At 45.1% G+C, this 288,358-nt stretch overlaps 6 protein-coding genes and 1 long non-coding RNA gene across 15 annotated transcripts in view; 4 read left to right on the forward strand and 3 right to left on the reverse strand.

The window, feature by feature from the left end:
• Positions 1-8,019: 8,019 nt before the first annotated feature.
• selenom (selenoprotein M) lies at positions 8,020-16,153 on the forward strand. The gene is made up of 5 exons (XM_039772211.1): positions 8,020-8,228; positions 11,123-11,158; positions 11,307-11,341; positions 14,036-14,114; positions 15,227-16,153. Exons 1-5 carry the CDS (start codon positions 8,118-8,120, stop codon positions 15,518-15,520), a joined length of 555 nt encoding a protein of 184 aa, XP_039628145.1. The 5' UTR covers positions 8,020-8,117; the 3' UTR covers positions 15,521-16,153.
• Positions 16,154-20,345: 4,192 nt separating this feature from the next.
• On the reverse strand, positions 20,346-141,539 carry smtnb (smoothelin b). 4 transcript variants are annotated; one of them, XM_039772218.1, is made up of 20 exons: positions 119,169-120,073; positions 98,318-98,478; positions 95,650-95,743; positions 90,612-90,690; positions 88,866-88,957; positions 79,058-79,157; positions 72,318-72,823; positions 70,163-70,232; positions 65,199-65,849; positions 64,285-64,361; positions 45,471-45,641; positions 44,558-44,633; positions 44,185-44,355; positions 42,789-42,851; positions 42,523-42,598; positions 42,231-42,401; positions 39,818-39,944; positions 38,952-39,103; positions 30,672-30,857; positions 21,328-21,427 (listed from the first exon to the last, which is right to left on the reverse strand). In XM_039772218.1, exons 1-19 carry the CDS (start codon positions 119,220-119,222, stop codon positions 30,713-30,715), a joined length of 3,036 nt encoding a protein of 1,011 aa, XP_039628152.1. In that variant the 5' UTR covers positions 119,223-120,073; the 3' UTR covers positions 21,328-21,427; positions 30,672-30,712. The 4 variants fall into 4 exon arrangements, with proteins under 4 accessions (XP_039628153.1, XP_039628151.1, XP_039628154.1 ...); XM_039772219.1 differs by lacking the exons at positions 30,672-30,857; positions 119,169-120,073 and adding an exon at positions 141,291-141,539 and having other exon boundaries at positions 20,346-21,427; XM_039772217.1 differs by lacking the exon at positions 30,672-30,857 and having other exon boundaries at positions 20,346-21,427; positions 119,169-120,074.
• A 140-nt stretch (positions 141,540-141,679) lies between these two features.
• zgc:158398 (uncharacterized protein LOC568894 homolog) lies at positions 141,680-177,206 on the forward strand. The gene is made up of 7 exons (XM_039772226.1): positions 141,680-141,783; positions 155,256-155,444; positions 156,570-156,831; positions 163,366-163,504; positions 170,145-170,292; positions 171,529-171,666; positions 176,602-177,206. The coding sequence occupies exons 2-7, from the start codon at positions 155,292-155,294 to the stop codon at positions 176,620-176,622; spliced, it is 861 nt and encodes a 286-aa protein (XP_039628160.1). The 5' UTR covers positions 141,680-141,783; positions 155,256-155,291; the 3' UTR covers positions 176,623-177,206.
• A 4,172-nt stretch (positions 177,207-181,378) lies between these two features.
• Positions 181,379-221,740, forward strand: morc2 (MORC family CW-type zinc finger 2). 4 transcript variants are annotated; one of them, XM_039772212.1, is made up of 28 exons: positions 181,379-181,528; positions 183,128-183,288; positions 189,838-189,891; positions 191,832-191,866; positions 192,102-192,170; positions 194,076-194,166; positions 194,286-194,394; positions 194,834-194,993; positions 195,466-195,577; positions 196,110-196,235; positions 196,344-196,423; positions 196,996-197,078; positions 199,280-199,365; positions 204,375-204,515; positions 206,580-206,734; positions 206,956-207,084; positions 207,542-207,647; positions 209,230-209,362; positions 209,535-209,627; positions 210,067-210,384; positions 213,332-213,610; positions 213,967-214,164; positions 215,068-215,122; positions 215,212-215,353; positions 216,699-216,872; positions 218,977-219,070; positions 220,361-220,549; positions 220,642-221,740. In XM_039772212.1, the coding sequence occupies exons 2-28, from the start codon at positions 183,221-183,223 to the stop codon at positions 220,708-220,710; spliced, it is 3,348 nt and encodes a 1,115-aa protein (XP_039628146.1). In that variant the 5' UTR covers positions 181,379-181,528; positions 183,128-183,220; the 3' UTR covers positions 220,711-221,740. The 4 variants fall into 4 exon arrangements, with proteins under 4 accessions (XP_039628146.1, XP_039628147.1, XP_039628149.1 ...); XM_039772213.1 differs by lacking the exon at positions 181,379-181,528 and adding an exon at positions 182,354-182,872; XM_039772215.1 differs by lacking the exon at positions 181,379-181,528 and having other exon boundaries at positions 182,354-183,288; positions 213,335-213,610.
• Positions 221,563-287,686, reverse strand: LOC120540997 (rab5 GDP/GTP exchange factor-like). Of its 3 annotated transcripts, XM_039772222.1 has the most exons (10): positions 287,571-287,686; positions 262,982-263,089; positions 240,961-241,121; positions 240,725-240,858; positions 238,276-238,433; positions 236,325-236,394; positions 235,213-235,348; positions 225,873-225,964; positions 225,075-225,331; positions 221,563-224,551 (listed from the first exon to the last, which is right to left on the reverse strand). In XM_039772222.1, the coding sequence occupies exons 1-10, from the start codon at positions 287,625-287,627 to the stop codon at positions 224,264-224,266; spliced, it is 1,461 nt and encodes a 486-aa protein (XP_039628156.1). In that variant the 5' UTR covers positions 287,628-287,686; the 3' UTR covers positions 221,563-224,263. The 3 variants fall into 3 exon arrangements, with proteins under 3 accessions (XP_039628156.1, XP_039628155.1, XP_039628157.1); XM_039772221.1 differs by lacking the exons at positions 262,982-263,089; positions 287,571-287,686 and adding an exon at positions 250,016-250,216; XM_039772223.1 differs by lacking the exons at positions 262,982-263,089; positions 287,571-287,686 and adding an exon at positions 250,016-250,064 and having other exon boundaries at positions 240,961-241,107.
• Positions 224,494-225,963, forward strand: LOC120541000. Its single transcript, XR_005635920.1, has 2 exons — positions 224,494-224,582; positions 225,402-225,963. It is a non-coding gene; the product is annotated as an uncharacterized LOC120541000 (long non-coding RNA).
• Positions 287,687-287,799: 113 nt separating the features above from the next.
• Positions 287,800-288,358, reverse strand: part of aplnra (apelin receptor a) — a 1,909-nt gene continuing 1,350 nt past the window's right edge. Inside the window, exon 1 of the mRNA XM_039772225.1 lies at positions 287,800-288,358. This exon is cut by the window's right edge and continues 1,350 nt beyond it. The gene's annotated coding sequence lies outside the window, so the exon portion shown is untranslated.

Genomic DNA, 288,358 nt, shown 5'->3' on the forward strand with positions numbered 1-288,358 from the left:
TTTCCAATTGGAGAACAGACAGGACAAGTGACTTGACAGCACACTTACAACAAATGTTTGTGATGTAACATCTGTTGGAATGAAAGGGCAATGCATATGTCTGTGTAATATGCCATTTAGTGCTAATGTTTGACAAATGCAATGCATTTAATTACTACAAATGTTTGCAAGGCACCATCTGTTGGAATAGCAAATGCAATGCATTTAATTACTACAAATGTTTGCAAGGCACCATCTGTTGGAGTGACAAATGCCAAGCATTTAATTACTACAAACGTTTGCGAGGCACCATCTGTTGGAATGACAAATGCAATGCATTTAATTACTACAAACGTTTCAGAGGCACCATCTGTGGGAATGACGAATGCCAAGCATTTAATTACTACAAACGTTTGCAAGGCACCATCTGTTGGAGTGACAAAGAAGTAGTAAATGTAGTCAGATGGGATAAGATGTATGGCAAGGTGAAGTTTAAGCTCCTCCATTTTTCCGAACGCTCTCATTCCAAAATGAACACGCTGGTTTCACCAACCTTCTCTATTAGATGCACATATTGCCATCTGGGTCACTAAATTATACATGGACTAAAGGCTGTGTGCTAATTGCCTGTGAACTCCACAGGGGATTCTCCTCTCCCAAGCCACATTACCTCCTGTGCCATTGATTTGTTGTTACATAACAGTTAATTAAGCTCTCTAGCAAGGCGCATGTCCCCATGGCTGGTAGCATTTTCAAGGGAAAGGCAGCTACAAGGGGAGCGGATGTGATCCATTGGAATGTATTAAGTGGATTTGTGGCTAGCAAAGAATAAGGCACACTGCTCATAACATTTGCCTTGTATGGGGACAGCGCGTTGACATAAGGGGTCAGGTGTTGAGAATGTGCTCTCTTTTGTGGGGGCCGGACAGACTAAACGCACACGATAATGTTAAGGATGTTATGAACTAAGAGTCCCAAATCCTCAAAAAACACTTTCATCAAATCCCAGCTAGAATACAGGCAAACATAAAATCTTTATTAAATAAAAAGGATTATTTCTAAGAATGTGCTGTCGCACAAGAGATAAAAAGGAGGAGCCAAAAACAAAACAGCAATCCAAAGCAAACACACAATCCAAAAACAGAAGTCAAAGACAAGTGTGCTCATCAACTCCCGAGCGCATGCACAGGAACTGTGGGAGACCCTCTTGTTATACAGAGCAGTGGGCAGGTCCTGGCGGTGAATGACAGGTGGCCCCACCTCCTGGGGAACCACCCACAAGAGACATGGCATATAATACAGGCTAAGACAGTACAGCAGATGGTTAACAGAATTAACATGAACATCAATAAACAGCTCAACCATGAACAAAAAGGACACAACACATGGAGCTGAAATATAAGAAAAGAGACACGTAAGAATCATTACAGGAAAACCAACAAGTCTGGAGCAGCACTACTTAGGTGAGCTGCAATTCCCAGCAATCCTGAAAGTACTAAGGGTTTCCATTAGATAGGCGTTACCTTTAACAAGGAGCCGAAAGACAGACGCTGGAAAGGAATGACAATCGCCTGTGTCCGAATGGTGCAATGTTTCGCCTTCGATCGGATTAGAAACAAATCCACCTGGTAGGACAAAACCCAACATTTCATTCAAAAGGCTGTTCACAGGGGTTTTCATTCCTGTCTCCACCCTCACCAGCATTTGTCGTTTTATGTTGACCATTTTTGGCCCAGTTTATAGTTGGGTTTCATTGGCATTTATGTTGATTAAATATTTATCAGCTGGGTGGGATTTACGTACACTTTGGTTGTATCTTTAATCGTTTAACATATTCTTTATTGTGCCACTGGATTTATGAGTGTGTGAGGCGGGTCAAGGGGGGTGTATTCCTGGGGTCTCCAAAATAAACCAATCACCTGTCACACTGATCATTCTCCAGGCCCTTCTGCGATAATGTACTACCACCCCAGGTCGAGAGGGGGCGCTGGTGCTAAACTTATCCTCTTCTAATTCCTCCACAGTGCCAAAAAGACGCCAAGGTGAGGACAACTAACTCCACCCTTCTGGTCCCCACCCCCCTAGCCATATACCCCACAGTCGACAGAAGAAGGCGTCACTTGATACCCAGGACAGACCTCCTTCCCATGTTGAGTAACCATGCGCCATTTTTGTATATCGTAAATCTGAGCGTAACACGACCACTGCAATTAGAAGGGCAAGCACAGGCCGTGAGAGAAAAAAAATAAGTTTAAGAACCCTTCCCTCACTGCAGTTGGACACGAAGGACATCGTCAAATCAGATTAACCCAATTCAGGGACTGACAGGGCGCAGCGCGGGAGGCACCCACACAAGGCTGTATGCACATAAATTGACTTTAAACATTGTGGGGAGGCCAAGTGCAGGTAGCAACAGAGCCTTGAGAAGACAAGAATAGTTGGGACGCCAGCCGGGACGTCCCTTTTAATTTCCGTGTCCTCTTCTTTAAAATTTGCATAAGCCCGTAGGGCAAAACACAGAAGAAAATCAGGGCTCTGGTCAGCCGCTCCGACAAAATAGGAGGTCTCCCCATGGAGCTCCGAAGAGCCATCGGGTATCGGTCACAAAAGATAGCTCAATGGAGGCAGTCGGGCTTCTTATAATGAGGGTACCAGAAGGGGTGGAGCTAATTTTCCATCGCTGGGCATATTTTTAGAGCTGCGGGGGAGAAAAGGAGACCACACAGTTAGCGACAGCGCCCCCTCTCGCCCCGGTGGATAACCACATACGTTGAGTGAGCCAGCAAGGAGGTCCTCATGACAACATGAAAACTTCACATAAAAAGAAGGAAGTGACCCTTTGAGCAGGCTATGCGTGCCTCAAGCAAATCGCTGGACAGCAGTGTGGTCACATGAGAACTACGAGGAACAACCCAGCAGGATGGTGGCATTAGAAGAGGATGTGGCTTTTTGGTTAAGATGTCTGGAATTGCTTACCAAACATTGTAGAGGATCAGTCATGATGACGGCAGCCAGCGTCTTTTAGAGGAGGGTGGTTGGCCTCTGCTGGTAGACTTCAAATAGGACATGTTGCACATGTAAAGTTGTTGAATGTTCCTTCAGCTTAGCAGGCATCAACGCACTATTGTGACGAGCAAGACCATAGGCCACTAGTGACGTTTATAAACAAGGGTGTCTGCAGTGGGCTGCATGGCCTACTCAAGCACAAAAATAAGAAAAGAATGTGGGAGGACATCAGGGCAGGTCCTCCTTCCCAATTCTTTTAACACAACCAGAAGAATGTAGCATAAAACATCCGCTATTGACGTAAACCTTCATTTAGATTTTGAAACAAAGGGAAAGCGGGTGAAATCAAGTTTTGGGGTCCCCCAAAGTGACCCCCGTTTAATAACCAGTGATGCAAATAAACAGAAGAAAAGCGAAAAAGGAAGAACCCAATAAAGTCATATGAAGCTTCTCTGGGCAGTCTGGCTCTGTCACATGTGGTCTGAGGAGTGAAAGGCAACTTCCTGTCCTGGCAGTTCTTTTATAGTAGGACGACCAGAAGGGGAGGGGCTTATTCAAGGAAGTGGAAGCATACTCTTAGTTCTTCTGAGGTCGCCCCTTCCTCCTCCAAGTCTAGGGCTGGAAAAGGGAAAAAGAGGTTAGAAACTGCGTCCTACCCCAGCTACTGTAGCTGGCGTGCGTGAATTTATGACATCATACTGTATATCATAAACTGTCAAGGAATATAAAAATATCTGCTATTTCTCGCCCTGTGTGTCCCTTTTCTTTATATCCACGTGTCTGAGCCACTCTTGACCGGCACTCTCTCTCTCTCTCTCCAGCGCCTTCCCATAATGTCGTCTTCTCCGACTGCGTCCTTTCTCACCTCCTGTCCGCTTTTATACTTCCCGTCTTGAAAGACGACTCTCAGCATGCCTCGTATGGCGTTTCTACTCCTCGTGTGTCTCACACTCACACTTCCTCCTTCTGGTGCGTCACCAAACGGGCCGATCAGGATTCTCCAGTGGACTGGACGCACACACACACACATAAGAGTAAGGCAGACCGTGTGAAGAGGGTCCTGGATGCTTGAGTTTCCCAACCCTCTTCACGTTATACACACAGTAGCATAGTGAAACACCCGTTTATTAAAATGCGTCCGTCTGCGTCCATCACGTTGTGCTTTTCACCGCATATGCCTTATATCCCCATTTTTTTTGTCTTTGTCAGACATTCCATTCCAGTTGTGGACGATGTGATGCACGGCTGATAGCTCACTATCTTACACCAGGCATTTGCCTTTGCTCATCAGACATTCCTGCCCTCTTGTGGACCCCAGATGACATTACGCCCAGGCAAGTATATATAGTGCTTAGTTAGCGGTGTCTTTCCAGGACAAGACCCCACTGCAATGGAGGGACAGATGAATGAGTTCCTAGCTTCACAGAATCAGCGCTGCCTTGGGTACAACACACAGCACACGCTAACCAACATGTGACGCGTTGCCATCCCCGAGCTCCAGCATGGCAGCCCATTTCCTCCAGTTTTTCAGGTTTGGGGTCTTATGGGGTTGGCAGGGGAACTGGAGTTCTGGTGGCCAATCCATTTGGGGCCCTCCAGTGCTGCTGGAGGACAGAACCTCACTCGCCATCAGAGGCTCCAAATGATTAACGAGGAATTCGCTTGCGAGTTCGGTGACAACGTAGAAGCCCTTGGGGGATTTGGCAAATTGGGTGAAATTCACTGAAGTCGATTAGGAAGGAGAAGGTGAACAAGCTTTGGTACGGGGGGTCTTCTAAGTGTTCCTGAGGGTTAGGGGAAAGTCATTTCAGTGTAATGCAGTATAAGGACTGGGAGAGGCCGGTGGTGAGGAAATTATATTGTCTTGTTACTGCAATGTCTCTCACAAAGAAGAGTATCTAACAGGGCACAGGCACTCGAATACTTAAGGAACAAATTTTAGTTTTTATGTTGAGATAGTTGCTGATAAATATCTCATTTTTATATTAACTCTTTTCCAACTTTAATATATCAGAAATGTATAATACACTGGACTGACTATTGCAGCCAAAAATGCGACTCGGGCTGTGAAATGTCAGCTAACCACTGCACCACCGTGCCTCCCTGACTGCCCTTTAACTCTTTTTGCGTCTCCTGAGCTCCCCTCCCCTCAACCAGTGAGCATTGGTATTATGGAATGGGGGGCACAGACTGGGTTGTGTGTGTGTGTGTGGGGGGTGTCTGTCCCCAGTCGGTACCCGATCTTCACTGTGTAGTTAGGGGGTCCACTTGGAGAGATCAGCTAAAGAGCAAATGGAAGCCCCATTGAGACATGGCAAGGCCTCAATTGAGGAGTTCCTACACATCCCACCACACCTCCCGGGAGAGCTGGAGGAGAATCCCAGTGCCATGCTGGGCAAGAAAGATCAGCGAGGACCCAAATCAAGTGGTTTCAGTTGGCAACGCTCTCAAACGTGTGTGTGACGTAAACCTAAGAGACGGCCGATGTGATGCATGGACTATTCCACCCAGTGGAATAAGCAGACGCACTTTATTGGCTCCCACACTAATAACTCTTGCTAGGGTTGCCCTCACGCCCCACACCCTTTAAACGGGACCCAAAAGCAGGCATCTTCAGTCCATACCTCCCAGCCGCCATCTCATGGGTGGTGCTTCTCTCAAAATGCCAGTTTTGCTTCTACTTGAGGAAGCCTTCCAGTCCCATAAATAATCACCCTGGAGCTCACTGAGGGGTTGAATGCCACAGACTTTGACTGGAAAATGTGACCTCATGAGCACTTCCGAAAAAAATAAATAAATAAATAAAAAAGCTATCATTGTGGTGCTCATCTAAAATTTGACTACCAAAAAACCCCCAATGGCACATCAGTCTTGATAAAAGATTTACATAGAGACCGCCGACACCTGAAATGTACCTGGTGAACACCGTGATAGTCACAACTCTGCCCTGGCGCTGAACCTGGGTGAGGAGCAGCTTGTGGTGTCCACCTCCAGGACACAAAGTCCCCTTTTATAATGAAGAACTGGGCAAGAGGAGTCCAGCCACGTCACAACAGCACGGCCACTTTAACACATGAATGGGGTCTTCTGACAACAGTGTGAACTTATGAGGGTTCGTTCAGCAATGGAGATCTTCTGGTGTATTACTGAGTGACATAACACAACATTAAAAGTGCATGTCGGTCTCCCTCATGCAGACCCCGGAGAATCTCAGTGCCATGCCAGCGAGGATGGGCATCTTGTGGCTTCAGTTCTTAATGATAAATATGGAGGAAAACGTGTGAGAGGGCAACGTTCTCCAACGTTAACCAGGAGATGCTGGCGAGGCATAGACTCCACAAGACCTCTGAAGGTGTCCTGCAGTGTCTTGTCACAGCAAATCCTTCAAGTCTAGCGAGACCACGATGGATCTGACTTGTTTCTCCAGCAGATCCCACAGATGCTCGATGGAGAAGTATGGACACCAAGTCCAAACCTTGACCTCTTTGTCAGGTTCCTCAAACCCTTCCTGAACAATGCTTGCAGAGTTGCAAGGCACATGATCCACATGAAGGAGACCCCTGCCATCAGGGAGCACCGTTGGGATATGTGGTCAAAGAAACGCCCACATGAACGCCAGGACCCAAGATGTCCCAGAAGAACACTGCCTGGAATATCACACTGCCGACCTCTCATGGTGCATTCTGCTGCCATCTTTTGCCCGGATAAATGCCACACACACATACATACACACACCCATACATGGCCATCCACACCATCTAAAAGAAAGTGTGATTCATCACACCAGGCCACCCACTTCCATTGCTGCCTGGTCCAGTTCTAATGTTCACGTGCCCACCGAGGATGGGCATTCTGACCCGTCTATGGCTATGCAGCAAGCTACAGCACCCTGTATGTTCTGATCTGGGCTTCATGGTGGAGTAGCGAGACAGAAACCTCCAATAATGTTGGTTTTATGGCAGAGTGGTCAGATGTTTCATGAAAGTCCACTCAGTGTTCAAGGACTCTCAGGCGAACTATTTGGCCTCAGTGGGTAGGAAACCAGGACCACCCATCATCGATTCAATTCCATTTGAAATGGTGAAGCAGGATTGTGCCAACATAAGGGACTGAGAAGCAGGACAGCGTTGAGGAGCAAAGCTCAGATGATGTCATCAATGATGAGCTTCTCAAAATGCTGCGGACCCCAGACTGGGCTGAAGGCTCAATCTCCAACAGGACAACCAGAGAGAACACTGGGAACGCCCTGGAGTTACCCACTCAGATCCCAGACTTGAAATCGATTGAAACTCGCTGGAGGATAGCTGTCCACCAAGGGTCTTCATCCAACCTGACAGAGCTGGAGGGGGTCTGCAGAGGGGAATGGAAGAACATCCAGCTGTGGGAGGGAGGGGGGCTTGTCAGGTTCAAACCCAAGAAGACTCCACGGCTGGAACGGCTGCCACAAGTCAAGTACGGAGAGAAATATCTACATATTTGAGTCAATGGGATATTGCAGTTTTTCTGATTTGTAACACATTTGCAAAAATCTCCTTCTGGGATGTCGAGCGTTACTGGACGAGGAAAAAAATGAACTGCGACAAAAGTATCTGAAGGCGCTATATATGGAAGCTTGCCTAGCAGCACATGGCACATAACTGGCAAAGGCTGGCAGTACCGACACACATACAGGTAAGCAGCGCCCACTTGTGGTTGTAGTGGCACTACGCAACTCTCCATTGGGCACGGGGTGAGGCTTCCAAACTGGACTGCCCGGGGATTCCCCATCCCCAGGCTGCGTGTCCCACTTTACCCGAAACGCAAAGGTGTCTTCCATTTTATTTTATTGAACAAACTCCGACTTCTGTATTTCTTATTCAATCCTCCACTCCGATTCCACTCACTTTAAATTCGAGGTGGCTCCGTTTTGTTGGTCCTGCCAGTCTCTTTATGATGGCAGGCGCCCACTTAAGGCACCTTCTCTCCCCGAGACGCTTCACTTCTCACCGCCGTCCTCCTCCTTCTCGTCGCCGCCCCCCATCCCTCCCCTCCGAGCTCCGATTTTTAGGCTTCCGCTCCCCAGACGGTCTGACGTGGCAGAAGCGGCTGCAGTGCCAGCGCGTGTGCCAATACCGAGTCCGTCAAAGCCCACGATGCAGCGGCGGCTTCTGCTCCTGCTGTGCGGTGCGGTGCTCCTCACCGGCCTCTCGGCGTACCAAGTGGACCCCGATAAGCTGAAGGACCTGGCGCGGGGAAAAGTCGAGGTGAGTGCCGCGCAGTGCTCCGTCGCCTGCGGCTTTTCATCAGTTTGAATGTCCCTCTGTCTCTGCAAGGCACATCAACCGCGAAAGGCGCTATATAAACCGTATATTAGAAACCAATGCGCAGGCGCGGACACGGCAGCTTTAGGCGGCGTTTGATCGATTACGTGGATTTGTAACAAAAATAGAAAATGGCCAACCTTAAATGGATGACGCGCTTTAAAATGCGACAAATTTTATGTGAGAAGCGCAAACGCGGCTCCTCGTTTCGCGGGGTCCCGAACGTCAGAGGCTAAAAGGCTGCGACTCCCGAACCCCCGGCTCCGTCGCTCGAGACGATTCCTTCATTTAAAAGCCACTTTCTGTGTTCAGTCTCGGCAGAGGACCGTCTTCTTCCTTAGTGTTACCCGTGTGGCATTTTATGTACGGGGCTTCTTTATGAAGGACCCTCAGTTTAGCCCTCTTTCTGTGCGCTGGCCGTCACTTTATGCGGGTCGCTCAGTACCCACTGGTACTCCATACTGGAACTTCCTCCTTCTGCCTTTTAGCACTGGGATGCGCACCGACGATTCGCCCTTCCACCGACCCACCTTAATAAAACAATCGGTGACTTCGCTGTTACAAGGATGAGGCACCCTAAAAAACGCGGAGCTGTAGTAGACCCCGCGAATCCCCCTCTCCTCAAATCCTGAAATTAGAGCCCCTTTCATGCCCCTAGACCTCAATCAAGCCCCAACCCCCGCTCTACAAATTACTTCTATACATCAGCATACCTTTAAGGTAGGGAGCACTGAAACCCCTAGCACCTCTGCTACAGGGTCATCTTTAGAATGCTTAGACTGGTGGTGCAGTTAGAAATGTTAAAGATTGGGCGGGGGTGGCATAGATCAGGAGGGGTCCCTTGGGGTTTCCAGCAGTGTGATTGTAGAGTGGGGGGAGCGGGGACATATTTGAGTTTTGAGCAGTGAGATCAAAGGTGGGGTGAAGGGGTCCTCCTTTGCATTTTGAGTGGTGAGATTGAAGGGGGGGGTCGATCCTCTTTTGCGTTCGGACAGTGCTGTCAAAGTGCAGCAGTCCTCTCATTTGCATGTAAAGCGTGTAGTAATAAAATATACTGCGTTTATCATTTTAACAGATGACGCATCGCAAACACTTGGGGTAATAAAATGCATTGCATCTGTCACTGCAAACACTTGGGGTAATAAAATGCATCGCATCTGTCGCTCCAACAGATGGCACATCACAAACACTTGGGAGTAATAATATGACAATTCATACGCCACTGTCCGGTTTCTACACACAAAGCAGGACAACACACTTAAAATGCATAATTAAAATGAAGACGTCTCATTACAGAATCACAAATGAACGACAACTGTGCAACTCAAAAAATTTGTTTATGAATTAAGTGACCGAGAGGCATTTGCCTGTTCTGCGGTTGTAACACTTCCATGAATCAAAGTCACGGGAATCGTCAAGACTGATTCTTACTGTCATGGAGCCGGGCTGGCAGCGAGCCCTGGGTTCAGATAATCAAGTGGTTTATTCCACACAACACCTCCAAAGAAGCACAAATCACAGGTTCTCTCACTCGCTCTCTCTTCTGACCACCGCACCTCCAGCTCAGTGTTGATCCACGTCCTCCCCGCTCAGACTCACGCGGGTAAAGGACTGCGGACCTTTTTATTAAGGACCCAGGAGGACTTCTGGTGCCAGGGCTACTGCCCAATGGAAGTACTTGTGGGTCATATGAAAGTCCCACTTATTAGGGAGCACATCTCCCTGCAGCACCCCCTTGCGGTACCCACAGATCCCAGCAGAGCTGAGTTGCCAGACTACACTTCCTAGCACGCCCCACTGGTTCTGTACTGTTCACGGATATCCAAGGCTGCCATCTAGCATTTTGGGGGAATAACACATACCCTGCAGCGTCTTCCAGTGGGTTGTCCGTCCATCCACTCCGGCCGTCACTTCGTGGTCTGGCTCCTTCCTCTGTCCTGGTCGGGACGCCCATCTGCCTGCTCGGAGCCTCCCGTCTGGGTAAGGAACCAACTCCTTTTCTGGTCGGGGTGCCAGTCCAACCCCTGTGGCATTTACACGACATAGCGACTTGTTTGAGAATCAAGTGAACGAGAATCGTCAGACTGATGCTGGGGTAGCGACTCCTCCGCCATTGAGGATTCGGGCCGTTCTTGCCTGTGCACTTTAAACATCTCCTGGCACAATGAAGGGCGCCGATGACATCATGCAGGACACACACATTTGTGCACTGTGACACTGGCACTGGTCCCATTGAGCTCCACTGGCGCGAGTTGCTGATGCTCATGAATTGATTCACCGAAAAGAGACGGACAAAAAAAAAACGAGATGTTTGCAATTCGCCGATCAGGCCTGTGCTTTTGGGATTTTTGGGACGCGGTTGCTTTTTGGAATTGTCTTTCGCAGACATTGCATACCACTGGTGCCGTTTCTGAAGTAGATCTTTTATTTTATGAACGTTGAGCACTTGTCCTTATATCAAGCCGTGGGGGTTTGATGGTAAATCTCTCAAGTGGTCTCGTTTGGGGGCTCTCAAGTGTCAGAGTGAGTTATTAGGCTCAGTAACCGACAGAAGAATCTTCTGTTTCTGCTTCCACAGGATTATTGCTACCGAGTTGCTAGCACTTTCCACAAGTGTGTGTGTCTTTTATTCTGATAATTAATTGTCCTCTGTTGAATTTCTCAAAATGGTCTTTGATGAATGCTCTCTCTGGACGCCATTTTGCGGCCCTCCGGTTCCTGCTACTCGTCCGGTGACGCACGGTGTCCCTGCTGATGTCCCGATGACTACGCCAAATAACACGACCGACTAAGTCAATTGTAATCCTTTTTTTTTTCTCTATTTTTTCCCCCTACAGACCTGTGGAGGATGACAACTGAACAGGCTCAGAGAGGTAACGGCTCTTACGATAATCGTCTCCTTTGGTTTCGTCCTGATGTGTGCTTATTTACGGCCCAGCAGCGACGCTTCCTCGTTCTTCGTATCGTTACTGTCATGTGGTATTCGGCTTTAGTCACATTTGTTACATTTCTCTTTTGCAGGTGAAGGCCTTCGTCACGCAGGACATCCCTTTCTAGTATCCTTTATTCAAAGAATTCGCAACTTCGTGTACTTCAGGGGTTTCAAAAACTGACTAACGGGCCACTGTAATAGACTTTAATATATGTCTTACTTCCTGGGGGGCTGTGTGTGGAGTATCCCGGCTGTAGCATTTATAAAATGGACTTCATGTGAGGTGTGCTTCTTAACGGTGTCCCGTTTTCACTCAAATAATAATGGCAGCTACCCAATGAATTAAATCTGGAGTCAGTAACAAAACAAAAAAAAAGACTCTTAAAAGTCGTAGGGGATGATCTCCCCATCGCCACAACTTTTCAGTTTTTACTTTGTACCCTGAATCTGAGAGTTTGACGTAAACCGGGATGATGTCAGCTCTACATTGGAGGATTTTATTCAGCTGATGGATAAAACTCCTTGCATTTGTACACACACAACACAACACAGAGCCACCAAGTAGAAGCAAATGAATTCTGTCACGTCTCCATTTGTAAACTGGTAGAATCAATCTGGACAGAACAAACTTGTTGCACGAGGAGAACATCGACATTTGCTCCCACACCTGGCACCTTTGTCCAAGGTGACTTGACAACACTTGAGGTAAGAGAAACGGAACCAATTGTGTTTGTCCAGTTGATAAACAGGCAGGTGAAGTCGTCACTTGGTGTCAGCCGTGGGATTTGAACGCACAACCACAGTCCAAAGCTTTAACTGTGCCACACTGAGGAGAACTAAAAATCGGTCCATTTGTACAAAGAAGTGCGAGTTACCCGCTCCTTCCATTTGAGGGCCACAGACCTACCCTAAGCAGTACGGGGTGCAGCCTAACCCTAACCCAAAAAGACTTGAGTTTTTAAGAGTATTTACAAAAAATAATCGATTGCAGGGGGGCATATGACTTTAAGTAAAGGATTATTTTCGGGATCAGTATGCCAAGACGTCCCTTTAGCCTGCTTTTCCCCTACCCATAAACCAAACCCTACAAAAAGTCATAGCCGAAAGTGTTCACATTGCGTTGTAATACAAAACTGAATCCCAGTGGGTTTAATCTGAAACTAATCAACAGAAAAAGACCCCTTATTATCAAAGTGAAGACCCATCTCTCTGCTAAATGGTCTGACAAAGTCCAGATCGATGGAAACTTTGTGTAACACTTTACTCGGACGGGATTCATTTTACGATAGGAGGCGGTGTAAAGTAATTTCTACCGGGGGACCTCTGGAAGTTCAGTCGCTCGTGTCGGGATCTTTCTTGTACAGACTGCGTGTTCACGTCTCGGTAAAGATTCCGGAGCCTTTCACCTTCCACAAAGAACGGACTCGAAGTTAAAGGAGTCCTGTGCGAATCGACACCTCAGTAGAATCCCGTTGACTCGATTGGGACTCAGATTGGAAAAGACTTTTGGTAATCATTATTGTACTCAGTGCCTGAAAGGTTGGTGCACTCCTGACCAACAGGGGGGGTTGTGTATCCCCCCACAGGAGGTCCATCAGCGTGCCGATATACAGTTTGTATAGAAAAACGAGTGGGTGTGAAGACGTCCCTTTTGGAGGTGTGACCAGAGTGTTGTGAACTGATAAACTAAAAGGAACTGGGAAACATGCACAGAGAGTAGAGCACTGCCAACTAGGTCACTGACATTACACCATCCTGTCCAAATACAACTTAAAAATTACAGAGGCACCCCAGTAATTATTACTTGACCCCAAATCCTGGTGTAAAGCAAATCCTGTCTGAGAAAGGTTTACGATGAGAGGTCTTTACTGTCACATACACTGAGAGAGCACGGGGAAAATCTTGTGCCACCGATACTTAGATGCTTAAATAAATACAGTAATTAATAAGAGTAGCAGAAGATAAATAAAGACATCCAGTAAGTGAGACAAGTAAAGTACATACAGTAAACCAGCCAGTGGGTACAGCACACAGGTTATTACTGGGGATTCACTGACCTTATGGCGTCTGTGGTGAGGCTTCCCAGAAGGCCCAAGTGAAAACAGAGGATGAGCTGGGTGGCTGTCATCGGACATGACGGATTCGGCCCCCCTCAGACGCCTGGGGGAGTAGATGGTGTGGGGCCGTGGATGATCAGCACCAATGATTTTAGACGCTGAACCAACAGTCTGATGCTGCCAACCCACACCGTGATGCATCCGGTCAGGGGTCTTCCAATAGTGCTGTGGTTCTGGTGACATGGCCTGTAGGCACAGGTGGTGGCGGATGAAGCCCATGAAGAGCCCTAAGTGGGGTGGACAGATGTCGCCGCTCATCGTCCATAGCGGACAGTCAGTATTATTAAACTTGAGGTGGTGTCCAGTGCGAGCACCCCTTCCATAGCACTAATGGTGCCCCTTTGTGTGTATGGAGCAGACTTTAAGTAGTGTGACCCCCCAATTCCCCCTTAGTGCACAGAGTGTGCTCTCTTTTACTTCCATAAAGGGTGTCTAGCGGGTAAAAGCGCCTACCTGGTATCAGAATTCGACAACAGCAGGGGGTTGTCTGTACTGTGCAACCTGTAGCACCCCTCAGATGATGGGGCCACCTAATGGAGTGACCGGCTTGGTCACCGGTGTCACATTCCTTTGTCCAGCATCCCAGTTCACTCCAATACACGATGACACCTTTTCAGAATGTCTTTTTTTTTTTTTTTTGCTTTCTTGTTTATGAATCTAAAACATGGCAGCAAGTTAATTTCTTGACCCATTTCATCAAGTCATAACCTGGTCATGAAGCACATTCCTGGCGCCGACCCCGAGCTGGTCCTAATCAGCCACTACTACGAAGAGCTCGATGTAAGTCTGCTTTCATTATCTTGGTCCAAGATATAAAGTGAAGAAAACCATTTGCTAAATGCTAAGAGAAAGTTGCCCTTGTTATGGTCTTACCTGAATGGTGAATTTCTTCATTTCTCGGTTTAAGCAAAAACCCTGCTGACAAGAAAATGACAACACGTTACATAAAAGCATCGGCCAAGATTCAGGCTTCCAGTCCTCCGTGGGCAACGGAGCCGTTCTGTTTGTACTGTTGATCTTTGGCCAGCTTTGATGTTTACAACCCAGTGAATAGTTGGAGAACAAAACGAGAAAATGTCCGCATTCTGGGCCATATCTGGAATGTGGAAACCTGTCAAATTAGACGATACATTCAGAAGAAGCGCTGCTCAGCCATCACTTGTATTTGTGACTTTAGGCTGCGTTCACGTGCTGTGGGACAATTTGGAGCTTTGGCTTGTGACTCTTCTGAACTACCTGCTTAAAGGAGTACCCTCCGGTCACATGGCAAATTTATAATTTTATAATTCATACATTATTTTATATAATAAATGACAGATTTAACATGCATTTTACTAGACAAAGCTTGACAACATAGCTAAAACGCATAATTAAAATAAGAAACATCACAGAATCATAAATGAATGAGAATCGCAGGACTCGTTTGATTCCATTCACAGACCAAATGAACATGGACCGCAGGACTCCTTCTCCGGTAATGAGTCAGTTCATGAGTCAAACAAACAAACAAATAAACAAACCAGATCCGCTGAGACTCAAAAAAAATACCGGAAATTTTATCCGTGAAAAACAGAGCCAACCAAACGTATTAAAAGTCGAATCGCTTTATTGCAAAAGTGGAATTTGTGCCGGTTTGGGTTACGTGGGGAATTCGGGTAGCTTCGTTTCTACAAATGATCCGACTTGTGGCTCCGAGGTCAGGTGGAGGTTTCAACTCGGAAACCGTTATCTGTCCAATAGCACGTGAACGCCGCAGTAGGCGGAGCTTCGGCTATTCACTGGTCTGCAGGCCCACACGTGTCAGTCATCTTGTAACTGTGGTCACATTCTTCCCTGTGATTGTGATGAACTGAACCAAACTTCACTTCCCCGTTCTCTTATTTTTTTTACAGCGGATCCCCTTGAGCGACATGACCCGCACGGAAATAAACGAGCTGCTTCAGTCACTCGGCTTCTACAAGAAGGAAAGCCCAGATGCTGCTGTCCCCGAAGAATTTCGTTTTGCCCCGGCCAAGGACAGCCCCTGGAGAAAACAGGACCCCGATCTGAACGGCACAACTGGCAGCCGGGATCCATCGAGTCCATCAAACGAGGAAACACCCGAACTCCGAGACAACACTGAGGATCCGGAATCACGGACCACTGAAGGGGATCCTGACCAAAACGCACAACATGCAGACTTGTAAAGCACAATGGTGAAGACGCCACCACTCACCCAGTGACGGACTGGTTAAGGGTTGGCTTCTTTAGGACCCTGAAATGGATTTCTAGTTAATTAGAGACCTGAAATTAGTGCAATACAAGTAAGCGTGGTGGTGGTGGGTGCGTCTGCTGATCGAGCGGTTCCTGCCTTGTGCCTGCTGTGGCTTGGGACATGTTCTAGAATTCTAAGATGGAGGACACCCGGGATACGTAATTTAAAACACTGTAACAAAAATGTGACAGGGATGGCGGCCATTTTGAGACGACGGTCACGATTCGCAGCAAAATAAGTTATTCTTAAAAAAACAAACTGTGGTTCTGCCAGGCTCTCCGATATTTACTTGAAATGTTTTCACATTAGACACACTGGAAAAGTGGCAGAACCAATCAGACCACCGGAGCTCCGCTCCACGGAGGAGGTTGTCACTCGATATCTTGGTTAACTACAGTCAAGGTTAGAGTTATCTGACTCAAAATCCTGCAATCTGATTGGCTGAACTGGTCTGCGGCTGGACTCATCTCGACAGCACACCCTTTTCAAATTATCGTCACAGAGATGCACGTATTTGTAAATATTGGGGCCACTGGGAGGCACCCCAGAGCCCTGAACACCCAGTTTCTTTACCGGGTTCAAACAGTCCAGCACAATAACCACACACAACTGATTACTCCATGAGTGCCGTCCCCTGCCTCCCATCTCGGACCCCCTGAGGTAGAGGAGGTGGCTTCTTTTATACCACAGCAATGCACGTCAGAGACACCAGGCAGAAGACCTCCTAAAGTAGACTTAGCCCCGTAACCTCCAACAGGACTATAGTGCCCAACATGGCCCTGCAGGTGTACACCACCAGAGGGATGCTGCCACCTTGTGTCCTTCCATTATGGTCTCCAGGCTGGGTATCGGTGCCAATAGTCAACGTGGCCAGGATGCGTGCCCCCTTCCACATCTTTCCATCCTGGAATCCCATCCAGTGACAAAGAGCTACCATCCAGTCCCTCCGTGATGGCATTCACATTATGCACGCTGCTTTCTGTCGTGGATGACCTATTGTCATCCATTTTTGGGTCGGACCACTTGTACTTTCAAAAAAAAAAAAAAAAAAATGCAAAACCCACCGACACCAGCCTTGTAACCAGCGTTAACTGGATCTCCTCCAGTATACCATGACTTGGAATACTTGAAGTGTGAGCAGTCCGATTATAGCAGACACCCCGTGTGATTTCCCACAAACACCTCATTCTAATCGGACATAACTATCCGATAACTGAGTGCTCTCATCTGACAGACCACTGACACCCGCCTTGTGCCCAGCGTTAAGCAGATCTGCTCCAGCCTGCCATGAACAGCTTTGTAATCATCATTATAATGCACTTTAAGTAATCAGTCCCCCAGAATCTGTCATGACCGGCGGTCTCTCTCGATACTGGAGACGACTCGCATCTCTGTCTGCCAGTTTTATGGCACAGCCTGAACATGACCAGTAAATAAGAACGGCGCGTGCCACCCGGAATCACATTCTCTCAACGCGGATATGGTAAAGTCATTCGTTTGCTGTCAACAGTGAGTCACAGTGGCCAGGGCAGGGCAGGGCAGGGAAGGGGGGCCATTTATCTTGGAGATGGCTCTCCGTCTCCGCTTGTCGACAGTGACAACTCCACCCCGTGCCGCGTCCGTCTGCCTGGCCTGAGGCGGCTGGCCTTCTTTTTCTGAAAGTGTGAAGCCTTCGGCCAAAAGCTTTTTTCGCGGGCCGAGTGCTGATAAAGGGTTCAGAGAGGCCCGTCTCAGACAGACAGACAGACACGCGTCGATGGAAGGGGAAAAAGAAAAATAAAACAAAATAAAACGGTTAAGCGGTGCGTTGTCCTTTATGGGGTGAAGATGCAGGATGTGACAAGGCGTCCAAACTCGGGTTGGAGAGAACAAAAGGAGCTGCAACTCTAACCCTACACAAGTCACAGTTCTAACTGTGAAGCACATGCTGTCCTGTGGGCGAACAACTTGAACTCCAAATAAACGTTGCATAAAATTAAACTATAAATGGAGCAACTTAACTTAATAAATCTCAATCTTGGAAGAGAGTTCCGCCATGCCTGAAGCTCTGACACTCCATTGATGATCCAAAGGGCGGGGTATCCCACGAAACACCAAGAGCCCACCGAGATATGATAAACCTTTAATGATCGAGAGGGACTGGAGACCCCCGTGAAGCAACGGGAGCCACAAAGCAATGAACGCCAGTCGACCAGATAACACCTGCACTCCAGAGAGCGATGTGCCACAGGGTTCAAATGTGCTGAGCTTCTGCCAGGATCGCCAGCAGGAGAGACGGCTAAGTGTAAAGTGGCACCCAATGTCGTCCCCCTTGTGGCGGCAAATGAGCGACTGCACTACAGATCACGGTCCTCTTTAAAAAAAGAATGGCGCAATTCTGCAGCTCGGACACAAGGTGACCATTCCACGTGCGATGCTCAATTCTTTCCGAATCACAGGAGCGCACTGCTCGCTAATAAACAGTGGCACACTGCCAGCCACGGTGTAGTTGGACAACACACCCCACTCGATTGGGACGAATCACAATGCAGCTTTCCCCAGGTTGGGGACCCCAGTCCTAGGATCAGCAGGATAAGAACCCATCCTGCACCAGAGTGGGCTGCGAGAGGTACCTTAGATAGGAAGAGTCCCACAACGAATCCCAGTGAGGGGACTGAATGACGTCACGATTTTACAGCCCCCCTCGCCACATCAAGCCTGTAAGGAGCACTGAGATGGAGCCTGAGACACGACGAGTGACCCCACGGCCCCCCTGCTGTCTCACTAGATCATTACTAAGGGGAGCCCCCCAGCTGTCGTCCCCCCATCTCCCATGTTGTGCTCACCCTTCCCGTGCTCCATTTGCCTTTCCGGTTACAGTTTGTGACATCATGGGAGTCACCATCTGTGTTCCTGAACCTTCCCTCATTTTTCACTTTGGGAGGAACTCCACGTCTTTTGCACCCCTTGGAGGTGGGGTGGGCATCGGAGAGGAAACATGAATGTCTTATCATCGGGGTCTGCAAGGTAAGGTTACTAACCTCGTCTTATAAGTGCACCCACCTCCGAGGACCCTGGCGGCCCTCTCTGGAAACCCTTTTTCTTCTCACTCTTCCAACCCCTGAAAAGATTTAACACTGAACCTATGGGGGGCAGGTGGCACACTGCTGGGACCACCCTAATCTTCTGATCAGGCTATCCACCCCTACTGAACCTGAATGTCTTATGGGGGCTGAACATTTTTTATCACACATAAATCAACAGAAAAGACTGTTGCTGTGTGCTGCGGCTGCCATCACCGCCGCCTGTTCACCCCGTAATGGGATTCGAGGGATTGTAAAGATGAAGAACTCACAGAACTTCACAGAAGCGCCTAACACTGAGTAAGTGAGCAGAAGACAGCCATTAATGTACGAATGAGAACGAGAGAGAGAGAGAATCGCATGTGGGAAACACGACCACACCACCCACTGTGCCTGCGGCAGAGCTCTGCACAAATGAATGCGTTGCCAGAACAAAGGAGGTCAGCTTCTGCTACATGAACCACCCTTATTTTAGGACAGTGGGTTTGCACATTTCACTAGTAGCCAGCAATCTGTGCTTCAGAAGAGGTCATCCATCTGAAGCCAAGCATGTTCAGGAACAGCCAGTACTTGGATGGGAGACCCTCTAGGAAAAGCTTGGAGTGTTGCTGGAAGAGATGTTGGTGAGGCCAGCAGGGTGCGCTTACCCTGTGGTCTTTGCATGGATCCCAATGCCCCAGTGTTTTGATAGGGACACTGTGCTGTACAAATGGCTCCATCCTTCAGATGAGACATAAAGCCAAGGTCCTAACTCTCTGTGGTCATAAAAGATCCCTGGATATCCTTCCTAAACAGTATCCTGATGTCCTGGCTAAATTACCAGCTATGGCTTTGTATATTCTGACCCCCTAATAATCCCCAGTTTCTAACTAGTTTCTCTCCCACCCTGTCACCCACCTAATAGCTAATGTATGGTCAGTGTATTGGCACAAAAATGGCTGCCATAGCATCATCCAGATAAATGCTGCACCTCAGTGGTGGCTGACGTGGATCCCCACTCCCTGAAGCACTTTGAGTAGTGAGAAAAGCAATATATTAAATGTAAACAATTATTAATAATAAAGCAAATTAAAACTAAAGTCATAATTAGCATAGGCTTTGAAATAGACCTTACCTTAATACATCCAGAAATTTAAACAGCAAACTTTTTATTTTAAAAACACTCATTAATCCATTATCAAGCATGCCAGGCGGAGGACCTCATCACAGGCTCTATCGAGGAAGGTAATGACCCACCGGGAGGAGAGGGGGCGCCATCGCCAACACCGTGACCTCCTTCACTCCCCACAGCATTGAGAAACGGCCCAATGAGGGCAACTGGCACCGCCCCTTCTAGTAGACTCAAACTCTGAGCTCCGCCCCCTGAAAGAGACCTGTCGGACAGAGCTGTGCCTCAGGAGTTCCTAACCAGTCAAACTTTGTGGGACAAACCGCCTGGTGGTGCTCCCAATATCTCCTCCCCCTACCCCCCCGCCCCCTCTCATTTAGTAGGGCTGTCATTCCTGGCCTGGAGATCCACCCACTGGCTGACTTGCCTCAGTATCTTGTATTAAATTTTGGATTCCCGGCCCGCCAAAGGGCGATCTGGACAATCATGCAAATATTTCCAGTTTGTGCACCCAGCCACATCATTGAGACACACACAGGAAGAGAGGGCCGCCACCCCGCCCCCCAAAAAAGCAAACAAAACAGAAGTACTGGCAAAAACGTAGGAAAACTTTTATTTATTTATTTATTAATTAATCAACTCCGACTTTCCCTTGTGGTGTGAAGTGTTTACAGGTGTGTCAAGGTCTCCGTAGCGCTGTGGCGTCTAATCAAATACTTGCATTAACACATCACAGTTGAGCACACGAGATAAATTAAGTGTTCCGTAAATATAAAACCGCTACAAGTTAAAACAAGTGACAAAATAACATACAAAAATACACAAATATTTAAAAACCAAATATTAAAAAAAACAAACAGCCAAACATTTCATTGCCTAAGTTTGTCCACGTGCAACGTACTGAAATGACAAAAAAAAAAAACGCCGGTGAAAAAGAAACCGAAAATGCCTGTCGTCTGCTTCATAAAACTTTCGGAGGGATTAAAACATTTCAGTCAGGAAGACAGACGCGCAAATCCACCTCTACGACATCGGCGAGCGCGAGTGTCCATACAGAGCGGAGGCAGCGTTGCCATGGCAGCAGCGGAAATGGCGTCGTTCCTCTGTGCCAGTGTGCACAACAATCGTCATTTTTATTTTTTTTTCCTTTCAATTAAAAAGAGAAAGGCAAAAGCACCCCGGATGCTAAAACATGCACAATTTAAATAAGTTACGCTAAAGCAAAACGCTTGCTAAAAAAATGGCTTTTGCTTTCCTATACGGGTGACGCGCTTCGTGCCTGGCATGGTAAGAAGGTGTGCAAACCCACCGGACGCCCCTTGACCCCACCCCTCGCCCGGTCCTCCGACACATCTCGGCAATCTAAATCTGCGCTACTCGGCCACCTCGGGAGCAGGTGCTTGTAAGTTGGGAGAACTTCGGTAAGCCGGGATATCAAACACGGAGACGGCTGATGAGTTTCCGCCAAACAGGGCTGGAGGTCCAGGCGTCGGAAGGCAGCAGGAGTCGCCGCGCTCAGAGATCCGAGTATCCACGACAGGCCAGCTCGTAGCGGCGCAAATGGTTGACGAGGGACTGCACATATGTAAACACGCATTTGGGATCAGGCCTCTTCCCCATGATCATCATGTCTTCCACTTCAAGGAGAGGATCGCAGTGTGCAAAGGCTCTACGAGAGAGACAGCAGAGAATGAGCTGGGCACCAAAACGCGACTCAAAAGTGAACTTTGTCGCGTTGACCGTAAAGACCGCAAAAAAAAAAAAAAAAAAAAAAAAAAAAACACAAATGACATCTTTAGAGGCAGGAAGGACTTGGTGCAGTATGGCGGAATCCTTCTCACTTCCAGGTACGCGAAAACAAAAAACTGTAAATTTGTAAAATCATCCCCTCTTTTTAAATACAATGCCCTTTATACCTAGGAATCTGGAGAAGATCTTTAAAACCCTTAGCACGCACTGCATCATACATACAGATCACAGGAAGACCCTCGTGGCTCATTCACAGCTATATAATACCCCATTAGGGCGAGAGGGGGCGCAGTGGTCAACAGCCTCGTCTTTTGTTTTTATCTCTCCTCCTCTACAGTAGCGAGAAGACGACCCCTTGAAAGGAAAATAACCCCGCCCACTCCAGCCGCAGGGCTATAAATGTCCGACGTCTCGTTGGGAAACCGGACTTGGTGGGAGGACAGAGCTCCCTACGACACACCTTTTCTTAGAGCCAACAGGGCTGCTTACTCTGTTTTCCATGATGTGCCCTCAAGCACTTGCATAATTGCAGAATTCAAAGGGGCCACCCAGTTGGCACCTCAATACATTTTGACTCATCCGTCCCACAGCAGAGTGGTGGCTCTGAGGTTAGGGATCTGCCCTGTTGCAGGTTCACATCCTATAAACACCAGAGGTCACTCTACCCCCATTGGGCCTGGCCTTTAACCTGCCATTGCCCCGTCCTGGGTGCGACGTTAATCTGCATCCAGCAGGGAAAAACCGGGGGCGGGGTTTGGTGGCAGAATTGCCACTCCAGTCACCATAAAAATTCACACTGTTCTAATTCCATCTGAATTAGTGTGGTGCTGAGGTGTCACTCGGGTGACCATGGCTGCACCCGGGTCCTAATCTTGAGGTGTTTTGCCATGTAGGGGGGTGCAGCAGGGCTCCGTATCAGCGCCAACTTCTATCCTCTCTCTCCTCCCACAGCGTGTAGATACGCGCCTCAGTAACCCGATTATTCACAATAAAACCGGTTTCTAAAAGGACATGTAAACCCTTAGGAGAAACCCGGTTAAGCGAGACATGTTTCTCTATGAATAACCCAGTTACAGTATGCGACTACATAAGCACTTAACCGGGGTACTGTTTGTGATTTTATAGGACTGCGCATGTCCGTGGCGGTCTGTGGGCCAGCTCGTGTTTTCTTCGTACTCGTTTTCAGCAGCCGTGGGTAGACGCGCCGACAAAGGTGACTAGGCGATCGCATCATTCCTTCTCCTGGCTGAAATAATCGGTCTCAATATTTCAGAAATTGCGGAATTTATGTTGACAAGCTGATTATTATCACATATCTGGGCTCAATGGCACAAGGATTGTGCGGTGTGCAAATCCTGTAACAGTAAATTACAAATAAAGCACCAATTTGAATAAACATGTTCATAAAAAAAAACAAGAATATGACCACAGGCGTCATGCTTATTTTTGGATTCATGGTGGCCGTTGAGGACATTTAACTATTTTTTAAGCAGCTTAATAACGTCAAGTGGTTTTGCCAAAGGAGAACTCCAGAAGATCAATGGCATGTGAAAACGCAAAAGTTTCAGAAAACAGGATTCTGCCGTAATTGGGTTATTAATTTGAATCTGGATACGTGTGTGTGCAAATAAACACACTCATTTGAGTTAAGGGCCTTGAAAATATTAAAGAAAGGCGCACTGCGTCTCTCCGCGTGCAGTTCTCAAGGAAGCCACAAGAGGGAGACCAAGCTCCGCCACAAACCTGCAGCTGCCCAAAGACGCCATAAACTCATTGGATTCACACGCCGTATTAAAGATTACAGTCATGCACTTCTCAACAGTCATGGGATACCTAAGCTCTCATGTGAAAAAGTTAAATACCCCCCAGGAGGTTGTCTGGTTTTATCAAATGTTCACACACTAAGGTTTGATCTTCGTGGAAGATGGAACCAGTTGGCAGTACCACCTAACCACAGGGTAAATGGGAGTCTGGAAGTGCAACCCTGGATGCTGTTTGATGGTGCTAAGGGGAGCGGGTCTCCGTGAAAGTGTTTCCAGGGGTACAAAATATGGCAGCGGGTCCAGCTTATAATGGGAGTCTGGGGGTTACAGCAGGCACGCTTGGTGAGATTTTTGTGCAATCAAGTTCTTTATTTAAACCCGAGACTATGTTGAGAAATATTGTGTCTGAGGTTTGGGGCTAACTGGGCTTCCCTTTGTGGTTACAGCTGGTACAGAGTGGCACAAAGCCTTGGGTCCACATAGGGCTGGGCTTCTCAACCACTGGGCTGCGCCGCCTGAGTGATGTGCAGCGTTGTGAGATACGTTTCCCTGTTTCTAAGTGTGGTCATTTCGGGGTTGTTGGTTTGGGAGGGTGGGGGAATCAACAATTCATCCTCCACTCCAACCAGGATGCCCATCCTTCCTCCATATATCTATATTTAAAGAAAATAACACACAAATGGGCAGCGTAGAGAAACTGCTTCATGTACACACATGTGGCAGTTTTCTGGGACCACCAGACGACATTGTCTGGGGAGGAGTGCCCTCCTATCCGCAGTTTCCGAAGTCGGCTTTGAAAGACAGCCTTAGACAAGTCACCGACGGGAGGGCAGGGGGTAACGCTCTCTCCGAGGTGGAAGGAAATTTGGGATTTTTAAGGGGTCTTACACTCCTATATTTAAACCTGGGATTGCGTTGGCTACTGCAGTATCTCTGTTTTGGCGCCCCCTTGTGGTTGCAATTTATTGATTTAAGAAGCCGGACTTCTTTTATAATTCTCCCTATATGAGCAATGTCACACATTACGAAGTATTATTACTCTGTCATAAAAGCCCAGACTGTTTGTCAACATTGGTCGAATTATTCCATTTCATTTTGACGGAATCAAAAACTCACCTTAAGTTAAAGCTCAAGTACCCGACACAAATAAAACTATTTTAGGCTGGAAAACCGGATTAGCCCATCATTACATTCAAACTGAGTACTCGAAGCGGCCTCCTTGTGTCTACGCATGGAGAGAGAAAGGGAGAGGAATGAAGACACCGCAGTTACGACTGAGTGCAGTCAATGCAGTGCCCCCTGCTAGCCAACCCAACCCTCCCCACCAATTTGAACGTCCGACCAAAAACCAAGCTGAAGAACGAGTCGCACACGTGTGAAAAAGCCAGAGGTTCATCCAAGCGTTCCTCCCGCACGACTTTTTAAGGAGAAGCTGTGCCCCCCCACGCCCATGCCGCTGTGTACTTGCGAGTTTTCCAGCGCAGGTCCCTACAAGGTAATGTTTATTCCACTTCCACGGGTTTAGCGAAGATGAACTGCTAGCAAAAACGTCCTGCACTTATGGTGGGGAGAAAAACAAAAACATGTAGAGGACTTCATACCTGCTGCTCAGCACCATGGGGGTCCGGTGGGGGTGCCAACGAAAACCTAAAGGATTAGGAGGTGCTGCTTGAAAGCTGGTAGCTCATTAGAATGTAGATTTCTGTTTAAACAAAAGCAGCCCTTACTTTTCTTAGAAGACCTCATTACACACACACACAATCCATTTATGGAGTTAAGGTGCACACCGTAGAACAGCCAGCATCCGTTAACTCAAATTAACATAAAGGGGGTCAGGCAGCAGTACGGCCGAGACACTTTTTTCCCTTAAATAAAGACTCGACTCGAAAACAGCCAGTCAGTTTCCAACCTGTTAGTCCTGAAGGGGGTCATTGGGGGTGCTGGAGCCATCCCAGACAGCATGGGGCGCAAGGCAGGAACAAACACCCTGGAGAGGGTGCTGGTCTATCGCGGGGCAGACACACACAAACACCCGAGTCAATATAGCGTTGCCAATCCACCACCACATTGTTCTCTGGCTCAGAGGCGAGCGCTTTTCCCTGTGAGCTAACTGGAGAGCGCCATCCGCCAGACACGCAGAGTGCGACTCTGATCTCTGTGAGCGGTGGGCTTCCCTGTTGACTCCCCCTCACTCTCTCTCTGTGTGCGACAGCCCTCACTACACTTCACCCGTCCACCGTGCCAATTCCACCCACAATGCCAATTGAATTGCCGTGGACTCGCCCCCCCATTTCCATGATTTGCTCTAAACCCCCATCCGCTGGCTCAGAGGCAAATGTTTTGTGGGGTGAGCTAAACAGAGAGCTCCACCCGTTAGTCACATGGTGCACTTCCCTGGTGATGTCAGCTGACCTCTCTCTGACACAGGCCCCGCCCTCTCTGCATAGTGGCATAGCTCCACCCATTCGCAGTCCCAGATACCACCCTCAAAGCTAGTGGACTCGCACCATGAAGCGAGACATAGGCCTGTGTGTGTGTTCACTCTGCCCTGGGATCGTCTGTCCCTGCCTTGCACCCAATGCTTTCTGGGAGAGACCCTCACTGCCTGGCCTGGATTAGCAGGTTAGGAAGATGGAGGGAGGGGATGCATGTGTGCCTTCAATGTGTTCCATTCTCATCCCAAACATTGTTTAAAGGACAATGACAGTGACCACAAATGAGCTATGAAGCACCTCTATGTAGACCTCCATGATCAAATTGTGGTGAGGCACAGATCGGGTCAAGGGGGTCAAACCATTTCTAAAGCTAACATAGTGGTCACAAAAAGAATTATGTAATGGAAGAAGTCAGGAACCACTAGGACTCTTCCTAGAGTTGGCCATCTGGTCAAACGGAGTACCTGAACAGAAAGGGCTTTGATCTGGTAGGTGACCCAGAACCCAATGGACACTCAAAACCTGCTCTTGGGATGTGAGAACCTGCCTGAAGGACGGCCATCTTAGCAGCACTCCATCCATAGGGCACTTATGGTAGAGTAACTGCATGAAAGCAGCTCTTGGCAGACATCGTCTGAAGGACTCGGAGAGTGGAGGGAAAAGACTGTCTGGGCTAATGAGACAAAATTTGGACTCTCTGGTCAGAACTCCAAGCACTACATCTGATGAAGACCAGGCACTGCTCACCACCTGCCTAATACCATCTCTACAACGATATGTGGTGGCGGCTGCGTCATGCTGTATGGACAGGAAGTGTTGACACACTTGAGGGAAGGATGAATGCGGGAAAATGAAGCAGCGACCTCAGACGGGAGTGAGGGGTCAATGACCAGAAGCATACAGTCAAGGCAATCCTGGAGTGGCACGGGGACAAGTCTCCAAGTGTCCTTGAGTGGCCCAGACCTAAACCCTATAAAGCATGGGTGCATGGAGTTGAAGAAAGGGGTGGCATAAGGACAAGTCAGGGTGGTGGCAGCATCATGTTATGGGGGACAAGGACAGGAAGACTGGTCTGCCTTGAAAGAAGGATGAATGCCATGAAGTACAAAGAGGTCCTTGAAGAAAACCTGTGACCTCTGGCTGGGGTGATAGGTCAATGACCTGAAGTGCTGGAGAAAGCAGCATTATGCTATAGGTGGGCTGCTCCTTGGCGGAAGGCACAGGGAGCTGGTCAGAATTGGGGGAAAGATGAGATGTAAAACCAAGCTCCTGACACTCTGTGGTCATAAAGGGTCTCCCTAGGCATCCTTCAGAAACAGTAGGGTGTGTCCCAATGTCCTGGCCTTGTCATTCTGACCCCCTAATCATCCCCCGACTCCAACTGTCTCTCTCAACAACTTCATGGAGGATGAGAGGATTGCCTGCCCAAATGCAGGTGTGCCAAGCTTGCAGAGGCTTCGTCAAGAGCACTCAGAGCTGGAATTTCTGTTAGAAGGGCTACTGGGAAAAAAAAACTGAATGAAGGGTCCGAAAGCTTCTAGGAAGGAGAGATTCCACTTTTTGAATTACAGTTTTCACTTTGTCACTATGCGGTCATTAAGCATTGATTCATTTCAAACTAAATCTACAGCACAATACGCAGAAAGTGAAAAATGCATACATCCGCGGTAGTCGACCCTTATTCTATTTTTAAACGGCAATCTGAGTAACAGCAGCGCGACAGTAACAGCCAAGTATGGCGATGTGGATTAACACGCGCAGCTCGGTCCGCCAAATGATGGAGAGCTGGCCGCGCGGTCTGGAAGTGTTTATGTTCAACTGCACCAAGTCCTTCTTGTTAACACAGCAAGCTCTTCATTTTAAGAACGGAAAATATATATATATATAATAATAATTCAACATTTGTATATTTGTTTCTGTTTCCATGGGAACCCGGCAGGGTGAGAAGCATTCATGAGCAGGCCTGACGGGACCTTAGATTCCTGTCAAGTTAAATACTAAGACAATTAAAAAAAAAAAAACCAACATTAAGAAAATAAGTTTTCAAATTTTATACTAACAGCACAACATGGAGTACAAGTCAATACGGTGGCATCCTGCGTTTCTGCGTAATTCAAAGCACACGCTCGTCATTATGCAGCCACGCTAACTTCAATCATGTGACATTCCTCGGTTAACCAGGCACCAGAATTATCTCAACTTAGCTAAAACACACAAGTTGGCTTCCTCATTGTTGCATTACATAACAGTGCAAATATGCTTAACAGGTACAAACCCCGCTGGGACGCTGTGGGGAATGAACGTCAAAGCAGAGGGCAATGATTTGCAAACCACTGGAAAAGGAGCAAAGATGACACGTGGAAACAGAGAAACATCATTATGAATTGGATGCCAGCTACACGTTTCCAAAAAAAAAAGTTGGCATGGGGGTCCCGTCTGGCACTCGCCGTGTTGTCGCCTTTTAATGCCACTCTGTGTACGTTTTGAGGGCTGGCTAAGGAGGCCAGCGGCTGCAGTTTTGTTATGTTAAGTGAAATGTCGTCCCATTCTTGCCTGATCTTGGGTTTCAGCTGCTCACTGGCTTTTTGGGGGGTCTTCCTCTGCCCGTGACAGGCAGTTGAGCACTCTTTCCATGCCTTCATCACATTGTCTGCCCTGAAGGTGGCGTCGTCTGGACGGCAGCACAAGTTCCCTCGAATCCTGCAGATATCAACGTTCGGCACTCATGGTGTCTACCCAGATATTCACTCATGCACTTTATGGAAGCTGAGGTGGTCCCTCTTGTCTTTGGCCTCGAGGACACAGAGTCCAGGATTTCAAATTTTAATTTGTCAGACCACCGGACAAGTTTCCCTGCTTTGCCTCCTGAATGGATAACAGCAGTTTCATCCAACCATTATCCAACCCGTTATATCCTAACACAGGGTCATGGAGGTCTGCTGGAGCCAATCCCAGCCAACACAGGGCGCATGGCAGGAAACAAACCCCAGGCAGGGTGCAAGCCCACCGCAGTAACAGCAGCTTCAGCTTCCTGTTATTCACTTTCTTTCACTCTTTTCCCTGAACCCCGACTAGATTAGTTGAGTGCACAGACTGAAGGAACTGGGAAGAGGCCCTGTGGGCGGAGCCTTTGCAGCACTGGATTTGGCTGCCCTTCACTACACACTTTCTAAGACGTGTATTGTCGTTTAAACGTTACATCTGACCCCACGTGACTACGCTTGATGTAAGGTTACCGGCCTGGCTAGTCTTTTACGGAGTGCCAAGCCCCTCCCCACCTTTACTTCTAAGAGACTCTGCCCCTCTGCAATGCCCTTTTTATACCTACAGTGGGTACGGAAAGTATTCAGACCCCCTTCAATTTTTCACTCTTTGTTATTTTGCAGTCATTTGCTAAAATCATTTAAATTTATTTTTTTCCTCATTAATGTACACACAGCACCCCATATTGAGCGACAAAAAAATTTTTTGAAGTTGTTGCAGATTTATTAAAAAAGAAAAACTGAAATATCACATCACTTGTCCAATACAGTCTCTACAGTGAAGCATGGCGGTGGCAGCATCATGCTGTGGGGTGTTTTTCAGCTGCAGGGACAGGACGACTGGTTGCAATCGAGGGAAAGATGAATGCGGCCAAGTACAGGGATATCCTGGACAAAAACCTTCTCCAGAGTGCCAAGGACCTCAGACTGGGCCGAAGGTTTACCTTCCAACAAGACAATGACCCTAAGCACACAGCTAAAATAATGAAGGAGTGGCTTCACAACAACTCTGTGACTGTTCTTGAATGGCCCAGCCAGAGCCCTGACTTAAACCCAATTGAGCATCTCTGGAGAGACCGAAAAATGGCTGTCCACCAACGTTTACCCATCCAACCTGACAGAACTGCAGAGGATCCCAGAATCCAGGTGTGAAAAACTTGTTGCATCTTTCCCAAGAAGACTCATGGCTGTATTAGCTCAAAAGGGGGCTTCTACTAAATACTGAGCAAAGGATCTGAATACTTAGGACCATGTGATATTTCAGTTTTTCTTTTTTAATAAATCTGCAACAATTTCAAAAATTCTTTTTTTTTGTCTGTCAGTATGGGGTTCTTTGTGTACATTAATGATGGAAAAAATGAATTTAAATGATTTTAGCAAATGGCTGCAATATAACAAAGAGTGAAAAATTGGAGGGGGTCTGAATAGTTTCCGTACCCACTGTAATTATGCGGCTGACCTGATGCCAATGAACCTCATTCGTTGCGAGATGTTCTTCTAGGAGATGCTGTTTTTTTAACCAGTCCTGTTTTTGGCCAGTGCCATCTTTTGTGAAACTTATCGCTTACATCAAATTCAACATGGGCAGACATTTTTCACAAAAACAATAACATTTCTCAGTTTCAACATCTGAAAAGTTTGCCTTTGTAGTACTGTATTTTCAATTAAATGTGTGCGTCAGAGGGTCACCCCGTCAGGCTCATCTGTGCTTAATACCGCACTGGGTTGAGAGGGGGTGCTGGCGCTAGTCATGTTCTTTACCCTTCCCTCCACAGTGCTGAGAAGACACCCAGTGAGGGCAAATGACTCGGCCCCCTCCGGTCCACCACCCATAATTTCACCACGAAAAGACCTCACTTGGAAGTCCTAAGTGTCAATCTGCTTTTTGGTTTCATTTACGCCATTCATTCTCTACTGAAAGAGCCTTTGAGAATTAAATGGGGACAACCGGGTTTGGCCCTCCCACAACATTTATTCTCTCCAGCGTGTCATTCCTCCCTCGATCACAGTGGATTTGCAAATCATCTTGTCGTTTCGATTTACTTTTTACACACAGCGTCCCCTTGAGGGAAAACCTTCATCAACATTTTCACCTGCGAGGTTTGTGGTTCAGATTTCTCAGGTGACAAGCTACCTGTTTAAAGAAAAAGGGGGGCAAAACCTCCCCACAGACCCTCCTCCCTCCTTCCCATGCCATTTCTCACCATGTTTTGAGGGTGTGCTCAGGTGCCGGATGGGTGAAACTCTAGGAGTTTTTGGTTTTTACAAGCCCCTTCTGGACAAGTCCCCTGTAGAACTCCTGGATGTATGTGTAAACACACTTCCAATCGGGCTCTCTCATCCGCACCATGTCGTCAACATCCAGCAACTGAGGACAGTCAGCCAGTTTCCTATGGCCGAATGAGTAAGAGAGAGAGAGAGAGAGAGAGAGAGAGAAGAAGAAGAAAGGGAGCAAGGAAAAGAGATTGGAAAAGGGTAGAAACAAAAGTGGGGAAAGGGAGTGACAGGTTCAAAGGAAATAGAATAAAAAAAGAGAGAAAGGAGTTCATGTAAAGATGAGGAGGTGAGAACCAAAATCAGCAAGATGGCAGTGAACAGCCAAAGAAAGATGGTGAGAGAAAAAAAAAAAAACAAGGGGGAGAGCAAGACATAAAATAAGACATTACATACTTCTAGTGACATGATCATGACAAAACATGCTTCATGATAACAAATCCAATGGAAACGTTGCCTTTTCCATTACGTGCTTACAAGACAAATCAGGGAAAAAAAAAAAAAAAGGGGTGACTAGAATCAGGGAAACAGACCCCCGGCTTTCAACAGATGGGACACCTGCTTTGTTTTATGTTTAAAACAAGAAAGGTGCAGATGGACGGACGGACGGACGGACACACAAGACTCTCAAAACAAACGAGCAAAAGAACCTGTGCTTGTGCTATGAGAACAAGGAATGGAGGAGGAAGAGAAGGAATCCGGGCAGACAGGCGGGTGGGCCAAAGCAAGAAGAGCAAGCAGGAAGAGAAATGAAGTGTAACTTTTTGCCTCTTACAGGAGCGTTTGGCCGAATTACTAAACACGATTGGATTGACAACGTAAATACCTGGGCGTGGACCTCTGGAAGTGGCGCATAGTAAAACGTTGCACACACGCAAATGGAAAAATCAGCTCTGTGAAGGGGTCCACCGTACATAAAAGGTACATTGGCTAGACACCACATTTTACTGACTGTCCGCTAAACTTTAAGAAGTGGGATAATATATGTATGAGGGTGGGTTGAAAAGTGACAAGACTGTCACCGATCTCTCTTTCGTGGAGGCAGACATGTCAATGCTGTGCAGGCATTTGTGAACCTGCAGTGGGACCACTGCATTCTTCAGCGTTCTGTCACAGTGAGGGGAAGCACCTCGTGGGTAACATGAGAAATCTGACAAATGAGAGGCGACCATTCAGTCCATTTGTTGCCCGTTTGTTTAGCTAATAGCTAAGCTGTCCCCCCATCTTGTCCAGATTTTTCTTCAAGATTGTTGACATTTCTGCGTCCACACCACATTTTGGCAGTTTGTTCCCGAGCCCTCTTGTCGTCACGTTCCTGTGAGAGTACGGCAGAGGAGTACGACCGAATTTGGCATTCACCTTGCCAACTCCCGAAATGACAGGACAGACACGCGGTGATGAAACGATTAGCAGTGCTGCTGTATTTCAGTTTCACTTTCTATGTCTGAAGACCAATTCACATCATCATCACAATCACACAATTCCAGCAATGGTTCATTTTCAGTTCATTCTACTGCTGCCTTTACGTATTTCATGGAATGCTCCACCCCACTCATGAATATTAATGAGTTTTCTCAGAGTCCTCATCAAAATCTCATAATGTGAGCGATGATTCAGTTTCAGTTTGTTCTACAACTGCCTTTATGCATTTTAATTGAATGCTCCGCCCCACTCATGAATATTAAACCTTAGAGTTAACTATACAGTGGTACAAGGCATAGAAATATGTTTTTCAGAATACACTCACCTAATGGATTAGGAACACCTGTTCAATTTCTCATTAATGCAATTATCTAATCAACCAATCACATGGCAGTTGCTTCAATGCATTTAGGGGTGTGGTCCTGGTCAAGACAATCTCCAGAACTCCAAACTGAATGTCAGAATGGGAAAGAAAGGTGATTTAAGCAATTTGGAGCGTGGCATGGACGGGCCGGTCTGAGTATTTCACAATCTGCTCAGTTATTGGGATTTTCACGCACAACCATTTCTAGGGTTTACAAAGAATGGTGTGAAAAGGGAAAAACATCCAGTATGCGGCAGTCCTGTGGGCGAAAATGCCGTGTTGATGCTAGAGGTCAGAGGAGAATGAATGGGCCGACTGATTCAAGCTGATAGAAGAGCATGAAGCCACAACACGCACAACCTTGAGGCGGATGGGCTACAACAGCAGAAGACCCCACCGGGTACCACTCATCTCCACTACAATTTGCACGAGCGCAACAAAATTGGACAGTTGAAGACTGGAAAAATGTTGCCTGGTCTGATGAGTCTCGATTTCTGTTGAGACATTCAAATGGTAGAGTCAGAATTTGGCGTAAACAGAATGAGAACATGGATCCATCATGCCTTGTTACCACTGTGCAGTGGTGCTGGTGGTGTAATGGTGTGGGGGATGTTTTCTTGGCACACTTTAGGCCCCTTAGTGCCAATTGGGCATCGTTTAAATGCCACGGGCTACCTGAGCATTGTTTCTGACCATGTCCATCCCTTCATGACCACCATGTACCCATCCTCTGATGGCTACTTCCAGCAGTATAATGCACCATGTCACAAAGCTCGAATCATTTCAAATTGGTTTCTTGAACATGACAATGAGTTCACTGTACTAAAATGGCCCCCACAGTCACCAGATCTCAACCCAATAGAGCATCTTTGGTTTGTGGTGGAACGGGAGCCTCGTGCCCTGGATGTGCACCACAAATCTCCATCAACTGCAAGATGCTATCCTATCAATATGGGCCAACATTTCTAAAGAATGCTTTCAGCCCCTTGTTGAATCAATGCCACGTAGAATTAAGGCAGTTCTGAAGGCGAAAGGAGGTCAAACACCGTATTAGTATGGTGGTCCTAATAATCCTTTAGGTGAGTGTATGTTATTTCATCCACTAGATGGCAGCAGAATACCATCCTGAGAGTTCTTTGGAGTTCTACTGTATTGGAAGTCAGAAGTTGACAGGACGTCAATTTGCAAGCTCCATGGGTTTGTGCTACCTATGAGGAACAGTAAACATGGATGCTGGTGTTTCAGCAACAAATGCTAACTAATATTTAAATAGTTTAAATCGAAGAAGAAACTGAGGAGCAATGCAGGAACAAAAAGTATTGTTGTCAAATCTAAAAATGATTTTTATGCTCTTGGCCAGAATTTGTGAATGGTAGTATGTTACTCACCTCACATCGGTCAGGCCATTCCTGTTCATTCTGATAATGTTAATGTGTATTTTATCAATATTCCACGTTTTGGATTGAGATGAATCATTTAAAGCAAATTCTTCTAATAAACAAGTCAAACCTATAAAGCGTCACTGGACCGAAGTGTTTGTGGTTCACGTCGCTACAACGTGAAGTCAAACAGACTTTGACTTGACACACCAGCCTCGAGTTGTTGAATTGGAATTCTGAGTTCAGGGCGCATCTTCTTTCCGTTTTCCAAGTTGGAGGTCCATAAATTTCGAGTTTTAGTCAAACGCAGCATTATAAAGCGTTATCACTACACAACACCCTGAGAGTGATGGGGACGACTGTTGGCGACGATTCAGGGTCTCGAAGATGCAACATTGGAAAATAAAAGGCCAAGAAACTTAATTGCTTAACACAAAACTGAAAGAGGCAAAACAAACAAGCCATGCAGTCCGTTGTCTACACTTAGTGGTCACATTCTCACAAAAAGCACCAGAAGTTACTGTACAGCTGTGCCAAGCAATAGTTCAAATGACAGAAATAAAAATATATATATAAGAAGGTTGAAGACGTTGAGCACCGGACCCTTTAACACATGAAACCCGCCACAATTTGATGGACGAGGTCCTGCAATGTTGTAACCTGAAAGGCAATGGGACCCGAGGTGGGACTTTGTATGAAGGTGACGGTGACAAAGTGGTGACAGAACGTCATAACAGCGTGCTCCGTTTAGCTGTCAAGTCAGCTGGGGAGATCTCTGAACACAACGTAGACCGCCGCCCTTACTTTTAACCTTGCAACAGCGAACCCACCATGGACCTCAGCAAAAGGATTAGCTCAAAATAAATGTCGCACCAGGAATGAGGCTGCATCGGCTTCTGTTTTGACATCCAAGGCACCGGGCGAGTCATGAAAAGTGAAAGCAGGGGACGGTTCTGTAAAATAACACTCCGCGCCGCTCGAGAAGATGTCAAAACATGAAGGTGCCAACGCAGACTCACACATTCTGAAAGAGGAGGTCATCTTTTTAAAGCGGGCTGGCTCTAGTCGAAGAATGCCATGATTTGGGGGGGTCCCAAGACTTCCCCCTGGACACACTCCGCTCTTCTATTGACTGTCATGGTAGGGTGTTGCATGTTAAATATGTGCTCTGATTTCCAAGGGGGACCCCCCAGGGAGATGCACGGTAACACATTTATGAACATGCTCAAATCTTAAGGGGGGCACCACCTCCAGCCCCAGGGAATTAGATTTTATCAATAATGCCCGATGTTCAAAGGGGACCCCACTCACACTTTTATTTATTATGACAATCGGTATAATGTGTCACGTGAACAAAGTGTTCTTAAATTAACTTTTTTGATTTAACGATCGGGTCCTGATCTTATTGGGGGGTCTCCACTTCCAAGGAGGATATCAAAACACTTTTCTAATCAGTTGTCAGTACAGTTTATCACACATAAAACACAGGCTTATTAAATCTTCAAGTGGACCCACCCATCCCGATTTCCAAGGGACCCGGGGCCCCCACCCACACTTTTCTATCGGTGGTCTGCATAGCATGTAACTGATGGATGTGAATGCGCTCCAATCCAAAGCCCAATCTTATCCAAGTCATATACGTATACTGTATGAACCGGGACGCATCCACCTACCACTGCCTAGAGGGTGCCATGCGGACCCCTGAGCAGGCCCCGTTTTTCAAACCACTTCATTCTGTGATGGGTTCTTTGTACATGACGTCTGTGATTTGAACAATATTTAGCTGGCGGTCTTGTAGGCTGCGAGATTACTTTTATATTCATGACCTACTGGAATTTCACAGATAAGTTACCACTCAGTCCTGCTTATTCCACTCTATGGAGCCCATCACAGATCTTAATACATGAATGTTCTTTCTGAAACCTTCCTGTTTTATTGGGGTGGGGGTTGGGGATGTCTTCTGGGATCTAAAAATGGTTCCTCAATGGCATCACTCTGAAACGTTTTTAATTGTGAAGGTGTTCTGAAGACCTGCCCAAATTTGGTGACAACTGGAAACAATTACCGCTGCTTGAAGAGGAGGCAGTGGTGGTCTCTGCTTAACAGAATAAGGGTGTAAATCGATAGTGGATACAAACATTGCTTTCCAGTCAGTCCATGGAAATGTCCAGGTTTTTCTGACACTCCATAAAGGGTCCAAGATGAGTTAAAGGGTCACAACTGCTTTGAGATGGCAGGAAGGAGGAGAACTGGCAAGAGAACACCTAGCAGGAGATGGTCAAAAAATAAGTAGGAAACTGAAGTATGGGAGTAAGAAGCTCCACTTTGAGAGCTGAATTTGAAGACACAGCAGAACACGACTCGGGTATGAAGATTAAACAGGTTTAGGATTTTCACCTTCTGAACAACTCCACACTCAACGTAGGAGAGAAAAAAAGAAATGGATGACACAATTATGAACTGCACTGGACCTAACTAAACTAACCATGAGAGTTTGGTGCTTGATGTGAACATTAACTGAAGCGTCTGACCTGCGCCTGCAGGATTTGTGGCCTTGCACTGCTGCGACTTGATCGACCAACGTGACGGTCACAAGGAGCAGCAGGTGGACAGGAGCTCTGATCATGATTTGGGTTTGAAATGGAGGTCAAATGAGAGCAGCAGAAGACCGGCTGAAAAATCACAAAGGATAAATAAAGACAGGGAAGATGTGCCAGTTTCTGGGCTGATGCCACTATTTACCTGTCCGCAAAACCCAAAACCTCAGCTAAATTATAGAATTGTAGAAACACTCTGGTGCCCTCACCCCGCTGAATGAAAAGATGAAGAGTTTCATCACAAGACACCACCATATCTGTAAAACCACTGGCGTAGATCGATCGTTACTCTCGAGTGCCATGGTATACGGTATTCACATTTCAGCACACCATGCACTACGTTAGGATATACATGTTTGTTTGTTTCAGAACAGCTCCACCGGCTTTACAACCTGAGACTACACTGACATTTGACATTAAGTGTTGTGTGTGCTGCAAGGGATGGACGGATGGATGGACACCCCAGAGGGAGATTCCTGGCTTGGATGGGATGCAATGGGAAAAGAAAAAAGAAGGGATAGGCTTGGCACAAGAATCCTTAACCGTCAGGGAGGCCAATGTAGTGGAAAGTCACGGGGAGACAACTTGGCAGGGATTACATGCTCCCTAAGAGCCCCTCTGGGGGACACTACCTGTGTGGACACCTGCAAGGTACACTGGGTATTGTAGTCCCATAGGGCAGCCTTGATCCATCATCCCTACTTTATGGCACTTGCGTTTGACCTGGGAGTACTTCCACTGGGGCCATGCCGTACACAACAGAAGCTACTCGACCCTCAGCCAGGCAAGTTGGTGTCGGGAGAAAGGACAAAGCCCACCTGGAGAAGTGGAAGGAGACAGGCAAAGAGACTGAGATTGTGTTTATTAAAGAAGCCTTTTTTTTGGGTAAGGTATCTGTAAAAATAAACCTTTTTTGTTGGATGAGGACTTGTGCCAGGAGGGGTGAGGTGCTGCAACGCAAGTGGTCACACTTGTTAACTGCTCTGTCTTTTCTGTTCCCATGTTTTGTTTTATATCCTGTTCTTTTTAGTCATTTTATTCATTTCTTTTGATCAATTTACACATTTCTTATCTGTGTTAATTGCATATGCAGGTATATAGTGCTTTGCTGGGAAAAAGAAAAAAATAAAAATAGTGGATACGCTGTATTTTGCCTAACAACTAAACCGATTTCTGAGAAATAAATCATTTCAATACAGTGTCATGCATGTGCGTCTGAAAACCTTCTCCGGGGTGAATGCACAGACTAAATTTCTCCTTTTCTTTTAGCTCACAAGCCTGGGCAACGACACCCATATGGGCACAACTTATTTATTTTTCTGTATATATTAAACGGGATGACCCGGGTGGCGCCCCAGATAATGAGCAAGTCGTCTGTCATTCTTGCACAACAGATTCAATAAACGTAAAATTTATTAATTGTCCGTACTCCACGCTCATATGGTTACAATAAAAAAATGGATATACAGCACTTTGTGGTGAAACTCTTCGTAGGCACCATGTGTTGGAGTTCATGCCCAGCCTCACGTTATCTGTAGTTTACAAGTGGGCTCAATTAAATTCAATAAAGGACAATGGACAGTTTCAATTATGAAGCTGCCACACTATAGGAAGATCGAATCAAATCATTTATATCTTAGCACCATTTTTTTTGTCTAACTTGACATTTCTGCATCCTACTTCTCAGATCACCGAAGTGGGTTCAGGAAAAAAATACCGAGGAGTACCACACTGAATGTGGGTTTGTAAATTTTCTTGAGAAGGGGCTTCAAAATGGCATTCTGGTCCAGGAAGCCATGGATGCTGCTCTGCGTTTCCTTGAGTTTAGTCAGTCAATCGGCGGTTACCGTGACGGGTTTTGACATCAGAACGCTCCTTAATATCGAAGTCCTGACCAAGGCCAAGAAGCGAAGGGTTCAAGTTTCAACAATCCTCCGTCCAAGCATTCAGGAAATCGTACCTATGTAATCCTTGCCATTGTCGGTTTAGATTTATTCTTTACGTACGCACTCACGTCTGCCTTGAACGCTGAAAGGAGACGGGGTCGGTTGAGACTTGTGGCCCACAATGCACCACTAACATTCTAACTTTCTAAAAACTGGATCAATCGAACAAAGAAAAAGTGTCTTGGCATTGACCCAACTGACATGACCACCCAATCCACATGGCGCTGATCAACGCTTTTAGAATGCCACAATCACGCCAAAGCACCGGGTGAACACTTTTGCTTTTCGTGACCTGGGGAACTAAAAAAAAATGGCATCCAAATTCACAAACGAGCAGTGTGTGGAGAGAAGACAAGGACGTAGAAGCCCGAGACGTCACTCATTTGTATTTTAGGTGAAGAGCTCCCGATTGGCTGGAGAAGCTATGAAGATGTTCACATGTCTCGTGTGAGATCAACAGCACATCACGCAGAACAACAGGGGCAGACCCTCCAATACTCACTCTGCCGAGCTGAAGGCCACCTCAAAGTTGTGCCTTCTGTTTTGTGGGCTCAGCTCCATGTAGTCAAACGCATCAGGGAAGAAATTGTGCACCAGAGCGCAAAACGCCATGCCGTCGCTCCAGCTGGAAGAGAAATTCTGGATGTCCACATGCTAGGAAGAAACCAAACAAAAGAATTTAAGAGTTTGGGGTCTTTAGGGAATAACACAAATGCCTGTAGTATTCCCACATTAAAACTTTTCCCCTTCTTAAATGTCCTGCTTTGATTTTTCAAAGGCTTGCCCTACATTGTTGTTACACTAGTACATTTTTTTTGTCCCGTCGCATATTAATTAAATTTCGCCATGATTTAGTGAACGGGATAAGCATTCCATCCATTTCCTGGTACTAGGGTGTTGTACCGTGTTAGCAATTATGAATGTAGAGAAAAGCCAAGCAAAATGACACATTTTATTGGCTAACTAATAAGATTACAATATGCAAGCTTTCGAGGCAACTCAGGCCCCTTTTTCAGGCAGGTTGTAATGTAATGTAATGTTACATCTTGCCTGAAGAAGGGGCCCGAGTTGCCTCGAAAGCTTGCATATTGTAATCTTATTAGTTAGCCAATAAAATGTGTCATTTTGCTTGGCTTTTCTCTACATCCATTTGCTACAAGCAGTGAAATTATTATTTTAACAACTAGGGGGCCCTGACAACATTCCCACTACAGTACACTGCACATCTTACAACGCCCCCTAATGGAAACCTTTACACTCTGCACTGCCAAGCAGTTTCCAGAAGCACGTCCATTATTCATCGATCAGGAATACAAGGCCACAAGAAAAATACACTCAAGAGGTATGTTAAAAAACTGGCGGTCTCACCTGGTACCCCCGAGTCTTGGCCCGACACCAGTCGAGCAACATCTGCTTGATGGAGTTAGCGTTTGGCACACCAAAGCTGGATGACCGCTGAACCTTCACGACTCGGGAAATGGCAGGATTCGCGGGCCTAAAGGAAACAGAACACAGCTCAATACAAACCGGAGTGTCGTCCACACTTACAAACGGCCAGCAGTCGGAAAGCATCAATCTGTTTGGGTTTAAGACGTTTTATTTGGAGATCGGATAACAAGCAGAGATGAAGCAACAACAACAATAGAAGTGTGGCCATCTTCCTATAAATGTCCTTCACCTACAGACACATGCAATAGACGCATGTAGCAAAATCATTTTTGTGCCAAGGAGTTTAAAACAGCTGTTAGACTTCAGGGGCTTAAGAAGACAAAACATTCAATTAAATTTATAATCAGTTCAAACAGTCTTTTCACACGAGAAAAAAAGTTGCTAGTAGCGGAGTGGCAGGAGGATATTTAACAAGAAGAACCCACCCCGGTGAGTCCAGAGGAGCTCTAGGAGTCAGTCAGACCGAGTCCACATCCACATGCTGTGTTTTCATTTAATAATCCAGACAGTAGGCTGTAGGCAGTGGTGGGCTGGTGCCCTGCCCGGGGTTCGTTTCCTGCCTTGTGCTCTGTGTTGGCTGGGAATGGCTCCAGCAGACCCCCGTGGCCCTGTAGTTAGGATATAGCGGGCTGGAGAATGGATGGACATTACTCTCCGTCATCACCTTTTGGACCCTCGAAAACTGACACTTTTTTAAAAATGCTCTCCCACAGCTGTATATTTCTGATAAAATCCCGCAGAGCGTTGCAGTGTGGATGGGTGAAACACAAACAAGTTTTGAAAACGCAGACTCTAAATCGCGCTCCGATTGTTTTGCATGTATTACGTGATTGGATTCTGCTCATTTGTTTAGCCATTTAGCTCATCTTGTGTGTTACTCTTGATGGCCGTTCCACCTCAGCGTCAGTCCATGCAAAACCACCCGTCGTTATGCGTTTTCCAACTCACCAATGCTGTTCTCCGTGTGTAAAGCAGGCTGAGAGAGCTGGACAGATCTCCGGAACCAGGAGATACATTAGTGACAGCGATTACAGATTTACTGGTTGCCAGTTTGTGCCTTTGTGTGAGGGATGTAACCGGACATTTAAGTAAGAACTTGCCTATCTATGCAGTGTCACTGCCCCACCAACCAGTGGGGTTTTTCAGTGTCTGCCTGGTATAAAACACCTACTAGATAATAAAGCCCTAAGGTGTGTGTGTCCAGACCCTCAGAGCAATCTGATTGGCCAGCTTGGCTTTGGTGCGATTGGCCAGCTTGGGTGTGGTTGCTCAGTTTTCCGACTGGCGAAGCCGGCGGCTTTTGAGCCGATTGGCCAAGCCGGGCTTCTGATTGGCCAGCTTTGCTGTGGTTGCTCAGTTTTCTGATTGGTCAGCTTGGCTTTGAGCTGATTTGGTCAGATTTAGAGAAATAACAAGAGGAACTGTGAGTGTGGGATGCATGAGAAGGAGTAAAGGCACATGCCGAGAGACTCTCCATCAAAGACAGCAAGTATAAAACCAGACAGGAGGTTAGAAAAGGGGGTCTCGAAAATAACAACTGGGTCACGAGAAGCAGGCTTTACAGGAATGCTCTCAAAAGAGTGAAAAGACTTCACACACACACACACACACACACACACACATATATAGAGGAAAGACGCTGTAGGTGCAAGTAGGGCAAGAGAATAGCGCTGGTGAAGAAACCTTAGTGAAAGCGCAAGACACACGCTGAGAGAGTTGCCTTCAATGGATGGAAAGTAGAAAACCGGACAGAAGGGGAGAAAGGCGACATGAAATTAACAAAAGCTTCTGAGCAGCAGGGCTTTATGGGAACGCATTTCAGAAAAATAGTGCAGGTGATGAGTCATTAATAAAGGTGTAAGATGCTCGCCGAGAAAGTTGCCTTTAAAGACACTAAGTATAAAACCAGATGGGAGTCGAGAAAGGCATCTGGAAAATAACAACAGAGTCTCGGAAGCAGGCTTTACGGGAACGCGTTTGAGAATCGCAACCCCGATGAAGAGGCTTTAGTCAATATACCTGCTAAGAAAGATGCCTTCAACTGGACGGGTGGTGAGAAACGCGCCTTGAAAAGAACAGGAGTCTGTAAAGTGAAAAGCAGGCTTTACGGGAATGCGTTCGAGAAACGGTGAAGCGATGTTCACACACACATGCAAATACCGAGGAAACATGTCAAATATTTCTAAATTATTCTACTACCCTGCCTTCAACAGGTACTCTCCCAAGTGTCCATCCACAAATTAATCTGCAGAAACTTTACTTTTCGTAGAAAAAGCTGATAAAGTAGAATCAACAAACATCGACAAAATAACATCATGAAAAATGTCCTCACCCGCCACTCTCTTTTTCTAACTTTTCAATCATGGCTTTCCTGGCCTGGGTAGCGGAAGTCTTGGGTAGGGTCTGGGATCTCATCACCTCCTTCCGCCTCTCAGCCTGCCTGCGCTCCAGTGCGGCAAGACTGCCGGACCGAGAAGAAGAGTCATCTTCACGGTCAAAAATGCTGAAAAGCAACACAGTTACGGAAATATAACAAACCACTCACAACGTTTCAAAAGAGACAAAACGTGACACTTCACGCCGCCGAAGAAAATATTTCAACGTGACAAGTGAAGTTTACTTACCTGCCGACCTTCTTGGATGAGCTGGAGGAGGAGGAGGAGGTGGACGAGCTGAAGGTCTGCACGACTGTAGTTCCTTCTGTGATGACAAGCAAAGAAAGAAATCTTAACACAGGGAGCCAGTCTGGCGCAGTGAACAGTTCAAATGATCCGCTGTGTGGAATGCCATATTCCAAGTTAAATATTCTGGAGATGTAACCCATCTTGGCTTGAAGCGAAGTCATCACAGAAGTTCAATTTAAGGCCATCCAAAAGGCTCCTGTACTTACTTTCAGATTTCGTTAAGTAGCTTGCTTCCATCGTGGTGCTTCGTGACGCTCGTGTGCCATCACCTAAAGAAAATTCGATAACTAAGTTACTTGACACATCCACATGTAATAAAAAACCTGTAGACATCTCACAACCGTCTGTGAATCCTTAAAAATGAATCACTATTTCTACCTTCCATTAAGTAACAGTTATGTGAAAAAGTTAAGTACACCCCAAGGGAGTTCTGTTTTGTTCAACATACGGGGACATATCAAGGTTTGATTTTCAGTTAAACGCCATCTATAGACAAATGAGATGGAATATAACAATTGTATAATTGAAATATAAGATAAATGCACATTTTGCATATGGAAAAAGTAAGAGATTCTATTTAAATGTGTTGTCCTGCAGGCAGAGAACAGCAAGTAAAGAGATTCCACCCCGGACCGCTGACTGCCCTCTCCTTTTAGATATGGCAGCGTGGACTCAACGGATGCCATAGAAGGCCCTGCCCCTTCTGGCCGGGATCAAATAAAAGAGGGGGGCATGTCTTATTTTGCTAAATTCCTTTTTTTTTTTTTTGGAAGGTCGGATTGACCAACTTTTCTTTTGCTTGCAAGCCATACTTGAATGCTTTGGACTTTAAATGGGGGTTGCCCGGTGGTTACCCAACCAACCTCGAGTCCTCCTGGCCGTGACAACCTCAAATTTAGAATCGGGTACAAAACGATTAGAGCGTCATTAGAGAGGATCTTTGTTGTTGAAGTATGCGTGTTGTGGGTTACAAAATCTGTAAATTTTGGTCTCTGGCAACATGACAAAGACCCTCAACATAGCAGGAAATCCATGGAAGGTTCTGGAATGGCCAAGTCAAAGCTTGGACCTAAATCCCATCAAGATGCTTTAGTTGGGGATCTGAAATGGGCTCTGCAAGCAAGACCCCCCCCTTCCAACATCACAGCTGAAAGAATTCAACATAGTGGAGTGGGAAAATGATTTCCTTCCAGTCAGTGTCAGAGAATGGTAGACAGTTAGAGGAAACTCTGACATAAGGGGGCAATACTGGCTATCAGCGCCTAGGGTGGGCTTACTTTCTCCATGGTCAGAAATGGCATATCAGTGTTCATTTTTTGTTGAATAGAGTATTACCAAGTCAAATTTTCATATTTTTTTTTTTAAATCCCCTTCACCTGTTTAAATGAACACCAAATCTTGTCAGGACCACATTTCATGGGGTGTACTTACTTTTTCTCACGACGGGACAAGTCCTCAGAATGACAGAAGCCAACTGTCATCGATTAAAGTGAATTTCTGTATCTCTATACCGGGGTGCCAATGGCATATTAAGTCGAGGATATCCTCCAGGCTGAGGACCAACACATAGAAGAACCTCCAAGAGCGTCCACAAAGGCTTACCTGAGTGAGTGAACCTCTCCGTTTTGGTAACCGAACTGACAGTCGATCCATCAGAGGAATTCTGCGTTTTACTGACCACCATTTCCGCCATGCTTTTCGGTTGATTCTTTCTGTCGTCCTGCTTTTGTTTCAAATCCTGCAGACGGGTCTCTCGCTCTTTCTCTCGCTGATCTGTGTTGAAGTAAACACCAAAGACAAATGAGCTTTCAGCTTAAGGAAAGGGTCTCCAAAAATTTAGGTGGCAGCACATTGTGTCAAATTAATTTTTTTAAAATTTGAATTTATCTGCTGACCAAGCAAACTAGGATTGCTTTCTTTCAGTTACTGATGGTACAAAGTAATTTGGGGGGGGTGTCCTGTCCCACCAACGCACCTCTCTTCTTCTTTCTCAGTTCTCTCATGGCAGCTCGGATCAGCTTCCTCTCTTCGTAGTCCGACGTCTCATCGAGCTGAAAGGAGCAAATGGAGACACAAGAGTCAAAATAGGATTATTTGTGCGAGCAGCAGGCTCCCATAAAACAAAAACCTTCATGGTACACTGGACGTCCCTGTAGACAAACGCCATTTCCCTAGAACACACATCACTTTCCATGGCTTTCCACAAGCAGCAAGAACCTACCGTATAACAAAACACCAAAATCTGGGTGTCCAATTCCCTCAGAGTAATCTGATTGGTCAGTTTGGCTTTGCCGTGATTGGTCAGTTTGACGAAAGAGGGCGTGCGAGTGTGAGGCCCACAAGGATAAACGGCATGGCAGGCAAGCGGAGAGAGGCCTTTAAAAGACAGCAAGAACAAAAGCTGACGAAGAGGCAGGAACGCCACCCTTAGGATCGAGGGTGCGGGCATGGGTGGGAACGCGTGCGAGGAGACACGCTGAAGGTACATGAGGTAGCAAATAGAGTGAGAGAGCATGCGGCGATTGGTGGATCCACCACATGCCAAACCCACCTGGATTGGGACCCGAGTGCAGCGGGTGACACCTCAGCACCACACTGGAATTGTGGGAATTATCTGTACAGTGGCTGGAGTGCCAATCCTGCCACCAACCCCCAGGCAGGGGTGGATGCAGATAAACGTCATAACCTGCAATTGCTCCATCCTGGGTAACAGACAGTTTTATATTATTCTAGTGCCCGTCCTCAACCGGTAGCGTGGCTACTAGCATTTTATAAATAAGGTATGGAATACTGAGTACACATTTCTTTTTATGATTTGTATCATCAAATTAGCACCAAATGTACCCGCCACTCTTTGCCACCTTAGAGCCCCTTTGTCGTTGTCTTACCATCTTATCTAGGACTTCCTCATCTTCGATACAGTCCAGCTCCTCTGCCGTTATTTTCTTTCTTTGCAGCTTCCCTTTCCCGGCGGGCTCCGCTGTGCCATTGGAGGTAACGGGCGCCTCAGTGGCTGCCACCTCCGTAGAATCAACAGGTACAAGTGACTCGGCCTCCATCTAAAAAAATAATAAATAAAGAATTCAATCTTCATCTGTCGCATCTCTGCTTCCTAATTTATAAAACTGACCATGTGAATCCACGTCCTTGGCTTGCAATGCTAATGGAGTGACCGAAGACCTCACACCTCATGTCGACAAGGCCGAAATGAGATGGACAGCCTTGGCAGGAAATCCGATGCATTTGAAACTCCTCACAAAGCCGAGACAAAACACAATCAACGAGGCAGGAAATAAAAAAATAACACAAGTGAAAGAAATTAAAGTGAATAACGTCACAGGAAAAGCAGCAGGGATCATGGCGGGTGGACATTAAAGAACCCCTGATGCGGACAGGATTGGAAAGCAGACAGTCATACGCTCAAAATAAAATCCTATAAGTCAAGTCAGGGGCTCCTTGAAATCCAAAATTAAAGAAACATCAAAAAGCAGAAGACCTGAACTGCCAGAATCTCCCAAAAAACCAATGGAGAGGCACGAGCAGAATAACATGCCAGGGGAAGTCCAGAATGCTCCTCACTTGTACACTCTGCCATTTTATGGTCGCTCATCAATATTCATGAGCAGGGCGGAGCCTTCAAACCAAAAGCCATGAAGGCAAAATAAAATGGAGCCAATGCTGGAATCGAGCAGGCAGTGATGGCTAAGTAAGTTGATGGTCAGACGTTGACACGGATGGTGAAGCTGATGCACGATACACCACTGCACGACCAAAACGCCTGGTGGTGTCAAGCGATCAAGCAGAAAGATGTTAGCCCCCCCATAGCACTGCTCATAATACAGAGAAATTAGGATGTCACTAAGCGTTACGCTGTGGTAGACTACCAACACCACGAGGGACACGTCAATCGTGCAGGATTCAATTTTCTCGTGCACAAGTAAGAAACACACAGTGACACCAGGCTGTGCGTTGGCGGCCATCTCAAAACATATCACACGAAGGACGTGTACCAAGTCTGCATCAGTCTAGCTGTGGACACCAAACAGGACGTCTCCGGGTGGGTTTTGGTAGTCGCATGTTTCCGTTACCAACTACATTTTGTCCTTTTTGTTTGGGGGGAATAATCCAACGATTCTGTTGCGTTTTTTGTGGGGGTAAACTGAACATAAGGAGGCTGCTGTAGGATATATATTATTTTTGGTCACATGGACAAAGCAGTTTTGGCATGGACAGGTTCCTGTTGCACGGAAGAACGGATTACCTTGTTGAAAAAAATTCTACGTTTGTCTCGTTTATCAAGGGGTAAGCAGATTGCTAAGGAGACTACCCCTTCTTCTTTCTTAGTGGTTATCCCGCGTTGGCACAGGGTCTGTTTTTCTGCACATGAAATCTCTACTTGTTTCACTGAGGGCGTCGGTTGACGAGTCATATAGTGATTAAGCCACCATTTTCTCGGTCGTCGACGGGACTGCTGTCAATCTGGGCTGAGGCAGAGGGCCACTTTGGCCACCGACTGCTTGATGCTGCGCGTGACGTGGCCATGCCAGCATTTTCTCCGGTATTGGCACCACACCCGTTATTTTTCTCACATCTTGGTTCATGATGGTCAAGCGCCCACCAGAGCACACACAGCTCCATGATTTGCAAAGCTTGCTTGTGCTTGGTGGTGGCCAGCCAGCATTTGGATCCATAGTGGGTGACTGGGTGTACGATGCTCTAGTAGACCTTGGCCTTCTGCTGGACAGGTATCTTGCATTCACAGAGGACTCCAGAAACCTGTCTCCTGGCACGAGCGCAGGAGTCGGGCAGGGTCTTGCCCTCGGCACAGATGAGGGATCCTAAGTATTTGAACTGGAAGACCTGGATTGGCAAGGGGGCCGGGAGTCTGGCAGAGTTGCGGTAGAGGAGCCGCATCCAACAGAAATACACTTCAGGGACGCCGTGGGATTGATTAAAGCACACATGCCAGATCAGGAAGAGGCTACTGCAGAATTTTAATATTTTGGTCCCACTGGCACCGCAGTAACGTGTCTGTTACACAGCCTTGTTGAAAAGAAACAATCAAATGCTTTTGTCTTGTCTTTCCGGGGCTACATATATTAAAGAAACTCTGTTCTATGGGCCAGGGATTTTACAGATCCCCCTCCTCCTATTGTCATACGATCGATCGATCGATCAACAGATAGATATGAAAGGCACTATATGATAGGTAGATTTGAAAGGCACTATACAATTAATATATAGATAGATAATGTAAAAGGCACTATATGATAGATATGAAGAAAAAAATACAAAAACAGTATCTATCTAACTCAGGCCCATTGTGGTCAATCCAGGCCTTAAAGCCTGATCCTTGAGTTCGGGCGCAGGCTAGTTTCTTGTTTCCGGGCTCCATCTAATCGCCTTTATGAAGCCAAGTCAGTTTTCGGAGTTTCTGGAGGCCCAGCAAAACTAATGTATTCATGTGTGTAACGTAGCCAGCAGAATTTTTTTTTTAATTATACCAGGTTATGGATATGGCAGTATTGCCCAGGGCCGATCATCACCTAAAATGGTGTGCGTCTGCAGTCTGTCGCCCAATTAACAAAAGCAACCAACTGATTTAAGAAGGGACTTTTGTGGGTGTTCATCTTGAACCGCTTTATTGTCATATATCTGATGAAGACAAAGTGCATCCCAGTTCATTGTTGGAAGAATCACAAATAGAGCATCAGACAGAATTCCACAAGCTCCATTTATCTCAACCCTCACCATACAAGGCAGGGGTGCCGAGTGTTAAACAGGTGGGCGGGGAGGAAAAACAAATAAACAGCAAACAGAAAAGACCACCTGGGTTTATGTCAGGAATATAACCTCGACACGACCTTTACCGTGGCATGACTGAAGCGTAGCTGTTTCCACTCGAAAAACCTTGGCGAGGATTCAACCAATGGCGGGCGCAGGCCACAGTGTTTCTAGGGGGACGGTGGAGGCAGCAGCTGGTATGCTTTTTCAGCACAAAGGCTGCTTGGAGGGCAGCCTGGGGACTGCGGACAGGCACTTCAGGAGGTCTGTCAGCACCCCCCTGACACTTCAACAGTTTCTAATTCAGAAGAAAGTCGTGTTTGTGTCAAATTAATCGACTGTGTAGGCAGGCCTCAAGCGGGTACCCCCCAAACCCCCCCCACCTCCCCCCAGATCTATAACAGAGAAGTAAACAAGCTGGCATCCCCTCAACAATAACTTATCATTTGAAGATCAGATAATTCAATTTTTACTGCGTACGCACAGATACCTCGCGAGTACCTCAACTACAAGAGAGTTCATTGGAACTTTTTCTTCTATACAATCAACAAGCAGATGAAAATGGCTGCCGACAGAGTGGCGCTTCAATACGGTTGATGGCATCAATCGATCGCACAGGGGAAGGGCAGCTAAAACGGCAGAAAAGGCAGACCCCCTCAAAAGGAATTCAAATCACAAACGGCATCATAGAGGACGAAAAAGCGCATAAGCCCTCTGCTCACGTACCACTAGCTCCCTGCCCAAGCTGGAAGACGCAGTCATTGGCCACTTCACGGGGTTTTTTTTTTTTGGGGCACGTGGTCAAACTACATGACCATCAAATCCCCCCAAAAACTGGAAAGCCAAGGCTGGAAAGCAGAGGCACGAAGACCGAACTCAAGGCCATTGACGTCCAGCGGAACAAATCTGCAATCGTCTCCAATGCTTGGTGAAAGCTCGCCGCCCAATGTGACGCATGTCCAAGTCTAAGTTGACCCTGTCTCTGAATTTGGGATGTCCACATGGCCCAGAAGTATTTTCAACAGCAGCATAAACACTCACAGGCCTACAATTAAATAAACTGCACTGCCATGTCCAGGAGAGGAGATGGGCAGCACGTGCCTGGGAGGAGCAGCAGCTGTGGAGAGAAGTGGAATAAACACCATGTAGAATACCCGAGTGGAGGCACGTGTTTAAAATAAATGCCTTTGTTTTGAACCCGGGACCTGTCTGTGCATCTGTGTTTGGGGCTCTGTGGTGCCCTCTGTTGACCACAACCTCTGTCAGGATCAACAGAGTGTAATCGTACACCGCAGTACCTATGAGGTCAGTCATGATACGCCCCAACATCACGAAACGTCTTCAACATCAGTCACAGAACACCCATCTCCTTTAGACTATGATCAACATTAGGGCTCCGTTATCTGACTCAAAGGGCGTTTCGTGACCGATGGATTGGGCCTTACCTAAACTATGTCATTAGTATTGCAGGCTGCAAGTTAGACCCTTCTCATCAGAAAGGCATTCAGAAGACATCTGATCCTCAAACCACCTCAACTTTGGAAGTGGAGGAGCCGCTGTGCTACTCTGATCTTCTCCCCAATGTCTGCGCCCCTCGGCCCATCTCTAAGGCTGAACTCGTTTCTGCCACATGTATCGGCGCTCTCCTTCCTTCAGACACTACCCAAAGCTCCTGACCCCTACATGAGGGCTGGGACATCAGTAGACCAGCAGATCGAGAACTTTGCCTTTCGACTCAGTGCTCTCTCTTTATCAAGACTGACTGGAACAATGTCTGCTGTAATCCACTGGCTCTCTCACTCGTGAACGAGACGCCATACTACCCCCAAGAGATGCTTCACCTCCTCCGTATGGGGTAACTCCTCAAACCCGACCAGGAGAAGAGAGGTTCTACTCTTTCCCGGAAACATGGAGGTGCTGATCCTCATATAGACCTATAAGGCTTAGAAATTACATCAGCTGATCCCGAGACGTATAAAATCGGGAGTGCTCTCAGATATGGGGATGCATATTTGAGGTGTAAACCGTAAGACAAGGATTATAGTTTTATATTATTATGGACACCATCAGCAACAAATCCAATAAAATTAATAATATATTGAACAATTGGTATTTTCGGACTCATGGAGGTCTAAAACATCGAGATTCAAGTCAAATTTTCGGGTGATTAAAATACTTTCCCAACGAGAAAGTAAATCGGACTCTGAGAGGTCTAAAATGTCGAGACTCGTCAAAACCTCGAGATCGAATTTTTGGACGATTCCAATAATTTCCCTATACAGTAATTTGTAAATGAGAAAGTAAAAAAAATCTTATCGTGCTTACAGACACACAGACGACAGACAGACACAATTCCAAAAATGGTATTTTCAGACTCCAGGAGGTCTAAAACGTTGAGATTCATCAAAATCTCGAGGTGGAATTTTTGAACGATTCCAATTCTTTCCCTATACAGTACTTCATAAACGAGAAAGTAAAAAACCTTCTCATGTTTACATACACACACACACACACACACACGACAGACAGACATAATTCCAAAAATGGTATTTTTGGACTCATGGAGGTCTAAAACGTCGAGATTCAAATGTTTGGACGATTCCAATATTTTCCCTACGAGAAAGTCAATTGGGTGGTCAAAAAATGTCAAGATTCACCAAAATCTTGAAGTAGAGTTTTTGGACGATTCCAATAATTTCCCTATGCAGTACTTTGTAAACAAGAAAGTAAAAAACCTTATCGTGTTTACACACACACACTTCCAAAAATGGCATTTTCGACTCCAAAAGGTCGAGATTCACATTGAATTTTTGGACGATTCCAATATTTTCCCTACAAGAAAGTAAAGGAGGAGGAATTTCTGGATGATTCCGATACTTTCCCGATACAGTATTTCGTATAAGAGAAAGTAAAAAGCCTCTGGCAGGTTCCTCTCTTAAAGTACAAAACCTCACCTTCCTGATGCTCTTAGAAAAAAAACAAACTGGCCCATTGACTCACCCAGCTGTTGCTGCGAGAAAACGCGCCACCCCAAGACGAGCGACGGTGTGTGACAGCAAAGGCAGGAGGGTGTGGCACTGGAGCAGGGAATCCCATGAGCTGAGCCAGGGCTTCCACCTGACGAGTGAGCCTCTCTTGCTGGGCGCGCAGCTGCAGGTTCTCCTCACGCAAGTCGTTCACGGCGGCACTAAGCGGGCGCACTTGCCCGGCCACCTCCTCCAACTTTATGTCCACTCTTTCGCTGAAAGCCTGCAGATCAGTGTGGATCTCACCAATGGCCTTGCGAAGCATCTGCTCACACCCCGATTCCTCAAATCCATGCTCATTTTCCGGAAACTCGGATCCGTTACGGCTCCGGGAGCACACAGATAGGTTGTCCAAATTCACACCTGGCATCTCGGATCAGACGGGACCCTCCAGGTAGTGCGTTACAAGGCAAACTCGAGAGAATTTAAACCAGCCCAGTGAACGAGGTCTCAGCAGGTTGCTCGTTAGTCGCCCTGAATGTCACCAAGGTGGGAAGGGACCTCACCAGACATTCATTTGCCGTCCACATCATCTTTTGTCCTTATAGTCTGACCGCCCACCCCATTATTGACCTGACCTATCACAAAGAAGTTCAAGTGGAGGTAGCGGCTCAACAGGCAGGTCAGGTTTCCTCTCGCATCTCAGACATCTGCATTGTTACATTTCCAAAGAGATGGGCCTGCAGATCTCTTCTAATCCTTGGCCCCCCGATGGTCTTTCTAAGTTTAGCTCAACGTTCCTCACGCCAGAACAACAAAGCAGCTGAGGACTGGGAGAAAAACACACACTTGCTCGAAAGCAAAGATAGGGCTCAGAGGGTATCCGTCGAGGTAAAGGATGCTCGATTCTGTCAGAAAATGAAAGAAAGGACCCTAGAAAAAAACAATCGTGTCTGGAAGTTTTTTTTTTTCCCGTGGGCTCAATCGATTAGGTGGTACGGAACCCAAAATAAAGCTGGGTGACATATCTGAAAAGTTAAGCAAGTTAGACTAAAGCGGCCCAGGCTGCACATCAATAACAACTACGACATGACAAACACTTTACACGGTCATTTAAGTGCAATTTACGTCTTGCAGGGTGCTGACCTACAGCTCCATTTGGGACCACCCAATTGGCCATACGTTTTCTCAAAATGTGCAGGTCACTTCCAAGTGACTGGTGTGGGTCAATGGTTCACACACAGACTGTCTGGTTCAATGAACCTAAGAGTCATCACGGCGATGGTTCAGTGACCCGAAGAACAACACTGGGGACAAGTCATGGTGGTGGCAGCATCATGTTATAGGGGACTGGGAGACTGGTCAGAATTGAGTGGTGCAAGAATGTAGGCAAATGCATAGAGGCACTTGAAGCAAACCTGTGAACCTAGGTTGGGTGACGATTCAGAGACCCAAAGCATACAGCTAAGGCACTTGAGTGGCCCAGATTTACACCCCACACAAGGTGTGTGGAGAGACCTGAAGCTGGCCATTCACAGATGCTTCCCACCCAAATAAACACATCTTGAGAGGATATGCCCGGATAAATGGGATCAGAACGGGATCGACTGCTCAAATCCAGGGGTGAAAAGCTTGTAGAGTATTAGCCCAGAAGACTCAAAGCTGCCAAATGGGCTTCTGCAAAGTCCTGAATGAAAGGCCCGAGATTTCAGTTTTGGACATTTTTTTTTTTTATAAAATAAACCTGTAGGCAATGTTCTCACTTTGTCATTATGGGATGTCATGTGTAGAATGACGGACAGAAATAGGAGATTCATCCACAACATAATAAAGTGTGTGCGGGTCTCTTTCAAGGAATGCAGTGCATGCCAAGCTGTAGCATTTTATTATTATTTTTTTTTAATGTTTCAAGTGTGTTGACGGCTAAATAAAAGAATGCCCAAAAAAACACTACTTCCTGAATCCAATGCACTACTTTGATTTACAGTTTCTCTCGCAGGGTGGGTTTCTTCCTCCATTTTGTTCCCAGTCCTCCCTCTGCGGTGGGCTGGCGCCCTGCCCGGGGTTTGCTTCCTGCCTTGCGCCCTGTGCTGGCTGGGATTGGCTCCAGCAGACCCCCTTGACCCTGTAGTTAGGATATAGCGGGTTGGATAATGGATGGATGGATGGATGTCCTCCCTACCCCAAACAGGATAATTGGGTTTGGAGATGGATGATTTACAAATGAGAGCAGTTTAGTGTGGTGTGTGCAAGTCAGATAGGTGCTCTTTCCTTTTTTTTTTTTGTTCCCTTTCTTTATTTAGATGCCCCTCTATTGCCCCCCTGGCATTAGCATGAGTCACACGCACCGCACTGTGCTTTATAAAAATAAGGAAATCCACAACAACTGTCGAGAGCAGAGCAGGTGGGCACTCGCACTGCCAACATGCCACATGTCAGTCAAGGGAGCTTTTCTTCAAAGCAAATTTTCACTTAGAGGGTCTCTGCAAACAAACCTTTCAAGGAATGCAGTGCATGCCAAGCTGTAGCATTTTATTATTATTTTTTTTTAATGTTTCAAGTGTGTTGACGGCTAAATAAAAGAATGCCCAAAAAAACACAGCAGTCGACTTGTAAGCCAGCAATTACAACCAGTGAAAAAGTGTCGACACTTTGATTTTGCAAGAAACGTGGCCCGGGTGGTATGCTGGCGCCTCACAGTGAGGAGACTGGGGTCGGGGTTATGTGGAGAGTTGGCATGTTTTCCTCGTGTCTGCGTGGGTTGACACGAATTGGTGACCATTAATTGGCTCCCCCCCTTGTGTGTGTGTGTGTTTGGGGCACCCTGTCCAGGGTTGCTTCCTGCCTTGTGCTTTATGCTAGCCGGGATTGGCTCCAGCCCAACCATGTGACCGTGCTCCGCCTTAAGCAGGCTGAAAAATAAAAGACATATCGGCTCCAGGTTTGATGGTCTGGGGGTGTTGTTCTGAGCTTTTCCAAATCCAAGCGGCCGAGGTTACCTGGGCATTACAAACTTGGTGTGTGCGCGTGTGATTTTATTTACCTTGTGATGGACAAGCCCTCAGCTACCCGGACAGGCTCCCCCAAACCTGCCAGATCCCCTAAGGCAATGCAGAACTGGAACACAAGAATGTCCATAAAATTATTTTTAAGGAATTAACAAGAAACATTCCAAGCCATTTTTATAAGGTGTCACATAGCTGTTTGGAAAGCTGATCTCGCAGCTCACCATGCTCGAGGGAGGGTGCCAGCCAAAACAATAAAAACTTTACAGCTGCCATTGAAGGCTCATCTTCTTAACTCGATGTTTAAAAAAACGGGCGCCGGGATGGGCAGCTCGAATGGGCTATATCTTGGCTCGCAAAACGGGACCCCCCACCGGCCCCCTCACCGTCCACCGTGTCCAGACTGAGAGTTTCACTCAGCAAATCCCTACTGGGGTCCAAATCTCACTCTCTCATTTAAGTCAAGAAAAAGAGAAGAGCTGCTCAAGACCCCCGTGCCCTCTTGGCCAGATGGCAGCTCTTCTCCTTTTAACAGTCATCTTGTGCAGCGCTTTAACAGGTAACGGCAGGCTCAGAAGGCTGTCACCCAAGACCTCCACGCTGGCCTCTGTGAGGGACAACGCACGCTCTGTAGCCCCCCACACCATTCATCTCGCGGTCGTAAAACTCAGTTACATAACCCCGGCTCTCGCAGACTCCTCGGCTCCATCTGCTTTGATGTTCACGTCCAGTCGGCCCCCAGACTCACCTGTTAACCCCTCGCCTCGGGTTGCTGTCCCTTCAGCTACAGATGAGGATCAAATGTCTACATCCATTAAACCAGACAGCCCACCATAGCAGCAGATCTCTGACTTCTAAAAGCTGTGAAATGCCAGACCCCAGCAGCCTGCTAATAAAGATACGTCCTGATGTAACCAGACCCCCGCATCTAGGGGGAGTTTGGTTTGGGAGAAATAAACCAACGAGCACAGATAAGAAGATTAAGAAAACAAAGTCGAGGAACAGGAGTAGTGTGGCATTTTTAAAAAAGGGCTAACTCTAGTTAAACTTGCCCGTATTTAATGGTGGACACAAAGTATCGAGACCCCGAACACTTGTCTATGTTGTATGAAGAAATTTGACAATCTTGTCCACCCACCAGTCTCCACTTGTTAATCCCCAATGACAAAGTGACAACGTGAAGTCAGAAAGGTTTGCAAATTTATCCAAACTCAAATCCTGAAACCTCTCATTCCGAGACCCTTTGCTGTTTCACAAGTGGGCTCAGCTTTCTCCTGGAGACGTGGGTGGGATGGCGACCAAGAATTGGGAAAACATCAGGACTCATCATAGAGTTGACCATCTGGCCAAACTCAGCAACTGGGCAAGAAGGGCCTTGGGCATGGAAGTGACCAAGATGATCACCTGTGGCCATCTGAACTGACTGGACCTCATTTAGAAAGGCCTCTCATTCCTAGAAGTATTCACAGCCTCAGGCTCTGGTGCTCCAAATTGTACTCAGGTGCCTGCTGTTTCCTTGAGATGTTTCTAGAACTTGGCTGGAGTCCACCTGTGGCCAACTGAACAGATTGGACATATTGTTTAAAAATGCACACGTGTACCTGTGTCTATTAAGTTCCACAATTAAAACTGCATGTCAGGACAAAAAAAACTGAGCCATTAAATCCAAAGAGCTCTCTGTGGACCTCCATGGTGAGGCACAGATCAGGTCAAGGGGATAAAACCATCTCTAAAGCTTGGAGTGCACCCCAGAGCACTGTGGCCTCAAGAATGAAGAGATGGAAGAAGTTTGGAACAATTGGGACTCTTCATAGAGTTGGCAATCCAGCTACAATGAGTTACCAGGCAATAAGGGCCTTGGACGGGGAGGTGACCAAGAAACCAATGGTTACTCTTAAAGCTTAAAAAGTCTTGACCATCTTAGCATCTCTCCCTCAATATGGATGGAAGCAACTCCTGCTAAACATCATTTAAAGGACAATGACAGGGACCTTAAACAAGCAATTAAGCACCTCTATACAGACCTCCATGATCAAATTGTGGTGAGGCACAGATTGGGTCAAGATCATCATCAAACCATTTCTAAAGCTCTGGGTGATCCTTAGAGGACAGTGGACTCAGGAATTGGGAAATGGAAGTCAGGAACCACCAGGACTTTTCCTACAGTTGGCCGTCCAGCCAGACTGAGCAACTGTGGAAGAAGGGTCTTGGTCAGGGAGATGACCAACAATCTAATGGTCACAAGTCCTCTGCCGAGATGGGAGGACAACAGTGTCCGCAGCGTTCTATCAATCAGACACTTACAGTGGGGTGGCTAGACAGAAGCCACCATTGAGTAAACGGCAGGAGACAGTTAAAAGGAGAGTATGCAGAGAAAGACCCCCTTGTCCGAAGAGACAAAAAGTGAACTCTCTGAAGAGAACTTCAGGCACTGCTCATCACCATCCCTAAGGTGAAGCAAGATGGTGGCAGCATCAACGCCATGGAGGTGCAGGGACGGGAAGATGGATCAGAATGGAGGAAATGGATGAATGAATGCAGTGCAAATACAGAGGGGTCCTTGAAGAACACCTGCCCCAGGGTGCAGACCACCTCGGACTGGGGTAACAGTGCAGTGACCTGAAGCATGCAAGTAAGACAATGCTGTTGGGGGCTTTACGACAAAGGAAGGAAACGATTCTCTGGTGTGGGAAGACAAAAACTGAACTCCTGGTACCGCTCACCACCTGCCCTAATGCCACCTTTCCCTACAAGGGTATTTATTTTTTTTGATCTTGTCTTTTTAGGGAGTCAAGGCCCTTCTGTCAATAAACAGGGCCTGTTAAAGCCTATTGTGACACTCCTTGTGTATTTTTGGGTTATACAAGAAATAAATTGTTGTTGTTGTAATACCATTTCCACGATGAGGGGTGGCGGTGGCAGCTTCATGTTTTGGGGACATGGGTGCTGGTCTGAATCGATCAAATACAGAGAGGACCTTGAAGAGAACCTGCACCCTCAAACTGGGGTGTATGGTTCAATGACCCCAAAGCATACGGTCAAGGCAACCCAGGAGAGGCTTGGGGACAAGTCTCTGAGGGTCCTCAAGTGGCCCATAGAGCACTGTGTGGACGGACCTGAAGATGGATGTTTACAGTATAAAAGTGCTTGAGGGGATCTGCCAGGAAGACTGAGATCAGTTGTCCAAACGCAGGGGTGCAAAGCTTGGGGGGTCTCTATCAAGAAGACTCAAAGCTGAAATCGGAGCACTGAATGAAGTGTCTCAATACGTCTGTGAAGGAGAGATTTCAGTTTTTCTGAGGTTTAATAAATTTGTAACGTCGTCGTGAAAACGTTTTCGCTTTGAGTTCAGAATGTTGGGCAATGACGGAAAATTACAATTAGATCAACTACACAATAAAGTGCACAGAAAGTGAAGGGGACTTTCCAGCGTCACTTTGTCCGAGTGGCCGGGCAGCCCATAAATGTGCTCGTTTATCGTCCACACTTAACTGTAAACCATAAATGGCAGGAAAAACGACCAAAATACGGTGACACATCCTGGACTGGAGAAGCAAAGACTATGAATGCATAGCCTATGAGAGAGCTTGAAAATCTCACCACGTACTCTCTGTCTTTTTATTGGACAAAGTGGGCAAACAAAATAATACAAGGGATAAAAACCACGAGCGCAAGTGCGGGACCCTCCTCTTCCACTACAAGCGAGAGAGAAAACAGGGGTCGACAGAAATCTGAAAACCCAGACCCCCCCTCCTTGTATATTCTTCATGCGCGTCACAGGGTCACCCTCCGAGTCCTTCACAGGTATGTTCCACCATCCCCAAGCCAAAAGGGGGCGCTGCCACTAACAGACTCGTTTTCTTTTGTTTCTCTCCACAGTGCAAAAGAAACTGCCTGGCGAGGGCAACTGACTCCGCCCCCTCAACCATAAAAACAAGGCAGGCCAGCCAGAAGGAGGAGTCACTTCTGGTTAAAGTGACCTGAGGGGCGGAGCTCCACAACTTCCTCAGACACCATTTTGTGCGATTTGTGTATTACAGGGCAGCCGTCACGCTTTCTGAGTAAACAGGAACAGCCGGGTTGGCACCCCAAAATTCACTGCATTGCTCGAGCAACCATAAAAGATATAATATGAACTCTTAGGAATGTTACTTTCTCTTGGTCACCCTAACCGGTTTTTGGGGACACCCTTCTAACTGCCGCTTTCTTGATGGCATGTCACTGGCAGAAATGCAGGCCACACCAGGACCCTTCCACTGGAGTTCTTTTAAAGGAAGGGGGGCCATTGGGGTGTTCCAGTCCAGAGAAGACTTCTTCTAAAAATGTGCCAAGTCTCATCCAGCACAAGGCCAGTTGTATTCTTTTTTTATTTTTATTTGTTTAGTTTTGAGAGCCGAGGTTTTCCCCGGGGTGCGGCCTCATAAATGTCACAGCCCCCAAGCATATGCCACGCTGCTGAAGTAAGAATATGGACATCGGCATCAGGAAGAGCGGCCTCCAGATCCTTGGACGTGTGCCAGGGCTTATTTTCGGTTTTGTTTTGATGAAGGACTTCCATATGTAGAAATGTCATTCTGATCTTCAACTTGGCCCACTTGTGGAGTGTTAACTTTTGAGGGAAAACATTTTCAGTGTCAACGTTGAGATTTAAAACGCCTCTTCAAACCGATGAGCTGGAAATCCCTTTAGACTACGGCATGGTGGGAGGGGGGTCCGATCTAAATGAATGCAGGGCTCGGGAAGAATCTGGATGCGACATGGGGACAGCACAGCTACTAACTAAACAAACGGGTGACAAATGGACTGAACTTCGTTTGTCTCATGAGAACTGGTTCACTTCACAACCGGAATTATTAAAACGCACCTCACTGAAGGTGTGAACGAGCCGGGTGGTCCACTTCCTGTTTAAGTGGGACACAATTATCAGGTGCGGATTTCTCTTTTTGGCCCAATCGTCATCTCCCCTGAACAGATTTGTGCACATAACTCTTTCATTTTGAAAAGTGACAGCCACTTCTGATCAAACATGGATGCCATACCACAAGTAGGGGGGCCGTAGAGTCCACAAGAAATGATTGGGTTACTGGAGTCGGAAAGAATGTATGGACTCCGATGAAATGGAAATCACAACAGTGACGCATCGCAGCAAGCAGGTCCGTCGTACTATTCTACGGCTCAAGCTCAAAAGATGTCAAACACCAACTTAGTTGTGGTGCGGGGACAACCTGCAACTCGGCATCGGTGAGACAAAAGAGCCGCTGGGGTGGACCAGTCCACATTCAGTGGTGCAGAACTACAAGTACCAGTAAACTGGACTGGTCTGACAACACAAGGAGGGTCAGAGCTGACTGGACACGCTAAGGAGACTTCTGTCTACTGATGTGTGCACCAAGCTAATGGAGATGATCTACCAGTCCATACTAGTTACTGTGGCATCCTACGCTGTGGTCTCTTGGGGAAGCAACCTAAGCTCAATGCCTGAACAGACTTATCAGAAACGCAAACTCCATCACAGGGCCAGCTCTGGACACACTGGAAACTGTCGAGGGAAAAGTGAAGGGGGTCAACATTGGACGCCGTCATGAACAATCCCCTCAGGAGGGGGCCCTTTTAGTCCCAGGCTCATTTCATCACAGTGTGTCAAGAAGCAGCTGCTCTCAGGGGGTCTTTTCTACCCTCTGCTCTCAAGCCAGTCGATGCCTCCTTGCGTCCCAAATTTACTGCCGATACTCTAAATTCAGTTTATAATTCCTGCACAATTTCCACGGATTTCATTATTTATCTACCTATGCATTGACTGATTGCTCCGTCACTCCGTATATCTTAAGTTTTTTTTTGTGTTTCCGCTGCTGCAGGGATCAGGATTAACACAGCTGATCTAATCTCACACATTGGTGTTCACATTTGCAGATCGTGCAGCAGGGTGGCACAGTGGTGGCACTGTTGCCACGCAGGATGGAGTTCAAGTTTCAGACCTCCTATTGTGTATTCATTCACGTCACGTTTTTACTACACTTTACTACTACCAAAAATCTGCCCAAGCTTGTATGCAGTCCACGTCCCTCTGTGCCCATTTAGCTGATTTTTTTCAATCACTTGCCCGTCCACCCAGGATGGCGTCATCTCTAGATGACATTCTTGTTCAGATGGTTTCTGTATGTTAGGCAGTAGTGGTAGGACATGTCCAAGACATTTAAACTAAAACGTCATCTTAAATTACAGTCCGATTCCATAGTTTACCAGTTTTAAGTCCAGTCACACAATACATACTGCGCCAAACATCGTTAGACTACCCCAGTGCTTAATGGGTAATACTGAAGACTTCATGATGTCCGATATTCACAGTACTCAAACTGAAATAACCCCGGTCTCTCCATTAGCAGTAATCGTACATTTGGCTTTGACAGCACAGCCTAGACCACTACAAGAAGGGCACCGCCAAGTCCTGCTTTAAGACCGACCACGAGATGCAGATGGCAACTGTCACATTGCTTAAAATATCAGCCCACCGCCACCAACTGAGGGTCTTACCTTACCAGCGTCAATTTCACAATCAGAAAGCATTCCTAGCCATTTCTCTACGGAGGTCTCCACACAACTCCGTCCATTCAGCGGCCGGCAACAGAGAGAAAAGTGCGGCTAATTGAAGCTGACAGGCGCTAAAAGTAGCACACGACTAATCCTGGCAAACCAGCACGGTGATTAGCAGAATTAACGAGCCCCTAATCTGCCGGTAAGTCACCACACAAGACGGACACTCTTCGGGCCGACCACATTCTGGAAGACTCGACTAGGCCACCGTCATCAAAAAGACAACCTGGGGTTTTTACAGACCAACCAAAAGAAAAAAAGTACAAGACATCAGGCAGAGGAGCACGAGGAGCTGCAATGGGCGTTAGATTTAGGGGCAGCCGAGTTACACATACCCCGAAAACACAATGGCAGAACACCACTTAACTGGTAACGGACTTGAGCAGACGGACGTGTCCGATACAAACACAAGTGGGGGGACACTTTGATCTTTAATGCTGATCCAGCAGTGGTGGTGGGATTATGGGAGTAATGGTTTATATTTGGAGTGGCCCAGTAGTGGAGTGGGTGGATGGATAGGAAAAAAAAAACTAATTAATAGAAAGATAGAAATGAAAGGCACTATATGTTAGACAGATAGCAAAACAGACAGGAAAGGCACTGTATGATAAAAAGAACAGAAAGGAGCTGTATGACAGACAGACAGATGGATGGATGAAAGGCACTATACAGTAGATAGTAACTGTAGTATAGTAGGCAGGATAACAGATAGACAGACTGACAGATAGATAGACATAAAAGACACTGTATAATAGACGGATAGACAGAAAAAAAAAAGCACTATATATTACAGATAGATAGCTAGAAGGTGCTATATAATAGACAGATAGATGATAGATAGAATTAAAAAATGTGGCAACAGCTGGGCCTCACAGGGCTGTTTAACTAATTACTATCACAGAAAGCACATATTTTAAACACATAAAGTATAAAATAATTAGACCTATTGCCCTGCATGTGCATCTGATGGTCACCTCAAGGACTCATCCCACGTGTGAAATAACCCATCTGGGAAAAAAGGGGGTGCTGCCACTAACAGGCTTGTCTCTCTCCCCCCACCCCCTCCCTTCTTCAGTCGGGAGAGCTACAACAACAACAACATTTATTTATATAGCACATTTTCATACAAACAGTAGCTCAAAGTGCTTTACATATTAAAGAATAGAAAAATGAAAGACACAATTATAAAACAAAATAAATCAACATTAACATCGAATAAGAGTAAGGTTCAATGGCCAGGGGGGACAGAAAAAACAAAAAAACTCCAGACGGCTGGAGAAAAAATAAGCTCACCCCTAAGAGGGTCACTAACCATGACCATTTCCAGCAGGGACCAGTAGAAAAGGGAGATGCGCCTGAATATCGGTGTCTCATTTCCAGCAGGGTTTGGTCCTGCCTTGCGCCCAGTGCTGGCTGAGAAAGTCTCCGGCAGCTCCTGGGACCCTGATCAGGACTGACTGGGTTGGAAATTGGCGGACTGACTGCCCTCTGAGAAAGATGAAGCTCCCTAGATCTTTTTGAATGTATTAACTGCTATTGCCATTGAGACAATTTATGTTTATCTCGGCACCAAAGATCACTACAAGAATAAAGGGGGCGACCCGGTTGGCAGCCTGACACAAGGGCTAAGAATATTTCTTCCACCCGTCCACTATTTTACACCTGATGAGTCCCAGTTAGGGCCAATCACGTGTTGTGTACTCTTTGCATTACATAGCAGGCACTGTATCATATACTGTATAGCCTTGTAATTGATGTGAATATGTGGGATATGGTAAAATGAATTAAGTGCTTACGTTAAACTTGAGGCCGGGACAAAAACACAAGCACTGAGCCGCACTTCTGCCAGCTTTACCTAAAATGGAGAAAGCTGACCAGGCAGACTGGAATGGGGTCTTCAGCAGCACACCATGAAGTCTGTGACATACTGCAGTGACTTCATATCACACTGGGCGTAGAATTAAGGCAACGACAGACATTTTAAGCAAGATTTTCAGTTCATCATACAGGAGCAGCAAACTCGGATGAGAAAGGTAAAGGAAGGAACACAAAACCCGTTCAGGTTAACCATTTCACTGACCGGCGACAAAATGGAATAAAAAGAAGAAAATCTAACAAGTCCACCCACAGACGAAAGAGAAAAAAAAAAAAAGAACAAAACAAAAGTAGTGAATTGGACTCGACTGTAAACATCACAACAAGGGTCCATTAAAGAAAGAAAAAACTCCAGCAGCAGCACTTGGAAAGTGCGGCCAAGTCGGGGCTGAACAGACCATCTCTAAAGAAACGACCAGATTCAAACCTTGTGAATGCTACATTATTTTATTTATTTTTTAAGTTTCTTGCCAGTGGCAGACGTCAGCATTAAAAAAAAAATAAAAAAAATAAAAAAAAATTATTCCCCTTTTACTTCTTTTCATACAAGTGGCGCTTACACAATAAATGACTTCACAGTCAAACAAGAAATGTTCATGTACAAGTCTGACTTGATTGTATAAGTAATACGACTGTGTGCAAATAAAACTGGAAAGAAACAACACACATCTACAGAGATCAGCACAGCAGAGACAAAAACCAAAGCAGGCGTCACCAGTTTGACAGATTTAGGGGGCCACTGACCCCAATGCATACTTAAACAGACCGCTTGTATCTCTCTCTATCCCTCTCTCTCTCTCCCTCCCTACATCCCTCTACTTCTATCTCTTTCTATACCTCTATCTATCACTCTAACTCTCTCTATACCTCTATCTCTCTCTATACCTGTATATCTCTCTCTCTATCTATATAGCTCTCTCTATCCCTATTATTATATATACATCCATCTCTCTGTCTATCTCTCAATACCTCTAAACCTCTATATCTCTCTCTATCCCTTTAACTCTACATTTCTCTCTCTATATCTAGATCTCCTTATCTCTCTCTCAATCTATATATTGTTTTGATAAACAAAGGTTCTCCATCTCACATATAAAATGTGTATTTTGATCATTTATGGTCAGGAAAAAAAAAGTCCAATTTTAAATAAGTCATTAGGGTCAGAGGCGGCACAGTGGGAGCTTTGAAGCGAGAAAAGTGAAATAAACATAAAATGAACGAAATCTTTAATAAACATGGGAAAGGTGCCAATAATAAATAATAAAAAAAAGTGTATTATGATCATTAGAATAAGTGAAGCTGTATAAAGAACACAAATGGCAAGACAAAGTGCTCCAAACCGATGATGTTTAGGATTAGTGTCCTCCCAAAGATGCAGCCTCATGCTTTCTCCCAGCCTGGCACGGCCAACCTTTGTGACCTTTAAAGTTACGAGCAGACGACAGGAAATACAAAAAAAAAAAAAACAAAACCAGACTTACGTTTAGAATTCCGGAGTTACTTGACGATGATGACGATGAAATCTTGAAGGGGGTAGCCCTCAGGCCCAGCATCAGCTCTGCAAGAAAAAGGGCCAGCCGTCATTTATCAGCTCTGGTGCAAAACAACAATACAACGTGCGCGTCAAGAAGAGAACAATCTAGAAAAGTACATGGGATGATGAGCGGCACACAGAGTGCCCATTGTGGGCCATTACCGAGAATGGCACAAGGTGGCAGGGTGAGGAGCTGCACATGCCAGTCTGCAGCTGGCATCAGTGTTACAGTAAAGTTATACGCTAAGCGAACGGCGTGAAAGAGAACAGAAAGGGGCTACCGCACCAAAATACTCTACTTCTTTGTACATGAAATTAATGAACCAAAAGGCGGGCGAGTACAACACTGCCATTCACGTTTATATAACACTCAGCCTCGGCCCTGCTGAAGGCAAGTCAGCTTTTGATGGGCCCAACTAACTTTTCCTTCAAGTCGCAGATGAGGTGCTAACGCTCAACTGACAGGGGGCTCTCGAGGGAAACACTTGACGAATAAAGTGGCTCCCAGGCAAAGCCCTTGTAGACCCCCAAATCCAATATGGCATTTTAAGAAACAGAGAGTTTAACTCAAGGGAGTAGAAGTGACACTGGGGGGTTGACTGAACTGGTCGTATGACAAGGCAAGTCGGACGCATTCCAATTTTACGTGCGTTTTGGGTTTTCACGTACAAACCTGTGAAGCTCGTCCACGTGAAAGATTCGACACCCCAACCCGACGATCAATCGGCTGCCAATATGTTTCCGTCAAACGCGAATTCCCTTCCCTTGCCAAGCATCAAGTTCAAGGAAATACTTTTTCAGTTTGGGGTACGTGAAGAAAAGAAAAAGCCACAACTTCCCAAAAGTGAATTTGGATCTCACCTGACCGCTGTCCGCTTCCACCGCCAAGCACCTGGGTGCTAATGCTGGGTGCACGTCCATTTTTGATTTCAATCGTCAGGAGCGTCTTCATGCTGGGATCAGTGGGCTCCTGCTCGGGCTCGGCGAGGGGGTTGCTAGATTTGAGATCCTCAGATTCCAAAGGAGCACAGATTCCACTTGGTGTCCCGAGACCCTCTGAGCAGATCAGATCGCTGCCGAGGGTTTCATCTTCTGAGGTCGTCGGCTTGGGTGCCACCAGTTGGCTGTTGGGCTCCAAGGGGTGGAGCTGATGAGCGTCCGTCATGTTTGCTTTCCCCTCCCTACTCTTGGACGACCCACGCAGACTTGACGAGGAGGTGGGAGTGCTCGGGGCAAACTTGGAAAAGGGTGAGGAGGTACAGGGAGCATTCTTGCCGTGTCCTTCTCTGCCATTTTGTGGAGCAATGACCCTGTCCTCCTTGGCGGTCTTCAACAAAGCTTCTCCTCCGGAAGGTTGTTTAGGGACGGGCGTCCGGTTTCTCGAGCCCGCCAACTTCCCCCTAGGCTCGGAGCGCGGACTGGCCTCTTCGACACTGAACTTCTTTACACAATCGCGGACGGAGGTGATTCTGTTGAAGGGAGAGAAGACCTCCTTCCTGTCTTTGGCTTTGCCTGTCAGCGAAACACAAAACAGGAATGTGGAATTACAGAGAGACACAAACATGTCAGAGCCAGAGACGCTCATGCTACTCACGCGTGCTTCTCGCCGCCTGGCCGAGCAGAGAAGCCCCCCCGCCATCTCCTTTCTACCTGCCGGCCTCTTTGAAGCTCATCCATTTGTTTATCCAAAAACCCACTATGGTGTTAGAAGGCAGAAGAGAAGAGCAGGCACTGCCATCTGCTGCTGATCCCAAAGCACCAGGTCCCCAAAAAAAACCAAAAGGGATCATCTCCACCTCACTTAGTGTAATCCTGGGACCACTCGTTCCTATAAAATCCCAAATAAACCAGCAATTTTACCCAGCAGCTAAAATGAATGAAGATAATGTCTAACATTTGCTGCAAAGATGAGTGCTGGGGGGGCTTGCTTCGAGGACATGCAGCTGTCAGAACAACAAACAAAGGCAACGGGACCTCAATTGATGGCAGACAACAATGAGAACATCAAGGCAAAAAGACAGCGGGCATGACGTCATCCTTAACGGCAGACGACCGAGATGGTAGCACCCAAACGGGCACTGATGACAACACGGAGCTCGGGGGGGGGGTGTGTGAAATTGGGGGTATGGGGACCCTCCCCCAGCTTCTTCTAGGAGTGTTGTCTCTGGTGAGAGAAGTTCTCTATCTTCACAGCTGATCAAGGCCATCAGCCCGAGGTACGATGTGTGAGGTTCCTCTGGTGACTTTTACCAGCCAAGTTTGGTCTTTTACATTTCTAATTTCTTGGGGCATCCCAAAAAAGTTAATATTGGTCAACCCCGAGCATGACACTGGCTTGGAGTTCTACGCAAGTACAGTTAAACCCGAGTCGAAGTGATGCGTCACCTTATGCTGTGCCACCACTGGGGTGCCAGTCACCATTGTATTCAAATTGGTATGGGTCACGTATGGTTTGCCTGGCTGACACAGCTGATGAAGCATTGGACATCGTGGAGTGATGACGACTGGCCTTTGGAGTAGAGTTTCTTATGCTGTGCCACCGTTGGGGTGCCAGTCACCATTGTATTTAATGGGTGTGGGTCACGTATGTTTTGCCAGGCGGCCACAGTTGATGAAGCATTGGACATTGTGGATTGATGATGACTGGCCTTTGGAGTGAAGTTTCTTAAGCTGTGCCACTGTTGGGCCGCGAGTTACTGTTGTATTTAAACACTAGACTCCCTGACGCTACGAAGAAAGTCTTTGCACCACTCTATTAGTGTCTTTTGTTTTGTAAATGGTAAGACGAGGAAGCTGATGAGAAGGTGCAAAGTAATTTAAGGTGGCCCAGCATTATGACTTCCTTCGAAGGCTTCAAGGATTCTTAGTGTAAATGGGAATGGGCCGCACATTAATTGCCTAGGGGGTCACCACAAGATGTTTAAGCAATCAACAATGATCCTCCATGATGACTGACAGTGATTATCAATTTGGGGGGGAGAGTGAAGTGGAGCCTCCAATGGAAAAGCACAATCGCACTGCCGTAAAGGCAGTTTTAGGACAAACTGAACCAATTCCTCAGATCGTGCGATAGTCATCGTAGCCCTAACAAGCCGGTTGCTCAGTATAATATAGATCAGGGCTCCTGAACTCCTGTTAAAATCTTCTATTATTGCTTTTTCATTTCAGCAGTTTCTTGGCAGTTGTTTATTATGACGATTAAAGGGGTTTTTTTTTTTTTTTTTTGACTCCCCAAGTCAGGAGTATCTACGGCATAATTAGTGAGAGTTAAATAATATGAATATAGACCATGCTAGGGTGGGCATATGTGGAGTTCAGCTGAGGTGGGAGCAGAGACAGGCAGTTACCTGAGCATCCCCGAAAGGTGTCCGTTTACATAGGCACTCCCTGCAATGAAGCACAGCACTGATGCACAACAATGACACAATCAAACCCTCCCCTCCCCAATTCTGTTTGTGAATAACAATTTGTTTTCAGTAATTTCCATAAATCATGAGAAGGATTTACCCGTCTGGAAACATCAGGTTTGTTGAGACAGTCTAGACATTTCTGAATTTGTCTCAGGCCCCACTGTTGTCTGAGTGTGGCACCATGGGGGAGGGGGAGTGGATAACAGTGAGATGGGGGTCTAAGAAATGAAAATGTAGCCTCCTGGCAGTTCCGACTCTTCCTATGAGTATTGACTCTGGTGAGAGAAGTTCTCATCATCAGCCGGAGCTCTTATTTGCGAGGGTCTTTTGAGCAAGGGGGGACACAGCGGCTGCACTCGCCGATCTCTACCACTGCAGTCAACGACTTTGAAAGTTACAGTAACACCTTTACCAGCCCAGTTGGGTCTCTTTCTTTACTTTTTAAATATGCTAATGTCTAACTTATATTTATTTTTATTACCTTGCACACCTTACATTTATTTAGCATTTCTGTTTTTCCTGTTTGTTTAGATTTTTAAAATGGACTTTACTCTATTATTATTATTATGATTATAGTTTTGTATTTTCTATGCATATGTTGTATTTACGGCAGTGTCGTGTTGATATCTGCCTGGGAATTGTAATGTGGATGGGCACTACAACTGGGTGCCGCCAGGGGGCGCTGCAGGGGGAGAGCCTTCCTGTTTCAGTGTGACCGGGAAGTGCATTCAGCACACAATACTGTAGCACCTTATGTAACAGGACCCCAAACACCCACCCCCACCCCACCCACCCCCCAAAAAGCTGCCACATTAGAGGAGCTGCTCAGCCTCACTCAATTCTTCCTGGTGATCTCATTCATTTAGACTCTACGCTAAAATAATGGTAATAAATTTTGCCAGGTCGGGACTTGGGCGTGCGGAGGGAGACCAAGTTGCAGGGTCCCATGAAGTTTTTTTTAGGCCTGGGCAAAAGGGGTATCACTAAGCAACCCAGCCAAGGACGCCCATCCATCAGCATCCATCCATTATACGGGCATTCTGGCCGGGTAAGGATCCATCCATCCATCCATCCCAGCTTGGATGCAAACTATCCTGTGTCTTCCAGGACAGCTCTTAAACTTTGGGGTGGTCTCCGTTGGATTTTAAATGTGAAGACCTTCATACGAGGCAGGCATGTGTACACTGCACTGTGTGTATTGATTGCTATGGTCACCAGGGGGCGCCTCAGTGCCCCATCACCACACACATCTCACCCACAGACAGGTCTCTGGTCAATTCAAAAATGTTTTTTATTATTAATGGCTTTTTAATCAACTAAACCATCTCCTTTTTCAAGTGCCGCCCACTCCAAGCCGACTCCGGACCCCCTTGTATGAGGCTCAGTGGCCTCCAGAGTGATCCAAATACACATAAAGGTTCTCTTCCTGCAGCACCCCCTGGTGGCACCCAAGGAACCAGACAGGGATGCCCTTCCACACTGCAATTCCCAGGCAACCCTGCGCGGGCTCAAGCTGAGAGCGAGCCAGCAGAATGCTGCCACCTACTGGGCGGGAGGATGAACTGCTCAAAATATCCAAACTCCCCAAACCCAAGGCAATTCTTTATTTATTCATTCCGACTGGGATCCCACCGGCCAGGTTTCACCGCCACTCCTTCCATTACAGCATCCCGTTATTACCCTCAGTCCCAGTCGGGATGCAAGTCCTCCCTAACCTCAAACCCCCCAGCCCTCACATGGCTAAACTTGCGAAGTACAGAAGACAGTTGGCATCACAGATTTAAAAATGACAAGTCACAGGTTGCTCAAGTGGTCTCCTGCCTCTCACAATTACATCTTTGGGGGTCTGCTGTAGGAAAACTGTGACTTTGGGCAAAGCACGAGGCTTATAAAGCGCAAGGCCGGGTCCTGTCAAGAGAAACCTTCAAGATGGTGGGTGGAGAAACCAAATGTTCAGCAGACCCGATACCTCTGCCTTATTCGGTTAAAATATTTGATGTAACGTTTTTCCATTGACAAGTAACAAATGTACATGGCCACACTTGGGGATCGAGGATCTTCTAAACTGGGCACATGGCCAGCACGTTCGCCGCTCTCGTAAAGGCCGTCAAGCCCAGTAGAGCTAATAGAGCGCTTGGGGAGGGGGGAACATGGGGGGCATGAGACTTGGCCAGGGCGGGAGACGTCATACAACTTGAGCGTACTGACAATAAATGGCAGCTTTATCATCTGGGGCACGGATGGCCGCCGGGCCTGCCCGCCTCGTCGTCTTTGAGCTCGTCAGGATTGTATGGTGGACCTCGAAAATCTTCAGACCCCCTTTATTTGAAGTGGGCACAGTTCCCATTTAGCCTGAACTACAATCTTTCAGGTGAGGATGAGACGAAAACGCATCACCCGTTAGTCCCCCCTCACCTGAATCTTTGCTGCTTTGTCTTGCCGTCCTGAGGTGCTGCTCCTGGGGCAAGTCGCCGGTGGTCTCATTCTGAAAAAGAGAGAACATATTTGGGGGTTAAAAAGCAGAAACAAACAACAAACAAATTACATCAAAAACAAAAACTGGGAAAGCTGGGCTATACTGGTGCGTGTCATAGCAAACGTGCAGGGCAAAAAAACGTCAGGCTTGCCGACTGCCCCTGCTGGTCTCCTAACAGGACCCTGGCAATGAAAACCTGAAAGCTGCCGGGCATGTCTAGTGATACGACTGTGTGCCCACTTCCCAGCTCCTGCTCTTCTGACGTTCGACAGCATGCTGCCCAGCAGAGCCGGCCCTGCACGAAGGTTTAACAGCCATTTTGATTTCTCTTCTTTCTTTTCTATTCTATTGTGGTACTTAAAACACAAAATCATCAAAGAGATACGAGCTTCACTCTTCTTTCTGAGGTCCAAAACAACCTGCGGTGGGAATACAAAGGTGGAAAACGTCAAGCAAGCCACAGAGGACCTGGCACAGCCTGTCTGGGCTCAAGGGAGTGGTCTTGGAGGACCCGGGGGAGAAGAGGCACCAGGACAACTCAGGTGCCGAGACATTAATGGCGAGTCAGGAGGTCAGCCGCCCTCAAACAGAGGATCATAAGAGGGGAAGGTAATAATTAGATTGAAAAGAATTGTGCGTCATTTATCGTTTTTTCAAGTCTAAATAACGACGTTTTACAAAAATACTTTGCATCTTAATCTCTCAAAAAGTGGACGTGATGAAGCAATTCTGCTGCCAGATCTGGATTCAGCAGCCTCAGTACCTGCAAAGTTTGCAGACACTTAAGATACGCCGAGAGGTGGCATTGTACATGGACACTTCCGGGACGGTCGGATTCCTGCTTTTCAGTTTCTTTTCTAAAGAAACCAACAACACTGACTTTCTAAACAGAAGACGACATTCACGGTTAAAGCCAGGGAGGCCCGATACTGGAGTGACACGTGTGCTGCTCTTTGGATTAAAGAGAGCCTGACTGGCATGGAAGCACAACATCGCCACCTTGTGGATGAAGATTAGAATTAACACTGCAACCTCGGCCTAAACAAGTCAGCAGCAAAGCACAAAGCGAGTTGAACTACAAAATTACAAAACATTACAACAGAAAGAAGACAAATCAACAGTAGCCTTCTTATGTCCAGGAAAGGGACTTCGCCTGATGGACAAATATATCCAGCTATCATATCTAGCCATCTATCAGTCATATAGTGCCTTTCATATCCATCTACTATATATAGTGCCTTATCTATCCATCCATCAGTCATATAGTGCCCTTCATATCCGTTATATAGACAGACAGATAGATATAAAGATATGAAAGACATGAAAGGCGCTATATGACAGAGATAAATAGAAAGATATTAACTTTAGTATAGTAGGCAGAATAACAGACAGATGGATAGATATGAAAGGTACTATATAATAGATAAATAGACAGACATGAAAGGCACTATATGATAGAAAGACAGACAGGCATGAAAGGCACTATAAATTAGATAGATCAATATGAGAAGCACTATATGATAAACAATATAGCCCTTTCTATACCATATAGTGCCTTTCACATCTATCCATGCATTACTTTCATATCCATCTATCACACAATGCCTTAGCCATCTATCAGTCATATAGTGCCTTTCATATCTATTCTATCATATAGCATCTTTCATATCTACTATATAGTGCCTTATCTATCCACCTGCCTAATGTACCAATCCCCATTTTCTGAAGTCTCGTGAAAGGGCGGCCAACGTTGACCCCTGGTGTCCCATCACGGGGTCATTCATTTGCACCACCTTAAGTCCTGCTGATCATTTGTGCCAAGGATGCCGGTTCTATTTTTACCAGGGTGTTGTTGCCTGCTTAAAAGTATCAGCTTTTCGGGTCTCAAGGGCCAAATACAAAAGGAGATGCCAGCTGTGTCACTTACCGACTGGCCTCTACAGCTTCAGCAAGAGAGAGACAGAGCGGGAATGTCACCCCGAGTGCCACCATGACATTGTTTTTTGTTTTAATGACAAATTGCTAAACGCTCTTAAGTGACTCTGGTGCCAGAAGCCCAAAGATGGGACTGCGTCACACAAAACGATGGCTCACCTGTCTTTTCTCTCTCAACCCCAAATGCTTTGCCATGACCTCCAAAGGCCCCGTTCCATTTTGGAGCACAGGAGCAGCTGAGGGGCCCTTCTTTGGAGTGACCCCCTTTCCAAAAGCGTTGCCATCGACTGCATCGCCGTTCACCTGGATGGGGGTCTCCTGCCCTTTCCCCAGAGCTTCCTGAAGGGGCGCCAGTTCAAGGTCCACGGCCAAGTCCTGCTCTGCGCTCACGCTGGGGTTCTTCTGCACCGACACGTTTTCAGCTCTCCCGGGGTCCATGTCCGTCTGAGATGAAAAGCCAGCGTCCTGGGGGGAGTCGGGCCTAGCGTCCTGTGGACTTTGGCAAACAGCATCGCTGTTGGAGTGGCCAGAGTTCAAACATTGTGCAGACAATAAACTCGGGGCGTTTGTGATGGCTGCAATATTGTCTCGGGGAGGACACAATAGCTGGGTGGGATCTTCCTTATCCAGGCAGTCAAAGACCAACACCATTCCTGAAGACAGATCTGTGAAAAGGACAGGAAAATGTCAAACAGAAGGCTAAAATTAGGGAATAGAAATCCATCATTCAGAGAAACAATGCAGATGGCGATAGATTAGGAGAGCCACCTGTGGGAAATGTGTGTTGTTGGTCCACCTGACACATTTGGGAGGGGACACTAGTGCTTTATAACACAATAGAAACAGAAAATGCACACTAAAGCATCTCCATAAGTGGGGAAAAACCACAGGAAAAGAGCAAATGGCCTTTCCTAGTAAAGGAGACGCTTAAAATGGAGCGGCCACGGGAACCCGAGTGACACCCCTTACCTTCTCCTCAAAAATCAAATACTGAGCGACCGTTTCAGCTGCCATAATGAACACTAAATGGGGAAAAGGGAAAAAAAAATTGGTACAGAATGCCGAAGGAAAAGGCTGGATGGCTGAGGTCTCCGTCGTCTGACCGACTCTCTGGAATTCAAACTCGGCCTGACCACTTCCTCTCCATGCCCAACATTCCTGTTAGGCTCATCATGAACACTCGGAATTCTATACTTCTCTGGGCTTGGGGCCTCCGACCACGAGGAGTAAAACCGCAGATCCGAGCTGCGTAAATAAACGAGACCCTCCAGTAGCCGACAGAACCTCAAAATACTCCCCAGATCTCAAAATTCCAAATAGTTGTAGGTGACACACTCCAATCCTGAACACTCCGCACAAATGCTGGCACTACGGCTGACCAGTAGCCATATTCTTGCCCATCACAACATGGGACCAGAAACTGACCAATAAGACTATCGATTGTAAATACGGGACCCCCAACTGACCAAGACCACCACCATGTCTGATAGGAGCTCCTCCAAAATGATGCAGAAAGCCAATGTGAGCACCGGCATAGAAAAAAAACAAGCCAGCTCACTCTCGTCTTGAACTAACAGATGGAGGACAGCTCTGCCACTCATCGCCACCAGTGCGGGAATCAGGAAACACGTCGGCACAGTGCCCTCCAAGACAAACTCATTACCTCTTTCTTTATTCCGTTTGGGTTGGCATTGGATTTTTATTTCCTCTAACGTCTATAATTTCTCTCTCTCTGCTGTGGGAAAAAAAATGGGTATGTTGGCAAAACTGGAGGCTGTCATGCAAAACCTCCTCCAGGAGGCGCTCTCTCTTCGAGTACCCTTTTAGCCACAGACTCATTCCACCACAATGTACTAAGAAGAGGAGCCCTGAGGGGTGGGGTTGGTGGGGTGGCAGTTGTCATTCCTGCCCACTGCTATCAGGCAATTCAGTGCCTCCTCTCAACACCCAAACTAAATGGCGCTATTCCAAGTTATTTTTGCCAAACCCACATTATTGATCGTTTGATCGATTAGCTGTATTATTTGTCCCGACAGTCTGTAGGCGGTTTAGGTTTCTGCTGTGGTTTGCATCACATGTATCCAATCAAACCTAAATGCCATTGAGTTGTGTAGGGTATCACTCATGAATCTTGCCCTGGTAATGTGTGTGATGCGCCATCTTTTGGAATAACAAATGCAATGCATATGCCTCTCTTATATGCCACTTGGTAGGGAATTCGTAAAAGAAGCATTATTATTTGTGATGCGCCATCTGTTGAAACAACAAATGAATTGCAGATGTCTCTGTTCCATGCAGTTTGGTATGTGATGCGCCATTTGTTGGAACAACAGATGCAATGCATGTCTCCGTTACAAGCCATTTGGTATAGTATTCGCAAAGCAGTGTTAGTATGTGTGTGTTGCACTATACTCGTATGTTGGAATGACAAATGTAATGCATATGTCTCTGTTATATATCATTGGTATGGGATTTGTAAAGGCAGCTTTAGTGTTTGTGATGTGCCATATGTTGTAACAACAAGTTCAATGCACATGTCTCTGTTCTATGCCATTTACTATCATCTGTTGGAATGACAAATGCAATGCATATGTCTCTGTAATATGCCATTTGGTATGGAATTTATAAAAGCAGGATAAGTTAATGTTTGTGATCCACCATCTAAAAATATAAGCTGGCTGGACGAAAATGAAAATCTGTAGCTAGCGTCACATTCAGGGACAATTCAGGTCTTCCATGGCTCTACCCCGTAAGCACTGCACGGCAATTGTACATTTGTCTGATATTTGAATATTTCCCCCCAACACAGCCTAAACAAACAGCCAACAATTCAAATCAGGATTTGACGAGTGCACATTTGAAAGTTTTGTTTCGGTCACAGGGCTGAGGCACCTGCCACACGCAAACAAAAGCGGCACCTGTCACTGTGTCAACAGGCCAGTGAAAGGAGGGGAGGCGCCGTTCCCTTTCATTTGTCATTGTAGAGCTGCAAGGGACAACATGGGGATTTTCATAAATATTTCATACCGGCTGCAGCACTTTACAGCTCATGAATATGCGAGATGTCCCGAGTTTGCTTTTACACCTGTGGATTTTCATATGTGCATCTAACAGAGTCCCAGACTTACACAAATGACTTTATGACTACAACAACAATTGGAGCGCCTGCAACTTTTTGCTTTACAAGTCAAGCTTTCCAGACATTCAAACACACTTTGTTGTTGTTTATGTTCGCATCAATTATCATCCAAAACTATAGTTTTTAAAATGCGTACTTTAATTTGAAGCCTAGATGTGCTGCTTTTAGACAAATAGTTTGTAAAATTTTAAAAAGTCGTGTATTGCAAGAGAAGAGATCCAGGCAGAATTACTGATTGCAGCCATGTGATCCTAAGAAGCCCACTTGGTAAACACACCGCTGAGTGTCATGCAGTGAAGAATAGAAAGTGAAGCAGCAGAACTGTAAGGCCAGAAGGGCAAATGGAGAGAAAAGACCCCCAACAATGAAATGGCAGAAAAAACTAAAAATACTGTGTCATGTACGTGTGTCCGAGTGTCATCTTCTGGACTCATCTAAGGTAAGCAAGCACTGCCACTTCAGGACTCCAGGGGGCACAACTGTTAACTCGCATCTCTCTCATCACACACAGCTCAGGGCAAATGCCCACTGTGAGCAACTAACCATGCCCCTTCAGGTCCAAGGGGCTCGCGAAAGGAAGAGGAGTTACCCGCATCATGGAGCTCCGCCCCTAAGAAAAGACCACCCTCCCCTCCCAGAGCTTGTCGATAAAAACCTTTGCACCATCAAACACTCATTCTTTTTTTTTTGCTTTTCATGTAGACAGGGTGGTTTGGGTGGCGCCCCAATATTTGTTTCAAGTGCTGCCCTTCCTTTGTCCAACGACAACTGTTAAAGGAGATGTTTGGTATTTTTTAAGTCACAAACGTAGCATATGGTAGATCACACCAAGGGTTCCTCCCCTTGCTGGGGTTCAAATTCATGTTTTTGGTTGTCTTTGTTAATTTATGGTTTTGTACATATTTGACCCCATTTGTGATTATTCGATATTGCTTTGTGTTTTTGTCTCAATGCCACCATTTGTTTTGTGGGCGGTTCCACAGGAGGCAGGACCACCTGCCAATTACTGCTCTATAATTTCAGAGGGACATCTTCTGTTCGTGGTAGTTCAATCTGACTGTGCTACCGAGTGGCAAGTTCACCTGCGTTTTTTGTGCTTTGTTGTATTGGAATTCTATTGTGTGTTTTATTGAAACTCCTTTGCTTCTTGTGCTCCACAGAGCTTCATTGTGTTTTTGATTATATCAGACCCTTTACTTTATAAAGATTCTTCAAGGCCCTTTTGAGTCTAGCCGGGGATTTGATGGTAAGAGCATTACTGGGACTTGCGTACTCTAGAACCCCTAGTGTAACAACAGTATATATGCGTCTTAGACAGATACAATGCTAAGTATTTAGCGCACACCACAGCATTCACGTCTGCAGTGCACCAGGCAATGTACTTGTCTGTTAAGTGCCATTTGGTATGGGATTCGTAAAAGCAGAGTTAATGTTTGTGATGCGCCATCTGTTGGAATGAGAAATACAATACATATATCTCTGTTATATGCCACTTGGTATGGGATTCTTAAAAGCAGAGTCAATGTTTGTGATACGCCATGAGTTGGCATGAACGATGAATTGCATATCTGCAGTATGCCATTTAGTAGCAGATTTGTAAACACAGAGCTAATGCCTGTGATGAACCATCTGCTAGAAATGACAAATGCAATGCACATGTCTTTGTTATATACCACTTGGTATAGGATTTGTAAAGGCAGTGTTGGGGTTTATGATGAGCCATCTGTTGGAATGACAAATACAATGTATTTTATTATTACAAATGTTTATGATGTGCCATCTGTTGGTCTCTGCTATATGTCACTTGGTATGGGGTTCTTAAAAGCAGTGTCAATGTTTGTGATGTGCCATGAGTTGGCATTAAAGATGAATTACATGTCTGCAGTATGCCATTTAGCAGCGGATTTGTAAAAGCAGAGCTAATGCCTGTGATGAACAAATGCAATGCACATGTCTTTGTTATATACCACTTGGTATAGAATATGTAAAGGCAGTATTAGCATTTGTGATGCACCATCTGTGGGAATGACAAATGCAATGCATTTGATTATTACAAATGTCTGTGATGTGTCATCTGTTGGAATTACAAATGCAATGCCTAGATCTTCATTATATGCCAGTTGGTATGGGATCTGTAAAAGCAGAGTTAATGCTTGTGACGCGCCATCTGTCGGAAAGAGAGACAAAGAACCTGGATGGACACACAGTCACTCACTTATCCTTTATTACGGAGGAGGTGATCCTGCACAGTACGTGACAAGTGACTATTGACCTGGGGGCTCTGGACTGCTGAAGGATGACGTTACTTTAACTCATTCGTGAGAGTCTGGCAGAGGGCTTTGTAGTGTAAGTGGATTGTACAACATCCCATACGTCGAGGATCAATTAGGATTTGTTTAAATCTATTTAAACTGTTTGTGGCAAAAGAACAATTCCGACGGCAGACAAAGTAAAAATAGGAGGGGGGTAAAAGCGCAAAACACCAAACCAAACAGTCCGTAACTAAGTGAACACACACTGGAATCAGCTGTAAGCCAATGGTGCGTCTCGTCTCTCGTGGCAAAAGCCTCACGGTATTGTTTGGTCAGCAGCATGTTGCCGTCTGCCTCCATTAAATGAGAGTTCTTCCCCTCATTCTCTCATTGTGTCATTGAGAGCAGCGTAATAACAGAGCGGCTCCTCCCTGTGCCGAGGGATTCAGATTCAGTTGAGATGCTTTTCACAAAGCCTTTTCCTTCTCTGATACTCAAATAGCAAGTGACATCATCCTAGAACATGTTTCCCCCAAGAGCGGCAGACGACAAAACACGCAGCCAAACCTCACGAAGTGGGCTGTTTACACGCAGGAAATTAGGCAAGCAAGTGAACTGAGCAGCAAAGGAGTCCTGCCAATCACAAGCACTGTGACGGTGATGCCCCTCATCTCACTTCATCTTGAGTTCTCAACTAAATAAACGAGCGACGTACAGCACGTGGCCGGTCGTTCTATTCAAGTTGTCCTCTGCCAGTAGGCACACCTTAGCCTCAACTTGCTTTCAACTCGCTGTGCTACCCGCCCAGGACGCCTACAATGTTTTACACGCAATATTTGGGATCTTGACTTCTCTCCTAAGGGACGGCCACCATCGTATCAACACAGGAACGGATTTTCCAGTCGAGTCCGGTTGTAGATATAATCACGTAACTTCCCAGTGCTCTCGTCGTTGATCTGCTTCTCTTCTGCAACGATGCCTGCCCCTTCATTGGTGTAGGCCGTCACACACATGCCCAGGGTCGGGAGCACGGGGGTCTGACTAACACTGAAGCTCAGGTGATTAAGTGTGACTGCCATTCTTTCAGAACTGATCCCCTTCCTCTGTCCTGCTACAGACCACACCCCACCCGATGACCTCACAGCTGCCGCCCCTCCAGATGACCCACCTCTTCCTGTCCCTCATCACAACACCTTTGCTCTGCAGTCAGTCCCTGTTGGCAGAGTATCACACAATACAATATGCGGGGCGGACCCCCAAACCCTTTCTACAATGTATGATTACTCCAAAGCGACCTACAAAGCAAGTGTCTGCTATGTAAATACTAATCTTGAGATGGTAAGGATGGCGGCTGCTGCCTATGGCACTGGACGTCACACGCTAAGACTTCAGGTGCCGTCTTGCCCGCGAGACCTCAAGGTGTGCCTAGAATGGTGACACAGGTGACTTGTGTTTAGGGTTTTTTTTTAAAAAAGGTGACGCCCCGCCAAGACATCTCAGACACGTACCTGCGCTCTCAGGTGGCTCTTCCTTCTTCTGTTGAGCACGCAGCTCTCGGATTTGGGCCCTGATCTGCTCCCTCTCCTCCAAGTCCTTCGTCGTCTGGTCCTGTAAAGACAGTGGCGTTCATTGGTTTATCACCAGTGACAAGTGCAGTCAGACGCCATCTTTGTTTTATTTTTTTCTGTTAATGTCATGTAAGGATTTAACACACAGAAATAAACGTTAGGCGTGTTGCAAACCTCTGGCTATTACAAGTCTTACCATGAGATCCAAACATGTAAATCTGAAATAAAAATAAAAGCAAACACATCATCAACAAAACGTTAAGACCAAGTCAGCATTACGCACCACACGCCTCTGAGGCCTTCAGAGGCTAACACAAAAAAACGCAACACCCCCACACGTTAATCCCAAAGAGAGCCCTGCTGACATCGGACAGACAGGCGGGGCCCAGCGAGACAAAGTGTCCCCCCCTCTAAAAAACAAAAAGAGGGAATTGCTCAATTTCTGGGGGATTACAGGACGGATCAACAGGCAGCATGTGACGCTTTCTGGATTTACAGGAGCTAGCGGTCCAAAACCACAACAGTACCCATGTAGAAGGGGAACGTGAGGGCGGATGGCTTCTTACCCAGACAGGAGGCCAGAGTCGAATGACAGATGGAGTGGCCGGTAACGGAAGGACCAGCAGAAGCCGAGAGTAGGGAGCTGTCCCAATCCCCCATATGACAGGTGGCAGTGGTCCCTATATGGACACCCAGTTAGGACAGGCCCAGAGGGTGCTTGGGAGTTGGAAGTCCAAAAGTGCAGCCCTGTCGGGGTCCCGGAGTACCGATAGAGGGCGCTGTTGGGCAGAGGACCTCCTTACTTCCTTATGGCCTGTTCGTGCTTCCAGGGAGACCCCGGCAACTGTCAGCAATTTTCATTTTATTATGGGGGTAACGGGATGTTGATTGGCGATGACGAGTCGTGAAAGCACACAATGGGCAAAAATACACCGAGATATGAAGGCTGATAACAGACTGCTAGGATCAAGAACCAAGTGTGGACTTGAGCCCAGGGGGAAGCTGAAGTATCGAGGGTCCTTCCCGTTCTTCACACACTTCATATGGAGTTTTACTAGAGATTGGGGGGCTGCTTGGTTTCCTTTCGTGGCCGACACGGCCGTTACGTACACCAATGCTGCCTAAAATATGCGGGTCAAGAGACCTGAGGGGAAACGAGACCCTCCATTTAAAGTAGACTGGAGAATTAAGAGCCTGGAGGTCATTGAAGTGAAGGCAAGTAAATTAAGAAAATTTAGATGGCTGCGCGATTCATTCACTCGTCTATTACGCCCACTTTCCACGGACCCCAGCAAAGTCATGCGTTCTAGAGATCATCTCAGAGACAAAAGGGTGCAAGGCGGGAATCAGCACTGAGCAACCCACATGCACACAGGGGGACGCATTTTGGGTTGCACATGGTTGGGACTCATCTTTGTGTCCAAAAGGAAACGGACACGTGTGAATTTAACTAATGGACATCACTTGGCAGCGATTCTACAAGGGGAGGAGGGGGAAACTGGGGGACAAACCTCCCAAATTTGATGGTCATCATGGAACGGAACACGAAGACAATAAGAGGAGGCAAGGTTGATTCGTGAGCTTTAAGGCCATTCGGACAAATTAGAGTCACCCATCAAATTAACACAAACACAGCCAAATGCAAATTTAGAAACGGGGGATAGGGGTTCATCCTTAAGGACCGAGGACCACAGGAAGATATCAGGGTAATAACTTTCTAGAAATCACTTAAGTCAGCCTTTGTAACAAGTCTTCCGTTACTTCTATTATTATTTCACAGGGGCACATATTGTCGTGACACAAGACCCAGAAAAAATTTCAAAAGTGGGGGATACCATCAGAACCCCAACTAGAACCACATAAAGGGTCTTAAATAATCTTTATAATACGAAAGATTTATTTTTGACAGAAACACCCTGTAGCACCAGAGGCTCCTTAGAGGAATGACCTGAGAAGACAAAGCACCCCACGGCAGCCAAGGTCCAAACAGAGAATCCGAAGGTGAGGAAGAAAACGGAGCACCACCAGCAACCACGAGCGACACTCCAGTCCAGTCCAGAGTGCCTTCGAAACGGACCACCAGGAACTGCGCAAGGCCCTCCAATATATATAGAGGGGAGGGCAGGGCCTGGCGATGACTGACAGGTGGCCCCGCCCCTTGGGGAACCACCCACACAATACATAAGCTTGGCATTTTCCAATTACAAATAGACACAAAGAAAAAGGTGCGCAATAACTACAATTACATAGCACAAAACCAACGAGAAACACAACCTTGAACCCCAGCGAGGGGAGAACTACTGGCTGAAACGTGACACACACACTGGGTCTTAGAGGGTCCTTTAAGGTTCAAGTTTGTTTGGCTCGGTGCCTCTCCACATGGCTCAGCCTCAAGTGCTCATCCCACACCGCCATTCCTTACACCTGTGTTTCTCCCCTCTACTTTTGCCTCTGTTAAAGTTTTTTGACCACCCACTAATAGCAGTCGCCAACTGCCCACAATTGGGGTTCCCCCCCCAACCCACCTTTGGAGAATCGAACTCACTTAGAAATGGAGAAACTTAAGAGTCACTTGGGGAACACAATTGTCAAGAAACACTGCCTCACGACGACGCAGAGACCTGAAAATCGGTTTGTGCCACGCCGGACCACCAGTTCAGACCACAGGAGACACCAACCCGTCTTAATTGCAATGACCTGCATGCTTTGTGGTGGAGCGGTGGCTCTGCAGCTCATCTGGAAGGTGGCCGCTTTAAATCCCCATCACCACCTGAAGGGATCCCACTCTGTTGGGCCCTTGACCTGAAAATGGCAGACCCTGTGCTCTAACCCCCAGAGGTCATGCAAAGACACAACTTCCCCTCAGGGACTAATAAAAACAGATCATCACCATCATCGTACGACTAAGTGGGCATCCTAAATGGAGCAGTAGTGTTGCAATTTTGATGGCAAACCTAAATCAGACATGGGGAGAACATGCAGACTACACACACACAAACTGACGTGGACCCCAATTCAGACCAACATTATATGAATGAGGTTCAGACCAAAGAGAAGTGCGCATAGATGACCCATTCCGACAGAACAGCAGAAGACCCCCAGGTCCAACTTCAGTTATGGTGCAAATTAATCCAGGCGAGGGGGCCCGGCTGTTTCGCTCCCAACATGGAATTGGAATAAACGTTTCAGGCAGGCCTTTTTTTGGGGGGGCAGCGTTTCTACAGTCTCTCCACTGTAAAAGAAACCCACCTTGTGACAGCATATTTAGAAGAAACCCACCTTGTGATAATAACATCAACATCAAAGAAAACACACGGCGCACTCTCTCATCCCGCACAGAAGCTGAATTTGCCTACTCTCGACTCTTAGCTGAAATTCGAAAATATCAATTAGCGTTAAAAAACAACTCTCCCCCATTTCTCTAAAGCAGATTAAAATTAAAAAGGGGTCCGTGAACTCAAACTCTAAGTCCAGTGTTTGAGGTGCAAAAATCAAGCAGTTTCTGAAAGAAAAAAAAAGATTCCAGCCACTTCCACGTCCCTGGGGAACCTAGAAAAGCGAAAAGCAGTTGGGGGTCTCGTCGGGACAATACAAGTCTGGCAGCTCCTTACCTCAGCGGGCGCGTGTTCCTGTGCTCCCATGCTCTCGGCAGTCTGCACTGTGACGGGAGCTCTGCGGAGCGTCAGCTTCACTCAGGAAGTGACAGCGGGTTGAATCTGTTCAGCCTGAGGCCAATGTGCGGGCCCCCCCATGAGCGTTCCTGCCTCCTATTACTCACTAGTCTGCCACGCTGCCAATGCCGCCGTCTCTCTCTCTCGCTCCATAAAACGTCACACACAAAACAACAGCCCAAACTGCAGATCCACCTCGGCAGGAAAGACGTGCCAGCTCACAACACCCCCCCACACATCACGTCACCCCTGTGCCAAGTCTATTAGGGCTAAAGTTAGGGTCCGCTTTCTGACCCACTTTGCTCTGAACAGGGTCACGGGGCTCTGCTGGAGCCTATCTTAGCTAGTATAGGGAGGAACAAACCCTGGAGAGGATGCCAGTCCATCGCCGGGCACAGACACACGCCAAGCAGTGAGTGAACTACTAAGAGTGAGTAGCTTTATAAAGCACTGGCCTCTAAGATTTACTGTAACCCTCAAAAGTTTATATTTTAAAATGAATTTAAAAACAGACAGAGCGCCATCATCCTTCAAAGCCCCGCTTCTTAAAACTTTTTTTTTTCCTTCTCACAACCCAATTTTGCAACCCACAATCTCCACCAAACAGCAGCTATTCATGGTGCCGTTCCCCTGAACATCGACCCCTTTCTTCACCTATGTCTTGGGGCAGGTTCCGGCCCTACTCGCTGTCGTCCATTTTTCCTTTGAAGATTCGCCATTGAATGGCGTCTGCTGGGGTTGGGTTCAGCAAGGTGTTCTGCCAACATATTGCGACCCTTACTCAAGTCACTAGAATTGCAATTCACGACTCGGCGTGGCCCGGTTAGAGACATCTCTGTAGTTTAAGGGAAACCTCTGTTCAAACATATTATAAACCGTACGGGTCGAGACCCTAAATGGGGATTTTGCTACCTTTGGGGTTGTGCAGGGTCGTGACCCACCGGGTAAGGGTCATGGGGAGGCAGTTTAAGCAGTCGACACTGCTCTGCTACGACTGTCGGCAGCGATCCTCCAAGTGGGACCCAAGGGACAACTGTTAGCTGTGATTTTTAATGGGGGACCACCAGGGATGACTGTCGGTGCCAATTCTTTAAGGGGAAAGTACGCCAACCCCGACCCGGGCACTGACTATCTAAAGCGATTCTACAACAGGGTCCCCAGGGATGAATTTTGGAGGCGATCCTCCAAGGTGGACCCAAGAAATGACCCTCAGCGGCGATTTCTAATGGGTGACCGCAGAGATGACTGTCAGCAACCGTCTACTAAAAGAGACCCCAGAGATGACTGCCTTTGCCAAATCTTTCAGGTGAAAGCACCCCAACTCCCACCCTGACACCTGACTGTACAAGGGGGTCCACAGGGATGAATGTCAGCAGCAATCCTCTAAGGGGAAAAGCATCACGAACCCCATCACACAAGGAAGGGTAAGGACTGTCTGTAGCAATTTGACAATGGGAGACCTGTCGATCTGAGGGTCATCGGGGAAAATAAAATTAAGAAACACTGCTTTAAAAGAATAAAAAAAGAAGTAAATAAAAAAAGAACCCTTACCAAAAAGTCCTAAAATGGTATTCAATATTCAAAAACGACTCACTTTAACTAAAATGACTATAAATGAATTAAGCCATAAGGACTCTAAAATCTGATTTGAGTATGGACATGGGTTCAAATAATGGCTGGACCGTAAAACCTGCCAACAGAGGGTTAGGACGACCCCATTATTTATTTAGGCGTCTTCATTCTTTCTTCTGGTTCTTAAATTCTTCTGCCTTCATGCGGAAGGAGAACAAAACCAACAACAAAGCATTTCTGAGCTTTCAGTTACACACGCAATTCTAAAGTCACGTTTTCCGGGGGCCTTGAACTGTCAATCAAAAGCCTAAAAACTGAGCATTTACAGTCTTTACTTCAATGCCACCACTGCTGACGCATTCATCATTATGGTTTCGGCAGGCACGGAAACATACAAATGGAGTGTCTAATGTGGCCTAAATTCTTTTACTAGAACTTTCTTTTTATGCAAATACAGCAGATTCAGAACTCGCCCTCAGACCTTCTTTGCCAAGTCTCTACAAGCTTGGCACACCTGGATTTGGGCAGCTGATCGCTTTCTTCCTGGCAGATCCTCTCAAGCTCTGCTAGATTGGGATGGGAAGAAGTCTGTGAACTGCTATTTGCAAGTCTCTCCACACATCATCTGTGAGGGGCCACTCAGGGTCACTCCGAGATTTGTCCCTAAAGCCACTCCAGCATCATCTTGGCTTCAGGTCACTGAACCCCAGTCCAAGATGGAGCAGGACTTCTCTGTACGTGGCTGCATTCCTCCTTCCCTCCATTGTGACCTGCCTCCCCATCCCTGTGAAGCACCCCTATAGTACGATGCTGCTTGAAGTTCAAGTTTTGACACATCAGCCCAGAGAACCTCGCGCTCTCTGACTCCTCGAAATGCCTTTTCCTCAAGCGGGGCTTCCATCTGGCCACTCTACCATATGCGCCTCCTTGATGGCAAGCTGCCCAGATAGTTGTCCTTCCAACAGGTTCTCCCACTTCAGCACAGGACTTCTGAAGCTCTGTTTGAGTGTCCATTGGGTTCTTCGTTAAGACCCTTCCTTTGCCCGGTTACTCAGTTTGGCTGGATGGCCGACTCTAGGAAGAGTCCAAACGTCGGGAGGATGGTCATCCTTCTGACAGGTTAATTCATCCCAATGTAGGGATGGTCTCCCAAGCTCCTTGCACTTCTTGGCTTGGTTTTTGCCCTGATTAGTGGTGTGTGTTATAGGACCTTCTATAGTCAGAGGCACGTGTGACTTTCTAAATGACGTCCAGTCAATTCAGTTGACAATTCAGAAACACTTTCAAGGGGCAGGGGGGTGCCATCAGAACCCCAACTAGACCGACAAAGGATATTCAGTGACAATTGTGTGACCTTCTGTACGCCTGTACATGAGTCAAGTCAGTTGGTCACAGGCGCACTTCAATCAACTTCTAGAAACATCTCAAGGAGAACCAAAGCCGACAGGAGGACAACCTGACACTTTCCATTCAATCTATTGGAGCTTGAGAGGATCAGCCAGAAGGACTGAGAACATCTGTCCAAATCCAGGTGTGCAAAGCTTAAAGAGTCTTGGCCAAGAAGACTCAAAGCTGCATTTGCTGCCAAAGGGGCTTCCTTAAAAAGTACAGAGGTCTACAGAGAGCTCTTTGAACATCATGTCCTGACATGCTAGATGACTTTCTAAATGAGGTCCCATCTATTCAATTTGCCACTGGTGAATTCCAGTCAAGTTCTAGAAACATCTCAAGGTAAAAAGAAAGGAGGCACCTGAGCACAACTTGAAGCCCCCACAGCACAGGGTCTGAAAACTTCTAGGAATGAGAGGCGTCAAGTCTAATGGGTTGTCACTTTGTCATTATGGGTTAGAATAATGGCCAACGTCTTCATTTCAAACGACACGTAAAACACAATAGAGTGTGCAGACAGTGAATAAGACTTTCTGAATCCACTTTCTCCTTCCATGAAAGGCAAACCTGTCATCTCACTTATCATCCTCCTCCTCCTTCATAAGACAAGGGAGTCTGGCACAGTTCAGATGGCACAAAGGCCCACAGCAACGTCATCGATATTGATTCACTGTAAGGCTCCCCAAAAAGCAAAAAGACAGGCAGACAGTAGAGAGAAAGTTTCCGTCTTAACTAAAAATGGCAAAAATTGCTTTTGAAAACTTTTTCTGGGTGATCTGACCAGCCCGACCCCCTCCCCACCACCAAGCACAGGAAGTCAAAGCCCTCTTTCCCACCTCCAACATCCTGACACTTCCCACAGGAATACTTCCACTTTCCTGTCTATTGTATCAGGAGGAAACAGCGCCATGTAATCAAATGCAAGATCAGAGGGGGCTGAGAAAGAAAAAGATCAGAAAGGGACTCTAGCGGGAGACATGGTGGTGAGGGAGGTGATAGAGTTAGGGCAAAGCAGACGATGACAGGTGGAGGATTCAAATAAGTGCTCCAGGGTCTCCTTTGTCATTGATGGAGGTCCACTCTACTTGTGTCATCGTTGGAGGTGCACTCTGGGTTCTCCCGTCATCATTGGAGATGCACTCCAGTGGTCTTGTGTCATCACGGATGTACAAACTGGGGATCTTGTGTCATTGTTGAGGTGCACTCTGATTGTGGAGGTGCATTCTGGGGTCTCGTGTCATTGTGGAGGTGTGTCCCAGGGGATCTTGCATTATCATGGAGGTGTGTGGTCTGGGGGTCTTATGTCATCGTGGAGGTGCAAACCCGGGGTCTTGTGTATTCACGGACGTGCGCTCCAGGGGTTTTGTGTTATCATGGAGGTGTGCTCTGAGGGTCTTGTGTTATCGTGGAGGTGTGTTCTGATCGTGGAGGTGTGCTCCGGGGGTCTTGCGTCATCGTGGAGGTGCTCTCCGGGGTTGTGTGTCATCATGCAAACAGTGAAAGGATATTTGTGAAGGCTGTCTGAACCATCCTAGTGGCACATCTGTTTTAGCGTCGTTAAACTTATCACCCCAGATGACCCACGGTGCCCGATAAAAGCTGGAAACCAAAGCCGTGACTCATGTCACCAAAACCGACAAACAAGACAGGATTGTGAAACACACTTCAGACAACAAAAAAATAAATAAATAAAGTCTCTGTATGAAAGTGAGCCGAACACCGTAGATGAAGACACGAGCTGAAGCAGCTGGAGGAAGAGATTAGCAAAATAAAACAATCAGGTGAGGACATCTGCGGCCTCCTGCACCAGACGGGCCTGTGCTGAAATACTCGGATGAGTCACGGCTTGTCGGGCCTAACTGCTTACCTCACTGCCTGGAAACACCTTCTCAGAGAATGATTATAAATAAAACAAGTAAAACTAACAAAAAAAAAAAACACAACACACTACAGTCCGTGCCCCCAGTACTCTTATTTATTCAGCTCTGTATGTATTCAGTCGCTCCATCCAGATTCACACCATTAAAAAGGCCACTTGTTGAGACATGGCAAAATTTTCCAGTAAATAATAAAGCTTAAGATTTTGAGAAGTGGAGCTTTGCAGGAAAAAAGAATAATTTGTAGAACAGTAATAATCATCATCATCATCAGGGGGAATACTGGGCTTAACGTCACACTCGATGGCGGGACAAGCGGCACACACCTCCTCCTCCTCGGTGTCCGTCTCCCCCGGCCCCCTTCACTCTGCCACCAGCACAGATCTAATGACAAATGGGTCATGGACTCGCTTGCTATCTGCCCGATCCCTCTTTTCTTTTGTGTCCATCACATAATGAGCTTTCAGAAAAGAGGGAACGGAATTTGTGAAGGTGTTCTCGAGCGGACGTGAGCAGCAAATGCAACAATCTCCTTTTCCAAAACGCTTAAATGTTTTGAACTTTTCAATAATTTTTGCAGTTACATAAAAAAGTGGTGTATTGTTATGCAAAAAAAAAAAAACCCTCATCAACAGGATGGATCACCGGGAGGAGTGGAAGGAGAACAAAAACAGAGCTGTGCTTGTGTTCATTATGACGAAGAAGGCTGCTCCAGAGGTACTGCATTATAATAAACCTCGTCACACACGGGAGGGAGCATGGCCAGCAGCTAAAGGGAACTTCTATGCCTCCAGACCAGGGGGTGGCACAGTGCATTGAACCACGGGAAATTCTGCCTGGGCCCTTTAACATCACTTTCGGTATCGATGACATCACTTATAGTTCCTGCCCCGGGGACGTTATTTCCCCTGAGCGGCTTTAAAACCGCCATATCGTGTCGGTCTCCTCAGTTCTGTTTTTGACTAACGTCTGTCGAGACCACTTGCTCAAATCTTGGCCTTTTATTTTTTTAAACAGCCAACTTTGAAGTATTCAGGGTGGTGGCCCCTAACCTTTTTTTGCAGTGTTGTTTGCATCATCTCACAATCTGAACCCGTGACTTGAGCTGTTGTGGTGGTGTCTGGGGATTGTGGTGCTGCTGCAACGCCCTCTACAGGTCACAATGTGTATTACTGCAAGAGACCTCCCTGAAATGATTCCAACTGAAAGTTTCTCGACAATAAAAGTGGAGATGATTACCATTACTGCACAGCTGGGCTCAGGAAGACCACTCTCAGATTGCTCCTCGGCACCGTGTTCAGCACACCCCACGCTCCTGGGCTTCTCCAAGGCTTGAAAGAGAAAGAACAAAACAGAGATGTGAGGAACCAAAGATGGGTAGCTTGAGATTTAAAAATAAATAGATAGCTACATATGAAAGGCACTATATGATAGATAGCTAGACAGTACCACCTGTCTATTATATAGTGCCTTTCATATCTCTCTCCATTATATACTGCCTTTCATATCTGTCTATGTAAAAGACAGATATTAATTTTAGTATAGTAGGCATGATAAGATAGATAAGAAAGGCACTATAAAATAGCTAGACAGCTAGACAGACAGACAGTCAGGCATGAAGGGCACTACGGCCATGGGCCTCAATTACCCAAGGCTGATCCTCATTGTTGAGGACCTGAGTGGCTGGACCTGACCAAGGTGGTACCCACTTAGCACCTGGCTGTGGCAGATAGAAGGTCTTTTCCAGAGGGTGTGATTGGACCACATGTCTGCCTGGGGGGTTGCCAACCAGCTGTTTCATTGTGTTCTGGTTGTGGCAATGCGCTGTACCAGTGTGTGCTCCCAAATCTGAACCTGACCCGAGGTTTCCGACCTTCAGGTTCTACCACAGGTAGTGCACACAGCAGAACAGATCATTGGGACCTCTCAGCCCTCCATTAACGACATTTTCATAACACGTTATATCTGCAAAGTCTCTAGCAACATGAAGGACCTCACTGCTCTCCACTGATGTCATCTTCATCAAGTGTTGTATCTGCAAAGCATATAGCAGGGGTTCCCAACTGGGGACAAAATTGACCCAAAGGGAATAAAATTTGCCTAGTCAGGGGGTAGGATTTGCTTAAAATAATAAAAGCTAAAAGTTACAAAAGATCTCAACTAGGTCCCAAAGACAACATCCAGGAATATCTAAAATTGTAGGTGAAAATCCAAGAGCAGGCGTCCCGCAGGTTGGTGTGAGCTCATACGCGTTTCCACTCTCATCTTCTTTTTAAAGAAGTGACACCGCTTCATTCAAATAAAGAGACGTCTTCAAAACGTCCAGTCTGTCGAGCACTATTAGAAACTCAAATTGCCAAACAAAGCTTTCGAAAAGTTGCCATGGGGTACAACGGGGAACCCCCGGGTGTAGACCATTGTGAAAGTCCACCATAATCCCTCCCACCCTTTGTCTCTTTGTCCCACCTTCCATCTGGCAGTAAGGACCTGAAGCATCGGAAACACCAGTTCTGGAAGGTTCTGCAACAGCTTCTGCCCTATGGTGGTGATGGTGGTGGGGGGTCCGGATTCTGAAGCCTGTGCTGCCCCCAACTTACAGTATATGTAGTACATTTGTTAGACTTGTTATTTGATCATTAGTTATTTGTATTACTTATTACTATTTATGTATTTCAAATTACCTGTTAATTCTTTATTTATTGATCTCATTAGTCTAGTTCTTTACCTGGCTTGTGTTTGTTACACTGCACTCCTGTTATTTCTTGTCACTGTATGCTGCAATATGGCGTACGGATGATGTGACAATCGAGCCACTTGACTCGACTTCTCCACCAAAACCTGACATTCATCATTTTTTATTTCCCAGCCATCCCTACAAGCTACCTGGGCTATGTGACATATCAACATTTTGGGCTGGGGTGTTCCATGAAGAGGACGACCCAACGGCTTTGTAGCATCTGCACACAGTCCTTCGTGGATACTCACCTTCCAGCTCCTGAGCTCTCAGCTTGCGAATGGCTGCTCTGATCAGCTTCCTCTCCTCATATTCATTGGTGACTCGTAACTGCAAAAAGAAAGAAGTGCGAGCAGGTGAGAGGGTGACCATTATCTCCACTGCAGAGGAAGAGCCCCCCAGGTCGTCACTTAACCGGCCTGTGTACCCAAGTGTCACACAGGGGACAGCTGAAGGGCTCTAGTGGGTGCATTTCCACCACCACTCCAGGGGTTGGCACTCTGTCCTAATGTCTGTCTCTCTGTGTGCTGACCAGTTGACTGACAGCTGTAACACCTCTGACATCACTTCCTGTGTGCGGCCGCATGGACCCGCCTCTTCCAGCTGGAGACTCTGCCACCTTTATCAGTTCTGTTGAGAGCCCGTGTCTGAAGAGACGTTGCATTATTTTTTTGTGTTTTCCACAATTCAGCCATGCGGGGTGACCAGGCTGGCACCCCCAACTCTTTCTCTCTTACACCAGTGCTGGGACTCCACTAAAGAACATTTGCTTGCTCCATTCCCCAGAATGCCACACTTCCATTTTTAGAATCCACATATCCAGATATGTACAGAATACGCCACCTTTTACTTTTTTCCAAACTTTTAAGACCACCACTGCATTCCAAGAAAAACACCTGCTACCTGCTGTCAAATTTGGTGGAGGTCCCATCATGCTGTGGGGCTGTGCGGCTCGTTCAGGGACTGGGGCCCTTGTTAAAGTCGAGGGTCGGATGAATTCAAACTAATATCAAGAAATTCTTCAGGATAATGTTCAAGGATTAGTAACAAAGTTGAAGTTAAGCAGGGGTTGGATATTCCAACAAGACAATGACCCAAAACACAGTTGGAAATCTACAAAGGCACTCATGCAGAGCGAGAAGTACAATATTCTGGAATGGCCGTCAAAGTCCCATGACTTGAATATCATCGAAAATCTATGGGATGATCTGAAGCAGGCTGTTCATCAAATTGAACTGAACTGGAGAGATTTTGTATGAAGAATGGTCAGAAATACCTCCATCCAGAATCCAGACACTCATCACAGGCTATAGGAGGACAACGTCGAGAGGCTCAAAGGAGCAGAAGGAGGCTCAACTAAGTACTGATGTCATATCTCTGTTGGGTGCCCACATTTACGCACCTGTCTAATTTTGTTATGATGCATATTGCATATTTTCTGTTAATCCAATAAACTTAATGTCACTGCTGAAATACTACTGTGTCCATAAGGCATGTCAGATATTAAAAGGAAGTATCAGCCAATGAGAAACAAAAATCCAAAGAATTAAGAGGGGTTCCTAAACTTTTTCATATAAATGTATATCCGGTTAACCAAACCTGGGGTGGACGAGAGAAGTGAGCAGGGGGCAGAGCCCCCTAGCTTAACATCAAACAGAGATTTGTGGCAGGAGCGTTATGAACTTCCCCAGCCATTATTTATTTATGTTTTTATTAAGGGGTGCAGAAGGTTTAAGTATGGTGGGGGTGGTTGGCCTTACCGATCCTTTTTACCTCAGACTTGGTAGGTGGCGAACTTCGGCGGGTCACCCTTTGTAGGCGGCATTTGTTAAGATAAAGATAACAAAATAATCAAACGTAAACAGAATAAAAGTGAAAAGGAATTTAAAACACCAGCCAGGGGAGAAGAAATAAAACGTAAGAGCAGTAGCAGGCCTAGGAGACCCAGCTGTAGCGCTGTACTCTCTCATATATACAAACTAAGAAGAAAAAAGAACGAAAAGGGCAGACAAGAAACACTTCTCCTAAAATTAAGAAAAGCACGAGGGTTAGGAGTCATGGAGGACATACTACTGTTGGGGGAATGGAAGAAATTCAAGAGATAGAGAAGGGGGATAAAAGTCAAAACAATCCCAACACAACCATTAGAACACCGACATGCACCGCTTACCGTCCACGACAGGTTCTGTGAAATGAGACGTTACGCAATTTGCCATATTATTGACAAAACTCTATGGGAGACTGTGGCGTACCTGCTGTCACATGTGTGTGTGCGTCAGAGGATCTCCACAAGGGATGTAATAATCCGCCGGGACGACAGGGGGCGATGTCGTCGACACTCACTTCTCCTCCTCTCCCCATTAAAGAAACCACGCCCAGTGAGGCCACTTAGCCCCACCCCTTCTGGGAATGGAGGCGTCTTTTGCGTCCCTCCCTTGTCTGATAAGACCCTAAAACCGCAGGCTCGGCATTCCTGTCGTTGAATGATTGGGATAAATTAAAACCGGTTGGTGTCCCAACTTTCAGCTTTGTGTGACCCGTGCCACTCTAATGACTAAATACAGCAATCGTCATTGTGACGCGAGGGATTAGCCCCTCAATGCATGTCATTAAGCAAGATCTCCATATCGGATGTAGATTGGAGGCGCACCCTCCCGAGGAAATATATGCGGTCGGGCATTGCATGTCATTTGGTGTGTATCTGTACTCTGTTAGAGAGAAAAACAGCAGAATTTACAGCACTGGATGTTTAAACCTAAACAGAAGAGCTTCTTTTCTATTAGAAATAAAAAGAAATTACGTAAATAGTTTGAGATTCCTATGGAAAACGTCACCCGAAAACGGACAGGAAACCAGCAATAAACAGAACAGTTTACCTAAGTAAGGCTAATGGAACGGTTCTAATTAAACAGGAAGTAACAGGAGGGGGCTCAACACGGAGGGGCTCAGGTCACTAAGCCCGAGTGACGTCTTTCAGCTGCTTGAAATTTCAAAAGGGAGAGTTTGGAGGGACAGCTGGATGGCCACGTGACACCAACAGCTACGACATGAAACGCCAAGATCACGTAGCGCCCATCTCGAGTTGACTCCCCTCTATGCCACATATTTATTTTGCAGAATTTTCTTCAAGTGCAGACAGTTTGGCCCACCGGAGGAGATCAGGCTGCGTTTCGGGGTCACCTCTATTTTGTTGAGGGTGAGGTAGGATTAGGGTTAGGGTTAAAAAACTGCCAGATTTAAATTTTTCAAGTCACTAAGGTAATTTGTGGAGTCTTGAGCAATTGCAGTACTACACTGAAAAGCACAAATGCAAATTCTCAGCAAACTTTTAGAGAATCAGGCTCCAATTCCACTGGAAAAACTCCCCTTGAAAAATATTCAACAAATGAAAAAGGGTCCCTCGGGCTGACAAAATGAAAACTGAAGGCAACGGCTCCCCCGTGTGCCGAGAGAAGGCAACTTGCAGGAGCTCTGGGGCTGGTCTCTGAAGGTCCACCTCTGTCGGCTCCAACTCCACTCTACTCGGCACACATTTTTCTCTCTCTCTAGAACAATAGCTTTTCACTCATATTTGCATTTCCTTACTTGACGGACGCCTTTGTCCAACATTTATGACAGAATTGCTTTCATTTCTTTTTTGGTTTTCCAATTGGAGCGCTGGCAGGTGAAGTGACTCGCTCAGGGTGACACATTGGTGTCAGGAGTGGGATCTGAACCCACAACCTCAAGAGACCAAAGCCCTCGCACATACATCTCTCAGCCTGTCAGATTAGCTACACCGCATGGCTAGAAGCGAGCAGACAGCCCTCCAAATGACTGAGCTCAGGTGTGGCAGCTGCCTCTATTGTTAACAGCACACTGTCATAGTCAGCATGTGAACCTTCAGCTTGGCTACGTATGCCTGATTGACTCCCAAGTGCTGCTATTGTCAAGTCGAAGAGCAACGAGAGCTCAGCCACAAAGTGGTATGCCAGGCAAACTCAGAGTGGGGCCGCCAAGTTGGAAACAAATGACCTCACCTCAGCCTTTTAACAGAGGGCCAAACCACCTCTGGATGACATCAGCTGTGCGACGGGAGCTTCACGAGATGGGCGTCATTGCAGCATGAACAGGGCCAAGTGTCACCTGATGGAGCGTGTGGTGTGGACACATGGGTTGATGAATCACACTTCATTATCTGGCAGGCTGACGGACAAATCTGCATTTGGGTCATCAGGGGGAACCGATAAAAGTCGTCACACAGATTGCGGATAAATAAGCTACTGCTTATGAATTCTTTGAAAGTTTTTGAAGAATTTTTGGCTTATCCTTTTCACTTCACTTAGTGTTTTTCATTAAAGGCTTAGATCGTGCATCACAAACATTAAAACAGATTTTATGAATCCCATAACAAATGGCATATAATAGAGATATATGCACTGCCTGTGCCATTCCAACAGACAACATATCAAACATTTGTAGTAATACAATGCATCACATGTGCCATGCCAGCAGAAGGCACATTTATAAAAATATGTAGTAATAAAATGCATCGCACATGCCATTCCTACAGATGGCGCATCGCAAATATTTGTAGTACTAAAAATTTTTTGCACATACCTTTCCAACAGATGGCACATCAAAAACATTTGTAGTACTAATTTTTTTGCATGTGCCATTCAATACAGATGGTGCATTGTAAACATTTGCAGTAGTAAAATGCATTGTATGTGTCATTCCAACAGATGGTGCATCATAAACATTTAATAAAATGCATCACGTGTGTCATTCCAACAGATGGCACATCACAAACATTTAGGCTGCTTTTATCAATCCCCTACCAAATGGCATATAACAGAGACAGACACTGCTTGGTGCACTGCAAACCCTAACCCTGAGGTCTACGCGAATTTCTTTTCATTTCAACTTGTCTTAGACCAAGTAGCACAGCTAGTGACGTCATAAACTTGAAGGATTGGATGGTCCCCATTTTGCGATGTTTTACATACATATACACAGCACCTTGCTTTTAAACGCACTTCTCCTAAAATTATTGCTAATAAAAGAAACACTTAGAGTTCAAACTACCTGAGAACGTGCCACGTCCCATTTCTAAACGCTCAGAACACAGTTACTCCGCTAAAGCTCTGACATGAACCCCTTCTAAATATTCAGTTTATTGTAGATAACATCATTACACGAGCCAAAATAATTTGAAATGCGTTAGGACACCGCTGCACTTGGTAAAGGCTGTCTCAGTCTCACCATAAGGCACTCATCCTGCACAAATACAAAACCAGTAATACTTACGAGATCATTTAGCTCCTCGATGTCATGAATACATTGCAACTGTCCGAGCAGGCTGTCCGTCACAGAGGTCTTATCACCGGATAGCTTCTGTGGCCTAAAAAAAAATACAAAAAACTGATTATAGGCTGTAAGTGTTGGAGAGGAAGGATGGACGGGCATCCCAGCCTTGATGGTGGCTGGTACGGGATGGTGGCTGGTACTGTTCCCGGTTGGAAGGCCATGGTGGAATGACAGAGTGGAGGCTGCCTCCCTCTGGTGTTTATAACTGCACAGGGCATGCTGGGAGTTGTAGTCCCGAGAGGCAGCCCTGTTGGGGTAAATGAGACGCCACCAGGGGGAGCACTACTGTAGAGGTGAAGTACTCCCAGGTCTGACATAAAAGGTGCCACCTCAGCGGGTCAGAATCAGGAGGCAGCAGACGATGGTCATGGAGGTCAGAAGGTGACAGAAGGGGACCACTTGTGTGTTATTTACTGTGCTGGGCTGAGTAAAACCTGTCAAGAAGATATTTAAATTATTATTATATATTAAACAACTTCTTATTTATTTTTGTCTGGTTGAGTTGTGTCTGATGTTTGGGGTTCTGGGGTGCCCCTGGTGGTCACAAATAATGTCTATTAAGCGGTTATTAGCCCGGGCACATTACAGTCCAGGAAGCAAATGCACTTAAGGCACAGTTCCCGGTACGTCTTCAGAGGCAGCCATGGGACGCTTAGACGGTGCCCACATGCCACAGTTCACTGCGGCGGAGACAAACGTCAAGGAGTTTAAATACTGCCAGCTGATTGGCCAGCGGGTCCAACAAGACGCATGCTTGTGCCACTTGTCACCCCTGTTGAAGTTGAAATCGCTCCATTTCTGGCTTCTGATGCACTTGTTGCTCCAGCTACGCTTTTTGTTGTCTCTCATTTTTGGATTCCCCACCCTTAAGTCGCTTATTTTAGCCCTACTCTGTTGCGTTCCTCCATTTTTAAAGGCTCCTTACCAAGCCGTGACAAAACAAACCAGCCGTCCTCCATCTCACTTGTGTCCATTTCCATCCGTGTGGTTTCATTTAATTAAATGGAAGGAAGAGGGACGGAGAATTACTCCCCCAATTCAGGCGACAAATTATTTGGAAAATCCACAGAAAGGAATATAAAAAAAAAAAAAAAAAAATGAGCTGACAGGGCAGAATGAAAGCGTTATTGGCAGGGATGGGCAATGGAAAAAAAACCTGCAGGCACTGCGGCCCCTGGGAAACAGACTGTGCAGACCAAAGCAACGACGCCACAGAGGCTCACTTGACACCCTGGTGAAGGGTTTGTGGTGCTTCCGAAATCGTCGCAACAGTGACCCTCAGCGGGTAAAGCGGGCACTGACTAAGAGACGAAGCAAGCCAAGTGTGGGGGGGTATACAGTTGAAATTTCTCCAAGACTATTTGGAATATTAACAGAGCTGTGAGAGCGAGCGTCTGGGGACAGGTCCTTAAAAATGGAAGCTTTAGTTCACATTCTTAAGACCTCAATGGCATTAACAGACATGGAGAGGATGGGAAAACGCAGAGAGAGAGAGGCAGAGAGAGACACACACACAAGTGACGTACCGGGCGAGTCGAGGTCACGGTAAGAGGGTGGTTGGGGGACACGACGGTGCTGCTGCCTCATAACAAGCAGGCCGGGGTTCAAGTCCCGCCATGCATGGAGTTTCTCTGTTCTCACCTTAGCCATGTTGGTTTCCTCCCACAGATCCAAGACATGCAGGGCTGGCACCTGGTGGGGAGTGGCGATGCTAAATTGGGCCGTGTGTGTATATGTACGTCAGAGTGTGTGTGTGTGTTCACCCCACCATGCACTGGCAGCCTGTCCAGAGTTTGCTCCTGCCTTGTGCCCTGGGCTAGCTGAGGTAGACTCTGGCGCCCCCTGCAGGTTACACAGTGACAGGACGCTTACCCTGATAGGACACTCTGTGTATTCATTTCTGGTGTTTTTGCTAATCAGGCACTCAGGGCGGAGTTAAGAAACATTTAAGAGAGGCAGAGGCTCAAGTCTAAGACAGACAAGAGGACCGTGAAAGGTGGTCTCCTCTCTCCCTCCACAGGAAGGGCATTTGGCTTTAACAGTTCAAAGATGGTCTACACAAGTTCCATGAAGCCAGCCCTGTGTCTCTGCCCTCTCAAAGTCCGCTCTGAATCACCTTTCCTTTTTCTACAAGGGTCTTTTTTATTCTTTTTAAGGAGCCAAGGCTGAGGGGCCATTAAAAAACAGGGCATTTTAAAGCCCACGGTGCCTACAAGAAAACAAATTGTCACAGATGTTGTTGTTCCTCTAGGGTGTCCATGGTGTTGTGCTCAGTAGTTCCCAGTGACATACAGAGACACCCACCTTGGTAAAGACCAGCGGCAACAAGTGTGCAAACAATCAAGAGTCGGCCCACCAATACAGACACAGAATGGCAGACCACTCCATACTGTTCTCCAAGACCCTACAAGCAGACCCTCGCACTATTCCACAAGACCCCCACCAGCAGACCCTTACACTGCTCCCCAAGACCCTCCCCACCAGCAGACCCTCACACTGCTCCCCAAGACGCCAGCTGTTACTCTCTCTTATAAACCACCGAGTGCCCACTGACTTTCCACGTTCGTTCGTTTGTTTGTGCGTAGCCCACCCCCCGACCACAACTCACCGGAGGTGGTTCTCCTTGTTCTCCAGCTGCTCGTGGTCCCTCTCCGTACGGGAGCGTTTTGACGCCAGCGTGGCCTCCATGCGCTCAATCTCGCAGCGGCGCAGGTCACGAATGGCAGCCCGGATCAATCGCCTCTCATCAAGGTCTGAGGTGCCATCCAGCTGTAAAGAAAGACAAAGACAAGTGAGCCGATCAGAGAACACTCAGGGGGGACGCAACACGAAGGGAAGAAACCAGAAAGAGAAACACAAATACTAACGCGGCTCGTGGTCTTGTGCGGTTTTCCCCACTCACTTAGCCAAGGTGGGCACCACTTGATTTGACTGAACTTAGCTAAAACAAAACATTTAAAACCTTTTCCATTAATTTGTACCCCACCAGTCAAACCTTCTACAACCCCTCCATTGTTCTTTAAATGTAATCAGCTGAAACGCAGTGAATGACCTAACATGGTGAGAAGGTAAGTAGCAAACTGCCAGAGGTGTAAATGAACATTTTCGGTGCAGGAATGGGCCATCTTCAGGGGATGACTAAGGGGTGAGGACCCCCAGATGTTCGGGCAGCAATTCAAGTAAATCGGCACACAATTTGCACAGGTGTCCCCACTTGAGCCGATTCCTTAAAACGCCTCCGTTGGCCTTAAAGCAGAGTTTCTCCTCCGCCCAGCCCTCCTTGTACTGCTGGTGACAATGCGCCCCTCGCCAGTGTGTCGCACAGTCCGCAGCGTTTATGACATCTCCCCTAACCATTCATTTGCCCCCTTTTCAATTGGGTCTACGCGTTTCTTAGACGGCGACGTGACCCATGCAGCTTCCCAATCTTTTTTCTTTCTGTGACCCTATTTTGAGCCCCCCGCTGTTTCAAACATCGACATTCACTTCCTCTATTTTTCTCCCCCCACCCAATTTTTAAAATCTTTTCTCCCGACCCCATTAGCAGATCATGTGACCCCAAGAGTGGGAAACTTTGCTTGTAAACACTTCACTTGACTTCTCGTTGAGCACGTCGGTCGTAGGAAAACGGAAAGAAAAATTTGCCGTCGTGATCCCCCCCGCCCCCCTTGCATTTCTAACCGCCATTCCTTTTGAAGAAGTGAGAAGCATTTGGCTCTTTCCGCCATTACAGCACTTGCCCCGTTTTTGTTTTGAATTCTGTACGGTTGAAAGACGACAAATTCCACACGGGGATCAATTCCACCGATGTTCAAAAATAGTCCCACGTGCGGCTCGGCGAGGCCATTAAAGAACAAACTCGACAGGTCTTCTTGATTGTCGTCTTCAGCGCAAAATGTGAAGTGCTGGCCGGCGAAGGAACCGACTCACAAAACGGTTTAAGAAAAGGCACGCAGAAGGTTGTGAGGAAAGACGAATAAAATGACAAGCGTGTAAGTAAGAATTTCATGGTACAAACTTGGAAGACGGTATTGGACTATAAATAAAATTTAAAAAAGGAAAAAATAAAGCCGCCTCACAGCGCTGTCAGAGGAAGGAGAGCGGCTCATCCTGTCAACTCCCACGTTGTCCCAACGTCTTATTTTAAACTCGTGTGTGTATCCAGACGGGTCACAGGCAGCCACAAAGATTATCAGTGTATGCTCAAGCGGCTTCCTCCGAGGCAGTTGGCATGTGAAATCCATCTAAATTTGGCTCGTTATAAACACACGCGGCCAGCAAAACAGTTTTATAAAACTAACAGCCCGTCGTGCGCCAACACGGTCCAAACACCCCCGTTGTCTAAAATGATCTCCGGGAATGGGAAAATACCAGGAGGGCTTTGAATCCCCTGCCACGAGCGGCGGCCGTTTTAACTGCTTGCCAGCTGCAGCAGAATCCCGATACCTAAAAAGATCCCCCAACAACGCCACAGTTAAGGTGCTGGGAAATGAGGCAGGTGGCTCAACGCCATCTTGAGCCACCTGCCGCTGCTCTCTCGTGAACATCTGTGGCAGGCGGCAAGGCACAGTGGTTAAGGCTTAGTTATGTAAAAGTAGGGAAGTGCCTGGCACTGCCCAGGTAACATTTGTAGAATGGGGTGAAGGAAAGTAAGCCAAGGTTTAGGTGGTTTCTTCAGTGATGATCCTGTTGTCACTTGCCAGCCGTCCCATCCACACTGCCTACTTTATTGAGGCGAGAATTTGTTGTTTAAAGTCCGAGTGGATTCCATCTTCTCGATGGGTGGTTGCCCTGAACACTGTCAAGATTCTCAGGGATTAAATTATGAAGAAAGGATGACAAAGCAGATGATCCAACAACAACCCCATGATCCTCTTTTGAGTTGCTCTGCACCTCCACACTTAAGGAGGCCTCACCCAGCACAGCCCTGCAAAAACGCACCACACTGCCTTTTACATCACAGTAGATGGAGACGACCTGTGCACAGGGTCGGGAAATGATTCTTTTCTGGGCCTGACTGGATTCCAGAACTGAGGTAACCCCTTGTGGGTTTTAATGATGATGAACTGTCATGTCCGACGGGTCTTTGTAGTTCAAGGTGGACAGTTTGCAGCACTTAAAATTATGAAGAAAAGCCAACAAAGCAGAAGCTAAACAACAACAACCACCACCAACAACCCTGTGACTCTCCTTTGTGTTCCGCTACACTTCCACTTCTTATCAGGCCTCACCCAATGCAGCCCCACCAAAGCGCACAGTCAGGTCAGGATGGGGAGCACACACACTGGTACAGCGCATCGGCGCACCCACCACACCATGAAACGCCTCATGATCCTGGTTGGCAACCCCTCCCCAGGGCAGACACGCAGTCATGGAACTATAAAATAAATAGATGATATATTAAAGGCACTATATAACAGTGATGGGTAGTAATAAACGGTTGTACTATATTATACATGGATAGATAGGATGTGAAAGGCACTATATCCTGAAAGACAGATTGACAGTAAAGGCACTTATATGACAAATGGATAGATTTGTAAGGCACTATATAACAGATAGGATGTGAAAGGCACTATATAGCAGATCTATAGATGTTGCGCTGCACTTCCACCTCTGATCAGGCCTCACCCAATGCAGTCCCACCAAAGCACAGTCAGGTCAGGATGGGGAGCACACACACACTGGTAGAACTTATTGCTGCACCCGCCGCATCATTAAACACCTCATGATCCCGACTGGCAAACCCCCAGGTAGACACGCGGCCCAGTCCCACCATCCAGAAATGACCCTCTATTTGCTGCAGCCTGGTGTTAGGTGGGCATCCCCTTGGCCTGCTCAGGAGGATCCTCTGAGCCGGATCACCCTCGGGTAATGGCGCCACATGGCCGGTCGTAGTGCCATAACCGACACCCCCTCACAATGCAGATCATGTGCCTCATTCGGGACCCCATGAGCAACACAAAGTCACACCAGCGGCTGAAGAGACCCACGTGAAGGAGTCCAGTCTTCATCTCAGGTCACTGGGTAGCGTCCACATTACATAAACTGGGGAGCACCAGGACTACATGATGATAATAATAAAGAGAATTTCCATAAGCAGAGCTTCACAGCTGGACATTTTGTTGGCATCAGCCTACCAGCAGCTAATGGCCTCAAGCTGTCGACACACAGAGTGGTTAGCAAGAAGGTCAGCCGGAGTACAGAGGCAAGAAATAAAAAAAAAAAAAAAAAATAGCCCTGGGGAGTGGAGGGCAAAGAACAGGGAGGGAGTTTTTTTTTTTTTTACTATAAAAGGGAAGAGAAAATAAAAGTGGCAGACATCTGCCAACATTCAGCGGTACGAGGAGCTCCTATGACAGAATCAGGCGCTCTCGGGGGAGCAGAAACATTTCTTCCCAAAAACACAGCACACACCTCAACGGCCTTCTCACAAAAAGACGAATCCAAGAACACAATGTCAAAAAAGTCCAACTTTATAAGAGGTGTGTGTTAAGGAATACGCAAGTTAGTTGAGGGGGTCCGGGGTTTGGACTACAACAGAATTGACATTCTGACAGTCGGCAATTTACTGTGAGGGCAAAATATGAAGTTAGTTAACCACACCAGCAACCTGTAAGCATTTCCAAGGAGCGTGAATCTGCACAGGCGCTTGCTTCTCTCCAAGTGTGTGTGTCTTCAGGTCACGTATCTCCTGTTGCAGCTCTACACACCACTTAAATACTCATTAAAGGACTCCTCTGCAGCTTGGAGGCTTCTTGCCAAGACAGAGCGCCTCAAGTCACACACTCGTCTCTATCAAAGAATTCCTCAGCTCAGAGATTTGTGTCAGCAGGTTTCTTGGGTTTGCTGTGCGGCGAGTGAAGTCTCAAGAAGAGCAAATGTGAAATTTCTTAGGAAGAAGGAGAGGAGGAGGAGGAAATGGAAGAGGAGGTTAATCTGCATCCAGCCCTGCCAGCAGGTCCTCCAACTTACAAGGCAAAGCTTGAGGGTTGGCAGCAGGACTGGCACTCCAGCCTCCATAAAAATAATAAAAAAACCATGAAACTGTTCCAGTTAGGGGCTGAGGGGGTCACCTGCTGCACTTCCAGGTGGTTCGTCGTGTGGTGGGACACATGAGGCTCGATGGTGTCACATTTTAAAAAAGAAAGAATGAAGCAGGGCTCACTTACAGGATATCTCACCCAAAGACAGACAGACACCATAAATTAACAATTGGATCATTTTGAAAGGTGCTATTTAACAGTGATGGATAGTTAGAAAAGGTTGTACTATATTATACATAGATAGATGGGACGTGAAAGGCACTATATACTGAAAGATAGATTGAGGCACTTGTATGATAAATGGATAGATTTGAAAGGCACTATAAACAGAGTGATGGATACTTAAGAAAGGTACTAGGTAATAGAGAGATAGGATGTGAAAGGCACTATATGATACATAGATGGATATGAAAAGCACTATATAACAGACAGATAAAGGCAAATGGAGTATTCCTCCAAGAGAGCACCAGCTGTGCTACACCTCTAAGACGGGTTGAGCTCTAAGCAATCCAGGCAGATCTCCGTGTTAACATTTGCAGGGCACCAGCTGTTGGAGTGTGTTCTGTAATGCCTGTATTTCGCTGCGCTGCATTTTTCATTCCAACAGATGGCGCATCACAAACATTTGCACCAATGAAAAGCACAACAACAAATGTGATGTGCCATCTGTTGGAATAACAAATTGCACGGCATTTTAACAACTAAAAAACGTCTGTGACGTGCATGCTTATGGAATGACTGTGCCACAGCAAAAATCGGACAGACACACAGATACGTCTCCATTCATTTAGCTGGACTAACTGTGCAATTTAAATCAGGTAATCCACATAGACCTCTGTGTCAGCTTTTGCGGTGCACCATTTACTGAAATGCATTTTCTAAGGCATCTAGTTATAAAATGCACTGCATTTGACATTCCAACAGATGGTGCATGACAAACATCTGTTTTAAGAAAACGCATTACTACAAATATTTGTGATGTACCATCTGTGTAAATAACAAATGCAATGCAGCTGTCTATTTTCTACGCCATTTGGTATGGGAATTCATAAAAGTGTACTTAATGTTTGTGACACACCATCTGTTGGAATGATAAATGCAATGAATGTCTCTGTTGTGTCATTAGGTATGAGAATTGTAAAAGCAGAGTTAATGTACGTGATGTGGCACCTGTTGGAATGACAAACAATGCATTTTATTAGTAATAATTTGGGTTACGCAGCATTATGGATCAGTTTCACTATGTGTGACCACATTATTAACACGATCACTCGATTCAAGCAATGGTTCAGTTTCAGTTCGTTCTGCAACGGCCTTTTGCGGCTTCAAGCTTGCCAATGTGTTTTTAATCATAAATATTAATGAGCCACCTTTGAGTGGCAGAGCACATGGAAACTCTCATGACTTGTTTTGCAGGGTGATTTTATCACATCCACTAGATGGCAGCAGATTACCACCCTCAGCGCCGTCATTCACACAACACTGTGAGGCGCCACCCGGACTGGGACTCGGGCTTAACCGGACTTGCTTGGAATGCAAAGTTCGGGTCACACTCGGAGTCCGTGCTAAGGAGGTTAAGGGGGATGCATGACTAAATAGCTCAAAAGGACTTCCACAAAGAAAACGCTACAAGCAAAAAAAAGTTACCCCTGATACTTGAATAGACTTTGGAAAAAAATATCAGATATGTGACATTTAGCGGAGTAACACGTTGTGAATGGTATTCAAAACAAATGGAAGATTTGTCATAATGTGCAAAACACAATTCTTATTACTTGTCCTGACAGTTTAAAAAAAATGCTGATGGGTCACCAAATAGTTTAAAAGTTTTGGAAGAAAGTGGTGGTGTCGGTTTTAAATAAAAAAAAAACAGGCACAGGATACAAGAATTTACAACGTTGAAACGCCGGACTCGTTCACAGCGGAGGCGCGCACAGCTTTCACCCTTGAAGACGGCCGGGGCGCCACCCGTGAGATTTCTCTTTTCACAGAATGGCAGTTCTGTCAAACACACGCCGCAGTTTCCTGGAAGTCTTTCCACTGCCGCTGGGGTTTGCTTTTGTTCCCAAATCGCCTCCTACAGATGTTATCTCAGGAGGTTCCTGGCTTGCCGAGCGCTCAGACAGGTGTGGAGCAGTCGGCAGAAGCCGTTAAACAAGCAAAGGCACTCCCAGGTCTCATCTGGAGAGCAACCGCCGTGCGCGCGCATGCGCCCGATCCTCAAGGTTAGTCGGGAATGGCTGTCCCGCTTCTGTACTCGGCTATCTGAGCGGGTGGTGCAAATGCATCAATGCCACTTCACACTGCACTCCCGGATAACGATCCTCTGGAGTTTGTGTGCCAGAACAAATAAGAGCAGTAGGTGTGAGTGAGTGAGAAATCATCTGCACAGGCTAAACAATGGAAGAGTCTCAACTCGAAAACGATACGCATCAGAGGCAGCAGTTAATAATTCACACAACGGGCGCCGCCGCCCCAAGACTTTGACCCTCCCTCGCTCATTTCCATGCACGGCTTGAAAAATTTACGACGCGCTACACAGAACCGAGAACGATAAATTAATTACTGTACACACAGCCCGACCAGGAGCATCAGCGCTTGCACACAACGCACGTCACGGAGTCCTTTCATGAGGACTTCTGTTGAAGCACACACTCTGAATGCGTCACTGATCCCCAGCGTAAATCACACTGGAGATTTTAGCCAGCGTTCTTACCGAGTGTCCACTTTATGTTCATGGATGGTCCCAACCACACGGATGTTTGTTGTATAAATAATAAGAAACAAAAATCCATCTTAATAAACATCCAAGTATCTGTCATTCTACAAGGCGGCACATCATACACATTTGTCGAAATAAAATACATTGCATCCGTCATTCCAACAGATGGAGCATCACAAACATTTGTAGTAATAAAATGCATTTCATTTTGTCATTCCAACACATGGTGCATCAATTGTTTTGGTAATGAAATGCACTGCATCTGCCATCATCACACACTGTAACATTGCTTTTGCGAGTCCCATACCAAATGGCATATAACAGAGACATGCAGTGTGCATTGCAGTTGTCATTCCAGCTACAGCACAACAGATGTTTTTAGTAATAAAATGCATTGCATTTGCTATTCCAACAGATGGCACATTACAAACATTTAACACGGTCTTTAAAAATCCCATACCAAATGGCATAGAACAGAAACATATGTATTGCATTTGTCATTCCATCAGAGTGCACATAATAAACATTTGTAGTAATAAACTGCATTTCACTTGTCATTCCAACAGATGGTGCATCACACTGCTTTTACAAATCGCATACCAAATGGCATATAACAGAGATATATGCAATACTATGGTGTACTGGAAATGTCAACGCCAAGGTCTTCAAGGATTACTTACACTTCAACTCATCTTAAGAAAGGCTAGCTAGTCAGTTAGTCCTCCTTACTGAATGGGAAATTGTCTGGGTATCTGTGTGTCTGTCTGGTTGCTATGCCTCGGTCAATCCAACAGATGGCACGTCGCAAGGAATAACACTGTTTTTACAAATCGCATACCAAATGACATAGAACAGGGACATATGCATTGCACCTCACATTCCAACAGATGGAGCATCACAAACATTTGTAGAAATAAAATGCATTGCATTTTGTCATTCCAACAGATGGTGCATCAAATGTTTTAGGAATGAAATGCAGTGCATTTGCCATTCCAACAGAGAGCACATTACACACTGTAACATTGCTTTTGCAAATCCCACACCAGATGGCATATAACAGAGACAAGTAATGTGCATTGCAGTTGTCATTCCAACAGTAGGTGCATTATAAACATTTGTACTAATAAAATGTATTGCATTTGCCATTCCAGCTACAGCACAAAAGATTTTTAAGTAATGAAATACATTGCACTTGCTATTCTACCAGATGGTACATCACAAACATTAACACTGCTTTTACAAATCCTATACCAAATATATATAACAAAGACAATTCCAACAAATGGCACATCAAACATCTAGTATAGTAAATGCATCAGACCCAGGTTACCGTATTGTAAATGTATAGTGAAACACACTGCAATTTTTACTCCAACAGACAGCACATCACAAACATTAAATCCCATACCAAATGGCATATATCAGAGACATCTGCATTGCAGTCACAATTCCAAAAGATGGCACACAGCTGGTGTAAAATATTCTAGTAAACCCCAATCAGCCCCAGCATTAAACCACTGACAGGTGAAGTGAACACCATCGATTACCTCGTCATAGCGGAGCCTGTCATGGGGTGGCATGCATTTCTTGAAGGTGATGTGCTAGAAGCAGGACAGCTGGACCAAGGCGAGGACCTGAGCAAGTTTGAGAAGGGCCACACTGTGACAGCCAGATGCAGGTAAGTTAAGGTCAGGGGTTTGTGGAGACGCCAATTTAGGTGTTGTTAAGGTTGGGGGTTTGTGAGTACAAAGGGTGTAGTACAGAAAGATAAGATTACGAGTAGCTCAAGCCTAGGACTTCGTATCGATAGTGCGGTTAGCGTGTAGCAGACGGCGACTTCCATCATGAACCTGCCATGACGTGTGCCTCCGTAGCTGGATGCTTCTCCACAAAAGCAGTATAGTGGTTTGTAATGCACCATCTGTTGGAATGACTGTCACCTGTCATTTTATTAAGTTAGATAACGAAAACTGTACTGTTTGTATTAAAATTGCTATGACCCGAGAAAATGGGTGTGTGAAGGAGCAAAGATATGGTGGGACTTGTGAAGTCGCCTGCCTAGATGGACTCCAGGATCTGAATGCACTGGGTTGGCCAAAGAGGAGGTTTGAAATGCAGAATAAAAGTGGTAAAAAAAAAAAAAGCTTTTCAGCTGGAGACGCTTGTCCAGTCGGCAGCCGTTGGCTGAGATCATTTTAAATTCCACACTGACTCCTTCAAGGAGGGACCACAACACCTCATGTAAAAAAATGTAAAAAAAAAAAAAAAATCCCACACAACTGCCGTCTTTGTATTCACCGAGTTCAACCGAAATTCGGACTTTTGAGATGTTTTCTTTGGAAAGGCACCTATTGATTGGCAGACTGAGAAAGCAGCAGACGATGCGCGGCTTGCAAGTTCAAATCAAAACAGCACGGGCATCTAAGGGCGAGCAAACGAAGCGTCAAGTCGTTCAAATTCACTGCAAAAACAGGGCGGCATTTTTTATTTATCTATCTATTAATTTTAACGGAAACACGCGGCCGTTGTCGGCAGTTCACAGGAAGAGAAGGGATTCAAAGGGCAGCTCAACTGAATGGCCCCCCTAAAAGAGAATGCAAGTATGAAAGGTGCCTCGAGTTCACGGTGGGTAAGAATGTGCATTTTAAAACTCGGCAGAGGAGAACAATTATCAGAAACAAAAGGAATGTCGTCAGTCCCACCGCTCCAGATGGGGGCTTGTTGACATCTCAATTTGTCCCACAAATGAACTGTCCAAAGCAGGGATTATCTCTTGAAGTCCGTTACATTGGAGACCTGCACCCCCTTCTTCCCCTGGACCTGCAGGTCATTCAGTTTCACATTCTACTATTTACACTTCACCATCTCTCTGAACTGTCCTTTAAGGGTGGCTACATAGCACCCCTGGGGGTCTGAAAAAGTTGGTCCTGGTGGGCCGCAGTGGCTGCAGGTTTGTGCTCCAACCTGATCTCCTAATGAGAATCTGTGTTGTTGAAGCACTCAAGGACAGGCAGGTAAAATGACTTGAATTTGCATATTTAAAGGGGGGGTCACCCTGGGACCACTCCAAAGCGGATCTCCGTCTGTATCACTTTGGCTGTCTCACCTGTTCAGACTCCCCACTTTCAGCCTTAAAACAGTTGCACTTTCCGTAATTTAATGGCTCCTGGTCTACTGAAATAACACAACACTAAGCTCTCTGTCAGTGGGTGGGTGGGAGTGTCCAGTCCCTCAGAGTAATCTGATTGGTCTGTTTGCTTTGTTGTGATTGGTCGATCTGACTTTGGTGCCATCGCTCAGTCTGGCAAGTTAACCAGATGAGATGAAGCGACAAAGGAGCTTTATAGGAACGCAGTCAACAGAGTGAGTGCCCACGAAGGGACGCCAGTAAGGGTGTAGGAAGTATGCCGAGTGGCGCCTTCACATACGCGAATTATAAAAAGTGGGCAGGAGGGGAGAAAGGCGCCTTGAAAGAAATGAGTCCAAGATGCAGGCTTTACGGGAACGCGGACATGGAGGAGAGGCGTTGACAGAACCCACAGGGCACATTTTTTAAGTTCTTCTCCGAGTAATCCAATTGGTCACTCTGGTTTTGAAGACTGCTCAGTGTGACTAGCCAACCATAACCCACCAGCAACTCCCCCATCTCACCCGTCTCCAATTTACGCCACAGAGTGTTCACCACCAACAGTCTGATTCAATACAACGAGATAGGACCGTAAAAAAGGGGAGCAGTGAGAATGACCAATTCACTTCCTGAATGAGAATGCCAACAAGTCCGAAATGTAAATAAGACCCTTCAGGGAGATTGTAGGTACTGCAGAAACGCACGTCACAAGACCTTAACAAAGGCGTCTTGGGGTCTGCTGAAGTCACTCAACATCAGCATACGGGGAATTCACTGATGTGCTGTGCAGCACATTGACATCCCGCTACAATAACTTGGGAGTCACTGGTCATACTGTATACTAGAGTCGGCTCCAGGAGTTTTTGGAATGTGACATAATTTTCAATAAAACTATCATATGAGCCATTTTGGAATGACATACATTTTTCAGCATAGCCCAACCTCTCTTTCCCCCCAGGGGCTCGAAAGTATTTGGACCTTTAACTGACAAGCTGTGCTCTCATTCTTTCATTAACTATGAAGCAGGTAGACGGTCTGCAGTTGACTCCAAGTTTGGAATTTGCATTTGGAAGCCCATCCATCCATCCATCCATCCATTTTCTAACCCGCTGAATCTGAATACAGGGTCACGGGGGTCTGCTGGAGCCAATCCCAGCCAACACAGGGCACAAGGCAGAAACCAATCCTGGGCAGGGTGCCAACCCACCACAGGACACACACAAACACACCCACACACACACCAAGCACACACTAGGGCCAATTTAGAATCGCCAATCCACCTAACCTGCATGTCTTTGGATTGTGGGAGGAAACCGGAGCGCCCGGAGGAAGCCGTTGCTGTGAACTATCAATAGGAGGTCCAGGCCATCATTAGGCAGGGAAAACAAAACAAACTCATCAAGCAGGTGGGCAGAAGACAGAAGATGATGAGGATGATGATGATGCAAGTTTGCAGAAACTCAACTCCCCATTTTTTTAATGCACCAGTCAAGTTGAAACAACATCTTACAGCCACTATGGCGCCCACACCTCCTCCAGACAGACTTTCCAGCCCCCTGATCTGAGCCGATTTCTCACAGCGAGGATGTGGTCTGGTTTGGATCAGCCATTCCAAAAACGCCAGCCCTGCCTTATACAGAAGAAAGCTCCTCTACTATAGCACCTGCTAGGAAAAAACACAGAGAAGGTCTTCAGATGTTAGATGTCACTACTATATGGATGTGACCTGATGCTGGGAGTGGCTTAGTTTTGTGCTAAGAGAACACACAGGGGTGGTCTTCAGATGTTACATGCCACTACTATATGGGTGTGGCCTGATGCTGGGCATGGCTTAGTTTTGTGCAAGAACACACAGAGGTCTTCAGACCATAGACACCACTACTATATGGGTGTGGCCAGATGTTGGGCGTGGCTTAGTTTTGCACTAGGAGAACACAAAGGGGTGGTCTTCAGTGGATACATGCCACTACTATGTGGGTGTGACCTAATGATGGGAGTGGTTTAGTCTTGTGCTAGAACACACAGAGGTCTTCAGACAATAGATACCACTACTATATAGGTGTGGCCTAATAATGAGCGTGGCTTAGTTTGAGGTCGTGGTTTACTGCTGGGCATGCAATTGTGGAGAAAAGGCGAGCCAGGAACAGATTTCTTGTGTGCAGTTCAGGATGACTGCACAAATTAAATACATTAAAAAAAAAACCAACATTCCAAATACACCATAAAAATGCCCGACATAAATTGCTGTTGTACAAAAATGTAACATATGCTCCCCAAGTAGACTCCCTAACACTGTAAGCTCCATCTGTCAGCAAAGGACTACCAGCTTCCTCAGCTCTGCCAGCCGACGCCCGCCCAACTGCTAACACTTGGGTGCCTCTGAATGGCACAAATTCCTGCCAAGTTTTCCCAGATATTCCCTTACACAGGAACCCTTTGATTACGGGCGTTGTCCAAAAAAAAAAAAAAAAAGCACTTTCAGCTGAAGATTGACATCACTTGGAACGACTCCCTGCACCAGGGACACAAAGCTCTCTGGTTTAGTAATGACTGCTGCTCACCTGCCAGCACAAAACAAGTGTAATCAACCCCCTCAATTAAAAAAAAAGCTCTTCACATGCTTAACTCTTCAGACTTTTACCAAAATTCGGAAGTCAATGAACATTTGCCCAAGTTGTCACACAAGTGCGTATTGGGGCTTGTCGACTGGTAATGACACTCCAAGCCAGGGGTTGGCGCTGCCACGTAATGCTTTCCCTTTCCTCCCTTGCAGAATGAATGACAGACAGACAGACAGACAGACAGACAGACAGACAGACAGACAGAAAGATGACATCCGGCCTCCTGGACACACCCCCTTGAACTCGGTCAAAAGAGCGACTTGCGTCGGAATGAGACACCTCCGTATCAATCATGCGAAGAAAAAGCCAAGGGTCCATTCTCTGTTGACATTCTACAGGCAACAACAACCAACACCAAGCGAACCTTACTGGAGCTTCCATTATGGGCAGGCATGGGCTTGTGTCAGGACTGGGACGGTGCACAATTCATTACCTGGCAGGCAGGCCACCATACTAAAGGTCCAAGAAGAGAGGCAGACAGTTCTGAGCCATTGCCAGGAGGTGGCAACCTCTGAGTGAATATGTGGACAACCCAGTAGGGATGGACCGAGCTTTTTACCTGGCCTGGGCGGTCAGTGTGACGAAAGGACAAGGGGAGAAAACCTGCCAGGACTTCAGGCTCCAGGGTCAGGATTCCCACAGGGCATTCTGGGACCTGTAGTCCCATAGGGCAGTCCTGTTGGGAACTATGGGCGCTGCTAATGGGATTTATGACCCTTACTTTGTGGGGCTTTTGGTTTGTCCAGAATTGCTTCCAAGTGGCTATGTCCTACCACCAGAAATACTCCCTGGTTCAAAGAATGAAAGAAAGAACTTTTGGCAAGGTCCATCAATCCATTATCCAACCCGCTATATATCCTAACACAGGGTCATGGGGGTCTGCTGGAGCCAATCCCAGCCAACAGCGGTGGCAAGGCAGGAACAAATCCCGGGCAGGGCACCAGCCCACTACAGGACACACACACACAAGGGACTATTTAGGATCGCCAAAGCACCTAACCTGCATGTCTTTGGACTGTGGGAGGACACGCAGACACAGGAAGGACATACAAACTCCACGCAGGGAGGACTTGGGAAGCGAACCCGGGTCTCCTAACTGCGAGGCACCAGCATTACCCACTGCTAAGGTATTGGTATAAATAAATCATATAGTTTGGGGTACTGCAATGCCCCCTAGTGGAAGTGTAAGAGACGGCCAACAAGATGACCTGGCAGAGATGCCCATGAAAGGGAGAAGGAGGGAGGGAGAGTGAGAACGTACAGGGCACCATCTCCCCCAGAGCGCCAGATGGCAGGCCCCCTGGGTTGCCACGGTGCCTCAAAATCTCCCACAGGGGAGCGAGGGACACAGAGTTGTTCAGCTCGACCCTGTTGGGTTCCACAAGGGCCACCAGGGGGTGCAGCATGAACTGGAGAGACCTACTTCAGGGGGGTTTCTGTCTCACCCAGAAGTGCTTTCGGACCACGTGCACAGAAGACTGTGAGCAAGTAAGTCAAAGGAGCTGCCCGTCTCAGTTGGTGGAGGCAGAGTGGGAAGGAAGGTGGGCAACACTTGGGAGGAAGAGTGAAGGAGGCAGCGACCGAAAGAGAAAGATGACAAAGAGCGTGCTGTCTTTGTACTTTATCGTATACAGACATGAGAGGCATGAAAGAAGGAAAAAGAGTTTGTGACTTTTTTATTGCACCCTGAGCAAGGGAAAGGCGCTATATAAATATCCATCCATCCATTTTCCAACCGACTGAATCCGAACACAGGGTCACGGGGGTTTGTTGGAGCCAATCCCAGCCAACACAGGGCACAAGGCAGGAACCAATCCTGGGCAGGGTGCCAACCCACTGCAGTACACACACACAAACACACCCACACACCAAGCACACACTAGGGCCAATTTAGAATCGCCAATCCACCTAACCGGCATGTCTTTGGATTGTGGGAGGAAACCGGAGCACCCGGAGGAAACCCACGTAGACATGGGGAGACCATGCAAACTCCACGCAGGGAGGACCCAGGAAGCGAACCCAGGTCTCCTAACTGCGAGGCAGCAGCGCTACCACTGCGCCACCGTGCCGTCCGCTATATAAATAACAACAAGCTCCTTGTATTTGAACCCGTGACCGTACCGTGTAGTCTAGTTATGTCTGGTGCATGGGGCTCCCTGGCGCCCCCTACTGGCCACAAGACACTGCCTGCACACAGCACACCCTCGGCCTCAAAGCCTGTTCTACGTATGGCAAAAAGAAAGAGAACAGAGAAACTCCACAAAGCAGCCCACCTCACACGGCATTACGGAGACAGGTGTAAAAACAAAGGCAACCTCCGCGAGAGAAGCACAGCGCTGCATATGGTGGGCCAGCCCTGGAATTTCATGAATATGAAGGAGCTGCAGCTGGAAGCCTTTAACTGTTGCTTTGCAATTGTGCGTGTTTATGCCTTGGAATTCCTCCAAGATACACGATCTAGATAAAGCATTACAAAAAAAAAAAAAACGAAGCCCACCCCAACACACTAGACAAGACAAGGGGGGGTTAAAGTTAAAAATCAAACTACTACAGAGACCCCAGGGAGTAAATCACTTCTCTCTCTCTCTCTCTCTCTCTCTCTCTTTTAGCTGAGCACAAGCCCCCCTTTTGCGTCAGCCTTCTCTTTACTGATTGCTGAACCACTTTTACGCTAAATCTCTCTACTCGTTAGTGCAAATTAAATGGCAACGACAATTTGAAGGACTCTTGGGGGATGAACCGCCATTAAACGACCCCCCATTTACAGATACCAATGTGGAGAGGCCACAAAACCATCGTCACAAGACCCTGGGGGCTTTTGTTACATTTCAACCAGGGGGTTCCAGTCCTCCTTAATGTTCATTTTAACTTTGGGGTTAATTATTTGCACCGCCCCTTGTTTTTCCATCTTTGCTCCATTAGCTGTCGCCTCCTCAATGAGACTCTGGAGAGCTTCAGACCTTTGAAAATAGTGCAGTTTAACGTGGAAAACGAGCAAAGGAACGTCAACAAGACCTGCAGTAAGCCCCCTCAAAGTAAGGATTTAGGGCTTTAGGATGACACAACGTTCTCGCCATCTACTGTACGTAATGAGCAGAAGCGATGAAAACGGCAAATAAAACGCAAACACTGTAGAAGCACCGTACAAGCATTGAACACAGTAGGAGCAGAACACACCACTGACAGACCCCAGAATCTACTGGGAAAAACGCAGAGGCTCTGCTTCAACTCTGCACATTACTCACAGTACCAGTGTACACGCCAGCCATGATATCCAGCAACCTCAAGGGGATCTCACAGATGTCCCAAAGGGCAGCTCGATCAACTGAGTCAAACGCTTTACGAAAATTGACAAAGAATGCAAAGAAACTCTGCCGATATTCGAGTTTGCGCTCCATGAGACCCCTCAGTGCCAGGATGCGACCGGTCAATGGTAGACTTCTTAGGCGTAAAACCAGACTGTTCTGGTCGCTGGTAGGTTAGCAAGTGCTCACAGGTCCTATTGAGGACGACCCAAGCAAGGACCTTAGCCGGCACCGAGAGCAGTGTTATCACCCTGTGGCTGCCACAATCCAGGCGATCACCCTTCCCTTTCCAGATATGTAATGATATAGGATATGTAAGGCGCTAATAGATAGATAGATAGATAGATAGATAGATAGATAGATATGTAAGGCACTATATAAAGTAAAGATAGATAGATAGATAGATATGTAAGGCACTATATAAAGTAAAGATAGATAGATAGATAGATAGATAGATAGATAGATAGATAGATAGATAGATAGATAGATAGATAGATAGATAGATAGATAGATAGATAGATAGATAGATAGATAGATAGATAGATACACACAACATTAAATTTCACTCAGAGTTAAATTATATGCTATACAGAAAGTTGTGTTAATGAAAACAACATTCCTCCTCCGGAACACCTTGCCATTAGCACCCATAATGTTAAATAACGTCTTGCGAGTTTTGGTGGCATGAATCTCCGGCATGAATATCCCATAAAAGCACAGAGGAACTGCAAACCGAAACCTGGAATGTCCAGAAGGACAGAAGAACAAGAACAGGACCAGGGCAGCTTAGCGATTGTGTGCGTCGTCAGAGTGCTTTTCAAACCAGGAACTCCTTGGCGCTCCACCAGTCTCTTATCGCTTCTCCACCATTTATGGTAGCTGTGACTGAGCTAAATGAAGACTCCTTTTGAACGTTACCTTCACATAGACGGTTCTTTTGGGGACTAGAAATGGACCAAGTGTCATCGTTCTGAAGGACCACTTTGGCAGCGTTAGCTGTAACAGTGCAAGCCCATCCATTGCTAAGAACAATTTCTAACCTTGGAGGAGGTGTCCACCCAAGATTCTCCTCCACAACCCAACAGGAACACAAGCCGAGGAGTTAGTAACATCACAACACTCTTTTTGATGGCCAGCAAAGAAATGATTCGAATTAAAAGAAAACCAAACATGTAACTTTAACAAACGGTATAAAATCCTTTATTTTTGCCACAAACGTTTCTCTTATTAGAAGGCGAGGGTGCGGATTTGAAATATCCATCGTGTCCCTAACGCATTTGCAGGTCCACACCAGGGCCTTTGGTGTCGATACACAAAAACTTCAATTCTCAATTTCCGGTACCACTGACTCCGTTTGTAAGTCGCGTCTGACTGAAAGCACCCAACCTCCTCACCCAGTGCCAGCGTAAATCATCAGGTTGTTCAGGTTTGGGATGCCATTGTGGCTTTTTTATTAAATGGATTTGTTTTATTGAATTAATTAAAAGCGAGTAACATCCCATACCAACATGCTAAACTTAACACTAAATTCCATTCGACTCCCACCCAAGAGAAAGAGTGCCAACAGTATTTAATAAAAGAAGACACAAACACTGAGGGGGCGGCACGTGGGCATAGTGGTAGCTCTGCTGCCTCGCAGTAAGGAGACCTGCAGGTTCACTTCCCAGGTCCTCCCTGCGTGGAGTTTGCATGTTCTTCCCGTGTCTGCTTGGGTTTCCTCTCACAGTCCAAAGACATGCATGTCAGGTGCACTGGCGATTCTAAATTGGCCCTAGTGTGTGTCCTGTGGTGGGCTAGTGCCCTGCTCGGGATTTGTTCCTGCCTTGCCCCTTGTGCTGGCTTGGATTGGCTCCTGTAGACCCCCAGTGACCCTTTATTAGGATATAGCGGATTGGATAATGACTGACTGACTGACTAACTAACACACACCGAGTGAAATCAAACTTACAAAATTATTAAAAGAAGCCATGTGTCTACCAAAAGGTCAAAAGAAAAACAGGATCTAATCAAGAACATTCTAGAACAAGCATTTAAATTGAGGAAGCAGATTCTCCCCCCTTCTTTCTTATTCCATTTACTTTTATTCTTTCATTAATTTATCTATTCACCTATTTTGACTCTGCAGGCCTTGCTCCCTTTCTGATGGGAGGGGGTTGACTTGTTATTGTTAAACTTGATTTGTTTGTATGGAATGTCATTTGATTATAAGAAAATGAATTCAATGGTAAAAAAATAAATAAAATAAAAAATAAAACAAAATAACAACATTTCATTGAATCCTATTACAATTGACGCTTTCTTCAAAACCAAACATTGGAGCCAACTCCACCTTCACGGCCCTGAATACACAAATGCAAAAAAAAAGGTTCCTTCAGAACCAAAAATGAATGCGTCCTTTACTGTTACCTGGAGAGCGATCCTCACACGGGCGCAGTGAACTTAGGGAGCGGAGTTCTGAACTGTGGCCTTTCCTGGAAGTCAGCAGACGCCGAATAATGGAGAGCGGGATGGAGAACGTCCTCGGGGAATCTCGTTCACACTAAAAGTTCCCCCCTTTATTTTTTTTTCAGCCTGTACCCCCTATATTCTTAAACATAAAAAGGTGTCATGTAGGGCACCGTTTGTTCATTCACCCCCCCTCCCCCCCAATAAATTTCAATTACATTGTACACTCTTAAAAAAAAAAAAAAATTAAATAAAAAATAACAAAAAAACTATAACCAGTTCCTTGCTTTTAATGACATTATGCTGCAGAAAGTCCTCAAAGTTCACCACCTGAGCCCCTTTAAAAAAAAAAAATGGTGGTCATTCCGAGCGATGCCATAGGGGAACCATTTTTGTTTACCAACCCATTGGCATGAATGTTCTAGAAAGATCCATCAAATTATTTAAGATCTGTAACTGGCTACATAGAGTAATGAACAATAACTAGATGGTGAAATGCCAACGAGTTCCTGAGTTTAAAAGGACTCGCATTTTTTATACAATTCTTATCTTGATAGAAAGGCCATCGTAACATTAAACAAGGGGTAATCAACCTAGGGGGTCCATGAGGGTCAGACAAGAACGAACATTTCTCTTCGCTTACAGTCCAGTACTGTTGATTATTTCTTTGCCACTGCATACCTTTGCAAGTCGGTGTTTTCAGCACTTGTTTCTGTCAAAACCAAAAGTCGAAATGGATTGGATGTCAAAGACGATATGAGTGCCACCTTGTTGAAGACCACCCCAGAGTTTCATATTCTTATTCAAGGCAAACAAGAACAGCCTCCTCAATGAAATAAAGTGGATAACAAAGGGTAGATGTAGTAGTAAAGGTAGTAGCAGATCTGTTTTAATTTGCATAAGGGGATTCCATAATTATAAAAAGCAGCCTTTGCTATTTGCATAAAAAGGGAGTGTTTTTGGTAGATTGTTCACTTGAATGTTTAACAATACTTTGCGAATGTCATAAGGCAATCAAATCTCAATAAATAAAGTACATTACATTCATTGCATGCAAAGCTGAGTTTATTTCTGGGGGTCCGCAGCTTGCATTCGATTCTTAAAGGAGTCCGTGACTCAACAAAAGTTAGGAATCGTTGCATTACACATTTCAGTTTGTTTTTTTTTGTCCATATTACAAAGTTCTTTGAAGCACAAACATGCAAGGAAACCGTCGCTGAATGAAATGGTGTTGGGACAAGTAAAGGTTGCAACAAGGAGCTGCACGGCCCAGTGAAGAACCATTAAATATCATTACAGAACAGGAGTGCACTATCGATGCACAGTTAAAATTAATGGTTGATCCAACATTCATCCAGCCACATCCTAACCACAGGGTCACGGGGAGCCAATCCCAGCCAACTCAGGGCACAAGGCAGGAAACGTCATATCATTTAAAATGTGATTAATAATATACTGAGCTCCATATTGTCTGCACTGCGTTCTAGTTATTTCTATACTGGAAGCACTGTGTTTAAAGTACCAACTCGGGAAGGCCGCAGTCCATCGCATGGCCCACTCCACCACTCGAGTCTAGCTGCAGACGAGTCACCCAGAAGCCCTAAAAACACAACTTGTCCCCTCCAGCACAATCCGGTGCAGTAGCGGCTGGGGAGCGAGATGACCAACTTAACGGACCCAAAGTCCTAGATGGCAGCGGCACTCCAAACTGACAACCTGATCAGTAAGCAGCCGCTTAAGTGAGTTGAACTGGAAAAGGGTCGGCAAAAGAATGGTTGTGATCGAATGAGATAAACGGATAGATGGCACGTCCACCGCTGCCTAATGGCACTTTCAGGGGCGGCGCCTATCACTGGCCCAGAAAGCAGTGACGTGCGACTGACCACAAGGCAAAAATAAATAAAGACCGATGGTTAAATATGATTAAAAAAATCAATAAAAAGTAAATAGACTTGATGCGAATGTGTGTACCCGGCGAAGAACTACACGGCGAAGCGAGCACCACGAAAACGGGTCAGGACCTGGTGGTGCCGCAACAGCCAAGTAATCACAGCACACATCGGGAATGAAATGGTCGGATTTAAAATATAAATTCACTCTGTCATCGTTCACCTATTTTAATAATGGTACCTACACTTTTAAAACAAACACATGTCAAGGTATTTAAAATAACAGAACTTTTGATGGACTTACCAAAATGCGAAGTGAGGGCTCGTCCAGAGCGGAGTACCTGTCCAGCGCCGACATCGTAAGCAGTACCTTCTCGCCTCGCGCGCACAGAGAAAAGCGGGACTATCGAGGTCTCTCAGTGGACAAACTTGACAATGTGGAGCTATCGAGCACGGCTAGAGCTCTAGTAATTCAGCCCGCATCCACAATCCCAGCAATGGAGGTGAGGTGAAGAGAGGTGCGGGCAGCTTCACGCGCCGCTTCACCGGGACGGAGGGAAAAAGAAACGCGGAGCGTGGCAATACACGAGCCTCCTTCGAAGCGAAGTTCCAAATACGATAGGCTTCACAGCAGAGAATAGCAGCCGTCGAAGCGGTGCCGACTGCACATCCCCCGGGTCTGAGGGAAAGCAAACACCGGATAGTTCAGTCCGGTTTCAATTGACGGTAAAATCGCGTTAATTAATGAAGTCAAGCCAAAGTTTGTCGTGACCGAGATTTCCTTGTACCGTAGTTTGATGCTGTTGTGAAATGATATTTATACAAAAATCCCACTTTTTTAAAACAGAGGCAGGCTTTGTTGCGGTTACTGCCCACCGTATCACGTTCTCCACATTTTTTTAGAAAGTCAAAGAACAGATTGCTGAGCCTCTCGTCCCACTCGGCGCCTGCACGCTTCGTTTTGGCTTGTGTTTTTTTTTTTCCTTCGGCCGCTTTCCCCAGTCACCGGGACCTTGACTGACCTTCTACGCACGACTCGCACACTAGTTTCAGTAAAGTATTTTTATATTCTCCTTCTTCCCACAACTCTTTTTCTTTTTTTATTTAAAGCGTCTCTGGTATTTGCGAGCAACAAATCTCCAAAAACAAAAACTGCGTCGCCTTTAAGGACGGGAGCGCGAGCTTCAAATTTTCAAGGCTTTCCCCACCACGTGTCACACTTCGCCCGGCCCCTACACTTCGTTGGGGGCGGGGTCAAAACTCACAGCGATATTCATTGGCCAGTTGTAACTCGTAGCCCCGCCGCCAAAGCAACCGTCGACATCTGGGAGTTGAAGTCTGCATTGTTCGGGACAGGTGCAGGGATTTTTATTTTTTTTGCACTTTTCCTGCAAAATGTCTACGTTTTTTTTTAAAATGATGGAAATGCACACCGTATATTTGTTTTGTCAAAATTTCCAGAACGGAAAAGATTTGAAGCAAAGGGACGGCCCAACCGTCCATTTAGGACAACAGCTCAAAAACCTGGTTAAACAAGCACTCAACCCCACTATAGGGTTGGGGGATGAAATACCCGCTCAGAACACAGCATTTTGGAACATTCAGTCCACCAAGCTCGACCACCCTATTCACATACAGATGTGGGCAAAATTGTTGGTACCCCCTCCAAGAAAAAAACAGAACCTACACCTGCCTCTACAATAACTTGAAGCTGACAGACATAATTGACACCCATCAATGTTTATTCCATATTTAAGAAAATCAGACTTTGCTTTAGAATTCTGCTCCAACAGAATATTTCAAATAACAAGAAAAATGAAAATGGCTTGGACAAAAATGACGGGACCCCTAAACTAATATTTTGTTGCACAACCAACTGCAAGCAATTGATTCCCAGTGGTCTCCACAGGTTGCTTGGCCCACTCGTCCTGCGCAGTCTGCTCCAGCGGGGTCAGACTGAACATTTCAGGTGCTTCCGTAGATGCAGCATGAGATCAAAAGAGGGAGGTCGTGTTTTACTAACAATTTGGGGGGGCACTAAAATGTTTGGGACACAGCAATGACAGGTCTTTAAAGCCGTTGTCATATTTAGGAATTTGTGGCTTATCCTTTGCATGCAGTGACCGCCTGAAGTCTGCGATTTATAGACGTCACCAGGTTCTGAGGGTCTTCTCTGGTGATGCTCCAATGCAGCCATCTTCAGCTCCTGCTCGTTTCAGGGGGGCTTGTCTCCTTCAGTTTTCTCCTCAGCATATTGAAGGCCTGATCAGTTAGATTGAAATTGGGTGAATGACTTGGCCATCCTGTTTTTGTGGATTGCACTTTGCAGTGTGGCCTCTGTGTTTGTGTTCATGAAGTCTTCCGTCTCTGACACATCCACATCGGCCCCCTGAAGATTGGACAGGCCTTTGGGGGCTTTTTCTTAACCATAGTCAGGATTCTTCTGTCACTGGCAGTGGAGGTCTTCCTTGGCTTACCAGCCCCTTTGTGATTCCTGTGCCCGTCGTTCTTCATGATATTCCAGACAGTTGATTTCGGTCATCCTAAGGCTCTCTTGATGTCTCCCATGATTTGATTCTCCTTTTTCAGTCTCATACTGGCCTCTTTGACTTTCACTGGCACAGCTCTTGTCCTCATGCTGATACATGCAGCGAGCCGAGGTGTCTTATGATGCCATGAATCTCACCTGAGGAATCACCAACACCCGGGATGACAATTGGTGCCCTGAATGGCACATCAAAGAAGTGTTCTGTGACCAAAATCCCCCCTTCAATGAAAGTGTGCCATGTGCACTGAATTGTTTGATTTGTAGTTTTCAATTTTGGAGCAGAGGTGGGAATCAAGGAAGGTGGAAGATCGGGGGGGCCCTGTACATTGCCACAATAAGGAGACAAAAAAGTCGAACAAAAAAAGGTTTCGGGCAGCCACCCATATGTTGTTCCCTGGCAGCAGAAGAGTATCTGTTATGCCACTGACGTGCACAGATTTAAGTTCGATACGGAAGTGATGGTATGGAGGTAAGATGGCAGCTTTATAGGCCAGAACAGGAAATGAGGTCATCCAGGGCGGAACTGGAAGGGTCTTCCTCCATAGGCTCGGACCCGAACGTGACGTCATCGAAAGCGTCCATGGGTTTGAGACCAGGAGTGAAGTCATCACAGGGGGACCAGAACCGGAAGTGACATCATTGGGCCTATAACCAGAATAGACATCATTACAGGGGGCCCGGAAAAACAAAAGTGACATCGTCACAGGGGGGCCCAGAAATGACATCATTGGGCCTATAACTGGAAGCGACATCATCACAGGGCCCCCCCCCAGGGAAAATGAAAGTGACATCATTGGGCCTGTAAACGAAAGTGACATCATCACGGGGGCCCCTCCCCTACCCCACCCCTCCGGAAACTGAAATGACATCATCACGGAGGGTGGCCGGACTGGAAGTGGCGTCATTGTTGTCAGGTGGGATTTCCCATGAATGGTCTTCAGGAAAGCGAGAGAAAGAGCTAGTGCACTCCGCCACCCCCTGGTCTGGTGTGGAGTTACTTTCATTGAAGCCCTTCAGGTGTCTCCCAAGTGCACAGGTGTGACAACGTTTAGAAAACACCCTAGGCTGGCACCTCCAAGATGTGCTTCTCTTTCAAGCTTGCCTTGTCCATTAGACGGCCACTCCATTTTTTTTCTTCCAGAAGAAACTGCAGGAATCACAGAACACACACACATCAGCAGCGGTCTTGTTCAAATATATCAGAAGAGTTTAAGGCTGCGAGTCAAGGAAAAAAAAAAGTGCCTGGAACCCGAAAGCGAGCTTCAGGATGGGAGTTGACACATTCCAAAGATTCCAATAGTCGGCCAACATCGATAAGCCACCATGGAGTTTGAATGCAATCAGTCAAGTCCTCGTGATTGGGTTAACGTTCAAAGACAGAGAAAGAAAAAAGCAAACACAAAAATGAAACCGGCTGCTCACGCTTCTCAATAAATGGCGGACACGGTGTAGCTCCTAGCATGCTCCACTGTGCGATTCGCAGCTCAGCAAAGCGTTTTTTTACAGCAAATATGCTGCATTCACAGAATGGAAAGTCACAAGGGCGGCCCGCTTGGATGGACATTTTCCTTTTTGTTCCAAGAGCCTCATGATGGTTTTTCGAGGCCAGTATCAGTCACATGCGCAGAACATTCGTACTGTTGCCAACGTGAGCGGAGCAACAAATCTGAGGGGGTACCGTAGCTGGCTGTAAGAATATTAGGAGTACTGCCCACCGATATATATAACCAAGCCACATCTGGTGGTCCACAAACCAAAGTGGGCACAAGTCCTTCCTCAGTTCACATGCCGGCAGCAGCACCAGATGGTAAATCCAAAGCAAACATCTTAACTGGGGACATAAAGCAAAGGAATCACAATAAGGTAAAGCTCGACAACCATCCCATAATACAACCCAACCCAGACATTTGTGAGGTCCTCAGATCCTTCTTGCCCTCTCACGGCTGCTGCTGATGAACATCATCTGGTGGTATCAAATCTCAATCCGGACTCTTCTTCATGGAAAGCGCCCAGCTGGTGGAACAAGCCGGAATTTGTAGCCTCCTCAATGTGTTGAAGATGCATTTGGAGAGGAGAACCTCCCACGTGTCTCCATATATGCAGGAGTTGACCCCCTGGTGAGTCTGTAGGTGAGCGTCAAGGATTTGAACTTCATACATGGAGTGTAGTGACACATGCCAGCCGTAGCTTGGTGATTCTTGCCATCGGAGAGGTGCTGTAGTCCAGACCTGGCAAGACCAAAGCGTGGAGCAGGAGTTGTGCCACATACTCCGCCAGATGTGGTCTGATCTTGTGCACATTGCATAGAGTGAATCTGCAAGACTGAAACAACATGCCCCCCAAAGGACAGTTGGCCATCCATCATCGTCCTAAGGTTGTGTACCCACTTGATGGGTCTAAGTGATACCAAGCTGAAGACAGGGATGGAAAGCTAAATAGATGGGCGGGCTTGGATAACAAGGAGGTCCATCTGTACCAAGCTGAGCCAGTGACGGTGCTAATTCATCCCGGCTGTAATATCAGTGAGACATGATGAGATTCTACCAATGCTATGTGGTCCTCTGGAGGGAAGGAGAGGCACAGCACTAACAGGAGAGACCATGGGACACGAGGAGGACGGAGCTCAGTGAGGAGGTGGATCTCCACATGAGGACAGTGGCAGCCATCTGCCGAGCACCTCCTCCTGCCTTGAACTTCATTTCTTCTCATTTGACTCAGATATGGCTGCCGAGGTCTCTAACCCAGCAGCTATCGTTGACATTTCAGGAAGCTGAAGTCCACCCTTTGGGCTGCTGCCCATCTCCTAGGACAGTCCATCAACAGTCCAAAAAAAATCCAAACGTACCAAACTAAATAACTGAATGACCTAAACTCCTGCCATGAGCGTGTCTGCCCTGATGAGGAAGTCATGTTACCGTAAACCGCAAACTTCCTGCTTCAGTCATCACCAGCCTGAGGGAATCATTTGACTGGCAGTGATATGGGGACACCTGCGCTAAGTGGTCCACTGGGCAGCAGTCAAGGGGGAATCCTGATGCCTCACTCTCCGGCCGTTGCCATCTCTGTCACCCAGTGGTGGATGGCACTTCGCCTCTCGGCTTGTCACTCACTTGCTTCCCTGTTTACGGTAAGAACAAGAACCCCCCACCCCCAGAGGCAGTCAGAAGAGACGGATTTCTTCTGCCGAGTGTGTAATTCCATTCATGATAACCTTTAACCTCTGGGTGCGTGGTTTAAGACGAGGGATTTCCCGATTGTCTACGGGTCATTGCCTTTTGTGTTGCAGGGTACCAGTGCTGGGATCTGGGAGGGCATGGCCACGAAACTGAAAATGGGCCTGCTCAAGAGTACCGTGGGAAAATGAGGAATGCATGGAAGTAAAGGGGACATGAGGGAAGCCGAACAGGGCCTCAGCATGGCACTTCCACAAAGGAGTGACCTTAGCTCATTTAGATTAGCACTTTGTGTTGAAGGGTGGAATGCTGGAACAGCCTAATGGACTTTTTAAATATTTAAATCATTTTGGGCATGTTAGATAGATATATAGTGCCTTTCATGTCTTTTTGATAGATAGATAGATAGATAGATAGATAGATAGATAGATAGATAGATAGATAGAGTAGTTGGCAGGATTAGATAGATAGATAGATAGATAGATAGATAGATAGATAGATATGAAAGGCACTATATGATAGATAGATAGATAGATAACACAGTTGGCAGGATTAGATAGATAGATAGCGTAGTTGGCAGGATTAGATAGATATATATGAAATACACTATATAATAGATAGGTAGATAGATAGATATGAAAGGCACTATATAATAGGTAGATAGATAAATAGCATAGTGGGCAGGATTAGATAGATAGATAGATAGACAGGTAGATAGATATGAAAGGCACTATATAACAGATAGATAGCTAGTGTCACGCATGACTCCTCCGAGGGCTGGGGAAAGGTATGTAATAACCCACCGAGATGAGGGGGGGGTACCGCTGACTTTGTCCTGTTTCTCTTCTTCCCTCACAGCTCCGAGAGACCGCCCAGTAAGGGCACGTAGCCCGGCCCCTTCCAGGTGTTTCACCATAAAAGACACGCAGCCTAAAGAGAGGCGTCATTTGCTGGAAGACCTGAGTAAGCCGCAAACTTCTGACTGACTCCAGTCTGTCCTTCCACCGCCCAACCACAGTAGATAGATATGAAAGGTGCTATATGATAGTGAAATGAATAGGAAAGGCGCTATATGATCGATATTGTACTGGGACTTTTTTCTCACTGGATTTTCTTGTTGCTGCAAGCAATTCCTTTTGCATTTTGGGCTCTGCAGAGCTTTCTTTTCTTTGAGCACATATTTGCAGAATAAATCTTTTATTTCATAAACATTCAGCGTGGCCCTCTGTGTTATTAACCAGGTTTTTTTTTAAAATGGTATTTCCCCCTCTATTGGGCATTTTTGGAACTGCTCAGGACTGCAAATGCTTAACACTCACTCCTTATTTTTGTATTAGAGAGCATTTTTTAAAAATATATCTTTTTATTTTATTAAGATTTTTTGGTTACCCTCTTGTTTACTAGCTGGGGTTTCCCCCTCTAGTGGGGAGCTCTTCACTCGTGGCGGTCACTGTTGTCCCCTAGTCCTGTCACATTGGTTCCCAAACGGTCCCTCAGACTGATGTTTGCTTGATTATGTTGAGGTTTTTTGTTAGTTGCTTTGGATAAAAGGTAGATGTAATGTAGCTATTTCTCTTAAAAGTGTTTTTTAAAAGGTGGTTTCACTTTCTTTTATGAGTCACTATGTCACTGAAGTAAAAAGTGTTGAATGGTTGGACGTGTGCACCTTGAAAATGCTACCACATTGAGCAGTTTGTATCAAAGCAGGAGGTCCGGCAAGAAACAAGAGAGGAAACAATGCTAAGTCCGTATGAAAAAGACAAAAACGAAGTGAAAATCTCCGGCAAATCAATCAGTCAAAGAATGTAACAACATGAGGTAAGGAATGCTGTGGGCTCAAGTTAAAGCCTCGGCTCCGTCAGTCACATTTCCTTTTAAAGAGGCGTCAGGGACAGTAATGAGGTGCAGCCTGATGCCACTAAGCGGCCCGCTGTTGAAAATGGCCAAACAAACCTAAAAATAAACGCGCAGCAGTAATAAGTGTGGAGAAAAGAGTGCAGCAGAACTGAAGAGTGGCGACTTTCAGTCCTCGGGAGTGAACTCCTGGGTGGTCTTCGGGTCGTCACTCGCCAGGGGCCGGGACTGAAATTGTGACTTTGGGGTCAATATTAGCGCTCAGTGACCAGAGGCAGATAATGGACAACTTCAGAAGCCCCCTGTCATACTCCATCATGCTGAACTACACACTGCATCCCTCCTGACAGCCTTGAAGCAATCGGTATCAAAGCAGTAAGGGTGGGGGTCCCCCATGTAGTCTCAATTGTCTCAAAGCAATAAGGGTGGGGGTCCCCTGTGAAGTCTCGATTGTCTCAATGCAATAAGGCTGGGGGTCCCCTGTGAAATCTCAATTGCCACCACTCAGAATTCTGGATTGGGTGATTGGTCCTAGTGAGGAGGAAGAGGAGGAGAGGGCCCAGCACCCATTCCTGGGGCACACCAGGCAAGCACCTGACATTATGTCCTCGCCAGAATCTGCCCAAGAGGTAGGACTTAAACTAGAGGGAGGCGAGGAGGACCTGCTGGTTGACTGTGATGAGGGCAGAAGAGAGATCAAGCAGTAGGACAGATTACAGGTGTATCATCTCACCAACAACGAGTAGGGTCATCTCGGTGGGAAGGCCCCTCTTGGAGCCTTGGCTTACCAGGAAGGGTCCTGCTTAATATGAGGCACCACTGACATCTAATCTGCTGATGTTCTAATTGTACAAATGTGAAGCAACTGTAATAAGCCGCGCCTGTAAAGCGCCATGGCTCCTGCCTGGCATCTGTGGGACTGACTTGGCAGAAGATAAGGACTTCGGGATTGTGGTGAGCGCTCAATGGCAGGAGAAGCAGAGAACAGAAACAGGAATCATCCATCCATCCATTATCCAACCCGCTATATCCTAACTACAGGGTCATGGGGGTCTGCTGGAGCCAATCCCAGCCAACACAGGGCGCAAGGCAGGAAACAAACTCCAGGCACCAAGCACACACTAGGAGGAAACCGGAGCACCTGGAGGAAACCCACGCAGACACGGGGACAACATGCAAACTCCACGCAGGGTGGACCTGAGAAGTGAACCCGGGTCTCCTAACTGCGATGCAGCAGCGCTACCCACTGCACCACCGTGCCACACAAAACAGAAATCAACCCCCCCTCCCCTAAGCACAATCTAACTGACCGATTTTTTGCCCCCCCAACGTCGATTACACATTAGTATGTTACTTCTGCTTTGAAGGAATCCCTGCCATACTGAGTCCAGAGGTAATTGGCTTGACACGACCAATAGGAATGTGCTTTACCCCAAAGAAAAACAATCACGTGAAGCCCCCCCACGGCAATCACAATCGCAATCATGTAAAGCGGGAAAAAGAAACTAAGCCCAGAAAATAGGACAGCAGAAGCAGTTATGAAATGATCATATTTTAGTATTTGCGTTGACATCTTTCTCAAGCGTACTTCCTGCCTCGCACCCACCACTGCCAGGATCAGCTTCAGCCTCCCACACTTACTTATGCTTATTTCGGCCTGCGCTCCCAAACATCTCAATCACTCCATATAGTGCAGTTAATGGCCAGATTCGTTAAATCCATGGAATAAGAGAGGGAAACATACGGCACCTCAAGATCTCACTTAGAAGGCTGAATGAACCTCCTGTGAAAACCTCCATTGAACAGCCAAGTAACGGCCCCCCGGGAGGTGAACTCAACACCCTCAGTCCATCCGTGATCTTCACACAGTATGCTGGATGTACCCTTGGAAATGGAAACACAGTGCTGCGTACCACCTCCGCCAGCCGGCCTGTTTTTCTTGTTCTGCACTCCAAGCGCCATCGACCACTAATTGCTGGTTAGCTTTCTCAAGCTGACGGAATGAAAACAATCCTGCTAGACAAATGAGAGCGGCTGACGGCAGGCAGATGTGCCGAAACAACTGTGGCTGCTGAGATAAGGTAAAACTCCCGGCGAGCCCGGCCCGGACACCAGGATTAAAATAGCGCAGTCCTGGACCCGCCGAAAACCAATCCACCCACCACGGAGTTAGAAAACGGTTCACACTCGGGGCACAGGCCAGGGGCACACGTGAGGGCAAGAGTGTGCGTTCATCGGGCTCTGTAAAGGTAAACTGCTAATACAGAAATGGAACATCTCCTTATGTTCACGGTACTTTTACTAATGATGTGCTTCAGTCCTGAGGCATGCGTTATGTTCATTGTGCTTTGTGGGTGGCTCCTCAAGGGGCAGGGCCACCTGCCCACCGCACAAGGGACTCTCTATCTATTATATAGCGCCTTTCACTTCTATCTATCTATCATATAGTGCCTTTCATTTCTGTGTATTTATCTGTTTATTATATAGTGCCTTTCACTTCTGTGTATCCATCTATCTATCTTTCTTATATTGCCTTTCACTTCTATCTATATATCTATCTATCATATAGTGCCTTTCACTTCTATCTATCTATCTATCATATAGTGCCTTTCACTTTTATCTATCTATCATATAGTGCCTTTCGTATCTGTACATCTATCATCTATTATTTAGTGCCTTTCATGCCAATCTATCTATCTATAGTATCCTGCCTATTATAGTAAAATTCAAATCTATCTCTAATAATAATTATACCTTTATTTCTCTATCATTATATAGAGCCTTTCACTTATACATCTATCTATCTATCTATCATTAATAGTGCTTTTCACATCTATCTATCTATCATATAGTGCCTTTCGTATCTGTACAGCTATCATCTATTATTTAGTGCCTCTCATGCCAATCTATCTATCTATCTATCTATCTATCTATTGTGGCAGTAGGGGGCGCTAGTGCTCCCTTGAACCCTCAGGGATGACTCCAAACACCAGGTAAAGGTCCAAGACTCTTTATTTTCACTCAAAGTGCACCAAGCACCTTCCACACTACTCGTACGTTATTAAATCACTATTAATAAACACAATAACAAAACACTCCTCCTCGCCCAGACACTTGCTCCTCTACCTCCCAGCTCAGCTCAGTGTCTGGACTGAGGCACTGTCCTTTTATAGCCCCTAACCCGGAGGTGTTCCTGTCCCAGCAGTCCACAGTTCCTTATTCCTTCCGGGTCAGGGCAATCAGTCTTTTATTTCACCCCGAGAGCACGCCATTCCTTCCCGTCACGTGACCGTGACGTACTCCCGGGTCATAAGGCACAACAGAGCCCATAAGTCCCCCCACAGTGACTCCTGGTGGTCCCCAAGGTATCCAGCAGGGCTGTGTATAAACACTACAGAGTCCATAAGGCCGTGCTGGACCTCGGAGCACGATCCTGCTGTCGGGAGAGCTCCTCCTGGCGGCTTGGGGGTGCGGACTGGCCTGGGAAGCCAGCAGTCCTCCACACTATCTATCTATCTATCTATCTATCTATCTATCTATCTATCTAGCTATCTATCTATCTATCTATCGATAGTATCCTGCCTACTATACTAAAATTCAAATCTATCTCTAATAATAATAATACCTTTTATTTCTCTATCATATTGTGCCTTTTATGCCTCTTCATCTAACTGCCCATCTGTCCCTCACATGCCAGGGGGCTCAGCCATGCACTTTTTCCAGACTCACTGGGCCAGTGATAAGCGCTGGCCTCCTATTCTGTGGCCACGTTGCTCCTCCATGTTCAGTCTCTGGCTCAGCCATCAGATGGCGCCTCTCAGCCTGTGGCTCTCCTTTGCCTTCAGCCTCACCAAGTGCTGATTCCACACAAGTGCCCCCCCTGTGCACCTGCTGCCTCCACGCTAGGTGACTCGTGTCATGAACATTTCCTGAAGATAAGCTGCTGTGGCTCATTGAGTGCCTTGAGCCTCACATATCAAAAGGAGCTCCTTCCTTCATTGATCTTTGCAGTACGCTGGTGGCATTTTCAAGACGCACTTCCTATCAGCGCTATTAACAAAACAACATTCTGGAAGTGCCACTGAGCCATCATCATCATCATTCAGAGGAGTGCAATTCAACAGAGACACAAAACGCAATTGTGTTAACAATGGTGTCTGTCTGTTGGCTCTCCAGTCGAATCAAAGTGCAGTCTCCGATGGTCTCTCACGAGAGGTCAGACCAGGTGAAGCCTTTGTCCCATCTGATTGCCCAATTGGCATAATAAACATTTTGTTTGGGTGCTGACTGGAGTGCTCTGCTTTTTGAGTGTCCATTAATGGCTGTAAAGGCCTCTAGCTCTGACTCTTATCACCTAAAATACTGGGGACGGACGGCAGGGCTCATCATTTTGTTCCCGATACTGAAAATAAAATTCAAGCCGTGCCTACCACGCCAGCGGGGCGTGTTTCACACAGCAGGATGAAAATAAGTAAACATCATTTGAAGTCTGCCGTAATTACCATCAATGTTTACTCGGTTATCTGTTTTCTTGATCATTTGGCAAGAGCCTAAATGAAAGGAAGCAATGAGGCAGCGACCGAGTGACACTCAAGCACTGGGATCCCAGGACAGGGTGCCAGTCCAACGATGGGTGAGCACAAAAACACAAGTGCCAGTTTATCACAGCCAATCCCCATAACTGCATGTCTTTTGGACGGTGGGCAAACTCCACTTAGGGGGAACCCAAGATGTGAACCCTTACAGATGTGGATCCCTTACTGCGAGGTGGCAGTGCCACCCCAATCATTTATATAATGTATAAGAGCAGCACAGAGACAAGTTAAGTGCCTTCCTCTAAGGATCCACTTCAGCGAAGCTGGTGATCCAGAAGCACTAACTACGGTGTCGTCATACCTACCAAGGTTACTTCTGCTCTGTAGTTTAGCATGGCCCCCTCTTTGCTAAGACTTTCATGTATCCGTCCCACTACGGTCTGAACGAGGCCTCCAGATTAAGTGACGATAGCTCCGGCTCATTTAGTGGGCTTTGAGTTATTTGCACGTAATATAATGACCCACCCGCCCATTTCCTAACTGCTTATTCAGTGTAAGGTTACAAAGGGCCAGAGCTTATCATGGAAAAGCAGCCCTGGACAGGATGGCAGCCATTGTAGGGCCAATTTATAGATGGCCATTAACTTAAGGGCTATGTCACTTCTCTTGTGATTTACATAACCTTAGCGAGTGGGAGCCATCTGGTAATGCAGCCCCCATGAAGGGCCATCATCTAATGTGACATCCCAAACACCCCACTCGCCCCTCATGACAGGTTGGAGTTTGTCTTAAGTTATAGAAGTAGCTCTGTGTGTAGGACACCTGGCATCCCAATAAGCACTCAAAAAGAAAAATACAAAGAACGCAAAGACACAGAACCTCACATACACAAGAGAAGCGTGTCGGTCTGATGTCTCCTGCTTTACATAAAAACACCTAAGACTCTGACTGAACTCGCCGTACCCGTTTACACATCACACAGCATCAGCTCTGTCAAGCAGCACGCCATTGGTTGTCAAGAAAAGGGGGAACCCACTGGAGGCCAGTTAGCAGGGGATGCCAGTCCATCATAGGGATAGAATTAAACAGAGAAACCGAGCGGGCATGGGGAGAACTCCACCCAGACAAGTCCAAAGGTGGCAAGATCTGAACCCAGGAGTCTACAAGATCAAGAGACATGCAGGTGGAGGAGCCAGTGCTGTCCTGGATAAAGGAATATCAGTCTGGCGGGGCCGCAGTGGGTGTCAGGCTCAAGGACTGGGTGAGGAACACTCTGGAGCACCACAAGGAACGGGCCCATCACCTTTACTCTTCACCCTGTCCACTCTGGACTGTAAATATAACAGCAAAACATGTCACCTGTGTCAATGAGAGAGATACCTCTTATATAGCGCCTTTCACACCTATCTATCTATTATATATTCAGTCAGTCAGTCATTTTCCAACCCACTATATCCTAACAGAGGGTCACGGGGGTCTGCTGGAGTCAATCCCAGCCAGCACAGGGCACAAGGCAGGAACAAACCCCGGGTAGTGCGCCAGCTTGCATGGTCTGTATTCTGTGGCCATAAAGGCACACATATTCATATTTCTCTGTTACATAGATAGATAGACAGACAGTGCCCTTCATCTATCTATCCATCATATACTGCCCTAATATATATATCTGTCATTTAAAGTGCTTACCCATCTGTCCACCTTTCTTGTTTACAGTGCCTGCCTGCCTATCTATTATGTATTGCCTTTCCTATCTATGTTATCCTGCCTACTATACTAAAATTAATATATCTCTGTTACATAGAGACAGACAGTGCCCTTCATCTATCTATTTATCTATCTATCTATTATAAGCTGCCTTTCATATCTATCTATCTATCTATCTAACCACTGAGGCACTGTGCTAATCACTTTATAAAATAAAAATGACTTAAGAAAGGAAAAGAAACAAATCAAATTGAACTGTTTTGTTTACTGGGTGATTTCCCAGTGACGCACTTCAAAGATGGCAGGTGACGACAGCAGTAGCAACACGTGTCACATTTATGCTAACGACTGCCTACTGGTAGGTGGATGAAATTACACATGAGAGTCCCCATCTGCCTCTGAACAAGCTGCTTCACCTGGCCCGGCTGGCATTTTGGGAAGGTGGGCTGTCAAGCTCCTTGTGGCGCCATTCGGTGTGCTCTGTCTGCCGAGTTGTTGCTCCGTCCACACTGCAGCCTCGGCTAACTGCCATCACTCCAAGTATGGGCACAGTGGTCGTGTTCTGTAATTGTGGGGGAGACCTGTCTTCACTACAAAATGACAACATACAAGATGAAGTTTGTTTTAGTATACTGCCTCAAACACTGCCCCAGACCCCCCACTAGATATTTTCATCAGTCTCTCACTCCTCTTTTTAAATCTTTTTCCATCATAAAGCACTGTTTATTTTAGCCCTGAAAGGTTTGGCCGCTCAGTCCACAAAGCATGGGAAGTGAATCACAGCCGTGCTTTTTTTTTTTATTTCGGTGGCATGGTGGTAGAGCTGCTGTCTCAGAGTAAGGGAGACCAGGATCCGTGTGGAGTCTGCATGTTCTCCCTGTGTCTCTGTTGGTTTCCTGCCACAGTCCAAAGACACACAGGTTAGGTGAGTTGGTGATATTAAATTGTCCCCTGTGAGTGTGTTTACCCTGCATTGGACTGGCACCCCCTCCGGGTGTCTGTGCCCTTATGCAGTGTCTGGATTCATCAGGTCAGTCAACAACATGGCTTTCAGATTCCTTTGAAAAGGAGAGCAGGAATGGAGAGGCCTGGATGTAATGCCGGAAGCAGGCTTTTACTTTTACAATTCGCCTACTAGGAAAAAGTGTGGGAGCAGCAGGCCTATGCCTCCCTCACACGTCTGTTCCAGGATCCTTCTAAGGCAGTTTGTTCCAAGTCATTAGCTGTCTGTTCTGTTGAGATGGCAACCTAAATGTTCATTTTAAAGAAAAAAAAAAAAAAGACACAATAAACTGAAAAGTGCACCATATAAGGCTGCTTGTTTAAAAGTACGGCGGTGCATTTCCTGCCAAGAGATACACTTCATACGTAGGCTGTGGGAAGGAACGGGGCAGAAGGAGGACTGCGCGTTCTGAGCTGTAAATCAGTCGGACGATGTGCGCTTTGATGACTTCAAGGCTGAAGCAAGCAAACCCCCATGGTAAGCGATAACGTTAAAAGACCAGGCTTTCTGAAAACAATAAACAAGGCTGGCCAACTTTGAAATGTGGGGACGCAAAGGTTGAGAAAGCGGATGACGGGAGGGGATGTGTGCGCGCATGTCCAAGTGCGCCGCGCATGCGTGTGTGTACGCGCGTGTCCATGTCCGTGTGTATGTGCGCGCACACGCGCGCAGAAAGCGGCTCTGTGGTCAACCACGTCAGCACTCTGGAAGCAGACCACATGAACAAAGTTAGATTTGCTCTACTGCCTTTTTTCTTAAACTTTATCTCCTTATCTCGGCTGCCTCGGAAAGGATTCCGTTTGTCTGTGGATGTAATTATCTGTCGGATACACGTGCTGTGGGTGACATCATCTTCGGCACACTCATCCAATGCAGCAGCCTGCTCGGCACGGTGGTGTGAAGTGACTAAGACGCCGAACTGTTAAACGAGTTCCAGTGACTCACCGCGCAGCCTTCGTGAGCTCTGCGTGGCGGCGGAGATCCAACGAGTGAAATGTGCAAATGATTACTCAGTGTGTTAAGGGCGATTCCTGTCACAGGACGGGAGGCCATAATGGATGAACTCTATATATCGAGGTGTAACCCGGCCGGGATGCTGTTTGATTATTAAACCCCAGTCTAGTGTGGAAGGGTAATGAATGGAGTGGGGGAAGTTGTCTGTAATAGATGTATGGACCCAATATGGTCACCCGCAAGGATCCATGGGATTCGTAGTATGTCGTGGTGCTTTTACTGTACAGAAACGTGTGTTGTGGTGGTCAGTGCCTCGGGTTTGGGGTGCTGCAGCGCACTCTAGCGGCTCACAAGTACTACTAGAAGTCATAGAACTGTCACATCTACTAAGTACGGTGAAACTCCGCTTGCAATCCGTCACCCTGATAAAGAAGGACGTATGAAAGTACGGCACAGAACGCCATTTTATTGCATAGAAAACACAAATCCGCTTACCTAACAGATCTCGTCCCACTGTTTCCTGCAAATTAATACAAAGAATAAAAATCTATTTACAAAGTTCTGAAAATCATTTTCAAAATGGGCGTAGGCATAGCTGATATTTCCAGGCCATTAGATATGAGAACGATTAACAATTGGTGTGTAATACCCATATCAGCCACTGAGCTGTCGGCAGCCATTATTCCTGTCCTTATCTTAACTTCAAGGAGAGGCCACTCCACCAGCACGGCCCTGTCCCCTCTTGGTGACACACTATGGCTATCACCTGTCCTCCTCTGCCCTTGACACCGTCCACCACCGTCAGATCCTCCTTGTCACCCTCTTTGACCTTAGCATCACTGGGCCCACCTCTTGGGCAGATCCTGGCGAGGAGACAGCGTCAAGTTTGCACCAGGAGAGCACAGGGTGTGCCCCAAGGATTGGGGCCGGGCCTTCTCTCTATACACCTCTTCACAAGGACCCCATCAACCAGTCCTATGGTTTCTCTCAGCTGTCCGTCCATTGTCTCCATCCAACCTAAGCAGAGCGCGAGAGGATCTGCAGAGAAGAATGGCAGAAGTTCCACAAATCCAGGAGTGCAAACCTTGAGGTGTCAAAACCCAAGAAGTCTCCAGGGGGCTTCAATGAGAAAAGGTCTGAATACTTGTGTCAATGGCATATTTCAGTTTCATATCTTTAACAAAAAAAAATCTAAAATCTTGTTACTTCTTTGTCATGTGTTGTTTGATGAGGGAAAAAATCATTTAAGGCTGAAACAAAATAAAATGTGAAAAGTGAAAGGGGCTGAAGACTTTCAGAATGTTATACATATAAGAAAACAAAAAAATTAAATAGCAGTTTCAGCACCTTGGGCATTGTAAAGGTGCTATATTAATAAAATGCAATTATTATTATTATACAATTCTTTTGGGAACAGGTAGAGCTACATCTTACAGGTGCACATCTTCCACCTGAAACTGAGATACACCTTCTGATTAAATGCTGAGCAGAATTTGCAGCTGCCTATAAGTATTCATAAAGAGTTCAGCTAGTTATGAACAGATGTATAAGAAAACCTTTTAAAAGTTAAGTCCCATATTAGATCATTGAGAACAACCTTGTTAAAGTGTATATGACCGCTTCTCCTATGATTACAAGACACACAAAATATTTGCATGTGATACAATCACCATAGAAAAGACAACAAAAAAAAATCACATAAGATAATCATTAGACAGAAGAACGCCAGACAGCCATTCCAAGGGCACAAGAGGCTTATCTGAGCGTCTCATCGCTGCGCTGAAAAACTACGAGCAAGACTCAGAAAACAGCAAACAAGTCACCACAAGAGGGAGCTTTAGAGCGATGAGCGCACACACGGCCGCTGAAGCAGAGGGGCTGGAACTGCGCTCAGGTCATCGGCGAATTGCTGCCATCTACTGGGCAGAATGAAAAAGTGAATAAGGTTCTGAAGAAAAGACCAACGCTGGCGCCTTCGTTTATTTTACGACCTCAACTAATAGAGAAACAGATAGATACATATTAATTTTAGTATAGTAGGCAGGATAAGATAGATTGATTGATAGATAGATAGATAGATAGATATAATATATAGGACAGCACCGGAGAGGCTTCAGGATACATCTCTGAGTCTGGTCTGTCCCTCACCACACTTTGATCACAGGGGTCTACAAAAGGCTCCTTGGACTTCGTTGACTTAGTTTTGTGTCCAGACATGCGGTGTGAATGGTGGGACCCTCTATACACAGGTCCATGTGTGATTTTCTAAATAATGTCCAGCCAAGTCAGTTTACATAAATAGAATGTATTCTTCTTCTTATTATTATTACACATGTGCCTTTCTAAATGATATCCAATCAAGTCTTTTTATATAAATAGAATGTTATTATTATTATTATTATTATTATTATTATTATTATTATTACTGCACGCATGCCTTTATAAATGATGTCCAAGCAAGTCTGTTTACCACAGGCTCCAGTCACGTTCCAGAAATATCTCATGGAGAATCAAAGCCAACAGGGTGACACCTGACACTTTCCATTCAATCTAACAGAACTTGAGAGGATCAGCCAGGAAGAATGAGATCAGCTGCCCAATTCGAGGTGTGCAAAGCTTGTAGAGTCTTAGCCAAGAAGACTCAAAGCTGCAATTGCTGCCAAAGGTGGAGCACTGAATTAAGGGTCTGAATACTTCTAGGAATGAGAGCTATCACTTTTTAGATAGATATGAGAGGCACTATATGATAGATAGATAACCAGGGACCTTGCCCCACCAGGATGCGTGGAGCAGGGAAAGACCTGGATGGTTCCTGAGCCCTGGAGGACAGCACTTCCGCCACACCAGAAAGTGCTGCCTGAAGACCACCACAGAGCACCTGGAGCACATCCAGGGCATTATAAAAGGGGCTGCCTCACTCCATTCGAAGAGCAGGAGTCAGGAGGAAGAAGACGGAGCTTGCGAGAGAGGAGTGGAGTCGGCCAAAGAGAGGGAAGGACTGAGTAGTCATGGGGACTGGATTGCACATTAAAACTGTAAATAGTGTAACATCTGGCGTCGTGTCTGTCTGTGGCCGGGCTATCTTTTACAAAAGATAGATAGATATGAGAGGCACTATATGATAGATAGATTTTTAATTTTATGTTTGTTTTTTTTTTTCCACTACTGTATATATATGGCAGGCATCCTGCTGGGCTTGATAAAGTTCCCTTTCCTGGCTGAGTAGGGTTGTATGGTTGGTACACAAAACCTTTGATTTCAACCCCTCTATTTATGGTCCCACTGACTGCAACTCCTCTTTTTGAAATTTAAGCCAATATAAAGTACCAAACACAAGTTTGAGGTCACCCAGAAATGTTCATGTTTTTGATAGAAACTGATCACCTGTTTTTTCTATCAAGATGACATTAAATTGATTTAAATATATCACAATCCTAGTGTTGTGAATGGCTATTACTACTTGAAACGACTGATTTTTAATTTCTTTTTCACATCTTCAGCAGCAGCTCCTTCAGTATCCCAGTGGTTGACTTGTCCCTCATTAGTCATCTTTACATGCTAATTGGTTATTAGACAAGCCTTTCAACTGGCATTAGCACCACTGACACCTGCTACCCTGTTCACGTGTGTTACAAGGTCCTGGAATTCACAAAGTTCAGTGCTGAGTGGGTTCATAAATGTCAGTCATTTCCTAACCTGCTTAATCCTGAAGAGGGTCGGAGGGAGTGCTGGAGCCAATCCCAGCTGGCATCGGGCACAAGGCAGGAGCAAACTCCGGACAGGGCACCAGTCTATCACAGGGCTGGCTTCATAAAGGGTCAAAATGAATTCGCTTACTCAAGAAGCATGGTTGTGTATTTTTTTTTTTTATTATTCCATGTGACAGACTGCCAAGGAACTGAACATCTCACAGCCACAGAGGGGTCAGGGCTGGCCAGCCCACCGCCATTTCCCCGCCAGCACCTCGTACGACTGACACTCCAGTGCACAGTAGAAGTGTTTCTGCAACTAAGTTGTGAAAAAAGAATTCTGCAGCAATTAGTGATGCATTTGAAAAATGTACTTGTTAAGTAGGCTAAGAAAATGACAAGGCACAATCTTAAAAATAAAGGTGCCAAAGCAGTCCTGCAGAGGGATGATGCAGAAGACCCATTTGTGGTCTCCAAATGAACCCTCCACATGAAGAGTCCAGAAAGAGCCTTTGCTCATTTAGATCTTTAACAGGCTCACTTGATAGCCATGGACAGGTGGCGAGAGTTTTGTGCCATGCTAGTGGGTTCCTTTGGTCTGTTCATATCCTGCAAGGCAGCCTGCTGGATGTTAAGGACGTCCGTTTTTGCCCACATATTAGGACCCTTTTCAAAGCCCAAAGAAACAGCTTCATATGAAGTGAACCCTTCCCACAATTAAATGGTCCAAGAATGGGTTAATGAGGAACCACACAACCCAGTTCAGTGCCATTAAAGAACCATTGTTTTTCAGTGTGCATTTGTTACTTTTTTATTTTCAGAGATGCACAATAATCCAACTAAATAGGTGTGTCAGTTCAGTTGTTAAGTCTCTGTTATTCCAACAGATGGCGCACCACAACCATCTGTAGTAATAAAATGCTTTGCATTTGTCGTTCCACCAGATCACAAACATGCATTGCATTTGCAGTTCCAACATTTGGCGCAACACAAACATTTGTAGCAATGCTTTTTATTGCCACAAATGGTTATGATGCACCATCTGTTGAAGTGACAAATTCAATGCCTTTTATTACTACCCACATTACAAAATACATTCTGGTAGATGGTGCACTGCAAATGTTAAGAGAACAAGGGTCTGTGTGTCCTTTCGGTTTCTACATCTCTGTCATTGCAACAGTTGGCACATCACAAACATTTGTAGTAATAAAAGGTATGTGTCACTCCAACAGATGGCGCATCACAAACACTAACACTAACACTGCTTTTATGAATCCCATACCAAGTGTCACACGGTGGCATTTTATTACTACAGGTATGTGTCATGTGCCATCTGTTGGAGCGACAAATGCAATGTTATTATTACTGCAATCTTGTTACTACATGCATTACAAAATACATTCCAATAGATGGTGCAATAGAAACACTAACGTTGAAGGCTACATTGATTAATTAGATTTCAACCCATTTTAGATGTGTGTCACCACTAGTGCATTCTAATAAGACGGTAAGTGTCTGTCTGTCCATCCAGTTGCTACATCTTTGTCATTCCAACAGATGGCACATTACAAAAATTAACACTGCTTTTATGAATTCCATACCAAATGGCACATAACAGACACAAACACATTACAATGTCATTAAACAGATGGCACATCACAAACATTTCTTTTAATAAAACGCAGTGCATTGCTATTCCAATAGATTGTGCATCTCAAACATTCACTCTAATTTTACGAGTCCCATACCAAAAAAGCACATAACTGGGAAATATACTTTGCATTTGTCATTCCAACAGATGGCACACCACAAACATTAACACTGCTTTTATGAATCCCATACCAAGTGGCATTTAGCAAAGGTATATGCATTTGTCATTCCCACAGATCACAACTATTCACTCTGCTTTTATGAATCCCATACCAAAAAAGCATAACTGGGAAATATACTTTGCATTTGTCAATTCAACAGATGGCGCATCTAAAAACATTCACACTCCTTTCATGAAACCTACACCAAATGGCATATACCAGAGACACATGCATTACAGTGGCATAAAATAGAGCCATATACATTAACATTTGTTATTCCAACAGATGGCGCATCAAAAAACATCCACACTCCTTTCACGAACCCCATACCAAATGGTGTTTATCAGAGACATACTCATTGCACTCATCATTCCAACAGATGGTACATCACATTTATAGTAATAAAAAGCATTACTACAAATGTCTATAAGACACCCTTTGGAATGACAAATGCAATGCATTTTATTACTACAAATGTGTGTGATGCGCCATTTGTTGGAATGATAAACACAATGCATTTTATTCCTACACACAATACAAAATACATTCATGTACATTGACAAGACTTTATCCAAGATATTAGCAGCCTTTGCTATTATCAAAATTGTATGCTGTGACAAATTCTGTAGACAGATAAATAGATAGATAGATAGATAGATAATCCCCAAGGGAAATTCTGTATGTTGGCAATTACAGGTTATTTTTTATCCTTAAACATGCCAACTCATTTTACGTTGTGATTATGAAACCCCAGCAGTAGCAAAATAATATGTATTTAATAAAATGGCTTCTTTATTGTGTATTACGCGTTTAAATATACAGGCATTGCTAATAGCAGTAGCATCAAATAGGCTTTTGGAAATATATTTTAAAAAATAATTTAAATTTAAAAAACAAGCACCTTTGCCAAGATTGCTGCAAACCATACAAGAGGGGCAATATCATGGGGATGGGCTTCACGTATTCCCGTGGTGCTCTGGGGGACCTTTAAGATCCACTATTCTACGATATGAAGAAATGGCAAAATAAGTAAGAAAATAAACAGAAAAGGGCCAACGCTGTGTATTTTAACGCCACATCAAATTCAATCGCTCTTCTATTTTACAGATGTTAGAACTTTAAGACATTAGAAAAACACATAAAAAAACTTCTGACCTTTACACAGATACAGTAAGGCGTCTGACTGTTCAACTCATTCATTTTTGAACTGGAAAGCTGCCTTTGATTCTTAATGCAGTAGGCAAAGCTTTACTTTCTCCGATATCTGAATTGAAACATTCCTGACGAAAAATGCGGTATTATATATATACATGTTTTATAAAAAATGCCCGGCAAACGTCGCGAGCTACAACCGCCCAGGAGAACTGAGCTTGTCCCGACAAAGCAGGTAGCGCGCAGCGTCCACTTGCAGCATCCACGTGACGGACCAAAGTTTGTTGTGATGACGTCGCACAAATTCGTGTCCGCCGCATCAATAATTCGTGGGGAAACAAACGAAGAGCGGTTTGCCCTAGCTGTTGTTTCTCGACCCACGAGGGAACAGAGGTGTCGTTTCCTGTCGGAGGACGCACAACGTGTGTTGTCTGCAGTGCGGGGCGGAAGCGTCTCTACTGAGGCCAACTCCGAAAAGGCTATCTGTCGTTCATTCGTGAGTAATCAACGCTTAACTTACTAACAGACCGGCGGTTGCACTCGCTGGAATACTTGCCTGCTTGTTTTCGATGTGTTCTCCAAATGCCGGGAAGCATCGTTTTAGTGTGTAGTATAATGTAATAAATGTGGAGCAATGGAAATGTGCCCGCCAGGCGGTGCTGTGAGCGTCTTTAAGCCTTAAGCCGGTTGGATCTTAGTTATTCTGGTTTCCAGCTGTCGGAACATCTTGGTAAAGACCACTCTACGAAAAAGACGAAAATAAACTAGTTAGACCGTAATGATTACACTAGCAGAAATAGCCGGGGGCTTTCTAAATCCAGTAAAAATGTGACGACATCGCAACTGGTGAGGCAGCAGTCCGCTTCTCCATAATCGAGTGCTCCTTTTCTATTTCTACACTACGATGTACAACTTACTCTTGTACATCGCCCTTCAGTGAGTGCTGGCGCAGGGCGGTGTGAACAATTCTCAGTCAAACTACAAGATTATACTAATTACAAAATACAGTACTGGTGCACATTGAAATCCGTATTTGTTTAAACAAGATTTAGACCGATTAAACATAATTCGAGACCAACAATATCCGTCCATTAATTAAGTGATGGTGTATGGCCAGCTGACAATGGAGGCGATATGGGTTTTAAAAGAGAGTCAAAGAACTGGTAGTCTCGCGGGGTCAGACGCGATTCTCATCTGACAAGATACGTCTGCGGACAGCGCCGTTAAAGAGCGTGTTGTGAGTGGAATCCAAGTAGATATTGCTGCACAGGCTCCGCCCACAGGGCTTCGTCCTAAAACAGCCGCCCCCCCCCAATTCCTCCGGTCAGTGCGTTTTAAGTGAAACTGAACTAAAACTTGGAAAAAGTCCATTCAGGAGCTCAGTTCCACAAAGTAACGGGAGATTAATAATGAATTTGCATGTTGGGACAATGGAAACAGACATGCACACGTAGACCACCGTACATTTGATTAGTGCCTCCGTCTGTTATGAGCTCGTTCTCTCATTTCGACTGTCGCATCACTTTCGGACATATCAACAGCAAATCGGATTTAGATAAGCATTGTGGTATGTGGATGTACCACACTGTTAAAACGCTGCGGCCATCAGTCACGAGTTGTTTCCGTTTCTAATCAGACATTCGTGTTAAATTTCTTAAGTTATTCGTGTAGACGTTCAGTCAGAAGATGGATGCTGTTCAGGCTCGTCTCTGTATCGCCTGCCGTCGTTAGGCAGATTTGTTGATTTCCGGTGTTTTGAGCACTGAAATCCGCATCTCCTGCGGTTCTCCGTTATTCCTCCCTTAACTGCAGTCCTTTTCAGGGAGTGTGGCACACGGCTTAATTCAGATGTATACTTTGCAGGTCATATTTTTATGACTATAGCTGCCAGTTCTTTCAAACTCACTTCGACTCCCACGCAGTCGTCATAACTGAATAACAGAGAGCACACACAGCACCGGCCACAACACATCATTCACGTTCACCACTCCTCCATTGATGTATGATCTGATGCTGCAGAACGGTTTTTACTTTGCAACAGCTAATGTTTATTTTTAAAACGTGCAGAAAGCAAACACGACACACGTTTCTTTGTCTAACGGGGGTCTTTTGGCAGTAGGCAGTTCATCATAATCAGAAGCTTGCTGTCTGTCAGATCAGGTTAACAAAATTGAAATCCCCGCCCTGTACTTTGAGGGCCATCTTTGTTAGACGTCAGATTGGTTTAGAAATGTGACAGTGAGCCACCTCATAAGCACAGTTTGTTTCCAGATGTATACAGTGGTGTGAAAAACTATTTGCCCCCTTCCTGATTTCTTATTCTTTTGTATGTTTGTCACACAAAATGTTTCTGATCATCAAACACATTTAACCATTAGTCAAATATAACACAAGTAAACACAAAATGCAGTTTTTAAAGGATGGTTTTTATTATTTATTATTTAATCCAAACCTACATGGCCCTGTGTGAAAAAGTAATTGCCCCCTTGTTAAAAAAGAACCTAACTGTGGTGTATCACACCTGAGTTCAATTTCCGTAGCCACCCCCAGGCCTGATTACTGCCACACCTGTTTCAATCAAGAAATCACTTCAATAGGAGCTGCCTGACACAGAGAAGTAGACCAAAAGCACCTCAAAAGCTAGACATCATGCCAAGATCCAAAGAAATTCAGGAACAAATGAGAACAGAAGTAATTGAGATCTATCAGTCTGGTAAAGGTTATAAAGCCATTTCTAAAGCTTTGGGACTCCAGCAAACCACAGTGAGAGCCATTATCCACAAATGGCAAAAACATGGAACAGTGGTGAACCTTCCCAAGAGTGGCCGGCCGACCGAAATTACCCCAAGAGCGCAGAGACGACTCATCCGAGAGGTCACAAAAGACCCCAGGACAACGTCTAAAAAACTGCAGGCCTCACTTGCCTCAAATAAGGTCAGTGTTCACGACTCCATCATAAGAAAGAGACTGGGCAAAAACGGCCTGCATAGCAGATTTCCAAGACACAAACCACTGTTAAGCAAAAAGAACATTAGGGCTCGTCTCAATTTTGCTAAGAAACATCTCAATGATTTCCAAGACTTTTGGGAAAATACCTTGTGGACTGACGAGACAAAAGTTGAACTTTTTGGAAGGCAAATGTCCCATTACATCTGGAGTAAAAGGAACACAGCATTTCAGAAAAAGAACATCATACCACCAGTAAAATATGGTGGTGGTAGTGTGATGGTCTGGAGTTGTTTTGCTGCTTCAGGACCTGAAAGGCTTGCTGTGATAGATGGAACCATGAATTCTGCTGTCTACCAAAAAATCCTGAAGGAGAATGTCCGGCCATCTGTTTGTCAACTCAAGCTGAAGCGATCTTGGGTGCTGCAACAGGACAATGACCCAAAACACACCAGCAAATCCACCTCTGAATGGCTGAAGAAAACAAAATGAAGACTTTGGAGTGGCCTAGTCAAAGTCCTGACCTGAATCCAATTGAGATGCTATGGCATGACCTTAAAAAGGCGGTTCATGCTAGAAAACCCTCAAATAAAGCTGAATTACAACAATTCTGCAAAGATGAGTGGGCCAAAATTCCTCCAGAGCGCTGTAAAAGACTCATTGCAAGTTATCGCAAACGCTTGATTGCAGTTATTGCTGCTAAGGGTGGCCCAACCAGTTATTAGGTTCAGGGGGCAATTACTTTTTCACACAGCGCCATGTAGGTTTGGATTTTTTTTCTCCCTAAATAATAAAACCATCATTTAAAAACTGCATTTTGTGTTTACTTGTGTTATATTTGACTAATGGTTAAATGTGTTTGATGATCAGAAACATTTTGTGTGACAAACATGCAAAAGAATAAGAAATCAGGAAGGGGGCAAATAGTTTTTCACACCACTGTATATGGTATGTCTGGCTTCAGGGAGACCTCGGCTAACTGGCGGCCTACCCCTCCTGGGTGTTCTATAGTGGAGTCTCTGCTCACCGTCCAGTCTGCTGAGAGAGTCTTTACCCGCATTATCTGAGACCCAGGAGAGCAGCCTGGCAGTAGAGCAGTGGCACCAACTGCCACACCCAGACAGCACTAAGAGAAACAGAATAGAGGAGAATCCACCTCAATTGGGCTGTTAATCGCATATTCCGTCACAACTGACCTATGAGCAGTCCCACTCTGGAATTGTTCTTCATTGATCATTAACAGCAGTTTTTAGATACCTTATTTGCAAAACTTGGAATGGAGAAACCAACACAGTTACGTGTATTCATCAAAAAGCGCCTTTTCACATTGAATAGTGTCACAGGATCTCCAAGAGGTGAAGTGTAGCTGATTCCATATTTTTCAAAATGTTAACAATGGCAGTAATCAGCATAGACCTCAACGTGAACATTTGCAGTGCACCATACACCTGTCTCTGTTATATGGCATTTGGTATGGGCTTGATAAACACAGTGTTGATGTTCGCGATGTGCCATCTGTTGGAATGACAAATGCAATGCATATGTCTCTGTCTTTTGCCGTTTGGTATGGGATTCGTAAAAGCAGTGTTAATGTTTGCCATGTGCCATTTGTTAGAATGGCACATGCAATGCATTTTATTACTTCAAATGTTCAGGATATACCATCTGTTGGAATGACAAATGCAATGTATATGTCTTTGTTATATGCCATTTGGGATCTGTAAAGACATTGTCAATGTTTGTGATGCACAATCTGTTGGAATAAAAAATGTGATGTATTTTATTACTTCAGATGTTTGTGATGCGTCATCTGTTGGAACGACAAATGAAATGTATGTATTTCTGTTATATGCCATTTGGCATGGGATCCATAAAGACACTGTTAATATTTGTGATGCACGATCTGTTGGAATGACAAGTGCAATAAATTGTATTACTGCAAATGATTGTGATGCACCATCTGTTGGAATGACAAATAAAATGCATATATCTCTGTTATATGTCGTTTGGTATGGGATTTTTAAAAACGGTGTTAATATTTGTGATGCAGAATCTGTTCGAATGACAAGTGCAATACATTTTAGTACTGCAAATGTTATACGCCATCTCTTGCAATGACAAATAAAATGCATATGTCTCTGTTATTTGCCATTTAGTATGGAATTTTTAAAGATGGTGTTAATATTTCTGATGCAACATCTGTTGGAATGAAATTTTTTTTTCCAACCCAAATGCTTCATCAGAAGTGAATTATTACCCATGAAGCTCTAATTGCGCAAGCAACATGTTTCTGCTTCATTTTAGTGGTTTCACTTGTTAAAGTTTTGAACCCTTACTTACTTATTTTTATTAGATAAAACACTAAAAAGCCATGCAATTGAATCAGATCCACTATGGTAGGAATTGGTTTCTAATTAAACTAAAACCTACAGTCACTGTGCTGTGGACCTCCAGGACCACCGATGTTGCTCACCCCCTGCTTTGAAGGGCCAGAGTCTTGCATAGCAAACCAATTAAATGAAGTTTATTGGCCAAAAAAAAAAAAAATCTGCTCACTAATTAAGACAATGGTTAGAATGAAAAGCTGCAGGACCACCGACGTTGCTAACGCCAGTTTTAGCTTGTTGCGTGATGAACATCAGGGTCACAACCTCCGTTCTTCGACCCCAGCGACGGGTGGAGCAAATAGCGACGCTTTCAAAACTCAAAATGACGTCTGAAAGGATTCAAAATAAAAAAACATTCCTAATTTGAACCATCTGGTATTTCCCACTTCTGAAACCAGTACTGGATTCAAATCGTAAACCCTACACAGACCCCTAAACAATTCAAGGACATAAAGAGACAGGTGTAAATAATTCATGAACAGCCACTTCATCACCATCTCCTGTGCCTAATGCTACTGGGGTGGGCGGCGGTCCCATAAGCCCCCTGTTCAGGCCTGCTTTGAAATAATCAGGGTCCAGAAACGGACTTGCTAAACACTGGCGTCACCTTCCCTCATACATTTTTTTTCTCACTACGCACTTTAGTTGCATTTGATTCCATTTCTCTTTTTTTGTAATTTAAACCCCTTGGCAAGGACTAAACCCTGGTAGGATGTTTGTCACATGGAAACCACAGCTGACAAAGGAGAACAAAAACAACCGGGGGGCTCCAGGTGTGGTCTCGTGAGAGACAATGACACAGCATCAGCGAGCATCCCCCTGAGAGCTTTTATTATAAGGAGAGTAAAGCGCTTTAAAACTCTTAAAGTGTAATCTGCGCTATGATTTGGAAGTAGCGTCAGTCTGATGGGGGTCTGTCTTTGTGTGTCTTGTTGGAGGTCCCAAGTGACGTCCTTTTGTTGGACTGGAATGACCCTGGTGAGTTTTGCCAAAATCCAGTCCCATGCGTGAGTGTGGCGTGGCTTGAACCGTAAAGTGAGCCTCGCCCAAGGATTTGAGTTTGGTCTTTCCTCACGTCAGGTATTGCACAGATCACAGAGATATCTCAAGAAAGGGAACCGCTGGCTTTGGGGACGTGTGACAGCTGCGCTTGCCTTTTTTTTTTTTTTTTTTTTAGCTGCCATGGCAATGGACCCATAACAGTCTGCTGCCAGGCTCTTTTCTCAAATCCCTTGGCCATTCCACTTCTTTGTCTTTGTGTCGATAGGCCGAAAGCTGTGGGGTCTTTGTTTGAGGTTCTCTGGAATCCCCTAATGGAGAAAAAAAAAACGTGTGGAGGCTGACTTAACAATAAAGACTGGCACCTGGCTAACTAGGGAATAGAAACTCCACCGACTCAAATGATGGTCTGCATTTACAGTAGAAATACACACAAAAGCGCAGTAAACAGGAAGCAATATATAAACGTCAAGGAAACATTAAAATCCACCTAAATAAACGAGTAACTATGTGTGTGTCTGTCCGTCCGTCCACTTGCTATGTCTCTGTCATTTCAAAAGGTGGCGCGTAACAAATGGTATCAGTGCACTGTTTTTCAGAAATCTGAACACATATATTCTTGTGTCACGCATGCACGTCTGCGGATCGCCATCCAAGTTCTTCCCCGGCTATATGATGCCACTCCAGGCTGAGAGGGGGCGCTGCTGCTGCCGGCCCCGGCTCATTGAGTTGTCATTTTCTTCCTCCACACTCTTGAGAGTCCAAACTGACTCCTCCCTTCCGGTTCCTGGCTCTACAAAGGGATGAGCACCTTGAAGGAGGGCCTCATTGATCTTAGAGACGGCCTAGCGAGAGGAGCTCCCCAGTCTAAAGAGCCAAAATGTGGCATATGTGGCACTTACCTTTGTTAGTTTTTTTTTTTTTCCTGCCATCGAACGTGGTCTTTATTAGTAAATGGGAAAGGGGGGGCACCTCATTTAATTCAGATGCATACTTTGCAGGTCATATTTTTATGACTATAGCTGCCAGTTCTCCTACACTGTCATCATAACTGAATAACGGGGAACATAAACAGTACCGGCGTCAACGCGTCGTTCACGTTCACCACTCCTCCATCGATGTTTCTGCTTCATTTTAGTGGTCTCGCTTGTTAAGGTTTTGAACCCTACGTGGAGTTGCGGAGGCTGACTTAACAATAAAGTCTGGCACCTGGCTAATCAGGGAATAGAAACTCCACCGACTCAAATGATGGTCTGCATTTACAGTAGAAATACACACAAAAGTGCAATAAACAGGAAGCAATGCATAAATGCCAAGGAAACATTAAAATCCTAAAAATAAAAAGCAAATCTCACACTGTTCCACTCCATCTGAACGAGTGTGGTGCTGAGGTGTCACCCATATCATGGCTGCACTCGGGTCCGAATCTGGGATCCTGAGTTGGTTTGTCACATTGCACTGTATCAGTGTGTGCTCTTAACCTTTAATTAAAGAGTAAGTATGTGTCTGTCTGTCTGTCCGTCTCCTTGCTGTGTCTCTGTCATTCCAAAAGGTGGCACTTCACAAATGTTGTCAGATTCACTCCCAACGGTATCAGTGCACTGTTTTCAGAAATCTGAACACATATATTCTTGTGTCACGCATGCACGTCTGCGGATCGCCATCCAAGTTCTTCCCCGGCTATATGATGCCACTCCAGGCTGAGAGGGGGCGCTGCTGCTGCCGGCCCCGGCTCATTGAGTTGTCATTTTCTTCCTCCACACTCTTGAGAGTCCAAACTGACTCCTCCCCTTCCGGTTCCTGGCTCTACAAAGGGATGAGCACCTTGAAGGAGGGCCTCATTGATCTTAGAGACGGCCTAGCGAGAGGAGCTCCCCAGTCTAAAGAGCCAAAATGTGGCATATGTGGCACTTACCTTTGTTAGTTTTTTTTTTCCTGCCATCGAACGTGGTCTTTATTAGTAAATGGGAAAGGGGGGGCACCTCATTTAATTCAGATGCATACTTTGCAGGTCATATTTTTATGACTATAGCTGCCAGTTCTCCTACACTGTCATCATAACTGAATAACGGGGAACATAAACAGTACCGCGCAACGCTGCTCACGTTCACCACTCCTCCATCGATGTTTCTGCTTCATTTTAGTGGTCTCGCTTGTTAAGGTTTTGAACCCTACGTGGAGTTGCGGAGGCTGACTTAACAATAAAGTCTGGCACCTGGCTAATCAGGGAATAGAAACTCCACCGACTCAAATGATGGTCTGCATTTACAGTAGAAATACACACAAAAGTGCAATAAACAGGAAGCAATGCATAAATGCCAAGGAAACATTAAAATCCTAAAAATAAAAAGCAAATCTCACACTGTTCCACTCCATCTGAACGAGTGTGGTGCTGAGGTGTCACCCATATCATGGCTGCACTCGGGTCCGAATCTGGGATCCTGAGTTGGTTTGTCACATTGCACTGTATCAGTGTGTGCTCTTAACCTTTAATTAAAGAGTAAGTATGTGTCTGTCTGTCTGTCCGTCTCCTTGCTGTGTCTCTGTCATTCCAAAAGGTGGCACTTCACAAATGTTGTCAGATTCACTCCCAACGGTATCAGTGCACTGTTTTCAGAAATCTGAACACATATATTCTTGTGTCACGCATGCACGTCTGCGGATCGCCATCCAAGTTCTTCCCCGGCTATATGATGCCACTCCAGGCTGAGAGGGGGCGCTGCTGCTGCCGCCCGGCTCATTGAGTTGTCATTTTCTTCCTCCACACTCTTGAGAGTCCAAACTGACTCCTCCCCTTCCGGTTCCTGGCTCTACAAAGGGATGAGCACCTTGAAGGAGGGCCTCATTGATCTTAGAGACGGCCTAGCGAGAGGAGCTCCCCAGTCTAAAGAGCCAAAATGTGGCATATGTGGCACTTACCTTTGTTAGTTTTTTTTTTTTTCCTGCCATCGAACGTGGTCTTTATTAGTAAATGGGAAAGGGGGGGCACCTCATTTAATTCAGATGCATACTTTGCAGGTCATATTTTTATGACTATAGCTGCCAGTTCTCCTACACTGTCATCATAACTGAATAACGGGGAACATAAACAGTACCGGCGTCAACGCGTCGTTCACGTTCACCACTCCTCCATCGATGTTTCTGCTTCATTTTAGTGGTCTCGCTTGTTAAGGTTTTGAACCCTACGTGGAGTTGCGGAGGCTGACTTAACAATAAAGTCTGGCACCTGGCTAATCAGGGAATAGAAACTCCACCGACTCAAATGATGGTCTGCATTTACAGTAGAAATACACACAAAAGTGCAATAAACAGGAAGCAATGCATAAATGCCAAGGAAACATTAAAATCCTAAAAATAAAAAGCAAATCTCACACTGTTCCACTCCATCTGAACGAGTGTGGTGCTGAGGTGTCACCCATATCATGGCTGCACTCGGGTCCGAATCTGGGATCCTGAGTTGGTTTGTCACATTGCACTGTATCAGTGTGTGCTCTTAACCTTTAATTAAAGAGTAAGTATGTGTCTGTCTGTCTGTCCGTCTCCTTGCTGTGTCTCTGTCATTCCAAAAGGTGGCACTTCACAAATGTTGTCAGATTCACTCCCAACGGTATCAGTGCACTGTTTTCAGAAATCTGAACACATATATTCTTGTGTCACGCATGCACGTCTGGATCGCCATCCAAGTTCTTCCCCGCTATATGATGCCACTCCAGGCTGAGAGGGGCTGCTGCTGCCGGCCCCGCTCATTGAGTTGTCATTTTCTTCCTCCACACTCTTGAGAGTCCAAACTGACTCCTCCCTTCCGGTTCCTGGCTCTACAAAGGGATGAGCACCTTGAAGGAGGGCCTCATTGATCTTAGAGACGGCCTAGCGAGAGGAGCTCCCCAGTCTAAAGAGCCAAAATGTGGCATATGTGGCACTTACCTTTGTTAGTTTTTTTTTTTCCTGCCATCGAACGTGGTCTTTATTAGTAAATGGGAAAGGGGGGGCACCTCATTTAATTCAGATGCATACTTTGCAGGTCATATTTTATGACTATAGCTGCCAGTTCTCCTACACTGTCATCATAACTGAATAACGGGGAACATAAACAGTACCGGCGTCAACGCGTCGTTCACGTTCACCACTCCTCCATCGATGTTTCTGCTTCATTTTAGTGGTCTCGCTTGTTAAGGTTTTGAACCCTACGTGGAGTTGCGGAGGCTGACTTAACAATAAAGTCTGGCACCTGGCTAATCAGGGAATAGAAACTCCACCGACTCAAATGATGGTCTGCATTTACAGTAGAAATACACACAAAAGTGCAATAAACAGGAAGCAATGCATAAATGCCAAGGAAACATTAAAATCCTAAAAATAAAAAGCAAATCTCACACTGTTCCACTCCATCTGAACGAGTGTGGTGCTGAGGTGTCACCCATATCATGGCTGCACTCGGGTCCGAATCTGGGATCCTGAGTTGGTTTGTCACATTGCACTGTATCAGTGTGTGCTCTTAACCTTTAATTAAAGAGTAAGTATGTGTCTGTCTGTCTGTCCGTCTCCTTGCTGTGTCTCTGTCATTCCAAAAGGTGGCACTTCACAAATGTTGTCAGATTCACTCCCAACGGTATCAGTGCACTGTTTTCAGAAATCTGAACACATATATTCTTGTGTCACGATGCACGCTCTGGATCGCCATCCAAGTTCTTCCCGCTATATGATGCCACTCCAGGCTGAGAGGGGCGCTGCTGCTGCCGCCCCGCTCATTGAGTTGTCATTTTCTTCCTCCACACTCTTGAGAGTCCAAACTGACTCCTCCCCTTCCGGTTCCTGGCTCTACAAAGGGATGAGCACCTTGAAGGAGGGCCTCATTGATCTTAGAGACGGCCTAGCGAGAGGAGCTCCCCAGTCTAAAGAGCCAAAATGTGGCATATGTGGCACTTACCTTTGTTAGTTTTTTTTTTTTTCCTGCCATCGAACGTGGTCTTTATTAGTAAATGGGAAAGGGGGGGCACCTCATTTAATTCAGATGCATACTTTGCAGGTCATATTTTTATGACTATAGCTGCCAGTTCTCCTACACTGTCATCATAACTGAATAACGGGGAACATAAACAGTACCGGCGTCAACGCGTCGTTCACGTTCACCACTCCTCCATCGATGTTTCTGCTTCATTTTAGTGGTCTCGCTTGTTAAGGTTTTGAACCCTACGTGGAGTTGCGGAGGCTGACTTAACAATAAAGTCTGGCACCTGGCTAATCAGGGAATAGAAACTCCACCGACTCAAATGATGGTCTGCATTTACAGTAGAAATACACACAAAAGTGCAATAAACAGGAAGCAATGCATAAATGCCAAGGAAACATTAAAATCCTAAAAATAAAAAGCAAATCTCACACTGTTCCACTCCATCTGAACGAGTGTGGTGCTGAGGTGTCACCCATATCATGGCTGCACTCGGGTCCGAATCTGGGATCCTGAGTTGGTTTGTCACATTGCACTGTATCAGTGTGTGCTCTTAACCTTTAATTAAAGAGTAAGTATGTGTCTGTCTGTCTGTCCGTCTCCTTGCTGTGTCTCTGTCATTCCAAAAGGTGGCACTTCACAAATGTTGTCAGATTCACTCCCAACGGTATCAGTGCACTGTTTTCAGAAATCTGAACACATATATTCTTGTGTCACGCATGCACGTCTGCGGATCGCCATCCAAGTTCTTCCCCGGCTATATGATGCCACTCCAGGCTGAGAGGGGGCGCTGCTGCTGCCGGCCCCGGCTCATTGAGTTGTCATTTTCTTCCTCCACACTCTTGAGAGTCCAAACTGACTCCTCCCCTTCCGGTTCCTGGCTCTACAAAGGGATGAGCACCTTGAAGGAGGGCCTCATTGATCTTAGAGACGGCCTAGCGAGAGGAGCTCCCCAGTCTAAAGAGCCAAAATGTGGCATATGTGGCACTTACCTTTGTTAGTTTTTTTTTTCCTGCCATCGAACGTGGTCTTTATTAGTAAATGGGAAAGGGGGGGCACCTCATTTAATTCAGATGCATACTTTGCAGGTCATATTTTTATGACTATAGCTGCGTTCTCCTACACTGTCATCATAACTGAATAACGGGGAACATAAACAGTACCGGCGTCAACGCGTCGTTCACGTTCACCACTCCTCCATCGATGTTTCTGCTTCATTTTAGTGGTCTCGCTTGTTAAGGTTTTGAACCCTACGTGGAGTTGCGGAGGCTGACTTAACAATAAAGTCTGGCACCTGGCTAATCAGGGAATAGAAACTCCACCGACTCAAATGATGGTCTGCATTTACAGTAGAAATACACACAAAAGTGCAATAAACAGGAAGCAATGCATAAATGCCAAGGAAACATTAAAATCCTAAAAATAAAAAGCAAATCTCACACTGTTCCACTCCATCTGAACGAGTGTGGTGCTGAGGTGTCACCCATATCATGGCTGCACTCGGGTCCGAATCTGGGATCCTGAGTTGGTTTGTCACATTGCACTGTATCAGTGTGTGCTCTTAACCTTTAATTAAAGAGTAAGTATGTGTCTGTCTGTCTGTCCGTCTCCTTGCTGTGTCTCTGTCATTCCAAAAGGTGGCACTTCACAAATGTTGTCAGATTCACTCCCAACGGTATCAGTGCACTGTTTTCAGAAATCTGAACACATATATTCTTCTGTCACGCATGCACGTCTGCGGATCGCCATCCAAGCTCTTCCCCGGCTATGTGATGCCACTCCAGGCTGAGAGGGGGAGCTGCTGCTGCCCAGTGAGGGCAAACTGACTCCACCCCTTCAGGTTCCTGGCTTTCCAAAAGGATGAGCACCTTGAAGGAAGCCTCACTGATCCCGGAGACAGTCTAGCGAGAGGAGCTCCCCAGTCTAAAGAGCCAAAATGTGGCATACGTGGTGCTTACCTTGGTTAGTTTTTTTTTTTTTCTCCCGTCATCGAGCATGGGCTTTTTTAGTAAATGGGAAAGCTGGTTGCCCGGAATATTCCAATTTTTGTCAATACTTCTTCACTCGGGCGAGTACAGGCTGAAGTCATTGTAGCTGTTGACCCTTTGTACAACAGCACACTATTGGCTGAAAGAAAAAGGGGGGCGGGGATGACAGCACTGGCATGAGATGGCCAAATATTCAGTCATTTTAATCACAACTGCAGTCGGCTATTCTGACATGTGCCACCATTACAGGTCACGCAGTGTGACATCGGCTTTAGTTGCTAAATGGACAGGCACCAGTGATGAATACGTTAATATTCAGAACGGCCTCCGCTCATCGAACTTTCCTGCTTTATAACAAATTGGGTTTAGCGCAGGAAGTGATCAGACTGAACCAGTAAGACTAAAATGGCAGTTATGTCACCAGTACAGTAAAATATGCGTGAGGAGGACGCCAGGTAAGCAAGGGTTTTGCACACTCATCTCTTCATTTTCTGAACGCTGGCCAAAAATCCTCCGGGACTATGAGACAGCAGTTCTAAATCGTGTAGCCTGCCATTCACAAGGGGTCCATGGTGAGCCATAGGGAAGAGAAATTATTGCTTTATTATAGTTTGCAATATATATATTTTTTTGATTTACCATCTCTCCCTCTTTTTCACACAAAATGAAGGTCTTACCCAATTTCTGTTCCAATTTGCAGGTACCAGTTTGACCCCCTCCAAATACTCACCTTGGGATGGTGCAGCCTCTGCGAAATCTGAGGAGCTTTCTGGAGCACCGGCCTCCATTCGTCATCTTTTTGGTTTGCCTGCTATCCTTGGCGGGCTGCTTCTTCAGCTTCAGCTTCTACATCCAGACTCATGAAGTTCAGAATCCTGATGTCAACCAGGTAATGTCCCAGTATCGCAATGCAGAGGAGTGCCCCATCCCCCACCCCGGTGTGTAGTTGGGGAAATAAGTGGATTATCACTTGTGTGGCCGCACGGGGGCACCGCTGATCCCCAAAATCAAGACACAGCAACACCCCATACGTCACTAGAATAACATCAAAGGCACCTCTTCAAAGACCACTTGCACAAGCAGAATGGATTTACGCAATTCTGCAAAAAGTCAAACAATTCTTCTCTCTACGTCCATGGAGTGTTGCCTGCTGCCTCCCAACTCCGACTCCTTGAATGTGTCATGGGCTTCGAGTTTTTAACCATCATACCATTGCTGTTGTTATCAATGATATAATGCTAATGTTATATTGCTTTGTCTAAGTTACAAATAAAGATATACAAAATATTTATTGTCACTCACATGCGAGTAGGAGGATGTTGTGTGGACCAAGTGAGGGTAATTCCACACCAGGCCAGGGGGTGGTGGGGTGCGCTAAACCTTCTTATGTTGTCTCTACAGACCAGACACGGGAAACCCTGTCTGACTCATCCCTGAAGATGTGACTTCCGGTCCCGATGCCTAAGATGATGTCACTTCCGACTGAGATGTCAGAAGAAGATCACTTTTGGTTCCCACATTACACTTCCGGTCCTGGCACCTAGGATGAGGTCACTTCCCGCTGTAATGTCAGAAGAAGATCACTTTTGGCTCAGGCGCCTAGGATGAAATCACTTCTGCCCCCCACATGTCACTTCCAGTCCCAGCACCTAGGATGACATCACTTCCGGCTGTGACATCAGAAGAAGATCACTTCCGATTCCCACATGTCACATCAGGCCTTGGCATTTAAAGCCGACAGTTTTACAATCTGATTTCAGTTCGCTTTTGGACTCCATCGCAGACACTTCTGTGCTATTTTAAAAGCCATTGCAGCCAGGGACAATACACGGGTGGCCGCCCCAAACCTTTATGAGTGTAACGTGTCGGATCTTTTCACATTTATTAACTTTTATATGCAAAATTTCACAGCACAACATAAGGTCACAAGTTTCCAGTCAGGTGTAAAAAGATGCAAAGTGAGTTGACTGTACACTACCTGGGTTTTTACTAAACACCGCTGTCTCCCTTTCAGGATTGGAACCAGCTATTGAGTACCCTCTCCCAGCTCTGGTTTTGTGTCCCGGCCAACAGAACAGATGAGTTGACGTCGCCTCAAGAAATGAAGCAAACCCACGGGGCATCTCCTCTAATTGGGCAGCATGCCTCTGACCGAGAAGCCAGCACACTGAGGAACTTCTCTTTTGTTGTATCTGTACACTCAGAGAGACCTTCGGAGGACCTGAAGCCATTTAATATCTGGACCACTGTGCAGGGACAGAAGTTGGGCCTTAAAGGTGAGCAGCTACACTGCATGCAGACACGTCACAAATAACTAATCATTTTCTTTTCTTTTTTTAATTGATTGTTCATTATGCAAAAGTAAATATGAGGATTTTCTTCAGTGTAAAAATGAGGTCACAGAAATGGCCGTGTCATTTGCCAGTTAGGACTGGCTGACATGGGAACAACCGCAGTCCTGTGGCAATAGTCAGATTGGGGCTCTGCACCCTTAATCATGTCAAGTACACATCTTGGTGAACTCATTTCAGTTTCCTTCCTCCTCATTAAATGCCGCACTGTTCAGGTCACTTTAACTCTTTGAAGGCTGAATATTTGCTTTCCTGAAAAGCACACAAAGCAATCGTCACACACATAAATCAACATAAAACATCTGTTGCTGTGTGCTGCAGCTGCCAGTTCGCCATCACCTGTGGCTCGAACCGCTCATGAGAAGCACGACGGCTGCCTGCCAGGCTGTCTTGTCATGGCGGGGGTTTTCGGCAGCGTCCGCAGTGTGACGCAATCTGGTTTGTACCTCTTGTCATCGTAAGTGGCGGTCCTCCCATGTGAACAGTGCCGTAGGCACGTCAACTACACGAACATGTTCAGCACCACGATCAGCTGATGCCGGCACCTCACTTTTCATTTTCAGTCTCAATCTCTAGATCACTTGCATCACAATCAGAGTCCGACAAGTCAGAGTCCGACTCAGTGATCCGTCATCCACGGAGTATTTTGCTTTGTGCGTTCTCTTCGAGCGCTCGCCAGATGTCGATGCCTAATTTTGCTGTTGTTTGCTCTTTACTATTCGTTCAAGTCACAATCCAACAAAGCTAATTTTCTGTTCTAGCAAAGAGAGTCAAACTGAAATGTTAACGGTGGGTTTTGTCACTGTTAATAGTTGATTATCATCCCCAACCCTTTCCGTTGACAGACATCAGCCCTGAAAAAGTTAATACGCTTCTACAGACGGTTCAAGAAGAAGAAGAACACCGTAGCTTCACAGAAAAATTAGTCCAAAATGTTGAATATTTTTTTCCCCACTATAGTAAGAAAACCTCACACTGGTTCCATTCCATCTGAACTGGTGCGGTGTGTCCCAATCTGGGATCCTGAGTTGGTTTGTCATGTGGTGGGTGTGGCGATGTGCTGTATCAGCGCCTGCTCCTAACCATGGACATGGACATAGTAATAAGTCAAACAAGATGACACCTTTTATTGGCTAAATATAAAGATTACAATCGGCAAGCTTTTGAGGCAGCTCGGGCCCCTTCTTCAGGCAAAATGTACATATTGATTACATCTTACCTGAAGAAGGGGCCCGAGTTGCCTCGAAAGCTTGCCTATTCTAACCTTTATAATTAGCAAATAAAAGTCATCATCTTGCTTGACTTCTTACTACATCCATATTGGCTAACATGGTACAACACCCTAGTACTGTTATTGAGCATTGACATCTAGCCACTCATCATTTGCGGGGCGAGGGTTTCCGTGTTTCCGGTGTTTAGATTTCTGGGCATTGAGCTGGAGGATGACCTGACCTGGAGCGCCAACACCAAGGAGCTGCTGAAGAAGGCGCAACAGAGACTGAGAATCCTCAGAAAGAACCATCTCCCCAAAAATCTGCTCCTTGCCTTTTATCACTGTTCCATCGATAGTGCGCTCACGTAAGGACAGATTGGAAAGCAGATAGGAAAGCGCTCCACAGGGTCGTCAATTGGTTATACCCTCCCCACTCTGGAACAAATCTACACCTCCCGATGCCGCAAAAAACCAATAGACATTCCACAGGATTCATCACATCCCGGTCATTGCCTCCTCCAGCTTCTGCTATCGGGTAAGATATACAGAGCAATGAAAACCAGGGGCAACCGCCTTAAAAACAGCTTTTATCCAAAAGCAATCATGGCCCTTAACCCAGAATAAAACTGCTTGATATCATCATCTAAATGTGCTATATAGACCTGAAGTCAACAAGTGCAATTTGTATAAATTGTAAAGTACTTTTATTACTATTCGGTTTGTTATTGTTTTCTCTCTTCGTGTCGTTTTAACTCTTATGCCTCACACTGAATCGACTGCATCTTCAATTTCGTTGTTCCTTTGTAAAAGTGACAATGACAATAAAGATCTATCTATCTATCTATCTACAGTATCTCACAAAAGTGAGTACACCCCTCACATTTTTGTAAATATTTTATTCTATCTTTTCATGGGACAACACTGAAGATATGACACTTTGATCCAATGTACAGTAGTCTGTGTACAGTTTGTATCGCAGTGTCAATCTGCTGTCCCCTCAAAATAACTCAACACACAGCCATTAATGTCTAAACCACTGGCAACTGTCCAAATTGTGCCCAGAGTGTCAATATGTTGTGTGGCCGCCCACCATTATTTTCCATAACTGCCTTAACTCCCTTGGGCATGGATTTCACACAAGCTTCACAGGTTGCCACTGGAATCCTCTTCCACTCCTCCATGACGACATGACGGAGCTGCTGGATGTTAGAGACCTTGCGCTCTTCCACCTTCCATTTGAGGATGCCCCACAGATGCTCAATAGGGTTTAGGTCTGGAGACATGCTTGGTCAGTCCAGCACCTTTACCCTCACTGGTCGTCTTGGAGGTGTGTTTGGGGTTGTTATCATGTTCAGTTTCTGAAGGGAGGAGATCACACTCTGCTTCACGATGTCACAGTACATGTTGGCATTCATGGTTCCCACAATGAACTGTAGCTCTCCAGTTCCGGCAGCACTCATGCAGCCCCAAACCATGACACTCCCACCACCATGCTTGACTGTAGGCAAGACACACTTGTCTTTGTACTCCTCACCTGGTTGCCGCCACACATGCTTGACACCATCTGAACCAAATAAGTTTATCTTGGTCTTATCAGACCACAGGACACGGTTCCAGTAATCCATGTCCTTCGTCTGCTTGTCTTCAGCAAATTGTTTGCAGGCTTTCTTGTGCATCATCTTTAGAAGAAGCTTCCTTCTGGGACGACAGCCATGCAGACCAATTTGATGCCGTGTGCAGCGGGCGTATGGTCTGAGCACTGACAGGCTGACTTCTGCAGCAATGCTGGCAGCACTCATATGTCTATTTTCAAATGACAACCTCTGGATATGACGCTGAGCACGTGCACTCAACTTCTTTGGTCAACCATGGCAAGGCCTGTTCTGAGTGGAACCCGTCCCGTTAAACCTGTCACTGTGTGGTCTTGGCCGCCGTGCTGCAGCTCAGTTTCAGGGTGTTGGCACTCTTCTTATCGGCCATCTTTATGGAGAGCAACAATTCTTGTTTTCAGATCCTCAGAGAGTTCTTTGCCTTGAGGTGCCATGTTGAACTTCACATCTATCTATCTGTCTGCTTTCCCCCACTTTAAAAAATATGATGTGCATTGAAAACATGTTGTTGGTGCCTCGAAGGAAGGGCCGGCATCCTTGCCGGGATAAATGAAGGATTCATACCTGGCCAGGAGGCCATAATGAAAGGTGCAGGTGTATGAGGCCACCGGGAGCAGTTCACTCCCCCATACAAACAGGTGGCAGCGTTCCTCAGGGCTGGGTCACTTTAGGACACCTGCAGGGTGGCACGGGAATGGGTGTCCGGAGACGCAGCCCTCTCGGGGGTCTTTGGGATCCGCCAGAATGCCCCGGTTTGTGAATGATCCATATGACTGAGACAGGAAGCAAGAAGCAGTTTAAAAGAAAACCCACCACCGCCCTTGGATGAGTCAGAGTCGGAAGGCAGTGGGCAACATTCAGTCGGAGGATGGGAGGAGGAAGACCTGGTTTGATGTATTGTGATTGTGCATGATCTTTAAGAAGGGTGATTTTGTGATGGTGTCGAAGATGAATAAATATTCCTGTTATTTTATCCTAAAAGTGTGTTGGGTATTGCAGTGTCTGAGGTTTGGGTTCAAGGGGCGACCTCTGGTGGTTACAATGTAAATACCAAAACATCAGTGTAAATGCAGTAGAAAAGCTCTGTCTGCTGTCCACTACTGTACTGATGCAGATTTAATATCCATCTGTCATGTCACATGTTTTGAAACGGTCACCAAAGCACAGCCCAGCATCACAATCAGGTCAGTAGCAGCGTGTTTCATTGCGCCCTTCTCTTTAAATATTTTTTTTTGTCATTTGAGCATAAGAGGGTAGAGTGTCTAAACCACATGATCGACGTGCCGCTTGTGCTACTTGTAGGCTGCCACAGCGCCAGGCTTGGTGACTTCTACATGTCTCCTGACTCGCACATTGACAGTTGCTGCATTGTGAACAGTCCTTATGAGGCTAAAGTCACGTTGATTGCATTCATCTTGTGTTATGGCCCCAGTGGTGACCAAATTCACCAGGCATATCATGGCAGTATTGATCATACAGTGCCCTATACATCAGTTTACCGTCCCTGTCAATGCCTGATGGCCAAATCACAGCATCATTGCTATCACTTGATTCAACTAATTGTTCAGCTTCAGTTTGTTCTAAAACTGGCTTTACACCATGGTGATTTGTTAAAAAGTGCTGCCCCACTCCTGAATATCGATACATTACTTTTGAGTGGCATTTGCCTTTAGAGTGGTCATTTTCCTGAATATCTCTTAGCATTTGGAAATATTCATGATTTCTTTTGCAGCATGATGTCATTTCATTCCCTTGATGGCAGAAGAATGCAGCCCCCCACAGTTATTCTGACTTAACACTGTGAAGCGGATTGCTAGACATCACACCAAGTCTGACTCGGGAATAGCCGTATTTGCATAGAATGTAATGCCAAGGAGGTTAATAAACAGCTGTGCCACATTTACTCATTGGTCCCTTTTGGTTATTTGGACATAATTCTGTAAAGCGGATCATCACACATCACCCCGAGTCTGACTCGGGGGAATAGCTGTTGTCATGCTTATGTGGCAGAGGACCTCTACCCAAGCTCAGTTGAGGTATGTAATTGCCCACCAAGAAGGGAAAGGGCGTCTCTGCTGACACTGTCATCTCCTTTTCTCCTCACAGTGCATAGAAGCCGTCCAGTTGAAAGCATTTAGCCCTGCCACCATAAAATCCCAGGGCATCTTAGAAGGAAGCGTCATTTTTGGCCTGAGCAACATGAAATGGAGCTCTGCTGAAACTTGACGGAACCTCCGCTCTGGTCTCTTTTTGAATTCCTGCAAGAGGGACACGCGTCCATGAGTGCCAATTTCATTTCTTTTTTTTATTTACTTTGTGTCTTTGGACAAAGAAAATGGATGACTTAGCTCCCCAGAATTTCCGGCTGCAGTCCTGAACTGTCATTACTGCACCCAGCCACACCGTAGTTACATAGAATTTGAAGCCTGAGTCACACTTGGGGTTCATGCCAACATACAGCTTTACCACATTTACTAATTGGTCTGTTTTAGTTATTCGGGCTTCACACGGTAAAGCAGATTGTCACACATCGCCCTGAGTCTGACTCGGGAATAACCACATTTACATAGAATTCTAAGCCCTAGTCACGCTTGGGGATCATGCCAAGGAGGTTAACATATAAATGTGGTAAAGCTATTAATTGGTCTGTTTTAGTTATTCAGGTGTTACACGGTAAAGCAGATTGTCACACATAACCCCGAGTCTGACTCGGGAATAACCACATTTACATAGAATTCTGAGTCACACTTGGGGTTCACACCAAGGAGGTTAACATACAGCTTTACCACATTTACTATTTGGGTTTTTTTTGGGAACAAGATGGGTACTGTGGAAGCTCAGCCCCGGAACACAGACAGGCACACACCGATGGTTCCAAAAAGCACAAGTTTATTTACAAAATGTCCACACAACACACAGTGCCCCTGCACCAAACACCCTCTTCACGGGCCCTCCAATGGTCCTGCACTGCCTCCACACCTCTCCACCGATCTCTGTCCTCTTCCTACTGACTCCAGCTATCGACTAGAGGGAGGCAACCCCTTTTATTCTCACCCGGACGTACTCCAGGTGCTCTCTGATTGACTTCCTCCAGCAGGAAGTGCTGCATGAATATCCGGAAACCCTCCGGGTGTCCCCGGTATTCCTTCCGCCAGCTCCTCCGGGTGTGGCAGAAGTGATGACCTTCGAGGCCGCACAATTGTCCGGGCGCCCCCGGTGGTGTCTACGGGCCCTTGTAGGGTTGAGCTTCTATGCTCAAACCCCGTGGCCCACATACCAGGTGGGGCAGCTGCCCTCTCGTGGTCCTGGGATGGCACAGTCCCTCTCCTGGTCCGTCCAGGCATGGCGACTGGGCACAACCCCCAGACGACCACCACAGTACATAACATAGAAAGTGTTGGGGTATTAAGTCAGTGGGGATCGTTAACCCAAACCAAAAAACACGGAAAACAGCAACAAAAGATAAGACTGTTGGCCCAAGGCAGATATGATGGGATTATTATTCACTATTTTAATGCTGGAAATAATTCCAATTACAGTATGTACTGTATGTCATCATTTTAAAGCACTGTGTTTTGTTTGGTTTTTATGTCTTGCAAGTTGTCAGATTTCACTGAACTTGTTCCTCCTTCACAGGTTTGGCTGCCACGACCTCTCTGAATCTGACGATCGCATTTCCCTGGTGGCCGGTGCCAGACAGAAACGCCTCAAATGGCAGTGAGGCACATGCGTGTGTCACTATTATGGCTCCCTCGAGCATCCTGCCCAAAATCAAGTGAGTTGTCCGGGGTTTTGAAGCTGGGATGCCGCAGAAAGGCACGTTTTTGCACATCAAGTGTTCGCAAATGCCGGCAAGTTGAAATTCAAGTCAAAGTTGGGATGAATATTTTATTTACAATGGAAAAACTGCCAACATGCGAATTTAAGGAAAATGCAGAAATCAAAGGGAAGAACAATAGAAAGTTCTCAAACTGCAAATGCAGCAGTGGGCAGAATTGTTAGCACTTGGCACTAGAGAGTGAGGGTCTTGATTCTGGCCAAGGCACCAAATGAATGTTGACACGAGGTTACCTCTCGTATCCCAAAACCCGAACGTGAAAGCGTTTGACGGTGGACCATATAATGGATGGGGTACCCCAGCCACAGCTGGCTGCTGCTATGTGCCCACTACTGCTTGGGACAGGCTCCACACCACCTCCACCCCCAGAACTGCCATAGGTTTGACAATCAAGAGGCGCAACTTTAAAATAACCTTCAAAAATTGACACGCAACGCTGTTTGGACTTGGTCATTATTGGGTTTATTCTATGTCCCAATGTTATCTATAATTCTCAAAATTCAGGTCCTTTAATTTTATATGGCAGTCTTTTTAGATTAGACAAACTATCTCTGTCGATATTAACTGAATAATATGGATTAATTACAATTACTGGTGATAATCTGTATTGTACAGCAGCCATACCACATAATAATAATAATAATAATAATTCTTTACATTTACTGTATATACTCGTGTATAAGTCAGGGCTTGATTTTACCATATAATTTCTGGTACTGAACTCCTGCAGATTGGGACTAAAGTGCAACTTCATAAAATGAGCTCCTTCGCAGTCCATCTTGGCGGTGAACTCATCAGGCCTGCCTCTGCTGCAAAGAATCTTGGGGTCATGTTTGATTCCTCCCTTTCTTATTCCGCCCACATAAATCACATTAAGAAACTTTCTTATTTTCACCTCTGTCACATATCCCGTGTTCGCTCCTTCCTCTCCTTTTCTAACGCTAAAAAACTTGTCCCTGCTTTTATCACATCCCACATCAATTATTGTAACTCGCTGCTGGCAGGTGCCCCTTCTAATCTTCTGTCACAGCTCCAGCTTATTCAAAACTTGGCTGCAAGAGTCGTCACTCGAACCAGCAGCAGCGAGCACATCGCACCCATCCTGCTTCACCTTCACTGGCTCCCCGTGTCTTACACAATCGAATATAAAATCCTACTAATAACCTACAAAGCCTTAAACGACCTCGCGCCAAACTACATCAGTGACCTTCTCCATCACGATGTGCCTGCCCGCCCACTAAGGTCCTCTGATTCTGGTAATCTTGTTGTGCCCCACACTAACCTACACTCCATGGGTGACAGGGCCTTCAGCTGTATAGCGAGTGTCCAGACTCTGGAATGACCTACCGAAATTAATCAGGTCAGCTGACTCCATGAATTCTTTTAAAACTCATCTGTTCAGGAAGGCTTTTAGCTCTAATTGACTTTATTACCCTTCTCTCAGTTTACCTCCATGTCAAGATGTCATATAACCTGTGTGTGTGTGTGTGTGCGCTGGACCATCAATTGTGTCTGTTAGGCTTTTTTTCTCTGAATTTACTGTCTTAACCTTCTTTATTTATTTATTTGGTTTGTACAATGCTATATACTATATATCCTGCCGTTCTTTCTTATATTCTGTAAGTGCCTTGAGCATGGGAAAGGCGCTACATAAATAAAATGTATTATTATTATTATCTATATATATAATTCACTAAGCAGCCGACCATGGCACGCAAGACAGAGACGATGGGATACGCACGACAGAGCCCCGCCCGCCAATTCTAACCCTCCTCCCGCATCATGTGATATGCACAACAGAGCCCCGTCCACCAAGTCTAACCCTCCTACCACGTCCAGCCTCGCAAACTGTTTTACACGCTGCATACAGCGATTCCCATCTGCGACAAACATGCTTCTTCTTAGATGGTCCTGCAGGAACAGGGAAAACCTTTGTCTACAAAAACCTGATTCATACCATACTAAGAGTACAATAATCCCTCCTCGATTGCGGGGGTTGCGTTCCAGAACCCCCCGCGATAGACGAAAATCCGTGAAGTAGAAACCATATGTTTGTGTAGTTATTTTTATATATTTTAAGCCCTTATAAACTCTCCCACACTGTTAACATTATTAGAGCCCTCTAGACATGAAATAACACCCTTTAGTCAAAAGTTTAAACTGTCCTCTATGACAAGACAGAGATGACAGTTCTTTCTCACAATTAAAAGAATGCAAATAGATCTTCTTCTCTTCAGGAGCAGAGAATTTCAGAGAGAGAGAGAGAGAGCTCGCAAAGAAAAGCAAACAATCAAAAAATCAATACTTGTGCTTTTAAGTTTGCCGCAGCATTTTTAGAGGAGCGTTAGTATCTTCTAAGCAAACAGCCTCTGTGCAAACAGCACCTCTGCTCACATCTCCTCCGTCAGGCGCAGAGAATGTCAGAGAGGGCGAGATAGAGACAGAGACAAGCAAACAATTAAGCTCCGCGCGGGATGCATATCTTATAGCATTGAGGAGTTTTAGTTAATATGTAATACATGCTCTGATTGGGTAGCTTCTAAGCCATCCGCCAATAGCGTCCCTTGTATGAAATCAACAGGGCAAACAAACTGAGGAAGCGTGTAGCATAAATTAAAAGACACAGTGTCTGCAGAAATCCACGAACCAGCGAAAAATCTATGATATATATTTAGATGTGCTTACATTTAAAATCCGCGATAGAGTGAAACCGCGAAAGTCAAAGCGCGATATAGCAAGGGATTACTGTATAGTGTTTTTGTTGGTTTGCCCGCCTGCCCGTCTTCCTGATTGTTACCAGCATTCACTGCAATGTACTGGTGTGTAAACCTATCGCAGCTGCTACCTCACAAACTGTCCTTATTCCCCGGATTTCCCTGACCCCATCAGATTCAAATTTGCCTTTTACTTTAACACGCAGACAATTTCCAGTTAGATTGGCCTTTGCAATGACAATTAATAAGGCACAGGGACAAACTTTCAAAAAGATATGTCTGTATCTGCCAAAACCAGTTTTCAGTCACGGACAATTTTATGTTGCTCTCTCCAGAGTTCCATCTTTTCATTCACTCACAGTCGTATCCTCAAACCCACCCCATTTGGACAACTGTGTCTTTCAGGAAGTGTTCACCCATCAATAAATAATTATGTGGCGTACTACGCCGCGGGTTGGCTAGTTATTTTATAATGTCGGTCATATAAGTTGAATGCTGAAAACTCACGCTATTGGTCCAAGAGATTCTGATATGCTAACGCCCGGTTTACAGAAATTTCACACCTGGTAATTTTCACCTACCCTCCCCACACCAGAAAACCACTTCTGGCTACTCGCCAGTAAATGAAGATTGTTAAAAGTGGGAAAAAATAAGCATGCGACCAGGGAGCAGTTCGTCTTGAGAATCGTACATCAAAAATTGTTATGCACTGCCATTGACAACAATTTCTTGACAATTTTGTGGAATTACTAAGTCTTGAACACTGTTTGGCAAAGCAGGAGCACCGTTGTGGTTTTGAACATAACGAATGGTTCGTTTCAGCGAGTCTTTTCTAGGAAGCAATGGCGTGACATTGTCATGTGCCTCTGCACCAACAGATGCAACAATTTGTTGTGGTCGTTCATTTGTGGTTGTTTGCTGGATTTGATCAACCAATCACAATGCTTCTGGTCTTGCAGCTTGAGCTCCATGATTATACTTAGTTAACACTTTTACAACTGTGCCTTCCAAATCGACTGTCCAAACATGTCCTTTGTAGATGGAACGTTTTTTACAGACCTAGATTCCATGTTGTTTATCGACTGTTTTCTTTGAAAACACATAATGTGGTTATCATCATCTATCAATTTTCTTTTGTCTCTAATTGACGGAATTCTTTCTGCTATAGTGAAATTTTATAAAGTTGATTTTAGGTGTAGTCACGATGCAAAGTCAGTGAGAAAGTAACACACGATGCGGTGAGTGGTGACGCAACACTTTTGATATTGTGCTGTCTGCGAGGTGTTGGTGGTTCTTCAACACAGCCACACACCACCCATAATCATGCGACGAAAACCGTAAATGCATGTCTCGAAACGGCCGTAGTACTGGCAAAAGAAAACGTGCGAAATCTAATACAATCGTACAATACGATATCACATAACACGGAGTAAATTTGAAATACAATACTCACCTTTTATGTAGGCAATCACGCATTGTATTTTCAGTGGAAAACGTTGATCTGTCTGATCAGTCGTAGAAGAACACTACCTGAGGGAACTGTTTTTATTTTCAAAGTTGGGTAAGGTTTATTACACTAATAATTGCAATTATAGATATGTCCATAAATACTGGGGCAAAATATAATGGTGGCGAAATGTTTGGGGTGAAAATTACGGGGGCAAAATGTGAGGGGCAAATTATCCGGACACCGTTCACTCCCACCTGAGAGAGTAACCACAGAGCACACGGCCTTTGTTTTCTATGTATCGTGCCTATGTGACCATACAGTGATACCCGCACTATTCCGAAGCGACGTATGCACTGTTTTGTGTTTTTTACATCTCACACCCTCACACACCTTTATCATAAGAGTGTGCCTTATCTACGATGGATTGTCTGATCAGAAGAAAATATGAATCTGGTTTTAAATTAAATGTTGTTGAAGTAGAGAAAGAAATTGGTAACTGTGCTGCTGCAACAAAATTCAATGCGTCTGAGAAACTGGTGTGAGATTTGGAGGAGGCAAAAAGATGTAAAATAAAAAAAAATTAAATGTCGCATTTTTGAACAGGTGTATAAGTTGGGGTCTGATTTTATGATCGATTTTTCAGGTTTCAAGACCTGACTTATATGCGAGTATATACGGTATTTAGTGCTTTTCTCACTACTCGGAGCACTCTCTACGCAGGGAGGGCCTGGGAAGAGGAGGTCATCCACCTGAAGCTAAGTATGTTTGGGCCCAGCCCAAGTTTCAAGTATACTTGACAAGTCAACCTCCTCCCACAGGAACACAGCAGTTGGATCTGCTGGTCTGCTCCCTCAGAGTCCTGGGTTCAAATACTGGCTCTGACACTTTCTGTACATCTCTACGTAATTGGCAGCCATTTCACCTGAGCTTCAGAACAGGTCATCCGCATATTCAGGCCCAGCTATTACTTGAATGGGAGAACACCTAGGAAAAGCTTGGGTTGCTGCTGGAAGAGGTGTTGGCGAAGACAGCGGGGGTCGCTTACCTTGTGGTCTGTGGGTAGATCCCAATGCCGCCAGCGCAGTGACGGGGACACACAAATGGTGCTGTCCTTTCTGATGAGACGTAAAACCGAGGGCCTGACTCTCTCTGGTCGTTAAAGTTCCCTGGGTGTCCTTTGTAAAGTTTAGGGTGCATCCTGATGTCCAGGCTAAACGGCATGGTCATTCTGGCCCCCTCATCCTCCCCTGTTTCTAATTGGCTAATTATCTCTCTCCCCTTCACCAGCTGATAGTTAATGTGCGGTGAGCATACTGGAGTTAAAATGGCTGCCATAGCATCAATCAGGTGGGTGCTACACATTAGTGGTGGTTGAAGTGGCCCCCCACTCATGATCATAAAGCGCTTTGAATAGTGAGAAAAGCGCTATATAAATTTAAAGAATTATTATTATTATGGTACACTTCGGCATGGGTTTGCTCTCTATGTTAGCTTTAAGTATTCATGGGAAGTTGAGCTGTTATGGGCAAGTAGCTACAGTGTTGCTCTTTAAGATAAAAGATTGGTCACTAGGTGGTCAAGCCAATGCCCTTACTGTGTGTGTATTGTAGGGGGGCAGGGGATGATACAAGGTGAGACCAACAATAGTTGGGGTGCCAACTGGGCAAAACCCCAATTGAATCTGATGGCACTAAATAAACTACAGTAGATCCTTTTATGAAAAATAAGCCCTCACCAGTACTGCAAATGGCAGCAAGTAAGTTGATGATTGTTTCTAAGTGCCTGTGTGAACCTCCCTGTGGCTAGTCAGGTCTAACTTGAGACGTCAATTCCTGGGAGCATCTCCCCTTTATGACCGCCACCAGCGAACACACAAAGCAGGTCACATGTGACGCAGTGGTAGTGCTGCTGCTTTGCAGTAAGGAGATTGTGGGTTCACTTCCCGGGTCCTCCCTGTGTGGAGGGCGCTTTCAGTAGTGAGAAAAGCACTATATAAATGTAATTATAGCTACTGAGCCAGAAAAGGTGGGGCTTCTTTACCCTCAAGGGCCGGGGAAAACGGAGATGACACTGTTAGTGACAGCCCCTTGCCTAGGGTTGTACCACATACCTTGGGATCCTGGGAGCATCTCCCATTTATAGCTACCGAGCCAGACGAGAGCGTTAGTGACAGATCCCGCCCTCATCCTGGGGTGATACCACATACCTTAGGTGGCTCCTTCGGATGAGATGTAAACCCGAGGTCCTGACTCTCTTATGTGTGGCGCTGTGGTTTTTTCAAAGGTGTTTTTAATGAATTTCATAATAAATATGAAAAAGTTTGTTTTTTAAAAATAATAAAATGTATGTATTGCTCATTGACACTGTTCGCTTCGGCATACAAAACCAAAAGTTATCCTCTGCTGCTTTTCAGCTCTCCTCCCAAGTGTCACAAGCACCCAACCAGTGACCTCAGGTATGTGGTGCCTTCTTCAGAAGATATTGACCAGGCCGATCCTGAACTGGCATGTCATCAGTTCACCCACCACCCTGACCCGGCACTTACAGTCATGCTGTCAAAGGTAAGGCCGTTATTGCTGACATTGTTTTCAATAGCCACGCCATGTAACAGCCACCTGTTGTGGGGCCTGTGCTTTATCATATAGTCCCTTTCACTCTATCTATCTATTATATAGTGCCTTTCATATCTATCTATCTAATAGTGCCTTTCATATCTGTCTCTCTATTGATCATACACTGGCTATCTATCATATAGTGCCTTTCCTATCTATCTATTATATAGTGCCTTTCACATCTATCTATTTAGTGCCTTTCATATCTCTCTATCTCTCTATCTATTTAGTGCCTTTCATTTCTATCTATCTATCATATCTGTGCCCTTCACATCTATCTATCTATCTATCTATCTATCTATCTATCTATCTATCTATCTATCTATCTATCTATCTATCTATCTATCTATCTATCTATCTATCTATCTATCTATCCATCTAGGTAATAAAGTTCAAGTACTATAAACGCAGAAGATGTTCTTTGTTTCATCAGAGAACTTATCTTACTCTTCACACAACACTCAGTTCACCTCATTACAGCAAAATTCAGCTAGAAGATAAAATAAAAAATTAAACTGAAGAGTTCTCCCTTCAGTGGTCATGTTCCGCATTTCAAGGACACGACTGGCTGGTTCCTCACTGCTTCTCGTAAACACTTGGTGTGAAGGAGTTCTTCTCGTGGTTTACACCTTGGATGTGCGTGCCATTGATGCCCAACAGTTCTGTTCAGTGTGTGTGATTATCTGTTTCTCTTCAAGAATTCTGCGAGAACAACTTTAAAATGGACACAGTCATAGGTGGACCTAATCCAAGTCCTATAAAATCCCATAAACACTAACAATGCGCACCGCTTCTAGTCTGGTGACCGAAGCGTCAATAAAGAATTCTGAAACGATGTTCCACTCATCCACATGCAGCGATTTGTATTTACTATGACGTTTTCTTCTCCTATGGTCTATACAGAAACCCTGCATTATTTTAATAAACACTATTATGACCAAGGTTGCCACCCACAGAGTGCAATAGTTACCAACAGTAAATAAAAGGTCCCAGGGTGTGACTCGTCATGAGGTGAGCCATCAAGAGATGCTCCTTCAATACTTAATAAGAGGCCTGGTTCATTTATGACATACTATCACTTCAGAGTCACTTTTGGACATGGTAGTTCCGAGGGTGGTCACTTTTGTCTTATGTTGTTTCTAGTTTATAATGTTCTGTAATTTTCGTTCTACTTTTTTGTTGCAGAATGAAAAGACCCTTGCAGTACAACATCTGATAGTCGTCAGCACTTACCTTCTCTTCCTGTGTACATTTGTTTGCATTTTGGCTTCTTCTTACAGTAAAAAGCACAAGAACCTTAGCAGCGGAGCAGACAAACAGAAGGTAAAGAGAACATCGACTGTGAGCAATGATGGCACAAATGTCCGTAGTTACTTTTACTGACCCCACTTTAACTGTTGGCATGTTGATGACACACAAAACAAGGTTGAGTTAAATCATTAAATTACAGAAGCAGCAATGGATAAATCTAAATATTTCATTTCTGTAACCTACTAAGGGTGCACAGGGTCCTTCACCGAGTTTTCAAGTAATTGGATCAGAAGATTGCGTTCCCTTCCATTCATTTACTTTCATTGTCACAAGGTAGTATCCTCCAGTTCTTTTAAAAAGAAGTGAAATGCAGGAGTTCACCCAGAATGGGATGAGAGTCCACAACAACCACACGCAGAGTACTGGAGCAGATACGGTCATTAATAAAACAGGACAGCAGGAAAACTTGGAGGGCAATCAGAGCAGCACACAATGGGCATCAGTGCCAGCTAGTAAGCATGAAATCAGGGAGATGCCACCAGTCCCGCTCTTGGCACCTTATCTTTATCCCAGTACGTTATGAAAAAGTGAACATTGTTAAAGGTGTCGAGCGTGTGATGTTAAGTCAAACAATTCAGTCGCCCCTAGCTGCAGAGCTCCACTCCATTAAGGAGGTTGTTATTGCACACTATTAGAGGTGAGGAGTGTGGGCTGATAGAGCGTGTTGCTGCACCCACCACACAACGAACCACATAATAGTAGTGATTCTTTACATTTATGAAGTGCTTTTCATAGTGAACGGGAAGCCACTGCAATCACCACTAATAGGTAGCATCCACCTGGAGACATGTTTGCACCAGTATGTTCACCACACATTAGCTGGCAGGTGGTGAAGTGGTGAGAGAGAGAGACAATTAGAGACAGGGGATGATTAGGGGGCCAGAATGACTAGGCTGTCGGGGGTAATTTAGCCTGGACATCAAGATACACCCTACTCTTTACGAAAGATCTTTTATGACCCCAGAGAGTCGGGGCCTCGGTTTTATGTCTCATTTGAAGGATGGCACCATTCTATCAACACAACATCTCTCTCTTGTGTGTGTCTATATATATATATATATATATATATATATATATATATATATATATATATATATTAATATATACAGTGTATATACAGTATATATATATATATATATATATATACAAAGCAAAAAAGAAACGTCCTCTGACTTTCAACTGTTTTACTTTCAGTAAACTTAATGTGTAAATATTTGTATGAACACTAAAAGAGTCAACACCATAAGACATAAACTAAAAATGTTTCACAATGTGTCCCTGAATGAAGGGAGGCTCAAAATCAAAAGTACCAGTCAGTATCTGGTGTGGCCACCAGCTGCTTGAAGTACTGCAGTGCATCTCCTCCTCATGGACTGGACCAGATTTGTCACTTCTTGCTGTGAGATGTTACCCCACTCTTCCACCAAGACACCTGCAAGTTTCTGGACATTTCTGGGGGGAATGGCCCTAGCCATCGATCCAAATCGATCCCACTCCAGGGTACAGGCCTCGGTGTAACGCTCATTCCTTCGACGATAAACACAAATCCGTCCATTAAAAGTGAAGAGCACTTTTTGCCACTCCTGTCTGGTCCAGCGAAGGTGGGTTTGTGCCCATAGGCGGCGTTGTTGCTGGTGATGTCTGGTAAGGACCTGCCTTACAACAGGCCTACAAGCCCTCAGTCCAGCCTCTCTCGGCCTATTGCGGACAGTCTGAGCACTGATGGAGGGATTGTGTGTTCCTAGTGTGACTCGGGCAGTTGTTGTGGCCATCCTGTACCTGTCACGCAGGTGTGATATTCGGATGTACCGATCCTGTGCAGGTGTTGTTACACGTGGTCTTCCACTGCGAGGATGATCAGCTGTCCTTCCTGTCTCCCTGTAGCGCTGTCTTAGGCGTCTCACAGTGCGGACATGGCAATTTATTGCCCTAGCTAGCCACATCAGCAGTCCTCATGCCTCCCTGCAGCATGCCTAATGCACGTTCACGCAGATGAGCAGGGACCCAGGGCATCTTTCTTTGGGTGTTTTTCACAGTCGGTAGACAAGTCTCTTTAGTGTTCTGCGTTTTTAGAACTGTGACCTTAAATGCCTACTTTCTGTAAGCTGTTAAGGTCTTAACGACCATTCCACAGGTGCATGTTAATTAATTGATTATGGTTGAACATGCATGGAAAACATTGTTTAAACCCTTTACAATGAAGATCTGTAAAGTTATTTGGATTTTTAAAACATTATTGTTGAAATACACAGTCCTGGAAAAAGGGACGTTTCTTTTTTTGCTGAGTATATATATAAAATTGAATGTCTGTATGTCTCTGCTTTTCACGAGAGAACTACTTCACCGATTTAGATTGAGTTTATTTCTATAATTTGTTTGAACATTCCAGTAGATTTTGCGACTTCTCTCATCATGCAAAGTATTATAGTTCTCTTGTGGTACTGATTTACTTGCGCGAATCCAAGAGAAAGGCTGCGGGCCAAGGGGAGGGGGAACCACAGGAGTAGGGAGCCGGGGAGGCTCTGTTTGAGTCGCTCAACCTCTCACCACGTGTTGCCTCCTCAGAGATGGTGATACCTGTTTGTTCAGCAGACATTATCATCTACAGATTGTTAAGGAGTAACGTTTCACATTTTTGAATGATCACAACTACGTGTGTTTTAGAGGGTAGCTGCTGATTGGCAGAGATATCACGGCTACGTGCTTTGCTCCCCACGAGGGGAACACTCTCCCATCAGACCTGAACACAATCAGATATAGTGGCGACGTTTGATGTTGGAGAATACATACCCAACTTCCGCTTCCAACTTTTGACATTTTTGGCAAAGAGTTCACAGCTACATTCTCACCCCCGATAGCAAAACCAAAACTGATATTGAAAGCTATCAATATAAATTCTTTTCAATACAAATCATTACATTTTAAAAAAAAAAAAATATGTTTAAAGTTTGTCCTGTTTCACTACCATGCAGGCACAGCCACGGGGGACAGCTACTTTATTTATAAAGGACATTTTCACATAGCATTGTAGCTCAAAGTGCTTTATAAGATGACAACAAGAAAGCTACAAGAAAAAGAAAAACAATGAAGATGTGGCAATAAGCATTAAAGAATAAGTAACAAAACAAGGTGATGTCCCCATCACTGCTCTGTCACTGGGATCCCCATTCAGACCACAGGCTAAGCACCCCCTGCTGGTCTCACCAACCCAAGCTTTTCCTAGAGAGTCTCCCATCCAAGTTCTGACCGGGCCCAAACATGCTTAGCTTCAGGTGGTTGACCTTTTCTGAAGAGTACGAGGTATGGCTGCTGGGTATATCATGATGTGTTAGTGATAGGATTAGGGGTGGGAGTTGAGTTGTCAAGTGAACAACCAAGTGACAAAAACCTGCAATCCAATTGGCAGTCTGGTAGAGCTACTGAGCTGCGGAGGTGTGCAGCTGGACCCATCACACTTCAGGTCTATTGCTGTAGATACTCGGAGAGGGAATGTTTTCAATATTTATTTCTCAAACGAGCCTTCCACTAACCACACAGACTGCTTTACAGATTTTGGGGAGCAGTTTTGATGCAAGCTTTACAGGACTATTTTGTTGTTATTCTCACTCTTTGTTTACGTTCTTATTGGTTTGCATTCATAAATTACACCTCACTCTTCCAATTTTTTATTAACTTGTACAAAACCTTGCTGCTCAAACTTCATTTGAGCCTCACAACCCCAGAAAACCTGTGGTGTATATTTTTGATTTTCTTTGATGCCTCCTGTCAGTCTGCCATTTTCACAGGTAAGGGTTCTCAAGTTAACTTTCACTTGCCTGGTACTGCCCAACATCCCGTCAAACATCTGCACAAACTGATGTTACATTGTTTTTTTTTTATACACTGCTTGGGTCTGTTTAGTGTGAGGTACAATTGTCATGCCATTTTCAAACCCACTTAATCCAGACCAGGGTCATGAAGGGCACTGGTGCCTATCTCAGCTAGCATAGGGCACAAGGCAGGAGAAAATCTGGACAGGGCGCCAGTCCATTGCAGAGAGCTAAAATTGTGTATTATAAAAACAACAATACACCAGAAAGGGAGAAAAAAGAAACACAAACTTAATTTTAGTGAAAATAAAATGCTTTTTATTGATAACACAACATTTCTGAACAGTACATCTTACATAAATTCCAACACAGCAGGTAACTGGAGTTTCGGCACGTTAAGCAGCAGCAGACACTCGAGACAACTCCTTCCAAGCCTGGTGTGATCTTTCAGCTCTACAGTTGCCATTTTGGGTTTGTTTTGTTCTTGACGTATTGTTCATTTAACAATGGAAGAGGCTAAAAAGATTCCAAATCTAGAAGCTAAACTACACTAACAAGAATTGCCCTCAAGACGATCAAAGTCCCAGGGTGTACCTTTTACTTCATTTGAAAACTCCTGCCATTTTGGAAGCAGCCACCGGCTGTGAATTAATAGCATTTAAACTACACTGTGGAATTTATGGCATTGTGACCCCCTCAGACACGTCACATTTGACCTCGTTTTTTTTTGTACTAAAGTGAAATACTGGTGACTGCAAATATTTCTAGGAAAAATCATGTGAAGCACTTAGCAGCCCCCAGCTCACAGGAAGGTCACATATCGGATGCTGTATGGTGGTCTGGACCATTGTTTCCCATCTTTTTCAGGCTTTGTTCCATCTCTTTTGTTACCGAAGAGGTACCGGTGACAATGGGAAAGGCAAACTAGTTGGTAGAACCCTTTAGCCGTCAGCATGTAGCAGGTGTCAAAATGTCCATGAGAGTCAGAAGGGGTTCTGTCCGATCTGCAGATCTGTTTACCCATTTGACTAATAACAAAATGCCCATAAAATGTCTTTGTCCACACCGTTTACTTAATTAATAGCTACTTACGTAAAGGTAGGTAATGTCAGCTAATGATTTTCTTTTTCTTTTTCAGGAGTCTCTTATTGGATCTTAATTTTATTGTTCTTCTGGGTTGTGGGTTGCCCCTGGTGGATGCTCATCTTCTTTTTGAGACGCGTTTGAGATGGTACATCCAAAATATAAGACCGCTGTTGACTTTTGTGTTGCCATCATGATGACATCAATTCCAGTTGAAAGACTGTAGAAGAATTAGGGTAGACTTACTTGAAGAATGTTGGCTTTTTACCGGTGGGACTGATTGCTTCTGCACTCATGTGATAACGCTGCCAATAGGACCGCCAGCTATTTCATTGCTAACTTGGGACCTGGGTGACTGTCCTTCAGGGTGCTCTGAGTGAAGGCATTCTGGATACCAAAATCTCAAGTGTCAGAAACATGACAGAGTTGGCCCAAACCAATTTCATGTTCTGGGTATTTTGTTGTTTTTTTTTTGTTTGTTTTAAACTGGGTGATATCTTAAAGGTACTGGTTTCAATGCAGATGAAATATCTTCTCAGTTTGGTTCTTGGTTTTTATTTGCTGGACTTGCACAGATGTCATCTCTCTTTGTTGACTCAAAGGTTAGTTGGTGAAAGTAAAAGAGTAAAGCAATAAATGATGCAATGTTTTATTATTAAATACATGACCCGTGTGAAATATGTCAAGTACTGGGATACTTAACCAGAATTGTGAAATGCCATCTTTATACGTTTGTTGCTATACACATACATTTTGTATGTTTGTTAGAAATGAAAGCAAGAATTTCTCTACTCTGGCCATGTGACAATACAAATGCTACTACGACATGGCCAACAGGCTAAGCTTAAGTAGTTATGTACTCATCACTGATCCAGAGTCTTTGGAAGAACATATTCCAATAACAAGAAAATACATTTTAAACCTTTACACAAACCTCACAGTGACTCAACACAACAGCAGAGTCCGGCCACTGACAACGGCGTCTCATCATGTTCACGGTACTTGATATTTCTTTACATGAAAACACACTTCCTATAACTGGTAAATTATATAAATCAGTGTCATTCTATGTATTAATTTTGTAAAAAAATTATTCTATGATTCCTTCTTTCTAGATGAGTTCCTAATAATAGAACTTCCACTTCAAACTCTTGTTTTATTCCCCCCACAGTAGTTCAATCTGTTGAACAGCCGTCTCTTTATTTACTACACGTGATTAGATGTAGTAACATTGTACCACGATAAATCCAGCCGTGAAGAGTCAAATAATTGTACATAAATAGAATTGAGGATGATGAATTGTTTAAGGAGAAACCAGTGGCATCCTAGCTTTACAGTAAGAATCTATGGCAATTCCTTTTTTAATGGTATAAAATAACAAAATACAACCTTCATAGCAGAGTTGACACATACAGTGGGAACACTTCACACTCTCACATCTTTCAGTTTTCACCACTGTTCATGAACTCAACATTTTCTATTTGCAGGCTATTTACAGTAATAATTTTTCATTTTGGATTTCTACTATCTAATTCACAGTTTACACATTGACGACATGACAGCCGTTATGATTAGCCAGGGTTATTGTTTCAGCAAATCAGTTTAAGTTCTTCAGTCAGGCGTGACATTGTTTTTGTAGTCAGATAAAATCTTGAACATAAAAAAAAATGAATAAATTTGAAAATAAAAAGTATAACCACCGAAGACTTGACACTCTTGTAGTCTACGCACAAAGTCAAAAGTCTTTAATAATCAAGTATGGGCACACTTGCCAACTGTGATCATAAGCAAAATCTAAGCAACATTCTTCCCCATGTAAGTACTAAGAATTTAACTTAAAACTAAGTATTTACATTTAGATACAAGTTATTTTGTATTGTTCTGCTTGTGCTATATTTGTGAAAACTTTAAAGCACCCATGTTTTATTTCCTCTAGAGACTATTCCCGGTATTGTTCAAGTACATACATACATTTCATGGCTTTAAGGGCCATCAATAAAAAAAAAAAATCAATTTGACTGAAAGTAGGTGACATTGGCATGGCTGGATCGTGGAAAATTCTGGAGGACTGCACTACCACTATAGAATACATCAACAATGTGTCTACCACTTTGGGAGTGTGACTGAAGTTTGTTTTCTTGAAGTCCAGAATTCCTAACAAATGGTGAGACATGTTGGCTCTCTTGTTGCAAGAATGGGAAGAAAACGTCAGCGATGTTGGCATGATGGCTAACAGAGCAGTTTCATGAAGAAAGGAAGACAAACACAGTGAATAGTTTACACCATCCAGAGAAGTAATACTTCACAGCACTGGACACTGTGTCTTCTATAATGAGTGTCATCATCAACTGGTCTCAGTCTCGAGCACAACCTACTGCCACAACTAGCACTGTCATATCATCAGTGGTCACTTCTCTTTTCCTGTATGGTTTACACCAAAGACACCATCACCTGCTTGAAGTTCAGTTCTGCACTGTATTGTGAAGTAATGTCACTCATAGCATGTTATTTCGTGGTGAGGACACTTGAAGCCATTTCCCAACAGGACAAGAGGCTACCATCTTCTGAGAACGTCTACATAATATCCAAATCCTTACCTGGCCAGCTCTTTTCCTTTAGCGGTTTCCAATATAACATATATTGAAAATGTGATGTTAAACACTCTGTACTTTAAATGTTTGCTTGAATCAACAGCTGCATAATGCTTGGTTTAGCATGTCACAGAATGCCCTCCAATGCTCTACCGATTTTGTACCCACAGCATCTAATCTGGCAGAACAGCAGCTTTGTCTCCGTCTTTGATTGTGTGTAGTTTATGTAACATTTCTTCCCACACAGAAAAAAGCATTCTTGTTTGTTTGATGGGGACTTTTTATAAGCGTGTTACGGGATGTTCTGTCCCCAGCTAAAGCATGCCTTGAGTTCAGTAATACAGGACACGATTAACTTAAGCAGATTCGGAAAATGGAGTGTTGTCTGTTCCATCTTTCATACTATGCAATTACCTATTAATTTCTCATTTGTTGATTTTTTTACTGTCATTGCTTAGTTCTGTAATTCATTTAAGAGGTGTTTCTGTACTTTACACCACATTCTCAATGGAGTTTTCTGCATTAGTTTCCAGAACATTCTTAGCATAAACTATGATGCTAATAAAATGAATATAACTGTAAAATGCCTGTAGGCTCTAGATGAGTTCAACTGCTTTGTGAGATGGCTTTAAGATTATTTCTTACGCAAATGTTAACACTGAACGTTTACTAAACGGAAACATTATACAAAATTATTGTCTGTCTTTACCTGCATTTTTATCACTCTTTAATATTGCTTTTTATCGTTATGCTGCTGCTGAAGTATGTGAATTTCTCCTTAGGATTAATAAAGTATCTACTATTGCTTCTGAAAGCAAAACTTGGTTAGAAATGTAAAGGTATTTTAATAAAACTCGGTACTGAAGCTATTGTACTATAAAAACTATTGTCATCCACACAAAGTTTCCTACAGTTTATTTCCCCATAACATTCCTAAAGATAATCCAAGGTCAAGATTTGTCAAGGTATACTTGTTCTCGTTACTTACTGTTTATGTCAATAACAGACCATTTAAATTTAGGAACAAAAGAAAATAATGTATTTACTTCCTATTGTACCTAAGCGTGTATGTTACAATACCTCTGCTTACATACATTTTAAAATGATCAAATATCACATATATATATTTTCAGCAACCTCGAAATAGCATAATCATACATGGCTAGTGCCTCACTTTTTTTTTTTTTTTTTAAAAATGGTACATATGTATGTGTTTATTTGTTTGTTTTTCTACCTATTTATTTACATAGAGAGTTTCTGTAAAAATCCAGATTTCCCTCTCTAGCTCATGACACTCAACATGCATATTACGAATTGACTTTTGTTTTGTGAAAAGCAGTAAACTTTCCCCTTCGTATTCCATTAGTAGGTGAACCCCTGGGGTTGGCTGATGCAGCATACACAACGACACGTCCTTAGATTTACTTTTTATTATAAGGCTGCAATTTTTGGCATGTAACATGGTCCACAGATGACATGTTTTTTGTGTCCGGAAAGCCATAAACCGACTCGAATGTTTTTGCTTGTAGCGACGAGTCAAGAAGCACACACAAAAAAAGAACTTTAATAATTTCAAAACGTTTATAAGCAGTTCTTAAAAATACAAAAACTTGTCACAAACATGAATCAGGCTGTATGTCATTGTCACTGGGCCACCATTGTTGAACAGATCAATCCGACTTTTCAAAGGGACCAGACACAAACATAGACAGCAGCACTTTATTGTACAGTAGGATCTTTTGCATTTACAAGCACTAATATTATCTATGATCAAACTTACATAAAACTAATGAAATCACTAATTATACTGTTAATTAAAAAGCTGGCAAGACTTAAAACTTCCATGTACAAAAATTTTAAATAGATTGCAAAAAAAAAAAAAAAAAGGCAAGTCACTCATGTCAAAAGTATACTACTTGCTTTCTTGCATAAGCAGTGCCATTTAACTAGCCTATAATTCACTGACTATAAGAGCCACATTTACCTCAGCAGTATTGTTGCTGGGCAAGTTAAAAATAATGCACACTTGAATGACAAACATTCTTTCTGACCCGATGAAAGAAAAAAAGATGTTACAAACCTGTTACAATATCATGCAGTCGTACACCTGGATGTTTCATTTTCCAATAGGCGCAGATGTTTAGTTTTCAGTTTTCACGTCAAGCTCGTCGATGACGAACAAACGTTACATATCAACAACGCATGCGCACATTGTCAGCTCTCTCTCCCCCGTCACGCTAATAGCGGGATTTCGCGTTGCTTTTGAGACACGTCTTCGCGTCCTGCGCGTGCGCAGGAGATTGCTGACGGTCGTCCGCCATTTCAAGCACACTGTTTTATCTCCCAACATGGCTACGGACAGGGACACGAGATCCTGTTTATAAACATGCGGTATGTGAACGTCTATCGCGGGCGGATAAAACTACATTTAAATGCTATGACATGTTAATTCAGTTAGTAGTATTAATTATAAAATAAAATACCTGCCTCGTCGCTTCTCATTTCTAAACACAAGAAAGAGTGTGCCTTTCACGTGTCAGATGCTAAACGCCTGCATCTTCCTCTTCTGCTCACGTTAGGGGTTGCCACAGCGGATCCGCATATTGATTTGGGAAAATGTTCCACCCGATGCCATTCCTAACGTAACCGTAATATAAATTAAAAAAATGCGAATAAACTAATGTAAGAATTTAAAAAAAGTCACTTACCGTTAATTAAAACGCGTGCGAATATTTATGTCCCGATTTAGTGGATTAGATTTAAAAATAATACATGAATGGAGAAATGACGTCCCGTGGTAACAAAATTAACGTTTTATATCGTCTGGATCAATTCCCTTAAGACACACAGCATTTAGACGATGCAGTCGTAATCGTGTAAATAAAGTAGATCCAAACCGAAACGATGGTTGAATATATTCTTCTTTGTCGGATTCTAAAGCAAATTCGTAAATCCCACGTTGTCAAAATAAAAAAAAATCCTTTTTATACGACCTCAGGCAGAGCCTTGACGCGCCTCAATCTGCTGTGTTGTCGCAAGCTTGAGCCTGCAACTGTTTACGCAGCCGCAGTAGTCACTCAGTCCTGCGCAGAAAAGGCCGTCACGTGAGGTTAACTCCTCCTTGCTGTTTAAGGACAGCCGTACTCGCCAATGAGGGGTAGCAATGGGGGCGTGGCACGTGCTACGATTGGACGGCGCGTAACTCGAAGGCCGAAACGAGCGTACAGATGCTGAGACTTTTGTTTCTGTGGCCTGCGCTGCTACTCTGCAGATTTGCAGGGCTGAGAGCGTGGCGCTGTTCGGTATTATTTCATACGTATGGAATTTATTTTATGACTATCGGAAGAATTGCTTTGCTTTTCTTTGTAAGGTTTAGTTTAAAGGATTGGGCGCGGAGATATTTTTTCTATCGAAAACTGATATTGCTATGTCTCACGTGTGAATCATTCAGTAAGTGATAGGAAGCCAACCTTACGGAGCCGTAAAAGTCCACCGCAGCTTTCTGTGTGAAGGGAACGGAAGAACATTGAGAAGGAAGAGAGGCACTGTTAAGTCGCCCCCACAAAAAAATAATAATAGATTAACTGGAAGAAATTTGTATGCCGAAGCGAAGCACATGTCGCGAGATCGTCCCACGTGAGGGAAGTGGCGCCGGGGGCGGATCACAAGTGGATCCATCTTGCTGCTGACTTCGTCCCACCTTCAGACAAAGCTTTCCGATCAGCTTACCTGACGGTAAATTCCAAATAATCCGTGACTGTACTTTTGGCCGTCAGATCAACATTTTTTTTCATGCATTTGTCCTCTTCCGTATCTGTCTTGTTAGTTCTAGAGGCGTCAAATGATCGTTGAAAAAGCAGTGGCCTCTTTGCTGAGTGCCATTTTGGAATCAATTTAAAAGAGCCTAGAGTCGCACTTGAGGCGTTAAGGCTACAAATATTGAAGCTAAGAGACCTTTTTGAATCGTACTTTAAACCCACTGTTTTTTAGGGGCATTAGGACTGCAATTTGAAGGGACGGCACAGTTTTGAGATTTCAAGTCCATCAGAGATTCCACAGACAGTTAGGTCATCATCTGCAAGGATGGCCTTCAGCAACTACAGCAGCCTCAATCGAGCCCAGCTCACCTTTGAGTATTTGCACACGAATTCGTAAGTATTTTTGTTTTATTTTGAAAAGGGGAGGCACTTTAAATGACATAGCCTGGTTACCCTTTCTGTGTTTTGTACTTCCAGTACTTGAAGATTTGTATTTGGCTGATTATATGCAAGAGAAATTAAGGGTGCTTATGGTCTTATGTTGTACATTATATTTTTAAAAAAACTAATTTTCCTGTCTGTGTTTTTCGTTTTGTTATTGCCATAGTCTTGGATTTGTCTTTCCATAAGATGAAAATACATTCCTTAAATAAGCCCCAAGTAAAATGTTATATTCTGCTTCACCAATAAAGGGAATCCCACAAAATATGCTCATCAGTTAGGTGATGGATAGATGTAGTTTGTTTGTCCCCAAGGGGAAATCAAAACTTTACAGAAGTTTGAGAAAGAGAAATATACAAATAATAAAACAACAACCCCTTAAACACACCTTAGAACTTCTGTCTTGGATATTGGAAAACTGATACAATCAATAACAGGCCTGTCCAGGTGTTTATTTGAAGGTGTTAACATTGGAATAAAGCAGGTCCAACGATTTTATTTTCACTCGGTCTCATTGCATATTTACCCATTCATCCATTTTCAAACCTGCTTATTCTAAGCAAGAGTGAAGGGGAGCTGAATCCTGCCCCAGTAAGCATCCGACACAAGGCAGGATTAATCCCTGGGTGGGTTGCCACTCCATTGCAAGGTGAGCAGAGGCACACACTTGGGCCAATTCACCTAACTTGTCTGTCTTTGGATTGTGGGAGGAAACCCACGCAGATATGGGGAGAATATGCAAACTAAATGCAAGGAGCAGCCAAGTCACCTTGTGGCAAGGCAGAAGCGACACTATTTTGCCCCAGTGCTGCCCTTCAATAACTATTACTTTTGTTAGTTTCATCTAGTTATTTTGTTGCGTTTATCCACATTTTTTCTTTTTAACTGTTTTGCCATGACCATTTTTGAAATGCAGTTAATTGTACTTTACACTGTGTTCTTGGCATGTTGACATAACTTTACTTAAAAGGTTCATTATATTTTAATTGCTTTTCATGGCAGCTGTCATTTGTTTGATTTTTGTTATGTCATAATAAAAAAAAAAAGCCTTTACCAACTATATCATAATGTTTTTGGAACCATGATACACAAGATATTACAAAAAAAACAAAGGAGTAACACAACTAACCTGTTGACCTTCCCACAGCATGTGAAAACAACATCAGTTATGACAATGTCACAGATTTGGATTGCACGTCATCCACCTTCAGGTGCGCCCCAAACAAGGTGTGCTTGGAATGATTGTGTGACAATTTAAAGACTGTAACTAAAATTTCATCTTGAGTGTGGGTCTTAAAATGAAAGTTCTTCCTCTGCCAGAATTTTATAATTTTTTTTTTTGCTAATTTGAGGAAGCCCGTGTTCATTTAGGCACAAAGAAGCAGTTTTATGTGCATGGAGCAGGTGTTTGGTTTTCATGGTTAGTTGTTTGAAGACTTTGATCAATTATAAATTGGTTGAGCATTTTGTTCCATTCAGGCCAAGTCATGAAGTTTGTAACCCTACTTAACACCATCGGCTGATTTTTCTGCCAGGGAAGACTAAGATGTCATCTGCCGGCAGAGAAGCTGTGTGGAAAGAGAACGTGCTCGGCACTATTTGGTGTAAAATGAGAATTGTGCATTTTTAATAACATAAAAACAAATCTGAATGTAACTTTACATTTTTCTTTGGGTCCAGTAATTATCGCTTTTTTCTAGAACATTTATGACATGAATGTGTCTTTATTACCTTTGTTTTGTCTTTCTTAAATAAAGTGGAATTCTGGTTTTTAATCCATTCTTCCTTCTCATGGTGCTCGAGAGCCAACATGTTGCAAGTTGGTCATACATGCTATTGAGAATTTCATGATATTCTGTACGTGTGACTGCACTACTACTGCTAGTTTACTACTCAAAGACAAAAACAACTGAATTTCAGTGGCCATGGAGCTATTGTGTAGTCGGTTAATTTATCAATAAATCAATTATTCCTAAAATTAGAGTTGGATTTGAAAGAACCACAAGATATCTGGAAAAATGTTCTATTGAAAAGACTATACTATACTGGGAGTTATGTTCTTTCGGGAATAGGCTCAATCTTCCCTGTAACCCTGCCCTGGATAAGCGGATGAGGATATGGATGGATGGGAGTTACTATGTGCGTCACCCTGTTCGGTAAAAAGTAAATGCAGCTTGCTGCCACAAGTGCTTTAGACCAAACTTCAAGCGTGACAGGAGGAATGATGATTTGGTGTTGAACATGTAGTTGAGAGAACTGAATGTCTCAAACTCTCCATTCTACCAGAGTATTCTCAAATAAGATGTGAGGTCGGCTGTCTGGGAACTAAACCTAGCTAAAATCATGCAACAGGAAAATGCTTCTGAAGACACAAGAAAAGATACAGTGAAGTGGACAGAAAAGAAACCTCTAATTATTTTGAACAGCCCAGTCAAAGTTCAGACGTCAACTACATTGAGATTCTTTGGTGAGTCTTGGGATATACAAGAACTGAAGCTGTGTTGTTAAGAGGAGTAAACAGAGACTGAAACTTCTAGAGAAGATTTATTGCTTCAAGCATTTGCAGCTTAAGCTGGTTCTGCAATTTACTGGATCATGAATGGTCCCTGTTCACACTTAATGTCTACATATTGGATTATGTTTTGTGGACTTAAAAGTCAAGGTATAATTTGTGTTGTAGTATTAGTTAGTTAGTTGAGGTTCTCAAATTCCAGAGGTTTGGGCCAAAGCCGTGCAAAGCTGTCTTCAGTTTTAGGGCTAACTAATATATTGGTGTTGGTTGATTTGACTAGTTGGTTTGGAATATATTTAATAATTATACACTACCGGTAAAAAGTTTTGGAGAAACCACCAATTTTTTTTTTTGTTCAAATGTAAGCTATTCTGGTCTAGTGAATAACCTGAAATCGTGGAAAGTTAAGCCATTAGTTTAAAAAAAAAAAATAGAAGTTAGGACACCACAAACTGAGAAATTAACATCATTTTCAGAGTTTTACAAACACATGTTGTGTTCAGGGAATCTAATGAACCTGTGGAGGTTGGTTCTAACAATTTCTGCAGGTGTCCAAACCTTTCTCGATTACTTACAAACCCCTCGGTCTGTGTAAAAACAGTGTTGGAGTGCACTTTGTTGCTTCCCCATCTGAAGCTTTATTAGGACAATATTGCACTGTGTATTGCTATGATAATGGTGAGAAAAAATGCAATTAACGTAAGAAGAGAGACTGACCATTCTAACCCTTACAAGTGTATGTTTTGTTTCTTTGGAGAGTTTGCAAAGAAATCCAAGGTGTCAATGAGTACAATTTCTTACACCATCAAAAAGAACTTGGAAACCGGAAGAAACTCGGAAGAGCAGAATCAAAAGACAGGTTTATGAGGGAAAACAGCTTCAGGTCCAACTGTATTAAAAGCGGTGTAATATCCACAGCTCCAGTTGTTTGTTCTGTGTTTTAATTTCAGAATACATTGAGTGTGGAGGTGTTTTTTGGCCCAGACAAGCCTATTTTTTTTTTATATATAAATATTGCAAATTTAGGCATTTGATTTCTTACTTCCTGCTCGACCTGTCAGACCTGCAAGCTCCACGTCTCACTGGTTTGTGAGGTGTCTGTCATGTAAGCCGTGGGCTTTCTTTGGAGTTTCTCTTAAGCAAAGTATTACACTTTTAAGAGTTCTGTTGATCTCGCTGTTTTTACTTTGCTAATTACCACTTTCTTGCTATTATGGTAGAAATGTTCATGTAATGTTTCAGAGGGATTAGCAAAACACATTTTTCTTTTATCAAAACGTTTTTATAATGACAAATGGTTTGTAAGTAGTCAACAAAAATTGGGACACTTGTAGGAATTGTTGGCATCCACTTTTCAAGGCTTCATTAATTTCCATTGCTGCAGAAAAGCTGCAAGGCGTCAACCCATTACCTGTTACATACAGACGTTTTTGTATAACTTTGAAAATTGCAATCTTTTCAGTTTTTAGTAACCTAAATTATTATCACTAGTATTTATTTATTTATATGTACCTTTGGCAGTTTACCAACTTAGCTTTTGTACCATCTCAGGTTATTACTGAATTTGATGCTGCAAAAACCTAGAGAAATGGAGGTTTTCTAAAATGTTTGACTAGTAGTGTATCTCTGAGAGTGAGAGAAAGACAAGATGGAGACATTTTAAAAATTAGAGGGCTTCATCCTTTCCCTACCATTAAAATGAATTAGTAACCAGTGGCTCATAGTGGTGGGGCATAACCATTTGCAGTTTCCGTCTTGAAGTAAATTAAATGAATTTTGTCAAGTTGCTGTGAATTTTTCAAGAGGGGATGCTGAACTGGGTTTTCTGAGGTTTGTGTTTGTTTTTCTGTGGTGTTCTGCTGACGTTGCAGCGTTCTTTAGGTCCTGTGGCTGCCAAAATAACTCTCGTCTTGTGCTACATGACCAACACAATGCAAATCTTGGAATCTGTGTGAAAATTTGGAAACGACCGTCTGATTAATGACACACTGTGTGTCCGCTGTGGTGACCGCTCCAGTAAGTGCAGTTTGGCAAGGGTTTTGTGGGGAGTATGGCCAAAAATCAGTTTGACTGAATAAGTAAACATTTTGATGGCTTTTGTAAATAGTGGTATACTGTAGTTATGTAGGTATACTTTTCAGACTGAGACCTTTATTTGTTGCTAAATGTTACTGTGTTAATGTATATAACAATGACACATCTTATTCATTGCAACACTTACCAACACTCTGCTCTTAGGCCTCCCATTAAATTTTTCTTGAACTAAACTGTATCTTCTGTCTCTGTTACTTGCTCATCCATGCACTCACTGCCAAGCAAACGAAGAACAAGACATGGCTTCTACCTATACAGTGTGGGTCTCCCCCTCATGCCACCAAAACTGCTCCAACCCATCGAGAAATGGAATCCACAAGATCTTTGACAGTGTCCTGTGTTATCTGCACCAAGACTTTAGCATCAGGTCCTTTCAAGTTGCGAGGTGGGACCTCCATGGATTGTAGTTGTTTTTCCAGCTCATCCCACAGATGCTTGATTGGGTTGAGATCTGGAGAATTTGCAGGCCAACTCATCTATTTGAAGTCTTTGTCGTTTTTCTCAAACCCTTCCTGCACAGTTTTTGCAGTGTGCATTATCTGCTGAAGAAGGCTACAGCAGTCATGAAATACCATAGCCAGGAAGGGATGTTGATGGTCTGCAACAGTGTTTAGGTAGGCGCTGCATGTTAAACTAGTATCCTCATTAATGCCAGGACCTAATGTTTCTCAGCAGAACATTGCCCAGAGCATCACACTGCCTCCGCTGGCTTGCCTTATTCCCATAGTGTATCCTGCTCCCATCGCTTTCCCAGGTAAATAACGCATGGCTGTCCATATGATCTAATAGAAAAATTGATTCATTAGACCAGGCCCAGGTAACCTTCTTCCATTGCTCCATGGTCCACTTCTGATGCTCATTGTTGACCCTTTCATCAGTGGACAGGGGTCAGCATGAGCCCTGTGATCTGGCTGCACCTGTGTATTCAGACACTTTTCTGTCATGGCAGTCAGCAGTTTGTGCTTCTGTCCTTTTTTTTTGTTTTTTTTGTAGATTTGGACCAGATGGGCTACCCTTCACTCCCTACATGTATGAATGAGCCTTGGGTGGCCTTGACCCAGTCTTCAGTTTGTCGGTTGTATTTCCTTGGACCACTTTTGGTAGGCACTGACCGCTGCCTACTGGGAACACTGCCATTCTGGTGATGCTGTGTCCCTGTCATCTAGCCGTGACTGTCTGGTTCTTGTCAGAGTTAATTGGATCCTAAACCATTGTCAATTTTTCCTGTTTCCAACACGTCACCTTTAAGAACTGACTGTTCACTTGCTTTCCATTGCTGGTCGGCTGCCATTGTAATGAGATAATCAATGTCATTCCGCTCACCTGGCAGTGGTTTTAATGTTCTGGCTGGGCATGGGAAAGTTAGCACGTTAACTTTTGCTATTAATATGTACTGTTTAACACGTTAAAAATGCAATGAGGCAAACACCTTAGGCAGTGCTTTAGTCATGGCGGAATTTTCATGTTTAACCATTCCAAAAAAACAGTAAAAATAAGTTAAGGGTGTACCTAAAAAATTATATACACATCCAGTACTGTATTTATATACTACCTTTAAAAATGTTATGAATATTTTTTAAATCTATAGTTGAAGAAGATTTTGATCCAACTACAAGCATTTCAACTTTATCCCTGTTTGAAAGCAAGAACTTGAACATCTTTGCAGTTGTGTAATGAAGTGACACTCGTGTCTTATTTCTAGATGACGTTTGAAAATGTATAAACTATTTTTTTTTTTTTCCAGTATTCCAGAATTTCCTGGATTGACTACATGTTAGGGTTTAGAAACCAACCAAATTCAGTGGGGCAGTTTCCAATTTACTAGACATTCACTGGCATCACCCAAGGCAGAAATCAGCCTATCGTGTTTGATTGTTAAACGTTTTGTTTTACAGAACCACTCATGAATTCTTATTTGGTGCTTTGGCTGAGCTGGTTGACAATGCAAGGTAAAGAATTTATTTTTATGTTGTGGGGCTTTACCTTAGAATATGCTATGGGTATTTTTCAGAATTACCGCTTACAGTGCCTCAGAATGCCATGTGACTTTGAAGTCTGTGATTTGCTAGCTGGTCGGTGCAAAAAGCATTTCAAAACAAACTTTAAAGGGTCTTTTTTTAATATATCCAGTTCTTACTTGGTAGTATTTTTGAGAAAAAAATCTTTGTCTTAGTTTTATGGAGGACACAGATAAAGGCCTCTTACTGTTTTAGTGTGTTGACCAATGTTGAACAAATATGAAAATGTCCATGAAAGAAATCTCAATATTCTTGTGAAGTATAGATCATTATGTTAGGTATCTAGTCCTATGCTTAGAATGTTAAAAAAAAAAAAAGTTTTTTTTCTGAAATATTGTAAATTCCCCTTGTGAGCTGCTGGGGAGAGCACTTAAACAGTAGCAAGCGTTTGAAATGAAGACCTGCCTCTGCCCCTATTTATTGGTCGTTAAGCCCCAGTGCCATATTTCTGAGATTTTCAATGGCAGTTTGTCAGACTGCACGTTTGGATTGACCTTCTGCTTATTTATGACACACCTTCCATTTGATGATGTTTTCATTTTTGCATTTCTTTAGTAATTGTACTTCTTTCTTGGATGATACAGTCCTGCATGTTTGCTAATGAATCAAAATTACTGAGCAGGACTCCTGACCAATGAACTGAGTGTTCTTCAGTTTAAAGGCTCAATCTCTTTTATGGAACTGAATGTTCTTCAGTTTAAAGGCTCAATCTCTTTTATGCCTGTTTTCCAGCCGATTGTGCAAGAACTTTCAGGAAGTTATTTAATTAACTGAATTTTTGCCAAAGTTCCATGTGTTTGAGGCATTGTGAGCATACGGCTAGGTTGTCTAACATTTGAATTAGTAGCTGAATACTTGTGCTTTGCTATGGAAATGCAACAGGAAAAATGTGTTCTAAAATATACAGAGTGACAGTATACGTCCAGTAAAGGTCATAAGGCAAGATTTAGCACATAAACGAAACAAAACAGGTTATCCGCACCATGTGGTGAGGGACCATTACTACTTCAATATAAATCCTTTCTTCCTTGGTTATAGTTTTACGGGTTTATTTAAAGCGGTAAAAACTTAATAGAAGAATGAGTTTGCTTTAATATACCTTGGAATAATCTTGTAGCCTCCGGAGTGTAAGGCGGGTTTCAAGCACGGGTAAAAACGTGTGCCGAAAGAAATCTCTCAGTCCAAAAGTTCGTTTTAAAATGTTTAGTGAAAATTCAAAGCAAACGATCCACACAAGAATAAAGAAACTTAGCTTTTCTTGTAAAAGTTTAGTTGTTTCTATACACAAGGCTCAAACGGCCAGGTTTAAAAACCTTGTGCCCTCTACGCCTTACACATGGCAAGGCTGATCACTAACTGATCGTGATGAGTGAGTCAGTGGTATTTGACTTTTGGATATTTTGATATTTTTTGCTTGTTTGTTCATTGTTGGTCCCCCACTAAAGCTTACTGTGTAAAGAAACTGTAACACCATTTTCCATAAAACATGACATTAAACATTTTACTTGGTCATTACTGCAAACAACATGTGGTAAGTGACAGCTACAAAAGTGGTTAGTTTTGGCTAGAGTATTCCTTTAATGTTTTCTTCAAATTTAAAAGTAAACCAGCTAGATCTAGTTAATTATATAGGCCAACGGGTCATTGGTTATTTAGGGTTGTATTGTTTACCCTGTATTGAAATTATACGCACCCATTTTAAAAGAATTCACATGCATATTTCTATTAGGCAAACTTTTACTTCCCGTCTGTCCTGTCCTTCTTGAAAGCAGAATTACTTTGAAATTCTCCAGAAATGTCTGGTTATTTAGTTTAAAGCCCAACGTTGATGTAATCAGTGTTTGCAAATATTCATTTTCTAAATTTTTCAGGGATGCTAACGCTACAAGGATAGACATCTACACAGGTAAGTGACATTCCATGGTCCCTTTCTCTTTCCCTGTCTTTCTTCCCAAGACAGTATAGGTGGAATGTGATTATGGATTGATGTCAAATACAGCTGCTTATCTTGTAGTGTAGCAATTTGCTGTCTCAGTCGGGTTGTGTGCCGCTGGCTTCAATTTATATAGATTTGTTACGTATTGTACAATATTATGTATTACAGATACTGATGTTCACTGGTGTTTAAATTGTGTTCACAGAAAAAATACCAGACCTGCGAGGTGGATTTTCTCTGTGCTTTCTTGATGACGGAACAGGCATGGACCCAAGTGAGTGAAGTTTGTTTTCTTTGACCTCCTCAGCTTCATGCCCAGTATGCAGAGGAACAGTCACTCTAGAAAGTTCAGTTTTGAATTCCTAAATATAATTTTTTATTGTTGTTGCAGTTGTGCTTTATAAGATTTTGTCCCAGGATTTGTAGTATAGTGACATTTCCAGTTGAGTATCCCAGCCAGATGCCCGTTATTTCTAAGGAGAAGAGATTCTAGAAAATAGTTGGACTCAAAAGAGGTAGTAGTGATGTGTGAGTAGTCAGTTTGTGTCTTATATAGCACCATCCATTGACTGTGCCATCACAAGGCAATTTAAAAGCAAGTGAGTAAATAAAACCACTTTCAAAAACTATAATTAAAAAGTAGAGCACACGTAGGAACAGACTGAATGCGGAATAAATAAACAGCCAAGGGAGGCTGGAAAACAGAATTAGGATTGGAACGGTTGTTTCGGAAAATGAAATATGAATGCAGCTGCAATACATTTCATTGAAATGCAGAAGGAGAAATTGGACCGTGTCCACTATTGAACTTGCTTACCAAGAGTTGGAAAATTGCTGTCGAGTCAGGAGAAGTCCATTTTCTGGGTTGGCAATGCCCAAGTAAAGACTCCGTTTCTTGGTTTATTTTTGGTAGAGAGCTTTTTACAGACTGTAGATTTAGAGCACAACAGTAATTCACATTCATTTTATTGTTTTTGTAGTTTGTGTAATTGAGATTTTTTCTTCTTGTAATGCATATTAAACTGCATGTTTTGTATGAAAATCTGCTATATGAATAATGTTTTAATATTAAGAAGGTGAAGGTGGCTGTAAAGTTGGATGTTTGACAAGTGGTGTAGAACTATGGGGTTTGGTCAGTCTTATGTGTTTGTGTGGTAGTTTCTGTACCCTTTTAGGGTCCGGTGATATATGATTTCTTTATGTAGTGAGAAGTTAAGCAAAGTGACCACTTTTATTAGCCAACTTAAAAGATTACAATATGTGGGCTTTCAAGGTAACTCAGGCCCCTTCTTCAGGCAAGATGTAATGATTTCTTTATGAAAAGTAAAAAATGGCACCTCTGACAGTTTTATCATATTGGTATGTATGTAAGAGAAAATTAAATCTTTTTGAGTATGCTGAGCTGTGGTGGTTTTTATTTACATAATGAAACCAGGACATGCACTATAAATGGGTTTAACCTTCAGTATTTGAATTTAGGAGATTTCATACTCTTAAAGTGGAACCAGTTGGTTGTTTTGTATGCTTTCAGAAGTAAACCACAAAACAGGTGGATTTCCAACAGGTGTCGAAAAGGTCTCTTTCTACTTAAAAAGTATTCAACTCCAGGAGGAAACTCTTAGAAATGGAGTGAATCTGTATGTATGCTTGTAATGAAGACCCCTCTGTGAAACTCTTAAAATACAATTGAAAATGGGGAATTGACAAAAGCTGGATTGGGGTAACATTTTATAGAATAATGCACATAAAGTTGTATCTCGCTGTCTGGATGTCCATTTTCATAAGACTTTTCTAAGTCCAGTTGTTATGGACATTGTGGACAGCATGAGCTCGGTGTTCGTACTGTTGCACTTATCTCACTTTCGTTATTTTTGGAGAGACAAAGAAATTTAATGCAAGAAAGATGTTAACTTGGCTGTGGTTCATCCTTTTCTGTATTTTTGGGGGGCACTTTTGTGTGATATGTATATAATTTCCCCACATCACCAATAGCAGCATTTCTATATTAGTTTTTCGTAAAATGGAAAAAAACAAACAGAGTAACGTGGTCTAACAAATGTTTGAAACTATAAGAGAGGACCCTTTGTTTGCCACGTATGGTTTTTAAACAATAGATAAGCTTGTGTAATTTGAAAAGCCATCTGTTTTGTAACTGACAGCTTTTGTTTTCCCCTTTAAGATGAAGCTGCACATGTGATGCAGTTTGGAAAGTCCAGTAAGCGATCTCCAGAATCAACGCAAATTGGCCAGTATGGCAACGGATTGAAATCGTAAGAAAATTTCTTTTTGCTAAAATGTCTACTATTGAATTAGAGACATTCACTGTTTTATAAAACACCTTGCCAAGTAAATTCAGTAAAATGAATTGTTTTTATTGTTTCGATTGTAGAGGCTCAATGAGAATCGGAAAAGACTTTATTCTCTTTACTAAAAAGGAAGGCCAGATGACTTGCCTGTTCCTTTCTCGAACTTTTCATGAAGAGGAGGGTATTGATGAGGTATGTATGATTTAGTAGCACTCATTTTTGGTGATAATACTGGGGGCTTCTGTTACGGCTGAGAGTGGAGTGACATTTGAAGTGCCGATTGTTTTTGTTATTTTAAGCTTTTCTTGTTTAATGGGATTGCCGATACCATTTAAATAAACCTGACGTATTTATATAAAACATGACTTTATTGGCACCATAATAAATCTATGTCCTCTTCTGCCACCTTAATTTTTTTTTACCCCGTTATTCAGCTTTGTCCCAGTGAGTCCTGGACTAGGCTGACATCAGTTTGGCAGTATTTCAGTATAATAAATGGCCTTGTTCTTTGTCCTCTTTCATACTAGTCATTTTTCATATTGATTTTTAAAATAGTTTGTCATATAGCAAAAGTTCTGTTTGTCAAAGCCACGTTAAAATATAGTTTAATGTTTATCCACCCTCCCTGTAGGTTATTGTGCCCCTTCCCACTTGGAATTGCTCCACCAGTCAACCTGTTACAGAAAATCCAGAGAAATTTGCAATTGAAACTGAGCTCATCTATAAATACTCGCCCTTCAAAACAGAAACTCAGGTCATGGAGCAGTTTGGTAAAATCGAAGGAGACAGTGGTAAGCTGTGAACAGTGACGTGATATTGGAAGTGTGTCTGGGGGCTCAGGCCTTATTTGGATGGGATGGTGGAATGTCCGTGATTTACCCACAGTTCTTTACTCTGTACCAGCATTTAGTCTATGCCTGTCATCAGTTTGAAGCACTTTAGCAACAATTATTTATCAGAGCAATGGGTCTGCTTGCACTTCCTAAAGGGCTGGCTTACTTGGTTTTCTATATAAATTGTGTATATCAGCACACCGATGGACCTCCAAGGGGGAATAGAGAGCCTCGATTTATCTTTTTCATTTCAGGCACTGGATGAAGTAAATATTCCAATTCATATATACTGTGATTGTGAAGAAATAACCATGATTTGAAAAATAGTGACCCCTTCCTTCAGTATTCCCACAGTGATTCTGATATGTTGTCGTAAATGTTTTTGGAGGAGTCCTGTTGTGACTGCTCACTTGGCTTGTTTCTCTCGTAGGGACATTGGTCATCATTTATAATCTCAAATTGATGGACAATCACGAGCCTGAGCTGGATCTCACCACTGACCCACAGGACATTCTGATGGCTGGGACACCTCAAGAGGGCGTGTGAGTCAATGGCTATACACTTAGTTAACCATGAGGCTGCATGTGTGGACAGTTTTTTTTTTGTTTTAAAACTACTGGGTCTGTTGTGCATCCTGTGAACGTCCTTGAGATTATCGAAGGTCTTAGCCTGGTCTCGATGCTTTCTGTCTGTGTTTAGACCTTGTAATGAAATTTCAGCTAGATTGCATTTAAATCTATTGCAGTATAAACAAGCTTTAGCCCTTAAATTATATTCACCTGAAAGCTGCTTTGCAGGATTTAGTCCATTGGGATACATGCAGAACCTCGGGGGTGGTTAGGGAGAGTTTTGCTGCATGTGGTTATTGTTTTTCTAAACTATTTTTCTTGTCTATGTTATTGCATTTAATTATTTTTTTTATAAGGGCAAAATAATTATTTTTTTTATAAGGGCAAAGTAGTTGCATAGACCAGTGAAAGGTCCACTGTTAGAGCAGAAACAAATAGAAATGTAATACAGGCACTTCCCCTATCCCCCCCGTCCCCCAATTAATTTGTACCATTCCCTTTTTAGCAAACCAGAGCGTAGATCTTTCCGGGCATATGCTGCTGTCCTGTATATTGATCCCCGAATGAGGATATTCATACAGGGAAACAAAGTTCGTACCAAGCGTCTCTCTTGCTGTCTCTATAAACCCAGGTAATTTCCCTTGAAAAAGAACACTCCACGATCCTCGAGTTGTAAGAATGGTAGCTTTTAACATTTCTCACAAACTGAAATGATTGCCTTTTCTTTTGTTCTTACCAGGATGTACAAATACACATCAACCCGATTCAAAACAAGAGCTGACCAGGAGGTGAAAAAAAGTGATCACATGGCTAAAATTGGTACGTATTGGCCTGTGAAATTTAGGTGTTTGCAGTGACATTTCTAAGAGGGCAGTAATCTTTTGAGCTGTAGCAGACCCCATCCCAAAGTGGGATGTAAAGTAGGGCAGAACTAAAGTACAACTAGTAGTTATTGAAAATTAGGGTAGATTAGTCGCTTATTCTAGTATGCACAAGTAGCCATTGTAGACTATTAAGAGCTACACCATTTCAAAACCAAAATGAGTAATGCAAAAAGGTGTAGGAAATGTAGTGTTTGCCTTCTGAGAAAGTACATTGACCTTCTCCTTAAATCAGTTTTTAGCCAGACTGGTGAGCAATCATTTTTAGAAGATAATATACTGGGTAGAGTATTGAAGGTCTGCAATACCTTTGCATCTTTTTCCTCAAATTAAATCTGAAAGCTCTATTAAGATAAATGCTTGGTTACAAGACTAAATCAAAACGCGTACACCCTTTGCATGGTTTGTATGTACAGTATGTGGTGGCGTGTGTTATTTACTTATTTTCTCCTTTTTCCTATTTCAAAGCCTACTCATTCCATTAAATGTTGTTTTATGTACTTAATCCAGCTGAAGAAAAAGCACGTGAGGCCGAAAGCAAAAGTCGAGCACTTGAACTTAAATTAGGTGGAGACCTAAGCAGGGAGTCACGGGTAAGCAGCCTCTTCAGGTCATGCACATTGATCTTTGTCAGTAGGAAGAATACATCCAAGGAGTGCTGACATAATTCAGCATCTGCTGGTGTTTTACTAAATATTTGTAGTAATTAAAGTTCAGAGTGGCACAAGATCCTCCTATACACACTCCTGGGTGTATAACATTACAGTGGTGCCTTGGTTTGCGAGCGTAATTCATTCCGGAAACGTGCTTGTAATCCAAAGCACTCGTATATCAAAGTGAATTTTCCCCAAGAAATAATGGAAACTCGGATGATTCGTTCCACAAACCCAAAACTATTCATATAAAAATGATTAAATAAAAATATAAAGTAAAACTACATCAAACAAATTAAACTGCAGTTTACCTTTGAAAAGAATCATGGCTGATGTGAGGGAGATGAGAGAGAGGAGGTTTATTGTGTAGGACGACTTTCACTCTAATCCCGAATTCGAATCCCTGCTATAACTGTAAGGTTTCTAAACTCTTTTGGGATTCCCCCCAACAGGACGACATGTGGAAGATAATCTCGAAGCAACCGCAGGCTCCTAGCGCTGTAGCAGTTTGCCACAAAAGCAAATCCAAAAACAACATGGTCATGCTATAAGCGCCTGCCGTTGATGAATGATACAAGGAACATTATAAATTAATTGGTCACTAACCTGGCCACGGCCCTGCCTGACTGCTGTGTCGGTGTATAGTTTGTGGCAGATCCCGCTACATTAAATATCCACGTTGTTCCTGTTTCAAGCTGAATAAAGCTGGTGTTGCTAAAGTAGTGAGACTAAGCCTCGTGTTTTGGGGTGCATGACAGGGACTCGCACGTTACAACACAAACACGCACGTAGGAACAATGCTGTTGTAAACAGTATACACTCGTACGGATGTTGACTATACGAGTGAGGCACGCCGACTGAAACTGAACATGGGAGACGATTACCCACAATTCCGCAGCTAGAGAGAGAGAGAGAGAAGAGCCATCAGCTCAGTTGTGATCACGTGACGCTCAGCAGACAAAGCGTATACGTACTACTCGTATTGCAAGACCTCGCTTGTTTATCAAGTTACCATCATCCTGCAAAACACTCGCAGACCAAGTTACTCGCAATCCAAGGTTTTACTGTATGTTACTGTTTATATGTTTAAATTCAAAGTAAAATGTCTCCATTTATGCATTTTGTTTGTTTTGTCAATGTTGGTACCGATTGTTTAACATTGAACATATTTATTGTTTTTTTGGATAACCCGTGCCGTACATAAACACAGGGGTCACAGGGTAATCCGTCTACAGGTTATACATCACCATACATACTTCCTTCATTTGAAAGGTGAATGGGATGTTGGGTTCCTCCACAAACCTTTGACTTGATACTTGACTGACTTTGCCCTTTGTCCTTATCTCCTGTCCATGCCCTTGACATTTCTGGTCTGCTCTTTAACCACAGACCTACTACTGTCTGAATTTCATAACATTGTTCAGGAAGCCCCTTGTGATTTTATTTATTTACTTTATTTAAAAACAAAAAAAAAACAAAAATCTCCTTTAATTTAACTGTTATTGGGATAATATCATCTGGTATGCATTTTGCTATTTCTGTCAAAATTATTAGAGTATATATCTCTGTTTTTTAATAACATTAATTTGCAAGGTTGCAACCGCAGTGTTTTTTTGTTTTAATATATTTTTCTACATCTGGATATGCCGAAAGCCCCAGTGTGCACTTTAGTGCTTCTCTCCACAGGAAGATGCAGAACACAACAAATCTTCACCTTGCCATTTCATCGCATCCTCCCCTTCTGAAAGATAAGGCTGAGCACGTACACATTTCGGGCACCATGGAGGAACACCACCAGTAGCTCTGTGTTCTCTGTGGCATCTGTAGAATTGCAGTTGTTTGGATTGCTTTTACTCGTAATTGGCAAAGTGTTAGTCGTACTATTAGAACAGCACAACGCACATCAAACAGCTCACCAGAATGTCTGCATGTGACAGGAAATGTCCAGCCTACCACCCCACAGATCCTCTCCTCCACCTCACAAAATGAAGACAGTTATTTATTGAAAAAATATTAATGATGACTTTCAGTCTTCATAATCAGATTTGAGAGATGACATGTTTTTGTGCTCTTCTTGCAGAATATAAAGTATTTTGCGCATTTTTTTTCTTTTCTATTTCAATCTTTTCTTTTGCTCCCAGATTTTGCTACGGAAAACACAGGATGCAGCTATGATGCTACGTCGAGAAGCTGAGATGAAGAAACGCATTTTGGAGGCCAAGCAGAGGTCTGTCTGCTTAACTATAAACCCTTATCTGAAAGTAGCATTATGGGGTAAAGAGCTTAGAGCAGTGTTTCCCAAACCCTGTCCTGGGGACCCCCTGTCACTGCAGGTTTTTGTTTCCACCAGATTTCTAATCCGTGGCAACACCTGAGAACACTCCCCTCATTTAATTAGCTGGTATTTTTTTTCTTTTATTTGACACTAGCAGGAGTACCTGGCATTGCCCGGGAGTGAATTTCTGAAATGAAACAAATAGAACATAGAAATAGAAGAAACAGTTTTTTGATTCATATTTTATTGTAATAGGTAATATAAGTGTTTTCTCTTGTGGGGCGAAAAATGAACAAATTCTGTGGATTGTCCACTCTACAACATGCTATGTAGAGTTGTTCATGTGAAAAGTATGGATTTTCCGAATTGATGCCTGCAACTTGCCATGATTGCCGTTGAGCTTATTAATTGACATAGCAAAAGCCAAACGAACGGGAAATTGTAGACATTTGAAATCAATAGCACCACAAATACTGAAAGCGTGAGAAAGAGTAGCACTGAAACTGTACTGGGAAAAATGGTGGAAGATGTGGTGTTTTTGTAAGGAGCATATGTGTTGAACCGTTCTAGCATCTAACGGATGTTGGGGATGGTAACTACAGAGAGAAGCAATATACAACCGGTGGTGTGTCTGGGGAAAATGGTGAGGGAAGGATGCTGTCTTTTTAAGGTGAGTCTCTGTTCAAACGTGCCTGCATATAATGGACGTTGGCAAATGAAATATAGCACAATCAGTGCGTGTGGGAGTGTGACGTGCGGAAACGCGGGTGTCTCAGCCATTCACGCGTGCTGGGTCATTCATTTTTTACATCCATACGGCAGTTGCTTTTCACCCGATCAAATCTGTTGGCCTCCTCATACTTGGACACTTCTGGCATGTCTTGGCAATTTAAAGAAACATGGGTAAAGAGCGACGCACAGAGACCAAAGCTGACGCTAGATGGTGCAGAGGTGAACGTCTGTTGCAACGTGTGGCCATCTTGTTGATAAGTACGGGGACATGTGCCAAAAGTTGTGTTGGTGAAAAGTGCCCTGCGCTTCACCGCAAACATTTTTCCCAACCAAACAAACCCCATGACCTTCTCCTGGTCACAAAGGACCATATCTCCAGTTTGGTGCCGATCAGACGCCCGGTGCAGATTTGTATGGCGGACAAACAAACATACATACACACATACATAAACTCTGCTTTATATATTAGATTAAGAAAAGCATGGCAGCATGATTTTTATATTATTTATAAGACACTGGGGGGAAAGGCCCTGGCTCCTTTGGCACCCAACCCCCCAATTGAAGTCAGAATATTAGTAAAATCTGTAAATGTACCAAAGAAAAATTATTATTTATTGGAGTCAAAAATCATGAAATTCTATAAATATGTGAAAGAAAAATGTATTATTATTTAACGGGGTAAAAATCATGAAATAAGAATAAAATATGTACTCTCTTACTGATTGGAGTATTCCCGTTAAACTGAGGTCCACTATGCTCGATGAGTATTTGTAAGAGACTAAGTAAATGATCCATTCGTTTTAAGACATTCTTATAGGTAAAAAAATGACTCATTTCAATAACAGGAAAAATCATGTGAAAACTAAAGTGGTATGCAGTGGGTCAGCTAACTAAATCACCTAAATACAAACAACTTTCTTGATATTTTAGTTTAAAACTAACACTGCAATAGTTCGCGTTATAGCGGTACTAACCGCTGGCTAAAAACACTTTTTTTTTTTTAATGAGTTTTAAGCGCAGGGAAAAAAATTAACATTTGAAAAAAGCCATAATTTAATAAACCACCAAGAAAAGTAACATTGCAACAATGCACACTACGAACCGATCGCTGTAAACAGAAGTGAAAACAAAATCAAGCCCAGTGCTTTCTTTAACTGCCTTCCTACCTTATGCGTCCAGCTCTCTCTCTCTCTCACTGCCTGTGTGTGTGTGTGTGTGTCTGTGTGTCTCTCTCGTGCGCCATTGTGTGTGTGTCGAGCTCTCTCGCTCTCTCTCTCTTGCTCGCTGCACAGGAAATGCACAGGGAGAGACTGAACACGCACAAACCGAAAGGGAAACTGGCTTGTTCGTATATCGAGTGTGTGGTCGTGAACCGAGGCAAAAGTTTGGCGAACTTTTTGGTCATAAACCAATTTGTACGTGTACCGAGACATTCATGAACCAAGGTTCCACTGTATATATAGGTACAATTCCGTTACAACGAACTCTCAGGAACCTAAAAAATATTTTGTTGTAATGAGATTCTGTATTTGTAGCTATAGTGCTTACTTTAACTTGTGTCCAGGCATTTACAATCATTTCAATAGCTTATTTCGCGTTAATTTTAATCTCCTCCTGTCTACAAGTTATGCTGAGAAGAATTTTTATCAGCATTTCCTTGCGATAATGCACTTTCAGGGTGCGAGTGATGCCTAAATCCAGCGGCTGAAGCACTGCTGTGTAGTTGGGTGGGAGGAATTCAACACGAATATTATGTAAATGGGGAAGCATGTTGTGGGCAGCACAGTTATCAATCAGGAGCTGAATCATCCTTTTTTTTCTTCATATTGTGAGGTTTCTGAACTCTTTTGAGATACAACCCGCCCAACACCCATCTGCATTTACAGTGTACCTTGCGTTACCCACCAAAATCTTTTTTTCTGTTTGCTTTAGTGGAGAGGTGCAGCATAGCTTTGAGCCGCGGAGATCGGACTTCGGGATGCTCTTTCGCGTGTTGTCCCGTTGATGGAGGTCCCAAGAAAGTTTAGAAACCTCACATTTTCTTGAATGAGTATCGCATTAATAGGAATGTTTCTTGAACGAGCATCACTGAACCACATAAAAATGGCTTTTTCGACGTCTTCAAATTCAGTAGTTCACATACATTTGCAACCCGATATTTTTCCAAATTTTTTGCTTGGTCTTTCAAGAAAGTTGATAGTGTCGATGCCAAAATTCCGAATTCACATTTTTTTCTTTTTGCCACAATTGAGAGCTGCAAAAATGTAAAGTTTTTTTTTTTGTCTAATATGAACTGTTATCGTTTTTTCCTGTCTGCCGTTTCTATAGGAGGATGACAATGACTTAAATTCCAGTGGATGTTTTTCAAATGTTGACGAGTAATAAGCAAAAGGTATCACTGAAAACCACAGGAAACAAAAAGGGCAAGAAAAGAAAAAACAGTGTGAGGAAAGTTCGAAGAAAGGAAAAAAAAATTACAATGTTTCTGTTTGGAGGGTTGTTGTGCACAACAAATTGCAACTGTGCATAAAACTAACGAGATTTCTATAGACGCACGTCCTATGGGGACCATCAAAATACTGTGGGGATATCTATACTAATAAAAGGCAAAGCCCTCACTGACTCAGTCATCACTAATTCTCCAACTTCACGTGTAGGTAGAAGGCTGAAATTTGGCAGGCTTATTCCTTATAGCTTACTTAGAAAAGTTAAGCAGGTTTAATTTAGAAAATTCTACACGTAACCGTCATAACAGTCGACAACGTCCGCCATGTTGAACTTTCTTATTTATGGCCACATCTTCACGAAATTTGGTAGGCGGCTTCTCTGCGCTCACCGAAACCAATGTACGTACGTATTTCGGTGGTATGACGCCACTGTCGGCCGCCATATTGAACTTTCCAATGGTCTTTGTTACTTATGGGCCCATCTTCAAGAAATTTGGTATGCAGGTTTTCAGCGCTAACTAAATCCTACTTACATACATATATACGTCCATAGCCTGCAGCTCGGTCGCCGTGTGAGGTGGCGTTGGGTCGCCCATCCAACGCCTCCCACGTTGTTGGCTGCCTGCCTATATAAGGCCGTCTGTCGCTCCGGTCTGTACATTTCCTTCCTTGCCTCGCCACGGGATTCACGTCTCCCTGCTGATAACTACAGCCTTTTTATTTAATCCACGACTTCTCCGCTGTTTTATTGTTCATTTATTATGATTATAGTTATTGTGTAGGTATTTTAGACTTACTTTACATTGTTCAGGTACCCATTTACTTTATCATTCCAACCGTAACCCCATTAACATGTCTATCGAGGTGATCACTATCGATCAAAGCACTGTCACTTACCGAGTGGTTTCCATGCCCGGAGATGGCACCTACCTTTTCCATTCTCTGTGTTACATATTGCACGGCCATATCAGGCTCACTCTTGATATCCAGAGGAACATTGTGTCTTATGTATTGAATGACTGGAACAGGTTCAAGGTGTGGACTGATGACGGTACAGGAGATAATTATACTACACAGGAGCACTATAAGAGTGGAATGTTTAAGCCCTTCACTTATGGTTCTGCATGTGAGTTTACACCTTTTGACAACTGCCAATGCCTCTTAAACATCTTAGATTGACAGGTGACAATTTCAGTAGTGGACACTTTGATGTTTATGAATGTTTAAACTCTCAAAAGCTGGATGTGATTTTATCGATGAAACCGGTTGTATGCTTACAACGCTTGACAGATACCAAATTTCACTTCAGCACAAGTCCTGCGAATACTGTCGTAATTGAAACAAATCATGAAACTCAAACCGATTATGTCAGCAGCAATCCAAGCTGTGAGATTTGAAACAAGATTGCTTTTCACATGGCCAACTGTATGTTGCATGCTCAAGAGTAAGCTCAGTGCACAGCTTGGTCATACAGTATTTCAACCGGAGGGCCAAAATGACAATGTGGTATACAAAGAGATCCTTAACAAAAAATTATTGGTATATTTTCCCTCAGTTTAAAAAGGTTTAATTTTCTTATTAATAAAAATTTAAAGGCAGTACTTCGCCGCTGCGAAGATAATATATATCTATCTAGATCTGTATATAATATTTAGTTAATGTGTTGTAAGTGATTTTGATTTCCAGATTATTTTAGTACCAAGAGTGGTGGCCTTTTTTTTTTTTTTAAATTTGTTTTCTTTTTCCAAGTTTGGATAACAGGCCTTTGTTTCATCTTCGCAGAGCCCTGAAAGAGCCAAAAGAGTTGTGTTTCATTTTCGGCGTAAACATAAATCAGCGAGAACTTGATGGGATGTTTGTGTACAACTGCAGTCGACTCATCAAGATGTATGAGAAAGTGGGGCCTCAGCTTGATGGTGGGACGTAAGTGGTTTGCTGCTCACAAGTTATATCTCAAAAAGCTGTTTTGCACCATATTACTCTGGGATGTTTTGTCTACCTTCCTACTAGTAGTAAGAAGTACTTTTGTGTGTGTTTTAAATATTGAGACCTTATGAGTATTTGCGTGTGTGATATTCATTCTATTCACGTCTTATCTCTTGCAAATCATCTTTATTGCCTTTCAACTCTCAAATGTGTGTCTTTGACAATAAGCAAGACAAAATGACTGTGCTTTCTTTTTGTAGCTTTACTAGTTGCCTTAAAATATTTGGTTTTAATGATTGTAGGTAGCACACCTAACAGAACCAATTCTTAATGTGATACTAAACCCTGCTGTCCCACAGCGCCACCCCAAACACGATTCAACATAACTTTTGAATAGGGTACTTTGGTGGCTCTCGGGTACAGTTTGTGCTCTTTACACAGATCTCTAGTCTGTCTTACTCTGTTTACTGAACGTTTGCCCCAGCTAAGTTCTTGATTTTAGACTCAGTTTAAGATATGCATTTTGAAGCTACAGGCTTAAAGGATTTGAATGCTGTCTGGCAATCCTGTGTGTTCCTGCACCACTGGGCTATCTTGTTAAGGCCCTCAGTGCAGACTTCAGACTGCCTGCTTCCTGTTTAGGACACAAAGTGCTTTTTATCATAGGTCTGAAAAGAAGACCCCAAGAGTCTTAAGTGCATCCTCCTAAACAACCAAGTGTGTTTGTCGAGGTTTCCTCAGTAGGATGCTCCTCTTCCTTACATGTTGGTTTGCCACTGGTGGTGTCTTTCCTGCTAGGCTCCTTGGGTATCAGTAAGGAAAGCTCTCTCAACATCAGATAAGATCAGACCCCGGTGTTTTCTTGTCTGGAGTGAATGAAAGCCCCATAGTAAGAATTTTTGTTGTTACTGGGTTTGCATAAGAAACAAAAGGACATTAGAAATTTGACAGGTGGAGACCATTCAGTCCATCAAGTCCGTTTGTTTAGCTAATAGCTAAGTTGTCCCAATATCTCTCCCAGGTTCTTCTTAAAAGCTGTGAAGATTTCTGCTTCAACTACATGTCTTGGTAGTTTTGTTCCAGAGTCCCAAAACGCTTTGCATGAATAAGTTTTTCTTTGCTTCAGTTTTAAATGCTCTTCACTTCCCCTTCATTTTCATTGATGTTCTTGAGTATGTGATTCTTCCTTAAACTGAAAGGATGTTCTGGATCTACTTCATGAATGCCTTTGAGAATTTTGAAGACTTGCATTAGGTCCCCACCCAGTCTCCTCTGCTCGAGACTAAACCGGTAACAGCAGGAAGTGTCCATAAAAGTCCCATGAAGCACTTGGTTGCCCTCCTCTGCACAGCTTCAAGTGCTGCTCTGTCTTTCTTGTACTGTGGTTACCAGAACTGCCAACGGTACACAAGAGGCGGTCTTAACACTGCAGTATGTAGTTTGAACATAATGTCCCCTGACTTAAATGATTGAAATCATTTACCTTTTAATTGATTCTGTACATTGTTTAGCCAATGGAAGCATTTCATCAACATAAACCCCTAAATCGGTTCCAGAGGTTGCTTTCTGTATGACAGGGCCTCCCATCTTGTATGTATAATTAATGTTCCTTTTGCCCATCTGGAGCACTTTGCACTTTTCTACATTCATTTCTGAAGCTTGACCAGGTCTTTTTGAATTATTTTTGCTGCATCTTCAGTGTCTGCCATCCCATCTGTGAATTTGACAATTTTAATAACTATAACTGAATCAGTGTCATTAATATAAAGTGGGAAAAGTAATGAGGGTCCAAGGACCGACTCAGAGGTGTATGCTAAGCAGTTTTGTCACGCTGTTGATGAGATTGCTTTGGTTATCTTGGTTTGATGTTAATATGTCCAGTCTGTTGTTGACATTGTAGAATGCACAATACAAGAAATGGTGATCACCTTGGTTGTATTTTAATGTTGTTACTATCGGAGTAACTGAATATCAAATCATTTGAAATTTTCCCACCTTAAACAAACAGCTTTATCTACCGGTGACCAACTGATTAATGGGACTGTGACATGCTCTATTTAGGGCCTGCGGTGGTGTGGTCGGAGTGGTTGATGTCCCCTATCTTGTGCTGGAGCCCACGCACAATAAGCAGGACTTCGCCGACGCTAAAGAATATCGACACCTCCTAAAGGCCATGGGAGAGCACCTCGCACAGTACTGGAAGGACATTGCTATTGGTAAGAAAGCTGAAGTCAATTTGTTTGCGCTATTACATGAATAACAATCAGAAAAATTAGAATTCAATACGTATGGTCAACAAGGGTATAAAGTTTGAAGGAACTTTTAACAAAATTAAGTTGGCTCATTATCCTGTGCTGGATTAAAAAATCATGACTTGAAGATAATTTTCTTTTTTTTGTGTGTGTTTTTTGCCCTCTCTCCCTGTTATTTTATTCAGCCCAGAAGGGGATTGTCAAATTCTGGGACGAGTTTGGTTATTTGTCAGCTAACTGGAACCAGCCGCCTTCCTCAGAGCTTCGGTATAAACGACGTCGAGCCATGGAGATCCCCATAACAATTCAGTGTGGTAAGGGAACATTTAAATAAACGTGGCGTTGTGTGTGGTTTTTTTTTTTTTTCTTTTCACATTTTGGTTGTTCAAGTTATTTGCTTTTTGTAATGAAATGAAGAGTTGGATTTCTCTTTTAATATTTATTGCTGCGGAAGCAACTCTTCTCTTGTGTTGTACACTTTTAACTAATTTTGTGGCCAATTCTGCCTTGTGTGTGATCTTTTCTTTATTTGTTCTCTCCAAACCCTGCCTCTTTGTATTTCCATAATGTATTGTACTTTTGTTACTGACTGAAGCCTGGGTGTGCCATATAGTAAGCCTCATTTTTAGCACAGAGCGTTAACACATTTTTCCTCCCTTTCTTTGCTGTGTAATGCACTGTAGTCGTGTGGTGTTCACTTGTGCAGGTTTCAGATGTAAGTATACACTCAAAACAAACCTTTGGTGACGGTTGTTGTGTTTAACCTTTCAGATAAGTGTTTGAAATGGCGTACCCTGCCATTCCAACTGGATGCCGTCGACAAGGAATACCCGGATTCTTGGATTTGTTCTATGAACCCTGACAGCTCACAGGACAGGTGATGATAAATGTGTAGTGCTTAGAGAATGGACCTTACTGGGAAGCAGTGAAATGAAATTGTAAAATGTGTTATAAAATGGATCAGAACGCAGAAAACACTTACAGTGACTTGTGATTTCATGTGCAAAGGTCTAATAGGTAGACATCAGGAACACTAAATTAAACCATTGAAGTCCGCAAAGCAATGCATCGCTCCATGACATGCTAGAATGGGGTGATTGTCTACATTATATATGGCACGTGGCAAGCAGAAAGTATATTTAACCTTTCTAAATGAAATGCTTATGTCACATAGTGCCGTGGTATCTTTGAGGTGGCGTGATCAAAGAAATTACAAAATGGAGTAAGGTAGTGACAAGTTGGAAGTCTGTTATTTTCTATTAAGGTACTCATTGTCATTATGACACTACTGGCCAGAAGCAGCCAGCAAGTAGAAGATGATGCAAACCTGTGAAATAGGACAGCTGTATGCCACTGCACAAAAATAGGTGTTTCTGTTATATCTTTTTTTATGCCTATACCTATTGTGTTGCCAGGGCGGGTACAGCAACCCTAACCCTGGCACAGACAGGCAGGACTTGGGTTTAGCACAGAATACACACTTTTATTTACAGCTAGGGAGCACTTCTCTCTGCTCCCCACAGCACAGTATAGCACATAAAGCACCCACACAGTCCCTTCGCCGCTGCCATCTTCAGTTCTCCACACACTTTGTTCTCTTCCTCCCGTCTCTGGCCGTTAGATGCCCAGACACTCAGAAGGAGTTCAGGTGCCCAACGAGCTTCTTTCGGCAGCTCTTCCAGGTGTGGTGGTAGTACTGCAAAATAGGATCCCACAAATTTTCATGCGCCCGCTGGAGGTGGCCATAGGTCCAAACAGGGTTAAACCTCTATGCTTATGACCCGTAGCACCCACTGGAAACAAAGGGAGCTGCCTTCTATCGGTCTGGGGGAGAAACTGTCCTGGACGTTTTCTCTCCTCTGGTCCTTCCATAGTCATGGCGTCCACCACACACACTATTCAGTTATCCGCCATCCTTCAGTTATTAAACCCCGGCATCCATTTGCTGTGCTTTGAAGGAGGCAGAACCTACCTCAGTAGCACTGGGCATAATGTCAGTTATGACAATGAGTGCATTCACTAGCCACACTTGTGCATGATCACAACCCACCCTCAGTCAGCCCTGTGAAGTCTGTATGTGGTCAACAATTAAGTAACCTGCATGTCATTGCAATATGGTGGAAAACTCTGTGCTGACATGGGGGAGAAGCCACAACCTCCAAACCAATTACTGTGCACAAATGTTACCTTCATGCCCTGGAGAATTCAAGGTTGGGTTTAAGAGTCACAGAAGGAGAACAGAGTTTGGGACGGAGATGCCATTTTATTTGTTAACGGGATGAAGTGCAAATTGTGCACTTGTGGATACAAGGTAGCACAAGTTTCATAATGACAATGACTTAACAGGAGTTGGTTGTGGTAGTTCAACATCACTCTTCTGCTTTGGGTTTTTTTACAATCTTGTGGGGCGCTCTGTTAAAGGAGTGTGAGATAGTCACACTAGAATTTTCATTTTAAAGGTGTGAGGCTTCTGAGCAGAGGCAAAACCTTCCAACTGGCATTTTGCGCAAGGATATGAAATCCACCGAAGACAGGCAGAAGGAGTTGAGTGAGAAGATACGGCAGCAACAGGAGAAGCTCGAGGCGATGCAGGTGAGTCTACCCCAGTATGGAACAGTCGCTGCACATTGGTCTGCTGAGCCAAATCACATAAAAGAAAAGATGTGTTTGGGGAGGGTGGCTAAAGTATATTCTGATCTGGTAAAACATTCAGTTGTCAAGTGGAATGTGTGTAATGTATATTAACTTTTATGGTCTATTCCAGAAAACCACGGTGGTTCGGTCCCAAGCCGATCTAAAGAGTCTTCCCCTGGAGGTCAGCCTGAAACCTGCTGAGAACAGCTCCAAGGAGACTGCGGTAATGTGCTCTTCACACGTGGCTTACTGTGATTTTTCAACAGATGTGGAAAGCCACAGGGGAGATGGTTTTTTTCTTTTAAATTGTGTTTTTTGTTGCATCATATTACGGCTTTTGTTCTGTGAAGTGAGTTTATCTGAATTGTAGTTTAAGCCAATTTCCTTTGGGTATTTGAAACCTTTCTTAAATAGTTGAATGCAGTGTTTATTTGAATTTTTTTTGTAATTGTATTTTGTAAAATTTCAGGGTATGCACTTTCTAAAAATTTGTCTTATGTAAGTTATCAGTACGCCACATGTTTCCAATTCATTATTTTATTCTAATTCTGTTTTTCACTGTTCACCATATGGGGGGGTGGGGGATGCACAGATTGTACACGAGTGATAAATTCACCTGTTGAAGAATTCTGTTGATTTGTCGTTTCTTTCACACTCTACAGAATTCAGAAAAGATTCAAAGGCCACGGTCTCCACCGCTACCTGATATGATTAAAAATGCTCCAAGTCGCCCTCCTGTTTCAAAACCACCGCCACCATTAAGTAGAAGACCAACGCCTGTTCAGGTACAGAAGCCAGCTCCCACACGCACTCCACCGGCCCCCTCAAAGAAAGAGGAGGTGAGCAGGCTGCGGGCAGCCGAGCTGAAGCCCACAACGCCAACAGCATCCAAGGCGGCAACCAGCAGCAGATTATCCACTACTAGGTCTCCAGCCCGTGGAACTGCACTGACCAAGTCCTCACCTGCACAGAAACCTGCGGTAAGAATCTTAGACTGTGATAAACACATTTTTACTTGAATCTTTTGCCTATTATAAAAAAAAAATAAATAAAAATCTTGGGACGAGACACTTTGACGTCCTGCGAGGCGGTCATGTCACATCATACTTACCGTCTCATGGGACTTGCTTCCAATGGCTGTGACTTTTGCAACTCATGCCCTTCTAACAACCATTTTCAAACAATGGTCATCTAACCTCAATTGTTGGAATGCTTATGGCAGACACCCTTCCTGTGCTATCAGATCCTAAAAATTTTAGACGTTCTAGATGACACGTCAACAACTACGCGAAGAAGAAAGAAACAAAAGAGACAGAAAAGCGTTAGAGAGAAAAGAATGCAAAACCACACCCAGGGCCGGAAATAAAAGGCAAAGAGTAGATGACAAAGTAGAACGTCGTAAAGAATTCAAAAACATTGGCACGGTACACATGCAGAGCAGGTTAGAGATAATGGAAGTAGGAAAATTTCAAAAGTCTCAAAAAAATAACAGTAAGGATCGCATTAGCACAAACGGAAATTATTACTCGGTGAAATAACAGAACAGTGAAAAGAGATTGCATAGTGTTCGAGAATGTTTTGAGGAGAAGAGAGACCAGGCAGTGAGACAAAAGGCCAGCTGCTGTACAGGCTTTTAAATTTTTGAAGCGCCATGCGAGATGCGGATCACGTGGCACAGCAGCAGCAAGCTGATCGAGCAAAGAGGAGGTAAAACAAATTATTTTATTCCACTTGTATCACCGTTTAAAAGGGGGTTCAGAGGAGCGGCTGTTTCTCCTTGGGGTGCGTTCAGCCCCCCTCTTCAAAACAGTGTGTATCATTTGTGTCAGTTACTAAGCTGCAGGCATAAATTATCACAAGAGGTATTGCTCAGATTTGTGTTTCTGTTCATTCTGAGTGTTGCTTGTAGAGGTTTGTACAGAGGTACGAATCGGAGTGTAGTGTGCCAATATTTAGAAAGAAAGGGGTCAGAAATAAGTCGATTTTCATCACTAAGCATGATAAAACAGCATATTCATATTTGTAGTACCACTGATAATAATTAATAATTCTTTGCATTTATATCGCTCTTTTCTCACTACTCAAAGCACTCGCCAATTGCAGGTTAAGGGCCTTGCTCAAGAGTGCCTATTGGCATTTACGGGATTGTTGTCGGTGCAGATCCCTAGCCTCAGAGCCACCAATCGCAGAAAGATCCTTTATCAAGAGCCCCCTTGCCATACAGAATGTGATTTACTGAATTTCATCAATGGCGTCAGCTGCACCTTGTACATAGAATAATAGATTGTTGCAGTAGATTTTTTTTATAGCTTTTATAATGTAAAATGATCAGTGTTGCAGCAATTGTGATGCTGTTTGCATGAAAAAAAAGTGTTCAATTAAAGTTTCGCTTTTTCGTAGTGAATTGTGTGGTTTCCTTAAAAAGAGCAGCAAAAATATATTTGGCGTCCAGGGGGTGCATTAACTCCCCCAAAGTATGTGGCAGTTTAAGGGTTAACAGCATACCCTTTATATTGGATTACATACACTATATAGTTTAAATGTGCAGGTGTAATAATGGACATGTCAGACTTGTGTATTAAATGACTGGATTTGCCAGGCAGGTGCATTTAACTAGCAGCAGTTGTCTGTTTGTGAGTGCTTTGTGCTACAAGGATTTTCAGAGCAGTGTCTCTGTGTGGGGTGCCGATTCTGTATCCTAAAAATAGCTCTTGATAAACTTTTTGTGGTACAGTGTGATGCCATCTTTGTGCCAGTCCTTCCTCCATTTGGCTTCAATAGACATACAGTATCACCCCGGACCTGAAAAATGGAAGTATAACCTGGTAAGGAGTTTCTAAAGGAGCAGAAATAAGCCGTCCAACTTAGAAATGCAGTAAAGACATGGCTTCCATTTAAAAAAGAGAAAAAGACAGCAAAGACAAAAGGTTAATTGTTCCCATAATCTTTGGACAGTTTTTACAGTTTGATTTTTATTCTTGACAGGTTTGGCCACTGTTGAGGTCTTTATCAATCGTGGGTTTTTTATTAAATTAGGATAGTGGGTGGCCTGAACCTATTAAAGGAAGCATTGGGCTCATAGCAGGACCATTCCTTTACAAGGAACCCATCAAACACACACCCAAACTCCTTCATACTTGATCCAGCTTAGTGTCTCCTGTTAACCAGATCTATTATGTCTGTTTATGAGGATGGGGAGAATGGTGGAGCTTTCAAAACTAAGAAATGCTGTTTCAAAATCAGAATTGGAGATGCTTGTTCATTCTTTTATTTCCTCACGGCTTGATTACTGTAATGCTCTCTTTACAGGTTTGAGCAAGTCCTCTCTCTCACCCCTTCAGCTGCCAGGCTCCTAACTGGCGGTAGCTAGCCGAAGTGATCATATCACCCCCATTTTGCACACACTGCACTGGCTCCCAGTGTTTTATAGAATTCATTTTAAAGTTTTGGTACTTCCTTTCAGAGCTTTGCATGAACAAGCCTAACCAGCCTGTTCCAACGCTATACAGCTTGCCGGACTTCAGGGCCTTCTCGTTGTCCCACGCATTTGGCTAAAAACCTGTGGGGATCGTGCCTTTCAGTCTGTGGCACCAAGCCTGTCTTGTGGTCTATGTGGAGTGGAGTGTGTTGATTCTTTTAATAAAACAACTAAAAACATTTCTTTTTAAACAAGCTTTTAATTAGTGCTGAATAGTTTGTTTGTTTATTGTTTTTGTTGATGTTTTGTTTTAACTGTTTATTTGTACTGTATTTGCTGTTCAGCGCTCTGTGACCTTTTGTCTGTGAAGGGCGCTATATAAATAAACTACTACTACTTCATCATCTGGACAGCCCATAACCTTTGAATTTGAACACACTGTACCAGTCTGCTGCCAGTTATTTAGTTTATTTATTCATTTGTGTGTGTGTCTATTTATTTTATATAAGCAGAGCAAATCAAAACAACCATTGCCAGTTAAAAAACCACTGAAGAGAACAATACAGGTGGAGAGTAGTGAGGAGGAGGAGGAGGAGGAGGAAGAAGAGGAGGAAGAGGATGAGGAAGAAGAAGAGGAGGAGGAGGAGTCACCAAAGCCAAAAAAGCAAAAAATGGCGGCTGCTGCTGCTTCAAAACGAGGAAAGGCAGTCTTGTCCAAACCAGATCCAAAGAAGGGCAAAGTGACGGAGCTAAGGGCTCACACCGCAGACGGCAGTGTCGTAGTAGAGGTAAGTCCTCATAAGTTCATATCTTGGACCAAGTAAATGAAAAACATACAAGGATATGGGGAAACCTGAGCCAATGCAAAGAGTTCAAGAGCAGGCCTGGCAAGCGGTTGACCCAGATGACGGGATTATTGACCCTGGTCAGAAATCCTACAGAAAAGAGCCAAGCTGGAGGACTTGCTGCCTGCTGATTGACAGTTCAGTGAAGGTATTTTGTCCACAGCGCCCTAGCTTTCTTACCAGCAAAGCGGCCCACAGATCAGTATGATGTTGATGACTCTGCCACGGCTGCGTTTCCAACCTCTCCCTGCTAAAACCGCTTTGGATTTTGTTTTGTTTTTGAATGCTTGAATTTCCAGAAAACAGTGAAGCAGCAGAAGGTTGTTCCTCCTGCCGAGCACAGCAAACAGACCCAGAAGCTGCCCACCAGAGACCCAAAAGTTGCCGATGCGAGTTTGCCCCAAAGTAGCCGAGCAGCCACGCCCCGTTGTGAAACGAAGCGTGGCGCAATTCCGGAAACCAGCACTCAGAGACAAAAGAACAGCTTGGTGGTAGAGGTATTCACTTGCCAGCAGGCACCTCTCGTGTTTGAGAAATCTGTTGGTCCCCTGGGGCGGCGTGCTTGTCATAGCAGACAAAATTTGCTAGAGAAATGTGATGTTGTAGAATGTCACATGTGCATGTCAGGGGTAACAAAGGTTATATGTGCACGGACACGTTGTGTAGGGATCTTTGGTGTGTTTGGGGGAAGGAGGAAGAGGAGGAGGCCAGAGGTGGTACATTGCATAAAATGGCTTGGAAATGAATTTGTAGGAAAATGAATTGGGCAGAGTTGGCCTAGCAGGTTTCAAGCATTGCTTACATGTTGCACTACAACCCAGCAGTGACGAGAGTGACATGGCTGCGTTTTGTTAGCTTGTGCCTCCCTGTAACTTACTTTCAGTCCAAACCATGGACACCTAAATGCCTGAGCCATTTGTATTGGTCTCGGACAGTACTGGGCAAACTGGCTGCTTCTCTCCTTGAATCTTCTTTGCGTTCTTCACATTTAACCCATCAACTTGAATTTTCAGGTTTCATATCCGTTATTATCTGACTTCTCCCCTTCTTTACTTTCATATGAAAAAAGTAAATTACCGATGTCAGTTGTCATATTTGAAAAATATTTTTTTGATACGAGGAAATGCAACTCGTTTTGGAGGTAAGGGGGCTGCAGCTGTGCACCAAATGAAGCCTGAGAGTTGAGCCACAGAAACGTTACCCACTACTTGTCCTTCAAGTAGTTTGCATCACAACACAAGTTTTAATTTTTATTTAATTAATTTTAAATATTACAATACATTAGTACATTACAACTCAGAAAAACACAATGTATGCCACCACATACTATTCAAAACATGATCGGGTGAATGGCCCAGAGGCGTGTGCTTAATAATAAGACATTTCTCTCCATTTGGCAGATCACAGACAGTGGTGATGAAGAAGAAGTTGTCGACCTGAAGGCAGCCCAGAAAGGTCGGTGCAGAGTTGGAATTTGTCCACTTGCCTTGAGCAGATTAGTAGATGGAAAGGGACCAATCTAATCCAGTTGTTTTCTCCCTCAGATAAAGGGCTTTTAGTGGAAGCTAAAGTCAACAAGGAATGGTATACTGGCAGAGTCACTGCTGTAGAGGCAGGAAAGCAAGGACTGCGATGGAAGGTGAAGTTTGACTACGTTCCAACAACACAAACTCCCAGGGACAGATGGTAAGGTGCTTGTTACGTTTGTCAGAGTCTTGTCATGTGCTTTCCTGTTTAATAGATCTATAGAACCAGAGAGCTTCACTCAAAGAACCATAGACACGTGGGATAAATTACCAAGGACTGTGGGGGAGAGCAGGACTTTAGGGACACTCTTGGACAGTCTCTGTGAATAGGATGGACAAGCGTATTGAGCTGAATGGCCTGTTCTTGTCACACATTGTTGTCTTGTATTTTTTTCCCCTCTTCCTTCATAATTTCTCTTATGGTTGATTACATTTCATACAAGCTGGGTGATGCAACACAAAAAAACACCAAAGGTCAGGTTTGCTGTGGATGGTGCACTGGTACAACACGTCCTGCGAAGAATTAGGAAATGAACTTCTAATGTTTTGAGTTGAGTTTTACTGCGATATGATATCAATTCAGTTACTTCAGTTAAGAATTTTTTAATAATCAATAATTCTTTCATATTGTCAAATGTGGCACTTGGTGCCACTGCCCACCTGCCAAGTTGTTTTGCCTGTCTAAGGTAAAGTCGTCCGTGATGGAGGATCACAGGAATCGCAGGAAAGAGGGGTCCTTTCATCGGATTGGCTGACTCAGCTGTGGAATGGCCAAATGGGGGAGGCAGCTTGATGGCCGAGGTCTCCAGGACTTAAAACAAATCCAAATCATATTATGGGATATCATCTACTGTTAAATTCTGCTCCATACGTGTAAATTTTTTATTTGTATTGAGGATCTGTTCTGTGTATTGTATTGTAATGACCCCCTTCTTTTTGACACCCACTGCACGCCCAAACTACCTGAACAGGGGTCTCTCTTTGAACTGCCTTTCCCGAGATTTCTTCCAGTTTTTCCCTACAAGGTTTTTTTGGGAGTTTTTTTCTTGTCGTCTTAGAGAGTCAAGGCTGGGGGGCTGTCAAGAGGCAGGGTCTGTTTAAGCTCATTGCGGCACTTCTTGTGTGATTTTGGGCTACACAAAAAAAAATTGTATTCTATTGTATTGTATATTCTAAGACCAAAATGTTTGCTTTTTAAAAATATAATGACAAAACTCCATCAATCTGCTAAACTCAGCAATTTTTCTTTGTTTCATTCATTCATTTATTTCTTTGCTGCTTGTATTATGTTGTGTCATTTGTTGTGTTGACAGCTGTTTTGTTTTGCATAACATGTATTTATAGATATTAGGTTATTTTTATTTGGTTTATAATATCTATTCTTAATGAATGCACATTTCTTAGTAATGATTTAACAGAGAAATGAATAAATAAACGGACACTGTTTTCCAAACAATTAGCAATGACTTGTTAACCCCTTAGTAACGTTGTGTTTTGACCTCTAGGGTCTTGAAAGGCAGTGATGAAGTGCGACTGATGAGGCCGCCGTCTCCCGAGTCTCAAAGTCCCGATACGCTCCAACGAGAAGAGGATGAAAGCAGCACTGCCAGGAGAATGGAGCCAGATACCACTCAGCCGTCGGCCAACAAGGAAATGGACAGCTTGGTCAGCATGATGAGGTGTGTGTGTGTGTGTGCGTTGCAGTGGGAGGTTTTTGCAGCGCAATCTGGGAAAGGCCTCTCCACATTTAGTTACTCTGGGATTAAGTGTAGCTGTTTATAGGCTGGCATGCAACCTACCGGAGTGGCTCTTGTACAAACTAAACATCTGCTAATCTTATTAGGTGGGTCCCCTTTAGCTACTGTTGCGATCAGAGACGAGAATACTCCATACAGAAATTATTATCTGACATAGCCCCATGGTGTCGGGAAGCCTGCTTTATATCTGAAGGAGTTCAGAAAATAAACGGATGGATTAACACTCATGAAGTGATAACAGCAGGTTAAAGTTGCAATAATCCTTGGCTTGGATCAAGTCAAGTCAGTATACTGTAAATGTTGCATACTATGTGTCATCGTCCAAGAGGCCAGCAAGTCTCCATTCTTTATATATGCCTTACTTCCTCATAGATATACAGTGGTACCTCTGGTCACGACTGTAATTTGTTCCAAAACTCTGGATGCAACCCGAATGTAATTTCCCCATAAGATTGTATGTAAATACAATTAATCTGTTCTAGACCACACAAACTGTATGGAAATATATATTTCTTTTAAAGATTTTTAAGTGCAAAAATACTTAATTATATCGTAGAATGCATGGTGTAATAGTAAATTAAATGTAAAAACATTGAACAACAGAGAAAACTAACATTGTAAGAATTCGTGCATGACTCTTACGAACCGCTCGCTGTAAACACTTAAAGAGTTTTAAGCACAAGGGAAAAAAAATGAAATGCTACTTCTCTTATGAAACTTTTCAAACCGTCCTCTACTGGTTTTGAATTCCTCAGCTTTGCCACCCGAAGAAGGATTTTTTTTTTTTCTTTTCCCCCAGCAAATTGCCATGAACCTTCCTGGCTTTCTTGCATGTGATCACCTCACTTATGCTGTCCCCTACAAGGTGCTTCTCGTTCAGCCACACTAGCAGCAGTTTTTCCAACTCTTCCAGCACTTGAGGCCTCTGATTGGTTAACATTGTAACTCCTTTTGCAACATCAGCTGCTTTGTTAGGCCCTGAATAGGCAAACAAAAGAAAATGGGAAACAGAGATTGGGAATTTATTGGCCCTTACAAACGAGGGTAGGGAAACTGGCTGCCTTGAATTTATTCGCCACCAGAGCGTGTGGTTATGAACAGATGCAAAGTTTTGGCAAACTTTTTGATCGTAACCTGATTGGTACGTGTTATCCAAAACGTTTGTGACCTGCGGAAAGTGAACTGTTGATTGGTTGACTTAGTTTAATAATGGAAACCAAGTGATCTCATTGATTATAAGATGAATTTATTTTTTTGTTGGGGAACGGAATTGCCTTGGCACATTGCAACACCTTAATAGAGACTGGTGATAGCCGTTCCAGGCTAGTTTAGGATAACCGATGAGATAATAAAAGGCTTGCTGAGTGGCGACATTGCACATGCTTGCTGCTCACTTTGGTTTTCCTTTGTTCACGTGGCATGTAGAACTCCTAAGTGACCTGCTTGTGATAAAGCACTGGCGCAGAGTTTCACTCAGAATGCCCCCCAGATCTGTTCTGTTTCTGGATGTACACCAGTCTGCCATAATCCTTACATACAGTTCTCAAGGGCCGGTTTCAATATCACGTGACTTGATTTAAGGTCCAGTTAGTGGTCAAGTTGAGACAGGAGTTGACAAGGTGTGATCTTAAATAGCTAACTGCTGTGTTGGACCACCACTTAGTGTTTTAATGCACAGAGGGAAATAAAAATGACACAGTTCAGCTATTAAACACTGTACAGATGTACAGGACAGATATGGCACAGTACCAGTGACAGGTTATTAATGTTTTAACGACTATAAAAGTGATCTACAAGTATCCTCTGATCCAAAGTGAAATTCCATTTATCAATTACATTTTTAAATTAAAAAAGGGCTACGTCATTCTGAAGGCCATTCTCCTCAACATGTCACAGAATTAACCTTTTGTCACAGAGGTAGCCATGGTTACAAGTTTGTCAGCAGTACATGTTATTTTTACTTTATAGACTATAAGTAGTGATTAGCAATGTTCATTGATATGTTTTTTTTTTTTGCCCCCCACAGAACGTTTTTGAGGTATTTCTTCCCACCCAATTTCCGAATATCTAAAGAAGACATCAACAGCATGTCTGCAGAGGAGTTGGTTGCCTTTCCAGTGGTAAGAAGGGTTTGTAGTGTCCTTGAAGTTCATGACAGCCCATCAAGATGTTATTTGAAGACCAAGTCTTGATTAACATGACTGGCATTGAGCGGCCATTTGTAATTGAAGTGGTCTAAATAATGGCTACACTGGGGTATCGTCAGAGGACTGTGGTGTTTGAATTGAGCAAATGAAAGACTTGAGAAACATGACTACAAATACGTTCATAGTCTCAGCTGCCAGTCAGAACAGGTTTACATTTTAAGATTAATTTTGCACAGAAATGTAACTGCATTTTAATTCTTGTGTTTGTGGCACTGCAGTAAAATTACTCTTCACACACGGGTGTTTAATGGGCTCCAGAAGTCTGTCGTCCTCAGAAGTGCCCTAAAACAGGGGTCGCCAAGTCCAGTCCTGGAGGACCACTGTGGCTGTAGGTTTTCATTCTAACCCTTTTTTTTTTTTTTTTTTAATGAGTGCCCTGTTTGTGCTACTAATTAACTTCTTGTCAATTCATTTTAATTGACATGTTTTTTTAAGATATGCTGTCTTGAATTTCTCCATCTTTCCTCTGAATTGCTTAATTTCTTTCCTTAAATGGCACCCAAACAGAAATGAAATGTGAAGTGAGTGAGCCAACCGAAGACCAACTAAGTCACGGCCTCAAACTCCAACCAGCTGCTTAATGAGGTGCCGATTCTTGTCATTAATTAAACTTGTTCTCTAATTCCATGGCTTGTTGCTGCTCTCGTGATGCATTAGCAGACATTTCAGAAATTGTCGATTTTCTGTAAGAGCTCTGTGGACTTGAGCAGATCAGCATTCCCGAGACCTTCACCTGTCTTTATTTTCAGATATCGTATAATGGACACCAGTTGTTTTGGTTCATTTTGTATCTCATTTTTGTTTGGCTGCTAATTAAGGAAAAAGAAACAATGAAGGGGTCTGAGTCTTCAAGAGCAAATCAATGAAAATTAGTTCAAAAGACGTTAATTAACAGCAAAAGCAGGTCAATCATTCAGAAAAGGGTTGGAACGAAAACCTACAGCCACAGTGGCTAGCCCTCCAGGACCGGACTTGGCGACCCCTGCCCTAAAGGCTCAGATTCTTGGCCGTCCTATGCGACGGTGGTCAGTGTATGTTAAGAGGTCGGCTCAAATTATTACATGTAATGAACTTCTCCTCTTTGACGTTCCCACCATTTTTGTGTGCAATGCTTTGTGAGAGTTGAGCAGAAAGTTGACTGCAAGTATTTCTGGTCAGATGGAGTACTACTGTTCCTCATGAGCCATTCTCTGTCCTACACAGAAAGAATATTTCCAGCAGTATGAAGTGGGACTGCAGAGCCTGTGTAACTCGTACCAAACGCGAGCAGATGCACGTACTCGAGCCGTGGAGGAGAAGAGTAACAGTGCCGAGACCAGACTACGGGACACGGAGGAGAAGCTACAGAAATTAAGGACAAACATTGTGGCCTTGCTACAGAAGGTCCAAGAGGTGAGATCTGACCGAGTGCATGCAGTAAGTAGAACCAAGCAGCTGCTGCTCTTGTTGACGTGCCTAACCTGATGATGATTTTTGTCTTGCAGGATATTGATATTAACACAGATGACGAACTGGACGCGTATATTGAGGACCTGCTAACAAAAGGCGATTGAGTTGAATGGTGACGTAGTAGGACTGCAGGATGCACGCCGTGGGTTGGTGGACCACCTTTTGTACAGTTCATTCAATTTGCAAAGCTGATGATGTCTGCTGCTGGATTTGATTACTTGTGTTGTATTTCTGCATCGATACGATTTTCACTAACAAGAACCCCACATTTGCACCAGACCAGCATTCCCCAATTTGGGGTCACACTTGGAATTAAGACGGCAGAACTTGATAGCCTTTGATTAGACTGTTCTAGATTGGGACGCAAAGAAGGCGATGGTGAGCTGGACGTATTGTTTCTGTTCAAATCAGTTTTGATTGCCGGGATTGCCAGAATTTGAACTGTACTCGCCTCACGAGGAGGAGAACGACGCTGAATTTCTTGAATGGCCATCTCGGGTTCAGTGTCCTGTTGGACCCGCCAGTGACGGCGACATTGGAGTTTTACATTGGCACATTGGGATTTTATTGGACATCTTTTATATTAAAGATAGACTTCTAAATTGTTTTGACATTGACATTTTTATAGTTCGACAACAAATTGACAAAAGTATTTTTGTATTTTTTTTCACCATGTTGTGAAACTTTTCTGCTCTAGTTAAGAAAATTGTGTTGAGGTTCCGTTAGGACCGTGCAAAATATTTGTGTGGTGGGTGTGTGGGTGGGCAAAGAATGCTGAGGGAGCACAAAAGGTTTGCATGCTGCTGCCTCGTACCCCTTAAGTTAAGAAAGAAGTTTTAATTTTTTATAGGGAATAAAAGGAGTAGGTCCTTTTAAAGTTTTATCTGTTAACAAAATGCAAATGTTTTCCTTTTATTTTGAAAAGGTTATTTGGATTAAGTCACAGCAGGTTAATGTTTTAAACAATAGATTTTCTGTTTATTGGCAAAAAAATGTTTGTAAGTTTATTTTTTAGAGAATTTTAAAGTGGGGCCCAATCTGTAAAAGAGACAAATGTTGCTATGTTCTGTATTCTGATCTGGTTACTAAAGCAAGTTATTATGCATGTTCAATAAAAGGTTGTCCCTCCACTCACTTCCATATGTGCTAAAAGTGTAAATGTATTAATTTTTGTCGTCCCCCCAGCTTCATTGAAGGGGTCGCACAGAGGAGGAGGTGAGGAACTAAACTGCTGCCTCCGATCTTTGAGCACTTTGCTGTTTTCTCTCCATTTCCTCACTGATGGTCTTAAGTTGTGTTTTCTTTGTTCATTTTAGGTTACTGGATGACTGTCATCCGCTAGAACATCTGAATAAGCTGCACCTCCTGGTGGCCCCTCGCTCGGCATAGCAGAAACAGGTAAACTTGGAAACTCCGTCTATAAAATGACATGTGTTGGCCGTTTGTCAGAATTTCATTGTACTCTGAACACGTGGAAAATACTACGCCTAAAAACAAGTGTTTATTGTTTCAGTGTAGGCCCGAAGAGCACACAAGCCAAAAGGGGTTAGAGGTGGACACTCGACAAGAGGTGCTTAAGCTTCCTGGTAGCCGAGCTGAAGAAGAAAATGAATTTGCAGGTCTTGATTGTACATTCTCAGAGCACTCCATGTAAGTCTAGTGGATAAGCTGCACTGTTGGTACGTGTCACTATAGAGCAGGCATGTGTGCAGTGACATTCGCGCGTCTCTTTGCAGATTGGAGGGTCGCTGCACTTCCTAGGAGCAACCAGTGGCTTGTGTAAGATTATCTATCACCTCAAGACCTTAAGGACTTAAAAGGATTTCAGCCTTGTCTGTCGTTCATCTGCAAGCAAAGGACCATCTGTAACGTCCATGACGAACAACTAAGACTCTGCTGCGTTTTATCATAGATAGATGAACTGGAAAAGGGGTTTGCCAGCTGGGAGTTGTGTTCTGTTTGGACAGATGCAGTACGAGTGGCCTGCTCTTCTCTGTCGGAAAAAGTGCGTGGGTATCAAAATGGCCAAAACTGAGGGAACTAGGAGAGACTAATATGAGCTATAAGAACTGGCGAGTGAAACAAAGGAACCAGTGAGCAGAGGTAGCAGCGGGACCGTGGCTGTGTTTGTAAGTATTCTGCCAGCATGATTGCCTATGTCTGCTGTCTGCTTTCTGTTTAGTTAAGATGATAAACAGAATCACACCCCTCCAGATGTGTCAGAACTAAAAGGGGACACAAAACCTAAAAGTCACTATAGACATGGAGAGGATGCACATCATTACTGACCCAAAAGAGAAGGTCTGTGTGACCTCCATGAGAGGGGCTGTGTTCTGTAAAAGGGTTTTCAATTAGTCCTTATTCACATTTGTCTTCATACTAGTAGTTTGACGTAGAAAGTAGCAGTTGTCTCAAGTAGTCGATCCTCCATACCCATCATAATTCTCCAGTGAGGAACTTTGGCCTAAAATGAAAAACCATTTTATATATCTTGCCCCCAATGCCATTTCCATCTTTCTATCACCTTGGCGATACTTTGTAGCCGTGTCTTAAACGACCATATCCAAGTCAACCCGTCTTCATGCGCTTGCTTATTGGTAAGAGTCGGAGATGTGGTGGTCTTGCCTAACTACTCCTAGGGGCTGCTTGGTCCCAGGAATGAAGGTTTACTTCTGTGTGCCGCTCCTGCCCAAGTGTCAGCAGTTTGAACGGTTTGCAGTTATTTTTGGGGAAGTGAGTTTTTTTTTTTTTGTTTGTTTACTCCACCCTTCAATCCTAAGAATGAGTGCATGAAGGCTGAATGAGGGGCCGCAGGAGTAGAGCCAGAGGACCATGAAGAAATGGAACTGACGAGCCACTCTACAAATGAGTGAACTCTCTTCACAGACCATGACTCCCTTATCACAGTGTGAGGTGTGTCCAAAGCTTAGAACGTATGGCTCACACTTAAATGTACCCACTGTGGACTCCTTTACCACAAAAGTAGCTGATTATCTTAAATTTGTGAAGAATGAGGGGGAAAAAAAAAAGAATATGGTTCAGCATTTTAATGCAGCTATGCCACTGTCAAGACACTGGCAGTCTCTATGAGGACGAGACCGTTTTCCACAATCTTTCCTTTCACAATGATGGAAGTAGTAAGAGGCGTTGGTTAATAATAATTCTTTATATTTATATAGCGCTTTTCTCACTACTTGAAGCGCTCAGCAATTGCAGGTTAAGGGCCCAGTGGAGCAGAGTCTCTATTGGCATTTACGGGATTCGAATCGGCAACCTTCTGATTGCCAGTGCAGATCCCCAGCCTCAGAGCTGGGGATTATTAAGAGCCATCATGAAAACCAGTTTTGTGATCACATCCACACTGTCAGATGAGGCTGCCCCAGTGCTACCTCTGGTTGGATTGTGTGCGGTCAGTAAAGTGGAGCTGTGTCATGGCATCCTTGATCTGCAAATTAAGTAACGACGTATTCGCGTTGTAAAGGTCACATGGGCTTCGGTTTAAAGAGCATGCTGTTCTTTGGTTCAGGGGCAGTTCTGCGTGTTGATTTGATGTCTTTAAATCAACTTCACACTTTGTGGACGTTAACCCGTAGTTAGTCTGTAGTCTTCCTTCATATGCCATTGAGCCAGAGCCAACAGTGCTGTGCAGATCATCCATCAGCTGCCTGACATCACAGTCTCCACCTGTTCTTTTACAGACTGTACCCACTCATCCAGCTCTTTCTGCATGTTTTGAACTCCCAGTGTCAGTCGTTCTTGTCGTCCCTGAAGCTCTGCAAGCTGCTCGATGTTCCTCCAGGCCTTCTGCACACTGCTCAAGTGGTTTGTGGTCACAGACTCCTGCAGAGAGGCTGACCTCCCAGCTTGCATGTAGTCTTGGAACTGATCTTCAGAGAGATTCAAGGAAGGACCATCCAGCTTCTCAATAAAAGTGACAGCGCAGCACTACAGCAAAGAAGCAGAGGAGACAGACAAGGTTAGTACCCAGTCATACAAGTGGGGACAATTTGGGGTGGTGATGTTGAATGTGCCAGCTGGCTGAATTGCTTTATCGCTCACCCAAGCGTCTCTGTTCTTGACTATGGTTAAGGCCTTTGAATCTCACTAATTGAGAGGGCATCTGACCAAAGAGTGTAGTGGTTAGTGGCATTTTAGGGACCTTCAGATCTCAACTTGGGCACTCCGTGAATAGGAATTGGATTAAATGGCCTGTTCTCTTCAAAATGAGTAATGTTTTAATATACGTGAATATCTGACTCTGCAGCTTTCATTACATTAATCTCTTTTATCTCGATCCTTAGATCGCGCACACCATTACACCGTGTGGCCTAGTTCTTAAGTCGCTTAAGAGAGTAATTCATTTTGAAGGTCCGCACAAGTGCTGCTTTGCTTCTTCATCGATTAACTCTTCCCTTGTGAATAAAGATCAGGCTCTTGGCAACCGATCAAGAAAACTCGGACCACTCACCAGATTTGTAAAATTGTAAGCTGACTCTCCGGCCATGAGGTTGTGTGGAAGCCCAAAGCGAACCACATACTGGACGTTAGAGTGCAAGCGTGGTGGGTTGGCTTTTAGGACCACCAGGATGAGGCTGGATAAGAAGTCGTCTGCGTTTGCTGGTTCTGAATTGGCTTCTGCTAGAGCAGCAAACACATGCTGGCAGCACTTACAGATGCAGGATAGTTTGTCCTGAGGGGCACGTCTGGCATCCATCTCGATTATCGCTAATGGAACAAAAACAAAACAAAAGTTTATGTTATGCACTTTGTAATATTTGCTTTTTTTCCTCCTTAGATACAAGATACAGACCAGTGGAGCTCCCTCAAGAGGGCGAATGCAACAGTCAGAAGAGGGCAGCAGCGCGCACGTTGTCACCGATAACTCAACAACAACAACAACAACTTACAAAAATGAATAAGGACAATACAAAAAAAACAAGATGGGGCAAGAAAAAAAGTCAAGAACGGTAAGGGAAGAAAGGGGCAGAAGTGAAGCCAACAAGTTAAAGGTGACCACCTGGGTTTTATTGGGGGATGCCCGGGGGTTCCTTTTGTTGAGTTGTGCAGATGCTTAAATGTAGAAAGTGGGTTCACATCCTGACTCAAGACGGGGGTTCACCTTTTCAGCAACGTTGACCCAACAAATCAAGCTGAAAAATGTCAGGTCGATGACACAAGAAGAACTACCAAGGATGTGAGGGGGCAATGTAGCGCGCCATCCTGAATGAAAGAACCAGCTGCAGAGTTTAAAAAGAAGCAGTTTTACCTGTCATGGCAGAGAGGATGTGATCGCCGGTTTCAGACTTTTTCTCAAGGCCTGGAACACCAAGCATACAGGGTGTAACCCACTGGAGCGACCTGCAAACCAAAAGAGAGACTTTACTGGCTCGCAGCAGCTGGCGTTGTGCTTGTCGTCTTTAAGTCATTGACCCTTCACTTGGCTTCTTTGGTGTACTGGTGAGCCCGCAACAGAAGACTAAAAAAAAAAACCTCCAGGACCTTGTCGTACTTGACGATGACACTGTTGTCCTAAGGCTCTGTCACAAGGGAGTATGAGCCCCAGCAGTCTCACAATTCTCATCTCAACAGGCTTCCTTTTTCATTGGCATAAGTACCTCCTGCTTGTGTTTGGCGCCGGATCATCTGTGCATCAGCTGTGCCTTTCTCCATTTTTGCTGGTTTTTCTTCCTTGGCCTTTGTGCTAGGCCTTGCTCACTGTGCTTCCTATGGGAGGTGACGTCAACAAGTGACCGAGTGGACCTGTGCCTACCCGCTCCTCCACCTCATCGTCCCCTTCTGTTTGAGATTGGGTTATGCTGCAACTTGGCCTTTGGGTTTCTGCTCAAAGTAACATTGTCCGCCTCTACCGCAGTCGTAGACTTGAGCTTGAACCTTTTGGCTTTCACATCAAGGTGCAATGTAGCAGAACTTGTAACTGTGGTAACTTACAATAAAAGAATTGATTATAGGAAAACTATGCTCTCCCTTTCTTCAAATGTGGTGGAACAGGCAGGTGCTGGTCTTGAACTCTGGACCTTTGGCTTATTACACACGCGTCTGAGGGAGAGGAGCCACTGCAGCTATGCTTAGGCTGATGTTGAAGATCAGAGTTAAATCTTCTCCTGGAGCTGCTTAGGTAGCATAAAGTTAATACACTCTTTCTACCCTCCACCCCATGATGGGATTTGATCTGGGGTCTCATCAAGCTTGGCATATGCGTGTTTGCCCTTGGAGCCACCGGAGCGCTCCTAAAGATGCTAGAGCTGATATGACTTATAACTACTCTCGAGACCTCGTAGGCAGTATAAGGTCAGCCTTGCTTCTCTATGTGCACCCCCACCACCACCACCAGTAGGATTTGATCTGTGGTCTCACCAACCTTGGCATATGCGTGTTTGCCCTTGGAGCCACCGGATCGCTCTTGAAGATACTAGAGCTGATATGACTTATAACTACTCTGGAGACCTCTTAGGCAGTATAAGGTCAGCTTTGCTTCTCTATGTGCACCACCACCCTTGGTGGGATTTGAACTGGGGTCTCACCAAACCTGGTATATGCGTGTTTGCCCTTCAAGCCACCGGAGAGCTCCTGAAGATACAAGAGCTGGTATGACTTATAACTACTACGGAGACCTCTTAGGCAGTATAAGGTTGGCTTTGCTTCTTTATGTGCACCACCACCACCCTTGGTGGGATTTGAACCTAGGACTCCATGATTACAGCACACACCCTTTAGCCCTTCAAGCCACTGGAGAGCTCCTAAAGATACAAGGGCTGGTATGACTTATAACTACTATGGAGACCTCAGGCAGCATAAGGTCAGCATTCTTCTGTATATGCACTGCCTCTCTTGGTGGGGTTTGAACTGGGGCCTCACCCACCCTGACAAATGCATTTTAGCCCTTGAAGCCACCAAAGAGCTCGTGATGATACTAGAGCTGGTATGACTTCTAACTACTATGGAGACGTCGTAAGCAACATAATGTCAGCATTGTTGCTGTGTGCCTACTGCCAACCTTGGTGAGATTTGAACCGGGTACTCTGGGATTACAACCCATGCACATTAGACCACAGAGCCACCAGACAACTCTTGCAAATACTCTCGCTGATATGACTTATAACTACTGTGGAGGTCTCTTAAGCAGCATAAGGTTAACCTCTCCTTTCCACAGGTGCATTGCCATCTTAGTGGGGTTTGAACTGGGGACTCAATGTTAACAGCACTCTCAGCTTAGCCGTCAGAGCCACAGAACTTCAGAAACTCCAGCAGCCGAGAAGACTTATAACTACTTCAGGGGTCTCATAGACAGCATAAGGTTAACTCTTCGTCTACATTACAAGAGTTAATAGCAGGAGTTGAACCAGGGGCCCTTCAAATAAAAGCCACCCATCTTAGTCCCTGGAGCCACAGGAGAACTAGTTTTGTTAGGTTGGCCGATCACACTTCAAATTCTAACATCAACTCTTAAAGGGCATAACACTCAAACTCACTAGTAGTGGTGGACTTAACACAGCATAAAGACCACACACTCTCTTAATACAGAAATTACCAGCTGTGCCCCATTCATTCCCACTGGCGGGTAAGTGGGCTTGAACTCAGAACTTTGGGATTACCACAAACTTTTCATAATCAGTGGAGCCACAGGGGAACTCCTGACACCTGCCCTTTCAGATTTACTTCAACTAAAGGGCCTCTTAGGCAGGAAAAGGGTCCTAACTGCCCCCACTTAACTGGCTGAGATGGGATTTGAACTGGTATCCCTGCTGTGATGTTGGTGCCAAACGAGTTATCCTAAAACTAGGGTGGCCAATCAGACTTCTGACTAATAAGGGCGTCTCTTGACCAAGATTAATCTTGCACCTTCTCTCTCAATAAGCTCATCCTCTCAAGCAGCACAAGGACTTGAACTAAAAGCCTTGCAAACGGAGAAACGCCTCCTTATCCCTTAGAGCCACAAGTGATCATCATAGCCTGCAGTGGCTCATCAGACTTCTAACTACTAAGGGGGTCATCTTGTACAGCAGAAGACTTACTTTCGTACCCTAACCCACTACACCTTTCTGGACCCTGACCTTGGAGTCTTGGCTTACAAAGTGTTAAGTTTTAGATCATGGAGCCTCAGAAACACTTCAGGAACACTTGAACCTCCAAAAACGAGGGGGTACTGTCTCCTTATTTACACAAGGCCAGCCCCAGAACATAAGGTAGAAGCTCTTTGTCCCACTCTACTTATCCTCAGTTCGTCGGAGGATTAGAATTAAGGAACACTGGTTCTTCACGGAAAGAATGGACCACCTGCAGAAAGATCCGCACCATCACAAAGACGTTTTGGGAGTGGAAAGCTAAGAAGATGTAAAGATGTCCAAATCTCCAGAGTTTTCCCAAATGACGAGTATCGTCTGTTGCACTAAAGGCAAGTTATTCCCCTCCTATCAGGCTGCAAGATGAAACGCTTCGGAGAGGTTATGATGCCATCTTGAAATTGTGGAAGATGCCCTTTGACATGACTTTGTAGCAACAGCTGACACCATTCCAATGATTCTTTAGCACCTGAAAACCCAAAACATTATCCTGGGAGCTCGAAGTGGAGGGGGGATGGACTTGCACCCAAATTATCAGAAAGAAGATTTGTGATACCAAAGAAATCTCCTCTAACTGTGGAGGTGCCACCATCTCTAAATTGTGACAGATGGGTGTGTGGATGGAAGCTACCATGGCATGAGAACTTTATTTGTACGCTCACACTGAAATGGAGTGGGGTGGGATTTAGGACCACCCTTCAAAGTTATTGAGACCTTCCACCTGGAAGAAACTCTCTGGTAGCCTTGATTGAGCCGACATGGAGATGTGATGTAATTGTCGTGAAAGTTGGACCTCTTAGCACAGTGACCACCATACAGAGGATGTGACCCTTACAACTGCCCTCCGCTATCCAAACACGCTTGTGTCATCGCCATTCACCACAATGTGACACTGCAGCTGCATTTCCTGCATCCCTGCCATTAAATTCCCACTTGACCGAAAGTGAAAGCATCTAAATCTGCACTTGCTGAAGACAAAAGGGGCTGACAAACATCGCTGATCTCCCACAGGAAAAGGTCTTTAATTGTATTCTTGGTGTTGAAATGTTATGGTACATTTTTTCAATGATCTTAGCAGCTGCCAATATTTGGAGAAGTTTTGTATCGTAGTCAAATGTTTTATTGTAAGCACAATGAGAATATGGATTGAACATTCTCTTTGGTGTGCAATGAGGATATGTGTGGCACCAAGTGTTCTTCGTAGCGCTGTAGAGCTACAAGAAGACCACCCCATATGATGTGATGAAATGTGTCCAAATCAAGAGAAGAAGCCTCAATACAGTATATGAAATGGAGTGGGAGGAGGGAGGTTCGTTATCTTTGGGTAAAGTGACACTTGGTGACAAGCTGTACAAAGTCACCACCTGTGGCCCATCTCATCTCCATATGAAGTGTCAGTCAGATCGGGCCAGCAGTGTTTGGTCCTCCAGAAGTGACAATGGTCCATTGAACTCGATCGACTCGAACCGCTGACCTCTTTGCTCCAACCCTGCTGCGGAAGTTGTCACTTTACGTTATATTATCTGGTTACACTGTGGTTAAGATTAGGGTCATCTGACTCGAGGCAAGCAAACCAAGTGGCACAAACCTGCAATCTGATTGACTGTCGGGCAGAGCTACTAGAATCATGGAGGTCTGCAGCCGACTTAATGAATCCAAATGTGACCAAAATAATTCTTTAGGATTCACGGACCTACAAATTTTGATTGGATGTTACTTTGGAAAATCTCGGTGACTAAGATGGGTGAGTGTATTGGCAGTACCCTCTTTCATGTTATAAACCTGTTTAATTCAACATCAGGGCCCGAGCAAGACATGCATTCAACCTTGAAGGACAATCTGACGCATACAGGGCAGGTGCCGAAGGGTGGGATTCTTCCCTGTCTGTTTTAACCTTAACCAAACTAATCCTAACCAACCCTGGGACCACCCGTGTAACTGCTTATCAAACAGCCACCTAGCTCAACAGCATGTTCAGGGACTGGCTGGCTTTCTGGTTGTTGGGCATTTCTCACCACAAAAGAACTGGAATGAAAACCACCAGCCACAGGAGACCCAAGATGATAGTGGAGACCACCGCCATCAACCTCTGGAGCTGCTGTTCCAAGCGAAGTCCAGTTTTATCCTCACTTGTCCCAAATTAAATAAATACCAAATGATTTTTCCCTTTTGTTTTTTTTTAATGCACAGACTAACAGAAGGTGTTGATCATCTAAATCAGGGGGTCTCCAGCTCTGGTTCTGGTGGGCCGCAGGTTTTTATTCTAACCCTCTTCTTAATTAGTGAGCCATTTTTGCTGCTGATTAACTTGTTTTACCTTCGTTTTAATTGACATGATTCTGACCCTCAGCCATACAATAATGAGACACAAAACAAGCCAGCTAAGCTGAAAATAAAGAAAAGTGAAGGTCTCGGTCATGTCAGTCTGCTCAGGTCACCAAAACATCGTGACGGTGGTCTTAAAAAAAACAGAAAATCAGCAGCCTGCTGTGGCAGAACGAGAGCAGCAACAAGTAACGGCTTTAATGAACAGCAAGGATTGGCTTCTCATTAAGAAACTGGTTGAAGTTACACTGGCTGGAGTTTGACGTTTCAATTTAGCAGGCCATCTGTCGGCTCGTTTCACGTCTCATTTCTGTGCAGCTGCCATTTTTATGAAGAAAAGAATCAATGGAGAGGACTGAATCTGTAAGAACAGGGCTATGAAAATGAAGGGAAAATTGGCAGTGAAAACTGATTAGGAAAAAGGGTGAGAATGAAAACCTGCAGCCTTTGCGGACCCCAGGACTGGAGTTGGAGACCCCTGATCTGAATTGTGGCACAGAATCGCCTGCATCTGATCCTGAACAGCGGGTGTGCTGCAGGTCTCGGCCTAGGAGACGTGTCGCTTAATAAGTTCCATTCATTTACGGTTGTATTTTACATAAAGCAATTAATATATAATTATAATATTAATTACAGTGGCATGCAAAAGAGTGGGCCCCCATTGGTTAAACCATCACTGTTAGTGTGAATAGTTAAGTGAGCAGAAGATAAGCCGATCACCAAAAGACGTGAAGTTCAAGATGACACGTTTCTTGAATATTTTAAACAAGGCTACATTTTAATTTCCATCACTTTGAGGTATAAGATACCAAACAAGGGCCTGAAGCAAAAGGTTTGGGCCTCCGACCCGATCAATACTTTGTAAGACCCCCATTGGCGAGCATCACAACTTAACACGACGCTAAGAGTCTTTCATTCCCTTACAAAAGGCTTTGAATTCTGTGACATTCTTGGGCCATCTTGTTTGTGCACTGATCGGCGAAAGACAGAAAGTTCAAAAGGACACGTTTCTTTTCAGCGTTTCCTGCAGGATTAGCGTATTGCTCTTGTTTTGTACAATTATACGGTGGGCACCCCAAGATACTGGAGGTCTCACATACCGTTTACCAAGGTGGTCTCAGCCCTTCATTAGCCCATCACAGTCCAATGATGTCGAGTGCACAGCTCTACAGGGTGGTCCAGATCTAATTATGCAGACTCTGATCGTCTGAATGACTTTGATTTATGTGGGGACAATTCCAGTTCGGCGCGAAGACAATTCTTCATGTCGTCAGTTCGCACTCTTCTCGATTGTCCGGGTGATTTTCTATGTAATAAACTTAATAAGCTATAGCGTAATGAAAATTGCATAATTAGATCTGGACCACCATATAGAAATCCTCAGGCTCCTCTAAGCAGCTGCCTCGCACTTGGGAATAAGAAAATAAATTGATATGTATTGATTGTACTAAAATTAATAAATAAAAAAAAAAAAAAACAAAATAAATTGAGGCTCACCAAGCAGGAAATGCCTCCAAGACGATAGCAAAGCGTTTTCAGGTGGCTGTTTCCTCCGCTCGTGATGGCAGTTCACAGGAGTGATGGAGGTCAAGCCGAGGTCTGGAAGATCAACACTTTCTGACAGAACTGCTGGTTAGATTGCCAGAAAGGCAAATAAAAAGTGCCGTTCAGGAAGATTAAGCAGACCCTGGAGTGGTGGTCTGCTGTCGTACTGTGCAGCGACATCTGAACAAAATATGACCTTCATTCTACGAGTTGGCAGAAGAAAACGTTTCCTGTGTCCTCACCCCAAAATTCAGTGGACATCTAAACAAGCCTGATGCATTCTGGAAACAAGTCCTGTGGACTGATGAGGTCAAAACAGACCCTTTTGGTTACAGAGTGCAAAGCTAAAAGAAGGGGCCGAATTCCAGGAAAGGATCGTGTCACCAACTATTAAGCCTGGTGGTGGACTGAGCAGGCGTTGGGTTTGTGTGGCAGTCAGTGGCACAGGGAACTCATCATCGGGAGAGAGAAGAACGGATTGAAACAAACATCAGCAAATTCTGCAAGCGAGTTAAAACGAGGATGGGTCCTACAAGAACATAATGATCTGAAGTGAGACCCCGGGACCCCTCAACTGTGCTGTGCGCTAAAAACTCTGTTGAAACAGGCTGGAGTTGGTTGTCCGCTGCCGGGTCAACCGCAAGTGAGCAGGCTCCCTGATGTTTCATACCGGCCGGTGACCTGACCTTGTGCTCGCATTCTGTCTTCTCTCCAAGGAAGGCCATCTGGGACCTGATGCAAGATGACATTGGCGTCAGTGTCACAGCTAGCTTACTGTGTGTTTGGAGTGCTCAAGTTGCAGATCCCGTTTGAAAAGGCCCGTCTCCACCACAGTGAAGCTCATTTCTTGTGCAAGTCTGGAACCGACACACACATATACCACCACCTCCAAATCTACAATGGAGCACTTCATGAGGCCTTCATAGTCCTCCGACCTAAACATCATTGGAAATCTGTGGAGGGACCTCAGAAGAGAGAGAGAGCAGCACAAGCAAGATGGCCCAAGAATCTCACAGAATTCGAAGCCTTTTGTAAGGGAATGAAAGACTCTTAGCGTTGTGATGCTCGCCAAAGGGGGTCTTACAAAGTATCGATCAGGTCCGAAGCCCAAACTTTTGCTTCAGGCCCTTTTTGGTATCTTGTACCAGTGAGTGACGGAAATAAAAATGTAGCCTTGTTTAAAATATTCAAGAAACGTGTCCTCTTGAACTTTACGTCTTTTGGCGATCAGCTTATCTTCTGCTCACTTGACTATTCACACTAACAAGGGGGCCCAAAGTTTTGTACATGAGGAAACTAAATGTAGGAAGCGATTTCCACGGTTTCACGTAGCGGAGTCCTTCCAAGATTAAAGGAGCCGAACCCTTCACAGCTTAAGCAAATGGAGATAAAGAGGAGGCCTGACTGAAGTGTTTAAAATGATGAAGGGCATTAGTGCAGTGGATCGAGATGGTGACTTTAAAATGAGGAGTTCATCGAGAACACAGCTGGAAACGGTTTTCTCTTTATTTAGTTAGAGAAAATTACTGCTCATCCAGTCAGAAACACAAGTAAGACATTGTGTCAGTGAATCAAGAGTCGGGGTCGTCAGGCGCGATTGATAAGTACAGTTGTGTGTCATCAGTATTAGCTATGGTAGCTCACGTTATGACCCGAGATAATCAGACCTAACAGAAGCATCTAAATCGAAAAGAGCAGCGGACCAGGATAGAGTCTTGTGGAACATCATATAGAATATCAGGGGTCTTTAAAGTATAATTACCATAACTAACAAAGAATTTCCTACCTGCCAGTTAGGGTTCAAACCAATTTAAGACCCTGTAGTCTGTACAAATACCAGAATGACTAAAAAGGATGACAATTTTAAAGAGAAAGCAAAGAAGACTTCTGCCATGGCAGTCACAATGAGGCTTAAGCCGCTATACCAGCATATTGTAGTCAAAGCTATCAACTTCCAGACAGTGTTCAGAAGCCATTAAGAAGGCTAACAGACTGTCAGGTTATATAGCGCCTTGATGTGTGTAGTACAAGTCACAGGAGGTGCTGCTCAAGCTTTATAACACACTGGTGAGGCTCATCTGGAGTCCTGTGTGCAGTTTTGGTCTCCAGACTACAAAAAGGACATAACAGCACTAGAGAAGGTCCAGAGAAGAGCGACTAGCCTGATTACGGGGGGCTACAGGGGTTGAGTGATGAGGAAAGATTAAAAGAACTGAGCCTTTACAGTTTAAGCAAAAGAAGATTAAGAGGAGACCTGACTGAAGTGTTTAAAATGATGAAGGGAATGAGTCCAGTGGGTCAAGACAGTGACTTTAAAATGAGTTCATCAAGAACAAGGGGACACAGCTGGAAACTTAAGAGTAAATTTCACACAAACATTAGGAAGTTTTTCTTTACACAAAGAACGATAGACACTTGGAATAAGCTACCAAGTAGTGTGGTAAATAATAAGACGTTAGGGACTTTCAGAACTCCACTTCATGGTTTTTTGGAAGAAATAAGTGGATAGGACTGGCGAGCTTTGTTGGGCTGAATGGCCTGTTCTCGTCCTTATCTTGTCTAAAGCTGTAACAGCAGTCATGAAAACATCCGAGTGTGATGAGCACAGGCCGAAATCCAGAATGAATGCTTAAGGGAGAGGAAGGCCAGACTCACCTTATCTTCTTCTGGAGAAAAAGATCCTTCTGCTCGTCGTCGGAGCAGTCTGGGCAGAAGACAAACTTGTACAATTGGGTCATCAGCAGCTTCTCAATGTGTTCCATCATTTGGTGTCTCTGCTTATCGGAGTAATCTGGGAAGAAGTAACACAAATCAAGGAGAGCAGAGGGCAGAGTGAGGGTTGATCCACTGACCTAAAGGTGTCCAGAAAAGTGTCACACATCGTAGTCGTGTCTTGTCGCGTTTCTCACTTGGGTTTGCACCCCCAGCACTTGACAAGCAGCACAATGGCTGCTAAAATCTACAGTTAATCGTTACTGACCACAGTGTCCAATGTGGCATAGCCTTACAAGGGCAACCACACTAAAGGCCACGTCACATCAGACGATTTCATGGACGTAATCTTAGTGAGTTGGCAGCACACCCCAGTGAAGGCCACTCGTGCCCAAACACTAGTTGCTCCAACAAGATCAAACCAGTTTGCTTTGGCCTTTAGTTGTAGAGGCGAGCTGTATGTGTGTATGAGTGCTAACAAGCAATGAACACACAATGCATGTACTGCAGCGACGGGGAACAACAAACAGAAGAGACGGTCGTCTGTCTGATGTCTCATGTTTTACTTACCACGACAGAATGAAAAAGGGGTCGAGACTGTGGCCCAACTTGCCCGTACCAGTTAACCTTACATACAACACTGGCTCCACTCGGCAGCACGTTCCTTATTGGCTGTCAGAAAAATGGGTGATGAACCCAATTGCCAAGTTTGACGTGCCCAGTGATCTTCAGTTGTGTAAACTGGCATGGTCTGGTGACGAAATCAGCAACTGCAGTTGGCCAAGTGTGATGTTCCCCCTGACTAGAAGTCACATAATGTGACATCGGCTTAAACTACTCTGTTGTGTCTCGGATTTTAACTTTGGTCTGGCAGTGTGTTGCACTGAAATACCAACGTCTCCATTTTCAAGGGTAAAAGTGCTAGGGTTGTGTGAATGAAAGGCGGAAAAGGAGACTCGTGCATTTTTTACAGGAAAACGTAGTAGTGAGGACCCTCGTGGCCCACACTACTATGAGGTGACGGTCAAGGCAACCACTCGGCTTCACGTACTTACTCTGGAAGTGGCTTGCAGTACTCTGGTAGAAATCCTGCACCATTTCTGCCTGCTTCTGTATTGTGATGTCCTAAAACAGAGTAATAAGGAATTAGAGCGTCAAGTCATTGGTGGTCAAGTCACATGTGTCTACTGTCCCGATTGTGACCTTCCGATGGCTCCTTCCAACAGGATAACGTGCCATTTCACAAAGCTCAGATCATCTCAAACTGGTTTCTTGAACATGTCAATGAGTTCTCTAGACTCAAATGGCCTCCACAGTCACCAGATCTCGGTCCAGTAGAGCACCTTTGGGATGCGGTGGAACGGGAGATTTGCTTCATGGATATGCGGCAATCTGGAGCAACTATGTGATGCTATCATGTCAATATGGAGCAAAACCCCTGAGGAATGTTTCCAGCACTTTCCTGAATCGATACCACAAAGAATTACAGCAGTTCTGAAGACATAAGGGGGTCCAACCGGCTTCTAGCCAGGTGTACCTAATAAAGTGGCCGCTGAGAGTAAAAAAGAAGGATACAGACGACAGGACAGATAACAGCCAATCAATTAATCAATCACTAACAGTAAACTGAATGAGTGACACAGTTTACACTGTAAAGCCCCACTAACTCCCACGGCAGTGTTCTGCTGCCATCTAGCGGATGAAACATTATACTGTCCTGAATATTTCTATGTGTTTTTTTTTTGCCACTCATCAATATTCATGAGTAGGGCGGGGCCTTCAACCAAAACAGAATGGTGTGGAAATGAGAAGCTGCAAAGCCAGGACTGACTGAGTGACTCAAACTGAACCATCAAGTGAATCAAACCACAGCGACGATGTTGTGAATTGGCCATGAGATGTTGAAGCTGACGTACAGACAGGACCACCAGCGAGTTCGGACCTGTGAAGCTTCACGGTGGTGCAAGTCGCCGCATGACAAAAAAAAAGGCACAATGATTGCGATCAAGCAAGAAGGACAAGAAAAGACATTAACACCCGAGCGGCAACTTGTCAGTGTTTGTGTCAGGGGAAATGTGGAAGTCATAAAGCCTGGTGCTGTGGTTGCCTACAAGAACACCAGAGACACGTCGACCGTGAGGATCAGGCAACAACATTCTACCTTGTCATGTTCAAGTAAGAGAAGCATTTAAAGTCACACGTGTCTACTGTCCCGATTGTGACGTCAGGCTGTAAGACATGTCACATGATGGACCAAACGTTCATCATCATAGCTGTGGACACCAGACAGGCCTTTCCTACTCCATTCATGTTTTAGTATTTCTACGCTTTTGTTACACACAACACTTTAAGAAACTCAGCGTTTTTGGAACATTCTTCTGGGGGTAAACAACGCTGAGGAGGCTGTTAAATGTTTCTGAGTGCAGACCAGTGACGGTGAGGACGAGAGATGCATCGGAGAATTTCCGGAAGTGGTCCACCATTCTGACGTCTAAAAGGAGCCACTCTGGCATAGAAAGGAAACGTTTATGAACGATTTGTGAGGAGCGGCACGGGAGTGAGACAGTGCTGGTAAAGGATGAGCAGAGATGAGAATGATCGGGTGGATTTGCGGAGTGTCACAGAGGAAGACTCGGCGTGGAGGAGATGGCAGAGGGGTGAAGAGACACAGCAAGATGGACGTAGTGGGGATAACACAGAAGCCGTCGCTGAAGGTGGTGCTGAATGAGATGCAAAGAAGGGGTCTCAGCTCAAAGGATGTCCAAGGCCAGTGAAAGAGAAGGAGGAAGGTTTTGGGGGCAACGTTAATCCAGTGAAGAGGAGGAAATTACCTAATCAATTTGTAGCCTTTTTGCAACTTCTCTCCCACTCCATGTCATTTATTTTGCACAAAAAAGGGATAATTAAATATCAAATCAATGGCAACCATAGATCAAAACAAAGGAAAGCAGGAATGAATGAGCGTGAGTCAACAGACAGACGGTCCTCCTCCACTGGACTTCTTACCCTGCGAGTTTCCAGCATCTTCAGGAAAGTCATGCAGTGCTGATGGAAGTTCTGGGCCGACGGCTTGCGTAGAAACTTCAGGAACTCCGTGAAATCGGCCGGCAACTTGGGAGAGGAAGCTTTAGGTGGGTCGGCGTCGCCAGATTTAGGATCTACAGCTAAGAGAAAATAACGGGAAAAAAAAATGTGATGTGGACAAGAAAGAGGAGATTTAGGAGTCACAACAAACAGAATCGAGCGTTGGTGCATCTCTGCGATTCTTGTGGATTAGTAGGGCGACTCTTCTCCTATTTCTCCAACTAACACATAGACTTGCCCGACATATAGCGCCTTCTGAAATTCTTCAGCCCACCTTCACTTTTCTCATTTTGCGATGTTGGAGCCTTGTCCTTACATCACTTCAATTCATTGTTTCCCTCATCAAGCAACACTCAGTTCCCCAGAATAGGGAAGTTTCGTAAATTTATTAAAAAGAACAAAACTGAACTATCATGTCCACAACAAGTAATCAGACCCTTTGCTTTGGCTCAATTTGCACCCCAGTCCATTCTTTGTCAGAGTTGAGATGTTTCGACACCTTGTTGGGAGTCCACCTCTGGCCAATTCAGTTGATTGACGTGGTCACATCGGTCTATAGGAGAGAGCACACCAAGCCATGAAGTTAAGAGGAGAGGAGAGTGTGTGGAGATGGGACTCTGTTGAGGAACACATCAGGGAAGGTTCCCAAGAGCCAGAAGACATTTAACACAACCACGACTATTCCTACATTTAGAGGCCTTGGGAAGAGAGGTGGCCTGATGGTCACTCTGAGCTCCACAGAACCCATGTGAAGATGGGAGGAACTCACACAAGGACAACCATTACTGCACTACCCCACTAATCGGAGCTTTATGAAGAGTTACCAGAGAAAAGCATCTCTTTAGACAAAGAAACATGGAAGCCCATCTGGAGTTTACAAAAAGGCAACAAAACGACTCTCAGACTGTGAGGAACAAGATTCTCTGCTCTGATGAAACCAAAATCAGTGCCATGTCTGAAGGAAACCAGACACCGTTCATCACCTGTGCTATACCATTCCAACGGTGGACCATGATGGTGGCAGCATTAGGGACTGGGTGACAAGACAGGGTCCAGGCAAAACTAAATGGAGCAAGGTACAGAGATACCCTTAATGAAAACCTCCTGTCAGACCTTCCACAAAGGACACAAAAAGAGTGGATTAGGAACGACTCCCTGAACGTCCTTGAGTGGCCCTGCCAGAGACCGGACTTGAACTCACTTGAACATCTCGTCGGGTCGGATCCAAGAAGACTCAAGGCCGGGATGACCGCTAAAGGTGAGGGGTCCGAACTCTCGGGTCAACATAATGTTTCAGTTTGGCAGGAATTCCCCAACTCCTGTCCTCACTTTGTCATCCTAGGGGTACCGAGTGCTGCTTGACGAAGTGAAGAAACAAACTGAAATGATTTGAGCACAAAACTGCAACCTAACAAAACGTGAAGGGGGTCTGCACTTTCTAAATGCAGCGTGGGCTACGTAGCTTTGACTTGGAATATGGGAGACGCAGCCCTTCTGAAATGCAAATGAAATAAGATACGAGCTGACATGAGGGGACGGTCGGGTTAGAGAGGTCAAGGTGGAACACCAGGCTGGTGTGGAGCTCTATGGTTGCCGGTGGATGGTGTCTTAAGTGATTGTAATTCTCTGTTGAGACATCAGGTGGCGCTGTACAATAATGTGCTCCCTTTTCTCCCCTCTGACACTTCTGATGTCACTTCAGGGGTCCGACCACGAAGACCCACCTCTTTCTCCAAGAATGGCTGTGAAGTTAAAACAACGCCATCTTGTGGAGTCTGACTTAGAAATATGTTGATTTCTCTTTTTTTGCACATTAACACTTTTTTTTCACGCCTTACGTGCATGTAACATACAGGGGTTGGTCAACAAAGTGCCCCCAAACACTTTCTCTGTGTCTTTACAATGGCGAGTTCCTACTCTTTATAACGGCAGAGAGTCACGGTGGGTTTCCACACCATGTGTGTCCGCTACCAACTCTGACGCACTGAATTCACCTACAAACCGAACTGCTTTGCCGATCGTCTTTGATTCCCCCGTCCCACCAACAATGGGGTCACGAAGATGCTGAATACATCAGAAAGTGGGTCGCATCATTAAAACTTTTGAGCAACGTTGCTCAGCGGTTTACTGGACTAATTCTAATTAACATGGCGGATGCACAAGCCATCTGTCTCTCTGGACATCATCTTGAGGGAGGTGATCAGGCCGCCTGCCCAGCCTCTACTCACAGGTGGCACCTTGCCCGGGATACTCTCGTTTCGATTGTGGACTGATGTTTTTCCAATGTTTTGAGTGTCTTGTCCTCGGACGCCTGCTCGGAGGTCTGTGTGGGTTAGCGTCATCATTCACAATACCTAAGGATTGCACAAACCGTGTGCTGTGCCATTTCCCTGCTTTGGCGCCATCTTGGTACTGCTGAAGAGTCCTCTCACGATCTTCGCCTTGTTTTCTCTCTTGACTCCAGACAGAGACACAATATTCTCCACTTCTGCATTAGTGCGAGGCCTGGGCAGGAAATACAGAAAAAGAAATAAACTGTACCACCACCGCAACCGGCTCCATCCAGTTGGGCTAGAAATGGCCACGTTGATCTGTGACAGCCCTTACCTTGAGGCCGGCTGCTTGGCCTTCCTCTCACGCCAGCACTTGGAGCAGTAGCCTTGCCAGGCGGGATTCCCGTAATACCCACAGCCATCTCTGCAGAGCAGCTGGGACTGGTTAACATGGATCCGGCGCTGCTCCACCCACATTCTCCTGTGGAAGTAAAACTGAAAAAATAAAAGGATCAGACAACGGGAATGTACGCGGAGTGAAGAATGGGGTGAAACGAGCTAAGGAACCAATGGACTCCAGAGCTCCACACTATTGAGGAGGTTGTCTCCTGGTCACCCTACAGTTAGAACCGTAAGAAAGCGCATCTGCACGTCGGAAATCAAACTACTCAGCGTCAGACTTCGCCCATAATGTCTACAAGTCATGTCGGGGAGCGCGTTGCCGCACCCACCACACAATGAAACAGCTCGGGATCCCAGTTGGTAACCTCCCAGTCAGACACACGGTCCAGTGTTACGTGGGCAACCCCTTGGCCTGGTCTACTGTCTACTATGAGAGTTTAATCAAATCTTTGTGACCGTGCATAGCGCCGCATGCTGAAACGACCCTTCAAACTGCTCTCCTGGCTTTTTCACACTTGTATTAATACTAGAGGGGCCAAAACTCTGGACAAGTGCGATGGAAATGTCCCCGGCGCCTAAATATCGTATCACAGAGCAGCCCCGAGTGCGTCTGACCACTCTGTCGTTATTCACAGACTACCGAAGTACAAACAGAAACTGAAACAAGAAGAACTAGCCATACGTAAAACACAAAACTGGCACAAGGACAGCGGAGAGGAGCTGCAAGAAGGCTTGTCCTGAACCGACATCCTCACCGTCACTGAATGAGGCCACTTGCACTGTTGGCGAGTTTATGAAGTTCTGTTGGTCTGTGGTCATCAAGGTGTACCCAACAGCAAAGGCCAAGGGTCCCTACAGAGGTTAAAGCATCACAACTGGAAAAACAAGAAAATAAGAAAAACAAATCTGTACGGCAAAACATTAACAGGTTAAACAAACCAAATGAAAAATACGGGGGATCAAGAGGGGGTTTAATGAGAACAACCCAAAGCAGGTGTGGAAAAGCCTAAAAACAATCACAGGACCGGGGCGGAAAAGAGTGACAAAGTCCACGAGCGCTTGGCAAATGAACCCTCAAACACCCAGAAGTAATGGCGACGCTTTATGAAAACATCAGGACGGGGCTCAGTTTAACCGACGTGAAGAAAGGCTCATGACAGGTTAAAACAAATAGGGCGGCGGGGCCAGACGGCAGATCAGGTCAGTCCTGCATGAATCAGCTCTCGCCCTCCAGCATTTTAACAGGCCTATGGTGTTATGCCCAAGCTGTGGATACAGTCCAGCACAACGCCCGTCTCGAAGGTGTCCAGGCCGAGTTGTCAGAAAGACGACACACCAGTGGCACTCATCTCTATTGCAAGGAAATGACTGTGTAACCATGAGGGGGTGCCAAAGAGCCCGAAACCAAAGACCCAGCAATACACCACACATTAGAGTTTTTAATAATAGATTTAATAATAATAGATAAAGAGGCGAGATGGTGTTGGTTTGGACATGTGCAGGGGAGAGATGCTGGGGATAAAGAGCAATGGGTACCAAGGATAGAGCAGATAGTCAAGAGGAGAAGAGGAAGGCCTAAGAGGAGGTTTATGGATGTGCGGAGGTGGTGGGTGTGACAGAGCAGGATAACGAGGACAGGAAGAGATGGAAGAAGAGGATCTGCTGTGGCGGCCACTAACAGGAGCAGACGAAAGAAAAATACATTTGAATAGATTAATTAGAAATAATCTAATAGATTTTTATTCCTTTCCCATGCACCTCTCCAGGTCTCCTTCAAATAACAAGCCACAAATACAATTACAAACACGATAAACCAATGAACCCGCCTCCTCCTGCCCTCCAGTAGAGTGTTGCCAACTTTCTCCCGACTCCGACTCTCCAAGCTATGGAAGTGGGCTCCTTTTAAGATGAACCCAGCAGCACTTCCAGTGATGTTATGTGGCCAGTTGGATGGACTTCCGGGTTATAAGAAAGGCCAGAAATCCCAAGCAGCACCATTTGTAAGGCTGCACTTCCGGACAACTTCCATGCAGACTGGGTCCCTACCACCTTGAATGGTGGGCGATGAATTGCTGCCCTGCTGGTTCCTGACGTCTTTGGGCATCCCAATCAGGATGGGAATCATAAGGTGTCCCAGCCGGGTATTGCCCCCACTTATTCCGTCCTACTGTTATGGCACCCTGGCTGGGTAATGAATTTGCCTCCATCCTGGACGGGATGCCCAATCATCCTCTGGGTTATCTACAGCAAAGTCTGTCCAAGATAACCACCCATGTGCTTTGTGTGCGATGCTCCGCTTGTTGTCTTACATCAAATCTTCACTTTTGTTGTTCAGCCCGGTCCTTATGTCTGAACTCTATTTCTGGAGGTTTTCTCAGCGTTCAGCACCATCAGGCCTCACACACTCTTTGACAAACCGATTTGTATGAATGTTCATTCCATTTGTCACATTACGGATTTTTAAATCGTTCGGACAGCCAAAGTATGGGACGCTTTATCAAAAGTCTTTCATTCAAACACGTTAAATCCACAGGGCTGTGTGCCTCACCACCATCACTATTCACTCCGCACACAAGTGAGCGATGACCGCCGCTCCAGTATCAGGTACGCTCAGTGGACGCAGACCTGCGGAGGACCAACACCAAGTGGACTGGATGGTAAAGTGGAGCAGTAAGGACGATCTCACCGCACATGTCATTTAGTTTTTAAGAGACAGAAACCTGTTGTTCTAGCAGAGAACGTAGAAACAAAAAAATACGTAGGAACTGACCCAGATAACAACTGGAATACAAATACATAAAAATAGTCCGTCAACGCAATCAGCGCTCATTCCCATAAACTCAGACAATTTCAAGTAGACAAGGACCTCCTGCTGTGCTTTATGATCCAGTCTGGCATCACTTTCAGTTCCATTGCCGGTTAAGTCATCTGACAAACCAAACTTTTTTAAATCCCCATGAGATTACTAAACCTGCAGCTAAAGTTATTGGGGCTGACGATGATAAGACAACGCTAAAGAAACTGGACAATCATCTCAACTGAGGACTGACAGCCATTACATGCAGCACTCAACTTCAGTGAATCAGGAAGGAGAGTCGCTTTGAAAAACCCACACAAGTCAGTCAGTCAATCGGTCAGTCGCTCAGCCAGTCAGTCGGTAAGCTGGTCAGTTAGCCGGTCAGTTATTGTCCAACCCACTATTAGTCGCTCCAGAAATTTCTTTCTTCCTAACGCCATATAACTTTTTATTAAGAAATATCGGAGAAAAGGATTATGGCTTGATACGTGTCCTGTGACCATCCATCCATTATCCAACCTGCTATATCCTAACTACACAGTCACGTGGGTCTGCTAGAGCTAATCCCAGCCAACACAGGGCACAAGGCAGGAACAAACACTGGGCAAGGTGCCAGCCCACCACAGGGCACACACACACACAAGGGCCAATTTAGGATCGCCAATGCACCTAACCTACATGTTCTTTGGATTGTGGGAGGAAACCCACACAGATACGGGGAGAACATGCAAACTCCAAGCAAGGAGGACCCGGGAAGCGAACCCAGCAGTGCCACCACTGCACCACCGAGAATTCACAATTAATTACAGAATTCCAGTATTTGAGGATTCCTCAAATGCTTCTATCCCTTGTACGATTTCGCTCAAACACTGATAAGCACATTGTCATCTCATAACAAGCCTAAGTTATCGAGTTTAGGATTTTTCCATCCAGCTCTCTTAGTTCAAGGCCGTCCTCGAGAAACTCTGACACACACCCGTCACTGATGTATCGATATTTTTGGCATCAGGGGACCCTGAAACGTCGAGATCCGTTAAAAACCAGAGATCGAAATTGTGGACGAATCTAAATCTTTCACTCTTCTGCCAAAGCAAAAATGGGATGCTGGTTGAAGGTGAGGACTGGTAAGGGGAGACAGGGCTGGGCAGGCGCACCCACATACCCTTCTCGCCCCTCGAGGGCCGCCAATGATCCTTGCACAGGTTTACCTACAGACACGACATTCACTTCATCAATAGTCAAACTCACTCCATCATTTGATCTGCAGACCGAGGACCCAACTGGGCCATCCAATCAGTAGTAGCCCCTGGTAGGGAGTACAAAGGGCCGGGACTAATCCACTTACTGGGAACAACTGCACACCCCAGTCTCCACAAATTGGGGGTTCGATGGCTCGGGTTCACATGTCTTGATCCACTCAATGTGTGTTTGTGTGCAGCCCTGGACCTCCAAGGGGCTCACAGACCTGCCGTCACTCGGCCTCACACTTCACTGCTGCACCACACGCCTCTCACAATTTTCTGTTCTGTGCCCACAAATACAACCACTTGATGGCCGCCTCCGCCACATCCCGCACCCTATAGCAAGGACCTTATCTGCGGGTCTCACAAGACAAACGGGTAACACTTTTTATATTATATATTATATATCAGGGGTGGTCCAGATCTAATTATGCAACTTTTAATGCAATGCACCTCTGAAACATTGCCCGTTATTGAGAAAAGGCGAACACATCGCACCCGCTGTTTGGCTGACAACTGGCGGCAGGTGCTGCCATCTGTTGGCAACAAAAAGAATTTGTGTATATATATATATATATACACACACACACACACACATATATATACTCAGCAAAAAAAGAAACGTCCTCTGACTTTCAACTGTTTTTACTTTCAGTAAACTTAATGTGTAAATATTTGTATGAACACTAAAAGAGTCAACACCATAAGACATAAACTAAAAATGTTTCACAATGTGTCCCTGAATGAAGGGAGGCTCAAAATCAAAAGTACCAGTCAGTATCTGGTGTGGCCACCAGCTGCTTGAAGTACTGCAGTGCATCTCCTCCTCATGGACTGGACCAGATTTGTCACTTCTTGCTGTGAGATGTTACCCCACTCTTCCACCAAGACACCTGCAAGTTTCTGGACATTTCTGGGGGGAATGGCCCTAGCCATCGATCCAAATCGATCCCACTCCAGGGTACAGGCCTCGGTGTAACGCTCATTCCTTCGACGATAAACACAAATCCGTCCATTAAAAGTGAAGAGCACTTTTTGCCACTCCTGTCTGGTCCAGCGAAGGTGGGTTTGTGCCCATAGGCGGCGTTGTTGCTGCTGGTGATGTCTGGTAAGGACCTGCCTTACAACAGGCCTACAAGCCCTCAGTCCAGCCTCTCTCGGCCTATTGCGGACAGTCTGAGCACTGATGGAGGGATTGTGTGTTCCTAGTGTGACTCGGGCAGTTGTTGTGGCCAACCTGTACCCGTCACGCAGGTGTGATATTCGGATGTACCGATCCTGTGCAGGTGTTGTTACACGTGGTCTTCCACTGCGAGGATGATCAGCTGTCCTTCCTGTCTCCCTGTAGCGCTGTCTTAGGCGTCTTACAGTGCGGACATGGCAATTTATTGCCCATGCCACATCAGCAGTCCTCCTGCCTCCCTGCAGCATGCCTAATGCACGTTCACGCAGATAAGCAGGGACCCTGGGCATCTTTCACAGTCGGTAGACAAGTCTCTTTAGTGTCCTGCGTTTTTAGAACTGTGACCTTAAATGCCTACTTTCTGTAAGCTGTTAAGGTCTTAACGACCATTCCACAGGTGCATGTTAATTAATTGATTATGGTTAATTGAACATGCATGGAAAACATTGTTTAAACCCTTTACAATGAAGATCTGTAAAGTTATTTGGATTTTTAAAACATTATTGTTGAAATACACAGTCCTGAAAAAGGGACGTTTCTTTTTTTGCTGAGTATATATATAAAATACGTGTATATATATGTGTGTGTGTGTGTATTTTATATATATATATATATATATATATATATATATATATATATATATATATATATATATACACACACACACATACATACGTATTGTAAGAAAGACACTATGTAACGCCCGACCCGACACGGATTCACATGGGAGGCGCAGGTAAAATAAAATATTTATTTTTCTTCAGCTGGAGGGCACGTCTTGCCCGTAATCCCTCCAGCCACAACACAGTCCCAAACCACAGTACGGTCACCTTCTTCTCTCACCACCACTCCTCCTCAGCAAGCTTTGTCCTCCACCTCCCAACTGTGGCCACTGAGTGGTAGTCGCTATCTCCCTTTTATTGGGTACCCGGAAGTGTTCCAGGTGGTTGATTGCCGATATCTGGCTGCACTTCTGGGTGTGGCGAAACCAGTGCCCAAAAGGGGCCAGCCGCTCCTGCTGCAGCACACCCTGGCAGCGCCTGTGGAACCCAACAGGGTTGCACAGAACTCCAACTCCCATGAAGCCATGGGGGAGTCTGAGGCACCGCTGCAACCCAGGGAGGCCGTCATCTGGCGTCCAGGGGGAGATACTGGGCTTCCCACCCTTGTTCACCTGGCAGATGTGGTGAAGGGGCGTCCCGGCCATCCATCACTATATATATATATATATATATATATATATATATATATATATATATATATATATATATATGTAAAGGTAGCTTTTAGCACATTAAATACACGTACCAATGCATCACGTTTACAATGACAGAAATAATCTAAATATTTTAATATTTTTCATTTTAAATATTTCAATATTATTTACATATATTTAATATTTGAATGTTATGTAAATATTCATCTTCTTATATAATATGCTACCTTGGGTGTACAGGATTTTAAATATCTTGCAAACCGTTTCACCTATTGACTTAAAATTTGATACACATATACTACGTGACATCTACTATCCGCTTTCGGGGTGATCATTTTTATTCCTCTTTTTATTTTATTGTAGAATCAAATCACAGCAGCAGGGTGGCATATGCATACTGGCACCGTTCTCATTCCTACCACCTTCACCATCACTTCCCCTATCTCTTTATATCTTAAGTTATTCTTGAGGCAGATTGAAGACTTAAGTGCCAGCTTAAGTGAAAAATTAAAGAAAATGTACTTAAGTAATTAAAACACAAACCCTGACTTAATCAGTTTTAATGCAAAAAGATGCCGACGACATAAGAGAAGAAGCGGGCCGCTAGGGTGGAGCAAAGAAGAGCTGCTGAGGAAGAAGCAAGCGCATCAACCACTGAGCAAACAAATGCTAAACGTACAGAGAAAGAGTCTGAAAACTAGGAATGCTCAAGTCAACTGGATTCACTCCGCCATTACTGGTATTTTTATATTAATACTCCTTTTCTAATCAGTACAATGCAGACTGTGTACGACAGTGTGTGATACACTGACCTCCTGTGGCAAAGCACGGCAATTACAAGCCGGCACGCTGCAGCCTCAGCGACTTCAGGCTTTGCTTTTATCCGATTCTATTCATCGCATTGTCTGTTAGCGTAAAGCAATTGCTAGAATAATAAACCATAATGAAGTTTTTGAATTAACTGTAAAGCTGTAAGCGGGGGCCGGTAAGGATTCAAAACTGACAATTCTACTTGATGTAAACAAGCCTATGTGCTAATAAACCACCATGACTGTGCAATTATTTAAAACAGGGTAAGACAGTACAAAAATAGGAGCAGTAAAGCGGACATCAGTGTTAAGGTTTAGCAACAGAGATAGAGCGCCAAAGTGAAATTCAAGCCCACCTGCACACTTGTTTGCTTTGAATTTACCAACAAATGAATTCTTTCATCCTGCCTGACAGGGGTAATAACAAGACTCCACCCTTCTCTGCACGCCAGACAATGAAGACCCGATAAAACAAACGCACAGCGCCACCCAGTGGGCTGAAATATGAGGTGCAGGACAGCAAACGGCTTCCAGATACAGGAGATGAGACATGAAAGGCACTATATAATATACAAATAGAACCGAGCCTCGACAGACAGCCATTTCATCCTGGGGTGCCGCCTTGGCATATGAAATCCGTTCTATGGGATTTCAAAACCAACCTAACAATAGAACAAAACGGGAATCTTGAATGTGTCGTGGGCAGGATACGGAGATTTCAAGAAAACTGGACTGTCCGCAGTCGGAGTCCTTTTAAACCTACTGAGATTTCACTGATCTGTACTCGTCTATTCATGGAATCCGTTACAGAGCTAAATACGTAAATGGTTCCCCAATGGCGACACTCCTAATTTGATATGCAGGATGGGCTGACTGAAGTGCATGTATTTAAGTGACACACATGCACCAAGCTGGTGCTCAGTAAACCCACCCAGAACTTTTGCGGGGCTACAGATGCCAATTCGGCTGCCTGTCATGCGGTCCCCAGGGTTTCTGAGGAGCCCCCAGTATTTCTGACTGGACTTTGAGGAGAACCTAAAACATGCAGTTCATTTAATGTGCTGCCCCTTCAAAGATCTCTCAGCCAAAAAAAAATGGCAAGAGATAACTCAACAGATCCACCCGTGGGTTACCTGCTCGAGCCGAGCCCCCCGGAATGCTGAAACTGGCAGGCCTCCCACTGCCTTTCTACGGCTCACTTGCGGAACCTACCAATGTGTTAAAAGGGGTACACAGCGATGCCAGTTTGGTTCAAAAGGTGTTTATTTTGAACTGTGTGCACCCGTAAAAGCCGTTCTGCTCTAGGAGCACCGCCCACCCCACTGTGCAGCGCTCCCCGCTTTTTTACGACTTCAAAATGTCGCTGTCACCCTTCCGCCAAGGTGGAACATCCGACACCCCAAGCCGATGCTGTGTCACGTCGACAGCCACTTTTCGGTGTCGCATTTATCTGATATGACCGAAGCTGTAAACCACAGGATGACAAGCACCCCGCTGTCACTCATCTATCAGTACGGCAAGTACAACTCTTGCTGAAAAATGCTCGATCGCCATTAACGAAGCTGCAGAAATCAACAGGATGTCATGAACAAGGAAATCCGGCGGGTGACAGCCCGAGTGCTAGGACCCGATACCGGCACACACGCGCGCGATGACACCGACAAGCGGCCAGGTGACTGCACGCAGCACCGGCGGACTCGAGAAGACGAACTGACCCGGCTGCCCAACCCTCAATACTTACCACTGTCAGCCGGTCCGGAAGTGACGCCACGGCACGCGCTTGACGGTTCTTTAACTGCCGCGTGACTCCACCGGTGTCCAATAATGTATCGCTGTAGCGAAGATGCTTCTCCCTGGAGCTCCAAGTGGGTGGAGTCGACTTTTTGGGGCGGGGATTCAAGGTGCGCGACTTGACGCGCCCCGACATCCGATTGGTTAACGTCTTTTGTCGATAGATGCCGCCTGTTCTAACGCTTTCAGCCGTAGTATGAACTTTCTGCCAGGTCTGTTCTAAATTTTATCTTCAGATAATCCAAACAGAGCGATGGCAGCAGACAGACACGTGCAGGTAAACGTTGACGATGTTTTTTATAAGGAATTCACCCGCAGCCTAAACCAGTCCCGCTCGCAGCCTATATGGAGCCCTCAGCCCGTGTTGCCTAATAGAGTGACAGGCTCTGTCCCGGAGTCTCATCACAGAACGCGTTTTCTTTCCATGTACTTACTGGTTTGAGTGGATCGATTTTTCTACTTTCTGGCCACCTAACGAAATTCATCCCAGCTCCGCTTACCGGGAGTTCACTTCCGTTTGTGAAACCTGTTGGCAAAATCCCTGAGGGAAACGTTAAGTCGAGGCTGAAGTGGGGGGTAATAACGAAAAGACGACTCCGGGTCAGCACACAAACACGGACCTCCAACTGTAAGGACCTGGGCAGGTGAGGGCGACTGGCTGTGTCCCGTCCACGTTCAAATAGAGTGTCACCCGAACGGAGCACTCATCCTGAGGTGCACGTTTAGGTCACCCGTCTGCGCAGGCGCCCAAATGAGGTACAGGGGAGGGGAAGCGCTGCTGCCTCACAATAAAGACTTCACGGATCACAGTGTGGAGCTTGCATGTTCTGCTTGTGTGCACGTGGGATTCCTGCTGGAGCCTCTCACCATCCAAAGATACGCAGGTTAGGTGAACTGGCATTGGTGTGTGTATGTGTGTGTGATCACTCTGCAGTGGACTGGCACCCTCTCAGCTGTGGCTCCTGCCTGGCACCTGCTGACTGCTGAGATCGGCTCCAGCTGCCCTGTGACCCTGTCGTGGATAAGCAGGTTGAGAAAATGGATGGGGACTTGTATATTCACAGTATTAGATTTAATTCTTAATCTGATGATGAGCAGAAAAAGATTATTTAAAAAAGAAAATTGACAGTACATGTAATAAATTCTTGCACTTAAATTCTTGAAAGTTGGATATGCAAACCTTGTTAGCACACCCAAGATTATTAGAACTCTTGTTATATTTATACCTGTGCCTTGTTTGTCTGCCGAAGTAACCCTTGCCTTTTCCTTCAGGATCAAAAAGAGTTTTTACATATTATATAGTGCCTTATCTGTTTATTTTTATTTATTAATATACTGCCTTGTCTGTCTGTTTTTATCTGCATCATCTATAGAAAAAATTATATGGTGCCTTATTTATTGTATACTGTTTTTTCTCTTTCTTTCCTATATATAGTGCCTTTCATATCTATTTATTATATAGTACCTTAGCTGTCTGATTTTTCTCTATTATATAGTGCCCTTTCAAATCTATTTATTATATAGTGCCTTTCCGAACTATAGTATTTCTCTGCCTAGCAAATCTGTGCAGTGCTATGGGCTTACTAATGGTGAGGACAGTAGGGGGAGCTCGTGCGCCATCCCTGAACTCAAAAGCGTAAGAAATGCCAAAATGAGGACACAAGTGGAGAGTTGCGTTTGAGGAAAGGGTGACAGAAAGAAGAAAAGAGGAATCAAACCGTCATTGTGGATCACCATGCAGGGTGTCCGGTCCACACATCCTTGAGCACAAAGGCTTCACATCACATGGGTCTCTACACTCCCGGGGCCACCCAAAGCTCGGGGTCACTTGGCCATCTCTGCAACAAAACCAAGGCACCTGAAATGGGCAGGACGAGTACTCGTGAGAGCACACCATTGGAAGGAAGGCCTAAACAAGACCACCATGAGGTCCAGAGCAGGCCTAGGAACGCTGCTTACTGTGAGGGTAAACCAAAGGAAGGCACGGCCAGCACTCAGGATTTGAAAGAATAAAAGCATTTCAGTTGCGGTTGAAGGTCCTCCTCATTTCATTCTTTGCATTGTTCCAAGTGCTCTGATGTCACATGCAGTCCATTATTGTAATATTTATGTATATTTTTTCCATCTCTTGAGCTTCTGTACATTTTTAATTTCCTGTATCATATCTGACCCAGCTGAGTCACTTGATGTCCACGGCACCAGGCAGGATCATTTTGTGTGCTGTTTGGCACATGACAATAAACCTGGACTTGGCATGGGGGGCACGGGGGCTTCACATACCAAAGACAAAAAGAAAGAAAAGAGCCGCGCCGCACTGACCTTCAGTCTCGTGCAGAGCAGCAAGTGTCCAGCAGATGGCGCTGCGGCCCTGCAGGTTTCTTCTCTTCGTGTCACTCGGGCTCTGCTTTACGTGGACGGCGCGGTCCATAAGAAGAATTAAATACACAGATGATACCAAGACCATTAACACGTATAAAGGGGCACACAGACACAGTGCGAGGATGATACTGAAATAAAAAAGAATCAAAATAATAAAGAGTCAGTCCTTCACAGCGCTACTTCTACGAATCGGCCTTTCCATCCAATCACTGAGCACTAAGGGCGGCTGGAATGGGCGTGGCCAAGCGCACTCCCTCCCTCTCCTCCCCTCTCACTGTCACCTACTTTCTCTCTCCTCTCACTCACTCACTCACTCGCACCCTCAGCCTCACCCCCTCTCACCCAGTTTCCAGGTGCCAGCCTTTCTAACCCACTCACGCCTGACGTGCCCTCCCTCTCAAGGCTCTCCCATCACTCCCTTCCATTTGATTTTCAGTGTGCGGCGGTGAGAAGCCTCACTCTTTCTAAATGGGATGCCAGTCCAAGGCAAGGTCCACCTGCGCTGACGGGCATTGGGTGGGTATGAAATATTCAGTTCAAGCACCGTGAGCAACGCTGGCACGCCGGAGGACAGCGTAGTGTGGAAGAGAAAAGCCAAATGGTGGACGAGTGCAGCCTCCAGCTGTGGGCCTCTCGTTGTCTCCATGACTCCTTTAAGTGAGAGACCACCGGTGGCGAGTGCCCCTTTCTCTGTGTGCCCTTAGTTAGCTGCCACATGAAGTGCCCGAGCCGTGGCTGCATTCTGGAAAAAGAAAAAGAATGTGACAATAAAGCCCTGAAGAGCGAGGGATTCAGTGGCCGTCACCGACCATGGAGGTCACATCACCACCGAGGACATGACACATGCCAGGCTGGTGGTCCAGTTACCAACCTGACTGGGCTGAAGGGGGGCATAATGAACAGCAGCAGGTCAAAGACAGCATGGCACGTGATGGCACACCAACAGGCTCTATACAGCTGGGGTGGAGTGCACTGGAGGTTACCCTCCACAAGTCATGGGGGCACAAAATGAGGAGCATGGCATGGAGTGGGTGGGCCGACTTGAATTTCCTAACCCACGGCCACTCCTCATGGCACCAGGAGTGAGACGTGCTGCATGTTGGTCATCGGTGTGCGCTGCCCTCTGTACACGTACCAACACCCCAGCTACAAAACACATCTGCTGTATGTCGAGTTGTGTGACGACAGCTGCCAAGATGCCAGGTTGGTGCCCTCATGAGACCCTCATGCAGGCTGAGCTCCTGGTCAGAATGAAGGGACCCTTGCTTAGGCCAAACAGATCTCAAATGTTGTGACATTTTATTTCACAAACATTGATGCTAATTGTATAGCACCTTTCACAACTACAAGGTGATGTCCCTGGGCACACACAAGATCCTCTAGGCACGTTTAGCCTTACGTGTGGCACACTGCACTGCACTGCACCCTTCAAACTGTCTGGGATGGCACATGCCATGAAAAGCCACTTTATAGAACACTTGGTCATTTTCTGGTGGGCTGCACTCACACACACACACTGGGTGAGCTGTCAAGCCTCACAAACTTGATGATAAAATGGCACTAAGGGACTGGCACAGCGGATGGCACTGCCACCTTATGGATCTCAGCATCCCGGGCCCTGACATGCTCACTTTCTCTAGTGACTAGTGAGGTGGACGCAGGTTTGTGTGTCCTGGAAGGCTCTGTGGCAGACTGGTACCCAGTCTGGCATTGTCTGTGTGCCCACTGCTGCCAGGAGTTGCTCAGGCTGCCTTGAATTCAAAGAAGTGGCTTTGTGGACAGCAGAGAGAGTGACATTAAGTGAAGTAGTGGGATGTCAATTCCTGAATTGGGCCAAGTGGGTTTGAGCGTGTTATTAGTGGTGGGCACCCTCAGGCCTAAAGGGGTATCCTTTACATGTCTGTTTTCAAGACCCTCATCTTGTGTGCCCCCCATCACAGCTCAGTAACCGCCGGGCCCTGATGCCCCCACATCTCGGGGCGTGAGAATGGTCCCCCTCACAATCCCTGGCTCCGGCCCGCTGTGCCATCACAGGCCCCTCGTTGTGTTGGCCGTGTGAGCCGAGCAGCAGCTGCCGCTTTCTTGGGCTTCGCCCCTCCAGATCGGCCCGCTCTCTCACTCGGCCCCCACACTGCTGCTTTGACAACCTGCCATGTCGGCACTGGAGGTCCTTTCATTAAAGACACCTGTCAGGAAGGCAGAGGGTCTGGGCCGGTGGGGGCAGGGCAGTCGACTGCCAGGCTCAGATTAGGCTGAGAACTCTCCATCTTTGAATCGCGTCTGATGTGCCCCACGGGCTCACCTCTCGTGCCCCTTACTGCTGCTCGTTTTGTGAGAGTGAAGGCCACAGGCAGCCCAAGCTGACTTAACTTCAAGCACCGCTGAGAATGCCAGCTTCAGACCCTCGCACAGATTGTCAGAGTTCAACCCATCGGGCGCTGGGTGATGCCAAATGAAAAGTGAGCTCAGTCTGAGGTTGGAGGCACATTAAGTCCCCATCAGAAGGGCTGAATAAAGCACTTTGGTGCTTGATGGTCTGCTGCTTTAGCCACTGGGCCACCTTTCCTAGGCACATACTGGGAGGCTGAATCAGAGCAAGCAGGCATTAGGGGGCACAAGTGGCGTTAAGTGCCACCGGTGTCTGTGTGCCATCTTCCAATCAGAGGTTAGCTGAAGGAAAGATAAGACTGGCACTATATAACAGACAGGTAGATATGAAAGGCACTATATAACAGGCCGACGCACAGCTGTGAAAGGCATTACATAATTGATATAAAGATGTAAAAGGCGCTATATAATAGAGGGACAGACAGATAAATGTATAATACACAGGTATGAAAGGGGCTATATAATTGACAGATGCAAATGAACAGCACTATATCATAGACAACTCGATATGAAAGGCGCTATATAATACATACACAGACAGGCATATTTGAAAGGCACTTATATAATAGATACCTAGACAGATAGATATGAAAGGCGCTATATAATAAAGGGCTAGACAGATAAATGTGAAAAGAAATGTGTAAGAGATAGACCGATAGGTATGAAAGGCTCTATATAATACATAGAGAGATTGATTTGAAAGGCGCTATATAATACAAAGAGAGATAGATTTGAAAGGCGCTATATAATAGACAGGCTGATGTTCCAAGAGAGCCAGTTTATGGCAATATCTTTTTCAGGAATGACATATGGCGAGTGCCCATGGGTTACTGTCTGATGCTGGCCCCTTGCCTTTGTTCATCAGACAGTCCTGCCCTCTTGTGGTCACCAGAGCATGTGACACCAGGATGCACACCACATGTTCTGGGCACTGGGGCACTAGGACGTATGTCCCCCCCTGCCATCCCGCCCTTAATTCATCAGCCATTTCTGCCCTTTTGCAGACCCGGTGGCACATTACTCCTGGGCATGGACGCCAGACATTGTATTGCTTTCTTCACAGAGATATATGTGGACATACACATCAGACCTCGCCTGGGCGTTCAGTTGAAGACCCGAGGTGAACAGCACTGGTGTGCCTGCTGGGCTGACCATCCCATTGTCATCGAGGTGATTCCAAGATCCAGATGAAAGTGAGCTCATTACTTCCACACACACAGGTAGACTTTAAGGCCCCGTTCAGGGGTCTTAACCTGTCCGCGCTGTGCCAGCATGCTGACCCCTCGCCCTCTTCCCAATGAGAGCCTTTGGCGCGTCCTCCACGCATGAGGCCTGAATGGCAATGAGCTCCGCGGAGGCAGATAAAGAGTGGATTATGACAGCAGAGCTCCTCTCTCTCACTCAGCCCATTTGTGCTGAAAGCGTCGCCTCACATCTTTGGCGCTGCCATTGAAGGCACCCACCTCTGGCATCCTGCTGCTGCCGCCGCATGAATGGGACATTGACGGAAAGTCCTTTTAGATCACAAACGGGAGCTGACTCAAGCAATGGATGGCGTGCCTCACAATGGCCTGAATGGGGTGACTGTGAAACGTGCCTTTGTGCCCGCACATCCTCCCCATGACAAGAGACCCCGTGTCTACCCGCCGCGCGCTCCTGGCTCCCGCTCCGTGGATCAACGCGCGTCCAGTGGAGATTAGGGCGCAGGAAAGGCTCCTTTCTCTCTGGGTTGTCGTTCTCTAAAAGGGGACGTTTGTCTCAGGAATGAGAGCCCCCATTGAGCGAAGCCTTCCTGTTCCTGCCTCGTGCCGCCTTCGCCCTCCTGGCACTCTGCCCCGGGAGGTCAGGTGGCAACGCAAACGGAAAAGGTGAGCAGACGGCAGGCGGGCGAGCAACCCTAACGTGGCATAGTCGTGGTGACCTGCGCATACCGAAGAGCCAGTTGTCACCCTCAGGCGTGTGGCTTTCACGTCACCGCAGGACTCCAGCACTGGCCTGACCCAGGGGCCCTCATAGGGGAATGGCAGAGCGGACCCTTACAGCCCACCTCTAGTGGACGTTAAAGGGGGTGACACCCGCTGGAGACCCTCCTCCTCTTTGTTGTTACTGTGTGTTCCTTTCACAGCATGTGGAAAAGTAAGTGCACCCCATGGAAATGGCCAGCTTCTCCAGCCGTCTGGAGTTTTTTTTGTTTTTTCTGTCCCCCCTGGCCATTGGACCTTACTCTTATTCGATGTTAATGTTGATTTATTTTGTTTTCTTATTGTGTCTTTTTGTGTCTTTGTATGAAAATGTGCTATATAAATAAATGTTGTTGTTGTTGTTGTAGCTTGTTCAACACACTAGAGCCAGCAAATGGCAGATCTTCACGACAACAGGGCCTACTTAGAGAAAAACCCAAGGAAGATGTGCCCTCTCGACCATCTGCTCAAGAAAAACATCAACAGATGTGGTGGTCCACCAGGAAGGGAGAGCAAGTCCACCCTTAGGCCTCAGAAGCTGCCATTGCGCCCTCTTAACAGAAGTGGCGTTCTTTACAATTGCTCGCCTCTCTCTGACATTGACGCCACTCCTCCATGCAATGATATCTGTGGCTTCTCCTGCCCATTTCAACATTCCAGGGTCCGCCCATGCCTGCTGGATTTGCTATGTGAGCGTCAAGTCATCATCATGCTGAAGGGTCCGTTTGTGGTTCTTTTGGGCTAATGGCCTCACTTTCTCCTCAAGGACACTTTGAGATGATGGCAAGCTGCCGAGACCCCCGAGACCGTAATGCAACCCCAAACCAGCACACGTCCACCAGCGTGCGTCAGGGCTGGCGTGAGGGTCTCCTTCTAATATGCCATTGCAGCTCAGCTTTGGATTCATCTCTTCCAGCAGGCCTGGATGCTCAATGGCCAACTGCTGTCCTGCTCCAATGTTCTTTCTGGACTTTTCCAGGCCCACCTCAAATGCAGGCCACATTTGTCCAGTCTCGTGCACTTTGAACACCTGCTGTGTCAGGAGTTAACCTGCAGATCTCACAATGACATTCTGGGGTCCCTGGAGACGTCTTTTAGCATCAAAGCTGCTGGGACAAATCGGCCGTCGTTTGAAATCTCCGCCACTTGGCGACGACTCTCCCTACGGTGGTGTGGCTGATTTCAAATCATTTGGCCACCTTGTGAAACCCCTTTGCTAGACTCCTAGGCATCCACATCCTTCTTTCTGGGAGGCCTCTTTGGATGTTGGCTTGATGACCCCTAACATCTAGGAGAACACCAGACCTTCGATATCTGCTGTTTAAATAAGACAGTCAGGTCCACCTGCAGAAGCCCCTAAGGGTGGGTCTCATTGGCACCTCACCTAGAACACCCAATTGTGATTTTGATGGATTGGGCATGAATGGACAGGGTGGGCTCACTTTTTCCATGGGATCATGAGAGTGAACACAACGTGTCAGTTTTGTTCCAGCAGGACCCCTTTATCTGTAGGCTCCGTTGGCGTGACGACCACCTGTGCGCCCGTCCAAGTATGCTGAAAAAGGCAACTATTTGAAATGGGGTGCACTTACTTTTTCACATTTCAAAAGCACCAATGTCCGGGGAAACGCCGGAGCTAAAAGTCTCTCTCTGCTTTTGCCCACAGCCCAGACGAGACAACACAGTGATGTCATGACCCAGACGTCCTGTGTCTGGGGGTCTTTGAAGAATGGGAATCCCCCAAGAGATATGGAGTTCCACTGCGACAAAGACGTTCCAATTAGCCAAAGAGGAGCCCGGAAGGATGCACAACGTCCTCCATAATCGCTGGGACTTTTCTCTTTTCCAATTTTCCTGTCGCAATTAAAATGGGGAGCCGACTAGAACCCCCCCACCCAAGGCTTTTACTTTCACCCCCTTGTTTATTCACTTTGCAGTCCCAAATTTGAACCAGCAAGTCAGCAACACCCTCAGTGGGGGTCTCCGTGCCGACTGAACTTGTGCATTGCAGTTGGCCGTCTTAGCCACTAGGGGGCCCCCCACTCGCTATGTGCTTTTGCGTTCTTATCAAACAGCCCAATTCTATATAGCGCCTTGTTGCAGTGGGCGCCACTCAGATGGTTTAATGACTGCGAGTGCAGCCGATGCTTTACATTCCAAGCAGTGGTCTTCGGCCGACATGTATGGTGCAGTTGTTGCCACAGGGATGCATTGGGGGGTCACCCTCTAAACTGCATTGACGTCTTTGTACTTCACCGAGCCACTGGGGGGGTTCAGGGACGTCACCATAAGCCTTTTTGGCAGGGCAGCTGTTGCTTTACTGAAATACGCGTCAGGCTCACAGCTCCGTCCTCGCCGGGGGCCATTAAGGGGCTTCCACATCTCCGTCAGTCTGCAGGTGACAATCAGGTGGCTAAATGACGTTACGCCAAATGGCGGTCTCGGTTTCAAAGTTATCTCCGCCCCCCCCACTCTCTGGAGGATCTCCCATTCTCCCTTTCATCCCACGTGTCGTGCGTGTTTTGTCTTAAACTGTAGTTTGGCTGTTCCTCAGATGTGTTTCACCACAACTTGCTCTTCGATCGTTTTAGCGTTTTGTCGATGAGTTTCGTTTAACTAAATTGACTCGTCACACGCGTAGGGAGGGGTCCGGGGTGGAGGGGTTTACATTCGTGTTCATGGTGGAGGCAAAAGACGATTGCTCCCTACGGGTTTATTCCACAGTGAAAACGGCCGTCCTCACGACGCTGCCCCCTGTCTTCCACCGCTCCGTCTGTGGGGGTCCACACTCTCCCGTGTGCCTCGTGCGCAGTCACGCCGCCGCTTAAATTCAGGATCGAAGGTGAGGTGAACTGCGCTTGGGTTCTCAAGTCCCAGACAGGACCACCACCAGGGGTGTGCGAACAGCACCAGGTGACACCATCAGGAGGTGCCGTGCTTTTCAAGGGAGACCCTCGTCTGTGGCATCAACAGCTGGAATGACTGCGCTACACTAAACGATTGGGAAAAGAATAAGGCACTGCACTTGGTGGTCCTGGATCTGTAGAAGGCCTTCGACCGACTCCCCCCGTGAGCTGATTTGGCTGCATGGTGTCCCAGAAGTTGACGAGCGGAGGATCCCACTCCTCTACGGTGTCCTGAGCGCTGCCTCCCCTTCGATATCCGTGTTGGCGTCCCCCAAGGATCGGCCCTCACTGCAGACATTCAAACGGAGACTCCACGGACGCTCCCCTCTATGCCAATGGTGTCAAGGGCTGGAAGTCATCACACAGCGATGGGAAGGCCGGCTGCAAGGGAACGGACTTCGGCTCAACATGAAAAAGACGGAATACATGGAATGGGGCCTGCAGACGCCTGGCACCACACGTGTTGACGGAAAACATCTCAACAACTTGCTCATCTCGAGAGATGGCGACTCTTCTCCCGATGCCTGAGTGAGGGACAATGCCAACCTGGCTGAAATGGCATCCTTGGCAACAGCAGAATGGCGAAGATATACAAGTTCGTCGCCCAACGAGTCTCCCTTTACGGTACGGAGTGTTGGCTGGCGACACTCAAGCACTGCATGCCATGGAAATGGCAGACGCTACGCTGGAGCCAAACGCCCATGTAAGGCGCAAATGAAGAGCGAGGGGAGTGGCGCCAATCATGGCGAGGATGCGAGAGTCGTGCGGGTGAGCGGTGGTATGGTCACGTGATGCAGAGACGACGACGACTAGATGGTGGCCAAGAAGAAGAAGCGACCCTGGGCGGGTTGGTCAAATGGAGGACGTGAAATGCGACGCCGGCACCGCAGCTGAAGAACAATATACAGAAAAGCGAAGGCTAAGCGCTGGGAAGAGGAGTAAACGATCGAGTGCCCACCCTCGGACACGTGACGCCTGGCGAAGGCGGCAGTGGTCCTGGTCTCACTCATCTGTGTATTTTGTCACCCGCACTCCCCTTTTACCGCCAGCCGAGGATTTGAACACAAAGCACCACTCCCAGTGCCATCTGAACTTATTCTTACTTCTTGTGCCATCTTAAAGTCAGTTTCGTCATCGCGCCCGTTTAAACGATAAAAGCGGCGCCTCTGATAAGACCACTCGCTCCCACAAACAGAATGAAGCCACACTTCTCCACTCGTCTCCTACACGGGGGTCTGTTGCATCTGCAGAAACGGAGCAAAGGGACAATTTAACAGCCAGCAGCTGAATACACGGAGGCTGCCGATCAAAGGGTCTCGGTGATCCCACTGCTGGCGCTCCGGGATTACCCTGCACATTCATCACCCCCATTTTCCATGAAGTAACCCGTCGGGCCCCACGCGTGCTGTGGCGACAGCAGTGAATAATGTGAACTACCCTGGCGGAGGTCCACTAGAGCAGGGGGCCAAGTCGGGGAGCAGAGGGTCTCCCTACACCTTCCCACCATTGTGGGTGTGATTTTTATCAAGTGCTCAGATGACCTTTTTTGTTCGCCGTTCCCTTAAAATGTCATCCAAGACTCCGCCATGGAATTAAGGAAGAGGACTGAGTTCTTTCCATGCTGTCCAACATAAAGTTCATCACCGCCACCTTCCTCAATTCAATTCGGCCTTCAATTCAGACACGTGAAAGTCAACGGGGGGCCGCCCTGCGCATACTGACCCCCTCCAGAATGCTCCGGCTATCAGACGGCTCTTAGTTTCCAATGGATTTCCTCCGCTTCCTTTCTGTCCATGTCCAGGTCTTACTGGAACTGGCACCTTCTTATTAAGGTGGAAGGGTTGTGAACCCACCCCCCCAAGACCCCAACAGCAGTGCCTTTCAGCGCTAAAGAGCTCCTTCTTGTCATCTCTCATAGACTTCAATGTCAAGGGAGAAGTTGCCCAGCAGAGGGTGACGTGTGAAGATGACAGGAGCACAGGAGCGAATCTGAACAGCTTCTCTTGTCCTCCCCTTTTTACGAGGGACTTCATTCTCCACAAGACCACCTAAAACGAGGCACAAGGTGTCACGGTCAGCTCCAGCTCCTTGGAACTGTTGCACCCGCAAGCAGAAAAGCGGTTTGAAGGTGCCGGGGGAAGAAAGAAGAGGGTCCAAAACCAGACTCCAAGTGGGCGGGGCCACCCTTGGACAACGCAGTGGCATCGGGAGGCGGGTGGGCTTTTCTGCCGAGCCCATGTCATGTCTCAATCTGTTCTGTTGACTCAATGCATCATTCTTTGGTTTTTGGTTTCATGCGCTTTGGGGGTGGCACCCCAAGAGGCGGGGCCACCTGCCAATCACCACCAAGGACCTCCCCCTGCTGCCATATAAATCCAGCAGGTCTCCCACAGTTTCAAATGTGCCTGGGAGGGCTGAGCATTCTTGTGGTCATTGTTGGGTGGGCTGGTATTTTGACTTTCGGTTTTGTTTTTGGACCCTTTGCTGTTCTGGGGGCTTGTTTGATTTGGATTGCCGTTGTGTTTCAGGCAACTCCATTTTGCCTTTGAGATCCACAGAGCTTCATCGTGACGGGAATATTTTTAATGGAGAATACGTCTTTCAATTACCTTTATTACTAGCCAGGATTTGATGGTGAAACGCTCCCTCTAGTGGGGGGAATCGTTCACAATTCACAGTGGCAGCATCATAGGTGGGTCGCAACCGATAACCCTTGACTATGACAACTGTGCTTAGTCCACCATGGAGGAGAAGCCTCAACAATCACACGCGATTCTAGGAACGCTCTGGACAAGCTCTGATAAGAGGGACCACCCCACTCCCCTCACTCGGACTCTCGCGTTGAATTGGCATGTGAAAGAACCAGGTGGGTCATGACACCAAGGGGGGTGGGGGTTACGCCCAATAACCCATAAGGCCAATGGGATTTGCAGATTTCTCTTCTGAACTTTAAAAGCCTGCAAACCCCTACCCAGCAGTTGCTTTGGGTCAGGCCTTCTGTATTCTGGTGCAGGCCAGTGAGGTTTTTTGTGGGTCTTTGCGAAGGCCTAAACCATTCTGCTAGTTTGTGGTCCCAGAATCATAAAAACAGCAATTTAACACAATAATCATCATCATCATCATCATAATAAGTACAAACGAGATACATGCAGTTTACAGTACATGAAAGGACAATCTGTCCTAAGCAGGTTATGGGACTATAAAGCTCCTTGACGGTGCAGACCACCATGAACCCCACAATATGAAGTGACTGTGATGGTGGTCTGCAGGGCACTACATTACCTTGGATGTATTGAAGGGGGTCATCCATCGCTCCTCGATCCCCGACACCGCCTCTCTCTGTGGACCACTCAGCCTGTCCTCGTCTTCTTGCACATTTGACTGGCACCACTGAAGGAAAAGCAAACACAGAATGAACAAGCAGGCAGGTGGGCACCAACCACTATAACTGGCAGACCCCAACCCATCCCCCTTTGAAAAACTGTGCCTTCTTTAACAAAACCAACAGAAGACAACGAGGGCCGTGGCGTCATGTGGCACTCGCCATTGTCACCCAAAGGAAGCCACGCCATCAAAGGAGAAGGCGACTCAAATCAAAGTGGCCATCAAGCTGTTGTGCAAATACAAAACCCGAGCGCTGGCCACTGCAGGGGGATGAGGCGGCCACAGCTCTAATCCCTTAAGACAGCGCAGGGCAGGACCACCATAATGAATGGCCGCCTCTCATGAGGGGATTACAACTCTGCGAAATAAATAAAAGAGCGAGCTTACACAAAATCCTGTTACTGGGCTTAGATGATTGACGCCTGCTTTGAGAGACGCTATATAACGGAGAACAGAGGAGGGACGCCAAGAGAATACAAACAAGGGTCTGTGTCTAAACTGCACAGTCGCAGCAAACGGTTAACAGGAAATAATAGGCCTTGTCACTCCACTTACTGAACACACCTCCGGTGGGCCCCCTGGGTCACCCCTCAGGTAAGGCTGCCACCCCCCAGCCCTGGGCACAGCACTGGCACATCAGGAGCCTCTCATGTCAGGCTGAGGAGCGTGTGGCTCCCTAGTGGCTGACATCTGCTCTACTTGTGTACTTAACTGTCTATTATATGGTGTCATTCATTCATATCTCTCACTACATTATATAGTGCCTTTCATATTTATCTATCACTATTTTACAGTGCTTTTCATATTAATATATAGTGCCTTCCATATCCATCTACCAGTCTATTATATGGTGGCTTTCATATATATCATTACATTATATAGTGCCTTTCATAGCTATGTATCAATCTATTATATAGTGCCTTTCATATCTCTCACTACATTATATAGTGCCTTTCATATTTATCTATCACTATTTTACAGTGCTTTTCATATTAATATATAGTGCCTTCCATATCTATCTACAAGTCTATTATATAGTTACTCTCACATAGATCGCTAAATTACTTACTGCTCTTCATCTCTATTATATAGTTTCTTTCTTGTCTATCACTGCATTATATAGTGCCTTTCATAGTTATGTATCAGTCCATAATATGGCACCTTTCATACTGTATATATCATTACATTATATAGTGCCTTTCATATCTGTCACTACATTTATAGTATCTTCCATATCTCTCTCATTATATAGTGCTTTTCATATCCATCTACCAGTCTATTATATGGTGGCTTTCATATATATCATTACATTATATAGTGCCTTTCATAGCTATGTATCAATCTATTATATAGCGCCTTTCACATCTAGTCATTCATAACCACCTAGTTGTATTTTCCTGACCAGTCAAATGTGCTTTTTCAGGTCAGGCCAACAGACGTTTGGAGCTCAGGTGGTGACGTGTCACCTGTTATTTAACACATGCATGTCAGGATTGCCCGTCCCTGTGGGTGCACTGCAGTTGGGCGCTTATGCCCACCATTGCTATTCCCACCACTGTTACTACAGCTCTTACCAAAGGTCTGCCAGAGGTCCGAAGGGCCATGCTGGGTGACACTGTGGATCAGAAGGTGTCACCGTGTACTCTGGCACTGAGATGCCAGGCTGGTGCCCTCAGTGATTGTTCCTGTTGGTAAGATGGCCAGCTGTCATGTCGCTGTCCTCTGCACACGTGACGGTGGCAGCACTAGCTGCTGTACTAACGTTGTCACCGCGTGTTCAGATGCGGCTGCCACTTTCCTTAAACAGCCATTGAAGAAGCCATCAGCCAATCCACCTCTAAACACACCTGGTCTTCTGCCACTCCACAACTTCTAAGCAGTTTGCCTCCCCTTGATCCCCCCACCCCCTCACCCAATGGTTGGTGGTCAGGTAGCTTAACCGCAGCCCCCCTACAGAGCGCGTGATCCCACCTAAAAGATCATCAGAGCTGATTTAATTATTTTTTAAGGAGACAATTAGTGGCCAACAATCGGGCACAGATGGTGTCTTAGGAGGACTTCAAACGCCAGCCGCTGGGGGGCCATTCTCACACTCGGCCTTTACACGGACTCAAGGGGGTGTCCATCATCGCCACTTAAAACAACCGCAGGCTTTCAAGTCAGGCAGCCATCAATTGTCACCCTGCAGACGGAGCTCCTCCAAAGTTCACAAACGTGATGTGCCAGCTGAACCTCGGGTAACATCTAAAAGATGCGCCAGGGTCTCAAGAACTTCATCATATCTGCACTGGGAATTGAGGGGCACAAGTAACAATCTACAAGAAAGACTACCTGCAGAAACGCCTCAGTTTGAAAGTGCTGGCTCAAACAAGTGGACTCTGGCACTGCCACCGTGTGCCCACAAGCCATCTCTGGGAAGCTCTTTAATTGACCAGGCAAACAGACCACCCATCAAGATGGACTGTGACCCTCAGCGACACCACTCTGGACAGGGTGGGCTATGACAGGGAAGGACACGGGGGGATGGTGTGGGGGGCTCAACTTAAAATCATGGAGGGGCACTGGAGTACCTGGTCTGGTGGGACATGAACCCACCTTCAGTGAGAAGCCTGCTGGGGGGATAAAGTTGAAACCTGGACGAGCTGAGGGCCCTCGGTGGAGAATGGGGGTGACGTAGCAAGGACACGACCGGTGTGACGATATCAGTGAGTGCAGGGCAAGGTGACACACAGCACAGAAATACAGCGAGCCTCACCGACAGGACAGACAGACATGAAAGGCGCTATATAACATACAGAGCCGGAGTGCCCTGCGCTCTTCTGTACTGCCAGCAGCGGACGATGTGCCCACTCCAAGCCCCGCCCTGGGTCATGTGACCTCTGATGTCTTTCCCTCTTTTATGTTTGTGTCCCTCGGTCACAACACTCAGTGGGCTCTCCGGTGAAGCCCTCCCTCCTGCTCCTCTGGATAAGGACCTGTTAATGACGGGGGGTCCTTCCTGCTAAATGTGAACAAATTGTGGCCGCTCCCCTCCCCCATCTGGCTGGACTGCTGGGACCTTTTTTGAAGTCGGCCCACAGGTGTGACGGCCCCCTAATTGAAATTAAGCCTTTGCGTTGAGAAGCCGCTCTCCAAGGGGGCTGCCTTTGATGTACCATTGGTGGGGGTGGGGGGGCAAACAACTGCTAGCCAAGCGCGCCGAGGCCTCGTGTGCCAGTGTGTCTGTCTTCAGCCGTGTGTCCCAAGTGCCACCAGCCAGAGGACTTGAGTTTCATGTCAGGACCAGCAGCAGCAACGTGACTGACGTCCATCTGTCGGGAATACTCTGGAGACCAAAGGCTATGCTGGTCGTGTGGGCCGTCTGTGCAGTGAAGTAAAAATGACACAACAGACGACATGCAGGTACAGCGGCAGAGCGGGGAAGGCAGCGGACCACCGCGAGCGAGTCACCCAACCTGCCTGTCCTCCAGGATCTTGTAAGTCACCTGGGAAAAGGGCAACCGTGAAATGTAACGGAAGAAGGAGAAGGAGAAGAGCGACAAGAACCAAAAGAAGAAGAAGAGAAAGAAAAATAAAATCAAGAAGAACAAGAAGAAGACGAAGAAGACAAACTAGGAGAACCAGGAGAACAAGAACTTTCACGACTGATCGCACACAATATTAAAAGACACGCCCCTAATAACGGGACCTCAAAAATGGTGGCGGAGACATCAAAATATTTCATAACAAACAACAAATAGCTCGAAAGGGATGAACTAATGTCGTCACCCAAACCTCCAGGGTAGCAAAACACCCAAATTTGTACCAAAAGGGCCATAGGAATTAACAACTAAGACAAAATATAATTAAATACCAAACGACAAAAGAGAGAGTCGCACGTAAACCGCCGGCAAATTCACCCAAACTCGGATATTTTGAGGCTTACGACAAGTGACCTTTATACTCGTGTCTCTTAACCTTTCTGGTGTCGCTACTCACTTTCTCAAGCGTGTTTCATTCCAGAGTAGGACCCTGGGGTGAGTCGATCGTTACCGGGTGAGGGGGACCAAGCGACCCACCGAGACCCAGCAGCGGCGGCCTGCGACCCACTGGTTGAGAAACACTGATTTATAGCACTGCTCTGAAAGATGTCCCCAACACATACTCCTGGTGCATGATGGGAGCATTACCGAGGCAATGGGTTTTGCTGAAACAAGATGGCATTGAAAATAAAACATTAATAACAACAGCTCGGGAAAAAAAAAAAACCCAAAAACATGACCTGAAAACGTAGTCAAAAAGTCGAGAGACCCCCAAAATCACCACTAAACTCTTTGTTGCCCTGGAGAAACGTGAACAATAAGTGTGACGAGTGACATCACACGCCACGACTGATTGTTGTGATGTGGCAGCAACAGGCATTGCAACCACAAGACAATGCAATGGCAGCACAATAGTATATTAATAGTCTTTAATGAGCTCAAAAAGAGCCCACTGTGACCGGATTCTTCTTGATTCGTCTGGCGCACTTTCCTAAAGTGACCCTGAGTTCTTCTGGGTGTCCGTTTTCAAACCCAAGGACTCCATTTCTGTCGTTTGTTTTCTTTTTAAACCCGGAGGCTTTAATCATTTTTTACGTCACCATTTCACGCCACTTTGTGTGGGCAATGTGCAACGCTACTGGGTGGATTTTGCCCTGTTTGCTTACCTAGATGTTTCCCACAATTCACCAGCGTGATGACGACGACTATTTAAGGTTCACCGTTTTAATTCCAACGTATCCAAGACTGGATTTAAAAAAAAAACTCGTAAACTCTTTGTCGACCGTTTCTAACCTTTGGGTTTGCCTTCTGGTTAACGAACTTTGCGCGTCTCTGACGACGTTCTCTCGTCTGCTCCTTTTCAAAATTCTTTCTGTCACGTTCAGGTAGTGCGGACCCCAAATTAAAAAAAACCTACAATAGGAACAGATTCCATGAATGCTGAAACCATTAAGAAGAAGATAACAAGGCAGAAATACACAGAATAATCTCACATTCCTGGTCACGATACCTGTGAAATTCTACTGCTCTGGGGCTCCGTTTGTGGCTTTGTACATCGGAGAACACGGACGTCATGTTTGTTTGTAGATTCAGAATGCTTTTCGTGAATTTAAAACTCTTACTGCGTTGCCATTACCGTTCATCTCTGCACGTAACCATTTTACTTATTGTTGTTGGAAATGAAGAAATCTGATCTGAACAGGGCCTTTCTGCCGTGAGCTCACCGACGGTTTCGGTTACTGATACGGATTTGGTAAAAGCTGCCCGGGCAGACAACACCAGCTCCTCACGAGACTCCACACGGATTGAGCAGGTACAGACCGACGGGTACGAGCCACACAAGTTGCCTGTTGGAGGAGGAGGAGGAGAAAAAGGAACATCTGGGTGGCACTCTGCTGTCCTAGTGAACCAGACCCGGACCCTGGCATTCCATAACCCTAAAAAAAAAATGAACAAAATGATAAAATAGGGCACAGAAATCCTAACAAGTAGCAGTGTGCACAATGCATGCCAGCCAGGGCCAACCCTGACCGTGGCTCAAATGGCAGTCGGCAAGCGACATACGTGGGCTTCAGGGCACATAATGCAGTAGTGACAACACGACCAGTGGACCGATGGGTGGACCAGTGATTACCGAGTACCCCCTGCTGACGGCCAGCGTCGGCATCACATGGTGTCATGTGTGACATCTCTGAGCCCGGTATGTCATGTTGCGCCCAACACTTCTTGGTGGGGTGGTCTTCACTTTGATCCTTATTGTTTCTCACTCATTTGTTTAGCTGTTGTGTTTCCAGGTGCCCGGGACGGCTTTGCCATTCTAAAAATAAGCAAATAAACAAAAGTCTTCTGTGAAGCTGCCCTCTCTCTTTCAGTGGTCCTGTCATTATGGCCCCCCCACCACCACCACCACCACCACTCCCTGAGTTGCAGCTGCCCCCTAGTCAGCAGGTATAAGCTCCCAGACACTCCCAGGGGGCTCCGCTCCTTAACTTGCAGCTGGGCTGAGTGAACAAGCCCACCCCCTCGCCTGCCGTCGGGAGCCAGCCACCCTCTCGTCTACTGACAGCGTCATCTGAGCCCCCGTCCAGACTGTCTCTGCTTGCTAAGCTGCTTACCCGGCGGTCTCCTACCAGCCTTGCTCAGTTTTGGGGGGGTTGAATGCCTGACCTCAAATTGTGGATCTTTTTCGGGACAAACACCACAGGACGGCGAGGCAGCCAATGGCGTAAAAGTGCATGTGATGTGACGGAGCAGACGGAAGCAAAATTTTAGCTGTGTGAATAAGTAAGTGCACCCCCATTGGGAACTGTTAGCTTTCTCAACACACTTGGTCAGGCTCACGGGAGATCTTCACGCAGACAGAGCCAAACAGATGAAGGTGGTCTGCTGGAACAAATGACCCCTTCACTCTCATGATCTAAATGAACAAAAATGCAGATATGACCTGTGGGAAAAAGTGAGTCCACCCCGCCATTCAGAATCAGGTGTTCCAGATGAGGAGCCAATGAGAACCTTCCTTAGGGGGTCTGCAGGTGGACCTGACTCTCCCAAAGAACTGCAGATATGGAGTGGCAGCTGTTCTCTTTGCTACTGACGTGTGTGGGGGGGTCATCATGCCAAGATCCAAAGAGGACCCCCCCAGAAAGAAGGATGTGGATGCCTAGGAGTCTGGCAAAGGGGTTTCACAAGATGGGCACATGATTTGAAATAAGCCACACCACCATAGGGAGAGTCGTCGCCAAGTTATTGATTTGTCCAGGACTGGCTGGACCAGAAAAGTCAGCCTGAGAGATGATGGTTTGAAAACTAAAAGAAGTCAACAAGGACCCCAAAATCAGTTCTGAAGGTAACTCTTGAAACAGCCAGCGTTGAAGATTACATGCCAGGTGTACCAGGAAAAAACCTTTGCTGTCCAACAAGAACATCAGAACAAGCCTGACTAATGGAGTCCTGCCGAGATGTTTGTCCTTCAAAGACGTTGTCAGCCATGTCAGCAGAGGAATTCTGAAGCTCCATTAGATGCACTTCAAATGGGTTCACCCTACTGAAGCTAAGCATGGTCCGGCCTGGTCAGTACTTGGATGGGAGACCCTCTAGGAAAAGCTGGGGTTGCTGCTGGAAGAGGTGTACGTGAGGCCAGCAGGGGGCGCTGACCCTGTGGTTTGTCTGTGGATCCCAACAAACTGATGCACCAATGGGGACACAGTGTTACAAAAATGGCTCCATTCTATAGAGGAGAGGTCCTGACTCTCTCTGGTCATTAAAGAGAACAGAAAGGGCTTTCAAGAAATTAGAAGTTTAAATAATAAGAAGAAATTGACCGCATTCAGGCCCCCTAATCATCCCCTGTTTCTTATTGGCTAACTCTCTCTCTCGATCCTTTCACCGCTAATAACTACTGCCACAAAATGGCTGCCATCACATTGTCCAGGTGGATGCTGCACATGGGTGGTGGTTGAAGTTGCTCCCCACTCACTATGTAAAGCGAAAAAAAAATGTTATATAAATGTAACATCTTCTTCTTCTTCTTCTTGGTCACCTGCCTAACCAAGGCCAGTCTTCCCCGGTTCCTTCTTCTAAGAGTCCTGGTTTCAAAAGTCTTCTTCCATGTCCCCCTTCTTGAGACCACTCACAGCTTTAGAAATGGTTGGATCCCCTCACCTTGAACATTGCTCTAACCCTGCTATTGAACATCCAGACCTTCTGGAACAACGTGCTCTAGTCAGATGAATCAAAGATAAAGAGTTGCAACAGTGGCTGGCAGCCTTTCAGGAGGAGAACCTCCAACTGGATGGTCAAGCCTGATGGTGGAAATGCTCTGCTTTGGGGTTGCTTTGACCCTTCATCCCTGAGTCAATTACGAATTCTGCATCATCTCAAAGTGTGCTTGAGGAGAACATGAGGACATCTGAACCCAAAGTTGAAGCAGACCTGGAAATGGACCTTTTCCCATGAGGCACACTGGCGAATCCACCAAGGAACGGCTCAAAAAGAAGACCATGGTGGACTATGGACTAGCCCTGATATGAATCCCACTGAAGCAGGTAGGACATGCAAGAAAGTCCACCAAGAAATCTGTTATGGACGAGTGGTCCAAAATGTCACCAGGTTGATCTCACAGACTGGTGGGTCTACAGGAAGTCATTTCTGCTAAAGGGGTTAGTGTTGGATCACTGCTAAAATGCTGATGTTGGCATGGATACCAGCTTTTGGAACTCAGTACCAGAACCAAAATGGATCAGAAACAAATAATGGAGAACTCCAAGACTCCCCCGGTCTTACTTCAGCCTCCCTGGTGCACTGCTTTCCCTCTTGTGGGGGGGGGTGTAGGGTGCCTCTGAAGTTCTGATTGTGTCGCAGCAATGGCAAGGGTGTCCCCTGTGAAGTTCCGATATCCGATTACAAAATAGACGTGTTGAGGGATGGATGGGGGGGGGTTCAGATCAAAATGTACTTCCAGTACCAAAAATCCCAAAATGCAGGTTCCGTATCGTTTTTAAAATTTGGATTACAATACTGGTGTACTGTGTGACACCAAAAGGGGGGCAACACCAGCTTCAAAGACCAACAGTGGGCTTCTTCTTCCCCAGTGGACCATTCCAATCTTTCGATATTTTTGTTAAATAGCTGATGCAAAAGGTACATTTTCCTTGTGTTTTGTTTCTGATGGGTCACCTTTACCCGTAGGTACTGTTGGCATGAAGATCTATAGATGGACGGCTCCAGTAGGTTCAAAAAGTCAGCAATTTACTTCTTCATGAGACAGTACATGGCAGGAAGGTTGGGGGTGTCAAGGACTTGAGGATTTTTGAAAGACTCGCCTGATTCCAACCTGCACGTCAACTGGCAACGCACTGTGACACATCAAGAAAACAGAAGGCACGAGGTCACGCTGCCATGTCTGAGAACGCAGACTGGCCACTTGTCCATCGTAACTGAAGGACAGTGACTATCTCACACACACGGCAGAGTGTTTAGGGGGGGAAAAAAAAACCACTGGGGTGATCTGAACCCGGCCATGTTTAGGCCGAACTCTCACCTCGTAAAAACTGGGAGCCAATCAGCAGCTCCGCTACCTCGATGGAAGCGACGGCCGTCAAGCAACAGGGAGGCAAGAGAGTCCAGCTGCAGGCAAGACAGTGTGAAGCCTCAGGCCAATTCAACGACCTTAGACATGCAGAGGCCCCTGTCTCTCTCAGACTCCGCCCACTTTCCATTAGCCACTCTCCATGTTTAGTCTGCATTGCACGCCCGTCGTATCGATTTCAATTCCTTTCAGTTCCATGTAAAGTCGGTAGTTTAGAGGCCTGTGTATTCAACTATTTACTAAACTTCTCAACTATCAAGGTCTCTCGGTTCTGTGTCCGAAGCAAAACCAAAGAATGGATGTCAGTCGGTCAGTCAGAGTCCAACCCACTATAAGTCGCTCCAGAAATTTCTTTCTTCCTATCGCCATACGACTTTTTAATAAGAAATATCAGAGAAAAGGATTATGGCTTGATACGTGTCCTGTGACCATCCATCCATCCATTATCCAACCCGCTATATCCTAACTACAGGGTCACGGGGGTCTGCTAGAGCCAATCCCAGCCAACACAGGGCGCAAGGCAGGAAACAAACCCCGGGCAGAATGCCAGCCCACCGCAGGACACACAGACACACATACACCAAGCACACACTAGGGACAATTTAGGATCGCCAATGCACCTGACCTGCATGTCTTTGGACTGTGGGAGGAAACCCACGCAGACATGGAGAGAACATGGAAACTCCACACAGGGAGGACCCAGGAAGTGAACCCTTAAGGGTCTTTTGTTATTGGCTTTTAATTTATTTATATATATATAGTGGCGGACGGCTGGGACACCTCCACGCTGGGAAGACCAGGGGAGCAAGCATGGCCAGAGCGTTACCTCTCCCGGGGCACTAAGTGGCAGCGCCCCGGGTTGCAGCGGTGCCACTTGTACTCCCGCAGGGCTTCATGGGAGTTGGAGTTTGTTGTAGCCCTGTTGGGATCCGTGGGCGCCACCAGGGGGTGCTGCAGCAGGAGCTGCTGATCCCTGGATAGCAGTTCTTCCTCCGCACCCGGAAATGGGTCGACAAGCACCTGCAGCACTTCCGGGGGTCTTATAAAAGAAGCCAGACTCAGGAGGAAGGAGACAAAGCTTGCCAAGGAGGAAAAGAAAGAGAAGGAGAAGGAAAAGAACGGGTGTGTCGTGTGCTGTGCTTACTTGGAGTGTGAGAGAGAAAAAGAAATAAAAAAAATCACGTGTGCTTTCGCAAGTGTGCCTCCTGCGTCTGTCTGTGTCGGGTGGGCTGGTTGGGACACCCCCTGCTGGTGTCACAATAGAGTTATTTTTTCATAAGACAAAGTAACTTATTTTGTGTGAAAAACTTAAATGAATCATTTTCTAGGTAAAGCAACACTGAATCCAGTTACTAAATTCTTTTAATTGTACAGTTAGTTATACAAGAGGTCGTGTTTTCTGAGGGTCCGGGCCTCATAGTGTTTAAAGTGCTCGGAGGTCTAAAACTGTCCTGACTGCAGACAATTAAGAGAGGCAGACGCTCAGCGCTGTTAGGTTTAGGGACCTCCAGAAATGTTTGACTAGACCTCCAAAAACCTGAAATTCACAGCATTACAAGTCCTGGCCTTAAAACTCTAAGAGGCAGCCCGGTGCTTTAGTAGACATCACTTAAATATCACGCTGGGGTTGGCTGAGTGACTCCTGCTGTTAAGCTGACATAATAAAAGAGGAGATGCCGGTACCGCGTGACGCCAATGAGAGCCGCCAACAGGACGTTTACCGCCTAATTTAGGCACATGGCACGGGCAAAGTGCTGCTGTGAAAAGCTCTGCCTTCTCTGTCCTAGGCTTTGGGGTCCTGCTTTATACAGCGGGGGGCAAACGATGTGGATGGAGTGGGAATGCCAACCTGGGTGGATGGAACTCACTGGATCAGCTGGGCGGGCCACCACGGATGGACGGGCATGGAACCCTCAGAGAGACTACAGCAGGGGGCACTAAAGGTCTCACTTTGGGGGCCCACTGATCAGATCCTAAGCCCCCCTCCCCATGTTTTTCAGACATCTAGACATCCTCCCACATCCCAAACATGGGGAAGGTCAGGCCAGGAGTTGACTCCAAATTGACCCCCCATGAAGGAGAACTGTGTGAGTAGGTGTGACCGACATGACCCGACGCTGTTGGGATGCACTCCAGCTCCTCGTGGGGTCCGAGATACTGAATCAGTTTGGTAAGAGGCATTAGAAATGCACGGTTTGGTCTTCTTGCCAAAGTGGCGTACACTCTGGATGTTTTGAAGACCACATCTGTGATGCCCACTTGAACTTCTTCATCGCGGAATTCAGTTTTTATTTGTTTATATTTTTATTAAGGTGCTCAGTTTGAAAACAACTACACAGAATAAGACACGATTGACTAAAACCTTCCGATGGGTTACATCATTCACCATCATGACACAGCAGGGAAAACCCAAAGGTCTAAAAGGTGGGCCGGAGGTTTGAAATTGAATCCAACATCAAAAAATCATCAGGAAGGAACAACAGCAACACGATACAAAATAAAAAGGGAAAGTGGGAGATCTCGGCCCACCCATTCAAGCTTTCAACTGGAAACGTTCTTCTCAGGTGGGATTGATCAGCTCTCATTACAGTCGTATGCATTGCTTTTTTTTTTGGTGTTTTTATTCCCTTCCTGTGGCGTACGAGGGAACAAAATCAATTGGGGGGCCGTATAAGCAGGAGATGAGCTGCAGGATGAGCCCACATCACCTCCATGCAGGTGCTAACAGCGTCAAGGGGCTTCTTCCTTTCCAAGGTGGTCAAAGCAATAAAATGAACACCTGTGGCCCGCGCAAAGGAGGGGCTGACTACACTGCTGAGTGTCCGCCGAGCCCTACAGAGACCCTCTATTTCAGTAGCAATTTAGCCCATTGTCTCCATTTTTGTTCTGCAACAGTGACACGCAGCCTTGTGGACGACACAAGCAACAAAGCAACGAGCGAGGGGGGCTCAAGACGGGGGGGGCGGCCACACTGGGCTGAAAAGAATCAGATAGAGAGACAGACATGAAAGGCACTATATAATACATAGATAGATAGATATAGATAGATAGATAAACATGAAAGGCACTATAAAATAGATAGATAAACAGATATGTAAGGCACATACAAGACCCAGAAACACTTGGTGGAAGCACTTCTCGCCCATTAGGAAGCCCCCCAGTGTAGTGGTAGTGTTCCCCTGCAGCTCACCCTGGAGGCACCCAAGCTCCCCAGTAGAGCTGCCCATCAGGACTACATCTCCCAATATACCCTGCATGTGCACAAATAGGATTTCTCCCAGAGGGATGCTGCCACCTTGTGTATAGGAGGAACACATGGCGCCAGAACGCCATCTCCCTCTCCTTCTGTTATGGCCTTCTGAATGGGAGTGGTACCAGCATAGCTGGGCCCATTATGACATTCACAGTAGCTTGACCCATTTGTGCTAAAGGCACTATATGACAGACAGACAGATATGACAGAGTGCCATGTGCCTCTCTACAGTAACATGAACGCCATCGCTACACAAGTACATCACACACACAAATTACGTGAAGCACATTTTTATGGCCACTGTCCCTCCAATGTGCAGCAATGACATACTTTTGTCCTTTTTTAGTTTTTAACAGCTGGAGTGGAGCAGGGACAAAGGGACTCCCACAGGGTCACACTGTTAGACCTCCCTGGAAGGCTGGTCAGCCTCGCTGTGTGGGCCGAGCCCCCTGAACTTCGTGTTGAGCCTTCATTCCTTCGAGGTGGCTTTACCAAACACTGGAGCGTTTTCACTTTTGATGTGTCCCGTATGGGTAAGACCACCTTCTCAGAGCACCGAAGAGAGGTGCCACTTAAACAAACAAATCAAGCGAAACTGGAACAAACACCAACATGGGGGTCTTATCAAGATAGCGCTCGGCAGGACACATGCACTGAACTGAATGGCAAGCGAGAGGTGAAGAGACGCCCGCCTCATTGAATTTCGTGCGTTTTGTTTTTTTTTTTGTGGTTTGTCTCGTGTGTAGGATGTGGAAAATGTCAAAAGAGAAATGCATGACTCGAGTTAAATACGGGGGATTCAGAAAGGATTCAGAGCCCTGCACTCTTTTGGTACACTTTACTGTGTTGTTCATTATAACTCAATAACGGGGCCATTTTTGCCCGTCAGTCTCCAATCGATATCCCATAATGACAAAGTGAACACGTGTGACCAGAAAGGCTTGCCGATTGAATGAAATGCAAACACTGAAACTGCTCCTTCACAGAAGGATTCAGACCCTTCATTCAGTAGAAGCCCCCTTGGCAGCTAATCCAGCTTTGAGTCGTCTGGGCTAACACTCTACAAGCTTTGCACTCCTGGATTTGGGCAGTCGATCCCATTCATCCTGGCTGATCCTCTCAAGCTCTGCTTGACTGGATGTGAACGGCCATCTTCAGGCCTCTCCACACACCTTCTATGGGGTTTAAGTCTGGGCCACTAAAGCGCAGCAAGCCCCCCAGACTGTATGCTTTGGGCCATTGAGCCATTGCCCAGTCTGAGATCTCAGCTTTTCTTCAAGGATCTCTCTGTATTTGGTTGTACTCCTCCTCCCCTCAACTGTGCCCAATGCTGCCACCACCGTGCTGGTATTAAGCAGGTGGTGAGCAGCAGGGCCGGATTAAGGTGGGTGTTATTGATGCCGCAGCATTAGGCCCATTCCTGAAATAAGCCCAGATGAGAATTTTCCGGAAGCTGAACAGTTTTCCTTTGCTATATTAACATCAAAATAATTCTTAGAATGAAATTTGGAGTCTGACTTTCAGACGCCCAGACACAGCGTTACTTGTTATACAGTTACTATTGTTCTTTGCGCTGTGACGTAACTATAACGTCGTTGTGTTTATTGTTAACTGAAGATTTCAAGTTAATGCTATCAATTTTACGTTAAACAGTTTACTTAGTAATTCAGCTGCGTTTTTTGCAATATCTTGGGGATTCTTGCCACTTTATTACTGTTCGGTAAGTGCCACGTAGTCAATGTTTCACCTTGAAAGTTAGTTGTACAGTAAAAACTGACGGCTATTTAAATGGTTATCTGTAAAGGTGAAAGTAAAAGGCGGCCTGCAGGCCTGGCATGGACGTTTAGAATTTTTAAAATCCTCGACAGGATTCTGGTCGATTATGAAATTTAAATCGTGGACAAGTTGTTACCCTCAAGAGCCTGAACTGAGTCACTTTGACCCAATGTCTCTGCCAATTCATTTTTTCTTACTCTGTTTCGTAAGAGAATTGTGACATTGTGTGTATTTCATTGTTAGGTTTTCTGCATTAAGTGCACTTTTCAGACAATTGCTGTTGAATGTTGATGTTCCGTAGTTTGATGTTCATCTCGAGTTGTTACGATACGACGTCGTTATTATTCTTCATGTTCAATAAAGGCTGGCTGGTTGGGTCACAAGCAATTAAGGCTCGTCGGTCAGTCTGAGTGCGCAGGTACGGTGAGGGTCGAATGCACCAATGGCGAGAAAAAATAAGGCCTTTATTGTACTGCAGCATCAGGCCCAATTTCGTCCTAATCCAGCCCTGGTGGGCAGTGCTTGGTTTTTCAACCAGACATGGTGTTCGGACTTCTGACCAAAGAGTTCAAATTCATCCCATCAGACCAGAGAATCTTTTTCCTCAGCTGCTCTATCGTAAGCGCCCTTCAGGACCCCAAGCGTTTTATGATCCGTCACGGTCTTCATTTTAACGGGGTGTGGAGAGTAGAACGCACAGATGGTGACGTAGTTCCAATCGCAACGTAAAGCTTTTAAAGATCGGTGCCCGTCAGGCGTTCTTTTCTGATTATCTCGGAAACCGAATCAGAAACCGCATCCCCCTACAGAGTTCCTAATGAGCGCTCGACCGTAAAACACGCATCCCCATCAAGGAGCCTGCATTAGTAACTGTAAATAGGAAACCAACCGCTGCACATCAAAGCATCTTTAAACGCTGCTCGTGTTACAAAAGTCGGCTCTTGAGGGGAAGCAAAACTGTAGCGTGTGCACCAACCCTGACACCATTGTGCCCTGGGTGGTCTGACCTTCGCCTAAAAGGCCCCAAAGTAGCCATTGAACTTGAAAATGGTTGTTAGTGGTGAAGTGTGAAGCACGTTGAGGCGTTAACATCAGAAGTTAAACGTGCAGGCCCTTTCCTGGGATGGGAGGACAGTATGGAAGGAGCCATGACACGGCTGGGATGGGATTGAAGCCAGATCCCACACAAAGGGAGAAACGGATGAGTAAGGTGGGGTTGGGAGTTGATGCATTCAGGGCAATTCCTCCCTCAGTACCGCAGATGGCATTGCTCCGCTGGCGTGGACCCAGTAAGGACTCCCGCAGGCATGAATGGGAGTCGTAGGTCTAAGGGACAACCCCGAGGGGGTCCTTGGGTAAAGAGAGAGGGACTCCCTGCTTCAGGGGGTTTCTATCTGACCCGGAAGTGCTTCTGCCGGGCTGTGCCCCAATACCGGAAATACTAAAATACTGTACTCCTGGGGTCTGACATAAGAGAGAGCCGTCCAGCATCATCCAAAGGGTCAGAGTCTGGATGTGGAAGGAAGAAAACGAGGAGTCTTTATCGCACGATTGTGGGACTGGCCTGTAAAAAAGGTATTCTGTGAAAATAAAAACCTTTAGTTAACACCTGGGACTGTTTAGTGTGGTGCATCTGGGGGGGTTTTGGGGACCAGTCGCTCCCCATCATTTAAAATATATACTGTATATAAATAACCGGTGGCAACCTTTCCCGGCTGGGATGCCATCCTAATGGATTCATCTCCCCTGGAGCGCTAGACAGCAGCGGTGCCTCGGATTCCAGCAGGGCTTTGTGGGAGTTGCAGTGCGGCACACAGATCTGTCGGGTCGTGCGGGTGCACCAGGGGGTGCTGCAGAGACTGCAAAGCCGTACTTTGTCTGCATCTGGACCACGCTAATGAGTGTGATGGACGGCCGGCGTTTCAGTCTGGCGGGGATGTCCCTCAAAAGAAATAAGGAGGAAGAGCAGGCTTTTCAGGGCACTGCATCCCCAGGGATGCTAGGTGGCAGCTCCCCTGGACGGCAATGGTTTCCTGGATTCCCTCAAAGCATCCTGGGACGTGGAGTCCCTTTCCTCAGCCCTGTTGGGTGCCGTGGGTGCTGACAGGGGCAGCTCACAAAGAACCTGGGGACTCCTACTACTGTATTACGACAACCCGGAAGTACTTTGGAGTCATGAGGACGGAAGCCCGCAGTACTTCTGGGCTACATAAGGAAGGGTGATGTGGCATTGACCCGGAAGAAGAGATGGAGTACTTCCGGGTCATGGACTATTTAAAGGACGGATCAAGACCCAGCAGAAAGAGCCAGAGTTGGGAGGTTGGGTGACTAAGCTGCTGGGAGTGGAGGATTGATTATTGTGTTTATTGTGATTATTGAATTGTGGACTGTGGGGTGGTTTGTACACTTTATTTAAGAAAAATATTAAAGAAATTATTCTTGGTGCTTTTAAACATGTGTCATGGACATCTGTCTGGTGGGTATAACGGGGCAACAGAGACCCTAGCGTCCACATGGGCTACATAAGTATTCCTCAAAATATATACAAAAGAAACGAGCTGCCACTGCTCTCTGCAGAGACAGAGAGAAGAAGAAAAAGTAGTGTGGTGGGCTTTATCATTGGTGCTTATTGCACTGTGCTGGCTAGTGAGAAACGAAAAGGGAAGAGTTTCCCACAACTGTATAAAAGTCTGTGTGAGTGTGAGGTGCCCCCTGCAGTCCACTGTTTATATACATAGTGTATTAACACATGATATATACTGTATCTGTGAGGCAGCTAAAGGGCCTGAATGAGAGCAAGTCCACGCCAGACCAGGGGGTGGCACAGTGTGCTAACTCTTTCTGTCACTTCTCTTTAGACCTGTTATGGGAAATTCCACCCACCTGGCCCTGATGACGTCACTTCCAGCCCCAACGACACCACCTCCGGTTCCAGCCCTTCTGATGACGTCACGTCCTCCCCTCTCCTTTAAAGCCGTCATCTTTTTAGAAGCATGTCGGTTCTGTTCTGGACTCCAATCTGTGCACTTCAACGTTAAAATTCATTCAGCCAAGAAATAACACACAGGTGGCTGCCCCAAACCTTTCTGTGGCTTTTTGTCAAAGTTTGTGACCATATGTAGAGCACGTTTTCTGGGAAGGTTCCAGAAGTGAGGCTAGAGCTCTGGATGGACAGGGACAGGCCGTAAGCGGTGGTTCCCACTCTCGTTCCCCTCGGTGGAAATGATTACTTCACAGTTGTCCCCTCTTAATAATAATAAAAATGCTACATTTTATTTATACAAGGCGCCTTTCTAAGCAGTCGAGGACACCAAACAAACAATAAATAAAAAAGCACATTATAAATAAAACTTAAAACATCAGATAATACAGAAAATATACAAATTAAAACCAAAGAAAGCCGCTGTAATCATGGAGAGAAAAAGGCCATATTAAACAGATTTTAAGTTTACATTTGAAAGTTGAGAATGACTTGATATCTCTAAGCTCAGGAATGCCTTGAAACGCACGTGCTATGAGTTAAAAATATGGAGAAAGGTGTCAGGAGACGTTCTGGATGGCCGGCTGAACGGGGAGGAATGGCCGACACATCAACTGGCAGGGCACACCAGGTGCACAAGGAGGGGACGGGGATGTAGGGGGTCCGCATGTAGTGCAGCAAGAGGCCGGAAAGGAAATGGGAGGAGCTACGTGCTGAATACATCACAACTGGGGTAGAAAGCAAGAGACGCCATGTAGGTGATGGCGTAGTAGGCAAGAAGCCAATGGAGAGATTACAGAAAGGTGGCAAGAGGATATAAATGGGCGTCTGAAACGGGAGCTGGAAGACGTGGAGTGGAAAAACAAAACCTACGTTAGGGCGTGGGGAGAACGGACATCTCAGGTCAAGGATACGGGAGACTGTGGGGTGATGGGGCAGAGTGTAAAAATATAACATGTCTGTGACAGAGTGGCGTGAGCATCAGTGACACCAAGGATGAGCCTGATAGGGAAACGGATCCAAAAAAAAAAAAAAAAAGGAAAGTGAGCGACGTGAAAGCAGGAACATGAAAAAAACAGGAAGAGCCATCCGAGTGTAGATATTTCGCAGCCCACCCGCCGTCTGTTTATCACACCTGTGCCCTCCAAAAGGGAAGACGCACTTCAAATGTGCAATCTGTATAGAAGAGTCAGCTCAGTGGAATAAATGAAGAGGAAAAACGAATATTCAAGCATAGGGGGTTTACTAAACAATTATTTATGATTAGATTCCCTGCTTGACCATACAGCTGGTCATTAATTATTGCTGCCCCCGACAAATGGCAATGCCCGTCTCCCTTGGCACTGCCCGCCGAGGCTTACAGCTCCTCATGACCCCGGCGTGAGCACATTAAGGAAATGGGTGGATTCCTTGGATCCTTTTTTACAATTCCGTCAACATGGACCCCCTTTAATGTAGCGATACCATCGGGGAGCAGCCTTGTGGTCTGCAAATTACAAAATAAGCATTTTAGGTATAACTTTAAGCGGCATTTAATAAGTCAATGAAAACAAATGATAAAATCAGAGCTGTGTACATTCCCTAAAGTGTCCCTAGTTGCGGTTCTGAGGGTTTTCAAAAAGATTTTCAGAATGCAAACTACGGGGACACGAGCACGAAACGCTCTGCAGTCCAAGTGTCTTTGTTTAAAATCCATCCATTATCCAACCCGCTATATCTTAACTACAAGATCACGGGGGTCTGCTGAAGCCAATCCCAGGCAAACAGGGTGCAAGGCAGGAAACGAGCCCTGGGCAGGGTACCAGCCCACCACAGGGGGTGCACACACACACACTAGGGCCAATTTAGAATCACCAATGCACCTAACCTGCATGTCTTTGGACTGTGGGAGGAAACCCACGCAGACACGGGGAGAACATGCAGACTCCACGCAGGGAGGACCCGGGAAGTAAACCTGCAGGTCTCCTAACTGCAAGGCAGCAGCGCTACCCACTGCGCCACCGTGCTGCCCCTTTAAAATGTTTTAGTAAAATTACAAAAAAAAAAAATACACACAAACAAAATGACAAAACAACTCGTCTATGATTCTCCTATTTAAGGCTTAGTTACACACCTTTAATTTTCGATTTATTATCATATACGATAGGACAGGCGTTTGCGGTCAGCGCTTGCTTGTTGCTAACAGACCCTCAAATCGACTCAACGCTTCAACTCTCTGACTGCCGGTTTATCAATCCGAGTTCATCCTGTGGTCACACCAGAAAGGTGTCTGAGTAGGAAGAACCTTCCATTAATACACGGCATAGGCTCATGGGGGACAAAAGAGAAGCTGCCGTTATATCGACGTGAATCTGTGACGTGTGCATCCTGCGCAAATGAAGCAAATGCTTGTGTGAATTTACCAAAAACTTGAACTCTCCATGAAAGTCCGTCCTCCATATCTCAGTCATTTCCTGAACCCACTCTATCCAGTAAAAAGCGGGCAGGAATTTCCTGAGATTTATTGGATTGTTACGCCGCATTCGGAAAGCATTCCAGATCCACATTTTATGTTGTTTTAACAAATTTCTTGAGGTCTGAGTGCTGCTTGATGAGGGGAACAAATGAACTCAAATGTTGTTAGCACAAGGCTGCAGTACAGCAAAATGTGAGAAACGTGACGGGACTGAAGACTTTCTGTCTGGTGCTGCACACGGGGGTTGATCTTCATATTCACTTAGCCAGCCCTTCAATCTGACCAGCCTGACGCAGACAATAGCACCCAGAGTGTGCCAGTCAGGGTACCTGGTGCTGCCCGGGCTGAGGGCACCAACTCCAAGAGCGGCGTTTGGAGTGGCAAGTGGGGTGACCGTCCCAGACCCCGCGCCAAAGGGGGCCCTGCTTTTGAGGTCTGTTCAGGTTTGTCAAGTTATATTCTCCAGTTATATTTTGATAAAGTCCGCGTGTTAGCTTGCAAAAATGTATCTGAATACTGTAAGGAGAAAATCTGGTGTATGTTAACATTATTTTTTATTAAATTTGCGTGCAAGTTTTTACAGTCCATACATACGGGCAACAGCATTTGATGTAACTGGCCCCGCACACCCCTAAGGCCACCCCGACCAACTCAATGTTATAGCAAATGAAAAATATAGAATAATTACACATTTAAAAAAATGTTTTCTCTCTGTCTTTTTACATATACAGTTAGGTCTATAAATATTTGGACAGAGACCACTTTTTTCTAATTTTTGTTCTGTACATTACCATAATGAATTTTAAATGAAACAACTCCGATGCAGTTGAAGTGCAGACTTTCAGCTTTAATTCAGTGGGTTAAACAAAACGATTACATCAAAATGTGAGGCAACTAAAGTATTTGTTTAACACAATCCCTTCATTTCAGGGGCTCAAAAGTAATTGGACAAATTAAATAACTGGAAATCAAGTGTTCATTTCTAATACTTGGTTGAAAGCCCTTTGCTGGCAATGCCAGCCTGAACTCTTGAGCTCATGGACATCACCAGATGCTGGGTTTCCTCCTTTTTAATGCTCTGCCAGGCCTTTACTTTCAGTTGCTGTTTGTTTCGGGCCTTTCTGTCCGAAGTTTAGTCTTCAACAAGTGAAATGCTCGCTCAGTTGGGTTAAGATCAGGTGACTGACTTGGCCATTCAAGAATTTTCCACTCCTTTGCTTTAATAAACTCCTGGGTTGCTTTGGCTGTATGTTTTGGGTCATTGTCCATCTGTATCATGAAACGCCCACCGCCCAATCAATTTGACGTCATTTAGCTGGATTTGAGCAGACAGTATGTCTCTGAACACCTCAGAATTCATTCGGCTGCTTCTGTCCTGTGTCACATCATCAATAAACACGAGTGTCCCAGTGCCACTGGCAGCCATGCACGCCCAAGCTATCACACTGCCCGACTCCACCGTGTTTTACAGACTTTGGATAATGAGCTGTTTCCACGCCTTCTCCATCCTTTTTTCTTGCCTTTATCATTCTGGTAGAGGTTGATCTTGGTTTCATCTGTCCAAAGAATGTTTTTCCAGAACTGTGCTGGCTTTTTTAGATGTTCTTTAGCAAAGTCCAATCTAGCCTTTCTATTCTTGAGGCTTATGAGTGGCTTGCACCTGGCAGTGCCCCCTCTGTATTTACTTTCATGCAGTGTTCTCTTTATGGTAGACTTGGATATCGATACGCCGACCAAGCCCTGGAGAGTGTTGTTCATTTGGTTGGCTGTTGTGAAGGGGTTTCTCTTCACCATGGAAATGATTCTGCGATCATCCACCACTGTTGTCTTCCGTGGACGTCCAGGTCTTTTTGTGTTGCTCAGTTCACCAGTGCTTGCTTGCTTTCTTTCTCAGGATGTACCAAACTGTAGATTTTGCCACTCGTAATATTGTAGCCATTTCTCTGATGTTTTTTTTCCTGTTTTCGCAGCTTAAGGATGGCTTCTTTCACCTGCATGGAGAGCTCCTTTGACCGCATGTTGTCTGTTCACAGCAAAATCTTCCACATGCAAGCACCACAACTCACATCAACTCCAGGCCTTTTATCTGCTGCATTGATAAGACAGAACGACGGACTTGAACACACCTGCCCATGAAATAGCCTTTGAGTCAATTGTTTAATTACTTTTGAGCCCCTGAAATGAAGGGATTGTGTTAAAAAAATACTTTAGTTGCCTCACATTTTGATGTAATTGTTTTGTTCAACGCACTGAATTAAAGCTGAAAGTCTGCACTTCAACTGCATCGGAGTTGTTTCATTTGAAATTTATAGTAGTGATGTACAGAACAAAAATTAGAAAAAAGTTGTCTGTCCAAATATTTATGGACCTAACTGTGTGTGTGTGTGTATATATATATATATATATATATATATATATATAGTGAGAGTTGTGAAGGATGGACAGGTAGCTTGTCTAGTTTTATGCCTGGTCAGTACATCATAATGAAAAAATAACAAGAGTGGAGATGCAGCCCAGCCAAAATGACTTACAGTTTTCATCCCAGAAGGTAAAGAAGGATAATGGATGGACTGGATAAACATGGATGCTGGATGAAGGCAGTTCATTCTTCCGCACAATAGGTAGCAGTACCCCCACAGGGTTGAATGGGAGTTGGGAGTGCACAAGAGCAGCCCTGTCGGGGTCCTTAGGGACTGCAAGAGGGCACTGCTGGGTAGGGGGAGGACTGTTTTGGCTTCTGTACAACCTGGAAGTGCTCCGGGTGACCACTGGTGTGACACTAGGTCCGGCTTAAAAGTAGCCTGCCACATCACCTCAGGGAGTCAAATGGGTGGGCCGCAGGTAAAACTCATTTAGAGGAAGAAAGGAAGGAGAGAAGAATGTATAAGTTGTGTGTATTCTTGTGCAGATTTGGCTGGTGCTCAATTGAAAAAGGTGCTTGTGGACAAAAAAAGTCCTGCGGTTTTGGAGTCAGCGGCGCCCCTTGTGGTTACTCTCTCTCTCTCTCTCTCTCTATATATATATATATTATAGATAGATATATATATATATATATATATATATATATATGGAAGTGAAGGTCTGTGATACAGTTTGCATATTAGTAGGTAGAAATCCACAAAGGGAGAAAACAAGTCACATATATTATAAAGCTTATCTTAAAACAGTTTATTATTATTAAGCTTATGACAACCTAGCAGTTGTCATCATCAGAGGAAAATGATTAGACATACAGGAATCAAAGGCAATCTATACAAATTTTGGGGGTTGGATTAAATAAACACACACATATGTATATACAAGCTGCAGTTGGTAAGTATTCAGTCCCTTCAGTGTCAATGTGATGTGGGTGTGTGCATATTATACATATATATATTCACACACACACACATTTGTATTTGTGTTCATGTTGGAGGATCAACTTTAAGGCTCATCAGTGCTATTACTGACATTATGTCCATATTTTTATATCAGTTTAATTGTATCTTGAAAATAAAAGGTATTAATTTCTATCACAAAATATGGGTGTGTCCAAACTTTCAACTGGTACTGTACATATTGTATATCTCCACTGGAATAAAAGGACTATGTCTTTGTAATCTTGTCCAATTGCTTTGTCTCCATCATTCCAACAGAGCATCACAAACATTCACAATGCTGTTATGAATCCCATTCCAAATGGCATACAATGGAGACATATGCATTGCATTTGTCATTCCAACAGATGGTGTATCATCAACATGTGTAGTAAAGCATTTCATTACTACAAATGTTGGTGAATTGCAATCTGTTGGAATAATAGGTGCAATGCATTTTATTACTAAGTACATTACAAAATACATTCCAACAGATGGTGCTCTGCAAACATTAATGCTGAGGTTTATGCTGATTACTTAGATTTCAACTCGTCTTAAACGGGTAGCACAGCCAGTATAAAATATGAAGTACCTGGCTAACAAGGCAGTGCTCAGGGTGGGGGCATCAACTAAATTTTATTATGATATGAAAGGCACTATATAATAGATAGATATGAGGGGCACTATATAATATAGATTGATAGATGGATATGAAAGGCACTATATAATAGATAGATAGATAGATAGATAGATATAAAAGGCACTATATAATAGATAGATAGATAGACAGATATGAAAGGCACTATATAATAGATAGACAGATAGATATGAAAGGCACTGTATAATAGATAGACAGAACACATGTTAAGCGCCGCTGCCTGGGGTGGGAGGCACTGACCACAGCTTATGGTCTTCCTTTGTACAAACGGGGAGTCCATACAAAGCCTGGCAGAGCAACACTCTTACAAATCCTGGTTCCATATATTGCCACTCTACTGGATTGTGCAGTTCATCTTATTTCCATTGCATAACAAAGCACCATTTCATTATCATTAGTTAGTCCTTTTGACTTACCTAAGGTTCCTAATATGTGGACAAAACAAAAACCTCCAAATATAGAAGGCCACAGCAGGCTACTAACAGATGAAGAAGACCCAGACTTCACCAGTGTGGCTGCATGTAGTGAGAGTCTTGTTAAAATCAGGACCCCACAGGGATTTGAGAAACTTCATGGCTGTTACCAATCTAAATAACAAAAAGTTTTTTCTGGAACCTTCATGTGGATGTGTCTTCTGCACACCAAGAATTGCTCCTCTACGGCACCTTCATTTTTAAGAGCTTGAGGTTTGCAGTTTGACAGACAAACACACGCTCAGCTTTACATTAAAAAGCCCATAAACGGTGTCCATTTGCAGAATAAACGTTACCTTATCCTGTAAATGAGTTTATCCTGTACTTTGGTTTTCTCAAATCTAACTTTGTAACGTCCCTCACCTTTTTGGGTTTTATTAGGAGAGCTCGTAAAGCCGACGGCTGCCCATCACTCACTTCACCCTTACCTGTTGGCTGTCAAAAGCGCTCAGCTGTTTCCATGAATTGTCTTTGATCCTTGTCATCCCCTTCCCTTAGTTGTCCCATTTGACTGTTTTATGGCACTGGTTTGGCATTCATCAAGCTGTGAGATTTATGAGTAAACCAAATGGGAAGAAGCCATTAGAAGTGGCAGAGAGACACCTGCAAAGGCAATTGAGATCAACTTTGAAATCAAGAGGAGGAAAAACACAAGTCTGAATTGTCTTAAGGGTTTATTGAATATTCACGTGAAAGTTCTTGTACTGTATGGTTTAAACACACACACACTTTTCATATACCCCCAACCTTCACGTGTTACACAGCCGTGTGATAAAACATCAGACATTCGTTGTGCACTACAAGCCAAAGGTGGCATAAAAAGTTTCTTTATCAAAGAGTGCCAAAGACATTCGACAGTCAATATTTAAACATTTAGATTTGTCAGTATACACACTTGCGACTAAAACTGGGTCACTTTTCATGTGAACGCCCCCCTACCTCAGTAAAGCAGTGACACAAGCCACATTGTCTCTAAACCCGGTTAACACCTTACGCGCCCACCTGTGCCAAACAGCAGTGCCCACGTTGAACCAAATGTGTCACCCCGTCTTCCCCCAACTTAAGTGTGTTTACAAATTAGTATTTTCTACAGTCTATTAAAAATCTTTCTTTTTAAACAAGTGCTAAAAGACAACACACAATGGCAAGGGAAGGGCATTGTTAGTTCTCCCGTGTCGATCCTCCAGAGAAACAAGAATTGCACATTTCGACAAAT

Source organism: Polypterus senegalus, chromosome 12 (genome assembly GCF_016835505.1).
Source record: "Polypterus senegalus isolate Bchr_013 chromosome 12, ASM1683550v1, whole genome shotgun sequence".
In the NCBI taxonomy this organism is placed as follows: domain Eukaryota; kingdom Metazoa; phylum Chordata; class Cladistia; order Polypteriformes; family Polypteridae; genus Polypterus; species Polypterus senegalus.

Coding starts and splice junctions, on each gene's coding strand:
- smtnb (XM_039772217.1), bottom strand. CDS start 119,222: ATGTCGGCGCTGGACAGGTACTCCGCTCTGGACGAGCCCTCACTTCGC. Junction 90,691..95,649: donor TCGAGGAGCTAAATGATCTC/GTAAGTATTACT, acceptor TTCTTTTTGCAG/TTACGAGTCACCAATGAATA. Junction 44,634..45,470: donor AGGAAGTCCTAGATAAGATG/GTAAGACAACGA, acceptor TGCTCCTTTCAG/CTCGATGAGACGTCGGACTA.
- zgc:158398 (XM_039772226.1), top strand. CDS start 155,292: ATGGTGCAGCCTCTGCGAAATCTGAGGAGCTTTCTGGAGCACCGGCCT. Junction 163,505..170,144: donor AGCATCCTGCCCAAAATCAA/GTGAGTTGTCCG, acceptor GCTGCTTTTCAG/CTCTCCTCCCAAGTGTCACA. Junction 171,667..176,601: donor GCGGAGCAGACAAACAGAAG/GTAAAGAGAACA, acceptor TTTCTTTTTCAG/GAGTCTCTTATTGGATCTTA.
- morc2 (XM_039772212.1), top strand. CDS start 183,221: ATGGCCTTCAGCAACTACAGCAGCCTCAATCGAGCCCAGCTCACCTTT. Junction 192,171..194,075: donor CGGAACAGGCATGGACCCAA/GTGAGTGAAGTT, acceptor TTCCCCTTTAAG/ATGAAGCTGCACATGTGATG. Junction 207,648..209,229: donor CCTGACAGCTCACAGGACAG/GTGATGATAAAT, acceptor TTCATTTTAAAG/GTGTGAGGCTTCTGAGCAGA.
- LOC120540997 (XM_039772221.1), bottom strand. CDS start 250,201: ATGTCGGGGCGCGTCAAGTCGCGCACCTTGAATCCCCGCCCCAAAAAG. Junction 238,434..240,724: donor GGGAAATGGCACAGCACACG/GTTTGTGCAATC, acceptor ATTTTCTCTTAG/CTGTAGATCCTAAATCTGGC. Junction 235,349..236,324: donor TACTGCAAGCCACTTCCAGA/GTAAGTACGTGA, acceptor ACTTCTTCCCAG/ATTACTCCGATAAGCAGAGA.